Source organism: Bacillus rossius, chromosome 10 (genome assembly GCF_032445375.1).
Source record: "Bacillus rossius redtenbacheri isolate Brsri chromosome 10, Brsri_v3, whole genome shotgun sequence".
Classification (NCBI taxonomy): Eukaryota; Metazoa; Arthropoda; class Insecta; order Phasmatodea; family Bacillidae; genus Bacillus; species Bacillus rossius.
In genome coordinates this window covers 52,667,389-52,911,181 of record NC_086337.1, presented here as the reverse complement: position 1 = coordinate 52,911,181, position 243,793 = coordinate 52,667,389, and the positions used below count along the sequence as shown (strand labels likewise).

At 38.5% G+C, this 243,793-nt stretch overlaps 7 protein-coding genes and 1 non-coding gene across 10 annotated transcripts in view; 4 read left to right on the top strand and 4 right to left on the bottom strand.

The window, feature by feature from the left end:
• The first annotated feature begins 458 nt into the window (after nucleotides 1-458).
• On the top strand, nucleotides 459-19,139 carry LOC134536347 (UDP-glycosyltransferase UGT5-like). The gene is made up of 6 exons (XM_063376100.1): nucleotides 459-474; nucleotides 5,657-6,270; nucleotides 6,315-6,450; nucleotides 11,890-12,112; nucleotides 15,010-15,229; nucleotides 17,197-19,139. Exons 2-6 carry the CDS (start codon nucleotides 5,672-5,674, stop codon nucleotides 17,468-17,470), a joined length of 1,452 nt encoding a protein of 483 aa, XP_063232170.1. The 5' UTR covers nucleotides 459-474; nucleotides 5,657-5,671; the 3' UTR covers nucleotides 17,471-19,139.
• Nucleotides 19,140-20,038: 899 nt separating this feature from the next.
• On the bottom strand, nucleotides 20,039-86,040 carry LOC134536137 (BCL2/adenovirus E1B 19 kDa protein-interacting protein 3). The gene is made up of 7 exons (XM_063375731.1): nucleotides 85,614-86,040; nucleotides 81,579-81,863; nucleotides 56,354-56,525; nucleotides 38,910-38,994; nucleotides 28,950-29,029; nucleotides 26,493-26,636; nucleotides 20,039-24,654 (listed from the first exon to the last, which is right to left on the bottom strand). Exons 2-7 carry the CDS (start codon nucleotides 81,616-81,618, stop codon nucleotides 24,603-24,605), a joined length of 573 nt encoding a protein of 190 aa, XP_063231801.1. The 5' UTR covers nucleotides 81,619-81,863; nucleotides 85,614-86,040; the 3' UTR covers nucleotides 20,039-24,602.
• On the top strand, nucleotides 81,837-107,990 carry LOC134536138 (polyadenylate-binding protein-interacting protein 2). The gene is made up of 5 exons (XM_063375732.1): nucleotides 81,837-82,176; nucleotides 97,955-98,146; nucleotides 101,957-102,120; nucleotides 104,013-104,076; nucleotides 106,059-107,990. Exons 2-5 carry the CDS (start codon nucleotides 97,970-97,972, stop codon nucleotides 106,149-106,151), a joined length of 498 nt encoding a protein of 165 aa, XP_063231802.1. The 5' UTR covers nucleotides 81,837-82,176; nucleotides 97,955-97,969; the 3' UTR covers nucleotides 106,152-107,990.
• A 12,521-nt stretch (nucleotides 107,991-120,511) lies between these two features.
• Nucleotides 120,512-143,683, bottom strand: LOC134536136 (uncharacterized). Of its 2 annotated transcripts, none has more exons than XM_063375729.1 (10): nucleotides 143,419-143,683; nucleotides 141,009-141,065; nucleotides 140,785-140,924; nucleotides 139,173-139,393; nucleotides 136,727-136,938; nucleotides 135,691-135,862; nucleotides 134,513-134,975; nucleotides 132,603-132,778; nucleotides 129,357-129,498; nucleotides 120,512-126,191 (listed from the first exon to the last, which is right to left on the bottom strand). In XM_063375729.1, the coding sequence occupies exons 2-10, from the start codon at nucleotides 141,049-141,051 to the stop codon at nucleotides 125,817-125,819; spliced, it is 1,944 nt and encodes a 647-aa protein (XP_063231799.1). In that variant the 5' UTR covers nucleotides 141,052-141,065; nucleotides 143,419-143,683; the 3' UTR covers nucleotides 120,512-125,816. The 2 variants fall into 2 exon arrangements, with proteins under 2 accessions (XP_063231799.1, XP_063231800.1); XM_063375730.1 differs by having other exon boundaries at nucleotides 140,785-140,921.
• Nucleotides 143,684-163,620: 19,937 nt separating this feature from the next.
• LOC134535654 (uncharacterized) lies at nucleotides 163,621-166,258 on the bottom strand. The gene is made up of 2 exons (XM_063374848.1): nucleotides 166,147-166,258; nucleotides 163,621-165,563 (listed from the first exon to the last, which is right to left on the bottom strand). Exon 2 carries the CDS (start codon nucleotides 165,546-165,548, stop codon nucleotides 163,626-163,628), a length of 1,923 nt encoding a protein of 640 aa, XP_063230918.1. The 5' UTR covers nucleotides 165,549-165,563; nucleotides 166,147-166,258; the 3' UTR covers nucleotides 163,621-163,625.
• An 8,546-nt stretch (nucleotides 166,259-174,804) lies between these two features.
• On the top strand, nucleotides 174,805-174,876 carry Trnat-cgu (transfer RNA threonine (anticodon CGU)). Its single transcript has one exon. It is a non-coding gene; the product is annotated as a tRNA-Thr (tRNA).
• Nucleotides 174,877-192,391: 17,515 nt separating this feature from the next.
• Nucleotides 192,392-192,685, bottom strand: LOC134536346 (skin secretory protein xP2-like). Its single transcript, XM_063376099.1, has one exon. It carries the CDS (start codon nucleotides 192,683-192,685, stop codon nucleotides 192,392-192,394), a length of 294 nt encoding a protein of 97 aa, XP_063232169.1.
• The window catches only part of LOC134536134 (synaptic vesicular amine transporter), a 145,261-nt gene continuing 94,037 nt past the window's right edge, over nucleotides 192,570-243,793 (top strand). For both annotated transcript variants that reach the window (XR_010075766.1, XM_063375726.1), the window contains exon 1: nucleotides 192,570-192,723. The gene's annotated coding sequence lies outside the window, so the exon portion shown is untranslated. The remainder of the gene's footprint in view (nucleotides 192,724-243,793) is intronic.

Below are 243,793 nucleotides of genomic sequence, written 5' to 3'. Positions count from 1 at the left end.
AAAGTCACAATATCTTTCTTGTAGTATTACAAACTACATATTTCCAAAGGGATCTTTTGCAAAAGTTCAGGAATTTTTTTTTCTGTGCAGTGAAGCCTACACTAAGCCCAATGGGCATGCATAGTTTCATTTTTTAACGTATGATCGACTGAATGAAGAAAACATAACTGCAAGTAATTTGAAGTGCTCACTTCAGTTGTAACCAGCTGTACATTCTCCTACATCCCCTCTGCTTCCCCCACCCCCGGGCACGAGCATCCGCTCCGCCGCACCCCCCCCCCCCCCCCTCCACATCCCCCGCAACAGTCGCGCCGGGGACCTATGTTCCGCTGAACGGACAATACCTTGCCCGACTCAGAAGGAAGAGCCAATTCACAGCTGACGGCCGCTAAATATAAACAAGTCACATTTGTCGCGCGCCCTTCTCAGAACGACCGCGCGCGGCCAGAGGTCACAACTGTCTTTACGTCACAGGTAAGAACCTCTATCACCTTCTTTTCACCTTCGCTAGGTAATAACTGTTTAATGAATTCCAACAAGATTGGCAATATTGTAATAAAATTCCTTGTCGTAAATCTGGTACAAAGCCGGTTTTTTTTTTCCTTTCCGGTTTTGTCGGAGCAGTTTCGTTACAATATTTAAAATTCCAGTCTGCAAATCTAATCTGACGATAGTAGACGTAGCTGCTCCGGCAACGAATTCTAGCGGCGGGAGCGGTAACTACGTGTGATTCGCGTCCATAAAGGTAGGTAGTTGAAAACACAATGTGCGTATATGTTCTCACGCATTGTTTTAAAAAAATGCTACGTTGAATTTCGTGTTATTGTAAGTGTATTTGTAACATGAGATACCCATGAATTTGCTCGTTACCGAGGTTTGTTGCTACACATATCTGGCAAGTACTGAAGGACTTGCTTACAGTTTGAAATAGTAGATTATAGTAAGGTATATTTAGGAAATTGGGTGATTTAAAAGTTAAAAATATTACGTGGAGTTATAAAATATTATGAAGTGCTTGTGCTTGCCAATTTTGTGTCGCAATGTAAATTTAGCCCCACCTTCCACCAAACAGTTTACTTTTTTTTCTTCATTTTTTTACCCCCCTGTAAGAGACGTTTCTTGGCTGATGAAAACATGAGAGGGGTGGGGAACTGTATTTTTGGTGCGGATCAGGCTACCCTCACGTCATTCAATCCATTGGATCCTGGGAAGCCTTCATTTCACAGAAGAGATTGCCACACCCGAAGTTCCCCGAAGTACATGCTCGGTTTTTTTTTTCCGTACCACAACAGGTGTATTTATTTGGGTGAAAAAAAAAATCGCGGGCATTTATTCTCCAAATGCGCGGGTTTAACTTATAAGATGTGTCATTCTTAAAATTAGCAAGAAGTAATTTAAAGAATTATTCAGTAGGTTAGCTACATTATAAATACTTTAAAACATTGTGGATAGTTGGTTATATTAGGTAAGTAAGTATAGCTACATTAAAAATACTGTAAAATCATTTTATGGTTGCTTAGCAAATAACTTTTTAATATGTAGCTATCCAGCGCTAGGAAACAGTTTATATGATTTCACGGTATCTTTAATGCAGCTATCCTAACCAAATCAACCGTCCACAATGTTTTAAAGTTTTTATAATGTAGATAACCGAACCGAATTGACCATTAGTTATCACGAGTTGTCCAAAATAAACATTCACGGATATTTTTTAAATATTATTTACAATGAACAAAGAAAAACCGAAAATGCATGATCGGGCGTTTGGCTCTCTCGTCTGTGAAAATAAGGCTTTCCATCCATCTATCCCCTCCCTTATCTATGATTGTATCTGTAGTTTCTACGAACTAATGACGAGCATAACCCGCGCTCAAACTACGCGGTAAAAGGAAATCGTGGCTCCAACAATGAACTTGCGAACAGAACTGCTAATAAAGGTGTCATGGCGGTCGCAGCTGGAGCCTTCTAGATGTTATATCATTTCATATAACTTTTTTTTTGCGCGACTTCCACCGCATCGTGTGTATGATATTTCATTACTGGTGCACTTAAGTATGTTCTGCATTAAACAACTACTCTATATTCAATGATTTGAACAAAAAAACTTGTATGTTAGAAAGTGCTGGAGAACCATTTGTAAAAAAAATGTTTACACCAGCTGAATTCGACAGTTCTATTCGCAAATCGCCAGCCATTGTTGGCCCCTTGCGCAGAAGATAAGAATCTGTCTACTTATAATTAGTCCATGGTTCTGTATAGGGTTGGTGGCAATAAAGTTTGGTTGCTGCTACTTTGTCAAACGTTAATTACGCTAACCTAATGTGGCTCAGTTACTCTTTATTTATTTAATGTAATTATTTATAGGTAAAAAATTCCGACACTGCTGGTTTACATTTTCTTTTTATTATTCCACAATACAAAAAGTAAAATATCAATTTAACACTAAACATTTAAACTTTGCTAATAAACACCATTTTAGAAACTCAATGAATTAAATAGTAATGTAAAACAATTCAATATATGAAATAAATCAGTTCAAATATTTAAAAAAAGGAAAACATAACCCCAAGAAAACAAGCCTAGCTCAGCTGATGTAAAACAGATAAACCCAATGATGAACCTCAACATGTATTATGGACAACACAGTGACGACAACATAAACAAACACATTCGAACTTAAACATGACAGCACAAGCATTCCGTGGAAGCTATTTGGTCAAGAAAAAAAAATAGTAACAGCACAGCCGAACAGAGCGGGCTAGCAACGATGAGACAGTTTCAACAGTAAATGCAGACCGACAACAAAACCTGGACAACGCAGCAAATATACGAGCACAAATTTGAAGATAAACATATATTATGGCTAACACAACGACGTCAATGTTATTGTTGAAGCTGTCTTGTCATTGTTAGCTCACTGTGTTCATCAATGCTGTTGTTATGTTCTTTAAATGATTCCTGCATTGGGAAATTTAGATTTAATGCAGTTTTTTTTGGACATACGCCATTGCAGTTTTATTATGCAGATATTATGGATAACATAACGAAAACACCGAAGAACAAAGTATGTTTCCTATGACGAAACAGTTGCGACGTTTCAAGAACTGGCATCTGTTCCCGTCATGAGGCACATGAATTTTTTCCATGATAAACAGTGCAAAAATGCAATGGCGTATGTCCAAGAAACTGTATTAAATCAAGTATACATGTGTTTGTTCCAGGTGGGATTTTTATCGAATATAATTCCAAGATTTCTGTAATATCGATAGGATGAGATGACACAGTAATTTATCTCATATAACAACTATAGGGTTCTTAATTTTATTAATATTTTTCTGCGAGGCTATTGTCACGTATAAAAATTTGGAATCGTTTAGTTTTTAACCATTTTGAGTGCACCAATAGTTTGATAGACTTTAATCTTCATTTATGTTGACCACTGCTTGCGAGGTTTCACCAGCAGGCGCGGGTATCAACAATTGGGTATCGTCGGCATACTGGTAGCACTGTCATGCGCTTGAAGCATTGTGGCATCCCTAGCATAAAAATAGAGAATATAATGGACCATAGTATAGAGAGTATAGAGTTGTGGCACTCCCAGCATCGTGTGTTTTTTTTTACTTGACGATGATCCTCCTGCATTAGTGCATACATGGACTTGTGTTGCCGGTTTGGTGAACAATTTCAGAACCACAGCCAGATGGGACTAGACAACCCGATTTCGGTTAAGTTTCGACAGGAGTAATTCATGAGTGTCAAACGCTTTTGTAAATTCTAGGAACAATAAAATGGCTGTGTTTGAGTCGTAGAGTCTTTGATATACATTGGCGGTTACATCCAGAAGCGCCATGCATGTACTAAGGCCAGAATTAAATCCTGATTGTGTTTCGTATGAAAAATTACCTCTACCCATGTACTGCTTAGTTGGCGGTGGACTAGTTTCTCAATTATTTTGGATGTTTCAGGTAAAATACTAAAACTATGTACGAACCAAATTTGACTCTTGTCCATTTGAATCACGAAATCATCATTTTTGACAAGCCGATTTGGGGGAGCGCTGTTAATAGCTACAGGAATAAATTTGTTTCCACCGATTTGGGAAGTATGCTTTGTCAAGCATCCTCTACTTCTCTTAACTTCATTAAGCATTATTTATATTGTTACCAGGGACATAATTAGACTAGTTACTAATCGGGGCAAAAACTAATCTTGGCGGCTTCCCCCCCCCCCCCTTTTTCACCTTTTCCCCCCCCAAACCAACTAAACCAAAACCTTTCTCAACAACACCCTATATTTCCACCACATATTAATCCCACTATCCAAAATATTTTTGATTCAAAAAGATGATAAATGCATAGCTTTATTAACAGTAGTTTCATTTTTAATACATCGAAAGTTGCATAGTACGCGAAAAATACAAGTTTTTAGATATTTGACGACATACACGTATGCATCTTTCAATACAAGTAATTCAAGTTTATCTGCTCTCCAAATTCTAACACAACGGTATTCAAGTAAATATGCTACTGTAACAGTTTATCGCCCGGGGCACCCCTTGCTTGTTACTCCTGTATCCTTTTCCTCGCGTTTAGTTTCCACGTCTTCTTTCACCTTCTCTAATTTCGTGATTTTATCTTTAAAAAAGGGACTAAGTTATCAGACCACTCATCTCCCACCAAGCAACCCGGATTCGATCTTCTCCCGTGTCAATAATGCTGTCATTGGCAAGCGAATTTTCTCTTCCCGTGAATTGTTGCATTCACCTCTCCCCCGTCTCTAACGAGCTTAGTATTTTTTTTTAAAGGAGAGGAATTGGCAAAGGAAGGGGGGTGTAAGCACTTTTGCAAGGGGTTATATAAATAAGGACACGATTTTATGGTTTTAATTTTGACGTGACAACGTCTAATAAATCGATAAACGCCGGCTGCACGCACGAAAAAGTGTCCCGTTACGCACATTGACTTTTTCGAGGCACATTAAACTTGAAACACTCCCAGTGGCGTAGCCAGGAATTGTGTATGGGGGGTGTTAAGAAGCATGCCCCCCCCCCCCCCCCCGGGAAAAATAGGATTTTAAGGTGTAAAATAGTGCTATTTTAGCAGTTTTCGGTACTTAAATTTTAATATTGTAATGGTAAAAATTTTATTAATTTTAATATGAAATTTGTTTGAGTGATGAATAAGAAATTAATTAAAGATTTGGTGCTAAGGGGGGGGGGGGGGGTTTGAACCCCTAACCCCCCCCCCCCCCTGGCTACGCCCCTGAACACTCCCATTCGTTTCCTACTTTTCCTATCATCGTCCTATCCTTAACAGAATAACACAGATTGGAAGAAGTTAAATAGAAAAGTGATAGTTAAAATAATATCTTCGTTAAAGTAATAAAACATATTTTTGAATTAATGAGTGCAAATAAAAGTAAATAATTTATAAATTAAAATTGTAGATTTCATTTCACTCCTTCTTTGTATCCATACAAAAATAGTGATAATTCAATAAAAAAATTGATTCAATTTTTATTCATAAAAGTATGCAATCATTTCATCAATGTTTTGTTATGACGTTGTCACGTTGAACTATCGTCCGTAAACCGACTTTCAGGGCCGATTCAGTTTTCAAAAAAACAGGAGGTCCAAGTGTTGTATTTGTTGTTGCAGACGGCGGCTGACGGCATGCGGCTGTGCCTGGTCCTGGCCGCTATGACCGCGGTGGCCGCCATGGCCGGGTGTCGCGCGGCGCCGTCCTACCAGGTGCTCGCGGTGCTGCCGCACTTCGGCCGCAGCCACTTCGACGTGTTCGAGCCGTACCTGCGGCACCTCGCGCGCCGCGGGCACCAGGTCACCGTGCTGGGCCGCTTCCCGCTGGCTCACCCCGTCGCCAACTACACGGACCTGGCTCTGCAGCCGCGCGCCTCCCGCGAGGTGTTCTCCCTCGCAGACCTCGAGGGCTCGTGGGCGCTGGGGGACAGCCTGGTGCTGGCCCGTCAGGGGCTGGACGCCTGCGAGGAGGTGCTGTCCTCCGAGCCCGCCCGGGAGCTGCTGTTGTCCGGCCGCACCTTCCACCTCGTCGTCCACGAGCTATTCGACACCGACTGCTTCCTGGGGTTCGCGCACGCCTTCCGCGCGCCGCACCTCGCCGTCAGCTCGTCGCGGCTCATGCCGTGGGGCGGGGCGCGCTTCGGGAACCCGGACCCGGCGCCGCTGCCCGGCCGGACCCTCGGCGAGAGGCTGGTCGACTTCCTGGAGCTGGCGGCGCACAAGTCGCTGCACCGGTACCTGTCCCAGGCGCCCGGAGACCTCGTGGCGCGCGGGAGCTTCGGGCGGGACTCGCGCGCCGCACCTCGCTGGTGCTCGTCAACACGCACTTCAGCCTGAACGGGGCGCGCGCCTCCCAGCCGGCCGTCGTCGAGGTGGGCGGCATCCACCTGCGGCCGCCCTCGCCGCTGCCGCGGGTCCGTCTCGCCTCTCCCCCCCTCCCCCTAGTCACCCCCTAACCCAGGGGCGCAACAACAGGGGGGGGGGGGGCAAGGGTATTTTGCCCCCCCCCCCCTCTGAAACCTTGAAGTGGGGGCAAACGGGGGCAAAGAAAGTGCTGTGTAATCAAAACTGCTTAAATAGCACCATTTTCCACCTTGAAATACAAATTTTTTTTCCGGGGGAAGACCCCCCGGACCCCCCAGTTCAATAGGGGGGGGATCGATGATTCTTTATAAAAAGGTATATTGCCCCCCCCCCCCCCCTTTTGGAAATTTAGTTGTTGCGCCCCTGCCCTAACCTAACTACTGTCTGTAAAGTGGGAAGCCTTCATCTCACAGAGACGAGAGAGAGCCACACCGGAAGTTCCCCCAAGTTCACGCTCGCATTTTTTTTTTCCTCCTCTCATTGTTATAAACCGGTGCGTCATTAAATTTTGCGGTCGATTAGGATGGGTTATCTACATTAAAAATACTTTTAAAACATTGTGGATGTTGTTGGTTATATTAGGTAAGTAATAGCTACATTAAAAAATACTGTTAAAATCATTTTATTGGTTGCTTAGCAAAAATAACCTTTTAATATGTAGCTATCCAGCGCTAGGAAACAGTTTACATGATTTCACAGTATCTTTAATGTAGCTATCCTAACGAAATCAACCGTCCACAATGTTTAAAGTACCTATTCATAATGTAGCTAACCTAACCTAATTGACCGTCAGTTATAAAAAAAAAAACCAAAGAGGCACGTTCGGTCGTTTGGCTCTCTCGTCTGTGAAAAGAAGGCTTCCCCTGTAAAGTCGGTATACGGACGATAATTTCACGTGATAACGTCATAAGAAAACATTGATGAAAAATTGCATACTTTTTAATTTTCAAATATTATTTACAGTTTTTGCAAATTTAATTTGAATAATAAGTTTAGATATAATCACGAACAATTAGTTAAAAATCCCGCCGTAACCTGTTGATATTATAGAAGATTTTCTCGCACGGTGGTTGGCCGGTTCTTGCACGCTCGGCTCAGGCGGAACGTGACAATTTTTCGTGCGTGCAGCCGGCGTTCATCGATGTATAAGACGTTATCACGTCATAAACTAAGTGTGTTTGGGAGGTGTCTGGGTTAGGGAAAGACTCTAAGTGCGTCTCAGGCCGAAGCCTATACGCTCTAATCATGCAGGGTTTAAGCCTTGCGGGAGAGAGGGCATGCATCATGTGCTATATAGGAGCCATTTCGTGTCACCACGGTGCTGCCATCTGTGGCGGACGGCGCGAACCAAAGTTCTCAAAGAGGGGCAGTATTTTAATAAAATTCCTTGTCGAAAATCATGTCAACAGCCGGTGTTTGGTATTTTTTTTTCAAGTCTTTTTAAACTTTTATTGTAGATCCGGCAACGAATTCTAGCGACGCGTGGGGAAACTACTAGAAATCATAGGCGTACCCAGGATTTTTTTCGGGGTGGGGGGGGGGGGGGTTGTGGTTGATTTTTAATAAAAACTGCATAAACACCAAAAGATAATTGCTTATAATAAACTTTTTTAAATTACAAACTTTTTACAGAATAATTCTTCTATTTTTTTGTTTCAAATTCAGTAACCACATTCTCCGGGTCGATGTGGATGTTGCAGTGGACATTCATGGACCAACCACTGCTATTCAAATTTGTTTACGTTAACTCACCAATTGGGCTGCTTGGCGACGTTCTCTCTCGTCGCTCGGTGGTGAAACTTCAGAAAATGAGTTTCGAATGACATGAGTGTTCACAATATTCTTGCCTTTATTATTTTTTTTTTTTGGGGGGGGGGGGTGTTTGAACCCCCAAAACACCCCCCTTCCCCCCTGGGTATACCTATGCTAGAAATGCATTTCAAAACACAATTTTCGTATATTCAACACACTCAGAACTATTTTAAAGAACTCTACGTTATATTTCGTGTCCTCGAGTTTCGTATTTCAGGCGTATTTGCATCATGAGAACACATTAATTTGCTAGTTACCGAGGTTCAGATGTTACACATCTCTGGCAAGTACTGAAACACTCGCTCGCATTTTTTTCTTTTATTATTTAAAGGCTTTCAATCGTGCATACTTCTTACTGTAACCAGGAGCATATGCAGAATTTCATTTTGGTGGAAAAGGGGGATAAAACCAGCTTGCTTGCAGTTGCTTTCAAATTCTTTCCTTTGTTGGTGGGAATTATAGACTTTTTTTTAAATTTTTGCTCCACCTTTTGTGGGGGGGGGGGGGGGGGGAACCTCACTTATATAATTTCCTGACAACTTGTTTCTTCAGTCGCACAAATTAGAATAACCAAATTGATTAACCATGCACAACAGACATCACTCGAGACGTGGTAACTTCTAGGGACGTACCTAGAGGGGAGGGGGCAGACTGGGCTTGTGTCCCGGACACCGCATTTGGAAGGGGGAAGGGGAACTAAACCAGAGAGAGTAATTTTTACTATAGATATCGTAGTGTTCGAAAAGAAATGTTGGAGGGCAGAAGAACTTAATTATTTGTATTGAAATATACATACATGATTTGGTCAAATATTCAAAAACTGGTATTATTCACATCAGGGGCGCAACAATTAAATTTCCAAAAGGGGGGGGGGGGCAATATACCTTTTTATAAAGAATCATCGATCCCCCCTATTGAAGAGGGGGTCCGGGGGTACTCCCCCGGGAAAATTTGTATTTCAAGGTGGAAAATGGTGCTATTTAAGCAGTTTTATTATATAAAAATTGATTGCACAGCACTTTCTTTGCCCCCGTTTGCCCCCACTTCAAGGTTTCAGAGGGGGGGCAAAATACCTTTGCCCCCCCATGTTGTTGCGCCCCTGATTCACATACTATTCAATTTGTGATGTATTAAAAATGAAATGTCTGCAAATAAATTTATCTTTTTACCATCTAAGCTGAATCAAAAATATTCTGAATAAAGGAATTAAAATGTGGTAGGAATATGAGGTCTTGTCGGGAAAGGTTTTGATTTTGTTTTGTTTGAAAAAAAAAAATTGAGGGGGCGAGAAAGGGGGGGGGGGGGGGGCAATACGAGATCTTGCCCCGGATGGAAAGTAGTCTACGTCATTGGAAACTGCCAGATATTTGTATAGCACTGTGAGGCACGGTGACCCAGTGTGAAACAGGTTATCTCCTCAGTAATTGGACAACATGTTTAGAAAATATCAAGCAGTTTTTGGATGAAACATTTTCAAACGGAGCTCTGCGCAGCTGTTGTTCGGCAGGATCAGCTGTAGCGAGTAGAGAAGTTTCAGGAAAAAGTAGGTATTTTTGGGAGTACTTTTCTGTAATTTAATAGAAAACTTTATACAAAACAGAAATTTTTTTCTAATGAGTTACACTTTCACACAAACAAATTTTATTAACTGTTTCACACAATCATCACTAAATAACAAAAAAAGTAATAGCCATTAGGTGGTAAAGAAAGAGAAATTGTACTATACATACAGGCATACTCCACAGTTCTATACCTTTTTTTTAAACTTCAAATTTTTTTTGTACTGTATGGTAATGTAGGATTTTAAAAGTGGTACGATAAACATGGCGGGTGAAACTAAGACTTAGTTATTTATAAAAGGTTAAACCAGGGGTTTCTAAAAATTTTGCACTGTGGCGCTCAGCAACACCGCCAAGTGTCAGCAATAATGCAGTGCCCTCGCTCGATCGACTGACCTGTATGAATAATATGGCTAGCAATACAAGAGAGCGTAAGCTTACACTGCCTTACATCAGTACAGTTAGAATTAGATCCTGGGGCTGCTCCAGGGCAGGGCAAGCGGGGCAAACGCCCGGGGCCCCAAGACTAGCGAGGCACACTGTTAATATTTTTCATTTTTATTTTACTTGTTTGTCTAGGGTTCCTTTTTAAAATGAGGACATTAACAGGAAAAATAGAATCAAAATTTTATTAGCACGTAAATTAAAGTGCTGGTCAATACAAATTTCAAATCATTTCATAAAAGAAAAAATTTCAAATATTTTATTGCCACGTATGACTACGCAACTCCACAGGAATTTGATCGTAAGCTTTTATAAAATGGACCCAAAGATAATATCTCAAGTTAAATGAGCAAAACCATCATTGAAATTTAAGTTCCAGGTTGGCTTAAAATTTTGTTTGAAAGAACAGATTTTTCCAATCTTCCGGGGCAGGGCCTCTATATAAGTAAAAAGCCCAGGGCCCTGCAAAATCTTGTTTATTTATAAAATAGTCTACACATAATTCTGTTTTATTCACAAAATAGCTTCACTAACAAAGGTTGTTAAAAATGTTTGCAGGCTTTCACGGCCATTGTCTCAAGTAGCTTGGCTTCTGGGTTGTAGCCGTGTCCTCGGCGAATAATTCACCGACGTTTCGGTCGACATTGCAGTCGCCATCATCAGGGAGCAGTTACCTACTGAGCCTACCGAGTAGGTGACTGCTCCCCGATGATGGTGACTGCAATGTCGACCGAAACGTTGGTGAATTATTTGCCAAGGACACGAGAAGCCAAGCTTCTTCAAAGGTTGTTAAAGTTTAATTATAATAAAATAATATCATTTTAAACTTTAACATTGTTTTGTCTATTCGTTTTGTCGTGTTTTTGTCTCGTTTCAACTGTTGTGCTGATTTTTTTTTTTGGGGGGTTTAATATTTTTGCACTGTCATCATTTTTTTTTCATTTTGTCGTGTTTTTGTCTCGTTTGAACTGTTATGCTGATTTTTTGTTTGGGGTTCAATATTTTTGTGCTGTCATTATTTGTGAAGGTTTTTTTTTCTTTTCTCTTAGTCCATTTTTTTTTGTTTGTTGACCATATTCCTGTTATGAAATATTATGTGGCAGTGGCGTAGCCAGGATTTGTGTGTATGGGGGGTGTTAAGAAGCATGGCTCCCCCACTGCATTAAAGCGGGGGGGGGGGTGTCCGGGGGCCCTCCCCCGGGAAAATTTGGATTTTACGGTGTAAAATAGTGCTATTTTAGCAGTTTTCGGTAGTTAAATTTAAATATTGTAGTGGTAAAATTTTTATTAATTTTAATATTAAATTTGTTTGAGTGATGAATAAGAAATTAATTAATGATTTGGTGCTAAGGGGGGGGGGGGGGGGGGTTGAACCCCTAACCCCCCCCCCCCTGGCTACGCCCCTGTTATGTGTTTATATCCTGTTGACAACAGCAAATTTTTTGCTTTAATTTGTGGTTTTGTCTTTTTGGTTTTTTTTTTTTTTTTGTAGTTTTCTTCCACAGACTTACGTGTGCTTTGGCAATGGCGTATGTCCGAAAGCTTACATCGAGTCACGCACTCCCGTCGCGCAAAAACTTTCAAAGATAATCAAACTTAGTTTGCTGTTTTGTGACGTGAAGTTTGTCTCGAGGACCGGTCGGTGGTGACGGGGGCAGAGTCTGGGGAGCGCAGGACCTGGACGAGCTGCTGTCCGGGAACCGGCACGGCGCCGTCTACTTCAGCATGGGCTCCATGATCCGGGCCGACACCTTCCCTCCAGACAAGACCCGCGCGCTCCTCGACGCCTTCTCCGCGCTGCCGCAGACCGTGCTGTGCAAGTGGCGCGGTGACCCGCCGCTAGGCGCACCGCCCAACGTGCACTTCCGAGACTGGCTGCCCCAGCAGGACGTGCTCTGTGAGTTCCGCGTGCAGCAACACTCTCTCTTTCAGCAGGGCCGCAACTAGAGTCTCTGGCACCCGGGGCGTGAATGGATTCATGCGCCCCCCCCCCCCTACTTTTTTTCACATACCACACCCCACACCACGGGGCCCTCCCACGGAAAATATAGTTTAAAAAACTAAAGAAACATGCTTTTAAAGATTATCAAACTAAAAAGTTAAAAATAATTTTAAAATTTAAGTTATGACAATAGCATATAAGCAATACTAGTATAAACGAGAAAAAAGCTTGAGGCGCTTTGTGCCATATTTTTTTTTGTATATTAAGCGCCCCATGCTACGTCACAGAAGTCGCGCGCCTTAGACCGCTCGGCTAACGAACGTAATGAAATTGGTGGGACATTTTACAGTGATGATCCACTCACTCTTAGTCGAAAGAGTTACAGACGGACAGACAAACAAACATACAGGTGAAGCTAATATAAAGCATGTAAAAATGGTGCTATTTAAGCATTTTCCATACCTACATGTAACAGTTTCTGTGCTACTGTAACTTCCATGCATGAACCCACTATGTACATAAAGTAGTCCGTACAATCACTAAGACTTGTTCATTAAATACGTTGAGACGTTATGTTGTAAATCAGATTAGACATTCCTGGCATGCAAGTTAAAAAAAAAACTTTTTACCAGTTACCAGTTGTAGTAGGAATTACAATGCAAGCGATTTCGGCGCCCCCCACAGCTTTGCGCCCGGGGCGTAAGCCCCGCTTGCCCCCCTCCCCCCCCCCCTCCCTTAGTTGCGGCCCTGCCTTTCAGTGGGCCATTGGCGTAGCTGTGTTCATAAAGTTGGGAGGGGGACAAATAATGATTCTGATGTCATGTAAACCCATTCCCCTCTTACTAAGACAGGTGGTCCGGGGGTCCTCCACCGGAAAATTTTGATTTTAAAAGTGAAATATAGCGCTTTTTAAGCAGTTTTTGTATCTAACCATTGGATACATAATGTTAAAATTATTATTCTTTCCTTAAGATAAAATTTGATGAGTGAAGAAATTACAAATATAGTTGGGCAGAATAATATTATAAAATAAAAATATCACGGTCTAGAAAGTTAGGGGGGGACTGTCCCCTCCACCCAAAACGTTCAGGGGGACACGTCCCCCCTGTCCCCCCCGGTTCCTACGCCCCTGTCAGTGGCATTAGTAGAGACCGGAAAAATTCGAGGATTCATTCCGCGATAGGCTATTATACAAATATTTGTACCTTTATGCAATTTCTGCTATTGGTTCACTGTTAAACCTTGGAGGACTGTGGGGCCAACTATAGACAGACCCTCAGTCAAAGAAATATCGAATCACGAGTCCCCCAATTGAGACGCCTCACGAGTCACCAGCCAATGAACAGGTGACGTTTGCCCGAGTGTGCACAGGATCGTGGTGTCTAACCCGGAGGTCACTGAACCCGCGAATTTTTTTCAGTCCCTAGGCATTAGTGTTTGTCTGATAAAATCACTTCAAGGTCATAAGTAGAGACAGGGGCGTAGCCGGGGGAGGGGGGGGGGGTTAGGGGTTCAACGCCGCCCCCCCCCTTAGCACCAAAAATCTTTAGTTAATTTCTTATTCATCACTCAAATTTCACATTAAAATTAATGAAATTTTTACCACTAATTTACACCTTAAAATTCAAATTTTCCCGGGTTAGGACCCCCAGACCACCCCACTTTAATACGGGTGGGGGGGGGGGATGCTTCTTAACACACCCCATACACAAATCCTGGCTACGCCACTGAGTAGACCCTGCAAAATTCGCGGATTCATTCTGTGATAGGCTAGAATTCAAAAACATAATACCTCTTAGATAATTTTGCTATTTGGCTTACTGTTCATCTGGACGAATCTCAACCAGTTAATAAATCCTCAACAAAAGAAGGATCGAATCGAAGACAAACCAGCTCAAGACGACTTGCAAGTCTGCAGTCCAATGAACTTGCGTTAATTTGCCCGAGCGTGTAGGGGTACGTGCAGTCCATCCTGAAGGCCATCCGAAACCGCGAATTTTGCAGGTCTCTTAGTCATAAGTCACTAACGCATCACAAACACCACCATCACATTCATTCAACGAACTTCCAAGTTCTTTTTGATGCTATGTACTTTGTGTCCTCCGGAAAATGATCAAATTAATTTTAGTGTTATATTTTCAAGCTATATTAGTTAAAATAAAAAATGAAATAGCAACTCAAAAAAAAATTGTCCCTGTCTACAACTAAGAAGCAAAGCAAAGCAAGCATAGCAACTGGAACATCACACAGCTAAAAAAAAAAAACCCTACTTTTTTTCAAGAAGGCAAAATGCAGATTATAAGGGTCAACCACTGAAATAAAATCAAAGATTGCTAAAAAAACTGTTAAATAAAAAGAAAATATGTATAAATACTTTACAACTATTTTTATTTATTTATTTATTTATTTTCATATTCTTTGACCCCATTTCTGGGGTATGATACATGTCAAGTACATATAGAAAAAAATATATATATACATATAAAGTTTCACAAAAAACAAAATATAGGCCTACAATTTCACAAAAAACTAAAGCACAAAATATACAATTTCACAAAAAAACAAAATATACAATCATACAATTAAAAAAAAAATCACAAAATATACAATTACATTTTACTTGTAAGTTATTAATTACAGCATATGAAGCTACTGAAAGTATAATTAAAAGTTGAAACAGAACATATATATATATATATATATATATTTTTTTTTTTTTTTTTTTGCCGAATTCAATTTTTGAAGTGCGTTCATGCATGTCCTTGGAACTGAGATGGTAAACTCAAAACAAGTGTTTGTCTGAGCGTGAAATGGAGCCCGGACGTGCGTGCGTTCCCGAACGTCGTCGGCAGGCCACGGGAACGTGGTGGCGTTCGTGTCGCACGGCGGACTGCTGGGCACCATCGAGGCGGCGCACTGCGGAGTGCCCATGGTGGTCGTGCCCATGTACGGTGACCAGCCTGCCAACGCGCGCGACGTTGTGGCCCGGGGAATGGCCGTCCGCCTCGGCTACAGGGACATCACCGCCGCCAGCGTGCTGCGAGCGCTCCGCGCCGTCATCAACGACACACGGCAAGTTCCATCTCCCATCGTCCTGCCGGCCCCGTTCAGGCAGCTTCATCTTCATCTTCATCAGCCACTCCACCACGCCTCATCCTCAGGGACACCTGTATTTCGCGAATACATTTCGTGTCAAGCAGGGGCGCAACAACTAAATTTCCAAAGGAGGGGCAATATACCTTTTTATAAAGAATCATCGATCCCTCCTATTGAAACGGGGGGTCCGGGGGTCCTCCCCCGGAAAAAATTTGTATTTCTAGGTGGAAAATGGTGCTATTTAAGCAGTTTTATTATCTAAAAATTGATTACACAGCACTTTCTTTGCCCCCCGTTTGCCCCCACTTCAAGGTTTCAGAAGGAGGGGGGGGGGCAAAATACCCTTGGCGACCCCCCCCCCCCCTGTTTTTACAAAATACTGTAGCTTATCTCCAGTGGTTATTATTGGCTGAGGTCGGTGTGAGAGGTGTCGTCCCGCTCTCTTGGACGGGGGGCCCCGATGAGAAGGCGGTCACAGTACTGCTGCGCCCTCGCAATTTGCCACGACGACCCTCTTAGAAAAAAGGCTGCAGTGTTTTTTTGTGAAATGCCTCGACACGAAATGAAATTGCGAAATACGGGTGGGTGTCCCTACGTCATCCTTCACTCTGTTCCAATCTTCTTCTTCTCTCTCTCTCCTGCACACCCTTCAAACCTTTCTGCAGGCCCGCCGAGAGAAACCAACAAATCTGTGGACGTTCCCTCTCCATTACTAAATGTAAATCATTTACAAAATTAACAAAAAAAAAAAAAACTAAATATTGTTAACCTGTGGCCACAACTGTAAATGTGAATGTGAACTGTGTTTATCGCATTACTTGTAAGATTTCCTGTGAACACTATTAACAATAGTTTTAATTTTTGTCCTGTCAGGGTAAACTTCGGCATTAACTCTTTCAGTCACACTTAGTCAATTCCTAAGATGTACCAAATTTTAATTTTTTTTTATTGTAACTTGACCTATATTTTTTTAGTTTTAATATTATTATTCTATAATTATAATATTAATTTATAATTATATTATAATAAATAAAAGTACAATAAATTTTATTTCATAACCATAAAGTATCATGTTCACTAGAATGTAGGTACACCTAAACACACACATTCAAGGTTTGATAAATTCCATTATCATTGAGATATACATTGTCCATTTCAGTGGACGAATAGACTGAGAATGAAAGGGATGAAAAAGAAAAATCTCTTTAACTCAATCAGGTGCCTCCGTGATGCCCAGGTCCTGGGGATTTTGCCCCCTTTGGCCCTCCTGCTCAACGGCCCTAACTGCTCTTCCCACCTCCCCCTTGGTCATCAGCGGGGCCTTCTTCCCGAGTACTTCAATTCCCATCATTTCCCTAGGCAGCCCCTCTGTTCTCATTCTCTGGAAGTGGCCATACCATCTCATGATCTCATGGTTCTGTACTTCTGCTCTTTCTGTCGCCATCTCATTCCTGATCCTGATCCTGTCCCGTCTCGCAACTGCCAACATACTCCTCAACTGGAAAACTTGCTAGAGGAAAACTTTTGGGCGGAATTCTTCTGCCATTTAACAAGCAACGCATTCAGGAGGAACCACCATGCACGATTTTGGTGAAGGCAGTATGTATGTTATTCTGGAAGATGCAAGGTGAGCTGCTACGACACCTGGAACCCCATAAACCACTAAGGAAGTGAAGCATGTTGGGAATGAAAATGTAGACCAAACCCCTTGTCGCAGTACGTTTTCTAATAACTCCATTTTTTTTCCTGTTAAATCTCCTACTGAATGTATGTGTATGGCATCTTATTCCAGTTGCCTGGAGTGATTTTGGAAAAAAAATGGAATATTGTATGGGTGAACAGGTTCAGAACCTGGCTTCTTCAGAACGCTAGTCCAGTGTCACCCAGTTTGAGTTGCAGCGAGTGTAACTGTGCGAGCTGCCCCGCGTGGACCTTGTCGCCAGGTACGGGGAGAGCGCGAGGCGGGTCAGCCGGGCGTTCCGGGACAGGCCCATGTCCCCCGCGGACACGGCGGTCTACTGGACGGAGTACGTCGCACGGCACGGAGGGGCCCCTCACCTCCGGTCGGCCGCCGTGGACCTCGCCTGGTACCAGTACTTGCTCCTGGACGTCGCGGGGGCGCTAGCGGCCGCGGTCGCCGCCGCCGGGTGGTTAGTCCGCCTCGCGGTGGCCCGGCTCCTGTCCGCCTGTCGCCTCCGCAAGCTCAAGGCCAGCTAGAAGACATAGACCCTCTTGTGTGGAGTTTACAAGGCACAGTACAGTCTCCAATAACCGAGTTAACGTGGACATAAGAAAAACCACAAGTCAACATGAATATCATACTGAATCGTCTTCGGTTTTCAGTTGGCCCAGAGGTATCATTTTTCGAGGTTATGTTTATCCAGATTTTCTTCTGTGCGCTCGAGGCCAGCTAGAAGACACAGACACTCTCGTGTGGAGTTTACAAGGCACAGTACAGTCTCGTATAACCGAGTTAACATGGACATAAGAAAAAAAACACAGCCAACGTGAATATTATACGGAAATCATCTTGGGTTTTCAGTTGGCCCAGAGGTACCATTTTTCAGGGTTATGTTTATCCAGCTTTTCTTCTGTGCAGAGATTCTTTCACGTCATTCCAAAATTTGCCCGAAGAGTAAATGTCATCTTTGAGGTTAATTTTTATTTAAAGCTTTCAACAAAGGGTTAAATCGCTTTCTAGGTCCTCAAGCAAAAAACAAGTCTTTGCCGGTGCTTGCTAAACTCCGATGAACATGTATTAGCAAAATGTAACTGAAACGCATGTAAATGTGTATGAATTACTACAAGAAAAGGTATTTGTGTTTCTAGAATTGTTTATGTTTTGGTTAGTTTTGTCATAAAACACAATTTTAATATCTTATATGTCAGATAAATCATGTTTACCTTTGTGCTAATTTTTATTTGTTATTTTTATATTTGCTAGTGATTTGTTAATTTAGTTTATATTTTATTGGTTTTGCGAGTACTTTTTTTTTTGCTATAGTTTTTATTAAGTTTGTCTTGCATGTACCTACTTTGTAAAGCTGTAAAATAAATAAATGACACTTCAGGTCGGCTTGAATAATACGGAACTTCGGTTAGCCGAGACACTGTTACAAGGTTGAAAATAACAGACTATATAAAACAAACTCTTTGTTAGGTAATTTTTTATCCTCCAAGTTGTTAGTTTTACATAAATAGTTACTATTGTTGTGTGTTTACTGCATTAGAGCAGGATTTTTCATTTTATCAAGTCATGACTGAAAAATCGCAGAAATTTGACATACATGATGCTGATGCTGCATCTGAAATGATGATTTGCAATGAATAGTAAAGTTGGTGTGAGTGAGAGTCAATGCAGAGCTCAGAACAATCATTAATGAAGGAAGATTGTCTGTACCAACAAAATTAACATCAGCGATGTAAAAACTAACTAAAACTACGGCTTGTTTGTAATCTCGCGTGCCACACACTTGAAGCCAAACAAACAATCTGAAACAATCACAGCGATCGATTACTGCCTCAAGGAAGTTGGCCCAACCAGCATAGCTTTTGGGAATGTATGTCTGCACAAAAATAGTTTTCTTTCTGTGTATGCTATGCATAGCAGCCGACCTGTGATTACTGAATTACTGAAGCTGCTGAACAATTTTCAAGTTCCACACTTACTTAAACTAGCTGAGCCAACTCAAAACATCCAAGCATCAGTTCATTCATCACCTCCTGTTTTCTGAAGAGTAGAACATACCAAATTGAGATTTTGGTTGTGGATGTATACTTATGATGTGAAAATAGTTTTGAATCATTATTAAAGATTTTTTAAAAATATAATTTCTAGGAAGCTGAAATAAAAATGAACAAAATTTTTTACTATACTACGTATTAAAATTTTGTGGCTAAGTTATACACTGGGTAATTTAATAATTACCTTACAATAAAAACCATATATACAAATTTTTATTTTTAAAAGATTTTTATATTTTTATCCTATTTTGCTAAAAATATGTAGCACCTATCATGACTGTGTGCATTGACTCATGAACAAAAAAATAAATATTAACCGTCTTGAATTATCTTTTGTACATATGATGGGTAATATTCACACTGATGTAGTGCCACCAATGTCTAAAATCAGGAACATTTCTCTACATTCACATAAACTTTTACTCTTTTATTTTGTGAGCTTGCTTACCAATAATTCATTAAGTAATTAAGACAGGCTACAAGAATAACAGTGGATATTTTGCCATATACACATTACGAAATACAGGTATGTTTATTCATACATACTCTCTCGCAATTTTAATTTCTCCTAGCTAGAGAGGAATTCAAAATCACTTTTCTAGAAAATCTTTCGCTTGTGCATGCACAAATGAAAAGATAAATAAAACAGCCAAAACATTAACTTCATAAAAAAAATTACCATCTGTTTTTGAAAACATTCTTTTACAACACTTTACTGAATTATTATTAATCAAGCAAATTTCCTGACGTTTGACTGATTCAGTGTAAGGTGTATCCTAATAAACGATAAAAATAATTTGTAGTATGTTGTGAGATGTTTTTTTGAACAAAAATAACTTTGTGTGGTTTAAAGACTCAACAAGAAGTAAAAAAAGTAAAAAAAAAAAAAATTTTTTTTTTAGTAAAATGACAAAGTTAATATTATACTATACATGATAAATTTTAATATAAATATTAACTGAAAGGCTGTCATAAGTAGTGCACAATGATTATAAAATTTCCAGTGATTTAATACAATAAAATAAGTATATGACTTCAGTATTTGCCACAATTTTTTTTTATTTACTGTACAATATCTGTATAACTTTAAACATTGTCAAAAATTCTAATTCTAACATGAGATATGGAATATAATATTTCATTCAAAATGCTTACAAAACATCCGTCACAATCCCAATAAGTCAACAATTTTACAAACGCATAGTTAAAGTTTTGAATTCCAAAATAGTTATTAGATCTTTGCAAAACTATGTTTCTTAGTAGAGAATAGAAAATAATAGCTATATATACATATATATCTTAGTACGAATAGAAAATGTATCATCTGGAACCACTACGTAGCTTATATAGTAAACAGAATACTCAGCTTAGAGAAATAAATTATCAATGTGTATCATTATAGACTGTATTAAACCAAAACCTCACTATCCACACTTACAGAAAATTATGGAATAACGAGCACAAATCAGAGCTAGGAAACAAAGCCAAATATTTTACATCCTCTAAGTCTAAAGTATTATATAAACAATGTTAAAAATAATATATATTTGAATTCATAAACACAACACAAACTTAAAACATCTGACATATTGAAAAACTATTACAAAGACTTATTCTAAGAAGCTAAAATAAATTTAAGAAACTAAGCAATGAACCAGTACATAAAATTACAGTGACAATTAACATTGTGCACAAACATGTGTATGTACATCATACCTACGTCTTTCGTTCATCAAGTCCTGCATTTTAAATAGTGCAACAATGGCTGATGAAACAAACTAATGGTACATCTATGGCTTCATGGCTGCTTTCATCTTTGCATGCATTTGGATACAAGCATCTCTAGGTACCCTGCTGTTCCTTGGTGTGAACATTTCTCTATGACCACAAATTATTAGCGATTGTACTGAACGGTGAGAGAACTTATCCCAAATGGCAAATAAAAGAGCAGTTATGGGATACAGTAGAAACAGATCCTCTATAGTTGAATGGTACTAAACCCAAATAAACCTCAATCTCATGTATAAATATGTCCGAGACAGAACAAAAACTATCAAAATTCCCAGGAAATTATACTACCATGTCTCGGAACACACATAAAAGCAGCTTGTATGTTATTTACCAATGATCCATCATTTTGAAACTACATTACTCATCAAATTGTATTATAATCATTCAAATAATTATATCTTGGCCCAACTAAAATCAGACGATTGCCATCTGCACTACGTAAAAATAAGGAAATACGTATATAATGAGGCTTGTTTTTAGTTAACAATCCAGCTCATTTAAATTGTGTTTAATGTTGTTTCAACTACGTACTTTAAACATTAATGTTCTCAATCATACTGTATCAAACAGTAAGTACAAGTCTTAAGATATAACAGTATGCACACACTTAGGATTGATGGTGTCAAATAATGTGATCATAATTCAGTATAGTTTTGAAGGAATAGAAAATTCTCAAGTTTTTTTGGTCATCCTGGGTTGTGATCACAGAGATGTCACATTCTCATGTGTTCCCGTGAGTTCAATCCCAACATCTGGTATGATTAAATTAATTCATACGAATCTGTGCTTAAATGACTCGATGCTTACTATAATGATGTAGATGTCTTCTTAAACCTTTCCATTTAATGTTTCTGGGTATTTTTACAGTTTTAATATAAACATACATTTTATGCAAATAAGTAAAATCTTACCAACAGTTTTAATGAGGCACACACAATAACAAAATTGATTTTCTGTGACCGTGAATATCTTTCACTACATTCTGTACGGTGAACCATTTTACACTTGCAAGAATACTTTAGTTTTAACACAAATTTCTCAAGCTCATCTTGCTAAGTATTGAGATCCTCAGCTCACACTTCTTGCCATCAAGTCTAAAATGACAAAACCCTGTTTTACCAATTTTCCTAGCCAATAAAGAAGTATATATTTTTCTAATCCTTACAAGCAACTTACTTGAAATAGTACTGTTATGTACTTTAAAGCACACCTAATTATTCAAATACAGTTCTTAACTCTTTCAATAAGTCAAGACATAAAAAAACAACACTAAAAACAATTTATTTCTCATGGTTGTAAAAAAATTTAACCATATTATACACACTGCACACTGAGACCAGTACACATTAATTAATGAACATGTGCAACTAAAAAAAAAATTAAAGTTTAATTTTTTTCTTATCTCGTCCACAAAAGTTTTACATTATTTACATAAATAATGTTCAGTGTGGGATCTTGAAAAATACCTAAATTTTTTCTGATAATGTTTATGTCAATCAAAAACCCCACGGCTTGGCACACTAACATCCTTTATCTGTGAAAAATAACAATTTTACATCTACAACATAAGAGTTCTTCGTTCGCAAACAATATCTGTATTGCTAAATTAAAAAAAAAGTATGTGTAACTTAGTACACATGATACAAGTGAAACTTCTTTGGCAATTCAAACCTCAACTCGTAAGTATATCACAATGGGTAAAATGACAGAGAGAGAGAGAGAGAGAGAGAGAGAGAGAGAGAGAAAGAAGACAATTTTCTAAATAAACACGAATTAAGAAAATGATTACTTACTTCACTATGCGTGTTACTGTTTTTTTTCCAAACAATTCTGCCATTTGGAACATGCCGTATCTCTGAATGAAATATAAAATTCATAACAGGTACCACTATCTATGTGGGAAATGCAGGGACTGTCTCTACAGCGCTCTCTACATTGCTGGTTGAACAAGGAGGAACACTAGTGCTCTGATAGCAAATATAAAACTCAAGGCACTCACAGCTGACAGTATACGATAGGCCTACCTATATCTATTTCCTGAAACAAGCACATGTGCACTCTCTCTGACTTATTCTTTCGTTCATGTGTCTCCCTTGGTTCTATTTTTTTTCCTTGGGCTGGGGACGAATCATTGCACAAAGGGAAAAAAAATGAGCCCAGGAACATATACAGCACAGTGCTCTCTCTATATCTCTTTGGCCAAGTACCTATCCTCTGTCATTTTCATGTCAGAAACGTTTCACGACAATCTTTCACATTAAAATTCGGCCTTGAAATTTTACTCTCATCGCACCCAAAGAAGTTTCACATAAAAAAAGTTTTTTTTTTATTATTCTTATTAAATGATTTGTTATTCTTATTAAGAAAAATAATTAAGCCTTCCTGCAAATAAATTTGGACTACGGTTGCCGCTAATGCACACTTGACTCCATTGCTGTGCCTCCGTTACAGCGAAGTTAATTGATGGAGCAATTTGAACTCTCCAGTGAAACAGTTATTCTCCACTCCTGCCCCAAGACAGGCCGGGTCAGTCTCCGCCCACCCGGGCACACACGTGGTGCGCAGAACTTCAGAAGAAACCACGTGATTTGAAAACTGCTCAAGATGTCCGAGTGGGGTCCGTTTACAAAAAGCATTAAAGAATGCACTGAGGTGAGGAAGGGTAGTTCTGTTTCCATATTTCGTTTTTAAAAACTTCATTTTTAGGAAAGCAAAAAGGGCTGAAATGCATGTTTTCAGACAATACCCAGTAAATGTTCTTGAAAGCACCCAAGGTCTTGCATTAAACCTCTATCTTCATTTCTACTACACCATCTAATGTTATGGTTACTTCTCAAATTTCTTGGTGTTACTATGTGCGACGAGAAGACTGCGCGTCAGTTCAGAGTCTTGCGCTTAGAAGATATACTGCGCTAGAAGCACCAGCTAACGTCGCACTTATCATCCCGCCTCACTAATACAGATACACCACTGAATATGCGGGCCCCTCTTGCCCGACGGCTTACTGAAAATGAGCTAGGATATGCCAAATTACTATCACCCCTCCATTTCCCCCGAGACAATCAGACCTGCAGCAGACTTGATGCTATCACCCATCGAGCAACATCGCTCAGACTTTCCGAATAAGGAACATCTGGGGGTCCACCCAACCAGTAAAAGGCATGTCATCACTCTGAATCTGTCTAGACAGTGAAGATATACATGGTGTGGTCGTGTGCTTGTAACCAATGCTCAATGTTAACACATTTGTACACTTTTGAAATAACAAAACATTAGAACAACCTCCAGCCAAAAATACAAATTACTCTTGCAGTCCAAAAACTGCTAATAAAGATTAAACATACAGTTTTTTCATGAAACAGTATTTAAAAATAATCCAGGCTGCTTAACACAGTTAAGACAACAAACAGACTAATTACCTGGTTTACGAAATACTTGCCACACTTACACAATCCCATCTACCTAAATATACCAAACCATGGAAAAGTAACCATTATTTTAGTTATGCTGAGATCTGTCGCTGAACTCACGGACTGACTTATGCTCGTTATGCAAACGGTACAAACTTGATACTGTAATTTTACACAGGGATTCACACACTAGAAATACACGGACGTCGGTACTGGACAGTGACAGCAAGTCACAGAGTCGGTGACTGCAGCTAAGAGCTGGCCTCCGGTGATGGACGACGCCAGACGGTGCGGAGTACAAAGAGTAGTGAAAAAAACGTGAATAAGAAGCTCTCATCCCCAGCGGTGCCCCCTCTCCGCCCACCTCCCGTCAGTCTTTGACCTCATGACCGAGCCGTCGCGAGTCATTCCAGGCTCAGCCTGGGCAGGTACAGCCCCCTCTTGTTCAGCCACACTCTGCAAAACAACAAGGCCACGCGCTACGTCAGTCACAACGCTCCTGCATCTGGGTTTGTATGTACTAGCGACGGGCAGAATCCTCCCATTTGAATAACGGGTTATCTGCTCGATCCAAAGGGCGGAAATCATGTGAGGCACTCACGGTAACATAGGAAGAGGGAAGGTCCATAGAAAGGGGACCCCCTTCTATGATTTAAAAGTTGGTGGGGGGGGGGGGGCATGTGAAGTGTGATGTAGTTAAGACTAAGTCACTATTTTCTAAAGTTGTCTGTCTACCCAGCCATTTTTTTTTAAATTGTGTTAATTTTAGTTTATAAGTGTTTCTATTTATTTTACGTTGTTGATGGAGGCGCTTGCTTTAGTTACTTTATGGGACATTTGGTACGGACTGGCAGTAACAATCTGAAAAAAGGCCCAGAAGAAACGAGACATAATAAGGATGATTAATTTAGTGTAAGAAGAACTTTTTTTTTGAGAAGTTAAGAATATTAATAGAGTTTGTATATTTATTTTTGGGCCTATAATGTAGTCTGCATGTGAAATGAACAGTTTATGAAATAATTAGGGACTGTCTTTACACAAAATGTAGGACTTTCTTCTATCCTAAATAAAAAAAACTGAAATAAATTTCATATTATTACAGAGTGCCAACTTTTTGTTTTGCTCTGGAAGAATAACAATGTTTGTTGAATGAGAGATATATTAACTACTATGTGGGATAGAAAATAATGTGTTTGGGAGGGGGAGGGAGATGAAATAAATTTAGATTATTAAATTTATTGATTTCTGCCCATTTCTAGTTTGCATCCTCACAGTGCAATTATGATACATAAGGTCATCCTGCAGTTACTTAGAAGGGTGAAATTACAGGCATTATCATAAATACAGCACAACACATATTTCTTGCAGGAACACCTCATAGCACCATCACATATTAATTCCTCTACTCCAAATATTTTTTATTGAACTCAGATGGTAAATAAATATTTTTTTTTGCAGTCATTTAATTTTTATACATTGCAAGTTGGGTAGTACATGAAAAATACCAGATTTTTAAATATTTGATGAAATACATGTATGTATCTTTCAATACAAATAACTCAGTACATGTGACTTCCAACACTTTTTTTTGTGTTCTAACACAATGATATTTAAGTAAATATCCATAGTAAAATTACTATGTGTCCCTATTAACACAAACGCATGGCTGCAATTTTTACAGTTCATTATCATAACCGTCCCACCCTTCTGATGTTAAAATGGAAATATAATCATCGGGCGGAGCTTCAACTATGTCTACCGTAAATGTCTACAGTGAAATTTATGATATTATAAATATGTTTTACTCATTTAGTTTGTATTTTTTTTAAACCTTTAACCGTCCTGTAGACGCCCGACTATAAATGACCCGAATAACTAAGCAGAAATAATTTTCTGTGTAACTTTGAATAATTCAGCACTGACTGTGTAGAGCTAAACGGAACGGCATTCAAATCAACTGGTTTTACTTCCGTTCGGGTATTAGCATATAAATACTTTGATATATTGTATTATAATAATTTTTTTTATATTCGTGACTTTAAATTTTAAGGTTACATACTGGAAGTTCATGGAAATGTGAACTATTTTTCCAAATGCAGGCACACCCTCTGGTTACGTCCCTGATTTCATCCAGCATTTTACATGCACGAGAGTTGGAAAAAACAGTAACCGAAACGCACTGCCACAATTGACGTATGGCTACAAATATTTGCTTCACATAAAAAGCAAAGCAAACTGCACTTTTTAGTCGAGGAAGGGGGGGGGGGGGGGCACACAAAAACAAAGAAACTGACCCCACTCCTGTGCCAAGCAGCAGAGAGATGAAGTTTGTAATGAACAACGTGTAGAGGACTTCCTTCGAGAAGAGACTGTTCTTGCCGACCTTGGCGTGGCGTATGCTGTAGGTTTTCCTCTTGGGGTGCTTGAACTTCCAGTCTCTGCAACAAACGAGCAACCGTACACCTGGAAATACCCCCAGACACACCACTTCTGTCCACAAAAAACTCATTCAGCTGACGCACCTGCGCTTTGATGGCAGAATGTCAGGTAGCACGAACTGCATACTGATTTGTCCAAAAGGTTCTTTAAGTAATGTCCACTTAACAAGAAAAAAAGCATTGAAAAAAAGGTACATCTTTTTATTTTAAATTATATTTACTAAACATGTAGAACTATTGATTTAAATATAACTGTACTGTTTTGTAACTAAACTATGTTTATATGTAAATTATTTAGTCTTTAACCTCATGACATCTCCATTAGCTGAATTTGAAGTGTATAAGTAAAATAAGATAATATACCAAATAGTATCACTAATAAATTTCTTTTTAAAACATTAGGGTTACGACAGCAGATATTGCTTCATAAACAAGGCTCCTTCATGATAATTTTTGACAATGTAAATTTAATTTAGAGTGTGTGAAGTTTACTTAAATAGTAAGTTTTGAATTCTATTTAAGAGTGTGTAATATGTATGGATGATACAAATGTAGGGATAAGGAACATAGTGGTGAAAGCATAAGCGTGCGCACGGTAGGTGCCACAGGTGCCTTGGCACCACCATTAGGGTTAACGTTATTTTGTTTTTTTTACAAGCAGAAATAGTACATACTTACAAAAATCCGTATTATTTCCAAAATAAAATATGTTTTCCAATCGTGTCGAGTTACAGATATGTGCTCATAACACTATCAGTATATCAATTATCAATCGAACCAACTATACACACGGAAACAAGCCAGGTGCAATTACTTGTGTTGTACACGCGGGCCGCGGCTACGAAACTTCTGAAATGTAAATACTTCTCATAGTTCTCCTCGAATTACATAGAATGCGCGCTCGGTGTCCACTGTTCACTCCACTCAGCAGGCGCACGGAATAATAGCCGCCGTCCGCCAGGGTTTATTTAAAAAAAGAGAGAGAGTTAAGTTAGTTAAAAGGATAGGCTTACTCGATGACTTATATGCAGTCGCCGACAAAACATTTTTGTTGTATTCCAAAAGTTAAAACTTTTGCCCACTCTTATTAGTGTATTTTTATTATTTTAATATTTTACATATTTAAGGTATGTTACAAAAACTCCCTTGATTTGTTGATTTTAAAACTTAACATTTGAGAATGTTTTTTCTAGCATTTATTTGGCGTCTTCAGAAAACATGTAAGTACGGTTTTTCAAAGCCACCAGCATGAATTCCGTGCAAACAATTTGTGCAATTTACTTTATGGCTCAACAAAGCTTAAAACTGTACTTAAATAGTTTAGTAGTTTTCCTGGTGATTATAACGTTCAAAGCCTTAATTTGTCATAAAAAAAAGGTTAAAATTTTTACATCTGTGTATTTAATGTTTTTGTTATTTTGCGCTTTCAAATCCAAATTTTTCCGGAGGAGGGGTCCGTGAATGACAGGGCTGTTGTGTAATCTGGCACCACCAATACTTAAGTCCTGCGCACGCCTATGGGTGAAAGTAAAATGTTTTGCAGATTTGAGTTTGCCATACCAAATAATAAACATGAAGCTTACTCTAAGCTGTAATATTTTTTTTAACTTGCACCACTATGTTCTGATGTTTTGGAGACCTTGAGATGTAAGTCAATGAATAAGCAGCAACGAGCAAATATGTCGACAACTTCCTCCCGGTTACAATAATGAAATATTGCTTGAAAAAAAAAAAATGGTTTGTCTGTAAAGTCGGTTTACGGACGATAGTTTAACGTGACAACGTCATAACAAAACATTAATGAAATGATTGCATACTTTTATGAATAAAATTGAATCATTTTTATTGAACCATCACTATCTTGTATGAATACAAATAAGGAGTGAAATGAAATCTACAATTTAATTCATAAATTCACTTTTATTTGCACCCATTGATTCAAATATGTTTATTACTTTAACGATCAGATTATTTTAACTATAGCTAACTTTTATACATGTTTGCTATTTAACTTCTTCCAATCTTTGTTATTCTGTTAAGGATAGGACGATAGGGAAAAGTAGGAAACGAATGGGAGTTTTTTCAAGTTTAATGTGCCTCGAAAAAAAAGTCAAAATCGACGGTCGTTCCAATCGAGTGGAAGAGAGAGATAGATGCGGCGCAACCGTACAATGAGCGTAACGGGACAATGAGCGTAACGGGACACTTTTTCATGCGTGCAGCCGGCGTTCATCGATTTATTAGACGTTGTCACGTCAAAATTCTGCGGCGAAGGGGACGCGAGCTGCCCCTGGTGGCGCCGGCGCAACTCACTTGGGCGGCGCCTGGTCCGGCCGGCTGCTCCAGTCCCAGATCCAGTCGGTGCTGCGCTCCACGTTCACGAACTCTCCGTCCTGCAACACCGCACACACCGGTCATCAGCGCACCCGGGCCCTTTCAACACCGATCAACCTGCCGTGCAAAACACTTGCCATTAAACTGTGCAATCCTACTGATTATTAGAGTCCCAGAAATCTCGCGGATTCCTCTGGCCTCAGGATAGAATCCAAAGTTATGGGTGTGCTGGACCCATGTTTACTTTCCCATTGGTTGATTTCTTAGCGAGAACATTTTTATCCTTGTTATTTGGCACTACCTGATTCGCTTACTTCTCTGCTAGCTGGACATCGTTGGCTTACGGTCGTAGAGGGGCGTGTCCAGATAACTGCGGTCCAATCATGAACACAGTGCGACAGTGTGGAGGTTTGCATTCTAGCTTGCGACTAAATGAATGCGCGAAAATTCCGTGGCTCTACTGATTATATAACACTAACATAATTAATCTGAATTTTTAGTAATGCTGAAATCATTTTTTATTGTTCTTATTTTACTTCTCATACTTCGAAATCATAAATAATTAGGAAAAACCGTAGTAAAAATTTAAGATCCTGGTTGACTTAATGATTTTTTTTAAAATTTACAGGATGGCCCACGAATCCTAGGTTTCTCTGGGGACTAGTCCTATGGTAAAACTCCTCTCTGGAACTACAGGCCCCCATAAACAGCTCATGGGACCGCTAAATCTAGGTCTGCCATTGGCTCAACCCATGGGCTGCCAAAACCCTTCCCGTGACACAAGTACAGAACTCAAACATAACTAAAGTTTTTTTTTTTTTTTAAGATTTTGTTCATAAATCTATCTTTTATACTAACCAATTATAAATTTACTAGGAACGGCAAAATTTGCATTGATATTATCTTTGAAAGATTTGTGCAATGGGAGTGCATGACTTGATGTAAGCTTTTGGACATACGCCATTGCTAAGCACATGTATGTCTGTAGAAGAAAACTACAAAAAAAAACACAAATGACAAAAACACAAATTAAGCAAAAAATTGCTGTTGTCAGGATATAAACACCACACAATACTCCACAATTTTTTGCTTGATTTGGGTTTTTGTCATTTTTTTTGTAGTTTTCTTCTACAGTTTACCATATTCCTGTTGTGGAGTATTGTGTGGTGTATCCTGACAACAGCAATTTTTTGCTTAATTTGTGTTTTTGTCATTTGTTTATTTTATTTATTTATTTATTTATTATAGTTTTCTTCTACAGACATACACGTGCTTAGAAATGGCGTATGTCCAAAAGCTTACATCAAGTCAAAATTTGCATTATTATTATTACTATCATTATTGCATGATAGGCTAGACTGCAATATGATTAAAACTGATTTTACATTTTTATTATATTCACTTTCTGTGAAGTTAAAATCCCGGCGGTAACGATTAAACACTAGGGCCTCTCCGCACCAGACCAGTGAAGTCGATTAAATTTGTTTTGTGCTTTTGATACCATATGCAGATTTTAAACTGTAGTATTCTAAAACACAGATAAAACCTTAGTTTTCATTATGGCTTTTCAAGGTGTTAGAATTGCTTTAAAATAATTGCTTGAAAGGCTTTTATTTTTCCCAAATTTCTGACACCTCTTAAAACTGGGAAGTATCCTATAGCACCCAAACCCTACAATCATCCGCCGCCGCTGGGGCTAAGCGATAAGCGAGCAAGCTTATAATGAGCCTACGACGCCGACAATCAGTTAACATTTCAAAAGTAAATGTTGGCAACCATGATATTTTTGTGGTCATTCGTTACTGGGTATATTCACTATAAATGTTTACAATTATCTATTTTGCAATAAGGAACAACCAAATCAATGTGTTAAAATGCTTTATATTTTGTTTTTGTTTTAAAAAAAAATATAACCGCAAAGTATTAGTGTTTAAAATAATGTCCTCAGTTTCAATTGCAATAAAAAAACACACGTGCACATCTTCACTGGCAGCCATGCTTATTTCATTGCTACCAAGATAATACAACATTGTCAAAAATATTTCAAAGTATAATATTATGCCATTATACTCAATACACCACTTTCGTTAATACACCATTCCATAAATTATGAATGTTTGTGAATTTACTTTTTTATTTTAACTATTATATTTAACCTGTCAATGTTTTCTCTAAATTTAAATATAAGTATTCATGTTGTCATTTCTCAATCGCACAGCATTTTTTTTTTAGTGGCCAAACTCCGCATATTACGAGAAGCCTATGATGCACATTCTGTATTGCACAGACCCGAACAAGCCCGAATATCTACCTTCGGCCAACTACGGGATATAATTTTTTATTACTTTACAAAATTGTGGATGGTTGGTTATGTTGGGTTAGTATAGCTACATTAAAAATACTGTCAAATCATTTTAATGGTTGTTTAGGAATTTGCCGAAGGTAGATATTTCGGGCTTGTTCGGGTCTGTGCAATACAGAAAGTACATCATAGGCAGTAGCGGATCCAGAGGGGGGCTAAGGGGCTCAAGTCCCCTCCAAAAGCATCTGGGTCCACTATTGTTTTAGTGTTTGCCATGATAAAGCCTAGCCTCAGCTGAGTCAAGCCCCTCCCAAACCAAAATCCTGGATCCGCCACTGATCATAGGCTTTCCGCACATTACGTTGCGCTCCCCTGCCGCAAACAGACGCATCTCGGGTGAACAGCAGGAAGAGCCGTCAGTGGCGTGAGGCGGTCGACCAATCGATGGCTCGGTACACATCAGGCGACTCACGTGACTTCCTCCCCTCCCCACCACCTCCCCACAGCGCCACAACAAACACGCCATCTGGCGCGCATGCGCCCAAGGTCGCCGCCTCCGAGAACACGTCACACGCGGTAAGCCTTCATTTCACAGACGAGAGAGCCACACCCGCAGTTCCCCGAAGTTCATGCTCTGTTTTTTTTCTTCCGTACCACAAAACGTGTATTTATTTGGGATGTAGCAGGGGCGTAGCCAGGATTTTATTTTTTTTTTGGGGGGGGGGGGGGAAATTAAACATTTGACTATTCACCCACCCCACCCACCCACCCACCCACCCACGTTAAACTATCGTCCGTAAACCGACTTTACAGACAAACAATTTTTCATACATAAAAACTTCCGTGAAAACACCAGTTTCAGCATATGTTTTTTTTTCACTGTCTAAAAAATTACATGTTTAAAACGAAACATCGAAACGAAACATTTATAGATATCGACACCTGTATTTCGCGAATACATTTCGTGTCAAGGTATTTCACAACATACTGTAGCTTTCTCGTAGTTTTGCGGCTAATTGTGGGCACAGCAGTAAAGTACCTATATTCTCGTTGGGCACGTCAAGTGCAAGAAAACAGCTTTAACCGACCACAGACAATACCTACAGGGAAAAAAAAGAGCTAATTTTGTGAAATATCTTGACACGAAATGTATTCGCAAAATACAAGTGTCCCTACGTACAGACGATTGCTAAGACTCTTAAATGCTATTCGTAATCAGACCACCTCAAAAAAAAAATTCAGCAGTTAGCAAATGGTGCGTCAGTCCTGGTACCTACTCTACAAACCGTTCGACGGCCCAAACAGCCCGCCATGTTGCATATTTGTTTTTTTTTCTGCTACTAACTCCAGATTTTTACGAATACAAACTTCGGAAGAGGGACCACAGAAGTATAAAGTTGAACGCAGTTACAACCTGTCTCGTGTAATCTCAAAACTGGTGCGCACGTGATTACATAACAGTGGAAGTCACGTCGAGTTGTTTTCCGAGAGCACATCTCTGTACTACCGGCCCTCACGCAAATCCATCTTTCCCTGTACATCACCCGGGAGACCTAAGATGCACATAAAGTTCTGCCGTTCCCGATTATACACCCGAACAATTCACCTTCGGCCAACTTCGGGATTTGTTTTATTTTTGCGCAGGAAAAATGAATTCAAATATTAAAAGTGGTCGGTTAGGTTAGCTACATTAAAACACTTTAAAACACTATGGACGGTTAGTTAAGTTAGTATAGCTACATTAAAATAAACAGAGAAATATATATATATATATATATATATATATATATATATATAAACCCGAGGTTGGCCGAAGGTGAATTGTTCGGGTGTAATCGGGAAAGGCAGAACCTTATGTGCATTTTAGGCATCCTAAATCACCCGAACAGTGTAGAACCAGGGAATGTAGAGCTGTCCGAGGAATGGACAGGGCCACATCGGAATGACTGTGGTTTGGGATCGCAAGTCAGGCACTGGAAGCATTCTTCCGTAGATCAAGATTAATTCCGTCGCGTCGGGGCGTTCCGTAATTAGGTGTGGGGCCGAACTTTGGGTGATCGATCCTCCAACCAATCGCAACCCACTGTACCTGCCCTTACTGCACGCCATTCTTACCCCCCCCCCCCCCCCGCCAAAGCCAACAAGCAATTTCCATTGCTTCAACTTTTTTTCGTTACCCTGTGGTGACGTCATCGCTACTTACCCTACCAGCTGTAAAGAAGTTGACAGTTCAAAAAGAAAAGCGTATCATACATACTAGATATATCTGGCTCGGTGTTGATCGCAGTTTATCGCAGACAAAGATAGCTTGTTCTTCATCAAACGTGCCATTGCGAGGCCAAGTATACAAAGGCCACGCTGATAGCAACGGCATGACATTGCAAGTGAGGTCAGTAATAGAGCTGCTTCCTGCAGGCTGTGAAAGGGGGTAGCTTATTATATAGCCTACAACATGACTTGATGTAAGCTTTTGGACATACGCCATTGCTAAGCACACGTATGACTAGAAGAAAACTACAAAAAACACAAATTAAGCAAAAAATTTGCTGTTGTCAACAGGATATAAAAGCAATTTTTTTTCTTAATTTGTGTTTTTGTCTTATGTGTTTTTTTTTGTAGTTTTCTTTTACAGTCATACATGTGCTTAGCAATGGCGTATGTCCAAAAGCTTGCATCAAGTCATGCACTCCCATTGCACAAATCTTTTCAAAGATAAAGCCTACAACATAACACACAAACTTTCCCTTAGAGGGATTCGGGAACATAACTTCCCACCCCCGTAGGGGAGGGGGGGGGGGGAGAGAGAATATACCCTAAATAATATAACATTCTCACCCACAAAATAATAAAAAAATATATACTGACCGCAAACAGCGGGAAAGCGATGATTGCAAATGATTGATCCGTGGCGAGTAGGAGTTCATCGTGCAATTATAAAGGTGTGCTTCCTATTGCCCATATGTATCTTTGTGAAATTCATTTAAATGGACATTTACTCTCTCTTTCCAGCTCACAGTGTCTGCTAGCAGCACTGTCCTTGTTTCGACCTGCTGTTGCCAGATATACGTTATAGAGAGCAAATGATCTGGGCACAACTTTATAATGCAATGAAAATTTGTCTGAAAAAAAAATTTGTAAAGGAGAATTTGGAACAAAACTTTAGGAAATACATTTTCTTGTTGTATTTCATAATCGGCATCATTTGATAATATTCAATTTTCACGTCTACGGAGATGTAATTTAAACACTCCATCTTGATTTCAACAGCTTGTCAACAATTTATTTTATATGATTCATAATTAGATTTTTTTTTCTTGAGCATAGCACATACTTCACTGGAATGCCTTGTTGTAAATAGCGATAAAACTGCTATGAATAGTTTAGTCAGCGAAATAACAATTGGTATTTACCATTGAATTATTATTTTTTCCTTTCAAAATTATTACAACTGTAATAATATTGTCAGACAATATTTTATGGTGTTAGAAAAACCAACAAATAGTGAAAATAAAAAAAAAGGTTGTCTGTAAAGTCGGTTTACGGACGATAGTTTAACGTGACAACGTCATAACAAAATATTGATGAAATTATTGCATACTTTTATGAATAAAATTAAATCATTTTTATTGAATTATCACTATTTTGTATGGATACAAAGAAGGAGTGAAATGAAATCTACAATTTAATTGATAAAATTACTTTTATTTGCACTCATTAATTCAAATATGTTTATTACTTTAACGAACAGATTATTTTAACTAAAACTTTTATACATGTTTGCTATTTAACTTCTTCCAATCTATGTTATTCTGTTAAGGATAGGACGATGATAGGAAAAGTAGGAAACGAATGGGAGTGTTTCAAGTTTAATGTGCCTCCAAAAAGTCAAATCGATCGTTGTTCCTATAGAGTGGAAGAGAGATAGATGCGGCGCAAGCGTACAATGAGCGTAACGGGACAATGAGTCATCCTTTTTCGTGCGTGCAGCCGGCGTTCATCGATTTATTAGACGTTGTCACGTCAAAAAAAGTTTTTAATGTCAAGAAGTTGGGTAGTAGGAATCTCACATCTGTGGATGCCAACAAAGTGTCTGTACCGCAAACTAAAGTGAGGGACATCATATAGCCCAACACACGCGAATGACTGTCTGATAACTGATAACCTTGCAGAGTCCGCTTATCTGTTTGTCGCACAGACATACCTGTGACGAATTGTGAGCATTCCGTCACGCATCACGAGACAGCCAAGGCCTGCGGTAAACATGCGACGCAGGACAAAGAAAAGTAACAACACTAAAGACAGGGGAAGAGGGAGACTCAGAAATGCGACTTGTCACAAACTACGTTAATTAGAGACACTGACGTCGTGAACGAGTCACGGTACACATCCTGTATGGTTGCCGCGTACTTCACTGGCACTTAGGGTGCCCTGGAACCGTTCAACAGTTAAACAGGTTGGGAAAATTTATATTTTCAGTAAGTAAATTCAATCCCAGCAAAAAAAAAAAAAAAAAAAAAAAAAAAAAGTGTGTCTGTAAAGTCGGTTTACGGACGATAGTTTAACGTGACGTCATAAATCAAAACATTGATGAAATCATTGCATACTTTTATGAATAAAATTGAATCATTTTTATTTTAATAATAAAATAATAAATACTTGAAATTATACTAGTAATCAGATTTTTAAAATGCAAGAATAATTAACCTTTATTGCCGAAATTGTTGTAGTAATAAGCAATGAAAACCAAATTAACTTTTCACTTCACTTTATAAACAGTCGCCGAAACAGTTCACGTGTAGATGTAAGTTGTGTGCTGCCGCTGTCTTTCTTCTCCTCGGACGCATAGGTCAATCGAGTGGAAGAGAGATAGATGCGGCGCAAGCGTACAATGAGCGTAACGGGACACAGCGTAACGGAACAATGTGCGCAAAGGGACACTTTTTCGTGCGTGCAGCCTGCGTTCATCGTTTTATTGGACGTTGTCACGTCAAAAATAAAATAAAAAATAATAATGTTTACGTGGAGTCCACGAGCAATAGAAGTGAAACTTCTTGCATATTAGGTAAAGAGAAAAATTATTTACATTTTCAATAACACTATCCACATAAAAATGAACGATACTTATAAAGTTAATTGCACAAATCAATAACTCTTTTCCACAAGAATAATTAATTGTAGATACTTTAAATAGAACAAAATAAGTATGGTTAGCGTCAATCGTTAACCGTTAACGAAATCTGAGGAGTAGACAAACACAAGCAGTGTTAACGAGAAGTCCGTAGCGTCACTTCTGGGTAATTCCTACTTCTCCCCTGCCGGCCGTTACAACTAGCATACAGCATGCTACGCTACGTACCTATTCCCATTCGACCGCTAGCGCATGCGTTGGAGTAGCGTCGCCGATGACAATCTCTCCTCCTCTACCGGTTCCCCCACCCCGTAACAAACTATTCCTCTCATACGATCGGAAGTTTCGTAACGCTCGAAACTTGTAGCCCCCTCAAGCATTGCTTTTCGTAAACAGAAACCACTACGATACCTTGAGCAGTTTTAACATGGCGTGTTTTTCGACGTGATAACGTATAATAAATCGATGAACGCCAGCTGCACGCACGAAAAAGTGTCCCGTTACGCACATTGGCCAGTTACGCTGCGTCCCGTTACGCTCATTGTACGCTTGCGTTGCATCTATCTCTCTTCCACTCGATTGGAAGAACCATCGATTTGACTTTTTCGAGGCACATTAAACTTGAAACACTCCCATTCGTTTCCTACTTTTCCTATCTTCATCCTATCCTTAACAGAATAACACAGTTTGTAAGAAGTTAAATAGCAAACATGTATAAAAGTTATAGTTAAAATAATCACTTAGTTAAAGTAATAAACATATTTGAATAATGAGTGCAAATAAAAGTAAATTTATCAATTAAATTGTAGATTTAATTTCACTCCATCTTTGTATCCATACAAAATAGTGATAATTCAATAAAAATGATTCAATTTTATTCATCAAAGTATGCAATCATTTCATCAATGTTTTGTCATGACGTTGTCACAAACTATCGTCCGTAAACCGACTTTACAGACAACCAATTTTTTTTCTTCCCCCCTGAAGCTCTGCACACGGCGCAGCCAGAGTCTTGTGACGGGGACCGGCTCCAAGGCCAGCCACTCCAGCTCTCCCCTGCTATCCTGTTACACGAGTGCTCTGGCGCGCGGGGGTCGAGTCACGAGTCATGCGGCACCACGCAACTCGTCCTTACCGCCGAGATCACTACTACCTTTGAATATATATACTGTATAGAAGTCGCCAGCCCAGGTTAAAATTTCTAATACGGTTTTGAGGTAGTTGGTTAATTCACCGCCGCAATCGCCACCATCTCCAGGGCATCGACTCGTGGTGGTCCCTAGCGGACAAGTGTCGAACTCTTCAAACACCCCTTCCCCCTCCCGTTGAACGACGTTGAGCTGCAGAGAATGATGGATGAGGGGTGCGGGGTATGACAGCAGGCGACAGCGCTGCGCTCTAACGTGTAAATAACAACTAAGACGATACAGGAGGGCGTTTTGACAGCGCACTGCAGCGGTGAAGTTCCCAAGCTGCTCATCATACGCTTTTGAAAAACGTAGAGTAAATCCTATCCGCTCGCGACTTCTATACAGTATATATATTCAAAGCTAGAACCCAGCTACTCTACTTGTATAAGTAGCTCATCAGCAGCGTTTACATGTGTCGAGTAACCAGCTGCTAGTATGCGCGTTTACACGCTTCAAGTATCTCGCAGATACCAAGAATTATTGTCGTGGTGGGGGAAAGGCCAGTGCGGCCAGTGGAACAAATATTTTTGTAGTAACTCGCCCTTCCAGTTACTGGCATGCTAGTTGTAACTGGCCTGCACGAGTAGCTCGCCCTACCCGTTTACACGAGTCAAGTAACTGTCTACCAGTTACTACTCGACCATTTTGTGCGAGTTACTGGCAACGTGTAAACGGGGCTTTACCGTCGAGATCACCACCACCACACCTGCTGTCATGACCCTTAAGGGCGGGGCTGGGTGGACCCCTGGGTCCAGGGCCCAGGTCTGGAGGGGGCCTGTTTAGTTTTAAATGTTCAACTATTATAATATTTTACAAACTAGAAAAAAAATATTGTATATATATATTTTTTCATCCAATGAAATTTCAGAAGATTCTACACCTACAGCTAATTATATGTTAAAAATTTAAAAAATATATTATATATTAGTGATTAACGTTTAATAAAATTGTTGGTAGTTATTGTCATTGCGTGTATCGTGTGCATACTAGCGCAGTATGTCTGTTATTAAGTAAAGCAGTCATATTTTGTAGTCAGTGTCTATGATTTACATAGATCCTAATTTTATTTTTTCTGAAACTATTTACATTTTTACCTCAGTGTGTGAAATAAATATGCATAGTCGCTGTGGTTATTTTTAAACTAAATAATTTTATAAATAAAGCTTAGTTTTGGACTTATAAAATAGTAACCATAATTATACCTTGTATTTTCAGGTTAAATAACATTCTAAAAAAGAGTGTAGTTGGGTAGCGCGCAGTTGAACACTAGAAAGCAGTTGTGTTACGCCGAGTGCCCAAGGCCTCACCCGAACACTTACCTTATATGCGTAGTTGATGTACACCCCCTTGAGATCGTCATCGGTAGAAAGCTCTGTGTTAGGGCTGTTCGGAGGAGACTTGGGACTGCAACACAAAAACAAACGGTAACAGTGACAGAAAAAAAAAAAGATCAAGAGCTGGGGAACTAACACGTACACACCCATCAGCCTAAACCCACCGTCACAAACTCATCCGTTTTAGAGCCAAAAACTTAATTTAAAACTAATTACCGTCTACAATACCAACAAGTCTCACTCTATAGCAACACAATGCCTGGATTAATCAGACAGATACAGAATGTATTTATGGTTAGCGACAGGGAAAGTTTGCGAAATACTCTTGACAGCAGGATTTTACTACGTCTGTAATTGGACCATAGCTTGTCGCCTTCGAGCCAATGACAGACCAGGCCAAACCAGGTGCAACTCGCTTAACATTTGTGACTGTAGAGTTTATCCTGGATGTCAGTATGATATAGATTGGGAAGGGGAAAGAAAGGATGTATGTATATATATGTATGTGTGTGTATATATATGTGTGTGTGTATATATATATATATACACACACACACACACACTTTACATTAACTTTGAAATAAAATTGTCATTAAAATATTCCCTCACTACGTAAGAAATTCCCCGATGCTGAAAGTTCCCAGATTTTTGCAGGTTTTCCCTATCTAGCCACCTTGTTCAGCAACACCCAAAATACATTTATTAGATACTAGCTGCCCGACCCGGCTTCGCACGGCTATACTAATGGAAAAATATTAAGCCACATCTCCCATTTACAGTAATGGTAAATAAAATAAAAATTCAGTGAAAATTTATTACAATGTTGTATAATGTACCGGAGAGAAAATGAATAGCACCGATGGTTTCCCGACTCGTGCACGCAACGTACAACTGATGTACCCGTACTTCGCTACGGCAGTCTACAGGCAGATCACTCTTGCGCCGCTCATTATACATGCCCCTCCTTGTGGGTACACCACTGCCGCGCGATGCCCGTTGCCATGGAGACGCAGAAGGCATGAACAATGCAAAATCCTGTTCTCATGCAGACAAAGAACCCACTGTTGCCTGGTTTTAACCACCCATGGGATCTAATTTTCGGAAAATGTCATCTTGCGTAACATAAGGAACATTACTGTGAAGTTTCAAATCTGTAAAATATATATACTTGAAAAAAAAGGGACAATTTTTGATATTTAAAGTACCCGCAAAATTTCAACGGTGATGAGGACTGCATTAACAATGAAATAGTCGTTACCATAGAGACGAATGAAGCATCAACAAAGCAACAGCCGTTGCTATGGTGATTTCCTACCCAAAAACTGGAAATTTTGATATATTACGGCCCCAAAACTCCCCTTGGGATCGGATTTCCGAAGAATCCGTTCTTAGTGAGCGTCTACATCACAAAATGAGTAACTATGCTAAATTTCAAGTCAATCGGGTGTATAGTTTTAGAGATCTCGTGATGAGTGAGTCAGTGGTATTTCGCTTAATAAACTTCTAGCGCCTGCGGCATTGTCAACACACACTTCGTACGTGTACTGAATGTTGTATCTAATCTCCTCCAACGCATTTGATTCTAATTTGGACTTTTAGTAAGGATCCATAATGTTATTGATAATATAATATGGCCTATAGCCTTCCTCGATAAATGTACTATCCAAAACTGAAAGAATTTTTCAAATCGGACTAGTGGTTCCTGAGATTAGCGCGTTCAAACAAACAAACAAACAAACAAACAAACTCTTCAGCTTTATAATATTAGTATAGAAGTATAGATATAGATGGGACAGATTCCAATTTTCTCGAATCCTAATCGAGGTCTGAAAGGTCCGAAATTAAATAATGTTCAAGAAATAATATGTATATTAAAATGATCTCGAAACGTATTTTTCCATCCACTTTATTTTCACTAATATTTTTTTTCTTTCGAATGTTGAATCCTTCCTATAATGAGGTTTTGATTGTATTTGAGGGTTTGATTGGCCCATCCTTGACATGTATTGAGACCCAGCGGTATTTCCTTTTGCAACCTACACGGAAGGATATTCATCCGGGACACGCACGGTTCGCGATACGACGGCAACGTGAAGCTACAGCCGTCGGCTCCGACACGCGGCGACGCCTGGCCGACCCGCGCCGCGGGAATGTTTCCCCGCTCGGCCGATGACGGCGCTGTCGTGGCGCGCACGACGACTGGATTTATTACCCGTTCCCGTGTCCATCTCGCGGGCCTCGTGACCGCCCAGAGCAGAGGTCATCATTCACCGCCTCTACCCCCCGCCACCCCTTTCCACTACCCGCCCCTTGCAAGCTTTCCCACGGGCGAGCGCAAACGGGAGAACAAATAACAGAGCAACACCAGTCCCGCAGCAGCACATATCTCCACGTATATATTTATTTTTTTCTTTTATTTATATATCAGGGGTGCCCACAAGGGGGGGTAACGACGCAGACTGCGTCATTAAAATTTCAGGGGGGGGGGGGGGGGGTTAAAAGACGAGAAAAATGTATATATTATTTACATAATTATAGCTTCTAATGTGAAAATACGTTTCTGGTGCTTTGATGATTGAAAGGGATCTTGTAAATGAAATTGGCAACCCGCACTTTCCTCAACAAAAGCAGTTTGGCATCTGTCGGTTCAGGATGGAAATATTACCTGATATGACCAAAATTATTATTAGAAAATCAGATTTAATTAATGCAAAATGTGATAAAATATAATACTAAAGAGTATAATATTATAAAATAATTGAGTAAATCATTGAGAAAATGGCATACATAATTTCGGGGGGGGGGGGGAGGGGAGGGGCGCATCATTAGGTTAGGGGGGGTGAGTCATAGTGTTTGGGGAGGGGGTGGGCACCTCTGTATATATTATACATATTATTATTCCTTAACCATGATAGCATTAAACAATATTTCAACAGGAAAATATTTGTCACAGAGTATTATAAATTCATTTGTTTAAGTTTGTTAACATTTTTAAGAAAACAGTTAAAACTTATCTTATATCTTATTACTTGTTTATGATCTTTGGGGCACCATGAAGATAAACATTTACATTTAATTGACACTTAATACATTATCTGTAAATATGAAACCTTTTTTTGTTATTAATTTAATTGATTAACGTTAAGTAATTTCGAGGTTGCAGTCCGACGGTAAAAAAAATAAAATTTAGGCCACATAGCGGAAGTTTCTTTTGCTGTGTTTTGCCGAAGTGAATTTCACACGCCAAAAATATTTGCGAAGAAAGCTTTCCTGACACGCTGGTAAGGTGAGGCCACTCCCCATACTCCGGACAGCTAACAGGTATTCACATAATGAAACGCGTGCACGATAACAGGGACCGCTAAGAAACAGAATATAACCAGAAGGAAAACTGACAACCCTAGCATTACAAAACATTTACAGATGATCCTCGGCAACAAATACATTGGTAACTTACCACTTGCGGCGGTAAACGATGTTTTATAGCATAATAAAGCTGAAACTATTAAACTGAGAAGCTACATAATAAATAATGCGGTTACAAGAAGGTTGTTCTGACCTTGACATTAGACCAACAAGGACGTCGATAATAGATTTGGACTGTACATACAGCGCAAGGCGCTTCTGCAATTAGAGCAACGAAACAATTATTCTTAACCGAACACAACAAAATAATTAATTATCTAGATGTTTTCTTCACAATAACACATTTTGTAAAGTTCTTTGTCCGCAGAATTCTTGAAGTTTATATTAAAATAATTTGAAGATAATATGTAAATAACAAAATTATCTACACTGAAAATTACAATAAAAGTATAGTGACATCACAATGATATAAAATAAAAGGTTAATACATACAAATTTAAGACATAAAAATTACAATAAATACATTAAACCAAAATTTAAAATGTGGAGACAATTTAACAAAAAAAAAAAAAAAAAGATGAATAAAGTTGAGAATATGCCACAGTGGCACAGAGATGAAACGAAAAGTGAATCGATCAGGAGTGAGACGGTCGATACTGGAAGAGGGGGAAAGCTAAAGAGTGGGACGCTCGATATTATGTTCGTTTTACATCATACTTTCATACTTGCACGCATTCGTATACCCATATCTGTGAAGTTTCACTTAAAACTCGCTGGCGACCAAGCATCCGTGTGCTATTTTTTATATAAATTTTTTTATACCCAGAAGAGGGTTCACACCCATCCTGGATGTTTAAAATTTCACGCGCGGCTTGTAGCACCTACCGATTTGTATTTTTTCCTTTCCTCCTCGACAAAGCACGACACCTAGCGTTGCAGGTATGCAAACACAATAATCTGTAAGCCTACTTCTAGAGCGCTTATAGACAAATAATCGTCGCAGGTTTGGAAAGCGTTTTGGTTTTAGTTGATCGACCACATTACAAACTAAAATACTCGTTAGATTAATTTTCACTTTAGATTTTACCTCGAATGACAACTGCAATTAAAAAATTATATACATTTTAATAAGTTCACAATAAAGTTTCAACAAATACATGCACGCACGAACGAAACAAAGGTAGATTACCATAAATTTCATGTGTTTGTAATAAAATTTAAAATTTACATGTTCAGTATTTGGTTTTACTGAAATTAAATTTCTTTATTTAAAAAAAAAGTTAGCATCCCTGTTTAGCAAACTTATACTATATCCGTCTGGCGCACGGCAAGTGCAGGTGAAGGGAATCCCCGCATAACTTATAAAGTCACTTAGAACAGTCATAACTTTAAAGAGTTCTTGAAAACACCACATGACTTAGAAACACCGTAACGTAAAAACATCACATCTTAGACACATCGTAACTTAGGAACATCGTAATTTAGAAACATCGACACTTAGAAACACGGTAACTTAGAAACTTCGTAACTCAGAAAATTATATCTTGTGTGTTTCTAAGTAGCGTGCAAGTTACGACAGCACCCCTAGGCTGTGGCGGATCCAGAGGTTCACCTCGGAGGGGGTCACTCTAGGATTTCAGAATAGCTAGAGAAAATATGTCTTAAAATTACTAAATTTGTTTTTACAGGTAATCTACTCACACTACACATAACATCCAACCACCAGATTTTATGATTCCACAAGAAATACATTAATTATATTGAAATATTTTATTGGTTTCAGAAACAATCATTTTTGTCGCCAATATTAATACAGCAGACAATTGTTGGTTTTTCGTGGTGGGGGGGGGGGTGGCACTTGGCCCCCCCCAACCCCTAGATCCACCACTGCTCACAGGTGTGAAGCACGAAGCACGCGGGGTCGCCAGTGCACACGGCCAGCGCGACTACGTGTCTCTGCGCACGTCACCGCCGGGGGGAAGGTAGAAGGGGGCAGGGGCCGGGGTGTCGGCCCAGCCAGCTGCCCTTGGTCACGTGGGCGAGGAAGGGGCCCCCCCCACTCCCCCTCCCCCCTAGAGTTCGGCGAAGACTGGGCTACGTGGGGACTGTCGCGCTCTCTCTTGGGGGCGGAATCCCTCTATCTAGCGACACTCGCCCGTTTATCCTCGTCCGTAAACAGGATCAACACCACGTCAATTACTTAAAAGTTGATTTTTTTTTTCACGGCAAACCACTACGTGTTTTCATTTCGCAACTGAATTGCGAAAGCGACCGGTCGTCCCGCAGTTTTATGCGGAGAAATCTTTGAGGCCAACGAGTAACGCTTCAAACCAAAAAACGAATCGAGCCCACGTCAAACATCTCTCGAGTGGACAGCCGAAGCAAAGTTAAAAATTTTGCCCGCGCCTGGAGGTCAGTTGAACTTGCGGATTTGTCACGTCCCTAAAGATAAACGATGTTTAGTCTGGTTCAAAGGCGAGATCCCACGATTATTTCTTCGGTAGACATCACGGCGCGTCCACCATACCACAGCGTGATTCCGTGGATTCATTCAACCCCATTCAGCCACACTTTACAATATTAATTCCTGAGGAATTTTAATGCTCTGTAATCGAACTAAGCTATTATTTGGAATAATTTTCATATAGTAAATTTTTTGAACAGTATACAATTTTTTTTTTAAATTTCATAATCAAAAGGCATGTAAGGAATTTAATGAGCCTCTGGTGTATTTGCTAGTAATGTGCAAGCAACTTCGACGGAAAGAGTTGAGCGCACGAGTCGGACGCAGATCCGTAAGTGTCGCCAAGGCGGGGACACACCACAACGCCGTAATACCACAAAGCCGTAATACCACAACGCCTTAATACCACAACGCCGAACGTACAATAAAGCCGAAAACCATAACGCCGAATGCCAAATTGACTACAACGCCGACAGCTAGAAAACTGTTGTCTACCACATCGCCGAATTACCACAACGCCGAAATACATTAACGCCGAAAAATGTCATTACAGGACTGCCACAAAGGTTAGGTTAGGTAAGGTTAGCACACAAATTCATTCAGTTGTTTTTCATTTTGCTCCTGTGTCCCACCCTCCCCTCCGCAACATTTTTCGGCGTTACTGTATTTCGGCGTTGTGGTACACAGCAGTTCTATAGCTGTCGGCGTTGCGGTCAATTTGGCATTCGGCGTTATTGTACGTTCGGCGTTGTGGTATTTCGGCGTTGTGGTAACGACCCCGCCAAGACGACACGGCAGAGTGGGGCATGTTTCCTTAGCTGGGGGGTCGCCGCTACACATCTTCCCACGTCAACGCTACGCCTGGTCTGGCGCCCACGCGCGACCTTCATACCCGCTTTCTTCCACCAGGAAGCCGTGGTCGAAGAGCACAGACAAGTAACGTTAGAGGCATTTTGGTTTTGACGTGACGTCTAATAAATCGATGAACGCCGGCTGCACGCACGATGTCCCGTTACGCCGTGTTCCGTTACGCTGTCGGCGAGTGCAGTAATAATAGGTTATGTTACAACTGACTTAAAAATTATGGTGATTCATATAATTTATGATAGATATTTGATTACAGTTTATTTATATGAAAAGTTGGTCATAATTATATTTAAACTTTATAGCTAAACGCCAGTTTTTAAAATTAATTACAAGTCATCTACACGTGAACTGTTTCGTAGACTGTTTATAAAGTGAAGTGAAAAGTTAATGTGGTTTTCATTGCTTATTACAACAACAATTTCGGCAATAAAGGTTTATTATTCTTGCATTTTAAAAATCTGATTGCTAGTATAGTTTCAAGTATTTATTCTTTTAATATTAAAATAAAAATGATTAAATTTTATTCATAAAAGTATGCAATCATTTCATCAATGTTTTGTTATGACGTCGTCACGTTAAAACTATCGTCCGTAAACCGACTTTACAGACAACCAATTTTTTTTTTTCGCGAAATATTCTGACCGCTCATTGGACTTCAACTTAGGTATGCCCGCGCTAGTAACGGTTCCCTTGAAACTGGCAGCCGTCTGCAAGAGAAGCCATTGCCCTGTTTGGCCCGGGCCATTCGGAACTCGTTTGCTTCCGCACCGGACGGCTGTGATTGGTGCGCTGACGGCAGACTTTGTGCCTGGAATAAAACCCGGCAGATCTCGAAACGCAGATAATGCTAAAGAGTTTTAAATATAATCTATAAAGCTCACTCATTTTTTTTTCCAATTGAAGACCTGAAAAAATATAATCAAATAACAAAGCTCGCAAAAAAAAAAAAAAAATCACCAATCCCGAGCAAACTCGGACAGAAGCGAAGATTTGGCAACAGCGTTCGTTAGTGAATAAAATAGTGGCGACAACCCTGGTGCCAGAAAACAACGAGAATTCTGCATGTCACTATTAAGAGGGTCTATCAATATATAGTTAGGGACCGGAAAAATTCGCGGTTTCAATCACCTCCAGGATAGACTCCACAGCCCTCTACACATTTTGGGCAAATAGTTCCTGCTCATTGGCTGCTGACTCGAGAGTTGTCTAAACAGGGTTGCCCTCGATCCGACACTGCTTTGCCCCAGGGTCTCACGTTGGCCCAGAGTCCTCCAGATAAACTGCGAGCCAATATAAGGTGGATCGCAAAGGTCTAAGTATTTGGATTTCAACCTATCGCAAAATAAATTCACTTTTTTTTTTTTCGGTCTCTAGCTATAGTAAGTTCGCGCTAAGCTTTCAAAAGAAAGCAAGTTTCCTGAGGTACTAATCTATGTTACTTTACATTACACATATAGCTAGTGGTTTTGAACGCAGCACGTGTTAAATACCGAACATACATGGGTTACAGTACAGTTATAGAATTACGCAGCTAGGTAAGGGATTATTCCATTGAAAAAATTTTTCAAAGCAGTCATGAGGACTGCCGACAGAAGTGAAAACGTTTACGCAATTTTTACGAAAAAAATATTATCACACAACAAATTTGTTTCATTACGTTAGTAAAATAACTTCTAAATTAAAATAAAATACGCTTTGCATAGTAATTGTAGGTATAAAAAAAATTAATAATGATGTTCTTAATTTTTAGGTTATATTGCTACAAAGACTCCGTTTTCTTCGTTATTAAAACTATATATCTATATGAGGATATTAATATATTTTATACTCACTTTTTACTGCACAGTAATCGTATAATTAAGATTTCAAAGCGCAATAAGTTATACTAATAGGAACAGATATAGTGTTATCATTAACACGTCACGTGACCATGTCGATGATGACTTACATTACTCCCTATCCAAAACTTTCCATAGAAGTTTTCACTTCAAAAATCATAACCGATTATAACTGCATTTTCGACAGTTCTCGTGGCTGTTGTTCCCCATTTAATGTTTGGAACAAAATTTCGCAGTACTAACTCCAGCCTGTTGAGACCCTCAACCGACTTAAGATTTATAAGCCCCACGTGCGATAGGGTCGTCTCGCTGATGGGCAATCGAGTGACGTTGCTTTACGCTGTTTATCTCGAGCTCGGCACAGCGGGTTGTAAACAACGCGATAACTCGAGAAACACGTGTCTACTGCGCCGTTAGGAGTGTCTACTGCGCCTTTAGGAGTGGCGCGGTGTGGTGAATCCGATACGATTTGGCAAAGCACGCTGGTTTCTTTGCGATCCACGAACATAGCTCAAACTCAACATGGCTCTTTAAAGGAGTTTTCTAGGGGTTGTAAAATTTACGTTATTGAGTCGAAATTTTATAAATATCGCTTATATGCAAAGTAATAATGAAAAGTTAAAAAAAAAAAAAAAAAACCCCTTCATGGCGTTTGGGACAGTTCCTTAAGTTATATTACAGCAACTTTAGGTGCTAAGAAATCTTATTTCGAAAACATTCGTCGTATATTAAACAATTACAACCAACGGACAATTTATTCTAATTTATGTAAACGAAGAATGGGCTAGGGACCGGAAAAATTCGCGGTTTCGATGGCCTTCAGGATAAACTACACATTCTCCTGTACACTTAGGAAAATAACGGAAGTTCACTGGCTGCCGACTTGTAAGTCGTCTCAGCAGGTTTGTCTGTGATTCGATACTTCTTTGGTTGAGGGTTTATAATTGGTTGAGATTATTCAAGATGAACAGTAAGCCAATAGCAAAATCACCTAAAAGGCATGTGTGTTTGAATTATATTCTATCGCCGAATGAATCTGCGAATTTTTCCGGTCTCTATGAATGGCTATCACGCGATATCTTAAAAACTGTTAAGGTTTGGCGCAGGTTTCCCCTGAAGTAAAACACAAGCCTTTTAATAAACCAAAGAGAAGCGAAAAATGTTGTGGCGAGTTCGTGAACAAAGAGTTAGCTTCGACGCGGAGGTAGTCGGGGCCCTCGGGAAAACACCAGCACCTGACTTGGGACGTCAACAATGACTTGGACGTGTAAACAATGCGCTGCGCAGATTCGCGCGGCTCACACTAGCGGGCCAAGTGTTTCGTACTGCGCACGAGTTCAACACGCCACAGAAAAAGCCGTGTCGATCACAAGCACGACAGCAAAAGGCTTTAAAATAAATAAACTGGACACTTGATTATGGGAATTAGCCTTGCTTTCATGTGAACTTAATTTCACGGCGTACATTGCCCAACACGATTAAACTACGGGTAAAAAAAAAAAAAAAACACAACCCTAGCCATAGGAATTATCCAGACCCCTAGAAGTCGAATAGCGATCGAACTAATGGCAAAAACGAACACACAAAAGAAATTACGTGCCTGGTTTTTACTGCTTGCGCATTCGTTTTAGACATTTGTACGTTAGGCAGTCAACAACATTAATTTTATTTGAAGGCTATTTCCAAAATTAATACTCGATTGCATTTGTTGTACTACCATAAATATTTTTCAAGAGATATTCCCTTTGTGAAATATCATGGGTGTAAAAAAAAGGCGTAATTGTTATCGCTTGAGTAAATTTTAACACTCATGAAATTACACCAAGTGTTGAACAATATTTGTGGCATAGCATACAATGCAAGGAAGATATCGAGTAAAAATGTTAACTACAGCCTTTATATAAAAATAACGACAATAAAAGGAGAAAAAAAAATCATTTTTATCTCTTATGATAAGAAGGAATAACCTATTCGTTCCAGTGGTGATGGCAAGGCGATCAGAACTCTATTATCTCGAGGTTCGGGAAGCAGGAATATTCGGGGCACACTCGCCAAAGCATTACGGCCCAACCGGGCCGACGGAAAAACCCAGAACGTCGCCGGCTGCAAATAGCGCCCGCAGCCAGTCGCACAACCTCGTTGGCAAGGTCGGTCGGGAGCGTGCGCGGAATCTCTGCTCCCGCGACGTCACGCAGCCGTCTATTCCCGCGGGAAGAGTTGATTCACCCTTTCTCCGTCTCTCTCTCTCTCTTTCTCACCCTCTCTCACACTCTCCCGGCCGTTTGGCGCTCGTCAGCTAAGCGAATCAGCACACCGCGCGACTGCTCGTGTTCCTATCGCTGATTTCGCTCCCTCCGGCGAACATCTGCGCATCGCGTCATGGATAGATAAACAAACTGTGGTGTGGCTGTGTCGCGGACACGTCAATGACCCCCACATTCGATTACGGGCCCTGGACCCAGGATCGGATACGTACACCCCCTCCCCCCTCCAACACCAATTTTACGGTTACGTGCAACATTATAATTGCATGGTTATTTCTTACCTACACTCTTTTTAGAATGTTATTTAACCAGATTATACATGATATAATTATGGTTACTATTTTTGTAAGTCCAAACTAAGCTTCATTTATAAAATATTCAATATGTTTTTTATTCTAGTTTGTAAAAAAAAATATAATAGTTAAACGTTTAAAAATAAACAGGGCCTGGGTCCACCCAGCCCCGTCCTTGTGGGGGTTATGGACACGGCAGTGTGTTGTACGTGAATACGTGTACGTAACAGGTAATATTTTTATATACAAAATATAAAATACGCTATTTTATGTATATTATAATCGTTTTCTTATTTTAACACCATATATACTCAATGTAACTATTTTACGCTAATGTTTTATACACGCAATAGATAGATTTTGACGAGAGCCGACGATTAAACCCAAACGAACGTCGTAGCTTCTCCGAGTCAAAAGCTACACCAAATGTAAATCTCGAAACGCAACGAAATTACCTCAAAATGGCGACGCTTCCCCCATCCACCGGGCGCGATGAGTCACAGTCCTCACTTAGCGTAACGAATTATTCGATCCTTTAGCTATCGAGTGGTGTAATTCAATTTTGGATGAAGATGATAGATATGTAGCTGCAACACCAAACTGTATCCCCAGATTTGTTTTATCATTCGTTTTTTTAAAATTGCCTCACGCTATGGAAGCAATTTTAAAGACGTATTCACGTCAAAATATTCTGTTCTTTCTGTAGGAAACTGCGAGAACGAACGACAGTCGAAAGGCAACGGTAAAGCTATACCGCGCTGCAATGGCGGCTTCAGGATGACTTTTCGGAAGGGGCTATCGCACAAAGAAAAGTCGTAGTTGCAAAAAAATGAAAGTGGTCAGATATCGGCCTTGGAATATTATTTACAAATTACAGGTTTCAAAATACAGAACCTTAGTAGCTTCCATGCAACTTTTGATGAGATAAAAGTTTTAACGTATGAAATTAAATATTTAAGTAAACATAAACATACATTAATCAATGAAATTGGTATCGGGAGTGGCTATCGCCCCCACCGCCCCCCTTCTGGAGCCGCGCTTGCCTCGCTGGTATAAGCCCGTCCCACTCTTAGATTGCAGTACACGGCTTATGGCGCGCGCTGTTGCCAAATCTCTAACACAATACGAATTTCAGGAGATGCGTGTCTTTGTAATTTGGATCGAACAAGAAGCATTTTAAGAAATCATATCGTAATTTATAATATTTTATACTATTACACATATAAATTTGTAATAATGCCACTTTTATGTAAATTTCAAATAAAAACTACCTATTGTAGACGAAATTTGCTTATAGTTTTCTTTTCTGTTCTAAAAATCCCATATATATATATATATATATATATATATATAATTATATATATATCACATTTTCATAGGCCCGATAAATGCCGTATTTTTGGACAAGTCATGTCCAAAATGATAAATAAAATACGGTAATGGAAATTCTCGGTTGAGTAAGTTATGGGAAAAATGCGAACAATTGGTTCGAAATGGGGAAGATTTTTTGAAAAACAGAAAAATCGCAACAACTCCCATAATATGAATAATATCGAATCCGTTTTAAAGTATGATAACTCGGATTACCTAATACCGAAAAATGTTTTCTAAATACATTTTTGATACGACCAGCCATAACTGCATGGGTTCGAAAAAAAATTTTCACCGGACAAAAAAAACGTAACTGCCTAAGTAGACACCTTATCAAATCTGTTTAAATTGTTTGTAATACTTATCATAATTATTTTCTAAAACTTTGCCTAAAACAATGTTTGATAAGATGCTTGGTGAGAAGGATAGAAAAATAATTCAAAATTTTGTACCATGATCGCTATTAAATTCCTTCGTATTTAATTCATACATTTTACATATTATGTTCAAGAATCGATTATAATATTTTTTGTTGACTAAGGAAGCCATGTATTTGAAATTGCTTGTAGGACAGAACCCCACTTATCTAAACACACGACCCTGTTTCCTCTTACGACGGCAGCGCGCGCTCTTGTACTGATAAGACACATCTTTAACAGCTATTTCCACGGAAACTGTAGAAGCAATTGAGATGGAGCTGCTTTTAAAAACTAATTCAATTCATTGTGAACATTTTTCTCGCTTTCGTCCCCCATCTATCTTTAATAGAAAATTTTTTTTCCGCGGGTCAACGTTTTGATGTGTCAGTTTGTGAGAAAATGCATTTCAATATATTTAAAAAATTATTTAAGTGAAACCTGTACAGTTTTTGTCTTAAAATTTGTTCGGTGGCGTCCTAAGGCATTCATTTACTAATAAAAAAAATCTGAATGAAATACACATGTAGGTTTTCTTTTTTTGATGTGAAACATATAGGAATACTTCAAAACAGTCCGCAGCGAATAAGTTATGTTTTTTAATTTTTTCGGACACTTAAAATATTGTTAAGTATTCAAAATAAGCATTGCCTGATGCGTATTTTGATTCTATAGAATATGAAAAAAAGCTTGGTCCAAAAATTAAAAATTTAAATTTCGTTTGATATTTGGCAACAACGCACGAAGAAACAAGGACAGTGCTAACGGCAATCGGCGTGTGTTAGAGAGAGAGAGAGAATGCGCCCATTTTTTCCCACACTGCAATCTAAGAGTGGGATGCTCTATAGCACCAGCCAGTCCTACCTCACCAACACGGGAAGCCTACAACTCACGTAGTTTCGGTTCCCTGCAAGAATTTCCGAAGATTTCCGAAGTTTTGCGTTTTGGTATCAACGCCACTTCAGCCGCTGAATCAGAAGTTCAAGCATGTTGTGACTGACCTAACCTAACCTAACCTAACCTTTCGATTTATTTTAATTTCAATTTTTGAGAGAAATCCGAAGTTGCACGAACGTGGTAGCTTTGAATATATATATACTGTATAGAAGTCGCGAGTGGATAGGATTTACTCTACGTTTTTCAGAAGCGTATGATGAGCAGCTTGGGAACTTCACCGCTGCAGTGCGCCGCCGTAACGCCCTGTATCGTCTTAGTTGTTATTTACACGTTAGAGCGCAGCGCTGTCGCCCGCTGTCATTCCCCGCGCCACCCATCTATCATTCACTGCAGCTCAAGGTCGTTCAACGGCAGGGGGAAGGGGTGTTTGAAGAGTTCGACACTGGTCCGCTAGGGACCACCACAAGTCGATGCCCTAGAGATGGTGGCGATTGCGGCGGTGAATTAACCAACTACCTCAAAACCGTATTAGAAATTTTAACCTGGGCTGGCGACTTGCTATACAGTATATATATTCAAAGGTGGTAGGGAACCGAAACTACGTGAGTTGTAGGCTACCGTCACTGGGCGGGCCCCCTGCACTGAACAGCCGCGGATATCTGGGCGTCGCGACGACAGACGTCCCACGCGTCATCGTCCCCCACACGCGAGGAGGCGACCTCGAGGTGAGCAGCCTCGGCGAACACACCGGGGACCGACAAGGCCTGCTGCAGGACAGCCGGGTGATGCCACGTCTGTCCGATGCACATAATATGTTTAATACATGTGACACCAACATTATGACAACGAGAAGAACTTTCTTTCCTCTTTAAAAAACTCTACACATATATTTGAATTTCTTAAAAAGTTGTTAATCATTTTCGAAACCAATTACTAAAAAAAAATTGGTTGTCTGTAAAGTCTGTTTATGGACGATAGTTTAACGTGACGTCATAACAAAACATTGATGAAATGATTGCATACTTTTATGAATAAAATTGAATCTTTTTTATTGAATTATCACTATTTTGTATGGATACAAAGAAGGAGTGAAATTAAATCTACAATTTAATTGATAAATTTACTTTTGTTAGCACTCATTAATTCAAATATGTTTATTACTTTAACGAACAGATTATTTTAACTATAACGTTTATACAAGTTTGCTATTTAACTTCTTCCAATCTGTGTTATTCTGTTAAGGATAGGACGATTGTAGGAAAAGTAGGAAACGAATGGGAGTGTATCAAGTTTAATGTGCCTCGAAAAAGTCAAATCGATGGTTGTTCCTATCGAGTGGAAGAGAAATAGATGCGGCGCAAGCGTACAATGATCGTAACGGGACACAGCGTAACGGGACAATATGCGTAACGGGGCACTTTTTCGTGCGTGCAGCCGGCGTTCATCGATTTATTAGACGTCATGTCAAAAATTGTATTTACATTACATGCCACTAGGTTAGTCTGTTCTGTATGTGTCTCTAGTGTTTTTGCGTATAGAACTAGGCCCGTACCTCAAATGGAAGATGCGATAGATCTCGCATAGAACTCAAACCAGAAGGGGGGATGTTTTTAGGAATCCAACCTCTTTCATGAATGGGGAGGGAACATAATACCATACAATAATAAACAATGAGATTTAGCATGATATTTCTCGTGACTTCAGGCTGCCAAAGACCTTGGGTTCTTATTTTTTTTTTACTACCATTTCCTCTCAATTTTTTTCTTTTTTTATTCATTGGGATACTTTGTGTGTTTTAAAATGCTAGACCAAGCTGTATTTGACGATTGTACAGTATACTACGTAATAAGTGGATTCAATAATTTAACTCCTAGGCACAGTAATGGCCAAATGGCGTATCAAAACGGGGTAACAAGGGGGTATCTGCCCCCCCCCCCTTTTTCTGAAGTGGAAAAAAGGAACAGGGAGCTGTAGTTAGAAAATTTGTTAACAAATGCCCATAAATTACTGTTGAAAAATATTTTTTTTAAAGTGTTTTTAATTTTGTAACAGTTCTTAATTGTGTTTCTAAGCTGTGATTTACTAAGTAACAGCGTTTCTAAGTTGTGTGTTTCTATGTTTTGAAGTTATGTGGTTCAGCGTTCTGTGTTTCTTGAGCTACGTGTTTCCAAGTTGCGTGTTTCTGCGTTTGGTATTTCCAAGTGATGTGTTTCTAGTTACGACTGTTGTTAAGTTACGAGTGGCTGCCCAGGCGGGCGCGTACCGCATCCACACACAGCCGGCGCAGGGGCCCTTATCAGCGGGCGGCTCGCCGATAGCGCCTGCTGCGAACACGTGACCCGCGCCACGCACAACACGACGGCATCCGCGCGCGCGCGCCACACAATCACGTTAGTGACGTTATCCATATTATGGAGGAAGGAAGTTCGAAAGAGGGGGGGGCGTGCAATAATTTGCCATGTTAACAGCCCGGGGAAAAAAAAAAAATCAGAACAGTATTTTGGTGATATAAAGTAACTATTATCAGGATTGTAGGCAGAATTTCCTTATTTCCTTGGAGAGTTTTTTTTTTTGGGGGGGGGGGGGGGGAGATAGAACGCCTTTGCCTGCAGTTTGCTTTCAAATACTTTCCTTTTGTTGGTAGGAACGATACGTACGCCCCTGCCTATAATGAAAAAAAGAAAAAGAATATTCGTTGCAAAATAGTATACAATTATTATGAATAAACATAATCGTAAGATAAAAATCCACAAACCTGCGAAATATCCTGTTTTAAAAAAACGTAACTGTCCCAAAATTTAATACCAAACATCTTTTTCTCAAATCATTAGTAAATGGGTATAGCAACACCCGTATTTCGCGATGTCAATTTTCATGTCAAGGTATTTCACAAAACACTGTAGCCTTTTTCTAAGAGTCATGGCAAGTTGTGAGGGCGCAGTAGTACGGTGACCACATTCTCATTGGCCCCGTCAAGAGCGGGACGACACCTCTCCCCGACCTCAGCCAATAACCACAGGAGAAAAGCTACAGTATTTTGTGAAATACCTTGACACGAAATGTATTCGCGAAATACAGGTGTCCCTAGTAATGGGATGAGTACTGCATATAGCAAACTGCAAATATGCTGTATTAGAAGGAAAAAAAAGGAGGGGGAAGGAGAACTCTATTCAATATTCATGTTTGGAAAGAACGCGACTCGAGTGGCTATAGTTTTAGGTCCACTTCTGAATCGTAAGATGTAGAATATAGTGACTAATTTGTGCTGAACGGCGGGGAATGAAGCGGGGAAGAGCGGATGAAGAACGGGGGAAGGGCGGAAGAAAAGCGGGGGAAGGGCGGAGGAAGGGCAGAGGAAAAGCCGTGGTAGGGGGAGGAAGAGTCGGGGTAGGGGGAGGAAGAGCCGGGGTAGAGGGAGGAAGAGTCGGGGTAGGGGGAGGAAGGCCGGGGAAGGGCGGGGGAAGGGCGGAGGAAGAGCGGGGGAAGGGCGGGGGAAGAGCGGGGGAAGGCCGGGGGAAGAGCGGGGGAAGGGCGGGGGAAGAGCGGGGGAAGGGCGGAGGAAGGGCGGAGGAAGAGCGGAGGAAGAGCGGGGGAAGGGCGGGGGAAGAGCGGGGGAAGAGCAGGGGCGAGACAGGGGCAGGGGAATCACTCACCTGTCCCGCGGGGTGTCCCTGCGAGAGGAGGCCAGCGAGACCCGCGCCGAGGACTGGTTGCTCTCCCTCTGGGCCTCCCTCAGCAGCCGCAGGTACTCCTCGCCCGACGTGAAGGGCAGCGGCGTCACCCTGTCCGGGCTGCGGCTGGTCGAGCTCAGCTCCACCCACGACTCTGCGAGTACCGACCAGGCAAGTGTCACACTCCTCTCCCGCCCTGCCACACTCCCACTCGTCCCCTGATCCTACTACCCTCCCACACTCCCACACTCGCCCCCCCGATCCTACTACCCTCCCACACTTCCACACTCACCGCCCCGATCCTGCATCCTCCGTCGATTGTACTGCCCTCCTACACTCGCCGCCCGATCCTGCATCCACCATCTATTGTACTGCCCTCCTACACTCCTACACTCGCCGCCCGATACTGCACCCACCGTCGATTGTACTGCTCTTCTACACACGCCGCCAGAATCTGCATCCACCGTCGATTGTACTACCCTCCTACAATCTTTACACTCTTTAACACCACACACACTCCTTATACCACACCACTCCATTTTGTCAACATAAACAACACCAGAAGTTTTCTGGTAACAAAAAAAAAATAATTTTGTAATCCGCCGTCGATTGTACTACCCTCCTACAATCTTTACACTCTTTAACACCACACACACTCATTACACTACTCCACCCCATTTTGTCAACATAAAACCACACCAGATATTTTCTGGTGACAAAAAAAAATTGTAGTGTCCACGAAGTGTCAACGGCAGGGACAGGAAAAATTAGCGGTTTCATTTCGTGGTAGATTAAAATTACTTTCGGGCTGATTCTGCAAATTGCTCCGCAGTTTATGTGGGAGGTGTCCGAGCCGATTATAAACCTTCAAGCAAGCAAGTCACGGGCAATCCAGTTAAGGCCATATCTCTAAGCGAGCGGTCAACAACCAGGCGACACTTATCCGAGTTCGGATGTGATTAAGCAGTCCAACTTAGAGGTCACTGAACCTGCGAAATATTCTAATTCCTACTTAACTGGTGACATACAAATTTTGGTTGTCACTAAATTTTTTTTAGTAGCCGTCTCAAACCTTATTTTTTTTTCTCTACTTGTAGAAGTAACAGACATAACCAATCCAGAAAATTTTTTATGACTGCAGACAAGTCGAAAATGCTCCAACGAAATCGGTTAAATTATACTGTATTTAGGTGAAAAAAATGTATTAATTTATACAATAATTTCCATTGTTGGGACAGTACCATCCTTTGTTTCGCAGTGAATATCATCAACACAGCCACTGATTTCCTAGTCTATTTATTTTTCAATCATCAAAACCTTTTATCAACTAAAATTTTGATAATGTTTGCATGCTTTCACGGCCATTGTCTGAAGTAACTTGGCCAAGGACACGGCTACAACCCAGAATCCAAACTAAAATTTCGGTTAGAATAAGAATTTTCACAGAACAAAAAAAAAAATACACTTGGGTTCAAAAGTTATCGAGTGTTCACATAATTCGCCTTTTCACCGAGGCGACGCGGGCCCCATTAACTGTTGCCCCAACCGAAATGCGCCTCCACTGATGAGCCGATAAGCAGTTAACTGTCACAATGTATTAGAAGGAAGATAAAAACTGTTAGTATCGCAACACTTGTAACAACAAACTGTTTACCAAGTCAGGAGAGACTAGTGTTATCTCTGTGTGCACTTGGCAGTGGAGTAAGAGGTCCTTGAATGTTTTAAGTACTATTGCCGAGGGCAGATCGCATTTAAGACTAGGTTAGATCAGCCACGAGCCATAGGCTGCGCCATAGCTTTGAGTTTCACTCACTCAGGCCGGGGTTACGAAACACGCAACGGACACATAACGCAGCCAACGCAAGAAAATCACCGTCGTTTGAAATAAACGTTTTATAGCTTGACAGCCGTATGACATAACCTCGAAAACACCTCTTCAAAATTTTCGCGTACTACATGATAAGTACGTAGTTGCCCGCTTGTCGAATATAATTTCTTCTTACCTACGCGACCTTTGCAGCTACAACAGTGACGATTGTATGCTACAACAGTGACGATTGCAGAAGAATTGTGAAGATAATGTTTATGCTTTTTTTATTTCAAAAGTATTTTGGAAAACTATACAAGATATAAGTTATAGCAGATGTAATGGATTCAATAGAAGAGGGGTTTAAACCATAACCAATATTTGTGGCTTACCATTTTGGGATTGTGTGTTCAATAACACTATCTCGAGCGACAAAAACATGAAAGTTTTTTTAACTAGTGGTAAAAACTAGTATTCTTTGCATTATTAACTCTTTATTTTATTTCGGTGACATTAAAAACATCCAACATTACACACAATATTCAGTTAACGGGAAAATAAATATTTAAAAAAACATAGCACACTCGAGATTAATTTCTAATGACTATTTTAGTTTACCAAATATATTCCGTGGTAGTTTCAGTATCATGCAGTTTCATTTGGCAAACCAATACAATTGGTATGTACGATAATATTTATATAACGCGACAACAATTCCATTTCATGAATGTGGGAAGAAATAATGAACGAAAAATACGGTGTTGAGCTGTCGCGACAAGACGGTGTTGAGCTGTCGCGACAAGACGGTGTTGAGCTGTCGCGAGTAGACGGTGTTAAGCTATGGTGAGGCAGTGAAACGCCCCACAGGCCGAGCGGACTGAAGCTCGGACGCAGCGACTCGATCACCGGAAGCGGCCGTGGTTCCTGCTCGACGCGCGGACTTCCGGCCGGGCCACTCAGCTCCCCTCTTCGCCCCCCTGAGTCTCCCGCATCCGGCCCAAGGCTCGCTCAACACCCGCGGCGATCCCGGTACTTCGCAGGCGGTAAACGTGGCGGACGTTGCCATACTCTCATTCCGTCAATGAATCCATTATCACATCCTTCCTTAAACGTCTATAACGATATAAAACATTATTCTGGCCATACGCCATTGCTAGTTTGTACTTCTACTTCAGCCTGCATGCAAGCGCAAACAGAAAGTTTTGTAAAACATTTCATCGCAGCGCCGGTATGAAACGATACGTCGTTTTATAGAGGCCTAACTCATTAGAGACATAAACAAAGAACTTTTGGGTAGATGCGTGCAATGATAAAAAAAAATGCGATAGAAGGAACCGGTTTTGTTTCCCGGCCGGATGTAAAGCCAACCAGCCAAGTAGACAAGTAACCCACAAAGCTGGCACACAGAGCGCCGGGCAGGCAGCACAGTTGTGACCGCTTCCAATGGGATTCTAACTCACGTTCCCGATATTCATTCATTTTATTTTCTACCTGATTGTTTTGTGATTTGCCGTCGCGCACCGGCGTGGGTTCGAGCGCCGACTGCAACCCCGCGTCACCTGACATCCTTCACCCGCACCGCAATCGAAACACAACTGCTAGTTCCACAACTGGAGGCAACCCGTGGCCTGGATATCTCCGAAGAGTCCACGGTTCGACGCCTGGCTCTGGCGGTCGGACCACGAGGCACCGCGATGACGAGATGACGGTACAGTCTGCAGCTCTCCCTGCTGCGATGGACACAGCCAACTGTCTGGTCAGCTGAGTGTTGTAGAGGGGCTGAGGCGGCTACTATGCTGGGTTGTTGGCCCCAGCCGCTGGTCATTGCTGAAGCACTAACACCCTCCCGATCAAACAGGGAGTGATCCCTAACAGTTCTGTTTTATTAAAAGCTCTGGAATGTTTATAAAAGCGAACTGGAATGTTACTCCCACTCTACCCCATTAGGGCGTATATGTGGGAGGGAAACGTGAGAACGCCGGCCGCAAGGTCGGTATAATCTGCTGCGATGGTCTGTCCCGATCGCTTGGAGCAGACTCCAAGGGGGTTCCCTAGCCCGATGCGGAGTTGACGTGGTGAGCGACGACACAGCTCCGGTACCAGCCTGGACAGCTAGGCCTCCACCGGACCACGGGTTCACCGGGTGTTCTCAGGGGGTCCCAGTGTGATGTGGGAGATCTGGGTAGACGCCACCAGTGCTGAGGACACAGCCAACTGTCTGGTTAGCCGAGTGAGGCAGGGGGGCTAAGGTGGTGACCATGTTGCGTAGCCCTGGCCTGGTCATGGCTGAAGCTCTAACACCTTCCTCCATCGTAATTTTACTTGCTGTGGAATTAATAAAAAGGATCTGTGAGCCACTGCCATTTTACCCTTATAGGGCGTACTGGTGGAGGACGCCGACCAAAAGGTTGGAACATGGCTGCTGCGATGATGCTTGATAAAGGTCCCCGCCCACCCGGACACACACACACACACACACCACGCTATTTAAAAAAAAAAGGCTTAAGAACACGCTGAGTGCGGGTGATTCTGTTTCCGTTATTATGTTTTTAAACGGTATTCTTAGGAGAATTAAAATGTCTAAAATGCGTGCTTTTAGAATCATTTTTAGGCACAGCTTCTTAAAAACACTCAAAAGGACTTCTTATTACACCTAAATATCGATTTCTCCACCAGATAATGTTATGGTTCCACCCAAAGCTCATAAGCTGCCCTACGCACGACGAGAAGACTGCGTGCCAGGAAGCAGCAGCGAGTGTTTCACACTGATACACCCCTGACCAGGTCTGAGAGCAAGAACTAAGCGCGCGACTTCTACGCAGAGATTAGAGAAAGTTACAGATTATTGTGACATGAAGAAAATCGCATTTTCTCATAAGTGATGTATGTATGGTGGTGGAAAAGTGCATGGATATTAAACAAAAAAAAGACTGTTGACTCGAGAAAAATGATTGTGTACAAAAGTATGTGGTAAACTACATTTATATATATACTATATAAACGAATGGCCGCCATCTTCTTACGTGAACAAACTGGCCACAGTGCTCAGAGCTTATGCTCCATTTGTAACTTTCTCTAATCTCTGCCTCTACGCAGGTGTATGTACGTCTGGCAACCATGGCAACGCAGCGAAGGGCTCGGCTCCCTCCGGATCGATCCATCGACACCGCCCGCGTCGCAGCGATTAAAACTATCACAGCGCGCGCGTGCGCCGAACGTATCCCGAGCGACGGAACCTTCAGTCATTTAGCATAGAAAAGAAAGGGAGGGATAGAAAGGCCACTCTCTGAATAACAGCTAGAACGCTATTTGCAGCGCTGTTGTGGCTGTGCACAGTACTAACCGTATAAACATTGGTGGAAGAATGACCTAAGTAGCTATTTATGCTAAAACCACCTATGTCACAAGCTAGCATTACTATTGAAGTTTGAAATCACATCTACAGCATTAAGAGGGTGGAGAGTTTTCAGCTTCTCGACGTTTATTCTCTGTATCCATTCATTGTATACCGTTTCTTCGTAAACTGGGAAGCGGTGTCTAACAGCAAATTTATCATCGCAACCAGGCACACAGCATTTTCGTACACGTGGCGGCATTGTATTTTACTTAATACGTAATTTTATACTCAATTTAACAATCTTACCTCAATGAAAATATGACCACTAAATAATTGAATAAATAAACGCCAGATATTTCCCAGTTTCCACCTACGAAGCAATAAGCAAGTAGCACGCAAATAACCTAAAGTCCTAAACAAAAATAAGAAAGAAAAATTGCCGCCATTACAATAGAGCCTTGGCAACGAATCGTAAACAAACATTGAGCAGTGAGCACACTAGCGCTCTTACGGCCGTGCACACAAACAAAACGTTGTTCAAGCATCTCTCTAATGAGTGCACATCCCGTGGTCATTTAGAGACGACGAAGGGTGATGAGAAGAGGGTGAGCATTGACGGAAAGAATAGGTTGAAAGGGAGCACCCGGAGAAAACCCATGGGCCCACGGCAACGTCCACCAGGTATCACCACTTGCGAGGGCCCTGTTTTGATCCCGCCGGTAATCGAATCCATATCGCGCTTCAAATAGGCGCAAAAACATTTTTTTTTGATGTGATAACGTCTTATAAATCAATGAACGCCGGCTGCACGCACGAAAAAGCATGACTCATTGTCACGTTCAGCCTGAGCCGAGCGTGCCAGAACCGGCCAACCACCGTGCGAGAAAATCTTCTAAAATATCAAAAAGGTTAAGGCGGGCTTTTTAAAAGCAGCAATTTAAAAAAAATTTGATTTATTTGACCAATTTCGTCATTTCAAATTAACAATTTATTGACATTGATTTGATTTCAGTTAATTTCTATAACTAATTTTTCGTAATTATATTTAAACAAATTATTTAAATTAAATTTGCAAAAACTGTAAATAATATTTGAAAATTAAAAAGTATGCAATTTTTCTTCAATGTTTTATTATGACGTTATCACGTAAAATTATCGCCCGTAAACAGACTTTACAGACAACCCCCTTTTTTTTGAAGTGAAAACTTCTAACGGAAGGTTTGTATACATAGAAAAGAGAGGTGTTTGGATAGGGAGTAAATTCATGTAGGTCGTCATCGACATGGTCACGTGACACGTTAATTTTTTTAAAAATATTTCAAGGATAAAACTTAATTTATTCTATTTTAAAGATACAAGATTTAATTTTATCTTTATTTTACAAGGAAATTTTAACGTTATTGTGTGGTACATATTGCGAGTATTGGATATTTTTTAGTAGGTAGTTAAGTTGAGGTTATGTTTTTTTTTCTTTTGTTTATTTACGTAGTGAATTATTCCTTCAAATGTCAGGTTATTGATTTATTAGAGATAATGTTGATTATTTGTAGATTTAAGTTAATAATTTTTTATTCTTTCAATGAAAACGAAAAACTTCATTTCTTCTAGTTTTAAAGTTATTATTGGTAGGGGCAAAACTTATGGGTTCGCGGCACCGACATGCTGGTGATATAATACCAAAATCATTTTCTTGCGTACATTTGACGTAGAAACGATTTCATATTACACATTTAAAAACAACATTTTAAGTTTTCACCTCTGTCGACAGTCCCCATGACTTGACTTTTAGTTGTTTGGTCCCGCTTCCCCTCACCAAATTCCACTTCTTGTCTTTGACCTTGACCTTGCGACGGGATATTACGTGCAGTCAACCATGCAATTACTCTGCAGGAAAAAAAAAAAAACTTGCGTCCTCTTTCACGACCAGGCGAGTCCGTTGGTTACGCTTTAATCAATTTAAGAAAAATCTACTCATCCATTGCGTAACTCCCGCACAAGGAAATGAAGCTTCGGCACAGCAATGAGCAGAAGATGTGGACGACCGACGATGTCGCTACTTTGAAAATGTCAGGCAAATATTTACAACTATATATTTTTTTTAAAATTACACGGCGGGGGGGAAAAAAATTACGTCGCCACCATAAAATATCTTGTGAACTGTAACCCAAATGAATACTTTGTGGTGCGAACAAAATAATTTTACCACGTCCACAAAGTGTCATTTGTGCACGAAATTTTTTTTGTCCAGTTTTAATTATGACTACAAAAAATTTTTGTAGGTACGGTCTATATTGACTAAATATTTTACGGTGAACAAAAAGCTTTTTTTTTTAGTGCATATAAAAGTGTTTCAGAGGTACCGTACATGTGTTCTTGTTTTACAAAATTATATATATATATATAATTTTGGTAAGGTTTTATATTTTCTAAATGTGTGTGTGTCGTGTAACTTGCTAGTTACAAATGTGGTAATGTTTCCCAAAAATGTCACTTGCAAAGCATCACGCAAAGTTGTTTGCAAAACACTGGCACTACATTCGAGAGAAGTGTCAAGTTACACGACACTTACTTGACTGTAGGATCAGGTCGAGAGGCAAGTCGCACACGATCTTCATCCGTGGAACGGTTCGTGGATGGGAAGCCTACGATTCACTCGTCCTTCTGGACATACCCGAATACTCACGTTGGCAAGCCTTCTTTCAACAGACGAGAGAGCCAAACGTCCGAGCGTGCATCTTAGGTTTTTTTTTTGTTCATTGTAAATTAATATACAACTCATGATAACTAATGGTCAATTAGGTTAGGTTAGCTACATTATAAATACTTTAAAACATTGTGGACGGTTGTTTTGGTTAGGATAGCTACATTAAAGATACTGTGAAATCATGTGAACGGTTTCCTCCAAATAAATACACCTGTGGTACGGAAAAAAAAGAAGCTAGCATGAACTTCGGGGAACTTCGGGTTTGGCTCTCTCGTATGTGAAAAGAAGGCTTGCCAACGTGAGTATTCGGGTATGTCCAGAAGGACGAGTGGATCGTAGGCTTCCCTTCGCGAATGCCAGCGGCTTCCGTCGCTTGTTCCCGGCGTAATGGTCCGTGAGAAGCGGAGGCGAGAGAGCATTGTCTGCTGGTGGGCCAGCGCCACACCCCACTACACACACACACTCCATCCTCACAGCAAGCCATCTCGCTTCGCGCCCAGCAGGAGGCCGCGATCCGTTCGTAGGGGATGTGTCGTTTTGCCTAAAGGTGTTTTGCCTAATTTTAGGCAAAACGCCGTTTAGGCAAAACGCCGTTTAGGCAAAACGCCGTTTAGGCAAAACGCCGTTTAGGCAAAACGCCGTTTAGGCAAATCGCCGTTTAGGCAAATCACCGGTAGGCCAACCGCTGGTAGGCAAAACGCCGTTAGGTTAGGTAAGGTTAGGTTAGGTTAGCTTAGGTTAGGTTAGCTTAGGTTAGGTTAGCTTAGGTTAGGTTAGCCTAGGTTAGGTTAGGCAAAACGCTGTTAGGCAAATCGCCATTAGCAAAATGGCGTTAGGCAATTCGCCGTTAGGCAAAACGCCGTTAGGCAAATATGAGTTAGGCAAAACGCCGTTAGGCAAATAGGAGTTAGGCAAATCGCCGTCAGGCAGAACTCCGTTAGGGAAAACGTCGTTAGGCAAATCGCCGTTAGGCAAAAAGTCGTTAGGCAAAACGCCTTTAGGCGAAATGACTTTAGGCAAATCGCCGTAAAGAATTCATGTTTAGGCAAACCGCCGTTTGGCAAATCGCCTGTTACTCCGTTCGTACCCCGCGAAGGGCTGTTCCCTTTACCTCGTGCGTGCCACGTTCGCGCACGGAAACGGAACAGATGACGCACGCCGGCGAGGATGTGTTCTGAACCGGAAAAAAAATGGTAAATAAAACATTTCGATCGCAGGGGCCGTCAGCTAGATAACATGATTTAAACACTTGCTACAAAAAGTAACCTCACAATCATCGACACAATAAAAGTTAATACTATACTAAAGATAACTAACAGTACCGGATCACTTTGTCGTAGCAACTATCAGGGCCGATGGTATGGAAAAACAGGGACGGAGGGTAAGTTTTGGGGCCACGACACCTTCAAAGTATTATGCGATTACTATATATATATATATATGTGTGTGTGTGTGTGTGTGTGTGTGTGTGTGTGTATGTGTAGGTGTGTGAGTGAAGTTAGGAATACCTATACATAAACTGGCCAAATAATTGTGTGTGTGTGTTTTGCGTAAGTATTTTCTTTTAATATATAAATACCAATTTCACTTAATATTTTTTTAAAGCGATGGGAACTTCACGATACTAGTCGGCTCAAAACCACTTAACTGTCCACTCAGTGCTCAATAATTTGAGTCATGCCGGTGCGTTGGACTCTAACTCATGACCTTCCCCACCATAAAAATCACATTTTGAATTTTACAACACGCAGAGTTGGGAGTAGCACTATCATTATAGCCCTTTCTTTCTCTGCCATCCACCCACTAAACACAAATAATTTCCCTGTAAATTCCTGGCTACAGCCTAATACTTTCTAAAAAAAAAAAAAAAACCGTTAACACGCCATAATTATCTTCTGCGTAAATCGTCATACGCACAAACGATGAATTTCAGAGCGTCGAAAGATAACAAGGCTTTTCCGTACGCCTAGCTCCAAAACAAAGCAGTAATTTCACATAGATTATAAACGACAATAGCAGTTCATATCTGTTATCTCGGCTTCACGAAATCCCCGAAGAGTCACAATGGACGATCTGTCACAGGCTGCCCACCATTGCGCATTCAGAGCAGGCAGTGATGAAGCGGAATCAGTTAAGACAGTGAGTGTCTTCCCACACGCTCGCGTGCTGAAACTTGGAGTGTTTCGTAATCTTGCCAGTGATATGAACGACCGTCGAAAGAAAATCAGCTGTTAAAAGTGTTCCAGAAATTTGTTTTGCATAATATAAGAGTCCTTTATAGTCAGTGCCGGATTTAGAACGGACACGGGATCAAGTACTACTCCCCCCCTCCCCTGAAACGGTAAACTATGAACTGGATAGTACGACTCCTGAAGCAATTTTATTTTATTATACTAGGTCCAGACTACCGGTGCCCCATTCATAAGTCAATCCTGTGTCCACCCCTTTTTATAGTCATAAACTAGGCAAGACAGATCCAGATAGAGGTTGAATGATGCACTAGATAAAAAGACTAAGTAAATTTTTGGGCTATTTTTTTTTAAAAAAATAAATACTTATAAAAGATTGTTGTATGATTATCACTAACTTAGTCGAATTACTATCGAGACTAAGTTACTAGTATCTAAATATTCAATCAATTAGGCTCAATATCGGGAAATGTTATTCAAGTTTATGCATAATTGACGTGATAAGTATTTTTTTTAAATATAAAATTATAAAGTGTATTCGTATGGCTGAAAAGGTGTATTCACCAGGCAACATTAAATTTTTTTTTTCTGTTTCTACGGGAGCTTTACTGGTCACCCGATTTTATTGATGCTCCCCTCACCACCAAAAAGTAATCATATATCCGCTTCTAAAACTAGGCACAGGTTAATATGTCATTCTAGCGTTTATACAATGTAATACACGGGAAGCCAACTTTTCACAGACGAGAGAGCCAAAACCCGAAGTTCATGCTTTTTTTTCCCCCGTATCTTTTACCATTGATATATATTCAATGCTTTTACGTAGCTATCCTAACCAGATCAACCGTCCACAATGTTTTAAAGTATTTATAATGTAAACCTAGCTGACCATTAGTATCCTTTTATCAACACCGCCATATTTATTTACAATGAACAAAAAAAAAAACCCGAAGATGCACGATCGGACGTTTGGCTCTCTCGTCTGTGAAAAGAAGGAATTCCTGTAATCCATGCGCTTAATAAATATTGAAAAAAAAGTAACGCAAAATTTTCGCCAGCCGCACTACGGCCCGTGCTTCAGATCTGGACACTACTGCCCCAGGGCAGGCGGGCACCAGGCATGCGCGGACGCGAAGAAAGCGCGGGTCCGGCTGATCTGGCGCAAGACCACGCTGTTCATCGCCGCGTGAAGGGCAGGCGGGCGCGCCATGCCGACGTTACGTAAACCCGTCGGAACTGGACACTTCTCGTCCGGCTCTTGTTCGCACGACGGCGGTCGCCGCAGACACGGGAGCTGGAGGCTGTCCGGAGACGAGAAGCCTAAGATGTAGGCCTACATCAAGTTTTGTCCCTGCCCGAACACGCCCGAATATTCACCTTCGGCCAACCACGGGTTCATTTATATATATATTTATATTTCTGTTTATTTTAATGTGGCTATACTAACATAACTAACCGTCCATAGTGTTTTAAAGTGTTTTAATGTAGCTAACCTAACCGACCACTTTTAATATTTGAATTCATTTTTCCTGCGCAAAAATAAAACAAATCCCGAGGTTGGCCGAAGGTGAATATTCGGGCAGGGACAGAGCTTGATGTACATCTTAGGTTTCCCCTATAGTAATACTAGGTTTGGAATTTTGCAGATACTGAAAAGCTCTTGAAAACACCCGTTTTGGCCTTTTCCGCTGTTGAAAATGCGTGTTCAAAATTGTAACCATGGAACGAAACTTGTATAGGCAAGTGAAATGGCTCTTAAATGCTATTCGTAATCGGAAAGTTTTAAGAAATCCTGAATGTTTGTAGATGGTGTGCCTATTCAGGGGCGTGGTTGAGTTAGGCGGTATGATAAGAGCGACGCTCGCTGGTGCTTCTAGCGCGCTTCGGATCTCTACAGCTCATTTCTGTCCCGCGATAATGCAAATCCTCAGATAAGTAATCACATAAAACATGCTACCCACCATTCAGCTCAATATTAAAGTGAACGAGATGGAAACAAAAAAAAAATTATTATTGAAAAGCTGTTTTTATTTCGATAAGGCAGAGATCTCAGTCAGAATTATAACAGTTACAGTTATTCCATAAAATATATTCAATACTAGGGCCGGTATTTCAAGACATTTGGGTAAGGTAGCGAATAAGCACTATCTTGAACTCGCAGACCATGTTCCAGAACATGTCCAAACTCAATGCTTGGTAGATAACGAAAAAGCAACCGTTTTAATAAACTGATTTCAATGCATTATAGCGACCTTTTGGCAACCATCGCTAAATTTGCTACACCAAAAATCCTACAGATAGTAGCACTATCGCGCCAATTAAATGGTGTAGCTTTAATTTTCTCGAGCACTTTTAAAATTGCGATTATTTGTTTGTACGACCATAAGTATAAGTGTACAAAATGTATTTCAGGATTGTTTCGCTATCATAAAGTTTTATTTGGCACACCAACACGCTTGGTACGTCACCCTATGATCACAAAAATGACTATAATACGAGTCAAAGGCGCCAGATACGGTTCAGCCATCTGGACTAAATCAACGAAAAAGTGAGCTCTGAGCATGCGCGGGATTTGGGCAACAGCACGGCAACCGATAGGACACCAAACTCTTTGCCTTGTCCTATCGTGCACTAGGAACATTGTTAGGGTACAGGTGTAGCTTATTCAACACCTAAACCCTTTATTTTTGTGTCTTGGAATACCGGCCCGAATTTCAATCACATCAAATGGGAAACTCCAACAGCCAGTCACTATTATCTTCAGGCATTTCAGTACGAGGCAGTCATGGAGGAATTGTTAATTTGGTAAATTTTTGCAATTTGTTTTAATTAAAATTCAACGGTCGTGACGTGTCATGAAACGGCGTTGAATGTGGTGCAGGCACTGGCGGCTGGAAAGAAAACTTTTTTTCCCACGCAAGGTTACTTCGTGAATTGAAAGACAGACGAGTCAGATTGGCACAATGACTTACGTACGGACGTCGATACATACGCCCATTTACTATAATTAGCCGAATGTACACATCGAACGGCCAAATATACGTATGTTAAAAAAAAAAAAAGTAAATATCTGCCCCTGAGAGGCTGACAGCAACGTTGTTTCATGCGACTGGCAGGAGCCACTAGGACTTGTAAATGTACTGCGATTATGTCAAAACATCCTCTCATTCCATAAATACCTTAAACATGTGCAGCTATCTACAGGGTTCTGCGCATGGATCACTCGAAAGTGTAACTTCGTACGCCGCCGTTTCTTTATCCACGATCACTGTAATCTTTACTTTTAACTCGCCACAAACGAGGGTAACTTTTATCGACTCCAATAAACTTTTATCAAAAACACATTAGAGCACTGGCGAAGCTCAGTCAACTTTACTATCAGTCTTTCGTATCCGCCTTCAGTCTTTTTCACAGGACAGCGCAGCTTTCCTGTTCACACGCAACGTCTTGCCTGCATCAACTTGAACTGCGTGCACGGTTTTTTTTTGTAAATTGAACAGAAATCTCCATGTAACATTACAGGTATTTGTACATTTACATGAAGTTCGTACATACTAATTACTGGGTTCGGATTCTTACACGGGCATTTATGCTTTGTGTTGTCTCAGTACCTCCAATAGCTTAATATATTTGTAAATATTTCCCTGTGTAGCTTTCCAGTATTAACTGCGCACATTAATGAGCTAAATACAAAAGAAAATGAGTCCAATGATCGAATATTCGATATTTTTCTCTATGGTAAAGCAAATTACACTTGAATGAAACATCTATTAAAACTTAAAATTATTCATCCATTTTCGTAAGAAATACTCAAGTTTTATCTCGAAAAAAACGTATTTCATACATTCAAAAATAACCACAAGCAACGTGTTGTACAAAGTTACAATGCGAAGTAGCTTGGCTTCTGGGTTGTAGCCGCTGGTAACTGCTCCCTGATGATGGCGACTGCAATGTCGACCGAAACGTTGGCTAAAACCCAGAAGCCAAGCTGCTTCAGACAATGGCCGTGAAAGCCTGCGAACATTGTTGAAAGTTCCAATATCTTTCTCGTAGTAATACTGACTATTTCTTGGCAACTGGTTTTACAAAGGAATCTCTTGTAAAAGTGGGGAAAATGGATGGGCCTTGGAATACTTGGAAGGGGCTCGTGCGCCCAGCCAACGGCAAGCCTTCTTTTCACAGACGAGAGAGCCAAACGACCGATCGTGCATCTTCGGTTTTTTTTGGTTCATTGTAACTCATGATAACTAATGGTCAATTATGTTAGGTTGGCTACATTATAAATACTTTAAAACATTGTGGACGGTTGATTTGGTTAGGATAGCTACATTAAAGATACTGTGAAATCACGCAAACGGTTTCCTAGACCTGGACAGCTACATATTAAAAAGTTATTCGCTAAGCAACCATAAAATGATTTTACAGTATTTTTAAATGTAGCTATACTTACCTAATATAACCAACCGTCCACAATGTTTTAAAGTATTTATAACGTAGCTAACCTATCCTAATCGACCGCAAAATTTAAATGCCACACCGGTTTATACGTACAATGAGATAGACCGAAAAAAAAAGCGAGCATGAACTTCGGGGAATTTCGGGTGTGGCTCTCTCGTCTGTAAGGCTTCCCCCAGCCAACAGACACTCGTCGACCGGATTAGCGGCCGGGGCGAACAACAGCCGCAAATAGCCGCAAATAGCGGCGAGACGCTAGGCGGGGCGTCGTGCCAGAGGAGCCGGAAATCGACAGCTCCGAATGTCGCAGTTCTCCCCGCGCCAAGGTCGGGCGAAGCTTCCGCCCCCCCCCCCCCCCCCCCCCCCCCCCCACCACCACCAGACACCCGGGACGCCGGGCGGTCCGCGATTAATCGAGTGCCAAGCAAATCGACCTTCGGACGGGGGAAAAAAACAAAGAAAATCCCTATAGCACGTAACTTAAAGGAGGGGAAGAGGAAAAAAAACATCATCTAAATTATTGGTAGGCCGATTGTCCAACCGCTCGAAATTTTTGTTCTCAAATAGCCCAGGACCGAGTTGTTGTTCCTTTCGCCTGCTTTAGCCACGGAACTCACGCTGCCGTTTTCTTTTTGACGTCAATGTGAACTTGGCCAAAGTACGTAACTGATTTATAGGGCGTCAAGCCCAGATGGATTCTATATTTTTAATTTTTATTTTAAACCTTCCAAGAGTTTGGTGGGGGGACACCAAATTGATTTCGGAGAAACGTATTTTCGCAAAATAAAACTAAGATCATCACGTTCTCGTTCTTGTTTCCTCAGGTAAAAAACAAAAGCATGCCTTCTTTTCCCCTCTTTCGATTTTGAATGTTTACTTTAAATAACACATTATTTGGAACAGTTCAAGTACTTGAAGCATATGAAATGCCCTTCAATAAACGCTTTCAATTTTTTTAAATTGAAACCAAATTTATTATATAAGTGCATTCACACGAGTTAAACTGAATTCAAGGGAGGTAATTCTACAAATATTTGACCGTGTGAAAGGACCTTAACTAATACCTCTTGGCCAAAGAGTTGAAAAGGGTTCTGTTGTGAAAAATGGCTGAAACGCGTGTTTTTTAAGGATAATTTTCAGGGCATGAAAAATCCGGTACAGATTCTTGACAGTACCTACTATGTAACTTTATCTTAATTTCTCCGCCATATATAATGTTATGGTCAGCACTGAGATCTCACTTTCACCCTACGCAGGTCGAGAGGATTGCGCGCCAGTTCGGAGGCAACGCCGCGCTAGAAGCTTCACTGACACAAATCCATCCCCGACTAAAGCCCGCCGCACACGGTACAACATTCCTTACAATATTGTAAGCTAGGAGTCGTACTGGCTCTACTACTAGTTTCTTCACTCGAATTCAAACTGGATACTAGTAGCTGTACGAGCTGGGCTACTGGTTTTGCGTAATAAGACAGCGTCCTATTTTTCGTTGCTTGGCGTGTTCCAATATTTAAGGAGTGGCCAGTCAGAACTCACGAAAACAGCACGAAGGGGTTGTTTACACTTTTAAGCGCGCATGTCGTGATAAACATGGACGGAAAGATGTGGACTAGTGACCAACTCCTCGTTTTAATAAATGCATGCAAAGAAGAGCCCTGTTTGTATGCAGTAAAAAAATGTGAATTATCATGATAAAAATTTGTTGCGGAGAATATTCTCTTAACAAAACTAGTAAGGCAGCTAGAATCGTGAGCAGCAGAAACTTGTAGCGCACCTAGTGTTTCAGCTTGTAGCCTACACAGTACAGAAACCAGTAAGCATTCTAGTAAGCAAACTAGTAGAAAATATTGTACTGTGTGCGGTGAGCTAAGGCGAGCCACCTTAACTTCCTCTGCGAATTCGTCCGCCCGCAGCGCAGGCGACAGGCAGCTGCTAGGCGCGGGGCGCGCGAACAAAGAACGACGCATGGCGCGCGAACAAAAGAAGACCAACGCCACATCGAACACGCGTCCACAGGCGTCATCGCACTGTGGAAGGAGAAGGAGGAGGGTGGGGGGGGGGGGGGAATAGAAAGAAAGCCGGCCTTGGCTGGCCTGCAGACTGCGCATGGGAATAATAGAAACGTACGGCTTCTTTTTTTTTTTTGGCGGAGCTACCGAAGAAGCTCGGATGGTAATGAAGTCGAAGTTAAACGCGGAGTTAGGCACTGTCAGGGGAAGGCACATACATGCCTTCACGTGGATGAAGTCACATTTCATTCACCTCGCCATGATCTATTTGCAACAGCAATAAGAATAATTTCTACAACGCAAGCACTGGGTGTTCGGCAAAACATGGCGAAATAAAACGAAATAAATTGAAAGCTAACGTATCAAACTAAATGGAATTGTAACAATCGAAATGAAATGAAATGAAAGGTAACCAAATGTAATGCAATGAAAAAAATTAAATGACGTGAAACTATATGAAACTGAGTCAAAATAAATTAATTGAAATGAAATAAATCGATTTGAATTGAATCGAATCTCAATGAAACAAAAAATGTTTGAATTGTAACGAACATCCACTCCACAGAATAATACCTCCATGATTTCAAGAGCGCGCGAGCCGCAAGGGAGAGCTAGTTACTAGCGGAAGGGGGGAAGGCGGCGACTCTAGGCACGCAACAGCTTGCGTCGACAGCGCGCGTGATTGGTCGGACGGGTCTGGTGATCACGGCTGGGGTGACATGAGGGGGGGAGTGGGGGTCGCCGCAAGCCTGTCAGCCGTCACGTACACACAGCCACTGCCCTGGACTGTAAGGCCGCGTGCTAGACGGCGCTGGAACAGTCTCTCTCGTGTACAAAGTAGTACCAGTGATACCCATTTCACCAACCGTCACTATATAGCAACACTGGTAACAAACACTGCCGACACATGTCGCAAACAAACGAAACTCGCGACACGAAATTTAAAGTAGAGCTCTTAAAAATATTGCCGAGCGTGATAAATATATTTAAAAAAAAAAGGGGGGGGGGAAGGTAAAATGTTTTCCCCCTTTATGAAACCTAACTATGATTTAATTCTGTTTAACAAGATGGTAATAACCAAACCGAACCGAACCCAACGTTTTAAAGTGTTATGGGGAAAACCTAATTTTTATCGATTTAATGACTAAAAATCAAGAGTGCCAAGACAAAAGGGTACATAGAAAAATGGTTACTCCAAAACTGTATTTCCAATGATTTAATGCTTTAAGTAAATGTTAGGACTGACGTAAATTTTTTTTCTTAGTTCATAAAAAAATAAATAAGGGCTTGTTTAGTAGAAACAACTTCAATAAACAAATAAATATGGTTATATCATGAATTCATTTTTAAAAAAATGTTCAAAAACACGAAAAAAAAAAATATAAGCAAAATAATTTATGATACTACCCCGCATGGGCGTAGATCGCGGGGAAGGTAAAGAAGAGGGGGAAGGGGGTGTGGTGGTCTGGAATTAAGAAGCACCTCACTGAGGAGGGGCCCCGCTTACGGTTGAAAAAAAAAACATGACTGTGAAATACGGGGGTGAACGTCAAAAAAACTATATGTTTTACGGAAAACTTTCCTTATACTTTGAAGTTTTCTGCTTACTACAGGCATGCAGGGCAAAATACGAGCACCATATCCAGAGATGACTTGAGTCAGTTAATAAAACACACGCCCGAAATTCTCGTGCCGTGTCCCTGTACCTGTAAACACCCCTCCTCTCCCCCCCCAAAACCCAGTGAATCTACAGATCTGCGCCCCTGCCGCGCCGCGAGGTTGCAAGGGGTCGTTACCACAACGCCGAAATACCACAACGACGAACGTACAATAACGCCGAATGCCAAATTGACCGCAACGCCGACAGCTAGAAAACTGCTGTGTACCACAACGCCGAAATACAGTAACGCCGGTAAATGTTGCTGTGGAGAAGGGGGGGGGGGGGGCACCGGAGCAAAATGAAAAACAACTGAATGAATTTGTGTGCTAACCTTACCCAACCTAACCTTTGTGGCAGTCCTACAATGACATTTTTCGGGGTTAATGTATTTCGGCGTTGTGGTACACAGCAGTTTTCTAGCTGTCGATCGTTGTAGTCAATTTGGCATTTCGGGGTTATGGTTTTCGGCGTTATTGTACGTTCGGCGTTGTGGTGCGTCCCCGCTGCAAGCACGAGTGCCGCGGGGTCAGGGGTCAGACGCAGCCTCTGCCGCGACGGCGACGGCGCAACGAAGGCCGGCCTCCCCTCGCGGGCCGGAGGCTATTTGCAGCGGACTCTCTCTCTCTCTCTCTCTCTCTCTCCTTCGCACCTCGAGGCTTATGAGGGGGAATGATGCATCTGGCGTCTGTCCAGCCAGGGTCGGCTCCAGGGACACACTTCTTGTCCACGAGGAAAAGGACGCAATCGCAAAAAAAAAAACATGGCATTAAATAAGTCAGAGAGTTTGGCCATGCCCCGATTACAGGAAGCTAGCGCTCTGGTAACATAATCTCCATCCTTCCATCTTACTAACCTTTACCCTAGTCCCTCTCTCAAAAATCGTACAATTTTACAAATCCAAGCTTATTTATCAACAGTTTTAAAACAGCTGTTATAACTAATGTAATATAACATGAGTTATCGTATACGTATAGTTTTAAGCGTATTGTAATAGTTAATATAAACTAAAAATTTTCCCTTGACGTGTATTTTTGAAAATCAAATAATTTATGTATGTTAAAAGACTTATTTTTCTCGACCCTAAATTTTTTTTAACAATAAATTCTCCCGCCCGTCAAAAACTGGCACTTTGGGCAAATGCCTGGTTGGCCCGTTTGTAAATTGGGGCCTGAGAATGGCCTTGGAATATTTTACAAAATCATGGTCTCAAATACTGAAAATTAATACTTTCATTCAACTTTCAATACAAAAAAGGTTTAAAAACATGAATTTAAAGTATTTAAGTAAACATAAATATACTCTCCAAAATAAATAAATAATTCAGGCTACCTCCCCCTTTTTTTTTCCCCAGGAGCCGAGCCTGTGGGTTGGGGGGGGGGGGGGGCGGCTACACTTCCGGCTGAAGCTAATTGGAGTACACGAGGACAGGAAGTCTAAGCGTAAGATGCCGGAAGTAGGAGAGGATGATAACTTTCTAGCACGAAGTTAGGAATTGTTAGGCGATGGTAAGCTATGATGTAGATGGAGACACTTTGTACCTCACCATCGCCATATTGCAACACCCAAGATATTACAAAAATAGTGAATACGTATCTACGAACCACCAGTCGGACTAAAAGCGGCTTCGCGCATTATTCTACACCATTTTTTTCATAGCGTTCCCCTGCATACCAGGGTCTATATGTTTCAGCGAAATATATCCACTCTCGAAGCTGACAATTTAGTTACGAGCAAATTTTCTTAACGACTAACTACCTATGGAAACAACGTTTATTCTTTATCAAAAGCAAGTGCCCACTATTCCTACCCGTAAAAGCTCCATTGCCGTATCTGCACACTCACAAATAGCTGCTTTTTTTTTTCCCCATGTGGTTTTCTCCTGCTCAGCAACCTCGGCGCTGTCCGTAGAAAAGGGAACGAATCTGACGTCTTCGTGCAGACAGCTACTGTCTTCCGCACGGCCTATATCACACTAACGCAGCCACTGCACTCACGCAAACCATGCGCGAAGCCGAAACACTGGTTTTGAGAGGGGGTTCAGGTACATAGGAAATACTTCGTCCGAATGTATGTAAACAAGCTAAAATATCATTGCCCCTGAATGAGGATATGCGTAAAACCTGTATTCTGGTCTTGGAAGAAGTATATATAAAAAAAGAAGTAATATGTTACCCTAACGTCTAAAGAATGTTACAAAATAAAGGAAAATGGGAGATTAGTCCTTGCCGTTTAAGTTCTTTCAATTTATTTTGCTAAAATTTCACTTCTAAGTAATAAGATGTACGGGAACATACGCACAACTCTTCGTTTTCCGGGAGAAGGGGGGAGGGGGACCACTTGCTTTTAAATTTATACCCTTTGTTAGTGGGAATGATGATATTTTATTTTAAGGATTTCGGGGGGAGGGAAATCACTCCATAAACACCCTTCCCCCTGTGCGTAGGCCCAGGCGCTGTTCATGTCATGGCCCGATGTGTCAACACCGGTGGGATGCTTGGTGTTGCTCCGACCGCCATGCCTGCTTGCTGGGTCGCACCGGCTGCGAGCGGACAGACAGCTGACGGACCGACACCTGTCCCAGCCTGCTCGCACCGACTGTCGGCTGCTTCCCCTTACCACTGCCGCGTCGTACACAATATCGTCACGTCGCGTCGTCCGATTCCGTTCCACGAACTCTGCGACGTGTTTTCGTTATCCGCTTTTTTTTTCTTCTTTTAAGCTGGTCTCCAGCCAACGACCAAAGTTTGAGAATGAAAATACGTAATATAAATATTGTAAGATTCAAAAACTCAGGAATGTTACAAAGATACATTATTACCGGTGAGGAAGTTGGCGATCGTGTGAAAAATTAGAGTAGGAGCGTCTATCAATATTTCCGGAAATTTGAGTGGGAGAGGCAATTGCAAATCGCGTAATCTCTTGAGAAATGTTTCCCGATCCGCCATTTGTGGACATTCCAGTAAAATATGGTTAATGTCGCCTAATAAAGCTCCGAAGACACAATGGAGGGATATCTAAAATACGTAGTTTGTGAAGATGCGCGGGAGAGGCATTATGATTGGAACGTATCCTAAATGAGGTTACATACGTACGTCAATCGATCCGCTCTTTGTCGACGCTGAAGCGTACATACCAAAGATCAGGGACGTAGCCAGTGGGAGGACCGGGGGGAGGGGAATACCACTCCCTTTCAATACTCAAGCAAACACAGAGATATATTAAATTAAAACATCTTTGCAACATAAGTTTACACATAAATTATTTTAAAAGCATTATTGTAATCCTTAGTGGGCTGCAATAATGTTTTTTTTTCCTATTATAGCCCTTGATTTAGCGAAACCATCAAATAATTGACATACGAACAAAGAATGAAATACACATTAAAAACAAAAATCATTAATTTCTATGAGTGAACGTTGGAGTTCTAAAAGTCTACTATTCCCTGATATTTTAGTGTGACAATCAATATTTATTTTAATTCAACTATAAAGAAAACGTGCTCATAAAAATTATACGATATAATGGGTATTCTGGACCCCCGCTTTCACTAAGTCCTGGCCACTGGCTTGCAAGGGTGGAGAGGAACAATTCATACGTATTATAACCAGTGTTGTTAAGTAACGAATTACAAGTAATCGGATTACTTGTAACGATTACTTTTCAAGTAATTTATACTTGTAACGAATTACATTCAAAAAATGTAATTCGTACTTGTAATCGGAATACATAACATTAATTGTAATCGATACATTAAGGTAATCGATACTTTATATTTACTTGTCGTTACTTTTATTCTCGGAACGTATAATGAATACAATTAATAACAAGAAGATTTTACACTGTTGTATTAGTAAAGTTTATAATTTTACGCTTGTAGTGCTACGATCGTATGCACAACATCTATGATCAAAATTGAAGATCCATAGTGACTTGCAGTGTCTCCAACATTACCCTATCCTAAAATCTGATTTTTGAAAAATTAACACATCGCTACCGTCAAGTGCTCCCGTTGAGCGTCTTTTTAGTGTTGGTAAAGATGTTTTTGCCATCAAGAGAGGGAATCTATCTGATGAGAACTTTAAAATGCAATTGCCAATTGTTTCGTAAGGTCAATTCCCAAAATTTAAAGTGTGTTACTTTTATTACAGGTAGCTACTTGTATGAAGTCTTTTGATGTTATTCAAGCAAGTTTGTACTCAAATAATAATTTAACTAAAGATAATAAATTTAATCATTACATAAAATCATTTTTTTAACAAAACATATATGTATGTATGTTTATTACTGTATCAAAGTATAAAAAAATTGAATCGTAGGTCAGTTTTAAAATGGTAGCGGAAAGTAATTGTAATTTTACTGATTACTTCTATATAAAGTAATTTTTACTTGTAATTAGTTACATTATCACCACAGTAATTGAGCCCAATTACTTTTTCCGAGTACTTTTAACAACACTGATTATAACCATAGTAAAAATATGGACACAGTGATGGATCTAGTAAAAAAAAGGGGGAGGGGAGGGGGCTAAGGTGTAAAATATAACGTGAATACAAAAATAATTATACTATATCTACTAAGTGACTGAAAACGGTACGGTATATACGTCCTAATTACCTAATTACACGTGACGTCAGCACGACAAAATACGTAGCCCGACGGCCCGCAAGAATAAGATTCTATTTCTAATTTCGCTGAGTCGTGTAGTAGCACGACGGAAAGCAAAACGGAAATCTTACAAAACTAAACTTCAAAAATATTTACCTAGGTACTTGGTAAACCTTCATGCTAAAAAAACGATTTTTCATTTTACGTTTGAGTATACTTTCTTTCACGTTTGTAGTGTGCCTTCAACTGTTTCAACGCGTTTATTTTTTAATTTTTAGCATAACTGACAGCGGAATTATTTTCTGTCCCTTATCAACATTTCTACAGCTTGCTTCCTGGTATGTAAAATAAACTTAATTGGACTCTTTGTGCAATAGACGTAAGATATATTGTTATGTACTTGAACTGTCAACAGGAAATAATAGCCCCCCCCCCCCCCATGCTCATGAGACCCCGTAAACTTCATCACTCGTCTATGCTTGCAGCATGGAACGCATAAAAGGGTTTGTCGGCACATAATAATAGACATTATTTTATTATTGATAAATAAAATAATAATTGTAGAGTCACTCCATGCTACTAAGTTATGTATCGCACGCTTGCTCGATAGCACAGAGCTGCTAGTTTTGTTTATTTTTTTTATTTTTATTTTTTTATTTATTCATTTCATTCCGTAGACCCCTTACAAACTGCTGGAGTTCTGGGATATGGAACATGTCAGTTTTATATACATTAAAAAATAACATATCTAAGATCAGCGCTTACACATAAACCCACAGCAATACATAAATACAGTAATCTATGTACAAAAGAATAACAAAAGTATGTATAGTATTTGATTACATATTTAGACACCATTTCACATATACATTTAGCTTGAGACTTTATTATATTTGACAGATTTATTAATTTTTTAATAGTGGATCTTCTTATTATATTATACAATACTAAATATCAAATGTGAGATAAAAGTTATTGTATTACAAGAAGTAGAATAAAATGTCAAACAGTTAGTATGTGAGAAATTCATCCACTGTATAGAATGTCTGAGATAAAAGAAATATTTTAAGGTTCTTCTGGAATTTTTTATTATTTTGTTTGCTTAGCTCTTTCATTATTCTATTTATCTTCACTAACTCACATATCCGAAGCGTGAATGATAAATTTATTAACTTTACTGTCAGGTGCCGAGGGCTGAAAGGTCGTCACATAAATAAACCAACTGGTCCATCAATATACTAAGTACGCTAAAGTACGTATTTAAATATACGTGCCACAACAGACATCTACGAATTTGACAAAAAAAATTTACTCCTTGTAACCGAATTTGATTTGTAGTTACAATGTAACATCCGTACAACTTAAATAAAACAAAAATTATATTTGCTAGTTTAAGATACATATATACCAACTTTTTTCTTGGAAGGGCAGGGAAAAGAACTGTCAAACTTTAAATTAGTTTATGTGAAAGTATAAAGAACATGTTATTTCCAATTATCTCCAAGTATATTTAAAAACGGAAATTAAAATTAAATAAAAATAAACTGCCTCTAAATCTTAAGTAAAAAGGACACAAGTGCCACAGACTCAAGCCAGTTGTAGGTGAAAAAAATGAGACGTGGGCTGGGAGCAGATGGGGACTAGGGTGCACAGAAATGGTTATAAAGGGCAGAGAGATCACGGATGGAAGTTCCAGAGAGACTGAAGACGAACAGAAAGGGGTAGAAACGTTTTTCGTGACAGGACAGGAAGAGGAATGGGTTGGATGAAGAGATGCTAGGGGTGAAAGATGCAAAGGATCTGTGGAGAATGCTAAAGTTGGGGGGAAGGGGAAGCAAGTGAAAAGGGAGGACTTCTTGCCACCGGGTGAAAGCCCAGTTTCGAGCGTAATAATCAGTTAAAATTGTCAAACTATCTAAAATAATAATAATAATAATAACTTCGGAGAAATAACTGCCATTCAAATTTGTACAACGGACGTATTAGTAATTTACATGCATAACGCGCTTTTTTTTTTACAAATCATCTTATAATAATAAAAAAAAGTTAGAACCTACGCCTTACGGTAGTCCTGTACATGTCAAAAATATCAAACCATTGTTACCAATACTCTATACACCTACCATTTTAGCGAGATACAATTTAACGAACGGAAAGTATTTAAATAAAAAAAGTGTAATTTTTACCAATATGCGACGAATTGTCGCAATTTTTAGCATGCGTAGCACAAACAGTGCGAACAGTGCAACGGATTTTTAAAGACACATAATATTTACAAAATACGAAATGATGAAATCAAGGAGCAAATACTGCAACGAATATTAACAAAAAAAAACTGACCAAATATAGACACATAAATGATGAAATCAGGGAATAAGTTACATTGTTGACATTAACAAAGTAGTATTTCGTTGACAACAGTAACAATGAATGTCACGTACCTCCAAGTCCATCTTCAATAGATTTTGGTGTAGACGTCATTTCACTCGCACAGCAGCAAGCACAAGCTACTAAGCACAGTTTCTACCTCCTAAAAGTGCCTTGTTATATATTATTCCAATTCCAATACGGGCTCACTGACTTGCCAGACAAGACTGGGGAACTGTCTACGTGCTACGTGATTTTCTTGTTTGGAGTGGTACAGATGCTTTTGTTTTTCTTTAACGTCAACACATGACGTCACGGGACGTCGACGACTCAGCAACAGTCTTTCATGGTAGTAACTGCTGGAGTGAAAATAACAACCAAGGTCATCCTTCAAGAATATTTAAAATGAGTTAGCTTTTTAAGATTTTAAAAACTTTATTTAAATATGTTTTAATTTTTTAAAAAGCCAATATAAATTTGAATAAAAATACGCAACTGAATATTTTTATAAAGTAACTGTTTTGTACTGTACGTAGTGAAGTACTGCTTTAGCTCATAGGTGGCAGTAAAATCGAAGGCTGAAGGTTGAAACAGCTGATAATATTTTTGTCGTTTTCTTGCTTGTAGATACAGAAATAGAGGAATAATATTGTTGCTGAACTGCGCAGAAACGTAAGTAGTGTTTATTTCTACACCTTTTCTATAGTTACGTGATTGTAGCCGTAAGGTAAGGTGGTTTAGACTGTAGGAGTGCATGTACGCTTGATGGCTTCGTGTTTGAGATGACCCAAAATAAGTGTAAAATGGTTGCTGGTATCTGTCAATGTGACCTACTGAAAATAATTTCGGTTATTTGAAGAGTATATCAGTTTGTATCATTAAAAAGTCATTAGTATGTTGTATTTTAGGTATAATTTTCTTCTATTCACAATATGAAATAGAGATTTTCCGTTTCTATTCATTATATTTGTTCTCCATATGTTCTTTAGTAAGGCATTACTATTAAGGTGATTGTTCTTTATTGCGTATCCTGTTGTATTTTGAAATAAAATATTCCAATAAAGAAAGGAATTGGTAGTGTTTGTGGCGTGAAGCTGTAAAATTACCAAATATATATTTGATTTCGGAAATATTATAAAAGTATTACCATTTAGAGTTACATGTTATACAGACTAATTCTCTACAAGCTTCTTTGATTAGTAGACTTTTATTATAATATTGTCAACTGTAGTTAACTGAACGACAACATTTAATTTTTTCATTCAAAGTTTACTTTACTGCCTAGGAAGCTTAATACATTATATTAAATAGTGGGCACCAATCTAATACTGTTACATATATATAGATAACTAGGATTGCAACGAACCTCGTGCGTTTTTTCAAATGTAATTCGGATATACAAACCTTTTCACAAAAATTACCAGGGATTAGTCTAGATCCCGATACCAAAACAATATTGATGAGGTTACCAACATGGTACTGATGTCATTACTACTCCTACATTATAAAAAGATAATGCTGGGAACATTCACATACTTGTTTTGTACAAACCACTTTTCTCTATTAAACTAACTTCCTGGTATCGTATTCTATACTTCACAACTACCTATTCTAGTATAGGACACGATACCAAAGAAATATTTCCCATAATATCGTGTTCTATACTTCAGTCCTACCTACTATAGTATAGTACACAATACTGAATACACATTTCCAATGGTATATTATTATGTACTATAATTCCTCTCGGTTTTGTAATACAATTTTTTATAATTTAATTATACAACACAATACCGAAAATATATTCCGTAGGTATACTAATTTACTTTTCTCAACAACAGTATCCTTTGCAAACCAATCATGTGAATCTTTCGAATCCAATACGCCCATCTCCGCAACAACGTAAAGGTTGTAATAACTTCAGCACAGCCTTGTTGTTGACTTCATCAATATGCCTACCGTATTGTGATGTAAAGGTACATATAAATATAATTATATATATATAGTACACTCCTGATTATCAGCGAAATTAAGTGGCAGGGCCACCGCGGATAGTGAAAATCGCGGGTAATCCGCAAAAGAGCCGAAAATGGGGAGGGGGGGGGAGGAAACATTAATTTCAAAGCAACCATACGACTAGAAACAAAGCGCGACAGAGACAAAAATAGCAACGCATGCCAGCCTACTGCGTGAGTTCTGAGAAGGCCTTTGGTGTTTTACTGTATACTGGACACAATACACTCGTCAGTAGAGTTCAAATTTGCTCACTCGTAATAAAATACAGATTTACATATGTACTGTATTTTTTCGTAGCATGCGCGGATAATAGGGAGTTTACTGTATTTTTAATTAGCTAACCTATCCTTACCAAAATTTTTGTTTCGTTTTTATTACTGCATCAATTGCAAATCTAACGTATAGAAAAATTGAGCCTTTTTTTTTTTACATTACCCACTAAATTTTATTGCTTATTCAACAAACTAAATAAACAATTTCACTTACATCACCAATTCTCATTTAACAAAAAAAAAAAAAAAAAAAAAAAAATGAAATGTGCATAAAACTTAAATACGAAACACAAACATTTAACAGTCTTTAAAAACCATGTTTCTTGGCTTGATAGCAATATATTAGTTTACTTTTAAAATTTCTCTCGTAGATATTAAATTTACACCAAAAAATATTGCCATTTCTCCATTTAATTTTTTCTGTCTCGTGAAACATGAACCATTGCTTTCCTGTTTAATTCAGTAACACAATATTAATTAAATATAAAAAACGCGACCTTGTTCTTTTCTTGTGACTATTACACTTCCACACACATCCAATAAATATCTTAATGTCCCCTGAATACATATTGTGTACTTATTAATCACTTCATAAAAATCACTAATTCAATCCTCATTCCATGATCGCCCCACGATCACTCCAAAACTCACACTATCATTCTTTTTTTTTTCTTTCACGGCACTACTTTGGAGTTCACTGTTGGTAGTATTACATACTTTAGATTCCTTCGTTCAGCAATACAATTTGTTCAATTGGCAACTTCCATGATGTCATACATTTCCCCAACTTTATTTCCTATTAATAGTAAGGCTGGTATCGTAATTTGAACTTGACCCCATTACCACCAAAATGTGACACTACGCGTACATCGATGTACAAAGGTTTACAACTAAAAATTACTAACATAACGTTTGATTTTATCCTAGCATCCAACACTAGTCGCACTATAAAATTACCAGGGTCAAATGAATACACTTATGACTAAATATTTACTTTAAAAGAAAAATCTTCTGGTCAGGTAAAATTAAACATTATGCCAAACTAGTCACAGTCAAAGAATTGAGATCCTTTTTTAACAGGAACCTCTAGGAATCTAATAATACAAATATTGCAATAAAGACTAGTTAACTCAAATACTAGCTTAATGGAAAACTGTGCACAAATGAAAAAAGTCAACCAGATAGGTACTCACGAAGTTAAATATGAAATGGATTGGATGCTAGTATAAAAAAAAATACATGAAATCACTCTTACAATGAAACTAAATGTTAAATAATTTTAAATCCACGTCATAAATACCTACCTTTGAACAAACGATAATAAACAGTTGCTTTTCAGCTTTCTGACTGAATAGTTCTGTTCGTAGATATGCTTGGGCAGACGCTGCCGCCTGGCATGTTCCGATGCAACTGCTCACTCCGCTGGCATTTAGACACATGGACACCCTTATAACTTTGAAAATTTTATGAAATCTTCATCAATAATTGTTTTGTATGTATCTTAAGTTTATCTCTTGATTCTGTTATTATTATCCTGTAGTACATGATGCTTGCTGTTTTAATTTAGTTCATCGAAAATTCCTTGTCAAAACCAAAATATCACAATACAACCAAATTATGTTATATCTTTTGGAATTTTTTTTTTAACTTAGATCATAATTCATTATCATCTTAAGTTTTTGAATGTCCAGGATCTTTCACCATACTAAATTAAAACACCAAGCATAATGTTCCAAAGTATCAATGATCAGTATATATACAGGATCATGCCATTGAGATTAAGGGATTAACTTGGGTACCTACGTGATACGGAACTTTTACCTGTTCATCGCAGTGTGCACATCTTGAGAAATTATACACCTCACAGCGAAGTCTTTCAGTAGTTTCTTGGAAACACACTATTCTTGTTAGTGTCGGGACTTCTGGTCTAAACCAACCATAACTAGCGTTTCTTGATTCGGATATACAGTATTTTTCAAAATAATGCTTCTCAGTTGATTCTTGACAATAACTAAATTCTTCTGCTTAGTTAAGCTTATTGGTGTATTTCATATTGATATAATGATTTAATTCTTCATTATGTTTGTAGAATATCTTATTTGGAGAATTTTTGGAAAATACTTTGTTTCAAATAATTAAAATGTAAATAGTTTTAAAAGTAATAATTAAAATGTATTCTGGTTTTATAACTTCAATTTAAGCTCTCAACTTTGTACAATTCATCGTTGTATACCATTAACCTAAGGCTGATAATTGAATTACTGGTTTGTATGAGTGTCAAAATCATTCCATTTAAAATATTTTAAGGAACTAAACTTTTTCTTTAGCTAAAACAGCAATTGTCTTCCAACTAGATATTCATTAACATACAATGTAAACAGAATAAACAAAATTCCAAAACTGTTTTCTAGTGTCAGCAACAATTTGATATTAAACACTTATATTTTAATTGCATGGAGCAAATCATTTTGTCTTTATCATAATGTCTTTGGTTTAATTAAAATACTGTAATTAAATATAAATTATATTATCATTTAAGGAAATTTCTTTACAATATTTATAAAACTTTGAGGTACTTGCGTGGTTTCCGGGAGCAATGATTGTTCTGTGTAAAATATCCAGTTGGATTTTAATGTAAAATATTAAAATAAAATACCTATGCAGGTGGTTTTTCATGCAAATAAGAAAAACCACCTGCATAAATTAAACCATAAATATGCAACTAATACTGGATTTCTGTATTTTATTTGTTATTTATGTAGTACAAATTAATTGTTTTGTGCTTGATTTAGTAATACCAATCTATTACAAATAAATTAACTTACTGGTATTTTAAGGTAAAATTATAGTTCAGGGGCTTGTGTGAAGGAAAAAACTTTCCAAATATATACATTTTTTATTTACACTTACCTTTGTGGTTGTTATTGTGAGACAAGAGACCAAATTTATTACATATCAATGATTTGTTAAACGTTTATTCACGTCAGTAAATATCATAAGCACCAAGTAGGGTTCCTGCAGACAGGGAGAATATGGAAAACTCAGATAATCAAAAAAGTTTCTTCAAAACCTGGAATACATTGGGAAATTGTTAATATCTAAGTACAGTGTAGTGTCTTAATTTCTGAAAATAGCATGAATTTTAACCATATTGTTTTGTAATGTTAGTAATCTGTATCTGAATTTTACTAACATTAATCAAACAACTGTGTATTAATTTGAAGCAGAATCAAATATCTGCAGCCTTATATTTGATAACAATAAATAATTAATGGATGTATAATTTCTAAGTTTGATTTAATAAAACTGTTCATTACTATTGAATATCCGGCATGCATTTCTATACCTCTTTCAGTATTTTTGTAATTTGTTTGAAGTAGGTATACACATACAAAGCATCTCTCTATCGGTACCATTTTCCCTTACGGTCTTATTAATAACTGGCCTAGTCCGAGGGCGTATCCAGATAAAACTGAAGGAGCATCAATTATTAAATTTTTTTTGAACAGTTGTAGTTTTGAGAATCAGTTACAAAGTTCTAACTCCTTGTTTTAATTTTTTTCCTGCTTTTTGGAAAAGGGGGTGGGGAAGCGCCCCCTCCCCCTCTTTCACTTTACCATCCCTGGATGCACTCTTAACCTTTCTCAATAGAGGTTGAATCTGAAGAGCTTTTTTCAGAAAGTGGATACAGATCCAGGAATGTTTTAGCATATCTATTTATTTATTTATTTATTTTATTTACACCCAATAGATTCAATTTTTGAACAGTATGTTCACAGAATATAGGGATTGTCAGTTTGATATACATTACAATAAGTACACTTAAAACCTATACAATATATACATGACTTATAGACAATATCATATACTTAGGTAGAAATACATAGGTATATAATGATATAAAAAAAATGTAGATAAAACTTAACACAATTCAATATACATGTTAAAAATCGATAAGTTAATCTTAAAAGCTCTTATTTACCATAAATGATACATTGTTTCAGGCTTTACTTAATACACACAAGACTATAATTCAAACATTATTTTTATAAATAAAAGAAATTACAAGCTTAAAAAGTAATCGTATATTTCTTGTATGCTATAAAAGCATTTATTTTCAAACTTTTTTTGTTATATATTTCCAAATTTACTTCAGCAGTTACATGCTTAGGTAATCTATTATACATATGACAACTTTTTTTCAGTAGGTATGTTTTTAAATTTACATCAGATGCAACACCATAATTTTTAATACAGTAGAACTCCAATTATCCGAACTCCGACTATCAGAATCGCCGACTATCCGAATCACAAACAAGTCTTGACTTGACTTGTCTTAACTTGCCGTTGTGCCTACACTGACTTCCCCCCGCGTGTGTAGGCACAACGGCAAGTTAAGACAAGTTCCGGCGCATTGCAGTCACGGCGCACCTGTCATTGTTTGTTTTGATTAGCCAGTGTGCTATTGACCTTGCTCGAGGACGCTACTCTTTCGCTACGGCTTACTTTTGTTTGTGCGTGTACAATACGTATGTACTGTATTGTTTTTATACCATGGCTTCAAAAAGAAAACGTGTTGTGCTATCGTTAGCGGACAAACTGAAAATTATAGAGCAACTCGATAAAGGTGTAACGGGTAAGAAGTTGTCTGAGATTTATGGTGTTGGACAAGCAACAATTTCTGACATTAAAAACAGTAAGTCAACACTTTTAAACTTTGTTTCGGTGCTTGAAAATGAAGATGGAAGTTCCTCCAGGAAAACAATGAAGACAGCAACCAACAAAAATTTGGAAGATGCCGTGTTTAAATGGTTTTTGCAGCAACGTTCTATGGGAAATCCGATTTCAGGTCCAATCCTTTGTGAAAAAGCCAAAATCTTAGCAGAAAAGCTTGGTTATTCATATTTTAAGGCTAGTAACGGCTGGCTAAGGAATTTTAAATTCAGGCATGGTGTACGCGAGTTAGATTTGGCTGGTGAGAAGCTTTCAGCAGACTCTGCAGCTGCTGAAAATTTTATTGAAAAATTTAAAACTGCATCAGAATCCTATGATCCGGAGTTTGTTTATAATGCCGATGAAACTGGCCTTGTTTGGAAAGCATTACCAAAAACCACTTTGGCTTCTAAAAGGGAATCTAGTGCCCCTGGACATAAGGTCAGTAAAGAACGTGTTACAGTGCTTAACTGTGCCAACTCCACTGGAAATCATAAACTGCCACTTCTTTTGATAGGAAAATCAAGAAATCCAAGAGCATTTAAAAACGTAAAAAAACTTCCACTCTTCTACAAATTCAACCCAAGGCCTGGATGACTGCAGCTTTGTTTACCGAATGGTATGATGAAGTGTTTATTCCTGAAGTGAAAAAGCACCAAAAATCGGTGGGAAAAGAAGGCAGTAAGGTGCTTTTAATTGTTGATAACGCACCCACTCATCCTACAGCAGAACTGTTGGAAAGAGAGAATGGGCAGTTTAAAACTACGTTTTTGCCTCCCAATGTTACAAGTTTGCTGCAACCCATGGACCAGTCTGTTATTGAAACAATGAAGCGCCATTACAGAAGGCAACTGCTGAGAAAACTGCTGATCGAAGGTGCTGAAGATGAAGAATTGGTTTTGGCAAATCATAGCAAAATAAATTTAAAGGACTGCTGTTACATGGTAGCGGAAGCTTGGAGTTTGGTTACGGCACTGACGCTAAGACGTGCGTGGAATAAACTGAAAGGCCTACCGTCTGAGAAGAACAAAAAAAAAGAATCTGAAGAAAATGAGAAACAAGAATATGGAGAGGATGATGATGATAAAGATGCGTTGTCACTAGAGGAAATAAGAAAAATGATTGTAAAAATTCCTGGTTGTACAGAAGTAAGTGCTGAAGATGTAGGAGAGTGGATGGCTTGTGACACGTCTGACCCTGGTTTTCAAATTCTCAATGACGATGAAATTGTTGTAAGTGTGAGAGAAGATGTTGAAGTGGAAGTGGAAGAAGAACTTTCTGCTGATGTTGAAGTAGACGCTGGACCATCAGCTAGTGAAGCATTTGCCGGCCTCGAGACTGCTTTGAAGTGGATGGAGCGTCAGCCCGAGTGTGACCACTTGCAACTGCTCACCGTCAAGCGAATGCGTGACCTGGCTGCCCGAAAACGGTTGAAGACCGCAAAACAGCTTACATTGACGGAGATGTTTAAAAAACAATGATTTTTATTTCTAAACTTGTACATAAGTACATTTTATTTATATTTAAAACATGTGAAAATTTCATGTTTCTTTCATTTAATTCAATAAAAAAATAGTGCAATATCAAAACGTAGCTTTTATTCTCTCCAATGGCAATTTTTTTAAAAAAAATCCGATTATCCGAATGGGTCCCGGTCCCCATTAATTCGGATAATTGGAGTTCTACTGTACAATATTACCTATTTGGATCCAGTGTTAAACTAGTTTGTCTGCTTTGTTTAATTTTGCATTTATTGTCCATTTGGATGTTTTCCCCAAGTCTTTTATTTCTTTTCACCGGTCAGTACTTCATGCCAGGTGAATGGGTGTTCTAGTGGCATTCACACTGTAGTGTTTACCCTGTTAATGTTGTGCAAGTTTTATTTTTATCACTCACATTTCTTTTCTCTCATGTTTTGCTATTGATTGATGACATGGCTACTGATAACGCTTCACCGGCTGAGTTGATAGTGAAAAGCTGTTTTTTTTTATGTCTGCTCTTTACTATGTACTTCTGTTCTTTGTTTTACAAGCTTTCTATATGCTGTGTACTTCACCTTAAACAAGTTCTTGAAATATTGAACCTCGTTCCAACAAAGCAATCTTTCTGTTGTCAGACCTCCTGAAAACATTGTTGTTTCAACACACTTCTAAAATACGGGGAAACAAAACCCAGGCGACTGTTTTTATCACAGTTTTTCTTCGGCATGATGAATGGAAGTCAGTGAAGTTGTTTCAGGTAACCGAAAATGTTAAATTCGTAAAGTATTTGTAATCGTGATGCCCCATGTGTGCTATTTCCACAAATTAAGTGAATAATCACCAGGGCTGGTGGAACATGTTCAACAGACACCAGGCAACCAGCGTATTTGCTTCTACTGTAAACAAAGGAATGGACCGTCCCCTGTGCATCAGCCAGTCTATCTGCATGGAACCTCTGAATAGCAACTTTGGTGGTGTAAAAGTTTTGTTTATATATCAAAATATTTTGCTATGATTGGGACAATCAGAAAGGTTTGTAAAATTTTATATTCAACTTATATGTGCAACATTTGACAGACTTAGTATCTGAAGTCCGTAGTACTTCTGCCTGTCATTCACACTTCATAGGTCTGTACCTCGGAGGAAAAGAATATCATGTCCATGTGTGGTATTACAGTTCTTATACCATGATGTCTGAATTGCGATTTTTAGGTATTAGAGCTCTTATACCATTATGTCTGAATAGCGATTTGTATAGCCTGTACAAAACCCTGCAACATAATACTAAACCAGTTTTTTATTATATGAAAATATTAAACTCATTTGTCTAATAAAGAAGTTTAAGTGAAATGTGTTAGTTTTATAAAGCAAATTATTATACCATAGAATAAACCCGAAACAATTCAAAAACGTTCTCTCCTTAAAAGTTATCATTTTGTGATATGGTTTCTTATACCTCTTGGATACAGACACGTGTGTACGTATAGTTCATTCCAGCTAATGTTAGTATTTTGTAATCAGCTTCTGTCTCATCCTTCTAAGAAATTCATGCTTTTTGCTTGTTTTAAATTAAAATTTATTTGGTCAGGTAACTTAATACAGCAGAATCTTGCTAATTTGGACTAGATGGATTCAAATCACAGAAAGCCCGGATTAAACTGAATTTGCTTTAAACTATATGTAAAACAAGTTTTAGGTGGGTAAAACTATAAAAATTTCTGTTTTTTTCCTTCATGAATACAAATTTTCCTACAGCTTAATTTTAATTAAAATAATATTGTATACGTAGACCTAATTTTTTTCTTTTCCGTCTGGATTAAACGGATATCTGGGTGAGCGGGATCTGGATTTAAGGACACAACTGTATTTTAATGTTCAAGTTAGCTGGACTGTACTTAAGCTTTAGATTTCCAGAATGCAGTTTTCCCTATTTCAGTTAGGCTGAGTGGTGTTGCTATTTTCTTATGCTCTGCACTCAAAAGAAGTGATTTTGTAATCTCGGCCAGGAGCAAAAGCTTACATCCTACATATGTACTTCGTCGGCCCTGTTCATTGACTCATGTGGCGAGAGTCATGGGTTCCATCCCAACACCCCAGCATCTCACATTTACGAGCAATGACTCAATACCCAAGTGGCTCGAAGTCAGTTACAATCTCGAAGGTCATGTTGCCTCAAGTCTCTGGGCATAACTACTTGATGTTGAGCCCCTTGCCTGCCTGGTCACAGATACTGTGTGAAGAGCTTCAGAAGAAACCACCAATTTATAAATTGCTCAAAACATCTTAGTGGGGTCTGTTTATGAGAATCATTGAAGAATACTCTTGAGAGCAGATTAGGATTACTGTTTGCGTATTTCATTTTTAAACTGTAATTTTTAGACATAGAAACATGGTGCAGGTTATTGAAATCCCTCAAGGGACTTCATTGCATCTTTATCTTCATTTCTCCATTGTATAATGTTACTAGTTGAATTACCCGGCATTGCCTGGGCTAAACACATCATGAAGAGGCTTCTTATAGTAAAATAAAAGAATTGCAAATATCACAATGCAAAAGTTGTTCCCATTGCGATGAAGTAAAGCTTCATTGTGAAACAAATCCCATTTACTCATTGTAAACGCAAGTCTCCTTCCTGTATTGCCATTGAGCATTTGAAACACGTTACCTTTGGGTTACTTCAGGCGTCTCTGCAGCTATTGACACATGTCACTCAACATTTAAAAGGTGACAGGTATGAGTCTGCTCTAAGGTCTGCAACTACTTGAGCTGCGTGACGCTCAGCATCTAAAGCCTGACTGGCTTGAGTCTGTTATAAGGTCTCGGCAGCCCTTTGAGCTGCATGACGCTCAGCATCTAAAGCCTGACTGGCTTGAGTCTGTTATAAGGTCTCGACAGCCTTTGAGCTGCATGACGCTCAGCATCTAAAGCCTGACGGGCTTGAGTCTGCTCTAAGGTCTCTGCAGCCCTTTTGAGCTGCATGACGCTCAGCATCTAAAGCCTGACTGGCTTGAGTCTGTTCTAAGGTCTCGGCAGTCCTTTGAGCTGCATGACGCTCAGCATCTAAAGCCTGACTGGCTTGAGTCTGTTATAAGGTCTCGACAGCCCTTTGACCTGCATGACGCTCAGCATCTAAAGCCTGACAGGCTTGAGTCTGTTATAAGGTCTTGGCAGCCCTTTGAGCTGCAGGACGCTCAGCATCTAAAGCCTGACTGGCTTGAGTCTGTTATAAGGTCTCGGCAGCCCTTTGAGCTGCATGACGCTCAGCACATAAAGCCTGACTGGCTTGAGTCTGTTATAAGGTCTTGGCAGCCCTTTGAGCTGCAGGACGCTCAGCATCTAAAGCCTGACTGGCTTGAGTCTGTTCTAAGGTCTCGGCAGTCCTTTGAGCTGCATGACGCTCAGCATCTAAAGCCTGACGGGCTTGAGTCTGCTCTAAGGTCTCGGCAGCCCTTTGAGCTGCTTGACGCTCAGCATCTAAAGCCTGACTGGCTTGAGTCTGTTATAAGGTCTCGACAGCCCTTTTGAGCTGCGTGACGCTCAGCATCTAAAGCCTGACGGGCTTGAGTCTGTTATAAGGTCTCGGCAGCCCTTTGAGCTGCATGACGCTCAGCATCTAAAGCCTGACGGGCTTGAGTCTGCTCTAAGGTCTCGGCAGCCCTTTGAGCTGCATGACGCTCAGCATCTAAAGCCTGACTGGCTTGAGTCTGCTCTAAGGTCTCGGCAGCCCTTTGAGCTGCATGACGCTCAGCATCTAAAGCCTGACTGGCTTGAGTCTGTTATAAGGTCTCGACAGCCCTTTGAGCTGCATGACGCTCAGCATCTAAAGCCTGACTGGCTTGAGTCTGTTATAAGGTCTCGACAGCCCTTTGAGCTGCATGACGCTCAGCATCTAAAGCCTGACTGGCTTGAGTCTGTTATAAGGTCTCGACAGCCCTTTTGAGCTGCGTGACGCTCAGCATCTAAAGCCTGACGGGCTTGAGTCTGTTATAAGGTCTCGGCAGCCCTTTGAGCTGCATGACGCTCAGCATCTAAAGCCTGACGGGCTTGAGTCTGCTCTAAGGTCTCGGCAGCCCTTTGAGCTGCATGACGCTCAGCATCTAAAGCCTGACTGGCTTGAGTCTGCTCTAAGGTCTCGGCAGCCCTTTGAGCTGCATGACGCTCAGCATCTAAAGCCTGACTGGCTTGAGTCTGTTATAAGGTCTCGACAGCCCTTTGAGCTGCATGACGCTCAGCATCTAAAGCCTGACTGGCTTGAGTCTGTTATAAGGTCTCGACAGCCCTTTGAGCTGCATGACGCTCAGCATCTAAAGCCTGACTGGCTTGAGTCTGTTATAAGGTCTTGGCAGCCCTTTGAGCTGCATGACGCTCAGCATCTAAAGCCTGACTGGCTTGAGTCTGTTATAAGGTCTCGGCAGCCCTTTGAGCTGCATGACGCTCAGCATCTAAAGCCTGACTGGCTTGAGTCTGTTATAAGGTCTTGGCAGCCCTTTGAGCTGCAGGACGCTCAGCATCTAAAGCCTGACTGGCTTGAGTCTGTTCTAAGGTCTCGGCAGTCCTTTGAGCTGCATGACGCTCAGCATCTAAAGCCTGACGGGCTTGAGTCTGCTCTAAGGTCTCGGCAGCCCTTTGAGCTGCTTGACGCTCAGCATCTAAAGCCTGACTGGCTTGAGTCTGTTATAAGGTCTCGACAGCCCTTTTGAGCTGCGTGACGCTCAGCATCTAAAGCCTGACGGGCTTGAGTCTGTTATAAGGTCTCGGCAGCCCTTTGAGCTGCATGACGCTCAGCATCTAAAGCCTGACGGGCTTGAGTCTGCTCTAAGGTCTCGGCAGCCCTTTGAGCTGCATGACACTCAGCATCTAAAGCCTGACTGGCTTGAGTCTGCTCTAAGGTCTCGGCAGCCCTTTGAGCTGCATGACGCTCAGCATCTAAAGCCTGACTGGCTTGAGTCTGTTCTAAGGTCTCGGCAGCCCTTTGAGCTACATGACGCTCAGTATCTAAAATCTACTCCTCTGATTCTTGGGTTCTAGCCACTTTCGCAGCTCGAGCTTTGCTAGAGCTATGTGGCAGACTTACTCTTGCGAGGCATATCGGCAGCAGTAGGTGCCTTAAAAAGAGCTAAAATAAGTGTAAGAATATTTTTCCCTACAATGAAGCTATCAAAAGTTTTACAGAAATCTCTGATCTACTGACTAAGTAACCACTTAAGAATCAGACAGAAAGTTAACTAAGTACTTAACCTACCTTTCTACTAACTAATTAGATATATGAAAACTACAGCAGATGAACAAAACTATTTTATTTAAAGTTTACCTTTGTCCTGAAGTCCTGACCAGGATCACGATAAAATCAAAATTTCTAACTTTATAGGTTAACATACAATAAAAAAACAGAAAACCAAACTAAAAAAAAAAAATTATCAAGCTTTGTTGAGGATTTGTTTCCATGGCAACGGGCATTTGTAACTCAATGCAATCTATTTGCAATCAAAAAAAAAAGAAAACTTACCAAGGAGAAGGTTGTACATGACCGTTTGGCAGACATAGAGAAATTATACACACTCACTGATAGTATCTCTATTACCTACTTTTATGATTTTCTCTTATACATCTGAATTTACCTCTTTTCCACTCCCTTAATGATGGAATTTCATAATTATATGTAGTCTTTATCTTATTCCAGAATATGAGCTAGCTCTGTGCCAAATTTCACTCAAATCTGTCGAGCGGTTCGGGCATGAAAGAGAAAAAAAAAAAAAAAAAAGAAATGATCGATTCCTCACACAAACTTTCATCCCCTATTTCACCCCCTTAAAATTTTGATTTTCTCGACAAAAAGTAGCCTATGTCCTTCTCCAAGTTCCGATTTAATTCTGTACTTAAATGCATCAAAATTGGTTCAGTGTGAAAAGGTAACAGACAGACAGAGTTACTTTCGCATTTATAATAATTAGTATGGATAGTTAGCGTTTGTGCCCTGTGCATGACGAGAAGACTGCGCGCCAGTTCAGAGGCGATACTGCACTACAAGGACCAACGAGCGTAGCACTTCTCATCCTGCCCCACTAACACCAATGCAACCCTGATTAATCAAGCCTCGTAAAGCCTGTCAAAACAGATACAGCTGTCAACCTTCCACACATGGTCTAGCGTTAGGGCTGTTCGGGCTCTGTCGTCTAGAGCCGGAGGTGTTGGCTTGAACGTGCTTGTTTTCTGTAATTTAGCAAAATTATAGATTACCAAAGTGGAACGTGATTAGTGCAGATGGCACACGTAGTTTTGAAGAGGAGCAATTATGCTTTGAGATGCTTGATGATACTGGGATAACATCATATTACACCTTTATAACAGAGCGATCAGTGTTTATAGACTAGTGTTTTTTTCTTCTATGAAAGCCTACTTGAGGGGCTTCCGAGTCAGGAGTGTATCGGAAGGTAAGAGTGACGCTCGCTGGTGCTTCTAAGAGCAAGGCTCTGGACTGACTGGCGCGCAGTCTTCTCGTCGTGCATAGGGCAACTGTGAGATTTGAGCAGTATCCATAACATTATATGGCGGAGAAATGACGATAACCGTGTAATGCATGTTCCCTGAGTACTTTCAAGAATCTGTAGTGGATATTTAATGCCTGAAATTTATTCTAAAAATAATTTTTTTTTGCCATTTTCACTTTTCTATAAATACAGTTTTAAAATGAAACAGAGAAAAAAATACGTATCCACCCTCAGTGTATTCTTAAATGTGTGTCATTAACAGACACCACTAGGATAACTTGAGCAGTTTTTAAATTACGTAGTTTCTGAAGCTCTTGCACACAGTTGTGTGTGTCCAGGTATATATAGTTTTATTACAGTAAGATTTTACAGATAACATAACTTCTCAACTATTTTGTTGAAAAAAAGACATGTTTTACTTGAAAACATAAAATATCTCGGTATAAAGTTTGTTGCATGGCAAAAGGGACAGTTTCTGTTTGCTGCAAAATGTTAGTAGAACAGTTTCTCAGTCTTCCTGGTTTGAAGGAAAATGAATAAAAACAAACTATAATGCAGTGTTGAAATTTTATGGTGGATATCAATTTTCTGTTTCAATGACCAGTGTTGTGGATAGAGATCTTGAGTGCATTAATTAAATTTATGGTGTAGATATTAGTAATAAATAAAACTGAACCAATTAAGCTATACCTTACAAACCCATTACTCCCCCCACATTATTAACCATATTTAATTGGATAAGCATTAATACTATTTCATTCAAAAAAATTTTTGAAAAAATGTGGAAAAATAAAAATGGTTATTGTAGGTCATCCTACAGAAATAATGCTATTGGGAACTTTTCTGTAGGCCTTTCAAGACTTACAATTCTGTACCACATTAAGTTGATGTATCAGTCAACATAAGCTATGTAAGTGCCCTAAAAGCCTCATTTATGACTTATTACAAAACATCAAGATTTCTCTACTATTTAAATTTAATATGAATGTATTATACATATAAACCTTCCAGAAGAAATTTTCTAAATGAGGGGGAAATTGCATCAAAATCCACTGTGTAGTTTAGACGAAGTTGGCGATCAGACAGACGGGGATAGTGACTTTGTTTTATACTATTTAGAGATTTTCAGTTGAATGGTTTTATGCAAATTTAGCTCATGTAAAGTATGAATATCTCCTCTGGTTAGTTTCAAAATATGACCAAATTGGTTATAGTGTGCCTGAGCAGGTGTGCTCAAACTAAAATGTTCACCTGCACAGCATGTTTGTATGATACCACTCCAATCAAATAAATTGTCATGGTGTTTGCAATTACATAATTTTTTAATCTTTTTTATGTTAATGTTATGTTAGTCGTAATTATTATTTTGTACATTTTGTGGTGATGAGTATTATGAATATAGTATTTTGTTTTAGTATTTATTAGCATATTTATTTGTATGATCAGCCAGATTTAGCTTGTATGATTTTGTTTTTGCAGCAGTGTGGTACTGTAATGATAATGAAGATTCCAGTGAGTTCCACGAATGGCTACTTCAGCCACGACTCTTCATTCATATACTCATCAGATGGCTCAGATGTGGGGAACGGTGATGAAGTAGAGTCACCGACATCAGATGGTGATTTTTCTGAGTACATGTGGATGGAAAATGAAGAGGAGTTTGACAAAGAGGTGAGTACGCTTGTTTATTGGAGTTTTATCTGTAAAAAAAAAATGCTGGTGGTATTGTTTACTTCAGCTGAGATTGACAGTTCTGGCCACTTGCGTGCGATTGTTCACCTCGTGTCCATCATTAAAGCTAAAAGGCTTTAAGGCTTGGATTCAGCATCAGTATTGCATTATCTAATTTAACATCATTATCTTTGTTTTATCACAATTTAATGGATGTTTTACTGTATAATTTTTTTTCAAATTGTCTACATTAGATATGTTCTTCGTGTCATCTGCAATATGTGTAAAGTGAGGTGAATATTCTTGGTTGAAATATTTGCATGACAATAGCTTCATCTTGTTTATTCTGTAGAAGTTAATTTTCTGTGATATACACATAAGTTAACTTCTGCGATCCTAATTTTTAAATATCTCTTAATAAATGTCTTTAATAACATAATTTATACACGTATATATATTATTTATTTAAAATTGTGAAATGCCCACCGACAATCGTTAGACTTGGGTGGTGGGCACAATAATTAATTATACATGGACAAACATAAGGTTATCACCGCAAACATGTGGACTCCCTCACAGGGCGGTACCATAGCAGGTGAGACATGGCCAACACACGAAGGAAGAGTACTCTCTCTCTATTATACGTTAAAAGTACCTACAGTTTGTCTCCCAGCTTGATGAAATTTGGCATGCTTGATCTTCAAAATGATAGGATAGTCAGTATGTATATGTTTTTTTAAGGGCTGGGGGGAGGATAAGTTATCTCACCCTTCAGATAAGAATTTGTGTACTTCTTGATGAAATTGTACATACTTGATGTTTCAAGTTAGAGGAAAATTACTGTCTACATCTGATTTTGAAAGAAAAAAAAATCTACCACCATCGTCCTTTGCAAATCTTTGGGGAATTCCACGAAAAAGTTGACAAGTGCAAAAATAATTATATTTGAGTTATTTATTTTATCTCCCATTTTAGTTTTTTCATCACTAAATAAGAATTATCTGCTGTGGGCCAAAGTAGAGTATGGAGCAACTGCAATCATAATGATTTTTTAATTAAATAATATATTATTGACATCTATTTTAAGAAAACTGTATAATGCTCATAATATTTCAAACAGTAGAACAAGTCTCTGTATTTATATCTATACAAATTTAATGAATTTCTTTAAATGTACACAGCTTAATGTAATTCCATTACCAAATAATACTATTTTTAAGCCTGAAATTCTTAAAATATAACATTTGGTTTTGAAATCATATTTTATCTTTTTAGTGACTACTGGTTACATTCCATTTTTTTCCCTTAAGATTTTTGAAACTATTTTGTCAATTTTTAAAATTTGGTACTGGTATTACATAGCTTTGTGACATAACTGCATTCTTATCCAAAGAAGTTAATGTATTGTGCTTGATTATTCTTAAAATTTGTAAGTACATTTATCCATACATTATGTGAGGTAATTTTAATACTTAAAAAAAAGTTAATTTGTAAATACATAATAAGATGTTCATTTGTTAACAATCATGAGACTATTACAGAAACATTTGGAAGAAATGGCAGCAAAAAGTATTTCTGCACGTGGTTTTATTATAAATAAATGTAGTATTTAATATAATGTATGACAAACTCCCCAAAATATGTATTTCCGTTTATGTGAAATGGCCTTAACCTTTTTAGTACCAGGGCCCTTTCATGTTTCTTCCATGTGGACATCAGTAGTTTTAGATTTCTTCATAAAATTTTTCACAATTGACCTTGGACCAAAACAAGAGGAAGCTACTTTCTATAACATGTCTCATCCTTAGACGGCAGTGTGCATTTAAATGTGCATTCTTTCTCTTTCCAATGCACTATTTCTGTCAATAGCACTATCCTTGTGTCAGTGTGCTTTGTTGCCAGGTATGCGCCAGTTAGCACAAAAGTTTTGTCACAACTTTGTAATGCAAGGAAATTTTTTTTAATGTATCTGAAATATTGTAGCTTATGTTATAAAGTAAAATTTATCGTGATAATTTTAGAAATACCTTGCTCTGTTTTATTTATCAAGAGCATTGTCTATTAACATCAATTTCTTATTCCTAAGGAGAAATAATAAGATTATATCATTTTGGTTTCAACCCATTTTGTTAACAATATTTTTGAAGTGTAAACTTCTATAGGAAAGTTTGGATAGGGCGTAAATCATGTAAATCGTCATCGACATGGTCACGTGACGTGTTAATTTTTTTTTATATTTCAAGTATAAAACTTAATTCTATTTTCAAAGATACAAGTTTTTAATTTAATTTTATATTTCCAAAGAAATTTTAATGTTCTTGCGTGGTACATATTGCGAGTATTGGATATTTTTTAGTAGATAGTTAAGTTGAGGTTATGTTTTTCATTTGTTTATTTATTTACGATGTGAATTTCTTCAAATGTCAGGTTATTGATTTATTAGAGATAATGTTGATTATTTGTAGATTCAAGTTAATAATTTTTTATTCTTTCAATGAAAAAGAAAAACTTCAATTCTTCTAGTTTTAAAGTTATTATTGGTAGGGGCAAAACTTATCGGTTCGTGGCACCGACATGCTGGTGATATAATACCAAAATCATATTTTTTGCGTACATTTGACGTAGAAACTATTTGATATTACACATTTAAAAACAAAATTTTAAGTTTTCACTTCTGTCGACAGTTCCCATGACTGACTTTTTTTTCCTTCATATTTTGTTGTAAAAAGGTTTGTCTCTCTTGAGCTTAGCAGATAAGTTTGTGGAATGCCTTGTTATTACTAGTGATTGACTGCAACAAATACTGTTTTATGATATTTATAATTGTTATTCATCTAAAATCAATTGTAAATACATCTTAGATAATACTGGTTTAAGAGTTCCCCAGTATCATAGTCGACTTACGTCTACTTACTGTACAATCAAGAGGAATAATGATATTATTTTTAGATTAATAAGCAGTTATAATACATTAGACCAAATAGTAACAAGCTGAACCAATTAGTAAATTATCTTAGTAGCACTTGCAGTCAACTCATTTAACAGCGTATCTTTGTACGTTGGCATTCTAAATTCACTAATTTTCTGTATTTTTGAATTTATTAATTTTTTTTGTTTTGTGTCCTTTGTTTGTGGTGTCTCTTGTATATTGTGTTTTTTTTTTGTACCGTGCACACCCCTGTACCTAATCTCTTCTCAGAGTGTTGGTGTGCATGTCACAATTTATAAATAAATAAATCTTTAAAATTAACAAATAGCAAAATAAATTTTGAAAAACTAAAAAAGGTGTTATAGTTAACGAAGCAGGCTGGGTGGTGTGTCAACCCGGCAGCAGTAATAGCGCTCTTGAGAGCGAGGTCGTGAATGAGGCGTGAAGCCGGGCAGTGGCGTAGCCAGGATTTGTGTATGGGGGGTGTTAAGAAGCATGCCCCCCCCCCCCCCCCAACCCCGCTTTAGTATTAAAGTGGGGAGGGGGGGGGTGTCCGGTGGTCCTCCCCCGGGAAAATTTGGATTTTTAAGGTTTCAAATAGTGCTATTTTAGCAGTTTTCGGTGCTTAAATTTAAATATTGTAAAAATTTTATTAATTTTAATATGAAATTTGTTTGAGTGATGAATAAGAAATTAATTAAAGATTTGGTGCTAAGGGGGGGGGGGTGGTTTGAACCCCCCCCCCCGGCTAAGCCCCTGACGCCGGGTCGACGCCCAGAGCTCGATCTGGCCAGCGGTGAGGCGGAGACTGACGCCGGGGCGACGCCCAGGGCTCGGGGGAGTAGGGGTGTGGGGAGACTGACGCGAGCGCTGGCTTGCAGGTGATGCAGCAGCTGGAGGAGGAGGCCCTCATGGAGCAGTGCATCGAGGCCATGCTGGAGGACGAGCGCGAGATCCGCAACATCCACAACCAGGCGCTGTCGGCCGGCGCCGGCGCCGCCGAGAGCCGCCAGCCGTGGAGCAACGGCAGCGACAGCAACCCCAGGTGGCGGTCACTCCGGCGTGAAGTCTGCAAACGCAGCACTGGAACGGAAACTTAACGGCGACGACTGAAAACTCCGGCGGGGCAGTGATGCGATCCAGGTGGCCTAGGCCAGGGGTCGGTAGTCCGTGGCTCGCGAGCCGCATGCGGCTCTTTTTGTAGGATTTACAACTAACTATGCTGCTACCGCAAAAAAAAAAAATCCTGAGCAAAGTAAAACGACACAATTACAACACATGTCCTCTACCTGCTAGTTTGCACCGTACCATCGCACCGCCCTGCACTTGACTTGCACAGGTTTTTTTAATTTTTTTATTTTAATGATTATTAAAAATATTTTAGGTTTTCTTGTTTTATCGGTAGAGCTCTAATATTGACTACCATGTTTTGTATATTTATATGTTTTTTTTTTTCTCCCTTAAGTAGCCTTTATTTTTTTAGACTTTATGAATAAAATACGTTGATTTTATCTCATTTTTTTTATCATCTTAAAAATTTCATGCAGATACGGAGAAAATACATGTTGCGGCGCTCTAAAAATTTGTAGCATCTGTTTATTTAATATTGGGCCGATCTCGCCCGGAAGTCTGCTGACCCCTGTCTTAGGCCAATATATGGAGTTCATCCCGAAACAACTGAGTGCATGCAGCTTGATTGTTGCCAGATTACAGAACCAAAGATGGCTGCATTAGAGGCCTTTCACTTTACTAATTGTTTGTGTTCTCAAAAATTACGTAATTTCCAGATTTTTTTTTACAAATCATAAATAATTAACTTTTTTTTTTTGATAAATTTCTTGGGAAAATTTGTACTTGTTATTTCACCTACTAACTCTTTAAACATGGGAAAGTCAAATATTTTCATTTTTATTTATAGTGTGTGTTACTTTATATAGATTAAAGTCAAAAGATTTATTAGTAGTAGTGATGATTAAGATCCCAATTTTCTTGAATTTGAATCACATAGATTACCTAGAATATATATCTAATCCAAATCTATGTCTCAAGGGTCAAAAGTTAAATAAATTTACAAGAAATTTAAAAAAAAAAATGATTCTAAAACAATCAACGTTAAATGCTTGTTTTACGAAATATGTTTCTCTAATCAATACATATAATTTTATTTACCTAATTATATATTTAAAGCATTTGTCTTGTGGAATGGTAATAGGGTAGCCATAATAAAAGGCATGAAAAGACCTAGTAAACTTTGTGTTGAATATTTGAATCTACGTTTCCTCAAATATTTTTCTTTGAATTTTTTCCTTTTAGTCTGAAATTATTTAAATACAAGAGATTCATTAGTATTCAAAGGTTCAAGGATTTGACCGGCCCATCCATGATTAGTACATAAGTACCATAACAATAATCACAGAAAGTAATTACATCATTAATTCGTAAGGCATCATTCCTTGGTAACTTTTTATTAAACATCACAACACTTGCTTGCTGTTTTGAGAAGGGCATAAGAAGTTATTTTGCATAAATTAATGCATGTCAAATTATCAGTGTTTCAACTTTTTATGACCACTAAAAAGAAAATGATTAATTGAAGTTGTGTAGAACAGCTCCAAAAAATTTAATATCTGAGCAGTTGTGGCTTGCGTATGGTGAACACTTTTGATGTAGGTTTTTTGTTCCAGTTTGAAAATAAAAGAGGTGTTTAGTTTTGTTTATTTTAGATGTTTAAATCCTTACATTGTAAAAGGAAGTTTAATGTTGAACTGCTTACAAATTGTTTTAAACAAAAACAAACCCTCAAGTTCGGACACATATTCACAGTTTTTCTTTATTTGTCATTTTCAAACAGGACTGAATTGTTGTCAATGCTGTTTTTTGTTTAAGCACATTTCACACTTGTAACATTAGTTTTAAGACAATTTTATGTATTTACAGTGAATTGCCGGACCTTTGCCAAACTTTGGATGACCTCAGAGTTCAGGATGACTTGGCAAAACAGGTAATCAAAGCTTTGTGTGAATAGGATTTGTTTGTATTTACTTTAGCAGTGCTGAATGTAGTTTTTTTGCTTCTTGTTTTGAATAATGAAATGACTGAAACGTACCGTCTTTAAAACTGCATCAGGCTAAATAGTTTAATTGAAGTTCTGTCTTACAGCATTGAGGAGTAAGTATGTACATCAGAACATTGTATAGACCAGTGATTGCGAACGTCAACCCAACTAGATTAATTGTGTTGGGTTGTATTTTAACGTTATTTCGTAATGCATGTAACTTGGCTGCATCTTGGAGACATGGCAATGTTACAAAGTATGGTCACAAAATTTAGTGTAGAGAAGGATACATACCCAGAAACTCACCACATGAGCAAAGTGTAAGATTTAGGGGAACGCAAAGTACTATCTGTAGTGTTGCTGTGGTTTTACTTCACACAAATAAAAATGCAAGAGAGTGCAGCCTGTTTTGTTTTCATCCTATCAGCATACACCTTTCGTATTGGAGATGAGAAAATCTGCGGCTAAGATGGGGGGACGAGTTTTTTCTTGGGTGTTAACTTAATTGCTGACAAGTCTTCAGTGGCAAACATAAATAATTAAGTTATTAATTGTACATGCACATATTATGTCCTAGACATAATGAAAGTCTACGTGAAGGCTTGTTTCTTTCCAAGTGTAATAAGATACATTTTGTACAATGATTTTCAGAACTATCAAAATATATGTAGCAGTAAAGGTCACATTTTGCGAAGTATATTTTTACAGGTGAATGACATTTTAAAATAATTTAGCTGAAAAAAGCAATTATTTTGAAAATTAGCTAATACAGCATTTATGCTGGAAATTAGCATCTATAGCAAGATGATAATTTTTTCGGCCCCTAGTAATTCTTGTCCAGCTACTTACGTTATTTGTTGCAAAGAAATTCCAACTAGGTAATTTATTTTAAAAAAATAGTTGGGGAAATTTGAAACTTTGGTCTTGGAAAAGTCTGAGAAAATTCAGAGAATTTTATTGCCGACTTGTGTGAACAACGTGTCTTTGTGCATGATACATCCTGTTTTATTTTAAACTCTGTTTTGTGCCATCATGTGGTCCCTGCATGGATTGCTTCTTGTAGGTGGTGCCCACCTTTGTGTAGTGCTGACTTTCTTGCAGTGCCTATGTCCCTTGTGTATTTGTACATTTGTGTTTTTAGTTGTTTCGTGCCCACCGTACGAGTGTCATAACTGTCGGTGGGCATGTCACAAATATTATCTTTGAAAGATTTGTGCAATGGGAGTGCATGACTTGATGTAAGCTTTTGGACATACGCCATTGCAAGCACATGTATGTCTGTAGAAGAAAACTACAAAAAAAAAAACAAATTGTGTTTTCGTACCATGTGCGTCTCTGCCTGAGGATGGGAGCATATAGCAGTTCCCGAAACGTCGCTTGTTTCTGTTTTAGAAAACGGTTGTGTCTGTTTCGTCTTTTCGTTTTGTCGTGTTTTTGTCTCATTTTGACTGTTGTGCAGAATTATTTTGGGTTCAATATTTTTGTGCTGTCATCATTTGTGGGTTTTTTTTTCGTTTTCTTCTATTTTTGGAAAACTATTGTGTTTGTTTCTTCTTTTCGTTTTGCTGTGTTTTTGTCTCGTTTCAACAGTTGTATTGAATTTTTTGGGTTCGGTATTTTTGTGCTGTCATTTGTGGTTTTTTTTTTTTTTTTTTTTTTTTCGTTCTGTTAGTCCGTTTTTCTTTGTTTGTTGACCATATTCCTGTTGTGGAGTATATTGTGTGGTGTTTATATCCTGACAACGGCAATTTTTTGCTTGATTTGTGTTTTTTTTGTAGTTTTCTTCTACAGACATACATGTGCTTAGCAATGGCGTATGTCCGAAAGCTTACATCGAGTCACGTCACAAATCTCGGCGAGTAAATGAGTGGCACGAGAGGCTAGGTTCATGGTTGCGAGAGTCAGAGGCTGTACGATTGGTTCTGCAGAGCACGCTGAACCCCAACGCTGCGGAGTTCTTCCCCCAGCAGAGACGCCAGACCAACGGCACGCTGGACGCCCACGCGCAGAGATCGACGTAGAGCGCCGGCCCGCGATCGCGCGCTTGCGTCTTCGTCCTCCGCTGAGCATGCTTGTCAAGAGCCACATTTGATTTTTTTTTTTGTAGGCTGTGACAGGTCTCCAGGAAATAAACTTGAGAAAGGGGAGAGAAGAGAAAAAAATATGGAAGTAAAAAAAAATTTAGTCATTACTGAGTTACGGTTGATTGCTCTCATAAAGTGTGTGTGGATTTTATTCATGCTTTGTGTGCGAATGTTTGGGCGCGTGTGCGCGCCACTGAGCGAATGTTTTGGCGTGTGTGCACTTGAAAAATGCTATTATCGCTATGGTTTGCAGGAAGAACAATGGTTTTGCTGCGTTCTGAAATTTGAAAGATATATTGATTTTTTAACTGTATCATATATTTTTTTTCCTAAAAAGGGTTTGGTTTTGATATTAGAACAGCATAGTATTGGGTTTTCTTAATAGAATAAAATTTCAATGTTTGATTGATGTAATTGGGACATTTGATAATTTACATACATCAGGGGGAAATAGTTTATTATTCCATGATTATCAAGTGTACACACTGATTTTTGTAAGTTGTCCTTTAAGGGGTAAATGCCAAGTCTTCATCTGGTATCTGGTACAAAAAACAGGCACAATGAAATATGCTGTTTTTTTTTTTTATGTTATTTACAGTCTGTTATACGTAATTACTATATTAAGGTAAGTTTTGAAGTGTGAGTGTGTTTGTTTTTCTTTTTATGATTCAGGCATTATCCCTAATTGACTGGCTGCAGATGCATTGAATATAAACAGTATTTAGTTGTGTTTTCCTGCCAATCCTAATATGTTCAGTTGAAAAAAAGTGTCACAAAAGAAACAAAACAATGGTTGTGCAATGTTTTTATTTCATAGTTTTACATAAAAAATAAGGTCTGAGGAGCCCCGATGTCTCCTGATGGCTGATGTGTATTGATCTCGTCGGTGTTTGTGCCACAAAGACATTTTGAAATTTTTAATTGTACGGTATACTTGGGAATGAGATGGTTTGATGTCGTACAAGTAGCCATTATTTTTTATTGCATGAAATATATTACATTGAAATAAAATTTAATCTTTAAAATACATTTTATCAATACAAATAGATTATTACAGGGTTCATTTTCCACTGCCAATTTACTCATTTGTTAAATTTAACGTAGGCTAATTATGTTATGCTCTCTTTAACAATAGAAAGGTTTTGTGTTTTTGTTGTGTGTGGTAATGCATTGATTAATATTTATTTTGCAGTATTTGCAGATTAACTTTTAATATAATTGAAAAGTTTATTTATTATTCTATATAGCGAGGAGAAATCTATGAAATTAAACATTTTTGTAATTGTTTCTTTAGCCTGGCTTAATTATGATTTGTGTATTAAGGTGTTTTGCAACCATATGTTGCACTGAGATTTACGGACCTGCTGTTAATTTTGTGTGTTTACCTGCAAGTACTTTATTCCTAAAAAAAATATTTTTTTTTTTTGGGAGGGCAGGGGATGGTAGAATAGATCACCAGACAACTAATTTATTGTGAAAAATGAAAATTGTCACTAATAATCATGGGTTGATTAATACTGTGTGTGCTACTGTCCATTTTTCACCTTAAATTTCTTCCTATAAATTTAACATGAAATAGTTGAAGACCTCGGGTGTAAATAGTTATAACTAACATTTTTATGAATTGTGTTTAGAGAATCAGTAAGACACAATTTATTATTAAGCATCGTTCTTTGTATTTTGCCAAGAATGGTTATGTATGTGTATGTGTGTGTGTGTGTGTGTATATATATATATATATATATATATATATATATATATATATATATATATATATTTTAAACTTCCATAAATAGAAACAGAGCTGTACTGATTCTCAAATTTTTGCTGATATGCCGATGCAACATTTGCAGATTCGCCAATTCCAAAACAATACTGGGGAAAAGACATTTTGGTTTAAAAAAAAATTTAATATATATTTACTAAATCGTCCAAAATGTCTCATTCTTGGAAAAGCATGCAGTGGAAATGCTATTAAATGTTTAATTTAAAAAAAACACCTTAAGATAAACTGAATGGGATTTCTATTCTTAAACCAGCAGTTACATGAATACAAAATATGTGAGTACTTGCCTAAAGTTCATTGTCATCAATAATTTTAACATAATTTACATATGTAGCCATACTAGTGATGTATCGGTTATACTTTTTGTTTTCCCTATTCTCGGTTGGGTTCTGGCCCTTAAAAATCTGTTCCCAGTTTTTGTCACACCAAAGATACAGTATGACCCAATAAATGGTGTGTTTGTTTAACATGACTTATCAGCACCCCATTTTACCATAATTAGACCACAAACAAGTCGCTCAGTTGTTTCACATGTTACTAGATTCTGGAGAGCACTGTACCGATATACTGTGGCACAGCAATATCCAGTAATGCATACTAACAACTTTTTTTTTGCTAGGTTAGTATTTAATTTAGGCACAGCATTAAAAAATTGATTTAAAAAATTTTTTGCATCAAAGCAATTGCAAGTCATGTATGTGTTATAATGTGTAAGGAATGTAACATTGAACTAACTGTTAAAAAAAAAGAATATTAACACACGATACGTTGGTTGAATTGTAAGTAAAGACCCATAAATTTCTTGAGTAGCAAGTCTTCAAATTTTTGCTCAACAGACACCAAAATTCTTGGGTAAAATTGTAGAATATATTGAGTAAAAACATTTCTTTAGTTAAACAAACCCATTAACATGTTTATTTATTTATATATATATAAGACATAATAAATTGTATCATCAACTGCTGGGTCAGCAAAGTAAAATGCCTTCATCTTCCTCTGTTCCTCCACCATTCCTCATCCTTCACTTTACTCCAGTCTTCTCCTTTCTCCTGCACTCCCTTTAACTATTTACTCTTCCCTTCTCAATTTTTAATGACTGTCTTTGTCTCATTAAAAATTCTACATGAGCTGAAAAGTATCTCGTATGGAACATTAGAAGCAGGTATATGTACGCAGGTACTTAGCAGCAGAAAGACATTTATTTCTGTTGGACAGAAATTATTTTCATTAACTCCTCTAAAACTTATATTTGCAATTGCATAGTTATGTTTAGTCTCGTTACAAAATAAACATTCTCCATTTCACTTGTTTCTTGCCAATCCGTTAGTTGCTTAATAAAATAATAAGTTTCAAATGGAGGCTGGAAAATGTAATATAAAATAAATTAATAATACATAACTGTGAAAAATATTGATTTACAAAATACAAAGTTTAAAAGAGATTTTAAAAACGTGTGAGATTGTGAGACATTATACATGTTTATAATTCAAGAACAGAAATTCCAATATCAAGTTAATTTGTGTTGCAGTGAAAATTCATGGTACAAAACATTTCTACGGAAATGAGTTCCATGTGGTGGCTTTGCACAGGAAATGGTAAAAGTAATTTACATTAATGTAGACCCTTATATTTTCCTGTTTATTTTTTTTAATTCAATTTTAAAAACTTGGCTTAAGTTAATAAAACTATGTTACAATCATTTCTTTGTATGTACTTCAATCATTTGGTATTTTCTTTTGTTTGTAGTGGTAGCAATACTTTAAATAAATAAATATGATGTTCGTATCAAATTTTATTTTAATGGTGATATATTTGTTTAGAATTAATTAAATTAAAAAAACACGGGATGTCTTAAGTTTTATATGTATGGCTGGCACACTTAGCTAAGATATTATGCGAACTGAAAGTATGTAGTATTGCAAGAGTGAACAGGGTACTTGTGGATTTTTAGGTTAGGGCAACCACTTTCATTTTTCAGTAATATTGGCCGAAAATTAACAAGCGTATTGTGAATCGGCAGAAATGCTGTTTCAACTAAATACCGGCAGAATCTAGGATTATGTACACATCTCACGATCATCTCTGAAATGGGAATTTCATTCTTTAGAGGGTTATTACTATTTACACCCGATAGAGAAGTCTTCCATTATTAGCCTGGTGGTCTGTATCTCGCCTTGTTATAAGTGAACATATTATATTCAGAATGTCATTTTTATTTCATATTCTTTGTGGCTCATTTAACTGGAAACATTTTAAAACTGCAAAATACATTAAAATAAAAAGCTAAAGAGAGATTGCTAATTTTTGTTGTACTCATGATTAAAAATTAATCTTTAATCTTTGTAGTGCTGATTGTTTCTGAATGGTTTTATAATTTTAATTATATTTTTTTAAACATTTTTAAGGTGGTATTCTGTAACACTGACATAAACTGATAGGATGTATTTATGTGCAATACAATTTCGATTTACTATATGTTGTATGTAGACACTGTTGTAAAACTGAATAATTTTTCTGGGGATTCTGTTATCTTACACTAAAAAATAAGTTTACATTTTTTTTTAGAATTATAAGACCAATTACAAACAATCTATTGAAGTAAAATCAAGGGTAAAAAAAAATTAACTAAACAGAATAATTCAGGAAACTACTACTATTTAACAGCTGTCTTGTTACCAGTAAAAATGCAGAAACTATACTAACATAAGTTCCAGATTTTTTTGCTGTCAACCCACTTTTAGAGCTACAGTCTTTCTTGAAGTCCACTACGTGGGGTTTTGGAAAAGTTCTTGCTTATAAACAAATTTGAGCCAGCTAGATATCGTCTTTGACTGACTGAAGCAACACTGATGAAATTTTCTTACTACCTTAGTAGACCTCGGTGTGTGTTTCCATGGTAGCATGGAGAATGTTTAGACCATATTCTAGCTCTTGCCATGTCACAAACAGAAAAAAAAAATAAAGATGGCCACTTACACGTCATCTGTTCGCACAAAAAAAATCCAGTGTGCTGAAAACGGCATGTAGCTGGCTCAATTAGTTTTCCCACCAAACATTTTCTAAACCTGTAGCGAACTTAAGAAACATTGTATGCATCATCTACATCTATACAGTGTAGACAACAATAGAAGCCAGAAAAATATGCTGAGCATTACTGTTGTATGTGATACTGCCCTGATTTGATTGCTTTAATTTCTATCTTGTGTTACTTAATCATTTTGGCATGGCAGGCTATGAATGCTGCTTACGATTTGCATTTTTATGTTTATGGTATTGTATGAAATAATCTCTTTATCATGTAATGGGATGATTATTAAATTGCCCCTTAGGGGTTTCTACAAATGCATGGCATGTTAAACTAAAGCAATGAGATTTTGTCATGATCTTGAATGATTGTTACTGTTACAATATGTGTAAAAAAAAAATGTGATTTTAACTTCTGTGGGACATAAATTATGCTAACATTAGTGTTGTGGTGGAAATTATTTCAATTTGACACAATCTGGTGGAAAAGTGATAACAACTGATATGTAAAAGCTTTGGTGTTCCAGGTAGGCTGCACTGCAGAAGGAACTAGCTTTTGAGAACTTTTGTTGTTGGTTTTTACTGATTAAACCACATCAAACACACTTCTGAGCAAGGAATTCATATTTATAGTTATAATTTACTAGTTAGTTGAATTCTCCAACTATAAAGTACTCTACTTGATACAAGTAAATAAGATGATTCTGAGAGCACTCTCGCAGGTGTACTTCATATCGGAACAGTTCTGTCGTGAACGCAAGTATGTATTTATAACAGTTTACATGCGAGTACATGGTGTGATGGAAATTATTGCAATGTCAACGAGGCTTGAGATTGCGAATGTTGATTTTAAACTGTGCCCTAGCCTACATCTAAGCATTTTTTTAATTCAAAAATTCAATATAGAACTCGAACTGCAAGTTGTGGCTAAATATTTGGAAGATTACAAGTCACCTGTTTTTAAAGCTTTCCTACTTGAAACAACTGAAAATAAGAAATAGTAAGAATCATTCTTGTTTAAAGCTTTCTTTCTTGAAACTGAAGTAATGAACTTTGAAAATTCATGTACATTTGTTTTTACTTGTAGAACTGGAATAAACATTAAATATTCTTTTCAAATAAGAAAAGGAATGTCTGGCTCTATATGGAGAAACTAAAGTTAGACTACCTTCATTCTAATTATGCATTTCATGCCCAGAAGCTCTTATTAGTAAATTTTCATATTTAAGGCTCCTAAGTAACACATCTGTTTTTTTCCCCTGAAAGTTTTGGTAATATGTATAATTTTTATTTTTGGTAAAAACACGGATTCATGAAATTTTGGTGATGATAACTTTTTTTAGTAGGTGATTAAAATACAGTTTTTGTATACAATACAAAATTCAACTATGTGTGTATGTATTACATTGTCCTGGCCATGCTGTAGTTGACAACCTTTTCGCCAGTGTGTATTGTGTGGTTGTGAATGCCAGATTACATTTTGTCATTTACAAGCTTTGCCAGTCAGAGTGCTTTCAGGATCAAATGTGTGTAAAGTAAATATGCCGTGCAGTGTGAATTGTCATTTTTTCCAAGTGAAGTCTTATTTTGTGCCGGCAATTGGACAGTAAAATAATTGTGACGAATTTTGGTTTTCTCCTAAAAAACAAGAAACATATAAGGCAAGAATAAATTCATGAAACCTAAAGTTTCATTATAATTAACATAAATTTGGCTTGGAAATGTTATTCAGTGGTTCACTTATTCTTCATGCGTTCTTTCCAAGTGGCTGTTGGGAAATTTGGGTACTCAAAATTGAGACATGTTACATTGCACAGACTATAATTCTGAGGGAAAACACACCTAGGCATGGATTTACAATTTTAAATTTATTTTCCTGATTCAGGCATCATGTTTGGCAAGTCAACGTCAAGTACTTTTACACTATTATTTGAATGAATGCACTGCTTTAAAAACCATTTTTCAGTGACCCCTAAATTTACATCAGTCTGCATTTTTGCTGTTTTCATCTACAATTCTACATATGTGTAGTGTTTATTGTTTAGGCGTGTGCATTAGTCACGTGTCAGTAGGTCTGTGCATGCATGTTTTTGTATAGCAAGCAGTACTGTGGCCTAAATAGGAATCAATGCTTCTTTGGTTAAGATAAATTAAAATGTTCATGTAACTATTTTATAGATTTGTGTGTTTGTAAATAAAAAAAATTGCTGTGTGTTTGAAAATTAGTAACTTCAAGCCATTTTTAATATTTTTAAAATTACTTAGAGTTCACAATTTCATGTATGTAGTACTCGAGCCAGTAAAATAATTGATTTGATATTAGTGATTGCAACACGCAGAGTGTATTTCATATAAATTTCAATCATTTTCTTTTCTTTACAGTTCCTGTTGTGATCTATGTACATAGAACAAATTTAGCAGTCCTGGATATACTGAAGTGCAATTTCTATCATTGCGGTTGATATTATTTCCCGTCAAGCTTTCTGTAGGAGTGATGAGGTGAATTAAGTTGTGGTATGTAAATGATGTAAAAGGCTTAAATGTACTTACTGGTCATTCTGTAGATTGTCATTTGCAGCAAAACTGAAAATTTTACTTTAATTTTGTAGTTGTGATAGCTGCGGCATTTTATGAATTGCTATCTAAATTCATATCATCATACGATTATGTGTTCGTTGTTTTCTTAAGTGGCCTCTTCAATGAATGTAAAAAATTTTTTTTCCAATGCCATCTAATGAAGCAAAAAGAGTACAAATTTACAATGTTGTCATGATACTCATTTACTTTTGCAGCTGACTTTGAATGTTTCTGGTAATTACTGTAATGTCTATAAATTAATAAAAAATTTATTTACTGTAAAGACTGCAGTAATTTTGAAATTTTTTGTGTATATTTATTTACGGGAATTCAAATCTTTGCCACTTTTTTATTAATATGTATGATAGTCCATATTTCATAATAATTGGGTCATGTTAAGATTTTATGACCGCAATGTTTAAAGTTAAACACATTCAAAAATGTAGATTTTCCTGTTACTGCATAAACCATTTACAATTCTATAGCAAATTATTTTTGTGCATTTCATGGTGTTTCAAAACTACAGAATACAACAAACTAAAAAAATATATATATTAAAACAATTTTTCTTAAACAAAATAGAATGTCTCGTAATCACGTGTATGAAATATAGCTTAATTAGAGAACTAAGACTACTTATTATTTTACTATAAACTAAAATTTATGTAAACTACGTTAATTAAGTTAGTTGCAAGTGATAATTCATTTGATCACTAGATATTCTGACTGGTTGCACTTAAAAGCACTTTTATTGTAAACATTTATTTAACAAAAAAATATCTTAGTTTTGTAATACAACAATGAGGTCTATGACTACATTGTTTATAAAATTGGCCATTGGCTAGGGCCTCTTTCTGTTATAACATATTGCAATATAAAAACTCAACATATGTTATCTAAGATTTTCAAATTTATATTAGGTACTCATAATGTTAACTGGATATGGAAAAATTAACTTGGTAATTAAATTATTACAGAAACGCCAACTTTTACTCGTGTACATTATTGCTAATAAACTATATACATATAGAGCTCTGTAAAGTGGAAAGAAAACTTCATGCAATAAAAATTGCTATTGGACTTTTTATTTATGACAGAATGTAACCAATTACCTCATTTATTTAAAATGCTATTATAAAATCTTACCTAAACTAAACTTTAATACAAATGTCAGATTACAGTAGCAAGAATGTGTTATTTTACAGTAGTTAATCTTTATACATGCAAAAGATGTTTATTCATTACTCTTATTAAAACAACTATTTACAGTGATACCTCGTTACGATATTGGTTAATCCAAACCTGTTAAAATCCTCAGCAACATGAATAGGATGTTCGTATATTACGAAATATGAGATAATTATGTAATTTAATGTTACATTGTGGCCCCAAAACTAGTTCCGCGTACATTAAGTGAAACCCCGTATGTTCGTTACCCCGCAATTAACAACATTTTCTTAAGGTCCCAATTACGTGTTATAAATGCAATGCAATAATACTGTTCATCAAATTACACAAACCTCATTATTACAAAGTGGATAAATTTCTTTCCCCTCAGTTTTCTATTAATGAGGTTTCACTGTATGAGTATCCTTTATAATAATTGAAGATTTTATTTATCAGTGATAGTAAATGGCTCGTGTCAAACACAACCCCCCCCAGCAGTACATAGGGGTGGAGACACACACTAGGGCAGCGATGACTGTAACCAACCTTATCTTTCTCATACACACAAATTAGAATCATAAACCTAATTTTTACAAAATATATAGTAGAAACATGATAGTAGGCAACAGAATAAATAAAATTCCCCCAAAAGATTGTTAAATCTCTTATTAGAATTGCTCAACTACAGCCTTTTTTTTTACACGAGTTAATCGGAGTGATACAAAACCAAATTGTTGACATTTTTTTTATACTATTTGATTTTGTTGCATCCAGTCGAGTTTTCAAATGCCATGAAGTGCTCAAAAATAATCTATTGAATTGTAAATGGATTATGCCATAAATAAAACATCTAAAAATTTTCAATGGAAACTATTTGTTTAACCTGATACTGGGGTCAAAAATTTTTTTATGATGTGTGGACTATATATAGTAAATGTCACAATGAAGGAATATATCTGGTAAACTAAAATAGTCATAGTAAAGAGTAATATTAAGTTTTAAAAAACATAAGGATACTGGTTATAATAAATATTCTCCTTAAAAACTCTCGTTTAATTTCATAGTGCAGTTAATACCTTAAAGGAATGTAATTAATTTTTTTACACATTGTACATTAAGCAAATAGCTATGTATTAATAATAATATATATATCAGTCTAGTGGCTTTATTTTTTCATACTACGTAGGTAGGTTTATATCCTCTAAGGATAATTAATATATTAGTACTACTTCAATTTTGTTAGGAAATAAATCTCTATAGGTAATAAAACACTATAATAGTACAACTTAATGAGTCCCAAACCAGGGTTTAGTATTTCATTATATAGTTTAACCTTTTGCCGTGCAAATTGAATGATTTGATATTCAATGTAGTTGCTCCGGCACTACGAGATCAATTTAGTGATTTATATTGAATACAATTAAAAACATTTATTCTGAATATTAGTGTTAGAAATTGTTTTCATAAACTCTCGAAAGTAGTATTTATATAAGTTAGGTTTATGTTACAGTATGTTAATTTATTTGTATTATAAAAAAATTACATTAATAATTTAAAAATAAAAATTATATTGAACATTTAGCATGTTTATTGATTTTAATTCATCTATATAAAATAATTAATTACATCAATTTTGACCACTGAGTATATAATTAATTTTAGATAGTTCAGTATCTTTTACTCAATTAAAAAATAACTTCTAACACCCGTAAAGTACACACAACTTTTTTTATTTACTTAAAACCAGTCAAAGGTGGAGAGAGCGCGAGCGAGAGAGAGAGAGCGCGAGCGCGCGAGCGAGAGAGAGAGCGACACACACACACTCCATATATATAAAAAAAAAAAGCAATCTCATTTAATTTATTATCTGGGCAAGAAAACCCTCCCCATCTAATGAGTGCTAGATGTTCCATCGTAATATCATCACGATGACTGGGCAAGGTTTCCTGAAACGAGATACTTTACGGCCACACTCTTGCAGGTGACTATAGGACACTGCAAAATCAAAACTTATAGATCACGTTGCAAGTTTTTTTAATTTAGTTCTCAGTTGATGTAAAAAGCACAGAATACAACTGAACACTCCACAGAACAAACAGCAATGTCAAAACATGATTCACAAAATTGCATATGAACTGGAAATGTTGAATGTATTACATTATTTATAAAATGATAATTAAATAATATTAAAACCAGATGTGCGGATTTAACAGTATTTCTGTCATTATGAAGGCATCAAGTTTGGGTGAAATATATACACTGTACAATTATATGAACACATACGTAAAAATTTAAAGATTTGATGAAGTTTGCACGAGAAAATGAAAATTTATATTTGATCTCTCCCAAAACTAGTGGAATCATTGACTTGCCATTTCATATTTACAACCATCCTTTATGTATTAAATAACTACTTATCATTAACATTACAATTTTTTAAAATATTATTCTTTGCTTACATCATAGCTTACAATTATCAATTAACTTAACATTCACTCACACAATCATAATTTCCAATATTGTAATTTGACAGCAAACGTTTTTAATTTTCACTACTGTGGGTCAGGGCAGAGGATTTTTAAATTAACATCAAAACAGACAAAAATATTATTTTAATGATCATCCCTTGGTATAATTCATCCAAGCCATTGTCTGATAAAACATCACTTTTAATTTGTAGCTACACTGCAACACTTTAGAAGTCACCAAAAGATGAATTATGTAACAAAAAAGAGAAGCTACTTATTCCTCAGAAATATATTTTTTTTAATTAGAAAGAAACATTGCCACTTACACAAAAAATAAACCACCTGTCAGATCATTTGTGTGTTATATTTTGTCATAACACTTCCACGCATCCTACATTTCAAATATTCGACTATCCAAAAGTGTCCCTAAAACTGCAATATCGCCAAGCTCTTAGGTTCTTATTTTACTAAATAATTTCACAAAACCCCATTTTACACCAATTTTATTTGGTCCCAAGCTTTTTAAATGAAATTTTCCTCTCGTATGTAAAACATGTTTTCCTGGTCCCTTCACAAACGCTATGTCCAATCCTACTAATAGTAATGTATGTACTCCAATATATTGAGGCACACATGCGGTGTCCAGAGCTTCAGAAGAAACCACGCAATTAGAAAACTGCTCAAGATATGTATCCGAGTGGTGTCTGTTTATGAAAAGCACTTAAGAAAACGCTGAGGGCAGATGAGTAGTTCCGTTTCTGTAATTTTGTTTTTAAACTGTATTTTTATAAGTGTGTACAAATGGCTGAAACGTACGTTCTTAGAAAAATTTTTAGGCATGAAATATCATTTACAGATTCTCAAAAGAACTTGCACCTTCATTAATACTAGGCCTGTTTGAATCAAATAGAAGAGTAAGAATTAGAATCCCGCTGAAAATTTAGTTTTACATCGGATAACAAGTTCTGGAGAATTAAGCAAATAATAAAGTGAAAAGCTGTTTAAATTAAGTCAGCTATAATAATTAATGGAAAATTCATTTTAACTATTTAAATTATGAAATATAGTTTTTTTTTATAATTATATTGTGAACCTAACAACCCAACCAACCTTTCATTTCAGTTTGTATTCACCTTATTTTCCACAACCTGCTACCGCGAAATACACAGCAATCAATTTCACAAAAAACACTTTTTTTTAATGCTGAATTTCCAAATTAGTGATTTATACCCTAGTTATTCACAAGTTTTCGTTGTTAACGGCAGCCAGGTTAATTGTATTTTATCTCAGCAATATTATAAAAACAATTTTTGCTAATTTAAACTGGAATCAAAACACTATTTAGGTTTTTTTTATAAATATTTTTTGAGTTGCAACATCTGATTTGCCATAGATATATACAGCAAGTAAGCTGTTACTATATCACATGTTGTTAGATTGATTGTTATACTGATTTATAAATCATTGAAAGTACGTCAATTACTTTTTTTCAATGCCCATCCGAATGGAGTGTCCGAGTTTTGTGGTGGTGTTGTCTAAAATTGATGACGTTTGTTTTTTCCTACTTTTGATGCGTGAGACAAAAAGAAGATAAATATTTTGTTTTCAAGTTAATGACAAATATGCCTTGTTTTGAATTGTTTAAATGATTTATTTTGTTACTGTTTAGCAAGACAGTAGAAAAAAAAACTTTGAATACTTGTTTTAAACATGCATCACTTATTATTCATGAAGTCTTATCGAACATCAAAAAAAAGTATTTACATCGCACAAATGACAATCTTATGAGGTATGCTATGTCAAGTATTCATAAGCAAACAAATATTCATTATTTCGAAGTGTTAGTTTTCGAGGTTGAATTGAATAAAAATAGTTTATGTTAGGGTTTCCATTCAAATCTCATAAAGACTGTGCTCCAGTTCAGAGCCTTGTGCTTATAGGCAATACTGCACTAGAAGCTTCGCAATATCATCCCACTTCACCAACACAGATACACCCCCTTAATGGGGAATAAAAATTATTTTTACCCAATTTATAAATTTAATGTTGCAGAATTGCAACAAAAACTATTTTTAATAAATGACAAACAACTTCACTCAAAGTTTCAATACATCACCCAAATTAATGCTTTGGTAATAACTAATAAATGTAAATGATCATTATTTTTACTATGATAGTCAATCTCATGAAATTCACATGAACATTTAATTTTAGAAGTATCTACGCTCCTAACTACAGTTTATAGCTCTGCAGGTAACTTGTCTTCGACTTAACAGCAAGAATCCACATTTCAATAGGGAAAAATAGCTTATTGTAGCTGTAGCTGCTCTTAAGTGTCCGACATTATAATCCATACTAGTTACTGAATAAAACCAATTTCACCCACCAAATACACCCATGACTACAGGACTATTCAACACACAAATGTTATCACAGAAAATACACGTTTTAGGCACATGACCCAACCCTTAAGATGTTCTTAAATATGTACAGTGGAATCTCATTACTAAGTACCTCCTCACTTTAAAGTATATATTTCCAGATCCCTACAAGATGTTTTTACATTTATAAACTGTTCTGTATAAAGTACTTTCATTATTAAGTACCAACACTTTTGGTTTCTTCAGGTTCTTTGTATTGAGATTCCACTGAAAATACAATATTAATTAGTAAATATCAATAAAATTAATTACAATATGTAAAGGTATATTCAATTATGAATTTCTTACAAACGTACTTAACTTAATTGCCCAACTTTGGCTATACAAAAGACTTAGAAGACTAACTGTAAACTTAACTCATTCAATCATATATTGCACATAATTTAAATACACACAAGCTGATTCTGAATAGTTGCTTCATAATGGCCTCATGAGCAATATTTTGGTGCTACTATTTAACGAAGACAGCATCCTGCATCATAATTATGTTGTAGTTAATAATCTAAATTTCACATTTCATAAAGTTGCTTTAAACACAATCACCCATCAAACAATATCTCACGTTCGTTCAAAGAATGACTACATAACCACCTGCAATTTTTTTTTGCAGCACATTAAGCCCAAAAAACAATGTGCTATTAATATTTTATGTGTCCCCCCCCCCCCCCCCCCCCCCCCCACCTTCAAATCAACAAAACCACTCGCCAATAATTCCCACTTTCCTTACTCATCAGAAGCTAATGATTTATGTCAACCTAATGCACACAGAATTTTTTATAATTTTCCACACTGCTGTTAATAATGTCATGGTTATGACATTCTTGATCCAAATCATTTTTCTACTGTGCAGTGAATTATTAAGTAATTATATATTTAAAAAAAATTGATTTGTACATTAAGTCGCAGAATACGCCAGTATGTTGGAAACATAATTTCAGACTCAGGGTAGCATATGATGCAAACAGCTTAATTGATACCCAACAGATGGCAACAGTTAAGTCAATTTAAAACGTCAAAGAACTTTGACTGATGTCGCTAAAAACCACAAGCAGTAAATGTGTACACTGTGAAAACCCTTTGAAATATCATATAAAATTGCATAATGCGTAGCTTTCCCACAACATTCGCTTAGTTTAGAATGAGTTTGAACCTCAAGAACTTCTCTGCTTCAACAATATTCCATATTGCGACCCTTCCATAACATCTCAGAGTCACGGCACTGGCAGGCGTGTGCGTGGGCTCCACACGCGACAGAAACAAAACTTTTTGTTTATTATATCATTAGGTATAGGTAGAGACCGGAAAATTCACGAATTCATTTCCCGATAGGCTAATATACAAATAGTTATACCTCAGTGCTGCCTCTGCTATTGGCCCACAACTCACCTGGATGACTCTGGGCCAATGAGAAACGCCCGACCAAAGCTTCATCGAATCACAGGCTGCTAAGTTGGGACGTCTCACAAGACAGCAGCCAATGAGTGGGTGACATTTGACCGAGTGTACGTAGAACTATGGAGTTCATCCTGCAAGTCATTGAACCCGCGATTTTTTTTGGTCCCTAGGTATAGGAGTATAGAAAACATAATTCTCTTCGGCTGGGGCTGCAGATAAAAATATATGAAAGTACGTGAGCGCTAAATTATGCTATTGAGCAAGTATGCTTCATTATTTCTACCTCTTCCCTGCCGTCTCCCCCACCATGCACCTATTACCCTCCTCACCCCGGTTTCCCCACCATGTTCCTAGCTATTCCCACTCATACAATCTGAATTTTCGTAACGCTCGAAAATTGTAGCCCCCTCGGCAAAGAAGTTTCACTTCAAAAGTCCAACCAATATGGGGGCTCGTGCAATTTAAATACTTTATATGACAAATTAATAATTAATTACCTAGCTAGGTACCTAGTCTCCCATTGCCAACAGCACCAAAATTATGCCTGTACATGTGCTATTTGAATGACATTTGTGAAGCACATGTTGAGGGGTTATTAGAAATTATATGAACTATAAAACTATAATACAACTCACATTAATGATGAGATGGGTTAAACGTTAAAAAGCTGCCAGAATAGAATAAATATAGTACATTAAAAGCATGAAAAATAGGTAGTATTGACAGCAATGTCAAAACTCCTCCAATCCCTTACATAATTGAAACAATAATTCTGTTGTAATATTAATAATTAAAACTCCAGTCTTTTCTTTGACGTGATCAGACCATATTGCATTTCAGGATTTTCTATCAGAGTAGAAATACTGTGTTACAAAAATATCATACATTTTAAGCCCTATAGATTGCTGTGACAATCACATGAATGGGAAAAACTGCTAAAAAAAAAAAATCCCCACAAATACAGCCACACAAAATAATTTACAAAAGAGCAACTTCTATAAAACAACACTTGTGGGATGACCAGATTCTTAAATTACAGTCAATACACACACTTCATGAACTCCTAAACCTACTAAACAAGAAACAATAATAAAAAAGCTGCTTAACAAAATTATAAGAAACACTATATCGTCGCTTAGCAAACAATACCGTCAAACTAACATTTTTTAACGAAGTTAACGTTTTGGTTCCAACGCTTTCTAGCGGAAGTTTCGCAATTACAGATACAACTGTCATGGAAAAAAATCATAGATATAGCAGCAGCACTGCGCAAAAATAGAACCGCCTGAATTCACAAAGCCGACACTGCAGTAGGCTCATTACTGTAGTTATCAACACCATCACAAGCGAGTTATCCCTATTCAACCCAATGAAATACTACTAACGAAAATAATGTCTTATTAAACATTACTTACAAATCACAGTAAAAAATAATTATCTTTTACGATACCAAATTCACAAATGTAAATAACATAAAATATATCTATTCACATTCCTTTTGAACATAAAAACTTCACATCATCTTCATCTATATACACCCTGTGAATACCAAACTTGGTGTAGAGAAATATCACTGTTCATAGCCATAGACTAAGATTAACAAGATAGCAATGATTACTCCAAAAATGATCAGAAAAAAAATGTAAACTGTATGTAGTAGTCACACAAAACAGGTAAAGTGAAATAATACCACACAACCCAAAATGAACAAATAAATGACCTGGGGTTTAACTGCTCATGTTTATGAGGGTATTTAAAGACAATGAGGGGCGACGAAATAAGAAGATTCATGGAATGTGATCGTGGGAGAAACTGGAGTACCAGAGAAAACACCATAACAAAGCCGGGAATAAAACACGGAAGCCTTTGTGAGAGGTGATTAGACAATCTAGACCCTCCTAAAGGGTCCAGAGTTAGCAAAAAAACAATCAACCAACTGTTCAGTATGAAAAGACAGTGTGATTAAAGTCAGAACTTACAACTTAATACTCAGGAATTAACTTAAATTTTGCTTCCAAATATAAAAAATACACAATCAAGCGTACAACAAATAAAAAACAGAGCAAGCTAGTATTTCACTGGACCAGACGTAGTTCTTTTTTATGAACTGCATGATTTTAGGAACATGCAAAAAAAAATGTGGAAAAACATTTAGAAAAATTTACTTTACAAGGTTTTGCAACAGACATTTCACAAACAAACACACTATCAACATATGTAAAGTATTCAGTTCAAGATGAGGAGCACTACTTTTGACAGTCGGTGTACTCAGCAGCACACATAACCAACCTAACACTAGTGTTGTAGTTTCCTGCTTACACTTTTCAGTTACGAAAATTTGAAAACTAAATATGCACCTTCGTAAAACACGTGAAGCTACTTGATCTTGGGAATGACTTATCCACATGCATCCTAATTTAACGAATTAACGGAGCGTTTGAAACTATGAGAGCAGGAAAGCGACTACATACAACAGGTGCAATAGGAAATAGGTATCAAGCATGCATACGGAATGGAGGACGTCAATTTGAGCACGATATGTAACAAAGTTTTAATAAAAACATCATAAACACAAAAAGTGTTTTCTTGACTCTGGCAACTACACAGCTGTCTCGTATTTCGACCACATAATGGATGATTTCTATGACATGTAGCATATTTAGTTTTTCTTTTTATAAATAAGAATTTGACATTGTTTCGACTTTGGAAGTGCACAAGTCATTTTCTTGAAAACAAATACTTAGAATATAAAACATCAAAAAATTGTATATATGTATATTTAAAAAAAATGACTTAACCTCAACAGTAAATGTTGCTATACGACAATCTCACTAGATATGCTATGTCAAATATTCGTAAGGAAATGAATATTCGTTACTTTGAAGTCAAATTAATTATGAATAGTTTATGATTCGTATTCATATTTGGAAATTCATATATTCGCAGAGGCCTAGTAATAATGCACAAGAAAGGTAAATACTTGCCTAATAGCTAATTATTCACTCCCTTCTCTTCCTTTTAACTTTCCCTGCATGTGTGAATATGTATTTGTGTATGCAAGCGTGTGTTCAGGTGTCCGGGTGTGATGCAGCAGATGGCAAGATGCGGTCAGACTTAACTGCTGAAATTTCAAGAAGGAACTCGCGAAACTCATCAAAGGACGGTACATTCCAATCCAATTTTCAAACGAAACCATTTTTTTTGTAATAGCGATTAAAACTTATTTTCCAATACAGCTCCAGTGTCTCAACACACCACCACCAGCACATTTTTATCACAGATCCGTCACTAGTTGGGCAACTGTCAAAAAGAAGTGCGTGCTCACCTCGACTGAACAGAGTGCATTTCAGTCTCACTCGCTACATAAATAATCTTGGTTAAATTTAGTCAATAAGTTACTGCTTCCCGCCCAAGCTGCGTCGTGGCTTGCTCCGCAGTTTCCCGACAGGCGACAGTGTGTATAGGGCACTGCCGCTAGACACTTAAATAATCACCCAACGTGTATTAAACAAAACACTTCAGAAAGCTACGTAAAAAGTGAGGAACTAATGCAAGAAGAAAAAAAAGGTATGACTAAGTATGCATCAATGTATTAAGTATAATTACAAATTAGTGCAACTATGTTAAGCCCCTCACTTGATTCCAAAGCATCCTAGGGTGTCCACAAAAAAAAAAATCTGGGCTTTCCCCTGCTTTTACCAATTTTTTTTTGTATTGTATAAAGCCACCATTGATTTCCTGGCCATTTTTAATATGGCTTAAGGAAGAAAAAGAAAAATTCTTCATTATCAACTTAGCTGGGTTTTTCTCATTTTTATTCCTTTTCAATAATATTTAAATCAGTTCCATACATAAAATTCAAAGAACTGTGCATCAGAACAGAATATAGTATAAAACTACTTCGAAAAGCACAACCTACGTTCAGTCGTATGAAAAACAGTTACTTTAGTGAGGGGGAAAAAAAATGTTCTCTCGCAAATTATGTTACGATATGCTGGAGCATAACATTCCAGATGTTTAACCCATTTGCATCCACTCACTTTAATGGTAGACATACCATGGAATCCATAAACTTTTTTATATATTACTATTATTAGTTATTTTCTATTTTCATTATATTTTTATTCTTTAAATAAAATTTTAAAAAATAGTTTAAGTTTTCACGATAATATACCTTTGTTATAACAATACTAGCTACTCTTGAGGGGTTACATTCATCCTAAAGGGATTTTTTTTCCAAGTTTTTCACGCAGATCAGCCATGTTACGTACCAGTACGCCTATGGTGTTTGTTATCGGCCATAAAAACAGCTGCGTACTAGTACGCTTGTAGACAGGGGCGCAACAGGGGGGGGGGGAAGGGTATTTGCCCCCCCTCTGAAACCTTGAAGTGGGGGCAAACGGGGGCAAAGAAAGTGCTGTGTAATCAATTTTTAGATAATAAAACTGCTTAAATAGCACCATTTTCCACCTTGAAATACAAATTTTCCTGGGGGAGTGCCCCCGGACCCCCCCGCTTCAATAGGCCGGGGATCGATGATTCTTTATAAAAAGGTATATTGCCCCCCCCCCCCCTTGTAAATTTAGTTGTTGCGCCCATGCTTGTAGATGCAAATGGGTTAAGAGGTTTCTGTAATTTTTTTTGCCCAAACCAAAACTTCCCAGGCTGTGGACACCCCGTGTTCCAAACTTTTTACTTTGAGAGCCTTCTCGGTGTTTTTTTGACTGTGGACACCCACCGCCGGCTACTGCACGATGTAGTCCTTGTAGCCGCGGACGGCCTTCAGCTGCTTCCTGAGCCGCACAACCAGGTCGCACGGCTGCACCAGCACAGACACCTCCTGGCCGACGGCGTTGAGGCGGTCGCGCGCCTCGCCGTCCTTGAAGAACAGGTTGAGGGGCCGGCCGTTCACCTCCGTCAGCACCCAGCTGGTGAGCGAGAGGCCGTCGCAGGTCCGGGCGCGCGCTGGGAGCCCGTGCCGCGCCGCCAGGCCACCCGGGACCACGTCCCGGATCTCCGCCGTGCCGCTCTCCTGCACGATGCCCAGGCTCTGCCCCTCCGCCTCCCGCCGGATCGCCAGCACCCGCCCGAACGGGATGCGGCGGACGATGAACTCCACCTGTCCCCACATGCAGCGGATCACGATCAAGGAAATGTCTTGCATATTAGGTTAAAAATCAACATTAGCACTGGACCTATAAAATTTTCTCGTTTCTAAGCACATTGAGAATTTTCTTAACTGGGATTTACTGAAAATTTACCGTATTGGTCCGAAGATAGGCCGACCCCTTCTACAGCCCACTCAAAATCAGGGAAAAATTTTTTTTTAACTACAGTAACTAAAATGATTTATCAGCAGCATATTACCACAGTAACACTTCGACTAAGTTAGCATTTATTGAACTGATAAAAATATTTGAGAGTTCACATTTCCGTTTATCTTCACATTCTTTTTGTAGTGGTGCCAACATTTTATACGGCAATGGCTACAACATTTTCTAAGTTCATAGAAATTGTGACGTAAAAACATTTACAGTTACATTTAATTTTGACGTAAAAAAACCCAAAATGGTTTCATGTAAAACGTGTATGAATCAACCATAAAACAGCCGATATTGCAAATAGGTTTTATTGTTCTTGTTACTGTTGGTATGTACCGGTATTTGAACTGTCTGGTACAACACGTAATGCTTCTGGGATCGTTCAAGTCGAGCCTTGGGTCGGTGGTGTTCTTCGTTTCAGCCCGACCGCAAACGCGACGAAGAAAACATTTGCGATTCCTAGCATCGCTATGGTACCGGCTCCTTGACGCCATTTTCCTTTTCCTCCCTTTTTGTTATTTCGTTGCTCTTGGTAACACCTTACGATACCACTCACAAATAACAAAATGCTCAGGTTTTAAGTTCCAAAGACCTTTTTTTTTTATTTTTATTCACAACAGAACACAAACCCTAGTCCGGGAGTGCAAACAATTTACAAACAGATACAGCAGATCCCAATCAAGAAAATTTCTTGCATATTAAGTTAAAAATCAATATTAGCACTGGACCTATAAACTTTCTCGTTTCTAAGTACACTGAGAATTTTCTTAACGGGCATTTACTGCAAATTTAAAGTGTGCATAGAAGCTTATTAAAAGTATCATTTTTTTTTTTTTTAGAATTTCATTAAAATATTTTCATCACTGGTTTATTATTGTCAATGATATGGAGAAAATTTTTTAAACAATGTGATGAATAAAAGGTGTGATAAAAGTTGCATGCATGCACCGGGTTCTTTCAGATTCACCGTTATCTGCCATACCTCCGTCAGATATTGCAAGGAAAAGTTCAAACCAAGTGGTATCAAGAGTTTAGAGCAATGTTTTGTGAACCTTTTATTTGTTCACTGCATCATAACGATAAATTGCTCTGAAATTGGCGGAACCCTACGCATAATTTTTAGCATTGCACAATGAGGATTTGTTATATATTTTTGGGTTATAAGAATATTGATTAAGAATAACTTGGATATGAAAGATAATAAGTATTTAATATGTAGATAAGGATTGTTCAGATCTGTTAAGAATTGTTATTAATTACTTTGGTTAAATTTCATGGAAAGCCTTAAAATACTTATTTCCTTGAGATACTTAATTATTAATTTGAGGGTTAACTCCAGTTCATAATAATTAATTTTGATATTTGATAATTAATTTCAGTAATTGTTTTGTTTAAAGCAGTATAGATTATAATTTTACAGGACATCATTTTTAAACAAAAGTTTCTAATATGGTATGAATTTCAACTTTGTTTACTAAATTTTGAACATTGTATTTGAATTTGTTGGGTAATTTTAAATTCTATTGGATATTGCTAGTGTAATATCTTGAGAATAGTCTGGAAGGTACAGAAGGAAGAGCGGACAGGCGCGACACTCTGGCGCCAGAAAGTTATTTTTCACTTTGTAAATGCGTGTTTGGGATTTACGCGTCACGTTGTACGCACAGCTGTAGCGACCGTCTGGAAGGGTCACTGGAGGCTAACACTAGCCAGCCAATCAGGGCGAGCCCTGGCGTCAAGTGATGTGCCTGCACAAATTTCCTTATATGGTCATGTTTTGGAATTCTGTGCTCTGATTGGTCAGTTGGCCCACGGGGTTGCCTCCCTTGTGTTCACCTTTACAAGGGAAGGTAATCTCGTCGACCAAGTCACTTGTTGCTCGATCGTCGCCGAAGCCGGTTGCGTCGTCGGCAAGTCACGACACAATATGAGAATTTAACCAAGGGACATTACTAAGTTTTTTTTTTCTTTGGCGAGTGACAAGACTCCTCGACCATCAACGGCAAGATGTATGGTGCTGTGGTATGTATTTGGACCTCATCCTATCAAAATTCAAAGACATTGATAAAGTTTGTATAAGAAAACACAAAAAACTGTGCAAGTAATGAAGTTTTCTAACTAAATTCATTTGTAAAATTGTGTACTGAGGCCATGTAATGATGAGAAAAAACATTTTTTTTTAAAGAAATAAACAAAGATAATTTAATAAACTCTTTTATTTCCAAATAACGTAGAACCATCGTAATGAAAAATCCCTAAGGAACATTGTTTGTCTTTGTTTTGTTATGTTTCTCTGTGTGCTTAGCCGGGCAAAAACATACAACGTAGCAAATTTAAACGCTTTGCTGTTTCTTTTCTTCTGGGTTATAAATTTTTGAACTTTCATTCTTCAGCTCATTAAAATAAATTAATTCATTTGTTTAATTTTGCTCATTAGTATACACGTGATGTTATTTAATCTACCAAAATGTCAAGGCACCGTGGTGTAGAGGGGCAGATCCAGAGAAAGAAGAAAGAGTGGGGATATAACACACCCCCCCCCCCCCCCCAAAACAAACCAAATAAAGGTAAACGATGCACTGGGTAAAAAGACTTCGGAAGTATATTTTGGGCTATTTAATACTGATCATAGATGGATGTATAAGCATGGATCTAATATGTATCTAGACTAGTTATTTGTAGGGACACCTGTATTTCGTGAATACATTTGGTGTCAAGGTATTTCACAAAATACTGTAGCTTTTCTCCTGTGGTTATTGGCTGAGGTCGGTGAGAGGTGTCGTCCCGCTCTTTGACGGGGCCTAATGAGAATGTGGTCACCGTACTGCTCTGCACCCTCGCAATTTGCTTCGACTCTTAGAAAAAGCTGCAGTGTTTTTGTGAAATACCTTGACACGAAATGTATTCGCGAAATGCGGGTGTCCCTAGTTGTTCGACTTGCAGGCGGGGACGCAGGTACGCACGTATAGGCTGGTGGCTCCGCGGATGAGCTTCTGTGCGTCGGCGGCGCTCTGCACGGGGATGCCGGCGGCACTGAGCAGCTGGTCCCCGATGTGCAGGGCGTTGTACAGCATGGGGCGTTCCCGCTGCTTCCACCCGGCGACCCTGGCCACACCAGAGCTCACTACACCACCCACCCGTGACCTACGACTTTGAACATATATACTGTATAGAAGTCGCCAGCCCAGGTTAAAATTTCTAATACGGTTTTGAGGTAGTTGGTTAATTCACCGTCGAAATCGCCACCATCTCTAGGGCATCGACTTGTGGTGGTCCCTAGCGGACAAATGTCGAACTCTTAGACCACCCCTTCCCCACCCTCCCTCAAACATGCGTTGTCCTCCACCCACCCTCTACCCCACCTCTCATCCCTACAGTTTTGTGACGCGCAAACTCCCGCTGAACGATCTTGAGCTGCAGTGAATGATAGAGAGAAGGGGGGGGGGGGGTTTGGGAAATGACAGCGGTCGACAGTGCTGCGCTCTAACGTGTAAATAACAACTAAGATGATACAGCGCACTGCAGCGGTGAAGTTCCCAAGCTGCTCATCATACGCTCCTGAAAAACGTAGAGTAAATCCTATCCACTTGCGACTTCTATACAATATATATTCAAAGCCTACGAGGATACAGACAGGATTCTGTGAAGGAGGGCATCCCGTACACCTAGAGACAAGATTATGTGGTTTTATCTTCAGGCAAACTTTGTTTTTTAAAACAAAAGTATCAGTAATTTTTATTTTTTAAGTTATATGTTCATTAAAAAAGACAGCATATTACTGAAAAAAATTATGTTACTTAAATGTTCTGTGATACCAATTTCTCCAAAACAATGTCATTTTGACTGATACATACTGCACTTCTTCAATATGTGGATTTATAATAAGCAAGTCGCTAACTTTTTGAAGCAAATAAAAGAAATCTGCTTGAAAATGTATAAAAGTAGTTACGTAAAAAATTTAAATTTTTTCCGATCTTTTTTATTACATTGTAGAACAAACATCATGCTAAATAAATTAGGTGGAGAGAAGATATTAGGTATTTGTCATTAGAATGGAAAATGAGATAAATAATACAAAAAAGAAAGGTTGGTTAGGTTTAGTCAGCTACAATAATAGTGGTACCACGGAAAGCATAACTGTTAAATATCCCCCCCCCCCCTCCCTCAAAAAGGAAAGTTGGTATACGACAAACTCACGTTGTTGGCTTTTGTATGTTTTTCGCTATGTTGCCCAACATTGAATTTTGTTATAATTTACTATTTTGTAGCAACTGTATTGACATTGTCAGCCACTGTGTTTACCTGTGCTGCGATATTTTTTTTGTAACCAAATTACATCAAATGAATTTCTCTTTGCTGTTCATACATTTAACTTTTGACATCTGCTGATTTTCCGTGTGTTTTGTGTGTTCACCTTTTACTGTCTGCTATTAAGACATTATCAGCCGCCGTGTTTACCTGTGCTGTGATAATTTTTCTTCTAACCAAATTACATCAAATGAATTTCTCTTTGCTGTTCATACATTTAACTTTTGACATTGGCTGATTTTCTGTGTGTTTGTATGTTTACCTTTTACTGTCTGCTATTAAGACATTTCAAGCCACTGTGCTTACCTGTGCTGTGATATTTTTTTTCTAACTTTCCATCAACAGAATTCTCTTAGCTGTTCATACATTTAACTTTTGGCATCAGCTGATTTTCTGTGTGTTTATGTGTTCACCTTTTACTGTCTGCTATTAAAACATTGTCAGCCACTGTGTTTACCTGCGCTGTGATAATTTTTTTTTTTAACTATTTCCATCAACAGAATTCTCTTAGCTGTTCATACATTTAACTTTTGACATCAGCTGATTTTCTGTGTGTTTTATGTGCTTACCTTTTACTGTCTGCTATTAAGACATTGTCAGACACTGTTTTTACCTGTGCTGTGATAATTTTTCTTCTAACCAAATTACATCAAATGAATTTCTCTTTGCTGTTCATACATTTAACTTTTGACATCTGCTGATTTTCCGTGTGTTTTGTGTGTTCACCTTTTACTGTCTGCTATTAAGACATTATCAGCCGCCGTGTTTACCTGTGCTGTGATAATTTTTCTTCTAACCAAATTACATCAAATGAATTTCTCTTTGCTGTTCATACATTTAACTTTTGACATCTGCTGATTTTCCGTGTGTTTTGTGTGTTCACCTTTTACTGTCTGCTATTAAGACATTATCAGCCGCCGTGTTTACCTGTGCTGTGATAATTTTTCTTCTAACCAAATTACATCAAATGAATTTCTCTTTGCTGTCCATACATTAAACTTTTAACATCGACTGATTTTCTGTGTGCTTATGTGTTCATCTTTTACTGTCTGCTATTAAGACATCGTCAGCCGCTGTGTTTACCTGTGCTGTGATAATTTATTTTTAACTATTTCCATCAACAGAATTCTCTTTGCTGTTTATATGGACGGTCTCTGGGTAAAAGGTAACAAGTCACATTTTGGCGATTTTTAGTTTATTCCAGCAATAAATTCTTAAGTATATTTAGAATATGTAATGAATTTTTTAATCATTGGCAACTATGTTGGTAAATAAAAGAATAATGCAAGAAAAATTTAAGTATTTAAATTTAATTTTTATCTAAGAGTTTTTTTGTTTCTCCTGCAAAAAGTGGATTCTTGACTTGTTACCTTTTACCCGGAGACTGTCCATATATTTAACATTTGACATCGGCTCATTTTCTGTGTGTTTATGTGTTCACCTTTTACTGTCTGCCACTGTGTTTACCTGTGCTGTGATAATTTTTTTCTATTTCCATCAACATAATTCTCTTAGCTGTTCATACATTTAACTTTTGACATCAGCTGATTTTCTGTGTGTTTATGTGTTCACCTTTTACTGTCTGCCACTGTGTTTACCTGTGCTGTGATAATTTTATTCTAACTATTTCCATCAACAGAATTCTCTTTGCTGTTCATACGTTTTGATTTTGACATCAGCTGATTTTCTGTGTGTTTATGTGTTCACCTTTTACTGTCTGCCACTGTGTTTACCTGTGCTGTGATAATTTTTTTCTATTTCCATCAACAGAATTCTCTTCGCTGTTCATACATTTAACTTTTGACATCTGCTGATTTTCCGTGTGTCTGTGTGTTCACACCTATTGCTGACTCCCGTTAAGGTTGCTCTACGACATGAAGTCCTTCGACACTGTAACTCACCAGACGGCGCCGAACGCGTCAACGAGCGCGATGGAGCCGGTGCAGTCCTTGCGTCGCAGCTGCAGCCGCACTCCGCCGGGGTGCAGCATCTCCCTGCGCAGCTGCAGCACCTGCTGCTCGCGCAGCGTGAGGCGGCCGGAGCTGGCCAGCTCCGCGCCCGGCCCCGGCACGGCTTGCTGCGCACACACGACACGCCCCAACACTCAGGGGCGCAACAACTAAATTTCCAAAAGGGGGGCAATATACCTTTTTATAAAGAATCATCGATCCCCCCTATTGAAGCGGGGGGGTCCAGGGGTCCTCCCCCCCGGGAAAAATTTGTATTTCAAGGTGGAAAATGGTGCCTTTTAAGCAGTTTTATTATATAAAAATTGATTACACAGCACTTTCTTTGCCCCCCGTTTGCCACCACTTCAAGGTTTCAGAGGGGGGGGGGGGGGCCAATATACCCTTGCCCCCCCCCCCCCCCCTGCCCACACTGAACTGCTCGTCTGGGACGTCGTCGCCGTTACACCACCCCGGCGCTTCCCACAGTCCACATTCCAACGCAGCAAGAATTCGATCATTTATTACCAGAGACCGGAAAAATTCGCGAATTCATCTCGCGATGAGCTAAAATACAAAACAGTTATACATACCTCAGCACTGCCTCTGCTATTTGGCTCACAACTCAACCTGGACGACTCTGGGCCAGTGAGAAAAACACCCGACCGAAGCTTCATCGAATCACAGGCTGCTACGTTGAGGGACGTCTCACAAGACAGCAGGCCAATGAGTGGGTTGGCATTTGACCGAGTGTACGTGTAGAACTGCGGAGTTCATCCTGGAGGTCATTGAACCCGCGAATTTTTCCTATTTTTCCTAGCTATTACTGGTCATTAAATATGCTATGCATAAAATTAAAAAAAGGAGCTTTTTCTGGGCAATTGCAAAATAGTTCACAGATTTTTTTATGGTTAAAAAACACAAATAATAATGGAACTATGCTGCTGATGAAAAACAGCCAGGATATTTCTCTCTTCTTAAAAATATTACTCAAAATGATCCCTCGCATCCGTACTTTAATCAGAAGTCCCGAAAAATCCCATCAATTCATCCATCAAAGGCTTCCCAAGTTTTAACTTCCGATGGTCGGATAAAATTATAACTTACAAAAGCTATTGCCGGCAACCTTTATTATCTAATATTATTTTTTTGCAGTTTTTTTAAAATTTGATTAGTAGTTTTTATTACAATTTTTTTTTCAACTTGTGTTTGAACAAGTTTGAAAGTGTGACATTTGAAACCAAAATTGAACAGGAAATAATATAAGTGTAATCAATCACATACTGTTACACTTTAAAATAAGTAAACAAATACCAAAACAAAAAAAAGTAGACTTTAATGATTAATAATGATTCATGATGATCAATTATAATCTACCAATACAAGAGAAATTTTCACGACAATAAAAGCCTCCCAGTCTGTCGACAGCATCAGAATGGAACAGTACTTGACGGGCATGTAGGGCATGTAGGGATCGTCAAGAGCCCGTTACTGACTGACTGACGGACGAGAGGGACGGACGGACGCGAGGGACGGACGGGAGGGACGGACGGACGCGAGGGACGGACATGAGGGACGGACGGACAGACGGACGGACGCGAGGGACGGACGCGAGGGACGGACGCGAGGGACGGACGGACGTGAGGGACGGACGGACGCGAGAGACGCACGGACGGACGGACGGACGGGAGGGACGGACAGACGGACGGACGCGAGGGACGGACAGACGGACGGATGCGAGGGATGGACAGACAGACGGACGGACGGACGGACGGGAGGGACGGACGGACGGACGGGAGGGACGGACGGACGGACGCGAGGGACGGACGGACGGACGCAAGGGGCCGTCGAGAGCTTGCCCTCACCTGCACTTGGCGGTACGGGTGAGGGGCCGGCTGGAGTCTCCGGTCGCTCTCCGTCCTCGCCCTGCCCCTCGCCCCCTCCGGCGACGGGAGGCTCTGCCGCCTCCGGCTGGGCTCTGGGGGCCGCCCCCGTGAGTCGCCGTTGCTCTCCGGCGGCGCGGGGCCCCTCGGCTGCGCCCTGGCCTCCCCATCCGCGCCGGGCTGGGACGGGAACACGCACTCGTAGTGCAGTGGCCGGGCGGGGGTGGCCGGGGGCGTGAAGTACAGCTCCTCCGGCTCCCGGTCGCCCGCGTCCCCCTCGCCGGTGGCGACGACGTCAAAGCTGAACACCTCGCCGGAGCTCTCCGCCGGCCGGTCGCTCACCTCTATCACCGTCACGTTCTCGCTGCCGGACGTGGACGCAGGGACCGTGCTCGCGGCAGACGGCCCGGGCACCGACGACGCTCGGCCGAGCTGCGGCCTGTGTCTGCGCACGCCACAAACCTTACGTCAAACAACAGGTGGACTGAGACCGGCCGTGTAGAATCTTTCAAATAGCTTGAGGTATGGCATATATAAATTAATTTTTATCGCACAAAAAGTGTGCGAGACCATGCTATAGTAAAATTTATGTTAAATATGGTTTAATAAACAGCCTTTCAAATTTTCTACATATTTTTTTCTTTCTTTTAAGCAATGAGAAAAAAAAAGTTTGTAACAAAAAAAAAAATACATTTTTTTAAAGAAGCAATGATAAATTGAATTTCTTAAGATTTCAGAATATTATCATCAAAATACAATAGGATTTTAAGTGTGTGATGATATACCTTTTAGGTCTTAAAATGAAAACTTTAACCTGTCATTTTGATCTCAGTTTTAGTGACCTATGCAACAAAAATTTTTTATTGGCACATAGGTTAAAATAAAATAAAAATACCCAATCTAATGATAAAACTGTAACAATATAATGAGGATCTTAGCATCTTTCTACGTGTTTATTTTGTCGTTACAGTTTTTATAATATCTGAATACGAGTTTTGTGTTTGTATCATTTATTGACAAATTCCAGAACAAATAATTGTACTAAAAATGATAAAAATCAATTTAAAATCTGAACACCAATTATTTCTATATATACAATACTGATACAGTGTGTGGCTGGCATAAGGTTTTATGTGATAAAATGTACCATTGCAACTAACCTGGCATAAACTGGCGGTTCCGACTGTGTGACGTACAAGGACGACAGTCCACTTAACGTCACTGTCATGGAATTGTCATATACCGTTTCTGGCATCACGAGAGAGCCAGGTATTTCTGAAGAAGATTCACTGCTGCTACTTGCATCCACAGAACTAGTGGAGCTCGAACTATCTACAAAAATTAAATTTACAACAACCATGACATATATTCCTAACACGTCAAAGATGCATCACTAAATACATACATACAAGCACACCTATTTCTTCTGGAAATGTTTTGGAAACTTCTATGAACTCCTGGAACATTTTAAGAACTTAATGTGCATAACATGCTATATGTTCAGCAATATTAAAAAAATGATCAATTAAACATTTTCTCATATTCCATGCAACGAAAATATTTTGAATGTTTCTAACTCAATGCATCCAACATTGAATGTCTTAACGAATTTCATATTATGCCTACTAAGGTAGTTATGCAATTTTTTTTACCTTTAAACAATATTTTTCATCCCTTACACTAATATGTGGTCGTATGAATTTTTTTTTTTTGGTTAAAGGTGTAATATAATATTAAAATGATTAAAAATAAATTCCCACTAATTTGATACTAAGGAAGTTTTAATTATAATTATAACTTGTTTTTATGGTAATAGTTTGTTTACTCAAAAATTGTTTCTGCCAAAGTTTTTAGATAAAGTTTAGGAGTTTAAATAAATTATAAGAGATATAAAATATGAAATTTAATAAAATTTAGAAAAAATGTTTAAAGTTAAGGCTGCTCAAAATTAAAGTGATGTGACTTCCAACTCCATTGCAAGCTTATTTTGGAAGTTTTTGGTGGCTTTTATGACTAGTCCTTCAATTATCTTACTTTTTTCATGACCAGTCCTTCAACTTTTGTTTTGTGACCTTTAGATAACCTGCTAATAGTTAAAACTACTGATATTTGGTACCGTAAAGAACACGCAACACAGGGGGATGAACTGAAACATGTCGGTAAAGAGGCACAGAAGTAGGAGACGACGGAAGTCACCTGAGCTGTCGGAGGACTGCACGGGCTCCACCCCCGGGACGACGGCCGAGGGCCCGGCAGGCGGGGGCGGCAGCGGGGAGGTGGGGTCCCGCGTGGGGGCCAGGGGGAGTCTCGCCTCGGGCATCTTGCTGTACACGTTCTCCTTCGGCGACAGGATCTTCATCTCCCGCAGCTTCGATCTGATCGCGTCCACCCACTCTATCATCAGCTCCCTGGAAGCAAGTTGCCGAAGTGCGACACTACACCCCTGAAACATCATCAAGGCCCCCTCCCCTTGCCTGCCCAGGCGCACACACGCAATGTGCAGAGCTCGGGATAAAAACCACACAATCGGAAAACTGCGCAAGATAACCGTGTGGTATCTGCTTACGAAAAGCACTCAAGAATACACTGAGGGTAAATGAATTCTTATGTTTTTCAAACTGTATTTTTAAAACAATGAAAATGGCTAAACTGCTTGTTATAAGAGTAAATTTCTTGAAAGCACTCAAGGGACTAGCATTACACCTTCATCTTTATGTCCTATAATGCTACTGTTATCGCTCAAACATCATAGTTGCCCTACGCACGACGCAAAGACTGCACGCCAGTATAGGGCCATGCACTTAGTGACAATACCGCGCAAGAAGACCAGCGAGCGTCGCACTTATCATCCAGCCTCACTAACACAAATACACTCGTGACCAGGCAGGCACCTTAACACAAACAAGAAAAATGTAATTTAGATAATTTGTATTACGTATGTAATATAACGAGTTGACCTCAAAAAATTTACGAATATGTGTGTTCAAACAAATTTATTAACATGAGGAAGAGGGGTTGGGCCAGTCATTTACAGCAATGTGGGTGTGGCCAAATGTCACGAAATGGCTGATTTTGCATTCAAAAACAAAAAAATAATTCAGTATTTTATTCATACATATTGTCAATTGAAAAGGTACCTAATATTTTGATTGGCCTGTGCTCAATGCAAGTTATTATATTGTGCTCTTACCTGCTCAATCATCAATGCAGAATATTGTGCTTAAAATTCTCAAAGTAATATCAAATTTTTATTCATTTTTTCAAAGTGTTCAATCTTACCCCACAGTCTGTCAAAGCCACCCCTTCCTTACAGACACTAGAATTGAAAATTGTTATATCTTAAAAACATGACCAATTATTCTGTGGGAGGTCATATAACATTTTTTATGTAAATAAATTAAATCAGGGAATCAATTGAACCGTTTAATAACAAATAATGCCCTGTAACTTCTTTTTTTTTTTTTTTTAAATCCTCTGCTCAGTATACATTTTATGTTTTTCAAACCTTACCAAATTAAAATGCTAATGATTTCAGCTATACTAAGGCCACAAGAAATATGGTTGTACCATTCAAAAGTGTAACATTGTCTGACAATTTTCAGTCAGTTAAACAATTGGCCAGTATTAATTCTAAAATTTAAAAATTTCAAAAATTAGAAATGTGGAAAATTTTTACATTTATGAGATTTAAAAAAATATACCCGGAAATAAAAAAATTTCACAAAAACTTCTCCATCTAATGGACTTTACATTGGTATACCCAGATATGGAAATAACGTAGTAGGGATTAGTCAATTATGACTGAGTGATGGAAAACGTGGTTCAAATTTATTGAACTCATTGACAAATGAAGCAAGAACTTCTTTAATTACACAAAAATTATAAATTGGACAGGTTTGGCCACCAAGTCACTGATATATTGTGTATATGTTGCTTCTCAAAGTTTGCACACATTCCATCGACGGCTTTGAATTAAAAAAAAATTACTAACCCATATAAAGTTTTCAGCATCACCTTACAGGTACTTCAAAATACTGAAAAATTTTAATTTTTTTTTAAAAAATCTGCTGGCTATAAACCAGGAATGCTGTCATCTGATCATAATTTCTAGCTCCTGTATGAGGCTATGCTTTGCTGAAACAGCTGAACTTGCAGAGAGAGAGAGACAATCCCAGCAAACCAGATGACATTTAAAAGCAAATGAAGGATAACAGTATTCTTATTTTTATGCAAAGCTAAAAAGAACATAAAATTTAATTGCTTGAGTTTTGATGTTAAAATAATAAGGAATTCATCAAAGTTTTGAAAAAGCTTGAAAAAAATACTTAAATTCGAGAGGAATTTAATGCTGCACTCCTGTAGTATCATTTCATGATTGTTTTCCACTCTGATTATTCTTCAAAGTTATAATTACGTATAAAAACAATATTTACCGAAGGCACGTCCAATAACAAATTTTTTTGTCGGAATGCAAAATTACGGAACCTTTCTGCGATCCCCTCGCATTTCCTAGTTCCTATGTGTGCAGTAACCTCACTCAGAGCAGAAATTGAGGGTTATTTTCCAACAGAAGCATCCGTACAAGTCACCCATTTCATAACAGAGTAAAATCAGAAAATGGAAGCCACCGAACGGTACTCACCAAGTTGGGGCCATCAGGCGCACTACGTCGGAACTGAGGGTCACCACGAATTCATACTCGTCCTCTTGAGGGCAAATTGTCGGGGAGACGTGGAGGCAGTTGTTGAGCAACACGCACCAATCAGGCTTGTGCATCAGCGCAACCTTCTGGTCCGAATACAGCTCCAGAAATGCCTCTGTGTCGTCGTGCACACAGAAAACTACCCACACTCGTTCACCTTTCTGTGAAAAGCACAATACAACTTATTACATTAAGGCTTAACATGCTGCCTGTGGTTGCGATAGCAAGAAGCTAATTGCAACTCCATGGGCGTCGCAAGGATATATTTTTTTTTGGGGGGGGGGGGGGGGGAGGGAGGGGGGGACTGCAATTGATTTTAGTTGTTGAGGAATATCCATCCCCGGGGGGTTCGGGATTTTGGGTTTGAAGGTGCAAAAAGGTGGTTTTTAGGCATTTTTCTTTCCTAAATATTCTAATTATAGTTGGTTGCAATTTATAATTTATTTTTTATAAAAAATAATTTCAGAGAACAAATTTGTAAAAACACAGTGCTCACATTACCACGATTGGACTAAATGCACCATGCGCAACATATGGGTTATATCACAGAAATCATATAACTACGAAACTAAATATATTATTGGAGGGGACGAAATTGAAGACTTTTATTATTGGGGGGGGGGGGGGGGGGGGGGGACGTGTACCCCCAGTCCCCCCCGGTTGCGACGCCCATGTGCAACTCAGAGAAAATTTGTGAGGTGTGAGCAATCCAACCACTTCACCACCATGGCCCCTCCCATCAATATTTTTGTATGATCGATTAATTTCATCACATGGACCACATTTCAATAACCATCAAAACAAAAAGACATAAAATAAAAAATTCCTGAGATATTGGAGACTTCCGTGACATTTTTAACTATGACCAGAGACCCAAAAGACAACAAGAGATGATTTGATGTTCAACTGATGATGTACTATGAATTGGGACAAGTTTATATGGTAAATTGCGATAAAACTAAAATAACACTGAACAGCATATCAAAATACAGCGTAACACTGAAATACACCATACAGAAAGTAATATCATGGAATTAAGTTAACATTTATCATTTAACCAAAAATTTATTCAAATCATAAAGAAAAGAATTTCAATGTTAGAATTTCAAGTAATGTCGTTATTTCCGGACAAAAAATTGTACCAAAGTGCATGGATCAGGAAAATTAATCGAAATTGTTTTATTGTGCATCTCACATTGAATCAAATTTAAACCATAAATGCCCGCTAACTTATTTTCATTTTCTGGATGTATCTGTTTCAGACTAATTTATTGAAGAAAAAAAAATTTACCATAAAAATGCAAAAAAATATGAATTTTACCCATATTTTGGTGAAGTATTTGAAAACAAAGCTTTCATAAAAAATATACACAATAACATTGAAATCCTGCGTTGGAAGAAGAATAGAAAAAAAAAAAAAAAAAGACTAAAACTAAAACCATGAAATCTTGTCTCCAACTATGAATAGTTAATGAAATGGATTATTGATGGAGTACGGGCGAGTTGCGATGATTCATGACTATGACGCCAATGTGGTTGGTGATCTGCAAACCTTTGGGAAGGCCCCGATCCTTCTCTCAGCAACAGGTATCTTCTTGAGCCACGCGGCCTTGTGAATCTCCCGGAAGAGCACGCTCGGCTGCTGACTGGACGAGGCATCGTCCGGCCGGGAAGCTGACGACTCCCCTGCTACTGACAATTCGTCCCCATGTTAAATGAACGATGAACTGTCAAAACGCTTCATTACAAATTTTACAAAATTCAATTCATAGTTACCATTAGGAGTTCTCTGCAGTTGTTGATTTTGTTGCATGTCCATTTGCAGTTACCGAACTGAAAAAAAAAAAATGTTGCTATGAAATTAACTACCAATAACAAAAATTGTAACTATGGCACTAAAGATGCAAAACAAGTACAGTGACCCCGACTACAACGTACTTAAACTTATCCGTAATTGTTCCGTATCACGTATCCACGTTTATCCCTTTATCCCGATGGTATGTTCCTGTATATATATTGATCATGTGGTACACGATGCTCAAGATTATAATTTAGTACGTCCAAAGATCAGACCAAACAAAGTCTCAACTATAGGACAACTGAATTATGTCTGGTCTTGTGGAGATATTTGTCATGTTAAGGATATGCTGACGTTCTAAAATTAAAACCCCAAGAAATAAAGTACCATAAACCTGATTAGCTGGTTTGAACCACGGTGTAAACCATAGTTTAAATAAACTGTTGTTAAAAAAAAGTATTTTTAAAAGTATTATTTTAATAAATTTTAATGTAAGGTCTAATTCCACTTAAATAACAATAGTTTGCTCATTAATGTTTCTTGTGATTTAAATAAATAAATAATTATATAGTACTAATAAATATCTTATCATTTAAATTATCTGAATAAGTTGTAAATTATACCCAGCTAAATACTCCTCTAAAATTAAATTAATTAATATATTGTAGTCAAAAGTTTAGAAAAAGAAGGAAATAAATAAATTCCTATTTTGTGGGAAATCCCTGACTGTACTGTAAATCCCCAATCAGGTTGGAAACACCCATTCTGAGGAGAATCCTCCTCCTGTGAGGAAATACCTAGTCTGTGGTTAAGTCCCAGACAGATGTGCAGATTTTCTGGACTTCAGTTCTTTGATATTATGACTTTTTTTGGTTCAACATAAGTGGCAGAAAATGAGATTTTGTCTGGCTTTCATGTGAACATGTGTGAACCAAAATAACTAATGTAATAAAAAAAACCTGGTTTAAACCAAAAACAATCCAGGTTTTTTGATAAAAAAAAAACTTTTCTTTTTCCAACTCTGCCACAGGAAAAATATTTACAGTCATATCAGTATAAAAGGGCAAACTTGGATATGTGACATGGAACATTTACCAACTTATCCCCATTCCTTTGTTTATTTGGTTGTTTTAGCTTGTGAGAAATGAATGTTGCAGTAGTTGGCAATGATTCATCTAAAGTAAATATTTAGTATCAACAGAATAAATTCCACATAAGAGCAGAAAGTTTAAAATTAAAAGCAGAAATAATCTCTCTAACCCGCTTAGTACAGAAAGTGTGTCATGAGTTTTAAAGTGTAACACTATAGTACCAACATTATAAAAAATTTAAATATTTGGCACAGAATAGCCAAAACAAAAATTTTCCTATTTGTAATTAATTTTTCTTTAAAAAAAAAAAAAAGTGTACTATACCATTAAGAGCTTCTAATATGCTAAAAACATAACATGATTTCAGTAATAACACAGTATTAAGGGTCTGCCTATCTGGACATACATATAGTAATATGCAGAGCTTCAGAAAAAATCTCACAATTTGAATACTGCTCAAGATATCAGAGTGGCGTCTGTTTACAAAAAGCATTAAAAAATACGCTGCAGCCAAAATAATAGTGAAGTTTCTGAGTTTTATTTTCAAACTGTATTTATGAGTGTGTGATGATAGCTAAAACATATGCTTTCAGAATAATATTTAGACATGAAACTCCTTGAACATATTCTTGAAAACACTAAAGAGACTTCCAATAAATCTTCATCCTCATTTATCCACCATGTAATATTTTTAATAGTTTCCACTCAAATCTCATACCTGCCCTATGGTCGAATATTTTTTTTTTTAATTGGTTGAATGTTTATCAGCTTCCGTCCACAACCAGCACTAGATGCATTTTCTTAGTCGAAGCCTTTTATTACCATATCATCAATCAAATATCCGTACGTAGATTAACACCCGTGCCTTACCCGGGACTCGAACCCAGAACCCCTCGCCTAGGAGGTCGGCTATCCTATGGCATGCCAGTCCAGAGGCGAAACTACACTAGACACTTATAGGCGACACTACACTAGAAACACCAGCGAGTGCCGCACTTTATACCGTATAACTAACAATGACACACCCCGGCCCCCTAAGGGAAGTTAAACCCAGAATGAGATCTACTTATTACCTCGCTTGTGTCTCAGATGTTTATTAAACAAAAGTTCTAAAAAAAATTCCATGCTATTGACACCGCAATTGAGCAGCATGTTAATAAATTCAATGTATTCATTAGATCAGTTAATTGGAAACGTAAATGAAAACGAAACGAATAAATACGCCTGTGCTGAAAGTGTAGAAATTATTGACGGCGATGTTATTAACCTGACAGTTACATACGAAAAAATAACTTACCAGTATGTTACACGTTAACAAGTGTACGTTACTCCTGCCATATACTTTTAACGCATTGTTCGAGATTCTTCATGCGTACACTTGCCTTCGAAATAATTAACTTTCATTTATTACAACTGTCTGACACTTTTTTCTTTAAATCGGTTCCGTTCATTTCATCCCGTTCAACATTCATACATCCGCCATGTTAGGCATCATAAATATGGCATCTTTCTCTACAGCAAATATCTTAATATTTTAAGTATTAATTTTAAACACGCAGTATTTTCAACACTTTTTTTTAGATTTTACGTAATTTCTTATTCAAGCTATAACTTTCTTGGTTTTAGCTACAAAAAGTTTAAGCTACTGACAGTAACATATGTATGACGATTCTTGTTTACATTTTAGTTATTATGTTGGTATACGGTAATGGTATGGGTAATGATTGTTTACATGGAAATGTGGCTGCCTGTTTTGCAATAGTACTCGTAACTGAAACATGTTTGTCAATATGCATAAAGAAAAAATCTTCTTTTTAATCGGTGAAGTGAAAAAGAGACGCCTACTATGGGATAAGAATAATGCGAAGTACAATGACAGACCAGAAACCGAAGTGGCTTGGGCATCAGTAGCATCTGCGGTCGGAATAACTAGTATGCACATTTGCATTTAGATTATTTAAAGGCTCACGAATTAAATCCTTCAAGGCGTTTGTTGGCATAACCTAACTATTAAATATACCATAACCTGTAGTTTACTTTAACCTAATGTTCATTTGTAGGTTTATTTACATTTGTGAAATTAGATACAATAATGACCTGTTAGATAAAGGAACTATGTAAACAAGAATGAAAGGTTTATGGAATAATTTAGAATAGTGACTTTTCACTAACTTAACTTATTGAACCATTCAAATAGTTTTTGCTTTACATTTGATGTTGCCAATTTAACCTAACCAACCATTTATTTTGTTGGCAAGTAACATCCAACTCACGTATTAAATACTTGAAATTTTGAAGTGATGCAGTGACAGTATTATCACCATAATTAACGTGCCTCAAAAAATTTATGGTGATTTTTCCTTATTGTGTATCCAGTTTATATAAGAGTTTTAATACTCATGTTTTCAAAATCAAATATATTTTGATTATAGTGCAGTTTCGCACCATAAACACATATATATACAGCTTACTTTAGTTTAATATTTTGCTTTAAAATACAATTGGGTAATTTTCACGCAACAATTGGAAAAAAGTTAGAAGTTTTTACTTAAGAAAATTATTGTTCATTTACTTAGTCAATATGCAGACCAGTTTTATTACATTTTATATGTAATTCTCTACTTATATTTTCAGCTAGCACTTCATAGCCATACCGTAGCTTATGTTTGCTGTATTTTAGCTTTTATCTTCCTCTACAGTTGCCCTCAATTTTTGTAAGTTGTTATATGGTGGTGGGTGGTAGCCGGGGCGGAGCCAGGGGGAGGGGGGGTTTAGGGGTTCAAACCCCCCCCCCCCCCTTAGCCCCAAATCTTTAATTAATTTCTTATTCATCAGTCAAACAAATTTCATATTAAAATTAATAAAATTTTTACCATTACAATATTTAAATTTAAGTACCGAAAACTGCTAAAATAGCACTATTTTACACCTTAAAATCAAAATTTTCCCGGGAGAGGACCTCTGCACCCCCCGTTTTAATACAGGGGGGGGGGGGGGGGGCATGCTTCTTAACACAAATCCTGGCTACGCCACTGGGTGGTAGTAGTTGATAAACAATCAAAATGGGAACATGCTAGTCACTTAAATTTTTCTTTTCTCAATTTTACCTTTTTTTTATTTTCAGCTAATTAAAATTTATATAGTGCTACACAGACAAAAAATGACCTCATAACTTTTAATGTAGGTAACCCAACCAAACTGAAGATGGAAAAATCTCAAGGTGTCATTGCATAGGTACCGATCCTGGCCTGTAGTTGGTTCCATGTAACTTGTCTCAAATTAGACAGTTATCAACAGTAATACCAGTGGTATATTTAGCCTTCATTTGTAAACAAACATTTGTGAGTTGTTGAAAGACATTATTTTGTGGAAAAAGGTACCACTGGTACTACTGTTGTGAACTCAAATTGTTGACAAGTTACATTACACAGACTTTATGTGCTCTTATATTGGCCAGACAGTTAAATTATTTTCAGATCTTCTATTTTGATGGGTTTTAATGTGTCTCTTGGGTCATTATAATAATTGATATAGCACAAAAAAAAAAGTCTTCATGGTCAATTTATGATGCTCATATGTCATGTGTCTCATGAATGAGTGTTTTCTCACAACCTGTGGAAAACTCATTTTAGAAATTAAATTGGTGTGTTAGCTCATTGTGAAATGTATTACCAAGGCAGCTCTAAAAAACCTGGCAATCATGCAAACAAAGCTGCATCAATGTGTTAATAAAGCAAATTTCGCAGTTGCCATAATAAACTACCTATTATTTTTGCTAAAAGTATAACATTGTTATCTTAATACAAAGTAAAATGTATATGTAAGTTATTGCCAGATTATTTAAAGTGTGTATGTACTAAAAAAATTATTTTAAATTTAGACATTACGTACCTACCTATCATGTATTGTTTGTAAAACTTCTCATGTATGTTTTACATTTGTTTTCAGTAGCTGAAGCAAAGTTTAAGTGGAAGAATCTTAGGGATACGTTCAGAAGGGAGCTCAAGAGACTCCAAACCACAAAAACGAGCAGTGGGGAGCTGAATTGCAAGAGTAAGTGGCGTTTCTTCCTCAAGATGCTGTTCCTCGCTGAAATCTGGGAACACAACGAGCCTAAAAGGAGGAGCTTTGGTGCCGCAGAGACCTACGAGAACTTCCTGGTGGACAGCACCGAAGATGCGGATGATTTAACCCGTCAGGAGGTGATGTTTGCAGAGGCCGTCGAGGCTGAGTTAGGCAACACTGGGGACGGTGAGGACTCTTTAACGAAGACAAAACCAGTCGGACAAACGCTGGAGCATAAAATAGCAGATGCAACGGATTGTGAGGACACACGCAAGGACTCAGGGAGTGTTCCTGTGCCGCGGACGAACTGTGATGACGGTGACGAAGATCTCAACTTCTTCAAGTCGTTGCTTCCCCACATGCGCACGTTGCAACCGCTCAAGAAGTTAATGGTCCGATCCGAGTTTCAGAACATTTTAATCAGGGAACTCAGTGCCCAGCAGTCTTGTTCTTGTGCTGGAAACAGTTCTTCGCTGGCAGAACCTCGTATCTCATCAGCCAAGATTTATAGATTAATATAATATTTATCTTAATAAAGTATTCAACAATAGATCTTTACAGTAAATAAAACCTGTGTTTATTTTCATTCTCTTTTGTATAAATTTGTTTGGTTGAGAATATGCTACACAACACTACTTTTTTGTGTGCTATTGTTGTCAGAAAATGGCAGATGAAAGATAATGAAGCCGTATTAATTCACTTAAGTTCCCAAGTTTTACTTGAACCCTTAATGTCACAATTTGTATAGTGATAATTTATTCAGGAAGATATAATAAGGTTTTACTTCCAAAATATTTCCAACAGTTAATTGTCTACAATGATTCTGAATTATTGATCTAAGAACTTGCATGGTAGATGGTCTCAACCCAAATTTGGAAATACTCCCTTCTTTATCTTTTGCTCCAAAGCAATATGACCATTTAAAGTGAATACAGTGGTCTCTCGGTAATTCAGCAGATATCGGACCACAGCACTGTCGGATCACTGGAAATCACTAATAATAATACACATTTAAACTGCAGAAGCTATGTTTTATTGTAAACATATATCTAAGTAATACTGTATTATACACTACATTAGGACATACAATTGAAGTGTTTACATAAACAAAAACTACAATTTAAAAAAATCAAACTTAAAATACAGTACTACTGTAGTTTTGTATCAAAAGTCTACATTATTCCATTGAAGTGGAAGGCATAAAATAAGTTTTCTATTTTCACATTAAATGTTATTTTGAACACTTGTTCTTAAAGTTGCTTCAATACTAGAATGTCACTCGCGGAGATGCCATTTTCTTCTGCCCAGGTAACAGATGTAGCAAAGGAATCAATGGCTGCATCGTAAGGTATTGTTGAAGAGCTGGTGTCACTTGCCTTCCCAGACTCCCACTCTCTCCTCTTTTATTGTGGTCACCACCTGTATGATTGTCATAGTCTGTCAATTCAATTTCAATTCAAAAGATTTTTATTATACATTTTGTCAAAAACTGATTATTTTCCTCTTCGTCACCAGTTAGCTACTTGCTGATGCCATCAGTTGCCAAAAATTATCAGCTGTATCCACATACTGTTTATTAAACACTTCTCGCAGCTGAATTTAAGTAATTGTTATCAATATCAAGAATGGCTGAGCTTTTTGGCTTTTTCTTGTATTGCTGTAACATTTTCATGTCAGGCCTCAGGTTTCCCCACCAAAAAACCATCACTTCTTCATTAAGGTTCACCCAAGCATTCGCGAGTAAAATACATCTTTCAGGTTAATTTCTTTTAATTATTTAATCACACTTGCGCGCACATGCTGACTGGAAGCCGTTGAGCGAATGAAGTCATGTTTTATTAAAACGATTGCTGCAATGATTAGTGGCGTAGCTAAGGCATGGGTGTCGCAAGGATATATTTTTTGGGGGGGACTTCAATTGATTAAGTAGTTGAAGAATATCCATCCCCTTGAAAAAAATGGGGGGGGGGGGGGGGGTTCCAGGGGTCCTCCCCCGGGAAAATTTGGGGTTTAAAGGTGCAAAAAGGTGGTTTTTAGGCATTTTTCTTTCCTAAATATTCTAATTACAGTTGGTTGCAATATGTAATTTATTTTTTATAAAAAATATTTTCAGAGAACAAATTTGTAAAAACACAGTTAACTATCTGTATTCGGTATGGGACCTGATTTTGATTTTACGCGATGATCGAATTAAAAAGTGTTCACATTACTACGATTGGACTAAAACCATCATGCGCAAAATATGGGTTATATCACAGAAATCATATTTTTAATATAACTACTAAACTAAATATATTATTGGAGGGGACGAAATTGAAGACTTTAATTATTGGGTGGGACGTGTCCCCCCCCGGTTGCGACGCCCATGGCTAAGGTGACTGGCGCCCCCTTTTGGATTAAAAGAGTGGGGGGAGGGTTCAGTAACGCGAAACCGTCTCGACGGCGGACCCCCCCCCCCCTCCACCTTGCTACGGCGCCCCTGGCGGGGGCCATTCCTGCCACCCGCTTGCTACGCCACTGGCAATGATGAATTTTGATTTATTGCAGTTTTTTTTTAGATACGACATTGCAGTTTTGCACTGTTTTGTCATGGAAATTTTCCGAAAATCCAAAAATAAATAAATAAAAGATATGAAGATAAAAAATTCACAGAAAACAAGACTGAATCATATTTTGCAAGACCTGGGCAGATCCGGAGTTGGCTGTTTCATGCCTAAAAGGCAAACAAATTCCTTCATCGAGCGAGCATTTTCTCATCCCGTCAAACGCAGAGAGACGGTGTTTGTGAAAAATTTAAGTTAACAATAACTAACTAGTTTTCGCTTTAAAGTCACGTGATTCCAAAAGCTAGACACTAAACTAACTCATCGTTTGACACGATCCTGTATCGCACGAGACCAGCTGTTATTCCATTGTTGTGGTTGCTCCTAGTGCAAGCAACAATCAAAAATATCGATCGCCTCTACTTCACCAAAAAGAAAGATTGCGTGCGAGTAAAAAACCATTAAGTATGTACGAGAGAGGTAATTGTAAAAATCGTTGAAGTTAATTAGCTTCTGGGTATGTGTTTATTCGGTAAATTAAATATGTTGCTGAGAACTTTACACACAAAACAAAATAAAAAGTTAATATTAAAATTATGATGTTTTATAATTCATTCATTAATGTTTTATATTTAGTAATTATTTGAGAAATAATAAAAATATGCAAAACATATTCAAGACACACACGCAGTCAAACTGCAACAAGCAACGTTTAAGTACCTTAACTCCATAGGGGTTAAAAAAATATGAGCTCTCCTCCGACGATTAGGCATAACATTTTTGGGAGGTATTAGCCTCTAGTGTTTCTTTAAATAAAAAATACGGATATTATTCAAAAACAAATATATATATATATATATATATATATATATATATATATATATATATATATAGCTGGATAAACGCTCACACTGTCACACTGTTCGTAAGGCAGGGCGCTCCGCGTCTATGAATTTACAATAAAATAAATCCATTGCACTCAAAGGCCAAGTGAAATTAATTGTGTAAGTACCATAAAGAAAATACGGTTTAGAAGTTTTGCAGATGGGATTCCTTTAACAAATAGTACACCCCGCATTTGGTAACAGTGCTGACTTGTGTTCCGTTTTCAATGACCAATTAGGCCAGCGTAAAGCTGGAATTACATTGCCCCGACGGGTCCGACAAACTGTCGTGCAGCATCTCAGCACGACAGATTTAGCAGCTGGTCACAATACCACGACGATTTTCAATTAGGCCTTCGGCAAATCGTGCCAAGCTAAATAATTCAATTAAAATGCATTATAGAATGCGCTAAAAACAAAGTAGGCTCTTTTATTTATTATTGACAGTTGAAGTGCAAAAAAAAACATTTAAGCTGGGTTTACGATTGATTTACTTAAGAATTATAACTTAACATCGAGCACACGATTAAGTCAAAACTACATTTTCCAGTTTATGATTGACATAGAAGTCGTTAATTCTAACCAATCACAGCACAAAACATATGGTCGGCCATTGTTCGAAACGGAGAAGCAGGTTTGAAATAGGTTATCTATTTTTCGAAATGGATGATGATTACAAATGACAAACATACGAATTCCAACCCAAAATACTGCCTCGCTCGGTCCAATAATAAGACATAAACTTCCGGTTTGTTGTGATTGGTCGCTTCCCTTAAGTCTTAACGAAAAATATAAAATATAACCATTTCTGTTAAGTCTTAAGTCATCATATGGTTCGCACACGACCCGTCAAAATTCACACACGACAATCATAAACCATTCCACTAGTTTACATAGAGTCATATGGTAAGTACACGACTAAGTCTTAATTTTCAATCGTAAACCCACCTTTAGGCAAGCTACAAATTTTTCAATTCACCCACACGTAAAAAGAAATTTCACTTTTCAGCAATAAGATTTACCAAGTAGGTAAATATTATTGAAATTTATTTTATTTATTTTCTTAGCACCCAATAGACTCAGTTGATGAGCAGTGGCTCTCTGAATATAGGGCTTGTCAACATGGTTACAAAATTTATGAAATACATGTAGGTTATGATTACATACACTATTTCCGTTTTCTTTTCTGTCGGGCAGCCCGACATTTCGAAATTAGAAATAGAATCTAATCCTTGCGGGCCGTCGGGGTGACGTCACGGCGAGCTTGTATTTCAGTGGCAATTGAACTTGTCGGGCCTGTCGGGGCATTTTAATACCAGCATAATACATTCATTTAAATATACAATCGTCACATCCTGCCAATAGGAGCAAAGTAACCAGAGTTACAACATTTATCAAGCTTAAAAAAAAAAAAAAAAAGTATTAGCACGCACTACCAAACGTTTGCAGTAATATGTGGCAACACATTTTCGTGTTACGATGGCGCAGTGAGTAAGATAATGGACTAATCCATGTGACGACCACATTGTACGGCAGATCGAATCCCACCTGTGCCAAACATGGTTTTTTTTTGTTTTCGAAAAAAATTTCATTAAGTCCAAAATGACCAAAAAAAATTATTTTACGTGACACAAAAAAATACATTAATGAAAATTGGGATTAAATCAGATTATATTTTTTCAAGGACATGGTCACGGTTCCTCATAACACGTTAGAAGAACGGTCTGGTGGAGGAAAGACTTTCCAGCCAGACGGTTACAAAACGCATTTCGAAGTTACGAGTTATAGGTTACTAATAATTTAAAAAGACATCTATGTAGTCCTCGGTTAGCACCCACGGATATTTAAAAATAAAATAATAAAAACCACGCCCTAGCCCCTCTGCGACTACAAACATACTGCCATTTCACCAAGGCATGTGTAAACACACACTCCCCAACCTCCATCATCCAACGCCACACAAACAAATTATTCCTTTGCAATTCTCTCCCGCTACCAACCCTCCACCGGCAGACAAGCGACAGCGCAATCCACAAGAACGAACGAGGCTTCAGGTATGCAATCAACTTACAATTATTACAAAAAAAAAAAGAAGAAGAAGAAGAAACGCCTCGTTAGTTACCAAGCATTTTCTCTCGGTAATCATGAGTGGTAAACCAAATCCTGAACGAGTGCCGACCTGAAAGTAAATGTTACGCAGATATTTGATTGATACAATATTTTGAAATATATTCAGATTAATATTTTTACTAAGATGATTTCTGCTTACTTTATTTAATACCTTTTAAATCACATCAATTATTGCGCTCTTTAGTTACAATTCACAAAGATTTATTAAACGGAAAATCACAATATGTTGGGAATTATACCAAAATAACAGTTCTAAAATCACCGTGAAGGATTTATTGAGACATTGAATAATTTCGCCTGTGTACGCCATTCATTATTGTATTAAACATAATCTGGGAAAAACTGAAAATCGTAAGTAATACGTACAAAATTTTCAGGTATATATTATTTTAACGTTTTAAAAATTAAGCCAAAATATATATGCAGTTGTTGAAAATATTTATAGTAGTCTGTAATGAAAATTTTCTTTTGATTTATGTAGTTGATGTATAAAAAATAAATTATGTTGATTTTTTTAAAATTCAAATGTTCACATATATAATCGTTATTAAAAATTTTACACTGAGAAAATACACAGTGTGCCTTTACATTAGCGATTCAAAGAGCGAACTAAATTTAGCAAATTACCTTATGAAGTAATAACTATTCTTACATCCAAGATTACTTCTTCCATTCGAAAGCTTATCACACAGTAATTTCAATTTTTCGTTTTGTACTTCTCAAAATAATTTGTATACAACTTTTACATTATACATTATAACATACATACTAATTTAGTTGATACAGCTTAACAAACTTGAGAAAATCATCTCCAAGCACAAAAATGCGTAGTATCAAGTTCTGTTAATACCAATTCACTGTTTTAATTAATACAAATAACACACAACATGAGGTAAGCAAAAGCTGTAGTATTTTATAGAAATTATTGTAGTTTATATAGTTATTTTAATCAGCCTCACATTCTGAAACCACTTACAATGATTCTTTTTTTTTCTCTAGTGCTGTTGCGATCGCAATGATATCTCACCCAAGTTTGGAATCCACTTAACAAGTAGTCACAGATTGGTGGCCTGTAATTTTAATATGTTGCCAGTCTGAAGAAAAAAGTAAATTAAAATAACTGAAAATATATTTACAATATGTATGTTATAATAACAGGGAACTAAATATTAAATAAAACATCTATGCGAACTATCATCTTATTTGTACTTCAGAGAGTATCAGAAGGATACTTAACTATTACTGATAACCACGTGACAACCGGGAGATCGAATCCCACCTGTGCCACAGGTATTGCTTTTGTTTTAGAAGCACGACAAAACAATCAGATGGTCTGAAAACAGGAATAGATGACTTTTGGAAGAAACACCGCATTTATTAGGATAGATAAAAAAAAACTTTCGTATTTTTTTTAAGAATCATTTCAACTAGATACAATTTAGGGATATAATTGATGGAAGAAAAATATTTTTCTCTAATAAATATCTTGTAGGAACGTATCTATTTTCCTTTTTTTAGAAAGATATTGGGATCATTTGTTAGTTGTATGTTAGTATAAATAACTTTAAAATATATCCTTGCCCGTTGTATTAGGTGAAGCCATGTAGTTTATCATTGCCTTCTTAATGACACAAATACTTTTCTTTTACACGCGCAAAAAAAAAACATTTTTCCTGTTCCAATAAGACAGAAAAAAATTTAAAGTTAACCCAGCAACACTTTTTAAAACATGTCTTGAAACAAATAAGGCATTCGTATCGTTTTTCTTTCCAGGAACATTTTTCCTAGCTGTTATACAAAGTAAATAAACAAACATTTTTTTAAAAAAGGGCCAAATCAATTCTGAAGATTTAAATTTCTTGACATAGATTAGTACAAAATACGATTTTTTACATTGTTTTAGATTCATATGTATCTAATAAAATATTTGGAATGGCAAATAGCAATAAAAAAAACACTGTATTTCTATAAGATATGCGCATTGTTATCTAGTGAACAACATTTTAAATACTATAAAAAAATCATAGATCGCAGAATAATATATCTCATATATTTAAAAATACCCGCATATGTAATCTATTTATAATAACGTGGAATTTATTAGAATTCTATTCCAAAAATAAAATTACACTTTTGTGTGTCTTGAATATCAATATGTAAGTGAAATTTTTCTTTCTATAATCAACTTTATTTTATTTACACAAAACCTAAAAGTATACGAATGATTAATGTGCTTGCTGCGCTTTTTATTACATCAAAACAATTTTAAACTATTCCTTTCAAACACTGGGATGCAAAATTTGAAATTAATAAAAAGTTTACTTTTGCCAGAGAATTGAATTCTCAGATTGCAAATTAATTTGCGATACGGAAATGTCTTTGGGTGATGCCGGATTCTCGGAAGAATAAATTAGGTTAAAATTAATATCTTAAAAGAAGAGCATTATCAGACTTCATATGCAGAGAAATCACAGTACCTATTTGATTTTATACAAAAAAAAATGAAAACTTTTATTTTTCTAAAATATTAAAAATAAAATGAATAATTTACACATAAAATAAAGTTAATGTAACACATAAAATAAATTTTCATCAAAATATTAATATTTTTTTAAAGTTCTGCACGTAATGTAAGTATCAAGTAACATGTTATAATTTCCCAACAAACACGAGAACATAAATTAGAGAAGATTTTGAAGCCATCAATTCGAAATTCCATTTTGAAAATAAACAAGATTAATAATATAAAAAATATGGAGCTTATTTAGATTCAACAAAAATTTAAGATTAATATGCGGCAAATATTTCCAGCTTTATTTTTTTATTTCCCCGTGAAGCATGTTAATAAATAATTTTAAAAAGTGTAATTATTTTGGGCAAAACTCCACCCCCGGGAGAAACCTCCCAGCATGGCTCCCGCAGAGGGAACACTAAGAAAGTGCTCCCCCTGCGGAAGCCATCTTAGCAGATTTTTTGTTTCCACCCACCGTCTCTTTGGTAGCCTGACTTGTTACAAGGGATTGTATTCCTACCAGAGAAAATGCCACCATTCTCTCTGGGCAATCCGCCTTGGAGGAGCCGGGGCGCGAACCCGGGTCCTACAAGTCACAAGGCAGGCGCTCTACCCCAGAGCCAGAGTAGTAGAGCGGCGATGGAAGCTATCTAAACGGGATTACTGCTGAGAGAGTTGACAGACAGTTACGTACCATCGCAGGATATTTGTCTATCGCTGTTTGTATACGACTGACGACACAAATACGTTAATTAATATTCAGTTCACATGGATGAAAGCCACACCCACAACTCGAACAGTTCCGAAGTTTACCGAAGTAAAAGTTAGGTTCGGTCGGTGTAGTTTTTTTAATTATTTTTCCCGAGAGGGTGGGTTAGGTTATCGTAACTTGAATGAAAGGTTGGTTAAGTTAGGTTAGCGTTATTAACAATACCTAATGATCGTAAAATATAAAATCATTGTAATAAGATTTTGCAATCTGCAATCGGAGAACTTTGGGAACTGTTCGGGTATGGCTGTAAACCAACCATTTTTTTTTTTTACCTTTTTCTAACCAGTTATATAGCAAAGATAAATTATTTACAACCACACGTTATTTTAAAGAAGAAATAAAGTGAGTTAAGGAAAGCAAACGTTAAAATCAACGTAACTATAATGCACTACCATTTTTGATCAGCCATGAAAACTACAAACGTACCGTAATCATTTCTATATATTTCAAAACATAACAACAAAGGTAATAACTTTGTAAAAATTATGTACATAATGGATGTGATAGCATTGTACTGGTTCATAAAATGAAACAGTTGAAATGAAAGAGGGACAAATTTTACTAAGCAAAATGAATTTTTATGTAAAATTACTAATTAAGTTGCGTATTATCTTTCAGATATGTCGGAAAAAAAGTTATGTAATCATAAGCTGCTAAGGTTTTAGTATTTTTTTCCTTAAAAACTAATTTTTAATGTTTTACGTGGGCTCGCGTCTTATATTAACGTATTAGCAAATATTTTGAAGTGAATCAAGTTGTTTTTACACGCTTTATATTAGCTTACCTGTATGTTTGTATGTTTGTAACCGACTCCTTTGCACTCGATTTTGACCCACTTTAAACGGACAGATTTAATCAGATGACGTTTACCCACGGATTAACCGGTCGTGGGTTCTAATCCTGTCCACGGCTAAATTTTTTTTTTTAAACAAATTTTGAGATTAGTGCCGTAAATCCAACTGTAATTCATCTGGGACTTCGCCAATCCTTACTGAAAAATAAATACAATTTAAAAAAAAAACTAATAAACACGCTTTTAAAGCACATCGAACTAAAAAAAGAAAAATAATTTTTAAAATAAGCCTAAAACAATAATGAAAGAAAAATACTAGTATTATTGTGAAAAAGGCGTGGGGCGCTTTGTTCCATATTTATCGTACATCGAGCGCCCGATGGTAGAGCAGCCGACATGTCTTTGGAAGGCTCTGGGTTTGAATCCCAGTCCAGGCTATCCGAATTTTTCTCACATATTCTATACACTCTCATTGAGAAGGTCCTTTCCTCATCCTTTCTCAATCCTTATCCTTCCCAAAATTCCTGTTACGTAAATGTGGAACGCTTCACGTATTAATTAATCCGTAAATCCCATCCTTTCCTGCTTCACAGCATTAATTTCGTACAGTATGTAAGACTGGTCGATATCACTTGTTCGTCAATAACCGTATACCATTAAGTCTCACTGTATATATTGATAACGTTAAAATCTTTGAACGGCTTCTAAAATCGAGATTTGACTATCAATACAGCTGTACACATTAATAATTTGGAAAATAATTATAGTTACTTATAGTTATCAGGGAATTAATATTAGATTAGAACTAATAACAGTTTAAAAAATTTTAAAAACACGCTTTTATAAATAAACCAAACAAAAAGTAGAAAATAAATAATAGTTTACAAAACTAAAAAACACGCTTTAATATAAAATCCAACTAAAAAATAGAAAATAAATTTTAATAAATTTGAATTAAAAATAGTGTAAAAAAAATTATATTTAAATAAAAGCGTGGGGTGCTTTTTAAGATATTATCAAAATGATAATCCTTCTACTCATATCTGTCAATAAAATAATTATAACTATTGACACCATGCACCCCACGCTTTTTTTAAATAAAAACATTTTTTATTTTACACTATTTTTAATTTAAATTTATTAAAATTTATTTATTGAAAGTCTTGACGAATTTAAGTACACGGCTATGTACTCGCAACTCAGCAAAATTATTTTTTGGTTGAACACGGACGGATATAGTTAATGCATAGTTGATATCATTAATCATCTAAACAAATTGGAAATATTTGTCATTGATAATTTTAATAGATTCCCAAAAAAAATTCATTTGCTTGATGATAGAAAATTTTACTCTAAATTACTAACTCATGAACTTAAGGCAAACAACTGAAGTTTCTACTTTTGCTTCGTGCGGTACGATCGATTTATTTATGCTTTTGTTGAAAGTTCGTTATAAATGTATTGAAATATTTAATTTTTGATTAGAAATGATAATCCTTTAATATATTAAATCACACATTCTTTTTCACTTTACTTTAAAAAAAAAAACTACCAATGTACCAAACACTTTTAAAACAGACGTCTTTTCTTTGCCTGGAATTACGTGGGATGCACACATATTCGTCTACTCGCATACCAGCTCACAGCCGTCCTGATGCCAAGGCTGAGAAATTCACTGTTTATCGAGATCTTAATAACCAATAAAATCTCAGTTATATCAGGCGAAGATCAAATTAAACCAAACGGAGTTATCGATAAAAAAATTCAGCGAAGTAAAACTGAGGCTTTGTGAATTAGTTTGCGAGTATCAACGGTTTCAATGTTTCAAGTTTACTGCGTAACAAACATCATACATGCATTTATATATGTTTTACCAATTTATTTTAGTGTTTAAAAAATTTTTAATTAACTTTTCAGAGAAAAAAAAGAAAAAAAAATCAATTTATAAAAAAGCTGACATTAAGTTATCTCGTCAGACTCAGTTTTTCTCAGAATCTAGGCGTTTAAGCGAAAAATGTTTCAAACAAAAGTTGTAAATAATTAAAAATACATAAAAAAGGTTCTCAGATACATCTTCGTATTTGTAAACATGAGCGAGAAATATCGGAGAGAAAGTATTAAAGCGTAATTGTAAAAGTGGGGCTAGTGTGCGGGCGAGCGTACGTGTGAACTAAACACAAACGAAGGGACTTCGGCTATTCTCGGGCCTATCTGTCATGACTAGTAAAAAATAGTGACCCATAAATTAATAAAAAAACTATATTTAATTTTAATAGAAACTAATAGTTTCCGAAACCATTTTTCTTCTGTCAAGAGTAAAATTAGTGAATTTATTTTGTGTCTGGACATAAAATAATTTATATAATTAAATGATATAAATAGTTTGCCTCGCAAAAATTTATTTGTACATCAAATTGAATACGTATTATTTTTTAAGATGAAATTTGGAATTTAAATATTATTCCTATTAAATTATGCATTTTATAAAATTTTAAATAACAGATTTTTTGCTTCATGAAATATTTATTTGTATATAAAATTAAATACATAATTTCAAAAGAAGAATTTTATGTCTATACATAAATATTATTTAAAATATACAGGAATGGTTACTAAGAACGCGGAAAAGATTTTTTTAGGCATAATTTAATTCATTTTTAGTATCGTATAAGAAAACATTAATGATTTTTTTTTAGTTTTAAAGTCATTTAAATTTCAGGAAAAAAATTTAATGGCCAACAAAATAATTGAAATTTAAATTCAATTAGTTAAAATTATACTATGACTGAGCGCTATTTTAAATTTAAATACCACAATTATAATAATTTAATTAATTGAAATAATTTTTTTTATCGTTCGGAATTTGCATTTAATTTGATTTTAAATATTTGAATTATGCACATAGTGAAAATTGGAAATGATTATTTTGTGTGGGCACAACACAAATTGATGCAGGAAGTGACCCGAGCAGCTACTAGCCAGCAGGGCTTACCTCGGTGCGTGGTAGCCGCTCAGCTGCCCGCTTCAACTGACTTCACTCGCGGCGCTGCGGTCTAGCTGTCCACCACGTGTTACCACGCAACATTCGCTCACGTCCGCAGAAGCACTTGCTTGTGTGTCCCGATACCACCCCGACTAACGTGTGTCACGTCAACAGCTTTCACGCCTCACTCAGTGCATTTTCCCGGAAACCTTGCAGAAACAATGACGAAAGAAAAACACTGGTATATGTCTTGCACACGTGTTCAAATCCCAGCGGGGTCAAATTATTATAATTTTTTGTTATGCTTATTGCGTTATTAAAAAAATTTCTGAGAGAATATAAAAGGAAGAAAATCGTATTTATTTTCTTATGGCTGCTAACCCTTAATTTTTCCCGTTTTCTTAAAATTTATAACGGGATTGTGAAAATGCGTATCACAATGTACAAACATTGCAAGCCAGATTGAATATTTTATTTTATAGTTAATTCCCTGTTATTTAGAACATACTAATTGGGAATTTATTTTCAGGTATTTTAATTTACTTTATTTTTCAGACTGGCAACATATTAATGTGACTACGTTCCTAAATATGATACAGGCTTCCCAGAATTTATTATTTATTTGTGGAATACTCATTAATGCAAACTTTACATCAAAAATACACTTTGGAAAAAAAAAATAGTATTTGGTTTTACATATTTTAAGCAGTCCTTTTTCACACGTATAAGTTTTGAGACACAAAACCCACGTACCTGCCACGTTTTCATTTACAACATTTGTTTTATACTTTTTCAAACACAAATGCAAATAAAGTCCATTTCTTTATTTTTAAAATTACACGCCACCACTCTTTGCCTACTTATTAAGTGGCATTCCAAACTTGGGTGATGTCATTGCGATCGTAACAGCAGTAGAGGAACAAAAAAAAAAAAAAAAAAAAAAAAAAAAATCATTGTACGTGCTATCAGAATTTAAGGCTGATATTTGTGTAAATATTCTAACTCACATAAAATAATTTCTAGGAAATACTACAGAATTTGCTATAAAGTCGATAATTTGCTTTTTTTTTTTAAAGTGAACTTCCAATTACTAAAAAAAAATCAAACATTGAATTGACACAGTTTTTACACTAAGCAGAAAAAAAATAATCAAACTAGTGTCTGATGATGTTGTTTTTGCAGTTTGCTTGATATAAAGTTGATTGTACCCGAAACAAAACAAAAAAACAAACAACATAAAACAATAAATTCTCCCGAATGGTTAAGTGGGAAGAAATTCCACCCGAGAGAACCCCATTCCTGATCGTTGCACCTTTTCGTTACGCTCTGATGAGCGTTTTTTTTTTTTTTTAAATTTAACTTAAATATGAATTTTGTCGGAAAATTTGAAAAGTCCAATCATCCGATGGCTGGTAAATTTTAATTCCGTGCCGATACGGGTGATATATATATATATTTTGATTTCTCTCTGGAGAGAGGCCTGCGGTACGTGAATGCGGCGTGCAATCTGCCGGTATCCCCCCCCCCCCCCCACTCCTCGAGCGGCGAGCAGACACGGCCACCTGACGTGTCGAGAGCCGCGGCACAAAAACCCGCGCGCCGGGCTCAATTTCGCTCGAGTGGCCGCGGGGAAATTAACGTGTCAGCGGCGCGGCGGGGGAATAAATTGGCATGCCTGGAGGCCGCGGCGGGGGAAAAAATAAATAAATAAATAAAAGCATGGCCGGGCAGATGAACGGGAAGCCTTCATATCACAGACGAGAGAGCCAAAACCCGAAGTTCCCCGAAGTTCATGCTCGCTTTTTTTTTTAAATTTTTGATTTCACAGTATCTTTAATGTAGCTATCCTAACCAAATCAACCGTCCACAATGTTTTAAAGTATTTATAATGTAGCTAACCTAACCTAATTGACCATTAGTATCCTTTTATCAGTACATTTACAATGAACCAAAAAAAAAAAAAACCGAAGATGCACGATCGGGAGTTTGGCTCTCTCGTCCTTTCCGATTTCTTAAAATGTTTCGGTTTTAATGCAAATATGCACTGGAAAGGTATCCCCTCGGAAAGGGTACCTTTCAGGGTTTTCTGTACAATGAACGACACAGCAGAAAATAAACTGGAAAGGTACCCTTTTAATGCAAATATGGACTTGAAAGGTATCCCCTTGGAAAGGGTACCTTTCAGGATTTTCTGTACAATGAACGACACAGCAGAAAATAAACTGGAAAGGTACCCTTTTAATGCAAATATGGACTGGAAAGGTATCCCCTCGGAAAGGTAAGGTTAGGTTAGGTAAGGTTAGGTTAGAGGGGATAACTTTCACGATTTTAAAGCAGAAAAAAATATGCATTTTAAGAAATCGGAAAGGGTGCCATTACAGTTTCTACCCAGTTACAGTACCGCCACCTAAAGAATGAAAGGTACCCTTTCCAAGGGGATACAATTCTGTCGTCCCAAGCGGAGGACCCACAATGGCGTGTTGACGCTAGCCCCGTACGGACTAGCTCGGCAACGCCCAACTCTTCCGTGTACGTTACTCCGTTAGCCGAGTATTTCGAGTATTTGGCTTACTTCTTTACGTTTACGTCTTAAATTGTTTCAGGTACGAGCACACCTAGTGTTCTATCATTATTTCGTGGTTTATTTTTAATATATGTGTGTGTGAAGTTCTCGGATCTCAAAAATCGTTTTTAATTAAATTAAGTTTTCGTAACCGTGAAATTGAATATCGCTGGTTGCCCCATTTGTTACGTTCCCGTGCGTTGTGGAAGCGACAGACGCGATAGTTAAATGTGCCAGGAGATCAGTCTCAGTTTTCCAGGGGCGCAAATATGAAGTATTCGCAAGGCGCCCCCCCCCCCCCCCCAGGAAATTTCCAGGGGGGGGGCGGTCCTTGAGTTTTGCGCGTGGGGTTAACCGACACGATATATCTGAATACAGTGCTTGTTTGTTGTATACCGCTCATTTTTTGGCCTCTACGCATACAATAAGCAGAAAATTTTAACATATATAACATGTACAGAAAGTTTTCCATAAGTCATAATTTTGATTAAAAAAAACCGTTTCACAGTCATGCTTTTGCAATTGCAGGCATGCCCCCCTCAGAGAGAGACTTTTTAGTTCCAGGGGCACACTACTCCCTCCCCCCCCCCCCATGAACGACCATGCCCGTAACATTGTAGAACTTGCCTAAAGAGCAAACACGTCCATCTCTTTGAAGCGACACGTATAGGTATGTAATGTTTTTCTAAGTAGTAATATTAGGTACTGCATCTACTTACACAATACGAACCACACAGCACAAAAATTTCAAACATGTGTTAGCTGTTGGGGGCAACTGTTATCCGTTGGTTACATATCATCGTATTTATTTCAATTAAATACAAACAGCACATCTTCGTTTCCACGAACGTGGCTTTGACCCAGAAGCTTCTCTGAAGCCAGTCATTTTAAACGCTGAAATCGCAATAATTAATGAAGTATAAATTTTCCATACGTGAAATACGTGGTATGTGAATCCAAGTTTGCAGCTTTGAAAAACTGCAAACTTTCCGGGCTTTTTTCTTCAGTATTTATCGTATCACTCCTAAAGTACACATTCTAGGGGGAAAAAGTTTATACGTACTTTATTAAAACTACATTAAATTTGCAACAATTTAAGTCCAACCTCAACCTTTACGTCTAATAATTCCCGAGACTCGGTACTTAAAATATTAGCCATTTAAAAAAAGGTCGTGTGATGTCAACCACAAAAAGCAAACATTATAATTTGATTGACATACTAAAAAAATAGAGATTCCATCAATTAATGATTAAAAAAACTGTAACCCGACTACGGCGAGCTAAAAAGTAAGAAACAAGTTGCTGATTAGTATCATATTCTAGAGTAAGACAAGTCTTTTGTTATGTTGGATATTCCTGTGTATTTAGTTCTATCGAAGTCATCTGGCTGTTTCATATGAATGTTGTTATGTGTCTATCATATTATAATATTTTATTTATAACCAACTACGGTGAAGCCAAAAGGAAGAGTTATTATTTTGTTGTTGACAAAACACGACCACGATATTTTAATTGGATTGTAATTCATTAATGTGAAAATGCCAGAAGACGTCAATATAACTAAATAAACATGAATATTTAACATATTAAAATACATGTTTAAATTGTTTGGAATATGATTGGAATCAGCAAATAACTTGTTTATTATTTTTTGGTTCACCATAGTCGGGTTACAGTTTTTTAAAATTTTATTTTTATTTTGGTAGGATTTATTATTGTAATCTTTAGAGGATCCAAATAATGTATTTCCTCCACATTATAGTCTGACTTCCCTCATACACATAAGCGTCAAACATGGTTTTTTTTTCAAGTAGTCTACATCTAATGCCCGTTTGTAACCGTTTTTTTGTAAGAATGTCACTATACGAAAATGACACATGTGTTTAATGTATTTTATAACATTATGTATATATGAAGTGTTTTGACGAAATCATCAAACAATTTACTTAAGAACAGAGTATTAAAAAACTAAAAAAAAAAAAAAAATTGGTTTTCTTTTCTCATCCAAACCAGAACATATATATTTCGATGTGAAAATTGTGGCGTTCTAATTGTCCACTATTAATGAGACCATTAATTTTATTGAGAAAAAAAATCAATCATAAAAATAACTAACTTATAAAAAAGTGATAGAATTTTTATATTGGACCCCCCCCCCCTTCTCCACATATCCTGGCTAAGAGCCTGATTAAGAATGAGATTCCAAGCCCCTTGTAACTGCAACAGGTTTTCACTTCACAAAAATAAAACGCGATTTATTTATAACAGCGTTTTTTTCTTTGATATTATGTCAAAGCTACCACTAAAACGCCTTTCAAATTTATTACAAGCTACTTCAAGAACAAAAGCAATCACGCTTAACGTGATACCTAACATCAAAACATAACAACATGACTGGATATGTTCTAACGACAATGGGATAACTTCAGGGTCTTTCTGCATTTTTAGCAGCTCCAAGGTCGTCATGTCAATGACGTCTTTCACCAATTTGTCCTTTATGCCAGCTTCATTTAACCTCTGAGCTAAACCACCAATGCGTTTCATGTACGGGAAATTTCTTCGTGTCGTGAATCCGAAATTCAGAACGAGGACCTTCAGAGCCATCATGTGAAGCATCGGGCGTCCCCCTACATTGAACTCCCTCTTGTTCATGAAGAACTGTGCTTGGGTCTCTTGCATGATCACCCCGACGTTCCTGAAGGTGGCGGCTTCGTGAAGCCCTTGTTCGAGATCCTCGAGGAAAACCAAGTTTTCCAAAATGGCCATGGACAGAGGGTCGTCCAGGTTCGCGCTGGTCGCCTCGTCGTCGAACTTGTCGGGTTCGATTTTCACCCCGAAGAGCAATTTGTATTTCAAGAAGTCTTCCAGCGTGTCAATGTCGGCGTAGTAGGCGGGTTTGGTGAGGAAACTGGTCAGCATCCCGCTGTAAGCGTTGTTGAGTATCAGACTGTACAGGGAGAGGCTGAAGCCGAATATTTTCAAAGACAACCGTTCGTGCTCGTAAAGATGCCACCCGCTCAAGACGGATCGCAGCACGTCGAGAACCTTTCCCGGAGGACTCATCACGGCTGGGTAAAAGGTTGTCATGAATCTCCAGGTCAGCACGGCGACGAAGCAGAAACTGAAGTACGCGACCCACGTGAAGCAGCTGAAGGGCAAGATCATGTTCATGGAACTGGGCAGCTGCCTCGCTTTCGGCACCACGATCTTGATCGGCTCCGAGTGGAAGGGGTACGTCGAGGACTTGACGCTCTTCTTGGACGTGAAGCGGAGCGTCGCATGGACGTCGGGCTCCCGGCAGTTCCTCGCGGGCATCAGCCACGGCGAGTCGGGCGCCGTCGACGCCTCCAGGGAGTTCACCTGGACCGTCACGTTCAGGTACTGCCCGACGGTCCTCAGCACGAGCCCGTAGAACCCTTTATACGTCACCTGGCCCCGGGAGTCGTTCTGCGCGTAGCCGTACGGCGGCTCCGAGCGCACCTCGGCGAAGACAGGGAACCCGGACATGTCGAGTTGTTTGCAGCCTGCGGACGTCGCGTCCGGAAAGTCGCACACCAGATCCACCAGTTCCCCGTTGTTCACGAACGGGTTCAACGTGACGGCTTCAACTCCGTGAGACCCGCTGTCGTCCGTGTTCCCGCGGGCTCGCACGTACAACAACGCAAAGTTCAGGAGCTCGTAATCAGTCCAGAGTCTTGTTACGATTTTGCGCACGGTCTCGTGCCTCCCCAAAGAATTTTCTATTATAAAAATGCAAGGTGCTTTGTTGTCCCAAATGTCAAATTTGGACAGTACAGCCAGCGATTTCGCAAAGGCGCCGTCGATATTGTGCGAAATCGTGATGAACGCTTTATTGTGAATATCTTTGGATATGCGTGAAGCGAATTCCTCGTTCGCGCCGAAAGAGTTTACACTTGATATTTTCAACAATACAAACGATATGAACTCAGCTGCGCTGAATTTTTCAAGCAGCGTGCTTGTGATTAGGGTCTCGTAGACACTGTCGTCCACAGTCACTATGAGGTCGGCATTCGACTTCGCAAAATGTAGTATGTACTTCAACGATGCTGAGGCCAAATCGTCATAGGACGCCTCGTGGTTCCAAAGATTTGGGCCCAACAGACTTGTCCTCGTGCCGGCCACACACGTGTAACACAACACGACAAACACGTGTGTTTGCATGTCTTGTGCGGTGACCTGCAAACAAATAAAACACGCTTACTAGGGCTTTGCTCAAATAGAAAGAGAGAAAATAATCTATACATATACGTAAGTTTGTAACAAAAGTTTCATCGGTAATGTTTACTAATTTTGTTGCAGTTACACTTTTTAAAGTTTCGATATAATTTTAAAAGACTGAAGTATCATTGCAGGATTAGGAATGAATTAATATGTTTGTAAATACATTTCAAAATAAACATAGAGTGCTTCTCTTTGGCACTATCAAGCTAAGTTTACAGTTTTATTTTTCTACCAGTAATGGCTTTTATAAATTTTTCAGAAACCATTTTTTATTTTTGCCTGAAAGCTTCATCTATTTTCTTTTACCTGTCACAAGGTTTTACTAGCTCGTAACAAAACTGAGTTGATATAAATAATATTCATTGCGGTTATTTCAACGTCAATTATAGAGACAAAAGAAAAACAAGGTTGAATAAAAAAAATTTGCGTTTTGCACCGCGAAGCCATAAAATTCAGAACAAAATATTGATCTTCAAGTTGTGGTTAAATAAAAAAAAAAAAAAATTGGAAGATGTAGATGAAAATATTGCATATTTACCGAGCAGTAGGTAAGTGATCGCTGTAGAATCTTGACTTTTCACAGTAGTATAAATAAATCATACCGGGAACAAAGATCAAAAACAACTCGTGATTAACGGTCGGTCGACTCCGCCGCAGAACTGCAGAGCCCTGGGCGCGGCGCGCATGCGCGGGCGGGCCTGGTTAGTTCCGCGGCTGGCCGCGCGGGGCGCCTCGAGCGCGCGCGACTATCAGTTGATCGGGGCGTGCCGGGCAGGGAGGTTCACCGCGGGAGATCGTGGCTTCGATCACGGCTGGGTGTACGCGGTCGCGAGGGGAATATTTCAACACCACGAAGCTACCCAGTTGGCTACCACGCATGATTTATGTATGCAGTGGTGGGTGGTATAAAACACCCTCCCCCCCACCCATTTTTACAGTTAAAAAGGAATCCAAAATTTAACTAATTCTTTTTTACGTTTTGAAAATTCGTTGCCAAAACTACGATTTTATTTCATTTTAAAAATGATGCAGTAGCAACAAAAAACGCAAAATAATTATTTTTTACAAAAAAATAACTGAACCCACTTCAAAGTACACATGCTTTACAAAAAAATATTTTATGGAGTACTGAAGATTTCATCACGTACCGGTGAGGTAACTTGGAGATGACTCACCTGAAAATTAATTTTAGACACAAACCATGCAGGAGATGAAACGCGTGAAAGCAAGCCTAGAGGTAAGAGCACAATAAAGGGTGTAAAACTTGCAAAAGTTAGATCCACAGAGTAAGTAAAGACGTTAGACCTGTACAACCAAAAATAAATAAATAAATAAATAACACAATGTAGCTTCCCGCTTGTTTTGTTTGAAAACAATAATTATCAACGAAAAAAGTGCAATAGAAATAGAACTTGATTTTATTTTTCCAGACCGGATCTGATAACCGCTAAAAAGTAACGCATGCACGAGCTTCATAGTTTATTCATAGCAATCAATATTAATAACGAGTCTCTGTCTGCCCGCGAAGTTCCTGTAGCGCCAGGCGGAGAGCCATAGAGGCGTGAAATTTGGCTCGTGGATTCTCCAGAGGTCTGTTCGCACCTCAAAGAGATTTTCAAAATTCGTTTAAATTTTTTATCCATTAATTTATTTATGCTAGCGATCTTTGACTACGTTCCCGATAATCTCCATGGCAATGGCCATTGCATTGTTGAGGAGTCCTTCCTATCTTGAAATGGCTATCACATTGTTTGCGCTTCATTCACTTTCGGACGATAATTCAGTCTTTTGGTGATCAAAATATTGACACAAAATTGGTTAAATAAATGCGAATTTGAAGTTTCTTAAGATCTGTTGATTCCAAGACTTTTGGGTGTGCATTTCCTCCAGTTTATCTTCGGTCGAACGATTTTTAATTGCTTCATAAGTTTTTTTTTCCGCACAAGGCGCAGCAGTGGCCTACCCATGATGAGAAACGTGTATAATGAGTAGTGCAAGAGTGTTCTGCCTGTGGACTGTCTTAGCGAAGCATGAGGGCATCAGATAATAGGAAAAAAAGTCCACATACAGTGTTATAAGTGGCAGAGGGAAGTGCAGGAGGCTTTGTCTTTAATATTCCACCATTTAGTAGTGGGATCACCGCTTAACGTCCCACAGAGGCGCGTTACCGATGACAAGACTGCACGCCAGCTCGTGGCCCGGCGCGTAGAGGCGAAGATGCGTGTGGTGCGCCAGCCAGTGTCACCCTTAGCGACCCTGTCACTCTCAGAGCACGCGGTCACTTGAACGACTCACGGCGACGTCCGCCACGTTTCCCATTTTGGAATTAAGGGAGGAGGGGGGAAGGTGAGATTGATATGAACACCACCGCGGCCCCACCAGTGCATGCTTCAAGGCCACGGCGAGGCAGAATTTTAATTTCCCCCTCCCCCCCAAATCAAACAGTGCACTTTTCATGAGTTCATTATTTGCACGTGTCGTAACAAAATACAACTTCAGAGTAAATGCCTGTAACCCCTCCCTTTATTACTGATGACAGGAGCAAGGCACAAAGGGGATAAATACAACAGAGATAGTGTTAAAGTACTGAGCGTTAAAATACACATTTTATTAACAAACTCCATTTGGAATTTGGGACATAAACCTGCACAAACGACTTTTTTTTTTCCTTTTTTTTTTATTTTAAGAATCTAGGGATATAGGTATGCTCACAGCACAGCAGTCATGAGTAGCTGGTTGCCTATACCACGCTGTACACCGTGAGTACTCAACAGTCCAACAGTCATCTGGATACTTAGAGCAAATATTCACTGCTCATAGGCTGCAAACTTGTGTAGACTGTAATTGGCATTGACCTAGAGTTTTTTTTAAATTTTCCTTTTAATCTCCAATTTCCTCTGTTACTTTAGTTAACATTATCAATAAGTGTAAATATGAGCAAAAAAGAGCACAGAGTGCTGGAGTGTTTAATTGTAATGTAAAACTGTGTAAAGTATGTGTAAATAAAAAGTTTTGAATTTGTAATGTTCGCAGGCTTTCACGGCCACTGTCTGAAGTAGCTTGGCTTCTGGGTAGTAGCTAAGTAGTTACTTACTCAGTAGGTAACTGCTCCCTGATGATGGCGACTGCAATGTCGACCGAAACGTTGGTGAATTATTTGCCAAGGACACGGCTACAACCCAGAACCCAGGCTACTCTTCACTTTTGAATTTGAATTAGAGATCTTCACCTGAACTGTGAAGCAATAACCAAAAAGCAGCGCAGAGATAAAATGGTTTTTTAATTTTTTTTAGCCTGTCACGTAATGAAACTGCGGAATATTTTTCCCGGTCCCTGCGTTCAGCCGCATTTCTCGAAGACCAGCAACAGGTGACGTCAAACTGCGCGCGCGCCGAAGCAGTTGCGCCGACATTCCGCAGATGGCAGCAGCGGCGGTCGAGGCTCTCACGACCGCGCGGCGCGCGCGGAATCTCAATATGGCCGGGGGGAGATATCCGCGGAGGCGCGCCTAGCGGTCGTTTAATGAAATACTTCGCCGCTATTAACCGCCAATACGTCTTCATGAGCGTCTGTGCTCGGGCTGCTGACACACTCCCCACTCCTCGCAGTTCGCTGCCGAGTCTGCATGGGGCCATGGCCCCCACATTCGATTACCCCCCCCCCCCCGAACAACTTTACAGTCACGCGCTACATTATAATTACATGGTTATTTCTTAGAAGAGCCTATGATGTACATTCTGTATTGCACAGACCCGAACAAGCCCGATTACCTACCTTCGGCCAACTTCGTCGGTTTTTTTATTTGTTTATTACTTTACAAAATTGTGGATGGTTGGTTATGTTAGGTCAGTACAGCTACATTAAAAATACCGTCGAATCATTTTAATGCCGACGTTGGCCGAAGGTAGATATTCGGGCTTGTTCGGGTCTGTGCAATACAGAATGTACATCGTAGGCTTCCCTATTTTTTCTTACCTACACTCTTTTTTGAATGTTATTTAACCTGAAAATACAGGGTATAATTATGGTTACTCTTTTATACGTCCAAACAAATCTTTGTTTATAAAATTATTTTACTTTAAAATAACTACATGCGAGTATGTATATTTATTTCACACACTAAGATAAAAATAGTTACAGAAAAAATAAAATTAGCTGTAGGTGTGTAAAATCTTCTAAAATTTCATTGGATAAAAACATATTAAATTTTTTTTTAAGTTCGTAAAAATTTATAATAATTAAAGATTGAAAAATAAACAGGGCTGGTCCCGGGCCACCCAGCCCCACCCTTGCGGGGGCCATGCTCGGGGCGTAGTGATGACGTAAATGTACAGGTAAGTCACTTCGCAGTGAGACATTAGGTCGTCTCATGCCGCTATCGCTCACGTAATTGTTGTATTATTTCACACACTTAACGAACAGCTGCAGTCTTAAAAAAAACATGCATTTATTTATTTATATCCCTAATAATATTATAAACGAGAAAGTGTGTTTGTCATGGTTGACATGATTTTTTTTTTGCATATTTATAGTTTACGAGCCGGAGAGTATAGAATACATATAATTACGAACTTCCATCCACAAGGGAGTAAAAAAGGAATAAATTTAGTTATACAATAGTGAATCACAGGAGGTAGGTCACAGACACACAAACAGTGAGTTTGAGCCATTTCTCTATATCCGCCACACGGTCATACAGCAAGGACTGTAAACTTCCTAGCCTTCTCCTTGGCGAAACACATCCGCTTATAGTGAAGCTCGGGGGCTGCTAGCGAGCTAAAGGCGCTAATAACAGTTTAGTTTAGAACTTCGTCAATAGATGGCGTGGCCTTGAATTTGTAACGCGCTATCTTTTGGTGCGCCCGTCACGTCTTGCCTAGGGATTACCTGCCTTCCCACAAAATGAAGCTGAAGATTGGCGTCCCGGATTTGCTGATGCGTAGCCTTGATGCACCGAGATGTGCAATCAACGGGTCTTTAAAATCAAAATTTTTCGTTTTTCAAGTGCATATCCTACAGATTTGAAACTCGATAGTGATGTTCCTTACATTATTATGTGTTTAGCCCGAGCAACGCCGGGCAGCTAGTGTGTGTGTGTGTGTGTAGGTGTGTGTGTAGTTTTGTGTAGGTGTGTGTAGGTGTGTGTGTATGTGAACTTTCAACTTTGTGAGAATATGCTCCTGGAAGCTTAAAAAACAACCTTGTTACGTTTAGTTCTGTATTGTTGAGCAGTATGTGACAGGTTTTCAGGGGCGGAAGAAGGGGGGGGGGGAATGGGTGACACCTTCAAGACATGGCCTCTGCTCCTCCGGTGTGACGTCTCCCCGAAGTATTTCCCCCCTCCCCCTCTTCAACCTAACGGCCCGCAGGAACGAGCAATTGGCGGAATTCTTGCGTGGGCACGTGCTTCCGTCCTTCGCTGCTGCTGAAGAACTCTGGCGCCTTCATCGCTTCTTCCTTCCCCTTGCATTCAGGTTCGCCCGTGAGATCTCGCTCTCTCTCTCTCTCTCTCCTTCTCTCTCTCTCTCTCCCCCCCCCCCCCTCATATACTGCTCTCCCGTACACCACTGTTTGTGAGGCGATTGGGGCACTTTTTTTTTACTCCACACAGCGAAGACATATTTTTTTCCCTAAACGCCAAGACATTTTTTTTTTCGCCTCCGAAGAATTTCGGTTCGTAACTCGTGTTTTCTGCACCACAAAAAAAAAAAAAAAAAAACGTCAAGTTTCTTCATTATTTCACAGCCTGGAGCCCCAGAAAACAGCCAGGAAAATGAAAATGAAGGGCATCGAACTTGTGCAGAAAATGATTGAACTTCTGATCACTAGCGAAACCGCCAGTAGCTCACGCTCACCTTTCTCTTCGTGTTTCTGTGAAAATGTGTGGCTGTTTACGAATATACAGGGCTGTGTCCATAGCCCACACATCCCTACATACCTTGGCAAATGCAGCCGCAGTGGAAAGAACGCATTTATAAGGGATGGACGATAACCGAATACTACTACTTCTAGCACTTACTATTGACAGTTGATCGTACTAAAGTGCATACGGTCGTTTTGAGTCAGAATTATGTATGCCGTGTTTCAGAAAATTATAAACAACAGTGAGCATTTAAATTTTTTAATAAAGTGTGGATATAAATGGTCAGCGATCAAAACAATATGTAATTTGTTTTGAATATCCGAGATTTATAATTTTTTGTAGCATTTTGAGCATAATAAACAATTAATTCTGAATGTGACTGGCTTTTCCTTGGCTCTATTGTAATTATAACTGAATGATTCATTCCTCATCAAAAAGTCCGTAAATCACTGTAATTTCTAACAGTGTACACAACGGAATGATAGGGCATATCTTGATGATGAGCATAGCCATATTCATCTTCAGTGCCCTGTAACTTCTAGACGTTGAGTACGAAAATACCGTGGATGCGCTGAAGAAAACCGGCAAGGGGAGGGAGGGGGTATATAGTACGAGTGTAGATGGAGGTTGTTTTTGGTTCAGTGCGGTAGAGTTAAGATGACTTGATGTAAGCTTTGGGACATACCCCATTGCTAAGCACATGTATGTATGCAGAAGAAAACTACAAAAAAAAAAAAGAGACCAAAACACAAATTAAGCAAAAAATTGCTGTTGTCAACAGGATATAAACACCACATAATATTCCATAACAGGAATATGGTCAACAAACAAAGAAAAATTGACTAACAGAACGATAAAACCCCCACAAATGATGACATCACAAAAATATTGAACCCAAAAAAATTCAGCACAACAGTTGAAAAAAGACAAAAACACATTAAGTCATGCACTCCGATTGCACAAATCTTTCAAGGATAATAGAGTTAAGGTGCCCGCCTAGTCAGGAGTGTATGTGTGTCTGCGAGGTGGGGTGATAAGTGCGACGCTCGCTGGTGCTTCTAGCGCGGTGTCGCCTCTATGTGCAGTATTCTCGTCGTCGTGCACAAGGCAAACTGTGAGATAAGAGTGGTAATCATGACATTACACGGCGGAGAAATGAAGATAAAGATGTAATGCGAGTCCATTGAATGCTTCTCAAGAATCTGCACCAGGATTTTCATGCCTAAGATGTTTTTCTGATAACACGCGTTTGAGCCATTTTCACTCTTCAAAAAATGCAGGTGAAAATCAAAATCAGGAAACAGAACTAATCAGTATACTTAAATGCTTTTCGCAAAACAGTTACCACTAGGATGTGTTGAGAGCAGTTTTCGAATCACGTAGTTCTTTTTTTTTTTTTTGACGTGACAACGTCTTATAAATCGATGAACGCCGGCTGCACGCACAAAAAAAAATTGTCACGTACCACCTGAGCACGAGCGTGCAAGAACTGGCCAACCACCGTGCGAGAAAATCTTCCGTAATATCAAACAGGTTAAGGCGGGATTATTAAATAATTGTTCGTGATTATATTTAAACAAATCATTTAAATTAAAATTTGCAAAAAACAGTAAATAATATTTGAAAATTAAAAAAAGTATGCAATTTTTTCATCAATGTTTTCTTGTGACGTTATCACGTACAATTATCGACCGTAAACCGACTTTTTTTTTTTTTTAACTTTGCACACTGTATTAGGCTTGGCCCTTTAGTGATTCGCGCACCGGGGGAACAGGTGGTAACTAAACCTCCCCACCCCCTCCCTGCCGCTGGCCAGGCACGCACCATCTGGCCCTGACTCTATCCGGGATTTAGCAAATCCCGAAATAATAATAGCACACATCCTCCCGGCGCGCGCGACAGCCTGGGGAGACCGCCGTAATGGACTCCCGGGGAGATGCTCTGCGCGTGCCGTCCCGCAAACATCGCGCGGCTGCTACGAGCCTGGCTGAAGACATCGACTCTGGTTCAACAATGCTCGTCGTGGTAGGGCGAACCAGGACCATTCACAAAACAAGAGCACGTGTAGCTTGATGCACGTGATAGAAGCTAAACTTCTTTGGCAAAAAAACCTCAACACGTTAGTATATCGTAAGGGGTAAAACGGCAGAGAGAAAGATATATATAATGCTAAAGTTATACAGATTTAAATATATATAATTATTTATATATAATTAAGGTTGAACACGTGCTTGTGAAACAGTTTCGCGACAGGGTAGTGCCGCGCTATCAACGGCATGTGCGCGGTACCGTTAGGCGACCGTTAAGGGGCCCGCCTCGTCAGGGGTGTATGTGTGTTAGTGAGGCGGGGTGATAAGCGCGACGCTCGCTGGTGCTTCCAGCGCGGTATAGCCTCTAAGCACAAGGCTCTGAACTGGCGCGCATTCGTCTCGTCGTCACAGGATAACTGTGAAATTTGAGCGGTGACCGTAACATTATATGGCTGAGAAATGAAGATAAAGGTGTTATGCAAGCCCCTTAAGTGCTTTCAAGAATCTGTACTGATTGTTTTATGCCTAAAAATTACTCTGAAAACACGCGTTTTAGGCATTTTAACGCTTCTAAAAATACAGTTTAAAAACTTAATCCGAAATTAAAAGTACTTTTCGGTCCTCAGCGAACTCTTAAATACTATTCGTAAATAGGCCCCACTCGGATATCTTGAGTAGTTTTGAAATCGCGTTGTTTTTCCTGAAGCTCTGCACACTGTATGTGTGCCCAGGTAGGCGGGCCCCTTAAAGTAGCTTACCTGAAGCGTGCGTTTAAGCGTCACACGTTGCTATTACTAAGCGGCGTAATGTGAGCGAATACACAGGAGATTACATAATACCGGACACCTAAACGCTAAACTGTTGAAAATTTCCATTCTAAATTTACGAAGAACGCCGGTTACAAAATTATAGGTAGGCTATATGGATCTTCGTAAATTTATCATTTTCTTTCGTAAATTTAAGGCTATTGAGTTCAACTCACTTTTTTGTTTTCATGAATCCACAAGAACAATTTTTGTATGTGATATTTGTAAAAACTCCTTTCCGTGAGATCCGTTTGCGTTTACGTGAACCGTTCCCGCTTCCGTTTCATCGTATAACGGAAGTTAACCGGAAGAGTACACATGTGAAAACGTTGAATGGTCTTATCTTTGTGATTTCACACGCTGAAACATTTAGTTTGAGATGTTCGTAATAAAACAATTAAACTAGTTGCACAAGTAAAAGATACACATTTTTTTAAATATTGCAATCTAGTGTGTACTATATAAATATCTATAATGCAACGTATAATATCAAGGTCGCCTCTTTAGCTCAGTGGTAGAGCACTGGTCTCGTAAACCAGGGGTCGTGAGTTCAAACCTCACAGGAGGCAGGTTCTTTTAATATAGAAAATTGAGTTCATTCCAGACGCGTCCTATAACGTTATTCAAAATTAATTATATTCTCTTATTCGTGATTAGACAACAAATAAGTTAAACGTCATAGTTGTACAAATTTAATTATTAAAAGAATGTTTTTGTACCTGTAAAATTATGTTATGTTTCTTATAAATATATTGTTTTCGTAATATAAAATGATGGAATCTGTTGAGACTAGAAAGTTCCAACACTTGCTAAATAAATCACAATTAAGATTAAGTTCTTTGAATGATTCGTGCAATTGGAAAAAATTGATCTATAACATTTGTATGGACATAGCTATACTTTTACTGGCTTGCACTGGATGCTATAGAGAAACCACCAAAATTGACAAAAAAAAAAAATAATACTCAAATATAAAGGAAAAAAAAACAGTCAATGTTAAATGAATTAGACAACGCAGAGAATTTCCTGTGAGGAATTAGATCAAATATCATGGCACAGACGCACATAGTGAACTGACTGCGATGAGACAGTTATAGCGTGTACAGAAAAAAAAAACAACAGACAGAAACAACATTGACCAACACAGCAACAAACAGTTGAACCCAACAATGATACAAAACAGTCTGGACAACAGAATAAAAAAAATGGGATGTAGCTGTTTCATGGTTACGGCCGTGTGTTGTATGTAAATACGTGTACGTAACAGGTAATATTTTCTATACAAAATATAAAATACACTATTTTATGTATGTTAAAATCATGTTTGAACACTAAGAAGTCGCGTATAGGCCGACATGATGTATTTTTGATTATATATATATTTTATTTTAACAGCATATATATATTCACTGTAGGTAACTATTTTACACTAATGTTTTATACATGCAATCGATATATTTTGACGAGAGCTGACGATTGAAACTCAAACGAACGTCGTAGCTTCTCCGAGTCAAAAGTTATACTAAATGGAAATCTCGAAACGCACAAAAACGACCTCAAAATGGCGACGCTTCCCCCCTCCATCGCATGCGATGCGTCACAGTCCTCACTTAGCGTAACAAATTCTTTGATCCTTCAGCTATCTAGTTGTGTAATTAAATTTTGGATGGAGATTGATAGACATGTAGCTGCAACACCAAACTGTATGCCCCGATTTTATCATCATTCGTCTTTTGAATTGCCTCCCACTATGGAAGCAATTTTAAAGACGTATTCACGTCAAAAAAAAAATCAGCGACGCACAGGCGGAACCCAACGATGAAGGCCGGTGCAAGGTAAATTGGCCCCCTAGGCGAAAAACCTTAATGCCCCCCCCCCCCCCCCCCCCCCGGCCGGACACCCCAAAAAAATTTTTCCTTGCCTCAAAATACATCACGTAAGCCTAAGATTTTGTCAACAATCAAATGTAAGCAGGCTTGTGTTTTTTTTTTTTACTTGTTTACTTATTACAAATTATAAACAGGTCACCGTGGACTTTAAATAATTACTTATATCAATATAAACATTCCAAACTGCTACAAAAATCCATTTTCATCTAGTTTCAATAATCGTTAAACATATTATATCAGCTCTTATGTGTCGTGCTGCGCCGCCCCCAGCTACTTGGCGCCCTAGGCGGTTGCCTGGTTCGCCTGTGTGGACGCGCCGGCCCTGCCAACGATGAAAATAAACAGATATCCCGGACAACATTACGACGCCGGCACAGAAGAACACAGTATGCTTTCAAAGATAAAATAGTTGCGAAGTTTCGGTAAATGTCATTTGTTCCCGTTATCAGGCACTTTATATACACACACATATACATATAAACACACGTGCAGTGTTACACATCATCATCTTCCTGGTGAAATGAAAATGTTATATATATATATATATATATATATATATATATATATATATATATAATTCTTTGGCGACATTTCTTTTGCAGAAATACGCAAGACCACAGTGAATATATTTTAATGAAAACGTCTCTCAATGTATGCATTACTCGGCAATGTATTAATTTTACCGTCTAGTCGTTGTAGCCACGTGCAGCACAACATTGAAATATATTTAAAGTGTTTTTATGCTCAAAGCTTCAGAAAATATCAGACAACAAACGTCTCTCACCTGTTCGATCTTGACCTCAAAATGGCTGTGTTGACCGCTTGGAAAAAGCTGTGTATTTAATATGTGTGTGGGGAAGCATTCTTTTCACAGACGAGAGAGCCAAACGCCCGATCGTGCATCTTCGGGTTTTTTTTTGTTCATTGTAAATAAATATGGCGGTGTTGATAAAAGGATACTAATGGTCAATTAGGTTAGATTAGCTACATTATAAATACTTTAAAACATTGTGGACGGTTGATGTGGTTAGGATAGCTACATTAAAGATACGGAAAAAAAAACACATGAACTTCGGGGAACTTCGGGTTTTGGCTCTCTCGACTGTGAAAAGAAGGCTTCCCATGTGTGTGTGTTTGTATGTATCTATCATTAGCCCGTGACCCGGTCAACGGTAACGTTTCGTCGAATATGGCCGCGTTCCGTTTCGTACGGTCAGCAGCCAAGAGCGACGAAAGGCGTTCCAAGACTGTCGAGGACTGCTGAAGAATGAGGTTTTTTGGCGTCTGAGCTGCTTCGGGGTTGTGTCTCGGCAGAAGCAGACGACGCGGAGAGTTGTAGTGGTAATGGCAGGCGGGAAACAGTTATTCCTGGTCGTGCCGCTGAGTATCTACTGGCCTTCCTGAGCATGGCGTGCCGCTGGCCAGTGATGACTTCTGCGCCGACAGCTGGGGGAAAGGGAACGCCCCATGCCCACAGTCTTGTGGAGGTCTCGGGTGTACCCTTGGGGCCCTTGGGAGGGAAAATAAGGGCGTGGGAAGGGAAGAACGACGCCGAACGTGCTGGTGAGTGTTTCAGGGGGTTGGTGGTGGGGGTAAGGAGGGGCGGGGGGTGGTTTCTCGATTAGTTACTCGCCGGCGATGTTTGAACGGTTTTCAGTGTCGGGCGAGGGGCCGATGGAAGAACCCTGCTCCAGACTCTGATCCCCGGACCCTAACAAGATTCCCCACTTTCCATGGAGCCGTTTCCACCTAAGAGGCCTTCCCCTCCGACCCCCCCCCCCCCATCTTCCCAAACCCTCCCCTTGCCGCGAGCTCATGTGTGAGCGAAGATGGGGAAGTCTTCAAGCGTCAGACGGTAGGAGGAGGATGCGGGGGGGAAAAAAACCCACTGAATTTAAAATCCCGCCGACCGAGTTACGGCCGCGGAAGAATTGCTTCTTATTCGCGGACGCGTAATATATTTGGGTCTTCTCGGCCCGACTGTCGTCGCGGAATTTGAAATTCTGTGCGGCGCGCTGTGGTTTCACGGTGGGGAATCCACAGTTACTCCGTTTGACGGACAGTCGCTGCCGCTCCCAACTGCAGCACGGGCGTGGTTTTAGGTTTTATTAATGATTTTTTTTTTTTACGAAGGCTGCAGAGGAGACAACCTGTGTGCACACACATAAATATAGAGGTAATACGTTCTAAAGTTCATAATAACTGAAAGTATTTCTTTAAATTACTTTTTACTAGTTAAAAGATACGAAGATAACACGGATAATTAATTACAAATGATTCATAGTTTCGACAGCGAAACGTCCAGATTAATGCAAGAATTAAAAAAATATATATTAATTGGTTACAATTTTGGTAACGGAGTAGCTATTTTTGGTTTCGAATAGCATTTTATTCAATTGACGGTACGTGATCTGTTGTTAACAAGACGTTAACCCGGGAAGTGACACGAGATCTCGTTGTGAATAATTAATTACCAGTTAACAGATTCGAGGTAAAGATCAAGTTCCCACGTCTTTGAAGCCACGAGAGAAACAATGAACACGTATTCGCAGAACAATTGAAAACTGATCGAGGCAGGCTCCGATGACGAGGAAAACGCGTTTAAATGTTGATTTGGATGTGAAGCTCCAGCTTTTACGAGGGAAAAGAATTATGGGTTGAGAGAGAGAGAGAGAGAGAGAGAGAGAGAGAGAGAGAGAGAGAGAGAGAGAGAGAGAGAGAGAGAGATAGAGAGGAGTTAAGCGGTGGTCTCGCGTTGCAGTTCGCCAGATAAAAATTACTGTAAAAATTTTTTTTCAAGTTAACAGACTTTTCTCTCGGAAACTATGAAAAGTCCCTTAAAATGTCATTTTAACTAGTTTCTGAAGTTTTCAAAATTCTGTTCAAAAATATGGTTTTATCTTATTTTTAAGAGTTTTACGCACAACAGAGTAGTTAATTTTTTTTTTTTAATTCTTGCAATAAGGAAGTTCGATTTGAAATATATTTTGGAAATATGCAACAGCTGGTCCACACAATTTTTACTTTCGACATGATTGTTGTTCAATATTTCCCTTTTTCATCAATTATTTTGTCACGTGACAAATTTAACTTTCTCTCTGAACACATTGACTTCAACTCACGCAATATTTTCGCAAATAAACTTTACAGGACACGAAGCTACTTGTAGTGGCGTAAAGACGTTGTTTCGAAGATAAAAATTCAAGTACATATTACACTAAAATCGTTATGCTTGGTGCCCACTGCGTCCTTCGGGCATTTCTTAAAATTTTAAAATTAATGTGCTTTCCCAGAGAACTTAAAAACTTTAGTTTACCACTTTTAAAACTAATACCTATCCGCCATTATCTATAACAGTACATTGTGGACGATGGTCGGACATTGTATGAACACCATATATTTATATTTTAATTGTTATTTAGTGTGTAAATTATTTTTTTGCTCTAGTCTTGTCGCCCCATTAGGGAGATAATTTATTAGGTGCAGAGATTTCAAGGCGTTTTAAATGTTACTTACTCGCGTCCTTTTTTGAGATTATTATTTAGCTGCTATATTTTATTTGTAGCATGCTATTGCAATCCTGTTTAGGCCTTTTTGTGTGGTGCACCACTGACTTATATTTTAAGGTGTTATGAAACCAATAGTCTAGCTATACTGGTGTACATTTGTTTGTCTGTACAGCGCTTCAGTCAATTTTGCATGAAAGTTGATTTTCCGCCTTTCCTTTAATTATACTGCTAAAGCTTTTGATCTCGTTCGCCATATTTCGTGTGGTGGACTATCTGCAGGCTTCACTCTTGATTCCTTCAGCTAGCTTCGCCAGAAGCGCCTCAAAGAAAACGCTGCGTCCGTAATGCTTTAGAGAACCAACAAAAAAAAATTTCATTGTTAAACATCTTCGACGCCATGTTTGTTCCAACATATTATTTCCTCGTGGTGAGATAAAGTATACGCCAAATTTCAAGTCCGATCGTAAGCTTTTGAATGCAAAACGTTTCATTAAAAAAAATTGGTTTTCTGTAAAGTCGGTTTACGGACGATAGTATAACGTGACAACGTCATAAAAAAATCATTGATGAAATGATTACATACTTTTATGAATAAAATTGAATCATTTTTATTGAATTATCACTATTGTTTATGGATACAAAGAAGGAGTGAAATGAAATCAACAAATATAATTGATAAATTTACTTTTATTTGCACTCATTAATTCAAATATGTTTATTACTTTAACGAAGAGATTATTTTAACTATAACTTCTATACATGTTTGGTATTTAACTTCTTCCAATCTGTGTTATTCTGTTAAGGATAGGATGATGATAGGAAAAGTACGAAACGAAGTCTTTCAAGTTTAATGTGCCTCGAAAAAGTGAAATCGATGGTTGTTCCAACAGAGTGGAAGAGAGATAGATGCGGCGCAAGCGTAAAATGAGCGTAACGGGACAATGAGTCATCCTTTTTCGTGCGTGCAGCCGGCGTTCATCGATTTATTAGACGTTGTCACGTCAAAACAAAAAATCGGTCCAGTCGTATTTGCGCGAGGCTGTAACAGGCAAAACGGACGCACGTAATCGTGCGCAGATGTACAGGAATAACGAGCGAGGGAGAACGACGCAAGCAACGGGTACTAAGAGGAGGGAGGGGGGGTGGTGTAAGAGGCGTTGGAGAGATGACAGGCGCGCAGCTGCCCACACAGCTGAAGTACAACCGGCGATGAAAGAGCTTGTCTCGGCCGTCGGTCCCGCGACGCGACGGAGCGCGACGTCTGATTGGACGAGGCGGACAGGGTGTCCCTGGAGGCAGCCAGGGATCTCTCCCGCGCGGGTGGGAGCCGATGTCCGTGATTCGTGCCTTCTCCGTGCCTTCTCGTTATGAGCAAACCTCCACGGGCGCCCGTGCCTCGCCACTCAGCGTTATTGCGCGTGGTTCAGGTCCACCCCCCCCCCCCCCACACTGCCCCGAGAGCGTCCCTCTATCCCACTCTCTCACTCTCTCACTCCGCTCCACGAACTAAAGAATAAAACTTATAATACGAAATTTATCGTATAACTATTTAAAACAATGCAGAGCGTCATAGATAGGGGACGCGGCAGTAGACCGAAAGGCACAAGACCGAAAAATGGAATATTTCTCTCGCTAAGAATAAGTCTTAAATCTGGCGTCAGGCACTAGACCGAAAGGCACTAGACCGAAAGGCATAAGACCGAAATTTTGGTCTTATGACTTTCGGTCTTGTGCCTGGTACCCCATAGATATACTTTCCTTTTTCAAGTAAAAAAAATTCTGGACGCGAATCATACACGTACTTCCCGCGCCCGCCGCTAGAATTCGCTGTCTGAATCGTAAACATTGCTTGCCACCATCCAAAGCCTGCACGAAAAAAAAACTCAGCAAATTTTAAACTATTACAAACGGCTCTGATAAAAGCGGAAAAAAAAAAGACCCGAAAAAATCCTAAATTTTCAGCTTTGGACCTGATTTTCGACAAGGAAAATTTATTAAAATACTGTCCATACTGTTATCTAAATAGTACATACTATAAATTTTCCGCACAAGTTAAAAGTTGTAAGTCTATGTCATGACTAAAATATTAATCTTTAACATTTTAAAACACACATTATATCACTAAGTATGCGTTAAATGTTTTTTTTTGAACGACTGCATTCAGTATGTAAATAGTTTATACGAACAAAACTTAACCTTATTGAACTGTTTCAACATTATATAATATTTTAATATTATAATATTGTTAAAAAATGTTTTTAAAAAATTCCAGTGACGATGTTTGAACAACGTCCCTTCAGATCAACAAGCGCGCAATCTACCACTTTGCTACTAAGCTTGTTGGAAAACTTGAAGGAGAATATGTACTATCATCATTGTTATGCTAGATTTATTAAGTTATTCAAATATCTTTTACCATAGCTATTTTATTTTAACGAATATATTCCAGGGTATTTTCAATATCATCAAGTTACATTTGGCACACAAATACGTTTGGTAAATCCGCATGATTATTAATACTCAGAGACCTAACATTTCGCGGTATATTTTCTTAATTATACGTATACTAGTGCGAATAATAGCACGACAATTTTTTTCTTTAATTATCAAATTATTTAATAAAAATATCATAAATCGTGAAATAGTGATTGTTTGTTCTAAAAATAAATAATTTAGATTATGCATGTTGTAAATATTAGTATTGGTAGGAGTAAATGTTGGTAGAAAGGTGAGCTCATCTTACATTCGTTGCGCTTGGTTATAAAAAAAGTGGTTTTATTGTTATATCTCCGGCTCACCTTCATTGTAGCGAGATCAAATGAAGACCAATTTTTTTAATTCTTAGCATAAGCTTTAAATACAAAAGATTTCATCAAAATAGGTCTAGTAGTTTTTGCGCAATACTGGAACAAACACACAGTCAAATATTAAATAATATAGAAATTCGATAAAAAAATAATTAAATAATAAACGTTTTAATTTAAACTATTGATGTGCCCTAGGTGGGTGCTCTTCCCTTCTAGCACTTGTCTAGTAATTATTTAGTCAAGATCTCTAACACGACGCCTGCGGAGTTTGTTACCCGCAATGCAAGCGCGCCAAGTGGGCGGTCTAACAGCCAGGGGAGCACTGTTTCTGCTAAGAAAAGAAATGTCCCAAGGAAAAAAAAAAGTTCCTATTGTCAACATACGGAGACGACGTCATACCAGAAGGCGGCCATTGTTGCGACTACATAGAATGATTGGTGAATGTCACTTATTGTGAACTGGTTCATTATAATTTTGAATAAATGTTGTGTTAAAAGTTACGGCGACACCTTCCAGGTTATTTCCGTGGTCGTCCGGCACCCCAGTGATAACACTATTTTAACTCAATAAAAAAATATTATCTATGTAATGACACGAAATACATTTACTGCATGGTTTTTGCTAAAGAGGGATAAACACATCTGAATTCTTATTATATTAAAAATTTGGTTGTCTGTAAAGTCGGTTTACGGACAATAGTTTAACGTGACGTCATAAAAAAAAACATTGATGAAATTATTGCATACTTTTATGAATAAAATTGAATCATTTTTATTGAATTATCACTATTTTGTATGGATACAAATAAGGAGTGAAATGAAATCTACAATTTAATTGATAAATTTACTTTTATTTGCACTCATTAATTCAAATATGTTTATTACTTTAACGAAGAGATTATTTTAACTATAAATTCCATACATGTTTGCTATTTAACTTCTTCCAATCTGTGTTATTCTGCTAAGGATAGGACGATGATAGAAAAAATGGGAAACGAATGGGAGTGTTTCAAGTTAAATGTGCCTCGGAAAAGTCAAATCGATGGTTGTTCCAATCGAGTGGAAGAGAGATAGATGCGGCGCAAGCGTACAATGAGCGTAACGGGACAAAGCGTAACGGGTCAATGTGCGTAACGGGACACTTTATCGTGCGTGCAGCCGGCGTTCATCGATTTATTAGACGTTGTCACGTCAATACGATTATTAACTGATTTTTTTTTTTTTTAGTGCGTTTGCGATCGGCCAGGTGAAGACATGAGGTCCCACGCTAAAGCGAGGTAAACAACACTCGGGAGTTGGTTGTCTGCTCATTATTGACCTTGGCAGCGAACGTGACGTCACAGGTGTGATCTGTGCTGACTCCGACGACAAACACGCGCTGGACGACTTTGTGCGCAGTTCACCAAGCCTCGCGTCTTGCTCGCTCTAGAACATTTTTCACGGAATGCGTTACGTGTAGGCCTATAGTTTTTGTGATTTATTTGGCATCAGACTAAACTTGAAAATTTTTGTTTTGCTCGAGTGAGGTATGGAATTTCGTTGACAGAATTTAAAAAAGTATATAAGGTAAATATTATATTTTAAAAGTGCCTATACAAATTTAAGAACCCACGGTAAAGGCAATAACAGTTTTTTTTTTTAATTTCCTGGTGTCATGCGTAAATTCAAGCTATTAAAGAAATGCACGTAATAAATAATTTTAACAATGTCAAACATGGTGTATTGGCTAGGGAATGGAAAAAAATCGTGGTTTCGATTAACTCGATTAGGATAGACTCTGAAATCCCCTAACCTATCGGGTAAATGCCACATGCTCATGAGCTATTGTCAACTGGAACGATTACGATTCGATACTTCTTTGGTTGAAGGTTTTTCATTGGCTTCAGATATACTGTGAGCCAATCACAGAAGTAATGCGAAGGTACGTGTGTTTGGATTCTAGCATAACGCGAAATGAATCCGCGAATTTTTTTTCCGGTGTTTGGCAATGGCTTACTTAAATGTTTGCGAAATTGGAGAAGAATCGTTATTTTGTCAGCTGTGCCGTACTGATGACGAAATAAGATGTTCCTAACTGCGTCGATGTTGTAAAAATAAACATTCAGCTTCGCTTAACTGATGCAGTGTATTCGAAGGTTCACCCTTGCTCTTTGCTGGTGGGGAAATGTCAAAAGAGCGACTGCATTCAACAGCTTTGTCGCGAGATTCTTCTCTTCGCTGGGATGCGACATCACTAGGGACTGGTAAAATTCGCGGTTTCGATGAGCTTCAGGATAGACTACAGAGTCCTCAGTATACTCGGGAAAAAAACGCCTTTTCATTGGCTGCTGACTTGTGTGAGTCGTCTAAACTAGTTTGCCTGTGACGATACTTCTTTGGTTGAGTATATCCCACTGGCCCAGAGTCGTCCAGATGAACAGTGAACCAATAACGAAAGCAGCTTAAAGGTATAGGTATTTGAATTCTAGCGTATCGCGAAATGAAGCCCCGAATTTTTCCGGTCTCTAGACATCACATGCAGAACTCCAACCAACACGACATTTTATTCGACTGTCATAGTCGACGTAACTATAACATGTATCAGGTACTCATGTGTCGTGTATATTGTCTCAAAAATTGTCTATCTCGGCTGTTGAAATTAAGAACAAAATTGTGACTTTTATGTTGATTTGTCAAACGACATTTTACAATTTTTTTTTCTAACGACTCAAAAAATGCATTCTATTATACTTTTTTTTTTTGCTTGTTAATTGATGCATATAGCTTTCAAGGCAGTGAGTGACCACTAGCGAAAAGTGTAAAGTTCCGTCTGCTTCCGCGAGGATTGATTACACTGGATCGAGTGCGCGCCGGGGAACGCCGACACGTGACGGGTGACGCGGACACGGTGCCGCCATCTTGGAGGGGAGGGAGGGAGGGAGGGAGGGAGGCTGCTCGCCTCATTAATTAGCCGCCGACCGGGAAACGAAGCGGGGCCCTGGAGCGTCACCGACCATCAATCAGCCGGCTGAGCGGTCACCGGGCGCGACCCCTCCCTCCATCCCCCTGCGTGTGTGCGTGTTGCCGTGACGACGGCGTCTGTCAACAACTTGAAACAGTCGTCACTTGAGCCATAGTCAAGTTCTTATAATCTGCCAAGTTTTTTTTGACGTGACAACGTCTAATAAATTGATGAACGCCGGCTGCACGCACGAAAAAGTGTCCCGTTACGCTCATTGTACGCTTGCGCCGCATCTACCTCTCTTCCACTCGATTGGAACAACCATCGATTTGACTCTTTTTCGAGGCACATTAAACTTGAAACGCTCCCATTCGTTTCCTACTTTTCCTACCATCGCCCTATCCTTAACAGAATAACACAGATATGGAAGAAATTAAATGGCAAACATGTATAAAAGTTATAGTTAAAATAATCTCTTCGTTGAAGTAATAAACATATTTGAATTAATGAGTACCAATTAAAGTAAATCTATCAATTATATTGTAGATTTAATTTCACTCCTTCATTGTATCCACACAAAATAATGATAATTCAATAAAAATGATTCAATTTTATTCATAAAAGTATGCAATCATTTCATCAATGTTTTGTTATGACGTTGTCACGTTAAACTATCGTCCGTAAACCGACTTTACAGACAACCAATTTTTTAAGGAAAAACTTCTTTGTTGAGGGGGGGGGGGGGGGCTACAATTTTCTAGCGTTACGAAAATTGCGATCGCGTGAGGGGGAATAGTTAGGTACGTGGTGGGGGGAACCGGTAGAGGAGGAGAGTGCGTCAGCGGCGACGCCACTCCAACGCATGCGCTAGCGGTCGAATACATGCTGTATGCTAATTGTAACTGGAGTTTTCTTTTTTTGTTCTTTAGATTTTATTCAAATAAAGATGGTGATTTAAAATCATGACTAAAAATAATAAAAAGGCAGAAGCAAATAAGCGATATTATCAAAGGCAAAGTGGGGTATAAACCGCCAAAAGAGGCACCAAAAAGAGCCAGAGAACGGATACGAGAGTACAGGGAGCGAAAAGAGGCATTTTTACATACCCGGAACTCTACTATTCTCTACTATTATCTCTTATTCGATAAAAATACGAATATGTAATAGATCTCTATACCTTATAAATAGAGACCTCAAAAATTTGTGGGTTCATTTCGTGTTATGCTAAAATTCAAATAATTATACCTTAGTGCTGCTTCTGTCATTGGTTAACTGTTAATCTGGAGGACTGAGGGCCAATTAGAGACCCTCACTCATTGATGTGTCGAATCACAGGTTACCCAGTCGAGAAGACTCGCAATTCAGCAGCCAATGAACAGTTGGCATTCGCCCGAGTGTGTAGAGGATATTGGAGTCTATCCTGGAGGTCATTGAACCCGCGAATTTTTCCGGTCTCTTCTTATAAACAAGAAATTTCACTTCTGTCGGCCATTGAATCCACGCACGCACATATTTTTTTTTCCGCAAGCGGCCATTAAAGTGGCTGGCAGTGTCAGGGGCGGGCCAAGAGAAAGCGGGACTTTGGGCCATTTAAATTTGCGAGGGCCTAATATTTTGGAGACTGGCCTAAACTGCGAAACAAAGGTGAAGGGAGAGAAATGATGGAATATTCCCAGCGAAAAAAAAAAGTTTCTGAGGCACTCATCCGGAAAATTAAAAAAAAAAATAAAAAAAAAAGGGTTGCGTGTACTTACGTACGCGCGTTAAAAGTTATACTCACTTGGCGTAATAAAAATCTAACTTTAATTCTGCATGCAAATAACTAATAGAATTAAAATAATAAAAGGATTGAAGTGATATAACAACGTTTGGTAAAGTAAAAATTCAAACAAATTAAAAAATATATATAAAAAACAGTATTCAATATTATTATAAACACTTGTATACAAAACCATTAATTACCTAATTCAGAAAAATAATCAAAATAAATTTTAATTAATAATGACAATCAATAAATATGCTAAATGTTTATTAAAATTGATTAGTTTTAATTATTTATTAGATAATATCATTATTTATAATACGCTAGTAGTATATATATAAGTAAGAATATGTGTGATGTACAATATTAAATCCGAAACATATATTATACTAGGCAGGTTATGTACACATATACACTAGTGTGTAACTCCGTAAAAAAAAAATAACTCAATAAGATTTTGAAAATGTAGGTAACTAAATTACAGAAACTGTATTTTCACAAGGACCATGATTTGGCGTCACTAGAGTGCATTCATACAACAAACTGAGTTAGTAAAATCAGACTGATTCAGTTGTATGTAAAAACCCTTACGTTTACCGTGTACGATTTCATTGGAGCGAATTGAAAGACGTCAGAAGTTTACTCCATCTAAAATCCAGTACTGCAGAGTTTATTTTTTCCCGATCAAAATTCACTCTCGAAAACTTATCTTGTCCTTCAAAAAAAAATTTGCCAATCATAAACGAAGATTGGTTGAGCTTTCTACGACTTCTTTTTTCCCCTCATTCTCTCTCCATCAACTCTCTCTCACCCCTTTCCCCTGCCAGTTCCACAACCTACCATACCAACGGAAACAACACGTATGCAATAAAAATTTGTTCCTAAATTTTTTTTGATCACATTATTTTCTGTTACCAAGCGTTCGTTTTACTGTGTGACTGTCATTTATTTCTTCTTAAAATAAAAATTACTCGAGAAAATTTCACCCACAGATTACACATCACACTGATGAGAAATGTCCACGCGTTTCACATGTACATTTTTTTTAGAACTGCACATGAACATGAAACGCATTCCCAGGATGGTTCACGATGAGTTACCGCCATTCACAGGGTTTTTTCGTGACACTATATTGATAAAAATTTATAGAGTAGTTATAAGTAGAGACCTGAAAAATTCGCGGGTTCATTTTTTGTTATGCTAAAATTCAAATAATAAAAAATATAAGTGTGAGAAAAATGACGAATATAACAATAACTAGAGACCGGAAAAATTCGCGGGTACAATGACCTCCAGGATAGACTCCAATATCCTCTACACACTCGGGCAAATGCCAACTGTTCATTGGCTGTTGACTTGTGAGTCGTCTCGACTGGGTGGCCTGTGATTCGACACTTCTATGAGTGAGGGTCTCTAATTTGCCCTCAGTCCTCCAGATTAACAGTGAACCAATGACAGAAGCAGCATTAAGGTATAATTATTTTAATTTTAGCATAACACGAAATGAACCCGCGAATTTTTCAGGTCTCTAACAATAACCCATCCGTGGGAAATTACAGTGATGTATTATCAGCCCGTGTTTGTTACAGCCGAGCACCACAAAATTGTTTGTAACAATCTTGCAGAAGATGTTAAAAAATGTATCCGTCCACTTGCAAGCACTTGGCGGATTAAGGCTGTCTCTGACTGCTGTAGAGGTCATGCGTGGTGCGTGCTTGTGCAGTGCTTGGTGTGAACAACGTCCTTCATCCATCACCGCACGAGATAAGCTGTTCGTTGCAAGGCACTTCCATTTGTTGACGTGATAACGTCTCATAAATCGATGAACGCCGGCTGCACGCACGAAAAAAATTTCACGTTCCACCTGAGCCGAGCATGCAAGATCCGGCCAACCACCGTGCGAGAAAATCTTCTATAATATCAAACAGGTTAAGGCGGGCTTTTTAACTAATTGTTCGTGATTATATTAAAACAAATTATTTAAATTAAATTTAAAAAAATGTAAATAATATTTTAAAGTTAAAAAGTATGCAATTTTTCATCAATTTTTTCTTATGACGTTATCACGTAAAATTATCGTCCGTAAACCGACTTTACAGACAACCCCCTTTTTTTCGAATTACGTCGTCGATGCTGGGAATAGGACCCACATTTTAAAATACACGTATTTATCTCGAAATCATGCAAGGAACGACCCTCTGTGTGCATCTGTGATTACGCAGAGCGCAAATCACGAGCGGACCTGCGGAATCTGCGGCCTCAGACCTCTCGCTTGGTGGTCCAGACCTGTATGCATGCGTAAAAGCAGGGAACTTTATGATATTTATGAAGTTTTCATCAACACTTTGTTGTTGACGCACGTGAAGACACCGTCTGCGAGTGTGCCCCTGGCCGCCGGTTCGACGCCACCCGCTCGGCTTTGCGGCGTGCGAGATAGCGTCGGGGACGCTCGTTTACGTTCGGCTGTCTTCGCAGTGGCGAGCCAATGGACAAGAAACTGCGCACAGGGTTCAGTTTATTTTTACCACCTTATCTATGGACGATTAAAACAGTACAAATACCCCCCTTTGAGAGGCGGAGGAGGTATGATAAGTAATTTGCTTCCGCCCTGCATGGCGGTATGTTTATTTTATTGTAACATATTTCCTGTGTTATTCACTTTTACTTATTTAGTTCTAGGTGCTGACTGGCGGCGGAGTGAGTGGTCAGTGTAGCCACTCACCACCAGGGGCGCTTGCGTTCCTGATCACTAAATCCAGTCCTGGATAAAAAGCAAAGCGGACCACTAGTCCAAGTGCCCAACCCCCCCCCCCCCCCCCCCGCATGGTAGACTCTTTTATACTCTGTCCAACACTTCATCCAGACCATCCTTCTGTCTCCTGTGTTCTCCAACACTTAATGCATGCAAATATGCACTTCGCACGACAGTGCCCAGGGTTTTTTTTCCCCTGTGTCTATGCGGGTTGTTACCTGGGCCCAACCTATCTCTTAGTTATAGTCTAGATTTAAGAGCGAGGGGAGTTAGTCATGGCGCCAATCGCTGCCATGGCTGGCCAATCCCCTTCTAGCACACGATACATGCAACCCTCTTCCTGCATGGTTGATTCTAGCATGACAAGGCGTATAGGTTTCGGCCTGAGACGCAACTAGCCCCCCCCCCCTAACCCGGACCCCTCCCGAATACACTTAGTTTTTAGTTAGGTTAGGAAAAAAAATAATTGCAGAGGTAGAAGAAGCACGCCGATGGACGAGACGACACAGAGATACCATCGCTGTCCGAGTGCATCGTCGAAGAATCTCGCCCGATGTCATCGCCTTCGCCGCCACTGACCGCACTTGGAAACTGGTTAAGGGCTCCGCCTACCCGGGCACACACACGGTGTGCAGAGCTTCAGGAAAAACAACACGATTTCAAAACTACTCAAGATATCCGAGTGGGGTCTGCTTACGAGAAGCATTTAAGAGTTCGCTGAGGGCCGAAAAGTACTTTTGTTATCGGATTAAATTTTTAAACTGTATTTTTAGAAGAGTTAAAATGGCTTAAATGCATGTTTTCAGAGTAATTTTTAGGCGTAAAACAACCAGTACAGATTCTTGAAAGCACTTAAGGGACTTGCATTACACATTTATCATCATTTCTCGGCCATATAATGTTACGGTCACCGCTCAAATTCCACAGTTATCCTGTGACGACGAGAAGACTGCGCGCCAGTTCAGAGTCTTGCGCTTAGAGGCTATACCGCGCTAGAAGCACCAGCGAACGTCGCGCTTATCATCCTGCCTCACTGACACACATACACCTCTGACGAGGCGGGCCCCTTAAGCCCTCTCTGTTTTCGTAAACGCCGTAAAGTACTAGACTTGTCCCTTCATGTTGCTGCAAGGACCTGGAAGAATCTGCGAGTCAGCGTCTAGTGTATAGATGATGTACCGTCGTGGCATCCGCCATTTTATCACCCGTGTTGGCAGCCATTTTGAAATTCTTTAATTTTTTAGCTATGAATTCGGGAAAATTTCAAAAAATCATGAAAAAAAATCGCTTATTAATTTACTGATTGACTCTATCGATTGCAGTCTTTGATTCTATTTTTAACTTATGCAAAAAAGATAATTCAATAAAAGTTACCATAAAAATACACGTTAAAAAAAATTACAAATACAAAATTTATTACGTAAATTCTACTCTACGGCAGGAAAAAAGTGCGAAAGCTAGAAATCTAATATACATTTAGTTCTTCACTGGTTTGAACTGACTAATTCTCAGCTCAAATTGGTTTACTGAAGACAGAGACCAGACGGAAATTGCACTGACATAGTCTTCCTCCTCCTGACAGAGTTTCTCGATACTATGTTTAACAGACTGCTTTACATCGTCCGAACTGTAAATGAGATCATTCGTAGTCTTGGAAGCGCACTTCTCTTGGTCCTCGAACGAATACTGTTTACCATATGCACAGTCCAGCCACACGTTATATTATAAAGGTCCGTCCGTTGCTACTTCATCAGTAAGCTTATTGATAATGTTCTTTTTGATATCGTCAAGAAAAGTACAAATATATTTCGACTCACTTAGTTTATTTGGATAATAGTAGTCTTTCAAAATGCCACGAAATACATTTTTTTTTCCCTAGTGGAATCCATTATCATTTACCTTTAATGCGCCTAGCACAGTCTTGCGTTTAGATTAATTAACGTACATCATAGCTATCCAAGAATTACAAATACTGGCATAAAAAACAATTTCTATGACGTGACGATATGCAAACTAGATTGGAATTATCTGTAATCTCGGAGGTCCCAATGCCTTAAGCCTTAGTGAATCCCCGTTAGGCGTAAAACCGTATGCAATGAAAATTGGTTCGGGAACTTAACAGGGGTATACACATACCTGGTGAATCAATTTCAAATTTTCATATCTATATATAAATCACGTACGAGCATAAATATTCCGAAATAAAATATAACTATAGGCAGAACGTGACGATTTTTTTTTCTTTTTTAAAGCTGGAAAGATAAAAACTTTTTTTTTGAGAGTAATTCACACTCTTCATTCGAGAGTACAGTCTTCAACCGTGAATAATTAACGTGCGATTATGAGCTGGACAAAACAAAAAATGAGCGTCCAGGGAGGGAGTGGGGAGGGGGGGGGTGAAGTTTCGGTGCTTCCAGCGTCATGACTAATTATCCGGGGAGTTTTCAGACGCGGCTGCGGGCGCGGGATGATTGGAGTGATGCTGGGAGGGGTAGGGGAAGGGCAGGTGGAGGGGGCAGGGCCAATGGGCGGCCGCCGCGGGGGCGGGCGAGGGCAGAAAGCCGGCGGCGGGCGCAGCCGCGCGCCAGTCGGGGCCCAGAGACCGGAGCGGCGCGCAGTTGTGCCCGCCGCCCGCCAGGGGAGCAGCAGTCACGCCTCGCAGCGGCGGCGGCGCGCAGAGAGGCGGGGGGCCGCCCCCTCCGCCCCCGGCCAGCGGCATGAGCGGGTAGCCGCAGCCACGGCGCCGTCCGGCCTGTGGTGAGTGCCCGCCCCCACCCGCCTCGCATCATCTCACGTCATCTCACGTCATCTCGATCAACGAGTACGAAACTAAAGTAAAATATATGCACTTTCAACAATCAGAGGGGGGGGAAAAAAAACCTAATTTAACATTGGAGGAAAAAAAAACATAAAAAATTTAATTTTCATTTTTTTTTTAATTTTTATTACTATTATTTTTACATTTTAGAAGAATGGCCAGCATTTTTTTTGGAAGTTAAGATTCTAATGATATCCGTGAACTTGTCACAGAATTGAAGACAACACTTTTAGAATGAGCCAAAATGTTAAAATTCCTAAGACGGCACAGGAAAATTGAGTCTCGGGGAAGAAAAAAAAAATACGCTACAGACGAACACAAGAGGGCTGACAAAAAGATTTTTTTTTTTTTCGTTAAGAGTATCCGTTGAGTTTCGTCGTTGGGTTCGTATGTCCGTCGCCATGTTTTTTTTTTTTTTTTTCCCACTGCAACCGTCGCGTCGTGGTCACCCCCGTTGTGTTCGTCTGTGTTGTTGATGTTTCTGACTAAATTCCTTCCACTGAATTTTCCCTGTGCTGACCTGGCGTTTGATTATTTTACGTTAGCTAATTTTTTGGTTTGTTCTAAATGTGTTCACGTATTCATCTCTGTTGTTCCATTTCACAGGTTTTTCGATGTCAACCAGTGTAAATACGCAATGGCGTATGTTTATGAAAATAATCTAAGTCTAACAACCATGTCTGCTGGTGTTCTTACTAAAGTCTATGTGACGTGATTTTTGTCTATTGTGACATAAATCTTGATCGTAGGCCTTCGTCACCAGTTTTAAGCAGTATATACTTCTCGGCTCCTGGGATTTTTCGCTTTGCGATCATTCTGAACGGTCGCCCTCCAAGAATTAGCTATATTTGACGCTAGAGATTTGAGTAGGAAAATTTTCTGGCAAACAATAACCCCGTATTTTTCAGGGAAAATATATTCCTATTTTTTTGTCAATGCCATCATAGAAATACATAATTTAAAATATGTTGATAAACTAAGATAATAGTACAATATTTCTTAGTTTTCATCTACACGCTTGTGCAGTGGTATTCATCCTCTATTACGAACTTTTGATACCACTTGTAAAATTTAATGATAAAATTTTATTACAACACAAATAAAATTCTTTGAAGTTAAAAGGTAGGTATATAACCGCGGAGTATGCCCGTATGCATAGTAAATTTGGTCTTTCTTCATCACCTAATGGTATTTGGTTTTGTTTGTATAAAACAGTTGATGAAATTTGATTGTGTGAAAATATAACTTGTTGGAAAATTTTTCTGATAAATTTACAGGAAAATATTACATAAAACAAATATTAGGAAAAATTAAATCTTTGGTCGAAACTGCTGCACATGATAAGTTATCATTGGTCTGACCATTCTCCAATCGTGTCCACCCACAGTGACCAATCACAGCTCGGCCGTGAATAGCCCTACAAAAATACCGTGCCAGAATATGTCAAATCGCTATTGAAGATGGTTTGCAGCAAGGCAAGTCAAAATGTCGGGCACGCCATTGGTAGAGACTGGAAAAATTCGCGGGTTCAGTGACCTCCAGGATAGACTCCACGATCCTGTGCATACTCGGGCAAACGTCACCTGTTCATTGGCCGGTGACTTATGAGGCGTCTCAATTGGGGGACTCGTGATTCGATATTTCTTTGACTGAGGGTCTATAGTTGGCCCACAGTCCTCCAGGTTAACAGTGAACCAATAGCAGAAGTTGCATAAAGGTACAATTATTTGCATTTCAGCATACCGCGAAATGAATCCGCGAATTTTTCGGGTCTCTAGCCATTGGTAGAGACCTGCAAAATTCGCGGATTCATTCGGTGATAGGCTAGAATTAAAACACATATAGGTACCTCTTAGATAATTTTGCTATTGGCTTACTGTTCATCTGGACGAATCTCAACCAGTTATAAACCCTCAACCAAAGAAGGACCGAATCACAGACAAACCAGCTGAGACGACTTACAAGTCGGCAGCCAATGAACTTGCGTTATTTGCCCGAGTGTACAGGGGTATGTGCAGTCTATCCTGAAGGCCACCGAAACCGCGAATTTTGCAGGTCTCCAGCCATTGGTGATACCTACAGAAGCTGCCTCGTCCCAGACGTTAGTAAGTTGCCTGAATGAGACAGTCCTCAGTGGCTGTGCGTCCCCCAGACATCACTCGCAGGGCATCAGGGCATCACGTGGTTGGCCGACAAACCTCGGGAAGCTGACAGAGCACCAGGGACAGAAGACAACTCACGCGGCACAGACATCGAGTCGCTGCAGACACTTTGCACGGCGCGCCAGATGTCTGCGAGAGAGTGGCGCGCACCTGTCCATACATTACAATCACGTGGTTGTGTCGGTGGACCGTGGGGGGGGGGGGGGGGAACACGAGCCACGGAGGAACTGGTACGTGGAGTTGTTGAAGTTGTTGTTCTGAAGTACTGAAGTTGTTGAAGTATCTCTGTGGCAAGAAATTGTCGAGACATTACAATGCTCATGTGTAATTCCTGCTTTAAAAAAAATCAATTAACACTATTACTTATAAGTCAATAGCAAATAAATGTAAATTAAAAAAAAAATTGTTTCGTGGTTAGAAATAATGGTTAGCTAAAAAATGTATGTAACCCTTAGGTATTTATTTATATGTTGAAAAAAACTGTGCTCACAAATTGCTGGTAGGATGTCACGGGATAAACATACGGTAGTTTACGGATGTCGGAAAAAATCGCGGAATTCCTGTGTCTGAAATCGACAGTAATATTCCAGTTGTGGACCGACTTCGCACAATGTCATGTGCACAGTCGGGCGGTTGGTTCCCTGTGTTTTCAAACTACGAACCCAGCCTTAATGGGGGTGCCTCCTATTTCAGGTCAAGATTTTATATTTACAGCAATTAAAGATTAACTTGTAGACGTTTTCAATTGTTGAACTTTCACGAAATGAAGAATATATACAGCACATACTTTTTGCATAATTAATTAGCTGCCAAAGTTATATTTTTAACGTTTTTGGGTTGTACAAATAAGGATAATTTAATTTAAGGCAGAAACTGAAACTTTTTTGGGTTAACTGCAATGCCACTGGCTACTTCAAGAAATGGTTTGAATTTCTTTCAGAAAATATTAATTAATTTTACCTGGCATTTCAAAATTCTCAATTTGTTACGATTTTGACAGCCAAGAAACATGAAATGGGTTTTTGTGATAGAAATGCAAACCATATCATGAAGTAGCCAGTGGTATTTTAGTTAAACCTAAAAAGTTTCAATTTTGCAATACATTTAATTCTTCTTATTTGTATACAACCCAAAAAAAGTTAATAATGTAACTTTGGCAGCTAATTATGCAAAAAAAAGTATGCACTGTATATATTTTTTTCATTTCTTGAAAGTTAAACAATTGAAACGTCTAAAATTGATCAGTGATTAATATAAATATAAAATCATGACCTGAAATGGGAGGCCCCCGCCTACCCGGGCACACATACGGTGTGCAGAGCTTCAGAAAAAACAACGCTATTTCAAAACTACTCGAGATATCCGAGTGGTATCTGTTTACGAAAAGCATTTAAGAGTTCGCTGAGGGCCGAACAGTACTTATTAATTTTTGATTAAGTTTTTAAACTGTATTTTGAGAAGAGTTAAAACGGCTGAAACGCATGTTTTCAGAGTAAATTTTAGGCGTAAAACAACCGGCATAGATTCTTTAAAGTACTTAAGGGACATGCATTACACCTTTATCATAATTTCTCCGCCATATAGTGTTCCGGTCACCGCTCAAATCACACAGTTATCCTGTGACGACGAGAAGACTGCGCGCCAGTTCAGAGGCGACACCGCGCTAGAAATACCAGCGAGCGTCGCGCTTATCATCCCGCCTCACTAACACACGTACACCCCTGACAAGGCGGGTCGGCGTAACCTGTTGATATCGCCAGCCGCGCACGGCCATCTGTTACGGAGGCGACGCTGAGAATGGGCTAGGGGAGGGAGTGATAAAAAAAGGGGAGGGGGAGGAAGTCGAGAAGCGAATTTTTTTTTTCGTCCAATAATCGTTCGGCTCGTGTTTCGAACACATCCCTCCAGCTTCAAGGTCGTAGAAGTTGTTTTACATTAATATAGAGTGTGGGGCATACACGAAGAATATGTATCTATGGAATAAAGGAAGTGGGCCAAGATGGCGGGGCCAGGCTACAAAGTGGTATAATTATTAACCCAATCAATCAGCATCATTTTTAATATACAACATGGCGCTGCGGACAGGATTCTAACCTGTGCATACGACCGTATCCATGCGCGCCATTCCAGTGGAAGTAAAAGCATTCTCCGACCTGCTGGCGCAACAAGAAATAGTTTGGAAAATCACAGCGCAAAATGTTTTTATTCTGGCAGGATTATGTTGGCTAAATCCATCATAAAACATCCTGTTATTATCCTTAAAAAAATTGTTTTTTTCTTACAACAATTAGGTACCTCAAAATATTTTGTAGGAAACGCGATATAAAAATTTTCAAAAAAGACTACAAATCAGTAGAGACCGGAAAAATTCGCGAATTCATTTCGCGATAGGCTAATATACAAATAGTTATACCTCAGTGCTGCCTCTGCTATTGGCTCACAACTTACCTGGATGACTCTTGGCCAATGTGAAATACCCGACCAAAGCTTTATCGAATCACAGGCTACTACGTTGGGACGTCTCACAAGACAGCAGCCAATGAGTGGGTGACATGTGACCTAGTGTACGTAGAACTATGGAGTTCATCCTGCAGGTCATTGAACCCGCGAATTTTTCATGTCCCTACAAATCAGTGAAATTTTTTCTGCAAATGTAAATAAAATGTAATTCAACAATACCATTTTAACGTCTTATTTTCTGAAAGAATACATTTTTTTTTTTGCGTTTATAGACGTATAGTATTCCAACAGAACGTCATATTATTATAAAAATAGTTTAGTATTCTGCAAGGAAGAAAAATAAAGCTAAATATATTTCATCTATAAGGTTCTCGTAAAACGGCTCAACCGCAAATGTTTTCATAAAACGACCTTTGTTATTAGTTTTTGCATTTAATAACAATATCATAGACCACTAAATTATAGCCCAAAACAAGGAGTGAGTTAAATGACTTATAGATCATTTTTGTAGATTTTTAAAATTATTTTCATTGTAATATTATAATTTTATTTTGTTTTTTGAAGTAAAACTTCTTATAGTGAGGGGGCTACAATTTTCGAGCGTTACGAAAATTCCGATCGTATGAGGGAAATAGTACGTGGTGGAGGAACTGGTGATGCTACGGAATTATCGTAAGGCTGCTTGTGTTTGTCTATTCCTTAGTTTTCATAACGGCTAACGATTCAAGGCTACCATATTTCGTTTATATTATTTCAAGTATCTACAATTGATTTGTTCACGTGGAAAATAGTTATTGATTTTTGCAATTATCTTTATAAGTATCAATTATTTTTATGTGAATAGTGTGATTGAAAATGTAAATAATTTATCTCTATACCTAATAAGCAACAATTTTCACTTCTGTCACGCGTGGACTCGACGCACAATTTTTTTTTTTTTTTTACATAATTGAACTTTTTAAATTGTACATGCGGATGTCAATAGCCACCTCAACTTAGTAAATTCATCAAACACGTTTTTGGATTGATATACATCGACGACAGATAAGTAATTTTGATAAACACCATGAACACAATGCAATACTTCAATCTTTTGTTGTATCTACCTTTTTTTTCTTTAAGACTGTGATCTGCTGGAATGATTACGTGTCTAACACGCACTCAGGGCAGTGTTTGCGATGACGTCGAACTGAGCTTCGAACACCGCTATGAGGTCGTTAACTTGTCATCTTTATTTTCCACATAATTGTTTTGTGTCTTGTTACTACCCTCAAAATTATTTCAATGAAATTATTTTGCTACATCGACAAATTTCGCTGTGGTCGCAGTACTTATTTCAGTTGAACATAATTCAGATGCTCATTGTCGCAGTCTCAATTATCTCTATATATAAAAATCTCGCTAAAACTAGAAAACGGCTATGAATGATTTTGACGTGACAACGTCTAATAAATCGATGAACGCCGGCTGCACGCATGAAAAAGTGTCCCGTTACGCACACTGTTACGTTACGCTGTGTCCCGTTACACTCATTGTACGCTTGCGCCGCATCTATCTCTCTTCCACTCGACTGTTTATAAAGTGAAATGAAAAGTTAATGTGGTTTTCATTGCTTATTACAACAACAATGTCGGAAATAAAAGTTAATTATTATTGCATTTTAAAAACCTGATTAATAGTATAATTTCAAGTATTTATTCTTTTATTATTAAAATAAAAATTATTCAATTTTATTCATAAAGTATGCAATCATTTCATCAATGTTTTGTTATGACGTTGTCACGTTAAACTATCGTAAATCGACTTTACAGACAACCAATTTTTTTGTTTGGTTTTGTTCGTCTCATTACAGGGATGGTTTGGAAAAAAAAACATTAGGAAAACCCCAAAGTAACATCCGAAAAAACGAATTTGGTAATTTTGTAGGGGAATTGCCACTTTGATTTACTTTTGAATGTTCCTGTGTTTGTCCTCTATGCGTTCCTAAACCACTGATCCGATCTAGATGAAATTTTGCACACTTGACGTTCGAAACACGAGGAAGGTTACTGTCTAGTTTAGATTACGATGACACTAACCCTTAAAGCAGAATGTAAGGTGGCGCGCGAGACGTACGGATAGTTACGTGTAAGTGTTTCATGGTATTTCCGGGTTGTTACCACAACGCCGAAATACCACAACGCCGAATACCATAACGCCGAATGCCAAATTGACCGCAACGCCGACAGCTAGAAAACTGCTGTGTACCACAACGCCGTAATACAGTAACGCCGAAAAATGTTGCTGCGGGGAGGGGGGCCCACAGGAGCAAAATGAAAAACAAGTGAATGAATTTGTGTACCTAACCTAACTTAGGCTAGCCTAACCTAGCCTAACCTAGCCTAACCTCACCTAACCTTTGTGGCAGTCCTGCAATGACATTTTTCGGCGTTAATGTATTTCGGCGTTGTGGTAATTCGGGGTTATGGTACACAGCAGTTTTCTAGCTGTCAGCGTTGTAGTCAATTTGGCATTCGGCGTTATCGTTTTCGGCGTTATTGTACGTTCGGCGTTGTGGTATTTTGGCGTTGTGGTGCGTCCCCGTATTTCCTCTTTGCTATGGTCCGAATAATAATGGTGGGAGGGTGGGTGGGACAGAGGAAGATAGTGGGGAGTGAGAGAGTGAGAAAGGGGTAGAGGGAGGGATAAGGTGAGAGAGGAAGGTTGATAAGGATTCATAATCGCTTATGAAAAGTTACAATAAATTAATTTTAGGCCCTAACTTGAAACGGTGCTATAATTAAAAATATACCTAATCCAAAATCATAATTATAGATAAGACAGGGAATAATTTTAACGTCTCTAGAAATGCTAGGGGTCTACATAATGTATTTTACGCAGTCACCAGAGATTAAAAAAAAAAAAAAATTGTGAGCACGTTTTTTCAGTACTCGCGAGTGATGTGTACACATACCTCTGTAACTAGCAAATTCACGGGTTCTCAAGTTATTCATGTTGCAAATAAGCTCTGAAAATACTAAACTCGGACACGATATTTAACGTAGAATTCTTTAAAAAAAAAATAATGGTTGTCTGTAAAGTAGGTTTACGAACGATAGTTTAACGTGACAACGTCATAACAAAACATTAACGAAATTATAGTTTAGTTAAAGTACTAAATTTGAAAGCTACTTTTGAAAAGCCCGCCTTAACCTATTTAATATAATAGTAATATTCATAGGCCAATCGAGTGGAAGAGAGATAGATGCGGCGCAAGCGTACAATGAGCGTAACGGGACACAGCGTAACGGGACAATGTGCGTAACGGGACACTTTTTCGTGCGTGCAGCCGGCGTTCGTCGATTTATTAGACGTTGTCTTGTCCAAAAAAAAATGCCGATTGGAATAAATATACGAAAAATAGTGTTTTTTTAGAACTACATTTCTTTTGACGTGAATCACACGTATGTTTTCTCGTCCACCTAACTTGAAAGACGTGTGTGCAGATGTTTGGAACTCGACGAGCCTGCAGTTAAGTTTAGACTCACCCCGTGCAGTCACCCGCCCGGGCCAGGCCAGTTGCAACCGGCGAGTCAGCGGGCGGTCAAACGCGGTTATAATTCCGCCGGCCGGGGCAGTTTGAACTCCACCTCCCCACCCCCCCCCCCCCCCCCCAAAGTAGCAGCGAGCACACACCCCGCGGTTGAGGTCGCGCGGGCGAGCCCTTTGTGCGCGCGCTTCACGCTACGCGGCGCGATTACGACCTCGAACAATGGCGGCGCGGCGTGGTTGTCAGCGCACGGGGGGGGGGGGGGGGTTCCGTGGGAGTCGCGTGGGAGGGGGTGGAGGGGGGGGATGACCGAAGCAGATGTGCGTTGCGAGCTCTGACCCTCTGACCCGGCGCTGTCGACCGCGAGTCTGCGCACCTCTCGGATCACCGGCTTGAGAGGAGGGGGGGGGGGGGATCGTAAAATTACCAAATACTGAATTAAATAATTAATTCTGTTTGTAAGACACACCCCGCAGCAGCTGGGCAGGCGAGCTCTTATATACAAGCGCGGCTCCAGAGGAAGGGCGCAGGGGGTGGGTGATAGCCCCTTCCGAGCCCAAATTTTTACTTCTTATTGCTTTGTAGTGAATATTAATGTTAACTTAAAATACTTTCGTTAATGTGCTAATCTCTTCTTTCAATCATAATTTGTACGAAAATACTAAATTTCAGTATTTGAGACGATATATTTTGTGAATATCCCAAGGGCAATGTCATCCTCCTGTGTGTGAGAGCCCTGGCCGAGAGGTCTTCCTGGAGCCGCCATTGGTGCTCTTAAGGGCCCTGCCCACCCGGGCACACACACGGTGCGCTGAGCTTCAGGAAAAACAACGCGATTACAAAACTACTCAAGATATCCGAGTGGGATCTGCTTATTTAAAGCATTTAAGAGTTCGCTGAGCGCCGAAAAGTACATACTTTTGACTTCGGATTAAGTTTTTAAACTGCAATTTTTAGAAAAGTTAAAATGGTTAGAAGGCGTGTTCTCGGAGTAATTTTTAGGCGCAAGACAACCGGTACAGATTCTTGAAAGCAATGTTATAAGAAGCACTAGTGTTCCGAATGCTGCTTATTCAATGCATTCGGAAATAAAAACTCCCATTAAAATAACATATCCATTTACTCCCATAAGCTAAACATTATAAAAAGTTTATTCGACCCATGGAGTTATCATAAAAGTTTCAGACGAAAGATTTGGATAGTTTTATCGAATTTACAACAAATTTTGAACAAGATGCTTTCACAGAGGGAGTAATTATTATATTGTTACGAGGATACTAGAGGCGTGAAAACAAGGCAGGCCAGTTTGTACCGCGTCCAGGGGAGGCATCCCTTCAGGACAAATAGCGCACGTCCATCTGCGGTGATCCGATTAGGATTACGTATATAATGAAATCTAGTCCGCCGTGATTGGTCTGGTCGGGTTTGTACACACGTCCGGCGCGATACTACGTTAACGCGACTGCTGTATCTCGAACGCTAGGCACCACGTTCCCAGAGCCCCGTAAGGCTTGAAGTGGCGTAACTAGAACGCCGTTGTTCTGGGAACTAATGAGGGCCGCGAGACCTTTCCGAAAGCGGAAGCTGTGGTGTGTACAAACTGCGATGACGACATGTGAGTGAAGTGAAGTGAAGAGGGCGAGCGACCCGCCCTTGGTAAGCGATAGAGGGCGGCGAGATACAGGCTTCGTGTGCAAAGATAGGTGGACCGGGTACCGAAGCATCAAGGACTGTGTTGTGTGCGCGGCGGACGAGTGAGTAACGCGAGGCAGTGTGCTTGGACAGAGGTGTGATGTAAGATACAAGAATTAGAGAGAGCCACTGTCTAGCCGAGTTCCAGTGGGGAGAGTAAACTGTAGACTCAAGTGAAAGGGTGATTAATATGTGGACAGATAATTAAATTTTGATATCTTGTGATACCTTAATTTATAGTGTAAATATTAGTAAAAAAATTGTAATTAATTGTGCTATCCTTTTCGGACCTGGGTTCTCCCACTTGTAAAAAAAAATTTTGTTCTGCGACCACATTTTGATCACCTCTTGCTGATAGGGTAGGGCGTATCAAAAATTGTTTCATAAAATATTTTAAACAACATATATGGTTTATAATAAGTTTGGAAACATTTGATACTGAGCCTTCTAAAGGTGTTATTAATTTATTCTGTTCAAATTCTATATTTTCAAATACATGAACTAAACATTATTTAAAAAAAATTGAAACAAAAGTTTTCTGTGCTATTCTTAGGAGGTAAAGTGACTTCAAACGGATGCAATAAATTTCCTTCGAACGAAGTTATATTATAGTTTTAGTTTAAAAAAAAACTCTAATTTTTTACCATCTTATTTTGTTTTTGGCTCTTTAACAAACTTAGCCCAGATTTTCCATCATTTTATTTCATTTAGCTGTCTGGAAATAATTTGATCAAAATATTTGCAGTTATCGTGTTAATAAAACGTGATTATTGTATATTTTGAGTTGATGATTTTTTTGGGGGCCTAGGAACCACTAAACGAAAACCAGTTTAGAAATTTTCTAGAAGTTGCAGTCTTTCTTATAAATTTACCTTAAATGTACCTAAATTATTAACCTTGTGTAAGTGGGTTTCAAAATGCTATTCGTAATCACCTATATTTTAAAATATCTGGTGGTATTTTAAAATTTTTCTTTTGTGCTGCGTTGGCCATTAGCTGATCAGACCGCGCGCGAGACGTAAAAGCTACGGTAGTTGTTATTGACTTCATTATCAGAACAACGCAACTGGCCTTTGCCGCTCGTTAGGTTGGTTTCGTGTAGCGCAGATGTTCGGATAACCAATTATAAGGCCGTACCGTCGGAAGGATCCAAGGATTTCTTATCCCTGTCCTTGTTTCTGAGAGGAGGACCTCAGCAATAGAGAGAATACCTTTAGGCTCAGATCACGATATTCTTGGGATACATCAGCTGAATCCTTCGTGGTCTCCAATGTGATGACTAGAGACCTGCATAATTGGCGGATTCATTCGGTGATAGGCTAGAATTCAAACACATATACCTCTTAGATAATTTTGCTATTGGCTTACTGTTCATCTGGACGAATCTCAACCAGTTATAAACCCTCAACCAAAGAAGGATCGAATCACAGACAAACCAGCTGAGACGACTTACAAGTCGGCAGCCAATGAAGTTGCGTTATTTTCCCGAGTGTACAGGGGTATGTGCAGTCTATCCTGAAGGCCAACGAAACCGCGAATTTTTCAGGTCTCTAGTGATGACTATACATATAGAATGAGAAGACACTATAATAAACTTCAATGTTCGTTCGAAGAAGACAATGGTAACAATTTTGTTTCATTCAGTGTTTTTTGACGTGATAACGTCTTATAAATCGATGAACCCCGGCTGCACGCACGAAAAATTGTCACGTTCCGCCTGAGCCGAGCGTGCAAGAACCAGCCAACCATCGTGCGAGAAAATCTTCTATAATATCAAACAGGTTAAGGCGGGCTTTTTAACTAATTGTTCGGGATTATATTTAAACAAATTATTTAAATTAAATTGGCAAAAACTGTAAATAATATTTGAAAATTAAAAAAGTATGCAATTTTTCATCAATGTTTTCTTATGACGTTATCACGTAAAATTATCGTCCGTAAACCGACTTTACAGACAACCCCCTTTTTGTTTAGCGTAATTTCCTTTACTGTACCACTTACCTGTTTAGTAAGACTATCTAATAATTATATCATACCGAGCGCGAAGTCACACTTAGATAATAAAGTCCTAATCATCACGTAGCTTTTTAAACATAGCAAGTTCTTGGACTCTGTACGAATATCTTTAATCTCTACCAGAAATGAATGAAACCACGCAGTTTTTTTTTCTAACCAGGACTTGACACTACATCTCAGTGAACGTGTGCTTGCTGTAAGCTCTCGGTAAGAAACAGTAATATAATATGAAACAGCACTGCAGGCTGGAAGCTATACTTGCGTGCGTGAGAAATGATGCGCGGTCAGCGCGCAGACTACAGATTTGACGTCATGCAACTTATCGTAAACCTGCGCACCGCACATGCGTGAGAGAATAAAAAAAAATTTACTACCAAATATATAATAGTTCTTATTTTAACTTACCACTTCAAATATTTGATCACGAAAAGATAAAATTAAAAATTCTGTCCAGGTGGAACGTAGCAGCCCGGAGAAAATATATAAAGTTCTCTGGAAGCAATAATTAGAATGAAGCGAACGGAAGTATCGATTCGGGTTTGTGATTACATTTTACTTTCAAATTTTTATTCGCGCTACCGGCAAAACTTCTCCCCCCCTCTCCAACCCTAAAAAAAAAAAAGACGTGTAGGTCGAACTGTTCACACCTGGCCAATATTGCACCTGTCCTTGGAGCCAGAAGTATAACAGCTACTTGCGCTATCTCCCCATGCCTGGGACAAGGTTTATAGGTTTTAAAACAACAGCAACAACACTCATTTATGACCGCTCTACCATTATGCATAGACATGCAAAATTCGCGGATTCATTTCGCGATAAGCTAGCATCAAAACAACTATACCTTCGTACCGGTTCTGCAATTGGCCCACATTTTATCCGGGGAACTGTGAGCCAATGGGAAACACTAAACCAAGTAAGTGCCGAATTACGGACAGCCTAGTTGAGACGTCTCACGCGTCAGTAGGCAATGAACAGGTGTCATTTAGCGAGTATTTAAAGGACTGTGGCGTCTATCCTAGAGGTCAATGAATCCGCGAATTTTGCAGGTCTCTAATTATGCGTCGGGTGCATGCGGTCTATATCCATGATCGCGCTTTTCAATTGTTCACTTTAAATTTAGGAATGGAGCTGGTTACAAAAATATTTAGGAATCGTCGTGAATTCACGGCAATTTTTTTTTAAATTACGAGTACTGATTTGTCCAAACTTGGAACAAAATAGTTATCGTGGAGAATTAATGAAACCTCCGAACGAACGATTTTCAAGTTCACAGCAGATGCGCTAAAATTCCTTCATCGCGCATGTTTAAATCGTTGACTTCTTATAAAATATTAATTACTTTGAAACAAACGAAATCATGCATAGGCCGCTTCACAATTTGTTGTAACGAAAAAAAAAAACTTTGCGTGAAAAATATTATAGCATAACAGAGAAAAGTTTAATAAAATTGGTGCTAGTAAGTTATTGTCATTGCGTGTGATGTGTGCATATTAGCGCAGTATGTCTGTTATTGAGGAAAGTAGTCTTATTTTGTAGCCAGTCCTAATTTTATTTTTCTGAAACTATTTACATTTTTATCTCAGTGTGTGAAATAAATATGCATACTCTCTGTGGTTATTTTAAAGTTAAATAATTGTAATAAATAAAGCTTAGTTTGGACTTATAAAATAGTAACCATAATTATAACCTGTATTTTAAGGTTAAACAACATTCTAAAAAGAGTGTGGACGATAAAAAATAACTAGAGACCTGAAAAATTCGCGGATTCATTGACCTCTAGGATAGACTCCACAGTCCTTTAAATACTCGCGGAAATGACACCTGTTCATTGGCTACTGACGCGTGAGACGTCTCAACTAGGCTGTCCGTAATTCGGCACTTTCTTGGTTTAGTGTTTCCCATTGGCTCACAGTTCCCCCGGATAAAATGTGGGCCAATCGCAGAAGCGGTACGAAGGTATAGTTGTTTTGATGCTAGCCTATCGCGAAATGAATCCGCGAATTTTGCATGTCTCTAGAAACAACCATGCAATCATAATGTGGCACGTGACTGTAAAATTGTGGTGGCGGGGGGTTTCCGATCCTGGGTCCAGGACCCGTGGTCGAATGCGGCAGCCACGGGCTGGTGTTGGCAGCGTAGTTCCCAACCTCGGCGCGAGCCCCCTTCCCCTCCCCTCGTCCAGCGACCTTCCACGTGGCCCGGGCTGAAGGCCAGCACTGCCAACATTTACACCGCAAATTCCGGCCCGGTCGCCATCGATTTCTGATGCCGCCATCAACAGCCCCTGTTTGTCCGGCTGCGCGCGAGGGGGCATCTTAGCATGCACCTGTACAGTCACCCCGCTACCCTCGTGACCCAAGGGGTCGGGCGCGCTTCCAGTGCGCTCTGGGAACTCTGGAAAACTGTTTTGTCATTACTTCAAAGAATTGTAAAGGTTCCGAGCCTTTCTGACACTATTAAAGTCAGCCCCACACGACACCCATTTCCTTAGCGGTTTTCATACCTATTTCCTGTTAGCGCGCCTGCTCTCGCGTAGGTAACATTTATCCAAGACGTCTGGCTATGAGTGTAAAAGTTTTCATACCCTAAGTCTTAGCCAAAATTGTAATAGAACGTGTTCTATTTTTTATGCTATACCCACGAGCTGAAGTCTTCAAGATGGCGGACCCACATGTAGCAATATAAACCCATATTTAGTCCCTTTTGTAAGGGACGTAACAAACGTAATGGTATGCCAAATAAAACTTTATGGTTGTAAAACTACCCTAGAATATACTTGGTAAACTAAAATAGACACAGAAATATATAATTGCAAGTTTAAAAATACGCAATAAAACTGGATTGCAATATTAATAACACTTAGCCTCTAACGTAAAGTAAGAAAGTCTCAAAAGCCCAGTGACTAAATACGTGATTTGTTTTACAATATGTGTAATTTTTTTCATGGTTCAAAACCTCGTCGATGCAAAAAAAAATATTTTTACTTATTTAAAATAACACAATTTTTTAATTGCAGCCCTACAATTAAATATGTTGACAACGTCTTTTGCAGGAACAATTTCACTTATAAACTTTTAAAAACTTTTCACTGAATCAGGTTTTCCATCGAGAATCCTAACATCGCTTGACAGCTGAATAATCGTTAGAAAAATATGCAATGCTGACTTTTAAAATCTGAATTTTAAATTTACGAAAAGGGAAATGTATCTATGGTTCATCGTTATCTTCTTACTTAAAACAGTGAACTCACTTAAATCATCTTGGAGTATTTACAAAAACTTCCATTGAAAGTATCTGCACGTTCATGTACCTATGCATACTCTGTTTACGACAGAACTAGGAAGTCGGAATATCCTAAATACGAAGAACTTTTCGTTATTTCTCCGGGTATTCTTAATCGAATTGTTTATGTATTTACTGTACTTTTTAAGGTTGTTCTTTTTTGACGTGAATACGTCTTCAAAATTGCTTCCATAATGGGAGGAAATTAAAAAAAAAATTACGAATGATAAAATCGGGAGATAGAGTTTGGTGTTGCAGCTACATCTATATAATCTCCATCCAAAATTTAATTACACCACTGGAATGCTAAATGATCAACGAATTCGTTACGCTAAGTGAGGACTGTGACGCATCGCGCGCGGTGGAGGGAGAAACGCCGCCATTTTGAGAGTCATTTTTGCTGCGTCTCGAGATTTCCATTTAGTGTACATAACTTTTGACTCGGAGAAGCTACGACGTTCGTTTGGATTTCAAACGCCAGCTCTCGTAAAAATCTATCGATTGCGCGTATAAAACATTAGTGGAAAATAGTTACAGTGAATTTATAAAAAATAGCTTTTTTGATATTTTGTAGTGAAATTATTACCTGTTAAGTACAACACACGGGGTGTCCATGACACATAACATGACACATAATATTCTTCCGGCTGCGAGAAGAGGAATAAACAAAACAGGCGGTTCGCGGCGTCTGGAGTCTTCGCGCGGAAACTTTCCGTAGTTCTGGTCCGTTCCGAGAATCCTGGCGGAGCTCGGCAGAAGAGACGCGAATAAACAAGGATCGGCGGGAAGAACGGCACAACCGTTTCCCTGTTTTCCTTCTGCGCACCTGCATTGCTCGCTTTCCAACCCTCCACCCCCCCCCCCCCCCCTCCCGGGAAGCACCACCCATCGTGACGCGCGGCGGGTGTGCCGGATATAAACATCGGGAACGGATGTGCGTGGTTTCAACCCCGTGCATCGTTCCGACAAGGAACAAAGTCTCCAGTGGATGTTACGCTCGGAAAAAAGAAACTCCAGGAAAGTATTTCACACGTGTTACCGGGAAACAGGCTGTTGCGAATTCCTTTTTTTTTTAACACAGTAAAAAAATATTGGACCATTTTTTTGGGAAATAAATGTAGCCAAATATTACATATTATCTTTGAAAGATTTGTGCAATGGGAGTGCATGACTTGATGTAGGCTTTTGGACATACGCCATTGCTTAGCACATGTATGTCTGCAGAAGAAAACTACAAAAAAACACAAATGACAAAAAAACACAAAATAAGCAAAAATTGCTGTTGTCAGGATTAAACGCCACACAATATTCCACAACAGGAATATGGTCAACAAACAAGGAAAAAACAAAGAAAAATGGACTAATAGAACGAAAAAAACCCCCACAAATGATGACAGCATAAAAATTCCGAACCCCAAAAAAATTCAACACAACAGTTGAAACGAGACAAAAAAACACAGCAAAACGAAAAGACGAAACAAACACAACAGTTTTCTAAAACAGAAATATTACAATTACCTTATTTTTTAATATTGCATAAAAATGCGTCGTTTCTTAAAAACTTAATTCTATTATAACGCATATAAATATGAATATTTTTCAGAAGTAACCAGAAGCGCTGGAAAACTTATGCCATTACTGCACGCCATGCCCCCCACAAGGGGGGGGGGGGGGGGGGGCTGGTGGACCCCTGGGTCCAGAGCCCGGGCCCAGACCTGTTCATTTTTAAATTTTTATTTTACTATTGTACAAATGAAAAAATATTTATTATATATATTAATTTATAAAATAAAGTGTTTAACAACAATTATATTTATATATTAAGTTCATCTGTGCTCTTTACTGATAATTTTAGCAGCAAGAATATAATATAAAAATTCAAAAAACCTAACTAAAAAAAATTGCCAAAAAAACTTTTCGGCAAAACAAACAAATTATATTATATTCATAAACTACAAAAATACCAACGTGTTAATAAAATTATAAACTTCGAATATGTAAGCATATTTTAAAAGTAAAAAAAAATTCGAAAAGGCATGAGTTCATAATTCAAATTATCGTCAAAAGATTCCCAGTGACGCAAACTTATATTTCCAACAAGAGAACAATATCAATTTTTTTTGGTTCAGAACTAAACTTTCTGTAATATAAATCTTTTCAGTAATCATATGCATAGTTCTTCGTAAGGAGCCTAAGGCGCCCGTTGAAATTTTTTTGAAAATAACAAAAAAAAAAAAATTAATTTAATAACTTTATGTAGCTGGATTTCAAATATTACTAGGGACCGGAAAAATTCGCGGTTTCAATAGCCTTCAGGATAGACTGCACATTCCCCTGTACACTTGGGCAAATAACGCCATTTCATTGGCTGCTGACTTGTGAGTCGTCTCAAACTGGTTTGTCTGTGATTCGATACTTCTTTGGTTGAGGCTTTATAATTGGTTGAGATTCGTACAGATGAACAGTGAGCCAATAGCAAAATCATCTAAAAGGTATATAAGGTAGCCTATTACCGAATGAATCCGCGAATTTTCCCCGTCTCTAAATATTACTCTATTGTCACACGTCCATTTTCTATTTTACACACATCTATGGAGTACGCTAATATCTGTGCTTCGTGATACGACTGTCTACGAGGTACACATTACTCTTTGGCGTTTACAGAATTAGTGAGTCAGTGATGAGTAGAGACCCGAAAATTTCGCGGATTCATTTAGTCGCAAGCTAGAATGCAAACCTTCACACTCTCGCACTGTGTTCATGATTGGCACGCAGTTGTTTGGACACGCCCGTCTACGACCGTGAGCCAACGATGCCCAGCTAGGAGAGAAGTAAGCGAATCAGGTAGTGCCAAATAACAAGGATAAAAATATCCTCGCTAAGAAATAAACCAATGGGAAAGTAAACATGGGTCGAGCACACCTATAACTTTGAATTCTATCCTGAGGCCAGAAGAATCCGCGAAATTTCCGTGTCTCTAGTGATGAGCGTAACTGTATGTGGGTTACTAACGATCTGGTAATATATTTTTTTTATTTGAGCATTTTATTGGCCAATCCCTATGATCCCTACTTCGTTCATGCTTCACACGGCGCAGTGCCAGGCGGTTTTCGATCCAAGGAGAAGGGGTTTGGGTTCGTATCAGACGTATCGGAAGGAAAGGCGCCGCGACGTCTGGTTCGCGCCCGACACGAGTTAATTACTCTCGGTGGGAGGGGGCAGGGTTAATTACCGCGTGTTTATGAAGAGCGCCGCGCCTCTTAGGAGCCGAGGAGCATTTCCAGCCGTGATACGGATAAGGAGTTGCAGCGGGTGAAAAGGAGGGGGGGGGGGGGGGAGAAGAGAAGAAGGAGAAAACCGCCCCAGGAAACAGATAAAGAGTTCGGCGAGGTTCATCGCGGTCGCAAGGTTTGGCGCGCGAGTTCGCCTCGAATCGAGAAACAGCTTCTCGATTTCAAGCGACGATTAAAAATAAAAAAAACAACATAAATTATGTCCCTTTTAATAACTGCTCAAACTTTCTGCGATTATAATCTACTTATGACTGCACACGTTCGCAGTTAAATGGACGCTAAAACACTTACAATTAAAAAAAAATGTTAAAAATTATAAAGTGATTAGCGTCTATTTCTGGCTAGATGGTGGATAAGGTTAATACGTGGTTAAAAATTATCTTTTTAAATTTACGAAGAACGCTAGTTACAAATTATCCAGGGATCTTCATAAATTTACGGGCACCGAGTTTACTTACCTTTAACATTTATACAATAGAATATTTCTGGCACATCAACAAAACTTAAAAATAAACTGTTTACGTTTTACAGTAAGAACACTCTTATTTTGTCAAGGTATGTGTTCATTTTTTCCCCCCAAACGGAACACACAACTCGAAAGTCGAAATATGGCGTAGTTTCTACGAAGACTGTAATTTGAAATTGCGAAGAAATCTTCGTTTATTAGTGTTACAGTCTTCGATGAAATGTCCGTAAATTAGCTGTACTTTCTAACAGTGTGTATGTAAACTGCACTATGCTGATAGTTCCGAAATGAGAATGTAAGAACGCCATGGAGGAAAAATTATTCAAATGAATAATTTTAGCTTTTACGTAACGAAATTAATAAAAATTCCACATAAATAAAAAACACAATTTATAATCTTCTTTCATATGTCTAATGGGCGTTTATTTTGATAAAAATAACAGATTACAATTTTACACAAAGAAAAAAATAAGTGAACTATTCTTTCAACACTCGCCAGTAATGTATAACATATAACTAGAGACCTGAAAAATTCGCGGATTCATTTAGTGTTATGCTAAAATTCAAATAAATATACCTTAGTGCTGCTTCTGCCATTGGTTCACTGTTGATCTGGAGGACTGAGGGCCAATTAGAGACCTTCGCCCATAGAAGTGTCGAATCACAGGCCACCCAGTCGATACGCCTCACAAGTCAGCAGCCAGTAAACATTTGGCATTTGCCCGAGTGTGTAGAGGATATTGGAGTCTATCCTGAAGGTCATTGAACCCGCGAATTTTTCCTGTCTCTACATATAACCTCGGTAACGAGCAAATTCATGAGTTCTCATGTTGCAAAAAACACTTATAATACGAATCTCGGGCCTCGGACACAAAATTTAATGTAGAATGCTATAAAAATAATGCCAAGGATAAATACACGCAAAACGTGTTGTCATGTGCATATCTGGACCCGAACCACGCGTTCTTTCCGCAACCGTCGCTAGAATTTGCTGACGTAATTGTAGAAGTGACTTGCCAACATTACGTGCAGATAGCAGCACATTCGCTACGTCGACTGTCGTACTATTCGATTGCAGGAAAAAAAATTGAATTATTATGAAACGGCACCGATAAAAGCGAAAAGTAATCGAAAAAAATTGGTTTCTGTAAAGTCGGTTTACGGACGATAGTTTAACGTGACGTCATAACAAAACATTGATGAAATTATTGCAAACTTTTATGAATAGAATTGAATCATCTTTATTTTAATAATAAAAGAATAAATACTTGAATTAAACTAGTAATCAGATTTTTAAAATTAAGAATAATTAACCTTTATTGCCGAAATTGTTGTAATAAGCAATGAAAACCACACTAACTTTTCACTTCACTTTATAAACAGTCATCGAAACAGTTCACGTGTAGATGACTTGTAATTAATTTTAAAAACTGGTGTTTAGCTATAAAGTTTAAATATAATAATGAACAAGTTTTCATATAAATAAATTATAATCAAATATCTATCATCAATTATATGAATCACCATAATTCTTTAGTCAATAAATTGTAACATAACCTAATATTACTGCACTCGCCGACAGCGTAACGGAACACAGCGTAACGGAACAATGAGTGAAACCGGACACAGCGTAACGGAACAATGAGTGTAATGGAACAATATGCGTAACGGGACACTTTTTCGTGCGTGCAGCCGGTGTTCATCGATTTATTAGACGTCACGTCAAAAATTCTAAACACCGGCTTTGGACGAGATTTTCGACAAGGAATTTTATTCAAATATTGCTAACATTGTTAAGATTTACTAAACAGCTAATACAATAACGTTTCCCTTTGTCTCTACAAACTTTGGTTTGCGCCATCCTCCATAGGAAGCAGCACCGTCGACAGCAAATTCCTGTTACACATTTCCGTCACATTCACGAATTTATTCACCAGTGAATTACGTCTACCGAGAGCAAAGATAAAAAAATCGCTGCTTCAGCAAAAATGCCTAAACAATGTGTGTTAGCTTGAAAATATACAATAGTTAAATAATGAAGATATGACACCAAACACTTTAATGGCTAGTTTCCAAAAAAAAAAAAAAAGGTGTAGTCTGTAAAGTCGGTTTACGGACAATAGTTTTACGTGATAACGTCATAAAAAACATTGATGAAAAATTGCATACTTTTTAATTTTCAAATATTATTTACAGTTTTTGCAAATTTAATTTAAATAATTTGTTTAAATATAATCACGAACAATTAGTTAAAAATCCCTCCTTAACCTGTTTGGTATTATAGAAGATTTTCTCGCACGGTGGTTGGCCGGTTCTTGCACGCTCGGCTCAGGCGGAACGTGAATATTTTTCGTGCGTGCAGCCAGCGTTCATCGATTTATAATACCTTATTACGTCAAAAAGTCATTATTATGATTATGTAAAGCCCTAACTGAAACACTAAAAGAAATGGAAATTAATTGAGCTTAACGGTTTGTGGACATTAGATCATTAGACACGATTAATGGTAATGGGATTCTAGTGTTTGGGGAAACAGAGGACCCGGAGAAAACTCACCAACCACGTTTCAAACTCGTGAAAAATCGGAGCTCGACCCAGCCGGTGATCAAACGGTGGACCGTAGACGTGTGACAAAACCACTTTTTTTTTACTGGCAGTTTCTTGGTTTTTGAGTTGTAGCTGCTTCGAAGGCGAAGATTTCACCGACGTTTCGGTCGACCTTGCAGTCGCCATCAACAGGGTAGCCGTTACCAATTGGTAGAACTTCTAGTAGAAACTCCAGACAATGGTCGCGAAAAGTCTGCGATATTTACTGTTACTGTCAGTTTGACAATTTTTTTGTTGTCAGTTTCATTTTCATCGACAATTTGAAAACTGAATTTGAAGATACGCATTTTCAAAATTGCCTTCCCCGGGACTCGAACCACCGCGCCCTTGGCCGACAGCGAGGCACACGACAGTGCAGCATCGCCCTTGTGAGCAGTAGGAGGGGGGGGGGAGGCTTGGATTGAGTGGTTTCCCGACACGGGCGCATTCGACAAGCTCTCCCAACTCGTAATTAACGTAAAACAAGGTGGGAATTAGATCAGCCAGCCGGGCGAATAACCACCGTTTCCAAGTTTGGTCACCTTGCTCACCTCCCCTTTTTCCCCCTCTTTCATCCGCAGCGATCCCGACCCCACCCACCCCTGAGGGCGCACCCTACCGCCTAACTTCTGATCCCTTGCTGCCGGCTTGCCCCTGCACGACAGGCAACCGGAACTACACCCGTGTCCTGGTGGTAGCCGAGCGGTTTCACAAAGGATAAGGTAAAACCCATCCATCTTGGATTTTGCATTAATTGGCACGACAAGGTCACAGCTTAAGCTGAGTGATGGAGTGCATGTAAATTTTTGTTTGAGAATGTGTTAGTCTCCTTAGGATAGTCACGTCTATGTTAATTAACAATTTAAAACCTATGTTTATTTTATTAAAGTTAACATTATACTATTAAGAAGAGTCATACTTCAGACTTATCCTGTATATGCAACTACTTCTTGGTTTCTGGGTAGAAGCCACGTGCGTGTAAATGATGGCGTACCTGACGTTTCGGCAACCTATGTTGAAGCCATCATGTAGAGCAATTAACAACTGAGGCCTGGTGTTCTGCCGCAGCATTTATAGCAGCTGCTCACATCTGAGCAGTGATTGGTCACTGAGGTAGGCGCTGATTGGAGGATTTTCTGGCCAATCGGGAGGTTTCTGCTTTGTAAGGTGCAGCACGCTTGACTAGCTAATTCTTTGATGATGATCGTTCATGATTTATGTTAAACAATGAATTTAAGTCATTAATTATTTTTTAGACATCTTTCCTGGTAACGTTATTAGTTGTCCTGTGATGACGAGAAGACTGCGCGCCAGTCCAGAGGCGACACCGCGCTGGAAGCACCAGCGAGCGTCGCGCTTATCATCCCGCCTCACTAACACAGATACACCCCTGACGAGGCGGGCCTTTTAAGGATGCCTAGTACCTGAGAAGCTCATTATTATGTCTCTTTTTTTTCACAAATAAAACGAAGACTATTAGGTATCTTGTTAACGTGCTTTCAGAAAAATAAGGTAATAACCCCACTTGAGTTGCAATGTATTCATCAGTACTTTTTATATATTTTTTACCAATCCCATAAAGTCAACTTTTATTTAAAAAGGGGAGGGTTGTCTGTAAAGTAGGTTTACGGACGATAATTTTACGTGATAACGTCATAAGAAAACATTGATGAAAAATTGCATATTTGTTTAATATTCAAAAATATTCACAGTTTTTGCAAATTTAATTTAAATAATTTGTTTAAATATAATCACGAACAATTAGTTAAAAAGCCCGCCTTAACCTGTTTGATATTATAGAATATTTTCTCGCACGGTGGTTGGCCGGTTCTTGCACGCTCTGCTCAGGCGGAACGTGACAACGAGTCGTGCTTTTTTCGTGCGTGCAGTCGGCGTTCATCGATTTATAAGAAGTTATCACGTGAAAAAAAAAAGTTATTGCGGGAGAGCGAAAAGCCTTCGCTCGCCAGGGCCAAAGTCAAGTCAAGTATGCGGAGTCGCAGGTACATAAGTCGACCATCAAAACACGAAGTGGCGTAACTGCAAAAATGCCGATGTTGAGATATACTGGCTACAGACATATCTTTACGTGGTCTATCATGTCACGAAGTGGCGTAACTTAATTCCCAATGGTTTTGAAGATATAATGCTTTTTCATTTCGTCGTAAGTGTTTTGGAGACTATTCAGCAAAACACGTACTGACTTAAGTTAACTTACGCCTGTTCGTGTTTTCCGAAAAAAAAAATTGTTGACTATTTCTCGTTTTACACGAAGTGGCGTAACTACATGTGGGGCGGTCGGAAAATGCAACCTAATTGTTTTGTTGCACAAAGATGGGAATAGAGGGAAAACACCGGAAGGAAGACTGATACCGCAATACCGCACTATCTATATACTGATCTGCACCACTATCTGCTCGTCTGTCCATCACAACACATGCTTTAGATGTAGAGCCCAGGTAAGCATTTTGTTAAAATATTACTTATTAGGCCTACAACCATAACTAACCCTTAACCACAGACGTGAAACTTTTGTGCGTATATACAGGCGTGAGATCCCACGCTGCAAATAATGCTGACACTAACACAGACGTGAAGTCAGGTGTCAGATAACCACTTATCGCTCCGGCGGCAGAGAGAAGACTGAATGGTAGGAAGGTACTGAAGATCATGTGTCCACGAGGTTACTGGTTACTGATGGCAGAGGGCGTCAGAACGCTGTGTGGTCCCGGGGACCTCATGTCTGTGGTTAAGGGTTAATAAATTAGTCTGCATATAATTTGTACATCAAGAACACTTATGTTCACCTTTAAATGCATTGTTTGATAAACTGTTTATTAGTGAATTATTACTGCAGGTAAAATTAACTCTAGGCTATTTTGAAGTGGACGTTACAACATACATTGCAAGTTTAATTTTGTATATTTATAATACATTACTTATTGTATCTTACAGATCGACGCTGGAGTTTGCATGCAAGTAAGAAGTGGACTAAAAGAAGATGGACGCTTTAGTGAAGTGGACTGACGGCACCCGGAACGTGGTGAGATTAACTGATTTAATTCCAGTTGATAAAGGCAATGCTTTTAAAAAAGGCTCCAAAGTTAAAATGCTTTACAATAAAACATTTTATTTTGTAACAATAATATTGTTAGAAAACAGTGATTCAGATAGCATGTCTGATGAAGACGAACAGGCATTGGCCGAATTTGTGCCTCTTTCCCGCCTTAAGAGCAATAACAGAGATACCGAAGCTGATCACAACCCCAACACTTCATTTGGAAATACAGATATAGCCTCTAATGTAGACTTAAATTGTTTTGGTAGTGAACCCGATGACAGCGACGCGGATCCAGATTTTACAGAACTGTGCGAATTAAAAAAATGTAAACTAGTAGGTGTTCAAACATGTTGTTGTGGATTGCTTGTTTGCAAATCCCACTGGTCAAAAAATGAATGTGACCATATTGTTTTAACTGATAGCAGCGATGAAAGATTCATTGCTAAATCTCCAAAGAAGAAAAAGAAGAAACCCCAACCTAAGTTTGCAGAAAAGAATAATATTGATAATACAGATCCCATGCATTCTACATGTACTTCCAACGGTTGTAACTTAGAGATTTTTGCAGCTTGTGTGAGATGTCTTGAGTTACTATGCTTTAGACATTTTGAGGAAAGTGATGAGTGCAAAAACCATACAGATAATTTAGAAAAATTGGAAACGCTCATCGAAGAGCCAAGAGAGCCAGAAGATTTTGTTACAGAAGGGTCTGCACGAGAATTTCCCTTAGAAAAACGGTACAAAATAAATAGACAGAAAGAAAGAAAACAAAGGAGAAACACTGGTCACGGCTATACACAAGAAAAGTCTTACAATTTAGTTGCTCCAAGAGAAATTAAAGACCGTTGCATTGGTAGATTCTGTGAGAAAACCAAGAAGTCTTGTAGTAAATTTACAGATGAAGACAGACAAAATATTTTCAAGTCGTACTATGCTATGGGTAGTCTTCAATTACAACGAGAGTTCATTGCAAGACACATAGTGTCAGGGGCAACAAAACGCAAAACTACAGTTGGCGACAGTCGTAGAGCACAGTCAAAACAGTATTTTTTAACATTAAAAAATGAAAAAGAAGCAGTGTGCAAAAAGTTTTTTCTTAATACTCTTAGTATTAGTGAACGAACAGCAAGAACAGCTGTTGGAAAAGTAGCAGAGACAGGTGTTTTAGAACCAGAAAAGCGTGGAGGAAGACAGGAAACCCTAGCAGCTAGAGATGCAGATATTCGTAAGCGAATGACCGATCACATCAACAGATTTCCAAGAGTAGAAGCGCATTACTGCAGGGCTAATACAACCAGAGAATTTCTACATGATGATTTGAATATTAAAAAAATGTTTAACCTTTACCAAAGTGAAGATCCCAACGCCAACAAGGGCAGCATCGGGTTATACAGACTTATTTTTAGAAGTTTAAATTTAAGTTTTCATCATCGTAAAAAAGATATGTGTACTCTCTGTATGACTTACAAGACAGGCGATGGAGACACAAAGGACAGAATTAAACAGAGGTATGACCAACACATTGCGGAAAAAACAAAAGTTAGAGCAATAAAGTAAAGGTGTAAAGCAGCAGCAATTGAAAACAAAACTAATGTTTGTTTAGTATTTGACCTTCAGCAAGTAATCTTCTTGCCGAAAACCAACGAGAGCGCCGTATTTTATAAAAGACGCTTATCAGTGTACAACTTTACAATATACGACTTGGGAACCAAGGACTGTCATTGTTTTACTTGGAATGAGTCAATAAGTAAAAGAGGTTCATCTGAAATTGCTTCTTGCATATTCCTCATGCTTAAGGAGCATGATAAAAACAACGTAGGCAAAAAAGTGACTTTGTTTGCTGATGGCTGTTCTGGCCAGAACAAAAATAGTATTCTGCCTGCAATGTTCCTTTACTTTTTGTTCAATAGCTCTAACATTTCTGAAATTAGTTTGAGATTTTTTGAACCTTACCATGGTCAAAATGAAGGTGATGCTGCTCACAGTGCGATTGGCCATGCCATAAATCAAGCAGGCGATCTGTTTGTTCCTTCCCAGCTGGTACCAATAATTAAACTCGCCAGAAGGGCGCATCCTTACATAGTCCATCAAATGGAAACAAGGGACTTTTTGGACTTTAAAAGACTCTCCAAAGAACTGCGCATTCTCACCATTCGAGAGGATAACGAAAAAGGACAACCCATAAATTGGCCTAACATGGTAGAGTATGCTTTTAAGAAAGACCATCCTACAACAGTTTTTTTCAAGAACAGCCATCTTGATGAAACGTACAGGTCATTTACTTTAAAACGTGATGCTGACAAGAACCTGAAGATGCCCCTAGATCGTCTCAACGTTCTACCGCAGGCTATAACAAAAGAAAAGTTCAAGGATCTGATATCACTTTGCGAAGGACCTACTCCCGTTGTAAGGGCTGCAGAGTTTCAGAACTATTACAGGTCCTTACCTAATTAACTTTTCAAAGATTGTTGTCTAGAAGAGATGAAACTTGAATATCGTTATTAGTGTTTCTTCTTTGTTATTGATATTTTATCAATCAATATTATTTAGTTAAGATAAGTTTTTTTATCATTTTGTATGGTTTTTAAAGCTAAACAGTACTGTTTTTATTGAAATTGACATCAGGTTATTTTATTTTACTTTTTTTTAAAACAAATTTTTTATTTTATGAAACCAACAAAGTTGAGTATCACTAAGTGGATATTGTAGTTCTGATAATAATTATTTTGCCTAGTTTTTGTTGTTTAGAAATTTTTGTTTAAGAGTGTAGATTTTTCAATGTATACATGTTAGTTTCACTATAGTAAAAATTTTTATGTAAGCAGTTTTCAAACCTCTACTTTTTTAAAACCATAACATATTATGTGAAGCTACTCGATTAAAAATTTTTTTTAATAATACACTGTGTGAAGAAGGCCCAATAATTAATGCTGAGTGATTGAGTTATTTACTGCTAATATGATATACTTTCCTAATAACCTTTAGTGTTTGTACTAACAAACGATTTGTATTGTTATAAGTAATAAAACTTGAACATTTTTCATTATTTAAATGTTTTATTTCGCGGCGTAACTCTGCAATGAATGAAAACAACAAAACACGAAGTGGCGTAACTACAACATTTTTTATATTTTATTATAAATCTTAAAATATAAATTTGTAATAAATAAAGTAATTATAGGTAACCCAAGTCAGACATCTTAAATATATATAAAAAATTAAATGAAGGGTTTTCTAGTTTGGGATTGTGCGGTATAGCACTTCAAACATAGGTGCTTTTCTTATTTTTGCTCTCCTGAAAAGTTGGCATTTTACAGATACGCCACTTCGTGTTTTGATGGTCGAAGTATGCACTTGAATCCGGACACGGTATTGGACGCTTTCGCTCGGTCAAACGAGTCTTGGGATCTCGAAAATTAAGCTGTGTTCCCACGGGACGAGAATTCGCGCACTCAAGGACATATCTTGGGGGGAGGGGGAGGGGGAGGACAGTGGGGTCCGAACCCCTCCCTTCCAGGATTTTAAACAATAACAAACAAGCGAAGACAGAAAGAAAAATAACAATTTACTACATAAGTTTACAGACATGTTATTGCAATCCGTAGCAGGCTTGCAATATCGTATTTCCTCCTCCTTACAGTCCCGACACGCCTGATACACAGAAGTTTCAGGAATTTTGCTTCCAAGTAGTTTCTATTTGAGGTAGGTTGGTATGCGTGTTACTGTAAGTATGTCTTTCCAACAAACTTGACATGTATGTTTCATGTTTCCAACAACTTTATTAAATATGTACTTACGAGTTGTGTTAACAAATTAATCAAACAATTGAATTATTAACAAAGTATTAAAAACCATTAAATAATAACCTATAAATACAATTTTTTGCTAACCTTTCTGAAGCAAAATCTTTACTTACCTATATTTCTACGTGTGAACAACGGCATTATAACGGTCTTCTATTTCCCGATATTTCAATGTAATATTCCATTTTATTTTAAAAGTTAATTATAAAGAAAATTTTTTCACTTAGTTTCACTTCATATCATTTATTTTATTAATTTTGGGTACCTTTGATTTTAATTCTATTGTTATAATTAATTTAGTTTGATACATTATGTTTCAATTTATTTCGTTTCATTTGGTTGTATTTTATTTACATTAGTTTCGTTTAAGGTAATTTCGATTGTTTCACTTTGATATGTAGAGTAGCTAACATTTCAATAAATTTCAGTTCTTTTATTTGAATTATTTCATTACATTTCAACGATTTGTTTCATTGAAATACTTTCAGTTCAAATTGATTAATTTCATTTCAATGGGTTACTTTTGACTCGGTTTCACATAGTTTCACTTCATTTTGATTATTTCATTACATTTGGGTACCTTTCGTTTAATTTCTATTGTTACAATTCATTTAGTTTGATACATTAGAATTCAGTTTATTTCGTTTCATTCGGTTGTATTTCATTTACATATGTTTTGTTTCAAATAATTTCTATTGTTTCACTTTGATATGTAGACAATTATATAGCAATTATATAACGATCATACGAGGTCCCCCTCCTCCACAAAATCCTGCTCACAGCCTTCGCGCATTGTTGGACGCATTGTTGTACGAGTTCTTTCTGAACGCATCTCTCGCCGCGCGCCCGGCCAAGACTCTTCCGCCGGTCGCGTTCACAAATCCCCTCCCGTCTCGTGGATTCCGACCCTCGCAATCGATCAGTCGAGCTCGAGGTATCGACCCCGCGCCCGCCTTCCCCGAGACATAAACCAAGGAACCGGCGGTGATAATTTATCACGTTTTATCTCTTGACCCGGTCTTCTTCCCCCCCCCCCCTTTTTTTTTTCACTCGGCCTCCTTACCGGCCGCGATGTCTCGGAAGGGGGGGGGGGGGGGGGGGGGTTTGGCGGAGGAGAGAAGAAGTGAGAAGATTGGAGAGGAAGGTGTGAAGAAAAGATTCGGTCATCTCTCCGAGGGTCGCACCCATACCCGCGACCAACTTTTTTCGGTCGTCATTTGTCGCGTCGTTACACGGATATCCGCCTGGTTCTCTGTCGGGATCGCTGGCAAGGTAACTTATCTACCGAATTATCTCCCGTTACAAGTCAGTTAAGAGGGACTCCAGAACATAATGCTGTTTTTCAAAGATGTTCCAGATATGAATTTATCACGCCAATCAATAATTTGAACGGGATGAAACATGTACTCAACTCAAAGCTGCAAGCTAGAGGCTTCGAACCCTCTAGTTGTGTAATCACCACTGACACTGCCGTATGCTTTTGCTGTATTTATTTTAACGAAACAAAAATATTCATGTAAAATTACAGATATTTGCGAGTGTATACATTTACATATGAACAACTGTATCACTAGAAAATAGTGTTTGCAGTAATACTGGGTTCTGATTTTTACCCTGGTTTATTATGCTTTGTGTTGTCCCAGTACCTCTAATAGTTAAAATTATTTGTAAATCGTTCCCTGAATAGATCTCCAGTAATAACTGCGGACGTGAGTAAGCACAATGAAACGAAATAAAGTCAAATTGTTGAATATTCGATTATCTTTTCCATGTTTTTTTAAAAGAAACTTGAATGAAACGTCAATTAAAATATTATGTTATCGGCCAATTTTCTTAAGTAATACTCAGTATTATCTAAAAAAAAAAAAAAGTAGAAATAACCATGACCACGTGTTATATAAAGTAACAATATATTTCTTGTAGTATTACAAACTATTTGTTAGCAATTGGTGGAGACCTGCAAAATTTGCGGTTTCGATGGCCTTCAGGATAGACTGCACATACCCCTGTACACTCGGGCAAATAACGCAAGTTCATTGGCTGCCGACTTGTAAGTCGTCTCAGCTGGTTTGTCTGTGATTCGATCCTTCTTTGGTTGAGGGTTTATAACTGGTTTAGATTCGTCCAGATGAACAGTAAGCCAATGAATCCGCGAATTGTGCAGGTCTCTAGCAATTGGTTTCCAAAGGAATCTTTTGTAAAACTACAGAATTATTTTTTGTGTGTACGCGTCCATCACATGAAACTTGTGAGATCTTCTGATGTATAATAATTTAATATCAAGCTGCTGCAGGACCGCCGAAAGCGTCCACCAGCACAGAGGCTAGGACCAGAGCTACGAACACCCGGCACAGGTGGACGAAGACGAGTGAAAACATGTTTTAAATGTAAAGTTAATATTTATCTACACTTGATAACTATAAAACAAATTTCATTTTAAGTTTAACCGAAAAGAAATATATAAATTAATTAATTCACAGATTTAATGAGTATAATTTATTTACTCTTAAAAAATATACTTGATCCACGGGAGACTTTTTCACGCAAAAAGAAAATAAATACGGTAGTGTAGCGATACTACCCAGTCCCGATTTTTTTTTGGTTCGATTTGTTGCGTTTTAGTTATTTTCTGTCATTCCAAGTCTGGGCGATGAATACAAATTCACTTCATCGTACTATTTCAAAACAAATATTTCAGAAAAATATGACACAAGCAAAAACAAATGTTGGTGATTTATGTTTTACGGAGAATTTTTTTTTTTGGAACGGGGAGTGAGAAAATTCAAGAGAATTTTTTTTTGGAAGTAAAAAATTTAAATTTTATAATATTAACACAAATAATAAACTAAGACCATTATTTTAAACTACGCATGTCACACTAATGCACGCTTGTCAGTTCATGCAAGCAGTCGAAAAAAAAACCTTAAATTTTTTCAAAACATCTAAATTAATTTTTAAATAATGAAAATACCTTTAATACATTCAACCATAGTTAGTTATAGTTTTAAATAAATGTAAATAAAGGGGAAAAATTTTTTTTTAGAAGAAAATCAATACCTGTAATCTTCATGCTCGCCCCCCTCCCATACCTAGAAGACATTTTATAGTTCCGTGGTCAGCGGTGACGTCTTGCCAACGGACGCGAAAAAAAAAAAATTGCCACTCGTCAAGCCATCTCGGAACCCCCTCACTGCTACCCTTCGTCTAACACTCCCCCCCCCCCCTCCCTTTTCATCCAATGGTCGACGAACCACGCGATCTGGGAGTTAATAACAAGTTCCAGTAAGATGTGAAAGCATCCCTGCCTACCGCCGGGTTTAATATCGCCGCTGCGGGCTGGATGTTTCCGCCCTGCGACCGCGGGTGCGGCGGGAGAACCATGCGGCGGTCCGACCGCTTTGCAGCCGGCACGAGGTCACCGCGGCGTAACGAACAAGTGCAACGGAGTACAACACGGATTCACGTGTCGTACTCTAACCCACCAAGGTTCAGGTTACCAGATGGCGGTAGCGCTCGCTGGCACGTTGTTGATGTTGCTGCTTTGAGTTTTAGCACACTTGCATACTCCCTCACTAGCATACTTCCGCCACTCAAACACTTGCACACAATCTCAGACACATGCACACACCCTTAGACACTCGCACAAAACCTTGGACACTTGCACACAATCTTGGACACATGCACACATTTTTAGACACTTGCCAACCTTAGTAGATGCATACACACATTCTTTGACACATGTACACAATATTTGACACATGCACACATCCTTAGACACTTGCACAAAACCTTAGACACTTGCGCACAATTTTAGACACTCGCACACCTGTACACTTTGCTGTACGCTTGTATGATTGTACCCCTAGTGCACGTGTTTCAAATATATGCGTACCCTACAAATTTCCAAATCCCGTTAAAAGTATCGCCATACCCTGAAAAAAAAATACCTTCTGTAGTTTTGCAAAAATTTCCTTTCGAAACCAGTTGACAATAAATAGGTTGTAATACCCCAATAAATTTATTGTAACTATATGAAATAAATTTTTCGAAGTAATACTGAGTAGTAGTAAATAAAATTGGCGCAAAATTTATATTTCAACTAATAGCTATTTCATTCAAGTTTAAATTTTTTAAACCATAGAAAAGATAGTCTAATGTTCAATAATTGGACTTTATTTCTTTTTTTTTATGATTATTAATGTGCGTAGTTCATACTGGAAAGCTATTCAGGGAACTGAATACAAATAAGTTTAACTATTGGAGGTACTGAGACAACACAAAGCATAAATTCCCGGGTAAAAATCTGAACCTAGTATTACTGCGAACACTATTTTGTCGTGATACAGTTGTTTTCATTTAGATGTAAAAATTTTATCAATGTCTGAAATTTTACATGCATATTTATTTTTCATTTAGGACTTAGTAGTAGGAACTCTCGTTCAGTCAAGATTCTGGGCCTAGTGCAAGAGGAGAGAAGTCACTCATTGTTTAATTCCGATTGGCCAACAAAAACGGCCAATGAGACGAGGCCGTACATGGTTAGCTTATACAGTAACCAACAGCAGGAGAGTTCGTCTCTTATTGGCTGGCACCAGAGTCAATAGGAGGAGGCCTCTCGTGATTTTCTGCCTGAAGAAGACCCCCGCGGAAAGTATATGCCGAGTCCTACCACCTCCTGAAGATACCTAATGCAATGCAGAGCGAAACGTTCGGTGCACATTTCCAAGATGGCTTATCAGACGATGACCGCGATAGCCTGCAATCTACTGTCAATTGCATATTATCGCGTGGAATAATCAGTGGAACCCCACCCCGTTTCATCGGTCTGTTAAACTCTGGAGCCGTTCAACATCGGGCAATAGAAATCATCCAAAAAATGTAACAGCTGTTACCAGGGGGGACGAAGAAAAGCATCAACAATGCAACAGCCGCTGTCATGGAGATCATCGGGGCAAATTGTCTGAAAATAACTTCTTTGAGGTGCAAAATTCTCCTGGAGGATCCACGTGCCAAAATTTGACGGCTCCAGGCGTCGCTGTTCCCACGGCTACGGCGAACTGCAGACGAACAAACTCTCTTTCTTTATTCTTAGCACCGATGCAAAATGGCGGGGATTTGAGTCCTGCTGTTAAAACACGAGCCCGTGACTCCTTGTCGCGCCGAGGGGACATCCCCCCACGCGGGCCCCGCCGACATAAATCCCCCCTCGGGGATGGGGGGCAGCATATTGGTTTGCCGGTCCAATATCGCCAGCCGGCGGGTCCTGCAGTCAGCAACACGCCGAGGATAGAGAGAGAGAGAGGAGTACTCGTAATCCCGGGCCCAAAACCCCCTTCTCTTTCTTTTCCTCTCTCTCTCCGAGGGCCCTCCGGCGAGACCTATCCTCCGGGTAACGACCGCCCAGTCTCCTCCCCGAAGAATGGAACCGGGTCGTATAGTCCCGCTTGCCACGCAAATTGAGTCACACAAAAGGGACGACACTCTAGCCCGACACAGGTGCTCGGGAACTGAGTGGAGATAAATGCGTGTTACAGCCGGCAGGGCGAGACACGGAGCATGCCTGGGCCTTCCCAGTCGCGGAGACGTTGGTTCCTCCAGGGGGGCTGGTTTAGTGGCCCGGGTGGACGGGGTGAAAGACACTCCTCTGACGGACTGCCGGGAAGACACACCGGCCCAAATAATCGGGGGATCCGTCGGAATACGTCACACATAATTAGGCGATCAGACCTAAATAATTCGGGGATCCGACACAAAAAATTATGGGGTCATACCAAAAGAATTATGGGATAAACCACTCAAAATTAGGGTATCCACCACACAAAATTAGGGTAACAGACCAAAATATTTAGAGGATCAGACAAACAATATTAGAGTATCAGATCAAAAGAATTAGGGGATCAGACAAACAATATTAGGGTATCAACCTAAAATAATTAGGGGATTCAACACACAAAATTTGGGGATCAGACCAAAAGAATTATGGGATCCGACAAGCAAAAATAGGGTATCAGACTAATAGAATTAGGAGATCAGACTAAAAACATTAGGGGATCAGACCAAAAGTATTAGAAGATATGACACACAAAATTAGGGGCTCACACCAAAAGAATTAGGGGATACGAGACACAATATTATGGGGATCAGACCAAAAAAATTTTGTGTTCAGACAAGATGTATTTTAGCTGCAGTATGCAGCTTTTGCCTTGTTGTCCATTAAGGATGGTGGATGGCTGTTATTGGTGTCCTCACAGTAGACATGCACCTGAAATAAACCCAGCCAACCACGAAACAAAGAAAATGGTGCAGAGTTTTAACACGCAGCCGGTCTTAAATATTTTCGCGAAAAATACCCAGCCCCAATTTTAAGTTATTAATAAAAACAACACCGAAATAGCCTGTTGGAAGGAAAAAAAATTGACGTAAAAATAATATCATAAAATGTTGTCTATAGTCATAGCACAAAGGCCATGCAGGGAACCCCTCTACTCAGCCATATAACAGCTAGTTCGTGATCGGAGACTGAGGGATAGGGAAGGAGGTTGCAGACGGAGTAATTATTATCATCCCCTTCATCACTGTGTCCATCAACATCTCGCCTGATGTGAATCCAAGTTTATATTTTACGACCAGAGAAGGGGAGGAGGAGATTGGGAAAAAATAAAATTGGCGTTTAGGGAAGAGGGGGGGAAGGGGGGAACAGGAGTGAAAATACTTCAGGCCCCCTTTTCCAACCCTTCGCAAAATTTCGCGAATTTCCTACGTGGATCCTTTGCGTCGCTTCGCCTCCTGCGGACCGAGTCGTCCGACTCTGAAAGCGGCTCGTCAATTCTATTACCACCCCCCTCCCCTTCACCTCCCCCCAACCCTACCCGACACGGCTGGCTCGTTAATTAGCTATCAGGAAGACGGCGGGGACTGCAAAAGTGGATTTGGGTTGGTGGGTACCGGGGGGATAGGGGTGGTAGGCAAGGGCGCGGTAATTTCTCGTCTCGTCATAATTACGATGACAGGAACATCTCTGTTCTTCGAGACCCCTCCCACGTCGCAAACCCCCCCCCCCCCCCCCCCGGTCCCTCACCCAACCCAACCTCCCAAAAACGGCGCACGAACCAGGGGCAGGTGCTCCCCGGAAACTTAACTCGATCGGGCAAAGACACCGCCGGCGACGGGAGTTCGAATGGGCCCAGGGAGCAAAAAAACAAAATTCAAACGAAGTTAGGCGGGGCGGCGCGTTGTAACTTTGGAAGTCGGCAACTGCGAAGTCGTGGGAGGGGGTGCGCGGCGAGAGATGCGGAAGGGTGTAGGTTATATTTCGCCCTCGCACCCCCATATACCCTGGCGACCCATCCACCGCCCTTCGCGACTCCTCCCAAGACCCCCCTCCCCCCTTTTCCTCCTGCTCGATGAAATGGAGGGCATGATTAGTTCACGATCCTGCCAAGACCTGATGAGGCGGGGGGGGGGGGAGGGGGGGTTGTGCCTCTAGGCCTATCCTTGAGGGCTCCGCCTACCCGGACACACACACGGTGCGCAGAGCTTCAGGAAAAACAACACAATTTCAAAACTACTCAAGATATCCGAGTTGGGTCTGCTTACGAAAAGCATTTCAAGAGTTCGCTGAGGGCCGGAAAGTACTTTTGATTTCGGATTAAGTTTTTAAACTGTAGTTTTTAGAAGAGTTAAAAATGGCTAAAAACGCATGTTTTCAGAGTTAATTTTTAGGCGTAAAACAACCAGTACAAATTCTTGAAAGCACTTAAGGAACTTGCATTACGTTCGACCCTTGAGGAATGATCTTTGAGAGAAATTATTGGACACATGAGTTTATCATTTTGAATCAAATAACATTTGTTTTGTGCAGAAAATATAAAATTTTAAATCCAGTTTGAAAGGGTTTAAAAATGTTCGCAATACAACAACTTTGAAGAAGAAATGACGAAGAATACAGCAGAAAAAAGTTACAATGACGAGGCGCATGTAACGACGTATTCGTACGATCTTAATTGCGAGAAACGACCATGAAAAGAAAGAACAGATCGTAACGGTTCCGAAAAGACTTCGCTTGCTGAATCCGATCGGACCAGACTGTACTGGGAGAGGAAGAAAGCTAAGACCTCAATTTACACGACGTATTAGCGTTTAGAACTTGCGGCCGAGTTCATAGTCACTTATAAGTACCCGCACAAATTCGCGTTATTTTTCGTGCTAGGCTAGGATCCACAAACGTGTGCTTATTCAAGAGTCAACGCAAGGTGTTCACTAGCTACCAACCACATTTTCAAGTTCTCTCCTGGTCGCGCATGATTCGGTGATATGAATTTTAGGTGTTAAGTCATTGGCTTCTAGTCCGTGGGGGCATGTTAAGTGACCTGTGCTCAGACAAAGGGTCTCTCAGTGTGCGGGACTGTCACTTTAAAACGCAAAAATTTACGTCTCTGATCATTAAAAATTAAAACTTATTCAATAACATGTACGTTACAAGTACCGTTATTTCTTGATGTAGGCTTTTGGACATACGCCATTAGTAGTATACGAATGTATGTTCTGGAACATGGCTTCTGGCTGTGGTGCCTGTGGTGACACCTGCCATCTTGGATTGTGACGTCACGGCGGCCATCTTGGATGACCTTGACCTTGACCTTTGACCTTGACCTTTAATTTGATCCTCAAAAATCGCCAAAATCCGCCAAAATTGGGCAAAATTTGCCCAAAATTCCTCAAAATTCGCCAAAATTTCCATTTTTGTGAAAAAAAATTCCGCCAAAAAATCTCAAAAAATTCCACAAATTAAAAATTTCTCTTTTCGAGGGAAAAATTTCCCGTTTCGAGGGAAAAATTCCCGTTTTTAGTCCTTAAAAATCCCAGCGGCTGAAAATTCCTAAAACTGGCTTAAGCATCCTTAACTCAAGCCTCAGTTAAGCCATTTATAGGATTATGACGTCACCGTTGCATTTTCCGTTACGCCCGCCATCTTTAACTTTTTTATTTATTATTCGATTTTAATGAAATTTTTTTAAAAATTATAAAAAAATTAAATTAATTAAATTTTAATATATTTTTTTTTAAAAATTGTACTTTTTAGACACGGAGTTCGGAGTCCTCGGTTCGAACCCGACGAGGGCAAAAAAAATTAAAAATGGCGACCGATCCTTCCTCACAGTGGCTGCAGGCAGACTGACTCCCAACACTTTTTTTTTTTCAAAGCATATATAACGTCACCTAGTATGACGTCATGTCCGCCATCTTGTCTTCATTGCTGGAGACCACCATCTTGTTTTCATCGGCGAGAGTGCGCTGATGCCATGTTAGTTTAATTCGTACCCGCCAGAGTGCAGTAATCATTTATTATTGCTGTGACACCCACCATCTTGAAATTTGGACGCCATCTTGGAATTTTGTAATTATTTAGCTAGAAATTCGGGAAAAATTCCAAAATTCATTAAATAAATCACTAATTAATTTACATATTGATTCGATCGATTCCTGTCCTTGGTTTGATACCCGATCGATGCAATAATGTTTAATTTTATGTAAAAAAAATAATAATTTCAATAAACCACGTTCAACATTATTAAAGAGACTTTAAATCATCTACTACCATCATCCTATCAGACATCAAGACCACCATATTGTAAATTCGTAATTTTAATGCTAGAGATTCGGATAAAGTTCAAAATTCATTAAATAAATTTGTAATCTAAATGATGATTGATTAGATCGACTTAGGTCCTTGGTTCGATCCCTGGCCGATACAAAACAACTTTAATTTAAAAAAATACTAAAAAAGTGTTAGGTTTGAGAAAATAAAAACACCACAAGTTCTTTTAAAAAAATTTTATTACATAAATTCAATACACTACTACAAGTACAAAAAAAAAACACTGACAAATTACTAAAGCCTTTTGGATTCCTCGATTCAAACAGTCTTCTTATTGTACGGACTAAGCCTTTTACATGACTTTAAATGTCTATCCGATCCGCTCATCAACGCAGCCAGAGACGGACTGAAGTTCATATCACTTATATAGTCTCATTAGCCGGTACAACACATGAGTCAAATCAATAACCATGTTCATTATACGTCTCGGAGCATTTTTTATAATGACGATGTAAGCTATCGAGACGTGAAATTAGTTTATTGCACTTATTGCACTGAAATTGTATTCTTTGAACATTATAAGAACAACCGCTTCTTTCATGTCTGCGAGCATTTGAGGTGATAGTAAATGATACACCACAGTATTTGCACTGATGCGAAGTACGCTCTTCATTTATTGAAGTATTCAATGCTGATGAAACTTCAGCTAATGGTGGAACAGTACATATCGAAGTCTCCTCCAGTGTTGTCAGAGACGTTGCCAACGGGATCTGCTCCAACATCGTCGGCGCCGACGTCATGGTTCCCGTAGTCGATGGTACATCCTCCATCGAGTACGACGTTAAAGTCGGCAAAGATGCCATCGAAGTCTCAAGAACAAGCAATTACACGTCTTATGCACCAGAAGAAACAAACTAGATGATCCGTACACCGTCGACGTCAGTAACAAAACTGAGCGTCCTGCTGTCTAGGACTCGCTTATATACATGCACCGTATGGAATAATACGATAGTCAAACCAAGAACATTTTACTAAAATACTAGAGTCAAAACAACATTAAAAAAATAGAAGCACCATCAAAAAAAAAGGAAGCACAATTGGAAGCACCTTCAAAAAAGGAAAAAAAAAAAAATTGGAAGCACCATCAAAAAAAAAGGAAGCACACTTGGAAGCACCTTCAAAAAAGGAAAAAAAAATTGGAAGCACCGACTACGAAAAGGCAGCACATTTGGCAGCACCGACAACGAAAAGGCAGCACATTTGGAAGCACCGACAACGCAAAGGCAGCACATTTGGAAGCACCGACTACGAAAAAGCAGCACATTTGGAAGCACCGCCTACGAAAAGGCAGCACATTTGGAAGCAGCGACAACGAAAAGGCAGCACATTTGGAAGCACCGACAACGAAAAGGCAGCACATTTGGAAGCACCGACTACGAAAAGGCAGCACATTTGGAAGCACCGACAACGAAAAGGCAGCACATTTGGCAGCACCGACAACGAAAAGGCAGCACATTTGGCAGCACCGACAACGAAAAGGCAGCACATTTGGCAGCACCGACAACGAAAAGGCAGCACATTTGGAAGCACCGACAACGAAAAGGCAGCACAGTTGGAAGCACCGACAACGCAAAGGCAGCACATTTGGAAGCACCGACTACGAAAAGGCAGCACATTTGGAAGCACCGCCTACGAAAAGGCAGCACATTTGGAAGCTCCGACAACGAAAAGGCAGCACATTTGGAAGCACCGACAACGAAAAGGCAGCACATTTGGAAGCACCGACTACGAAAAGGCAGCACATTTGGAAGCACCGACAACGAAAAGGCAGCACATTTGGAAGCACCGACAACGAAAAGGCAGCACATTTGGAAGCACCATCATCGAAAAGGCAGCACATTTGGAAGCACCGACAACGAAAAGGCAGCACATTTGGAAGCACCGACAACGAAAAGGCAGCACATTTGGAAGCACCATCATCGAAAAGGCAGCACATTTGGAAGCTCCATCAACAAAAAAAAAAAAGGCAACAAGGAAGCACAAGTTACGAGATCTAAGTCTTAGAAATCAGAATACAAGAAATAAAAACATTAAATTCTTATAATTTAAATTGTTTATTTTATTGCTTTACATTATACAAATGCAAGTAAAACAAGCCATTATTGTATGTAGCCAGCATTCCTCAGTTCCTTGAGTATGAAGGATATTTCTTTGATGCACGAATAGTTTCCTGCACAAAGCGAACCATGTAGAAGTCTTAGCCGGTCAACCAATATGTTTGGATCTTTCCATGATGTGTAATCAATCTCTTCTACCACCATCTTCCTTGCACCTTTATAAATATTATGATCTCTGGTGTCTTCCATTTTACCACCAACCTCAGGGTAACTTTCATGTTTGAGACGGTGATCATCACAAGCTTGATCAGATTTATTTAATATATCACGTCGTTTCCACCGTTTCGGTCTCAGGACACCGCCACATTCTTCGATCTTGGCAGCTTTAGGTGCTTCATCATAGTCTATGTCTTTGTCATCAGCCTCAGAGTCACTGTAACAATCACCGTAGAAGGAATCGTCTTCACCCAATTTTCCGTAATATTTCGATGTTGATGATGTTGAAGCGTCTTCATCGTCTTCATGCTTCCTTTTTAGGAGTCCATCATTTTTACAAAGTAGGAAAGATCTACTTGAATTCGGCTGGAATATATTCTCACTTTTCACGTTAAGGATTCTTCCATTGTCTTCATTCTTCCGTAAATCATCAACCTCCTTCAATTTAAGTTCTTTGTCGAGATCGGAAGAGCCAAGAAAATTATTGTGGTAATGCAGATCACTCTTCCTTAGGATGGTAGATTCATCGTTGTCCTCTAGCTTGTACGCAGGCTTGGCGCTACAAGTTCTTCCATGTCTTTTTAGGCTCTCTCTCCGCGTAAACGACTTGCTACATCGAACACAACTTATCATATTGCGCAGTGGATTTTTAACACAGTCATTCTTCTCGTGTTGTCTTTTATTCTTTCTCAAGATAAAATCTTTACTGCAAAACTTACACCTATGTTCTTTCGATACAGCGTCAGATCCCAAATCAGAATTCATATTAGTTACTGAGACTAATGCCAGATACCAATTGAGTGTTTTAAATTAGATTCAATACTTAAATAGAAATTTTTTCATATTTCATCAGCGAGAATTAATATATCTCCTGCAAAAGTACTTTATGCATGTAGTTCTGCTTTTCAACAACAGATGTCGCCACATGTTGCTTGCAGGTAAATAATATTTAGTTATTTTATGCGGGATGCGGGATGCTCACTAACGATCGCAAAAGAAGGATGGCTTCGCTAGACTCCAAGGAAAAGGAAGTTCGTCTTGCATGTTGGTGCTCCACAGATGTCTCATGGCATAATATTAATTTGACTGAGTAATGATATGTGTTAATTCCACCTTATAAAAATATTACAAGTTTTGATTTAGTAGCAGAAATTATCGAATTAAATGTAACTCCAAATAAAATGACATGTCTCATTAGACAAAAAAAAAAAAATCCATGCAGAGAGCGGTTTCTCAGAATAGTCAGAAACACTTGAAGAAACCACAGGAATGATTGCAAGAACACGAGAAAACCATCTAAATATTGACAAGAATATTCAGGAGCACACGGAGATAACCACCATAATATTGACAAGAATAATCGGAAGCACACGGAGAAAACCGCCACAAGTTTTCTTTGTTATCATAAAATTACAGAAAAAATCAAAAATAAAAAAAAACACAACAAATTCAAAAACTGATTCTGGCTTGGACTAGAACTATATCTTTGCTCAACAATGAGAAGTTCACAAGCTAGCATAATCAGTTTTTGAATTTGTTGTGTTTTTTTTTATTTTTGATTTTTTTTCTGTAATTTTATGATAACAAAGAAAACTTGTGGCGGTTTTCTCCGTGTGCTTCCGATTATTCTTGTCAATATTATGGTGGTTATCTCCGTGTGCTCCTGAATATTCTTGTCAATATTTAGATGGTTTTCTCGTGTTCTTGCAATCATTCCTGTGGTTTCTTCAAGTGTTTCTGACTATTCTGAGAAACCGCTCTCTGCATGGATTTTTTTTTTTTTGTCTAATGAGACATGTCATTTTATTTGGAGTTACATTTAATTCGATAATTTCTGCTACTAAATCAAAACTTGTAATATTTTTATAAGGTGGAATTAACACATATCATTACTCAGTCAAATTAATATTATGCCATGAGACATCTGTGGAGCACCAACATGCAAGACGAACTTCCTTTTCCTTGGAGTCTAGCGAAGCCATCCTTCTTTTGCGATCGTTAGTGAGCATCCCGCATCCCGCATAAAATAACTAAATATTATTTACCTGCAAGCAACATGTGGCGACATCTGTTGTTGAAAAGCAGAACTACATGCATAAAGTACTTTTGCAGGAGATATATTAATTCTCGCTGATGAAATATGAAAAAATTTCTATTTAAGTATTGAATCTAATTTAAAACACTCAATTGGTATCTGGCATTAGTCTCAGTAACTAATATGAATTCTGATTTGGGATCTGACGCTGTATCGAAAGAACATAGGTGTAAGTTTTGCAGTAAAGATTTTATCTTGAGAAAGAATAAAATACAACACGAGAAGAATGACTGTGTTAAAAATCCACTGCGCAATATGATAAGTTGTGTTCGATGTAGCAAGTCGTTTACGCGGAGAGAGAGCCTAAAAAGACATGGAAGAACTTGTAGCGCCAAGCCTGCGTACAAGCTAGAGGACAACGATGAATCTACCATCCTAAGGAAGAGTGATCTGCATTACCACAATAATTTTCTTGGCTCTTCCGATCTCGACAAAGAACTTAAATTGAAGGAGGTTGATGATTTACGGAAGAATGAAGACAATGGAAGAATCCTTAACGTGAAAAGTGAGAATATATTCCAGCCGAATTCAAGTAGATCTTTCCTACTTTGTAAAAATGATGGACTCCTAAAAAGGAAGCATGAAGACGATGAAGACGCTTCAACATCATCAACATCGAAATATTACGGAAAATTGGGTGAAGACGATTCCTTCTACGGTGATTGTTACAGTGACTCTGAGGCTGATGACAAAGACATAGACTATGATGAAGCACCTAAAGCTGCCAAGATCGAAGAATGTGGCGGTGTCCTGAGACCGAAACGGTGGAAACGACGTGATATATTAAATAAATCTGATCAAGCTTGTGATGATCACCGTCTCAAACATGAAAGTTACCCTGAGGTTGGTGGTAAAATGGAAGACACCAGAGATCATAATATTTATAAAGGTGCAAGGAAGATGGTGGTAGAAGAGATTGATTACACATCATGGAAAGATCCAAACATATTGGTTGACCGGCTAAGACTTCTACATGGTTCGCTTTGTGCAGGAAACTATTCGTGCATCAAAGAAATATCCTTCATACTCAAGGAACTGAGGAATGCTGGCTACATACAATAATGGCTTGTTTTACTTGCATTTGTATAATGTAAAGCAATAAAATAAACAATTTAAATTATAAGAATTTAATGTTTTTATTTCTTGTATTCTGATTTCTAAGACTTAGATCTCGTAACTTGTGCTTCCTTGTTGCCTTTTTTTTTTTTGTTGATGGAGCTTCCAAATGTGCTGCCTTTTCGATGATGGTGCTTCCAAATGTGCTGCCTTTTCGTTGTCGGTGCTTCCAAATGTGCTGCCTTTTCGTTGTCGGTGCTTCCAAATGTGCTGCCTTTTCGATGATGGTGCTTCCAAATGTGCTGCCTTTTCGTTGTCGGTGCTTCCAAATGTGCTGCCTTTTCGTTGTCGGTGCTTCCAAATGTGCTGCCTTTTCGTTGTCGGTGCTTCCAAATGTGCTGCCTTTTCGATGATGGTGCTTCCAAATGTGCTGCCTTTTCGTTGTCGGTGCTTCCAAATGTGCTGCCTTTTCGTTGTCGGTGCTTCCAAATGTGCTGCCTTTTCGTAGTTGGTGCTTCCAAATGTGCTGCCTTTTCGTTGTCGGTTCTTCCAAATGTGCTGCCTTTTCGTTGTCGGAGCTTCCAAATGTGCTGCCTTTTCGTAGGCGGTGCTTCCAAATGTGCTGCCTTTTCGTAGTCGGTGCTTCCAAATGTGCTGCCTTTGCGTTGTCGGTGCTTCCAACTGTGCTGCCTTTTCGTTGTCGGTGCTTCCAAATGTGCTGCCTTTTCGTTGTCGGTGCTGCCAAATGTGCTGCCTTTTCGTTGTCGGTGTTGCCAAATGTGCTGCCTTTTCGTTGTCGGTGCTGCCAAATGTGCTGCCTTTTCGTTGTCGGTGCTTCCAAATGTGCTGCTTTTTCGTAGTCGGTGCTTCCAAATGTGCTGCCTTTGCGTTGTCGGTGCTTCCAAATGTGCTGCCTTTTCGTTGTCGGTGCTGCCAAATGTGCTGCCTTTTCGTAGTCGGTGCTTCCAATTTTTTTTTCCTTTTTTGAAGGTGCTTCCAAGTGTGCTTCCTTTTTTTTTGATGGTGCTTCCAATTTTTTTTTTTTTTTTTCCTTTTTTGAAGGTGCTTCCAAGTGTGCTTCCTTTTTTTTTGATGGTGCTTCTATTTTTTTAATGTTGTTTTGACTCTAGTATTTTAGTAAAATGTTCTTGGTTTGACTATCGTATTATTCCATACGGTGCATGTATATAAGCGAGTCCTAGACAGCAGGACGCTCAGTTTTGTTACTGACGTCGACGGTGTACGGATCATCTAGTTTGTTTCTTCTGGTGCATAAGACGTGTAATTGCTTGTTCTTGAGACTTCGATGGCATCTTTGCCGACTTTAACGTCGTACTCGATGGAGGATGTACCATCGACTACGGGAACCATGACGTCGGCGCCGACGATGTTGGAGCAGATCCCGTTGGCAACGTCTCTGACAACACTGGAGGAGACTTCGATATGTACTGTTCCACCATTAGCTGAAGTTTCATCAGCATTGAATACTTCAATAAATGAAGAGCGTACTTCGCATCAGTGCAAATACTGTGGTGTATCATTTACTATCACCTCAAATGCTCGCAGACATGAAAGAAGCGGTTGTTCTTATAATGTTCAAAGAATACAATTTCAGTGCAATAAGTGCAATAAACTAATTTCACGTCTCGATAGCTTACATCGTCATTATAAAAAATGCTCCGAGACGTATAATGAACATGGTTATTGATTTGACTCATGTGTTGTACCGGCTAATGAGACTATATAAGTGATATGAACTTCAGTCCGTCTCTGGCTGCGTTGATGAGCGGATCGGATAGACATTTAAAGTCATGTAAAAGGCTTAGTCCGTACAATAAGAAGACTGTTTGAATCGAGGAATCCAAAAGGCTTTAGTAATTTGTCAGTGTTTTTTTTTTGTACTTGTAGTAGTGTATTGAATTTATGTAATAAAATTTTTTTAAAAGAACTTGTGGTGTTTTTATTTTCTCAAACCTAACACTTTTTTAGTATTTTTTTAAATTAAAGTTGTTTTGTATCGGCCAGGGATCGAACCAAGGACCTAAGTCGATCTAATCAATCATCATTTAGATTACAAATTTATTTAATGAATTTTGAACTTTATCCGAATCTCTAGCATTAAAATTACGAATTTACAATATGGTGGTCTTGATGTCTGATAGGATGATGGTAGTAGATGATTTAAAGTCTCTTTAATAATGTTGAACGTGGTTTATTGAAATTATTATTTTTTTTACATAAAATTAAACATTATTGCATCGATCGGGTATCAAACCAAGGACAGGAATCGATCGAATCAATATGTAAATTAATTAGTGATTTATTTAATGAATTTTGGAATTTTTCCCGAATTTCTAGCTAAATAATTACAAAATTCCAAGATGGCGTCCAAATTTCAAGATTGTGGGTGTCACAGCAATAATAAATGATTACTGCACTCTGGCGGGTACGAATTAAACTAACATGGCATCAGCGCACTCTCGCCGATGAAAACAAGATGGTGGTCTCCAGCAATGAAGACAAGATGGCGGACATGACGTCATACTAGGTGACGTTATATATGCTTTGAAAAAAAAAAAGTGTTGGGAGTCAGTCTGCCTGCAGCCACTGTGAGGAAGGATCGGTCGCCATTTTTAATTTTTTTTGCCCTCGTCGGGTTCGAACCGAGGACTCCGAACTCCGTGTCTAAAAAGTACAATTTTTAAAAAAAAATATATTAAAATTTTATTAATTTAATTTTTTTATAATTTTTAAAAAAATTTCATTAAAATCGAATAATAAATAAAAAAGTTAAAGATGGCGGGCGTAACGGAAAATGCAACGGTGACGTCATAATCCTATAAATGGCTTAACTGAGGCTTGAGTTAAGGATGCTTAAGCTAGTTTTAGGAATTTTCAGCCGCTGGGATTTTTAAGGACTAAAAACGGGAATTTTTCCCTCGAAACGGGAAATTTTTCCCTCGAAAAGAGAAATTTTTAATTTGTGGAATTTTTTGAGATTTTTTGGCGGAATTTTTTTTCACAAAAATGGAAATTTTGGCGAATTTTGAGGAATTTTGGGCAAATTTTGCCCAATTTTGGCGGATTTTGGCGATTTTTGAGGATCAAACGAAAAAAAAAACCCACAAATGATCACAGCACAAAAAATATTGAACCCAAAAAATTCAGCACAACAGTCAAAACGAGACAAAAACACGACCAAAAGAAAAGACGAAACAAACACAGTTTTTGGAAAAATATTGTGTTTGTTTCGTCTTTTCGTTTTGCTGTGTTTTTTGTCTCGTTTCAACTGTTGTGTTGAAATTTTTTTTGGGTTCGGAATTTTTGTGCTGTCATCATTTGTGGGTTTTTTTTCGTTCTGTTAGTCCATTTTTCTTTGTTTTTATCTTGTTTTTTGACCATATTCCTGTTGTGGAATATTGTGTGGCGTTAAATCCTGACAACAGCAATTTTTGCTTAATTTGTGTTTGTCATTTGTGTTTTTTTGTAGTTTTCTTCTGCAGACATACATGTGCTAAGCAATGGCGTATGTCCAAAAGCCTACATCAAGTCATGCACTCCCATTGCACAAATATTTCAAAGATAATACCGTTATTTCGTTGATCAGTGACTTCTACCATTCGTAGTAAGCTAATTAAAATGTGCACATGAAACAATACTTTTACGATGAGAGTGAACAAAGAAACTACAGCTAAAGCATTAAATATTCCTTTGAAATTTCCATAGTTCAGGAGGAAGTTTTAATTAAATGAAAATTAAAAGGGTTCAACTAAACATTTGTCTCTTCCATGAAAAAATTTAAACCTATTTTTTTATATTGCACATAAGCCATTAGTACTAGCATGCATAAATATATAAAATTCTTCCATTTTTGACATGAATTCCAATTTTTTGATGTATCAAAACAAGATATTTTATTATTGGAACTACTAAAACTACAAGACGTATTTATCAGTGAGAAAAAAAAGCTTGAAAGGAGTGAATTGATTTCTGGTGCTGACCTAGTTTCAAAAGTAAACTCAATTTTTTTTAATGGATTGTTATTACAACACTGTTATTATGAATAAACAAAATAAATATCGAATGTGGATGGAAAAGAAAATGGATGCTTATACATTTCCTTGTGGTGTTTCGCTGTAAGCCTGTAGCGGTTGTATTCACGCCGGAATAAAGTATTCTCGTACGGAACCCAAAGGTTATCGTGGAGAGTCCGCCCGAGAATTCTCGCACGCCGCGGCCAGCCACACCCGATATTTTCTCGTAGCGGCTTTTTTGGCCCCGCGGCCTTTACTTATTCTTCTCTCTTCTTTCTCTTCTTCTTCTTCTTCTTCTTCTTGTTCGCCTGCGATATGCGAGCTGTGCGACACCCGATATTTTCTCGTAGCGACTTTTCGGCCCGCGGCCTTTCCTTATTCTCCTTGTTCTTCCTTTTGTTGTTGTTCTTCGCCTGCGAGATGCGCGCTGAGCGACACCCGGGCAGACGCCTCGTCCCCGGCGATACGAACAAGCGACGAGTAATTACTTGAGCGAGCGAGCAGACAGAAGCGCGGCGAAGTGACGAACGAGAGAGCGGCGATTATCCCCTCTCTTCTCTTTTCTTACTCGACTCTGCGAGACCTTAAAGGCCCCGTCACGCCGTCAAACATCTGTCTCCAGCTGCAGCATGTCCACAAAATAATGTCCGAGTTTCAATCGTATACCATAACATTTTGAATTTCGACTATTTGCAACAAATCAAACATCAAATTTAATGCGAACTAACCGTATAAATGTCCAGTATATGCCCCATGAATAGAGACCTGCAAAATTCGCGGATTCATTCGGTGATAGGCTAGAATTCAAACACACATACCTCTTAGATAATTTTGCTATTGGCTTACTGTTCATCTGGACGAATCTCAACCAGTTATAAACCCTCAACCAAAGAAGGATCGAATCACAGACAAACCAGCTGAGACGATTTACAAGTCGGCAGCCAATGAACTTGCGTTATTTGCCCGAGTGTACAGGGGTATGTGCAGTCTATCCTGAAGGCCATCGAAACCGCGAATTTTGCAGGTCTCTAGCCATTAACTATACGGCACACATAGCCTTTTTTTTCATCCTGTTAAATTTTTGTTGCATAGTGCGAGCGCATTGTAAAAATTCACTCTCATCCTTTTTTTTTCCTAACGTGCCTAAATAAGTATAACTGCAATAAATAAAACACGACGCACTAACGAGAACTGGTAAAGCCTCACTCTCAGTAGGATATTCGGAACCGTAACCGATTATCCGAACCGGGTATTTCGGTACTAGTCTTCAACAGAACCGAGAATTCCCGGCACTTTCGGTATTAGGTAGTTTATATTTATATATATATATATATATATATATATATATATATATATATATATATTTAAATATATATAACAGCAGCAGTCGGTGATTGAAGTAGTAAAAGTTAGTTTTGAACGATTAAACAAGTTTTAGTAACCAAAAGTAAAAAAAAAAAAAAAAAACATTTTTGTTACAACATTTTATTGCAAAATTTTTTTTCTACTAACGTGAAATCACTTTATTCTCAGTCTTACTTTCATTTTTTAACCTTGAAGGGGAGGGGGGGGGGGAAACATTAAAACAAATAAGTTATTCGTTTTAACGCACAGAATTATTAACTTAAAATAACATTTATCATTTTCATAACAAAATTAAAAAAAGATAATATATCGTTGTTGCAATAATATTTTTTGCGCAACAACACAGGCACACACGTCTGGCGACTGAGAAGCACAGACTCACTCCCCCCCCCCCCCCCCCCTCTCCCGCCAGCATCTAACCCTCTTCAGAGGGGAGTATCACACGAAAAGTAACCTTAGCGCGCGAAAACAACGAAATTTTATGCTGTCCATGTCGAGTCCCGAAAGTACCGAAAAGAATTAGGAATCAATGATAAATTCCCGGTTCGTTTACCGTATCAAAAAGTACCATGTAATTCCCGGAACTTTCGGGACCGGGTATTTCCCGGTTCTGAATCCTTCTATCCATCGGCACAGAGGAAGGGCCTGCGCCCTTTTGTTCCCGGCTCCTGGAAGGGACAGGAAGATCTCGGTGGTCGAGTCCGGGACCGCGGGACTCAACAGCGCGTTAGGCCCTGCGCGCTCCGACGCTTCGACGTAACGACGTCCTGTCCCTTCAACCCCTCCCCCCCCCCCCTCAACACCCGCAACTCTGCCGGCCGAAAAGTTTACTTCCTTCTAAGGGCAGCTTACTTTTCTCTGGAAAGTCGGAACGCTCGTCAGACTGCAGTAAAAGCTGCGGCCACAGAGGGCGCTATGATCGCTATTGATCGCTATATGCTGTTCGCAATGTTCGCTGCGCGAGATAAACATAGCCAGGTGTGACTGGCCACACAGTCTCTTGAACTTCACGGGCACTCAGTTCCACGGTAATCAAATATGTTCAAGGTAACATAAATTCCAACCCTCTGTTTCACCACCTCCAGAGACTAAGTCCCACTACGTATCTAGCGTAAGAAGTCTTGAAATTGATGAATGTTATACAGCAGGACAAGAGGATCTCAAATACGCATAGCGCATTCTTTCTTACGTTGACGTGAAAAATTGCTTCCATAGTGGGAGGCAATTCAAAAAACGAATGATAACAAAATCGGGGGATACAGTTCGGTGTTGCAGCTACATGTCTATCATCTTCATCCAAAAATTTAATTACACCACTGGATAGCTAAAGGATCAAAGAATTCGGTACGCTAAGTGAGGACTGTGACGCATCGCGCGCGGTGGAGGGGAAGCGCCGTCATTTTGAGGTCATTTTTCTGCGTTTCGAGATTTCCGTTTAGCATAACTTTTGACTCGGATAAGCTACGACGTTCGTTTGTGTTTCAATCGTCAGCTCTCGTCGAAATCTATCGATTGCATGAATAAAACATTAGTGTAAAATAGTTACAGTGAATAAATATAGTGTTAAAAAAAATAGAGTATTTTATATTCCGTATAGATTATATTACCTGTTACGTACAACACACGGCCACACCCCATTTTTTTTATAAGCGAGGCATTTTTCTCTATGTAGCATTATTATTTTGTTCAAGCCTTGCCAGTTGCTTACCTCCCAGTATTGACGCACAGCACTAACCATATTAAAAATAATTCAGACCATAATAAGAAACAACAATTAGCAAAGAAAAAAAGGGGGGGGGGGGGTGCAATAAGCAAAACAGTTTAATTTCGTACATTCAGCTGTAAATGGTATTTTAGACAGAAAACAGTGCCTCAAAAGGACGATTTCACGATAACTGCAAGTGTTTCAAATGTCTGGTTCGTGGCTTTTGATGTGACATTAAGCATACCTTCATATGCGTCACTCATCATCAAAGTAATAGTGTGACATTTTGTTATTGATTTATGAACGTTATACTAAAAATGAAGAGTTTTATGAGGAATGAAACTTAAAAAAGGTTAATTCAAAATCGTACACCACACGATTACTTGTTTTTAGATAATTTTAAGGTTGAAATATACATTGACCATTAAGTTTATAAAAAAAGGGGGTTGTCTGTAAAGTCGGTTTACGGACGA

Excerpts from the sequence above, each read along its gene's own strand:
- LOC134536347 (XM_063376100.1), top strand. The coding sequence starts at position 5,672 with ATGCGGCTGTGCCTGGTCCTGGCCGCTATGACCGCGGTGGCCGCCATG. Across the intron at positions 6,271-6,314 it reads GCGCACAAGTCGCTGCACCG|TCGGGCGGGACTCGCGCGCC; the intron begins GTACCTGTCCCA and ends CGCGCGGGAGCT. Across the intron at positions 12,113-15,009 it reads GCCCCAGCAGGACGTGCTCT|GCCACGGGAACGTGGTGGCG; the intron begins GTGAGTTCCGCG and ends CGTCGTCGGCAG.
- LOC134536137 (XM_063375731.1), bottom strand. The coding sequence starts at position 81,618 with ATGACGTCTACACCAAAATCTATTGAAGATGGACTTGGAG. Across the intron at positions 56,526-81,578 it reads TATTGAAGATGGACTTGGAG|AGTCGTGGGTGGAGCTGAGC; the intron begins GTACGTGACATT and ends CGGTACTCGCAG. Across the intron at positions 29,030-38,909 it reads ACATCAACTACGCATATAAG|GACGGAGAGTTCGTGAACGT; the intron begins GTAAGTGTTCGG and ends GCGGTGTTGCAG.
- LOC134536138 (XM_063375732.1), top strand. The coding sequence starts at position 97,970 with ATGATAATGAAGATTCCAGTGAGTTCCACGAATGGCTACTTCAGCCAC. Across the intron at positions 98,147-101,956 it reads AAGAGGAGTTTGACAAAGAG|GTGATGCAGCAGCTGGAGGA; the intron begins GTGAGTACGCTT and ends GCTGGCTTGCAG. Across the intron at positions 102,121-104,012 it reads GGCAGCGACAGCAACCCCAG|TGAATTGCCGGACCTTTGCC; the intron begins GTGGCGGTCACT and ends ATGTATTTACAG.
- LOC134536136 (XM_063375729.1), bottom strand. The coding sequence starts at position 141,051 with ATGGACATGCAACAAAATCAACAACTGCAGAGAACTCCTAATG. Across the intron at positions 140,925-141,008 it reads ACTGCAGAGAACTCCTAATG|TAGCAGGGGAGTCGTCAGCT; the intron begins GTAACTATGAAT and ends ACGAATTGTCAG. Across the intron at positions 134,976-135,690 it reads GAACCGCCAGTTTATGCCAG|ACACAGGCCGCAGCTCGGCC; the intron begins GTTAGTTGCAAT and ends TGGCGTGCGCAG.
- LOC134535654 (XM_063374848.1), bottom strand. The coding sequence starts at position 165,548 with ATGCAAACACACGTGTTTGTCGTGTTGTGTTACACGTGTGTGGCCGGC.
- LOC134536346 (XM_063376099.1), bottom strand. The coding sequence starts at position 192,685 with ATGCCGCTGGCCGGGGGCGGAGGGGGCGGCCCCCCGCCTCTCTGCGCG.